Here is a 288,358-nt window from a genome sequence, read left to right as displayed (position 1 = left end):
CAGGTCAATGGAAGTAACAAATTAATTCTAGCCCGTACCAGAAGATATAGTGCACTGTAAACACTACATCTCGCCAGCAAAGGCATACTCAGTTTCTTATAAACGAATATTTGCCTCAATTTGTCCTCTTGAATTCAACTTCATCTTCACATTGTGATATTTCCTACTTTTAAAAGCACCAGTTACCTTCCATCTGTATACACTGGAATGTGGTTTGATTTTGTAACACGATCTCACGAAGCTTCAAAGTATCTGAATATATATATATATATATATATATTGTACCCTTTAGGTCCATATTGAGGGATACCTACCTTTCTTACCTATCAGCAAAGTTCATGAGATCTGTCTCTTGGGTCGTGTCGGGTTCTTCGTCACTTGCTGAGATAATGGTAGGGTTCAGTAATTCTAATCTATCTACTGGAATGAAAGGTCTATTTAAAAGATTCCTATTTATCCAGGAAATTTTGAAGCATTCTATGTCAACGGTATCATAGAAGTCAATTGTGTCCACTGGACACCACAATCATTTTACATAAACGTCAGAACACTGGTGTGAGACTTTAACGTAACTGCCTAACGGGCATTCATACTAGAAACCATTGTCTCAATTATTAATCATTTAAGAAAGGAAAGTCTGGAAATCCTTAAATTCGGCTTCCATGTGAGACCACATGTACCATCATAGTGATTCGTTATGGTCCAGTCCTCGTAACACGAACTCTGAACTCTGGGAATAATTAAGGCCGTCCAATCGGTGTGTGCCACACAGTGGTTCTACGGCATGGACCCTTAATTGAATCGATGTGACCTGCGTCTATGTCATGGACCGACCTCTAATCTTCTAAGTTACTTTAAAGTCATTGTGGATGATGACCGCAAGGAAATGATGCTACAATGGCATATGGCCCTAATCTAAGTCACTGAGGTTGATGACCCCCTGACCATCCAAGTTTCTAGGCTGAAGGCTAAACACAATTAAGTTACATCGGTTGATGACCAAAGTTTCCACTTTACTATCCCCAGCACATTCACTGCTCAATCAATCAAAGTTCAATAATTACAACAATAGCAATGCTCACAAACTTTGTGGCAGTAAAATCCATTTTCTTCGGATATATCCCTTTAATCGTTACTTTATATTTTAATATTCCCCCAGAAAAACAAACTAAAATTTCCAGAATACATCTCCAAGTTATTCGCTTGATTAAAGTTATTCAAAATACGGTTTCACTGAATTTAATAATTAAATAAATTTAAATGATTTAACGAAATGTTAACGAACAACAAATTTTATCTCCGCGGACTCTGGTTTCTTCATAAATTTCTGCGCAGCTTGTGATGTGAATTCAGTATTGCGATGTTTATCTGGCTGGAAAAGAATTTTTACACAATTCATGTCCAGTTATATATCCTGTCTCGTGATCCCACACTTTTAAAATCTAATCTAGTCCTAACCGTAATTAACACTTGGATATCCTAATAATCTACGTACAAACCAAACAACTCGCCATATAATTACGATGCCATCTCTCGTCATTACCATTTATGAAATTTTGCACACCCCTCACAGACAAACCGATCATCACGACCATCGCTCTATATTTTGGACAACCCTGAATTTGGTTACTCTGTTCCTTATACTCCAAGTTCGTGGTTTCAAATGTTCATTACGTCCCCAATTACAGTATTTCACAATACTCAGATCATTACCGGCTATGAATTTCAACTAAATCCAGCATTTTAACGTTTCCCTGGCCGAGAATACAGTACAATCTCAACTCCACGCCTGTCCCATTATCATAGCTGATGTCTCTCATCCCCGAGTTCGCTTGGCAGTTACACGAAACACCTGGTTTATTCACAGCTGACTGGCTTCTCAAAATGCTCCCTTAAAACTCTGCCGACATAATTAAACAAATATCGCACAATGCATTAATCATGAATAACTTCGCATAAATGATATCGTATTTAATAACTTGATTTTTACGAGAAATGACTGAATGCACAGGTTATGCTTCAAGATGCGCACACTAATTATACGCGTCGCCAATTATTACCGCTATGGATTTCTATGAATTTCTTTCCATTCTCAACATTATAAATATTCCTCGGGCTATCATGTCCCGGCTTCAATGACAGGACTCTAACCTGATTCGCACATCTCATCTCAACTCATATAAAACATTCCTCGGGCTTCCGTGTCCCGGCTTCAATGACAGGTCCAACCTGATTCACAAATCTCATATAAACAAACTAACCTCTGTTTCCCAGCTCCACAATTATCATCGACAAAGAACTGGAATAAAATCCTTACTAGAAATCTCGACGTCTAATATCGCACAATGCATTAATCATGAATAACTTCGCATAAATGATATCGTATTTAATAACTTGATTTTTACGAGAAATGACTGAAACATTCTACTAGATCTTTTTATTGTCAGTCAGACACAGTTTAAAATGAGCTTAGAAAAACGTTTCTCTCCGTGACCAAACTCATCACCCTAGGTTCTCACCCGACAGCGCGCTTCCACTCGATTGAAAATGAGTAACCATGGATTATTATTAACGTAAAATTGCAGACAGAAAAATTTTACGTCGAATGAGAATCTTAATTTGACATCACAAAATATAGGCAGTACACTCACACGGATGACGATCTACATTGGACGTGATATCACTTCGGAACCCTATTCAATCACTTTTTACAACATTATACGGCTCTCGCAAGACTTCAACATTTTATCCAAGTGGAAAATAAAACAAATGACTCTTTTAGTCGTACTCTCACATTTACAAAACTTAGTAGGGGTGACCATTGCGTCGTATATCCCCATTCAAATACACTTTTGAGATCACGAGACAAGATATAAAAGGTAGTAATATGGAAAGTCACCTACCTCATGTCGTCACGCCAGTGTTCGTCATAGGGCTCACCTACGACCCTGGCACTTTATTTAGCCATTTTTACATTCATGGCTTCACAGTTTATTATTATTTTCTTCAGGTTTCCTGGAATAAAGCATAAAAAAAGAAAATACCCTTCACTTGTTTGTTGAGCGCACACGATGGACTATAATTGTTTCCGCACACGAATTAATTAATCACATTAGAATTTATTCAGTACATTGACCGTCCTATCTGGTACAATTATTTCACTCAAGAAAACTATCCCCTCATGGACTCAAGACCTACCCACACTGGCTGAAATCTGCAGTTGAACTCAGTCTACTTTCGTTGTTTGATTTCGCAGAGCAGCTCAACAATTTTTCGTCCGCTTTGTATCACAAATGCCGGAGGAGGAGACTTCGTCATGGCGTCCCTTCATATTTATAGCAGTTACCCCCTCTCTTCGGATCTCTCCCTTTGCCGCCAAGAAATTTTCTATAAATTTTCTGACTTACCTAAACTGTAATTTGAAGAGTTTTGAAAGTGACTACATGCTTGTTACATTTCTGGCGGTAGTGTTCATGGACATTTAAAACTTTAACGGGTTCGATTTGTGAGATGATTGACCCCCTTTGATAGGCACTATATTTTTTTGACTTGGCTTGGCCACGCCATGTACACGCGCTTTGAAATAGTTCACAAAAATGACTTGAGATTCTTCCGCCGTTGACACGTGTGGCTGACGTCACGTACCCCAGAGCGTGGGACCGAAGGTAATCACCCCCTCGTCACGTGTCAAATCCATGCTATCAAGAATCCAACTTTTAGTTTAATTGTTACATTATGCATAATGTTCTCAGGGCACAAAGGTCATGGGTTCAATCTATATATATAAAATAGCTTGTCCTGACTGACTGACTGACTGACTGACTGATTCATCATCGCCGAGCCAAAACTACTGGACATAAAGAAATGAAATTTTGGGGATATATTCACATTATGATGTAGGTGCTCGCTAAGAGAGAATTTTTGGATATTCCTTCGGTAAGGGGGTGAAAAGGGGGGATTAAATTTTAAAATGAGTGTATCTATATCTCAAAACTTTAAACGTTTATAGATGTGAAAATTGTGTATTTAGAATCTTCTTTAAAAATAAGGAAACACGTATTTTTTTGTTTTCAGAAAATCCCAATAGGAGGGGTGAAAAAGGGTGAAAATGGGGGAAAATGGGTTGAATGCCTTTAATAAGGATACCGGTACTTATATATCAGAAACTGAAGATATTACAGACCTCAAAATTGGTACTTTTGATCGTTGTCAAAAATAAACACGTATTTTTTTGTTTTTGGAAAATCAATTAATGGGAGGGTGAAAAGGGGGTGAATTTTTAAAATGAGTGAATCTATATCTCGAAACTTTTAAAGTTTGCTGATGTAAAAATTGGTATTTAGAATCTTCATTAAAAATAAAGAAACACGTATTTTTTTGTTTTCGGAAAATCGCAATAGGAGGAGTGAAAAGGGGTGAAAATGGGTTGAATGCCTTTAATGAGGATACTCATATCTCAGAACCTGAAGATATTACAGACCTGAAAATTGGTGTTTGGGATCTCCTATAAAAATAAAGAAACACGCATTTTTTTGTTTGTGGAAAATCCAATTAATGGGGGGGGGGTGAAAAGGGGGTGATTTTTTAAAATGAGTGTATCTATATCTCAAAACTTTTTAAGTTTATAGATGTAAATTTTGGTATTTAGAATCTCCTTTAAAAATAAAGAAACACGTATTCTTTTGTTTTCGGAAAATCCCAATAGGAAGGGTGTAAAAGGGTGAAAAATGGGTTGAATGCCTTTAATGAGGCTACTTATATTTCAGAACCTGAAGATATTACAGACCTGAAAATTGGTATTTTGGATCTACTTTAAAAGTAAAGAAACACGTATTTTTTTCGTTTCCGGAAAATCCAAATATTGGGGGGTGAAAAGGGGGGGTGAATTTTTTAAAATGAGTGCGTCTACATCTTAAAACTTTAAAATTTACAGATGTAAAAATTGGTAGTTAGAATCTCCTCTAAAAATAAAGGAACACGTATTTTTTTGTTTCCTGTAAATCCTAATAGGAGGGGTGTAAAAGGGGTGAAAAATGGGTTGAATGCCTTTAATGGGGATACATATATCTCAGAAACGAAAGATATTACAGAACTGAAAATTTGTATATGGGATCTCCTTTAAAAATAAAGAAACACGTAATTCTTAGTTTTTGGGAAATCCAATTAATGGCGGTTAAACAGGAGTGACAAATTGCGGTGAATTTTTTGAAAGACTATATCTACAGAATATCTTGGAAACGTAAAATGTTACAGACGTAAAAAGTGGGTGTTTGGAATCTCCTGTAAATGTAAATAAACATAGGTGATTTGTTTTTTGGAAACTCCACTTAAGGGGAACTCAAAAGGGGTGAAATTTTAAAATGAGAATTTTTACAGTATATCTAAAAAAAAACTTAACATGTTACATAAGTTAAGGTATTGTTTATCTCTATTAAACATAAAGAAACGTGTGTTTTTAGTTTTCGGAAATACCACTTGGTTGGAGGGGGGTGGTAAAAGTGACTGAAAATGGTGTTGAATTCTTTTAATTAGGCTACTGATATCACAAAAATGTAGACGTTACAGACGTGAAATTTGATATTTGCGATCTGCTTTAAAAGTAAAGAAACACGTATTCTCGGAAAATCCAATGAAGGGTGGGGGGGGGGGAAGAATTGAAAAATTAATTGGCTTAATTGTATGAGAATACATACATCTAATAAAAACTAAAGTTGTTGCAGACGTGAAAATTCGTATTTGGATCTCCTTTAAAAACAAAGAAAAGCGCGTTTTGTTGGGGAAACCATCTTGGAGGGCGGGAGTGTAAAGGAGTTGAATTCCTTTCATGAGGACACATAAATCAAAATCTGAAGAAGTTAGAGTCGTGATCATTGGTATTTAAGAAGATCCTTTACTATTAAAGAAACAAGTATTTTTTGCGGGAAAATTCACTTTGGGGGGGGGGGGAGTATTGTGATATGAAGTGCAGAAAGTAAATTATTTTTATTGGGATACTTATATCTCAAAACTGAAGGCAATAGACGTGAACATTGGTGTTTGGAATCTCCCTTAAACATAAAGAAACAAGCATTCTTTTAATCTTTTTTTGGGGGGGGGGGGTGGCGGTAAATAAACTTAACGGCGATGGGGTGTAGAAGGAGGTGAGACCAATTGATTTTACTGTTATTAATGTACTTATAAGGATCCTCCGTTGCTCAGGCTTCAGCGCGCCGGCCTCTCACAGCTGGGTTCCGTGGTTCAAATCCCGGTCACTCCAAGTGACATTCGTGCTGGACAAAACGGAGGCGGGACAGGTTTTTCTCCGGATACTCCGGTTTTTCCTGTCATCAGCCATTCTAGCAACACATAATAATAATAATAATAATAATAATAATAATAATAATAATAATAATAATAATATTCCGGACCGTCGTCAAATGTGCAGACCGCGCTGGAAACGGCTGCTGGACGGGTAATGACTAAGAATGCAGTCCGCCCGCGGGTTCAGTGCCGCCAAGGCACCCAATATGACACCACGCCGGATCTCCTGAAGGATTTTATCCATATTAAAAATGATTATAGGAGAAGATGGCAAAGATTTACGGACCCAACTGACCGGGAGGAATACCTGAGCCTAGGCCGGGAAGTACGAAATCGATTGCTGGAAAAGAAGATTGGAAAATGGGAGGAAACATGCCGTAATCTAATAGAAAACGAGTCAGATCGGGAATTTTGGTGGGTTCTCGCAGAAAACGAGTCAGATCGCGAATTTCGGCGGATTATATATCTAAAACTATAAACATTCAATTATAAATTTCAGTATAATACCGTAGCGAAGCACGGGTATCTTGCTAGTATATATATATATATATATATATATATATATATTTGCTATTTGCTTTACGTCGCATCGACACAGATATGTCTTATGGCGACGATAGGATAGGAGAGGCCTAGGAATGGGAAGGAAGTGGCCGTGGCCTTGATTAAGGTACAACCCCAGCATTTGCCTGGTGTGAAAATGGGAAACCACGGATAACCTTCTTCAGGGCTGCTGACAGTAGGGTTCGAACCCACTATCTCCCGATTACTGGATACTGGCCGCACTTAAGCGACTGCAGCTATCGAGCTCGGTATAGTATCTGAATAAATGCTACCATTTCTTATGATTACCTTGAACGTTTCCAAATTTTATTTTAGAGCGCAAGACTTTTAGTGCCGGGAGGTCCGGGGACATGTTCGGCTCGTCAGATCTATCCCCCCTGTGGGTGGTGTGGCTACTCCAACCACTACTCTAATACCTTCATCTCTTTCACACAATATACATAACATTTGTTTGAGCGCCAGTTGCTTTATAAGAAAAAAGGCAACAAAATTTGGTAGAGCATATCTCTTATATCAATTATCTCAAGGCGTGAGGTGATAAACTCACACATCTGGCAATATACAGGGATATGGATCAGGACCAATATAAGATTACGGTTGTATTTCCACAATTGAGGATTGTACATGGAACTGGAATCACTTATTATAATTAAAATAAAACTGAGTTTATGACTATAATTTACGTCACAATGAACAAGCATTGACGTCTCTTAATTTAACAAAAAATATATATATAGTGAGATTTGCGGTAATATTAAAAAGAAAATTTAATCTAAACAAAAAAGCTATTGGCATGAACTTGAAGTGAGATGTGATATCGCCGCTGATTACATTCTTCTTCATGTTATGAATGCATAACATGTCTGATGCTTTAATTACCTGATGTGTGCATACACCGCTGTTGAACTTGAAATTCTTGGGAAAACCTATGAGCTGAAGTCGGGAGCCGTCTGCTGTTATCTTCTTATATAACAAGGAGTTGGCCTACATACCATGTACGCGTGTATGGAGCTCCAATGTAATTACGTCCACTCAATATATTATAAGAAATTGGAAAATATTATTGAAACATCTTGTAAAGTCCATCCTCACAAGAAGATGATGTTTCTTTATCAGCATAGTACCCGTCTCTGCTCGGATACAACCACCACTTGTAGACCTCGATTATTACAAGACTTCTTCAAACACAACTCTTAGCTCTGACCATCACTCTAATATCACTTCTTCCTTTGATACATCTGACTGATACATATGATCTGATTACCATCATCGGAGGGTCTGCCTTACAAGGGCTGCACTCGGCTAGAAATAGCCACACGAAATTAAATTAATATGATCTGATAGATATGATACCTCTCACCACCGTTGCATCGACTTTTATAACCTCGCGATGACGACTCCTCTCCCTACTCTCTGTTCATCCCTTCCATCTCAACATACAGTAGCTGGCGAATACTGACACTTGGTCGCAATCACGTGCCCACGCACTGATGTCATCAGTCATGTGTCGTATAAGCGTACCCAAGCAGATTAGAGTTGACTATGCTGCATGATTCATCGGAAAACCTACTTGCACATAACATTCTCAGTTAAACATAGCCTCGATTGCAAAATCCTCTGCCAACACATCTGGCTAGAGTTACAAGCCACAGAATGACTATATCAAACCAACAAATCTCACTTACTAATATACAGCATAATTACACACATATTCACTTAACCTATGATTAAATACAATAATATGCGTGATACCTAATTATTACAGTCTAAATGATGAGAAGCAGAATATAAAATCTAATGAATCGGGTTAATAATAATAATAATAATAATAATAATAATAATAATAATAATAATAATAATAATAATAATAATAATAATAATAATAATAAATACTGAATGGAATCTGTAACCCTGTTGTACGGTTACAGTGGGGCCAGTAGAATAACACCCACGATATCCCCTGCCTGTCGTAGAAAGCGACTAAAAGGGGCCTCAGGGGCTCTGAACTTTGGACCGTGGGTTGGCGACCGCGGGGCCCTTAGCTGAGTCCTGTCATTGCTTCCAATTACTTGTGCCAGGCTCCTCTTTCATTTATCCTATCCGACCTCCCTTGGACAACTCTTGTTCTTTTCCAACCCCGACGCTATTAGGTTTGCGAGGGCTAGGAAGCCTTTCATGTTCACGCCCTTCATGGCCCTTGTCTTCCTTTGGCCGATATCTTCATTTTTCGAGGTGTCCGATCCCTTCCATGTTTTCCATCTGATTATTGTTATATAGAGGATGGTTGCCTAGTTGTACGAAGGGCGTGAAAATGAGACTCCTTAGGCCTTGGAAACCTAATACCGTTGAGGTCGCAAAAGAACAAGAGTTGACTAAGGAAAGTCGGTTAGAGTAGATGAAAGCAAGGAGCCCGCCGGAAGTGGGTGGAAGCAATACCTTTTTATTAAAAGTTGCTTAACGTCGCACGTCTTATGGCGGCGAGGTGTGGGTAGGAAGCGGCCGTGGTATTAATTAAGGTACAACCAATATTAACACTTGCCTGGTGTGAAAATTGGAAACCATGGAAAACCATCTTCAGGGCTGCCGACAGTGGGGTTAGAACTCGCTATCTCCCGAATACTGGATATTGGCCACACTTAAGCGACTGCAGCTATCGAGCTCGGTGAAGCAACGCTTGGACTCAGCTAAGGGCCCGGCGGTCGCCAACTCAATCAATCAATCAATCAATCAATCAATCAATCAATCAATCAATCAATCAATCAATCAATCAATCAATAAATCACCACTGATATGTATTTAGGGCAGTCATCATGGTGGCAGTTTGCTTTTTGTTATCTATCCTTTCCTTAAATAATTTAAGAGCTCCTGGGGGCCCTTTTAGTCACCTCTTACGACAGGCAGATGATACTGTGGATGTTATTCTGTCACCCCAACCCAGAGGGGAAAATAATGGTGAATATAAGAGACAGGTATGTGTTATTAATATTATTATAATTATTATCATCAACGTATTTTGTTTTGGTCTTAAAGCTAATAATGCATAATGTACGTTTTCCTTTTGCCATAAATTTATAATAATGGAGGATGGCCTCCGGAGAGGCGTGGTGTGTGAGTCACCCCGCACCTCATCCCTCGCAGGCACCTGCTGTCCGGAGTCGTGAATTTTCAGACTCATTCGAATGTCAGTTTTGCTACTAGTTTGTAGTCGTGAGTTGTGATACTATTTGCTACTAACTTTAGCCCGTGAGTTTTGAGACTCGTGAGTTATGAGACGTAACAGTCCTGGAGTGTGAGACTTTGGGTCAGCGATAAACTGGCGAGGAGGACCAGTACCTCGCCCAGGCTGCCAAAAGGAGCCTTGCGGGGAGTTGGGAAGATCGGAAGGGATAGACTAGGAAGAGAGAAGGAAGCGGCCGTGGCCTTAAATTAGGTACCATTCCGGTATTTGCCTGGAGGAGAAGTAGGAAAACACGGAAAAACCACTTCGAGGATGGCTGAGTTGGGAATCGAAGCCCCTTCTCCTCAGTTGGTCTCCCGAGGTTGATTAGACCCCGATCCAGCCCTTGTACCACTTTTAAAATATCGTAGCAGAGCCGAGAATCGAGCCCGGGCCTCCGATGGTGGCAGCTAATCACACTAACCAGTATACCATAGAGGTAGAGTGTCGGCCTCCGGATCCCAGCAGAGGTAGTCAGATTTTTGAAGGGCGGAAGAAAGTCCATTCGACACTCCATGTCGTACGATGTCGGCATGTAAAAGATCTCTGGTGACACATTTGGTGTTCACCCGACAAAATTAATTAAATCTCAGCCATAGACGACCAAGAGAGTTTCGGTTTACTCGGTTTGCCATCTAGTGAGCCTAGAGTAAAACGGAACGTCGAAATTGACGAGTAGAGAGCCAGATGGCGTCAAAATGAAATGTCAGCACACAGTAGCTGAGCCCATAGGATTATTATTATTATTATTATTATTATCATTATTATTATTATTATTATTATTATTATTATTATTATTATTATTATTATTATTATTATTACCACAGAGGCGGACATCCATCATTTCATCTGTTTAATATTATTCATATATCATCATCATCATCATCATCATCATCATCATCATCTGTTTACCCTCCAGTTTCGGCTTTTCCCTCGGACTCAGCGAGGGATCCCACCTCTACCGCCTCAAGGGCAGTGTCCTGGAGCTTCAGACTCTTGGTCAGGGGATACAACTGGGGAAAATGATCAGTACCTCGCCCAGGCGGCCTCACCTGCTATGTTGAACAGGGGCCTTGTGGAGGGATGGGAAGATTGGAAGGGATAGACAAGGAAGAGGGAAGGAAGCGGCCGTGGCCTTAAGTTAGGTACCATCCCGGCATTCGCCTGGAGGAGATGTGGGAAACCACGGAAAACCACTTCGAGGATGGCTGAGGTGGGAATCGAACCCACCTCTACTCATTTGACCTCCCGAGGCTGAGTGGACCCCGTTCCAGCCCTCGTACCACTTTTCAAATTTTCGTGGCAGAGCCGGGAATCGAATCCGGACCTCCTGGGGTGGCAGCTAATCACGCTAACCACTACACCACAGAGGCGGACTTATTCATATATACTTTTGAAATATGTATTAAAACTGTATTGAAATCAGAAGAAAGTAGAGAGGCATCGCACTGTATTAGCGGGGTGACTCATAAATAAGACATAGCACCCTTCAGTCAACCCTTGGACTGAAAAGTTACTCGGTCTCACGAACTTGGTGTAAATGTAAATTCGTGTCCATATCAAGAAGCGGTGCATTTCTTTTAACGCTCACTCCCAATGGAGGTGACCTGCATGTAGGCCTATCTTATTTACCACGTACCAGACCTCCTGCCAATCTTAAAATTCTGCATGTACTAGGAATCGAACTCGGGCCTCCGAAGACATCAGCTACGCTGCGGAGGTTGTCACGAGCTTGGAATGTCGTGATGCCATTAAGTTTAAAGGGAGTGCTTTACATGGACGATGCCATGTTACGGATTCTGTGACAAGATTGAAACTCAGCCTCTTATCCTCGGCTCCTACCCTTTTGCTGAACTTCTTCGCAACGGCTGGCATCACCAAATTTGAAAGAAATCAGTTTAAAAGTTACCTCCCAACAGGCCATGATGGACCACGGAGCGGTGGAAAGTAAAGACTTCCACTATTCATAACCTCGGCACTTGTTGTGGTAGAGTGGTTAGGCTTGCGCCCTGCCACCTTTGTCTTCAGGAATTAACCTGGTACTCACTTTGGAAAGAAACCAGCGTTACCTATAAGATAAAACAATGATTTCGGATTCCACGAGAATGTGCACTACCTCATCTCGAATGGATGTTCCCGAAGAGTTGACGTCATCACCATTGTGAGAAACTGCACAACAGAGTAGGCCTACATAGTGGAGCCAAGGCCACGGTTTGAGACTTGCACTGAACGACCGGAATAGGTAACTAGGAAAAGCATCATAATCACGGACTATTTTAAACCAGTGGATAAATTTGAAAAAAAAAAAGCAACAAAAAAACATTGTTGTCGGAATTTTAATTGGTAATGTAAACTCGTGTCCTCGTCCCGAGATCTCTTTTCAGGCACACACTCAATGACGGTGAGCTGCATGTGCCATTTTAATCACGTATCAGCCTTCCTGTCATTCTTAAATCTCTGGCAGTACCGGCAATCGAACCTGCTCCTCCGGTGATGCTGCCTAATAGTCCTAAACGCTACGAGACGGAGGCGGGAATTTTAATTGTTAGTCCGGGTTAATTCTAAATATTTTTCAAGAACATTTTTCACATTTCTGTCTCTGGGCCTTATTTCTCTTCGTTTATTCTTGTATAATTTGCCTACTTATGCTCTTAGAATTACTTCTGTGACTTTAAGTTTATTTGGTACTTTTTTCTATAGTGGCTTCCCAAACTACCGGGGAACTGTATAAATAAATAAATAAATAAATAAATAAATAAATAAATAAATAAATAAGTAAATAAATAAATAAATAAATAAATAAATAAATAAATAAATAAATAAATAAATAAATAAATAAATAAATAAATAAATAAATAAATAAATAAATAAATAAATAAATAAATGCTTCAGTGTATTACATGACAATTTTTGAAATTTTTACTCTTTTGTATTGCTTAATTACTACAGCTTACTGTGCAATATTTCATATGTAGAGTCGTTTCAGTCATTTATCAACCATCTCCGACAATTCTGCTATCTGTTATACGTGTGAGTGGGAATCTCAAAACAAGAGCAATGCTCTAGTAGTCAAGCACATGAAGTAAGTGCTACTGCTGTTAAGAAACTGTGAATCAGGGGTACCCAAGTGGGGAACCAATGGACAATCACTCACTCTACCCGGGCTGACTAGCTATGCTGGTAGGCTTTCTGGCGAGATATTAGGAAAGCCATCCAGGCTTAAACCTTCAGTCAAAACCCATTATGTGTTAGGGTGGCACCAGCGGCAGTATTCACACACAGTAAACACTTTATTAATCCTTACCCCGCGTTGTAGTGGTAGCCTGCCTGCCTCTTACCCGGAGGCTCCGGGATCGATTCCCGACCAGGTGAGGGATTTTTACCTGGATCTGAAGACTGGTTCAAGGTTCTCGTAATTACAGTTGAGGAGCTTTTTGGCCATGAGATAGCAGCCGCGGTCTAGAAAGCCAGGAATAACGGCAGAGGGGATTCGTCGTGCCGACCACATGACACTTAGTATTCTGCAGACCTTAGGCTGACCAGCGGTCGCTTGGTAATGCCTAGTCCTTCTGGGTTGTTGCAAAATAATCCTAAAAAAATTCATTCCACAGGTGCTTGAAAGTATAGTTGTTATTTAACTGACTAATGCTATGTTGATGTATACTTTTTTCATTCTGTGAATGCACACACTTCAGCATTCAATAAATGACAGATATTTTATTAGCTTTGTTAACCTGTCTTCAGGTTAGACGTTGATTGCTAACCATCATCAGTAGTTACAAGGGCCAAGGTGAGGGTTTGCATATGAGATGAGGCCGGAATTCCGAAACAAATACGTGAAATCCTTTTGCCCGCGTAACTATGTTGAATTTCTTCATTTTAATTTAAACAATATTAAGTCTAACACATTCTCAGTTTAGGGCACAGCCGACGTCATCCTTGAAGGAATCGATATCATTCGAGAATCAGTTGTTATATGTATTGATTCGCCCACATGGTGCACTGTGGCCATCTTGTATATATCTAAGTAACTGTTTCACACATACACTGAGCAAGATTTTTGATGGTGTAACGGTTCAAATCCCGTTACAAGATGATATCTGTATTTTTATTTTTGTATGATTTTATCTGTATTTTATTATTATTATTATTATTATTATTATTATTATTATTATTATTATTATTATTATGTCAGTATTATTATTATTTTATCTGTGATATTATTACTATTATTGTAATTATCAGTCTTATTCAATTCTATTTTGCAATGCCTGTTGCTTGCAAGATTGTACTTAGATGTATGCATATATACGTAATTGTAGAATAACACTCAATACCTGTACAGTGAGAATTGTTGTATATACCAGAGATTGGGTGTGACGTTGGTGCATTGTGCAATATTGTTGGCGATTCTGCCAAGTCATCGCCACTCCATGGCTACGGCATATGCGCTCAGAGAGTCAGCCGCCCAGGGCTATTTCACCACTGGATGTAATATCTGTCGCGTAGGTGGGAGTATGTCATTGTTATTTCTGGAGATTACGTAGCTGTGTCAACCAACGTCTATAAAAGGTGGGTACATATTGTAGCGTCAGTCATTAGTTATACGGATGCAGTACAGTGAAGAAGTCTACTAGATCAAGAGGCCTTAGTTGGTCAGTGAACGAGTGTGAACGAGAGATGGTGAAGTCTCAGTGAGCCATTAATTATTGGTCATTGAGAGAGTGAGACCAAAGTTGGTTGGTCGCTCACTCAGTTGAAGACACGGACGCAAGGGCTTACCATGAAGTCAGAGAGGGCAACCCTGGACCTGCCAAGAGGTAATACCATATTGACTTACAAAGAAGTCAGATGATATGGAGAAGAAGCAGTCACAAGGATGTATCACCAAGTTAGGCGTGACACATCTACAGTAAACACCAGATCAATGGATTACGTCGTAATTACACTTAAAGTGTTGAAGGTACAGTCAAGTGAATCAGTGAGGGAAATATTTCGTATAAATTGTTAAATGTCCGGTCAAGAAGAATTTTAATTCATGCCTAGTTTCTTTCAGTTGCAATGTCATAATTTCATATTCTCATCTGTTTTATCGCAACAAGACTCACTATTTTTCATATATTATTTAAAGAATATATTTTGTTCTATCAAACGAATTCATAGTTTTATTTCAATTACAGTAAAATATCTTAACCTCAAAATTAATGGGGAAACCGAACGCCAATCTCCTTTTCCCAGAACTTATATGGTATGTTGTCAAAAGTAAGCTTATTACCCCACACCCTAGAGATAGTCAAGAGTCTCATTCTATTATTGCTGCACTGAGTGGCAGCCGGCGCCCTTCAAATAACGTATGTGTAAGTAAGCAGGTAACAAGTGAGTGTGAGTACAAGGTCCGACGAGTGTGGATTTTATTTAATGAATATTAATTATCATAATTTCCATTTTAAATGCAGATATTCAGATTTTTCAATTTAATCCAGATTTATATAATAATATGTCTCAAAAGTTAGTCAGACAGTAGGAAACTAACAATGTGGCTCCGCAACGTGGTGCACGAAGAAATTCATAATTTGGTCTGAATGACAGCATATCATAGGTTCATTTTGAGAAGAGTAGGCATATTTAAGCCAACGGAATTATTACCGGTAAATGCCAGGAGTATAAGTTTGTGATATATATTTGTATTTTGGGGATATGTCAAGGGATTTGAAGAGGGAAATTAATTTGAGATCGCGAACTTTCACTAGTGAACCAAAGATGGACAAGGAAGACAATAACAAGTCATGTGACGACGAGGTCATTGCTTCTGCGGACATCCAAGGTGAAATTTAGAGTACGGAACAGGTGAATACGATGGAAGCTTCTGAAGTAATTCTGGAAAGTGCAGAAATTGAGAAGCACACTGAAACTCAAAAGGAAATCGCGGGGGGAATGAACCAAGATTTTTTTAATTTGCTGATGGCCAGAATGACCGAGCTCAGTGAAAAAGGTAATGAAAATTGTAATAAACAGATTAACTCTCTAAGTAATAAAATGGAACAAATAATTAGTAGTAACGAAAATAGTTAGGAAGAGATGGAAGAATTAATTAGTACTAATAATGAAAATTGTAATAAACAGATTAACTCTCTAAGTAATAAAATGGAACAAATAATTAGTAGTAACGAAAATAGTAAGGAAGAGATGAAAGAATTAATTAGTACTAATAATGAAAATTGTAATAAACAGATTAACTCTCTAAGTAATAAAATGGAACAAATGATTGGGATTAGTAATGAAAATATTAAGAAACAAATGGAAGAATTAATTGGCAGTAATAAAGAAAATTTTAATATGACCAATGAGAAAATAGATGGGTTAAGTGAGTCACTAAATTCTAAAATAGATACGAAGATAGTAGAGGTAACTAATCAAATATCTACGTTAGAAAATAAGTTAGATAAAGAGTGTGTTGACCTTAGGGAAGAAATGGAGTCGAGTCGGAGCGAGCTTCATACTCAAATTGAGCATGTCAAAGGAACTTGTACAGAGAATATCAAAGAGTTAAGTAATAAGATTTCTAGTAATCGGGAAGAAATTCACGAGATTGTAGACAAAAGACTAGACAAGATCCATAAAGCAGTGGGGCAAGATATGAGGGAATGTGTCAGTAAGGTAGAAACGTTTGAAAAAGAGCTTGGGTAGGTCAGAGAACTAAAGAATAAACAAGAAACATTGTCGCAGAAGGTTACAGAGAAAGAGGAAAAATTACAGGAAGAATTGAGAATAATGAAAGAGAATGCGGAGAGAGTGGCGGAAGAAAAAGTTTTGAATTGCCAGAGGGTACTACGGCAAGAAATGAGAGAAGGTCAGATTACAAGAGAAATAGTAGTAACGAATGGTTTATACAATAGGGACCAAGATTTGCCTAAGTTTACTGGAAAACAATTTAATCCTATGGAATTTCTAACATTAGTTGAGAAAAGATTTGCAAATAAGTTGAGGGATAATATTATCGAATGGGAATACGTGTTAGAGATCTTGTCTAATTCCTTCATCGGTGAAAGTAAAACCTGGTTTCAAGTGTACCGTAATAATATGTCTAATTTGGAAGAATTTAAAGAGAAGTTCATTAATAAGTTTTGGGATGAGAATGTCCAGGGTCGTGAGAGAGAACGGATTATGTTTGGTAAATATAGACACCAGGAGGGAGTGTCTATGACAGAATACTTTCTGGCACACGTGCTCATCTGGAAAAATCTTAATAGTATTGGTTCAGAAGTTGATATCGTAAGGATTATGTTAAAACATTATTCTGATAGGATTAGGGAAGCTGCGTGTATGCAGAAAGTCAGTACTATCAAAGAAATGGAGGTATTGCTAGATAGTTTTGAGGCTCTGAATAGTAGCATAGGTGGTAATCGACCACAAAGTAGAACTGTAGAGGGAGCGGGAAACAGGTCAGATAATTATCAGAGGAGAGGTAACAATTATGATCAGACGAGGGCTAATAGGAATTTCAATAGTGATAGAGGTCAGCAGAGTTACCCGAGACAATCCGACAATGGGAGGCGTGGGGATTTGAGTCATAGAGATGAAAATAAGCCTAACACGAGTGTTATTCAGGATCCATCATTGAGCCAGCGCACTTTAAACTCTCAGCGGACTGCATAAACAGGTCACGTGAACAGTCCGAAGGTAAAAGTTGTCAAAAACAAGTAGGTAGTGTAGATAATTGTGTAGTAAAAGTAGATTTAAGAGAGCAACGTGATTGTGACCTAAGTAGTGATAAGTCAAATGTTTTAAGTGATGACGTAGTCATAGATAATAAAGTAAGAAATAGTAGTATTAATCTAGATATAAGGAGTGATCTATTAAGTGATGTAAGTAGTTATAATACTGAGGATATAAGTAGTGAGGTAGTGACTCCGACGATAGAAATTATTATATGGAGAAGAAAATTGAAGTTATTATTAGACTCTGGTAGTGAAAGGTCATGTATTAGCTCCAAGCTTTACGAGGAAATTCTGAAAGAAAGTCAGAATATAACAGAGATTCCTGTGAGGCAAACCTTCATTATAACAGCGGTGGGTAGCAAGTCACAGAGAGTAAATAAAATGATAGCGGTACCAATTACGATTGAAAATGAATGTAACTTTCAACCATGCCTTGTTGTGCCAAATCTGGTGTATTCAGTTATTTTAGGAGCTGACTGGCTTACAAATCATGGAGCTAGATTAGACTTTGATTCGGGTGGTGTGTGTTTGTCCTGGGGGAAAACTAGCAAACAAGTATGTGTGAAGTATGAAGGATCTGAGGTAAGTGTTGATAACGTGTGTTCTGGTAAAGGTATTAGGGAGGTGAGTGAAGGTGTTCCGAGTGAGAGGAGATGTTTTGACGTGTGTCACTTGTGCATAAGACAGGATCCAAGGGATAGTCTGTATGAGACAGTGGCGAGAAGTAATTTGAGTGAATTACAGGAGGAGCAGTTGTGTTCGATGTTAGGTGAGCATCGAGATGTATTTAGTGATAAGCCAGGAAGAACACATGTATATGAACACAAGTTTGTTGTACATGACCATTCATCATTTGTGGGACCTAAGTACCCTATTCCACTTAAATATGGTAGTGCTGTCGAAAAACAGATAAACGTTATGCTGGATTATGGAATAATTGAACCATCTTGTAGCCATAGTATTAATCCTTTAATTATCGTTGCCAAGAAGGATGGGTCAGTCAGGCTGTGTATTGACGCCAGGCTTATGAATCAGAGGATTGAGGCAGACCAACAGAGGCCTGAAACAATGGAAGAGCTCATTCAGCGTTTTGAAGGGAAAACATGGTTTTCTATCATGGATTTATCGTCTTCATTTTGGCAAATTCCCCTCAGAAGAGAGGATAGACCTCTCACTGCTTTCGCATATAAGAACTGTTTGTATCAATTTGCAAGAGTCCCTTTTGGTACAAAAACGTCTTCGGCAGCGTTGATTCGTGCTATGTCTAGAGTTTTAGGTCGGGATACAGGGTATTTTGTTACAATGTACATTGATGACGTAGTAATAGCATCTCACACTTTTGAAGAACACATGGAACATTTGAACATAGTCTTACAGAAAGTTAGAGAGGGAGGCTGCACATTAAAACTGGATAAGTCAACATTTTGCACACAACAGATTACATTTTTGGGGCACACTGTATCTGCACAGGGGGTAAAACCAGAACAAACGAGATTAGAGAAGATTAACAACACGAGCACTCCACGTAATAGTAAACAGTTAAAATCATTTTTAGGGGTTTGTAATTATTTTAGACGTTTTGTCATCCAATATGCAGCGTTGTTAGAGCCATTCAGAGGCTTATTGAAAGGTGGAGCTAAATGGAAGTGGACAGTTGAACATGATGAGGCATTTCTTAGGCTGAAGGAAGGTTTTAATGATGCCGTTATGTTAAAATACCCTACGCCTGATCGCGAGTTCGTACTTATGACCGATGCGTCGGAAAAGGGCATTTCCGGATGTTTGTGTCAGAGGGATGACGAAGGAAATTTGGGTATTGTTTCTTTGGTGAGTCGGGGACTCAGCTTGACTGAAAAAAGGTATACCATCACGGAAATTGAGTTCTTGGCTATTATCTATTCATTAAGCAAATTTAGGATGTATGTATTAGGGAATAAGTTTGAGATATGGAGAGATCATCAGGCATTAGTATTTATTAAAACATGTAAGTTAACAAGTAATAGAATGACAAGGTGGATTTTAGCTATCAGTGAATATGACTTCACTATTCGACATATTAAAGGTAAAGATAATGTCTTAGCCGATTTCCTCAGTAGGAATTTATCAGGTAATACTGAGTCAAGGTATGTAGATATAAGAGAAGGAATACTGGTATGTGTGGGCAAGGTGACGGACAACATGACAGAACGAGATCGGGTACGTCATCTCATGGTGGAACAGGAGAGGGACGATGAGATGAATGCTATACTGACCTGGTTGAGAGATAAGGAGGCAGATGTTATGAAGAAAGGTAAACATGAGTACAAACTAAGTAGTGGTTTTCTGTCAAGGAAGTGTCATTCTGGGCAATTTAAAGTTTGTGTACCAAAGTCATTACAGGAAGACATGATTTGGTATTATCACAAAGAACTCGGTCATTTTGGGGCAAAGAAGGTTCTTTATGCTATTCAAGGGAATTTTGTGTGGAAGAATATGGGAAGGAGTATTAGGAAATTACTTGCGACCTGTGATCTATATCAACGTAGTAAGCATCCTAACAGGACGTTAGAGGTCCCACGGCAAGCCGTCATTGTAGACAAGCCCGGCCAACTTATATGCGTAGATCTGTTCGGGCAACTAGTAAAATCTCGGTATGGATACCGGTATGTGTTCGTTTTGATTGATGCCTTCAGCAAATATGTCAAAATGTATCCCCTGAGAAAAGCTACGGGAAGGGGTTGCCTAAAGCAGGTTATTGACAGATATATTCCTGAGTTTGGATGTCCACTCAGAATATTATCAGATAATGGCAGTCAGTTCAGTTCAAAGATATGGACTACCAAGTTGAAAGAACTGGGTGTTAAGGCCATATATTCGTCTATTCGATACCCACAAGGTAATATGGTCGAGCGGGTCATGAGAGAGATCGGGAGAATATTCAGAGCATACGTACATGATAAGCACAGTTCGTGGTATTCACGACTGGGTGATGTAGAACGATGGTGTAACACTACGTTACACGAGTCTACGGGATGTACGCCGTATGAAATTCATTTTGGTAAGAAACCAACCGATCATATTGCAAGTATGCTAGGCTTAGACTTGGGAGAGGGCAAATCTAAGGATTATTACATCCAGCTGGCCAGGGAAAATTTAATCAAAGCAGGCAATAAACGTATTCGCCAGCAGAAAAGGGCAAAATTGGACGAATTCAGTTTGGGTGACAAGGTGCTACTCAGAGTTCCATTCCCATCATCTGCAGAGGCAGGAAATATGTCTAAATTCTTTCTTTTGTATCAGGGGTATTTCACTATTGTAAACCGTATCGGGAAGTGTGCATATTCCTTAAAAGATCAGGAAGGGAAGATTGTCGGTACTTACAACATTAAGAACTTAAAGAAGTATTTCACGTGAGATTTGTTGAAATAAGAGTAAGATGATTAAATTTTGTGAGAAACTGGCAAAATAAAACTAACATCTGCGATTTGCGTGTGAACCAAGTGTCGTATTGGTATATTGTAAGAATAAGTGCTACATTGTCACGCACTGTGTGACAAAAAAACGGAGAACAGGACATTGGACAGTTATCTACGATAACAATATGCGAGAAAAGTTCTCATATAAGTGAATTTTCACAAAATATTTTGATATGTTAAAAAAAGGAGAAGAATGTTGTATATTGATTGAAAATTATTTGTGTGTGTTAAATTAAGGGCTATGCTCTTGTGTATTGTATGAGAATGGGACACTGGACAGTTAAATGCGATGACAATGTGCGAGAAAAATTCTCATTCCTTTGATATTTTATAAAATGTATGGATGTTGAAAAAGAAAATTATTGTTGTATACTCATTTAAAGTGTTTATATGTGTCAGTGTTATATTTATATTATGTTGTTCATAAATCAATCGATTCTTTGTTCTTCGATTTATTTATGAGGGAGGCGAATTGTAACGGTTCAAATCCCGTTACAAGATGATATCTGTATTTTTATTTTTGTATGATTTTATCTGTATTTTATTATTATTATTATTATTATTATTATTATTATTATGTCAGTATTATTATTATTTTATCTGTGATATTATTACTATTATTGTAATTATCAGTCTTATTCAATTATATTTTGCAATGCCTGTTGCTTGCAAGATTGTACTTAGATGTATGCATATATACGTATTTGTAGAATAACACTCAATACCTGTACAGTGAGAATTGTTGTATATATCAGAGATTGGGTGTGACGTTGGTGCATTGTGCAATATTGTTGGCGATTCTGCCAAGTCATCGCCACTCCATGGCTACGGCATATGCGCTCAGAGAGTCAGCCGCCCAGGGCTATTTCACCACTGGATGTAATATCTGTCGCGTAGGTGGGAGTATGTCATTGTTATTTCTGGAGATTACGTAGCTGTGTCAACCAACGTCTATAAAAGGTGGGTACATATTGTAGCGTCAGTCATTAGTTATACGGATGCAGTACAGTGAAGAAGTCTACTAGATCAAGAGGCCTTAGTTGGTCAGTGAACGAGTGTGAACGAGAGATGGTGAAGTCTCAGTGAGCCATTAATTATTGGTCATTGAGAGAGTGAGACCAAAGTTGGTTGGTCGCTCACTCAGTTGAAGACACGGACGCAAGGGCTTACCATGAAGTCAGAGAGGGCAACCCTGGACCTGCCAAGAGGTAATACCATATTGACTTACAAAGAAGTCAGATGATATGGAGAAGAAGCAGTCACAAGGATGTATCACCAAGTTAGGCGTGACACATCTACAGTAAACACCAGATCAATGGATTACGTCGTAATTACACTTAAAGTGTTGAAGGTACAGTCAAGTGAATCAGTGAGGGAAATATTTCGTATAAATTGTTAAATGTCCGGTCAAGAAGAATTTTAATTCATGCCTAGTTTCTTTCAGTTGCAATGTCATAATTTCATATTCTCATCTGTTTTATCGCAACAAGACTCACTATTTTTCATATATTATTTAAAGAATATATTTTGTTCTATCAAACGAATTCATAGTTTTATTTCAATTACAGTAAAATATCTTAACCTCAAAATTAATGGGGAAACCGAACGCCAATCTCCTTTTCCCAGAACTTATATGGTATGTTGTCAAAAGTAAGCTTATTACCCCACACCCTAGAGATAGTCAAGAGTCTCATTCTATTATTGCTGCACTGAGTGGCAGCTGGCGCCCTTCAAATAACGTATGTGTAAGTAAGCAGGTAACAAGTGAGTGTGAGTACAAGGTCCGACGAGTGTGGATTTTATTTAATGAATATTAATTATCATAATTTCCATTTTAAATGCAGATATTCAGATTTTTCAATTTAATCCAGATTTATATAATAATATGTCTCAAAAGTTAGTCAGACAGTAGGAAACTAGAATAAAATTATTATTATGATTATTATTATTATTATTATTATTATTATTATTATTATTATTATTATTATTATTATGTTTTTACAATTTGCTTTACGTCGCATCTACACAGATACAGTAGGTCTTACGGCGACGATGGTGTAGAAGTGGGAAGGAAGTGGGCGTGGCCTTAATGAAGGTACAGCCTCAGCATTTGTCTGGTGTGAAAAATGGTGGCCTTAATGAAGGTAGAGCCCCAGCATTTGCCTGGTGTTAAAAGGGGAAACCACGGTAAACCATCTTCAGGGCTTCTAACAGTGGGGTTCGAACCGACTATTTCCCAGATGCATGCTCACAGTTGCGCGCCCCTAACCGTACGGTCAACTCGCTCGGTTAACATATTTTACAGCACAGCAGTAAAAGTGTTGTTCAGTTTGTCACTGCCTACTACAAATACATTCACATTCTTTACCCAATTCCTTCTTCTATTAAACCCCCTTAACCCGCCCGCATCTCTAGGCCAGAGAGAGGGCGTAATCTTCTACGTGGCCCTGCCCAACCGTTCAGGGTAGGGAATGAAAACATTTATGATAATGAAATACACCGTTTGTGTGTGGTATTAGTTATCGTACACAGAATGAATTACCACGTAATCAATCTTCAGTATTCTCTTAGAATTTGAGAAATTTTCTCGTGATAAACACCACTTACAGCACATAAACATGTACTCAAAAACGATGTAACATAGGCTGCTTATGACAAAGAAGAATGCAGAGAGACTTTAATGAATGAACGTAACCCTTTTGTATGACTACTTTTACGACAACGTAGCACCATTGTTGTCCTCATCCAAATGCAACCTGTATCGCGATTGAAGGATCCTTAACTGGCTATCTGACGACAAAGTAGCCAACGCTACGAGCCACAAGTCTTTCTCTTGACACGCCGTGTCTTATCCTCAAGTTGATCTTTTGTAACATCGTCCGTTATTGTCAGTATCAAAACTTGATTCTACTTAACTGCAGACAGCTGTGGTGAAGAATAAAATATATGTACAGCTGTGCAGTATTTCTTGAGTTTTTTCCACTCACTTTGTCTCTTGTTTGCAGGAGGCTGGATCTCGATTTATTCTCATTACTTACGAGACACTGAAGCACTAATCTTATTTACGTGTGACAGCGTAAACGCTTCTGCCATAAGCCAGGCTTCAACTTCCTGTGCTTCACCTCCACAAGCGCCGGACATAAACTTGTAGCTATGAAATCTTTTCACTCCGTTATTCGTTCGTCGAGTTTCCTGGAAGAAATTCTTAACTGGCATGGAAGTCCTGTACGGCTTTCCACGAGTTATTATGAGAAGTGGTGGTTTCCAGTTTTGTTTCTCTTGACGACTTCTTCCCTTCTTATGCCACGGCTTTTCCCACACCCTCGTGGGGTCGCGGATGCGATCTATGTTGCATATACCGAGCGAGTGGCCGCGTGGTTTGGGGCACGTCGCTGTCAGCTTGCGTTCGGGAGATAGTGGGTTCGAATCCCATTGTCGGCAGCCCTAAAGATGGTTTTCTGTGGTTTCCCATTTTCACACCAGGCGAATGCTGGGGTTGTACCTTAATTAAGGCCACGTCCGCTTCCTTCCCTAAACGGGACAAAAGGGAAGATTGTTTCGGATAATGAAAATTTCGGATAGTAATTAATATATCATTATTATAGTTAAGAAACATTTTCTGATGTTTTGACTAAAGTAAATGAAGACAATACATATACTGTACATTGATAATAAAGCATTTTAATAAGCCCAAACTATTGTACATGTTTAGCGCAAACCATGTTCCATAGTGCATATTATGCTTAATATACTGTACGTACTGCACTATTTTTTGAAAAATACTTTCTTTTCTTTGCCTTTTCAAATTGTTTCCTAGTTGCTATATCACACGTCAGAACGTCAGAAGACTTTGATTTGCCACATCACAAACTAAGTTTGTAACAGGGAAGGTAAGGAGGCAGCGTAGGTCAGAATCCATACATCCTGTTACTCATACCCTTCGTCATAACTTAACATGGCTAACAATGGTACTAATGAAAGAGGTGAAGCCGTAAGACCTATCGGTGTCGGCGCAACGTAAAGCAACTTATAAAAATAAAGAGGCAAAACAACCTGAGTTGTCAGTAGAGAAGGGAAGGAGGCATTCCGCTACCCATCCCCTTTCTCGTAACAAAAATGACAAACAACGTTCCTTCAATTTGTTTTTACGGTGTTTCTGTTAAAATTGTTCCGGATTGGAGAGGTTCTAGTGTATTTCAAGCCCTATACCTACACAGGAAGGATTTTTTTCACGTTAAGTTGTAAACTAAGGGTTGCGTAAGCCCGAAGAAATGATTCACTTTTTATATTGAATACCTATTAATCAATAACATATTGCCCATTGTCAAAAGCGATTGGACACACCTGGCCTATACGATCGGTACCGTTGAGTTATTTCTCTCTATTGCAACGAGAAACCAAGGAAATATCACTACTAGGTTCATTAACAGTTGGTTTGAACTCATTTCTCTTCTCAGTTCTGTCATCCTGTTCCAGTTCCTCAAACCAGTCGTAAATTTGCTGCAGAGCCGGAAAGACGAACCAGGATGACCAGATGAGAGTATACCGTGCTCTCCTCTGAAGCATGGCGGTGAAGTTAGAAATACGATTTATTCGCCATCATGAAAACAATTCTTAGCAGGGACCACCCTACTACGACAAACGTATAATTAATCAATTTCATTCAATTGTGCCGAAATTTGAAGGGCTAAAGGGCCCGGAAAGTTTTCAAATTGTCAGTCTTGGATAGCTCTATCAAACTAAGAAAAAAACAAGCTTCGAAGATCACTTCCGGCCTAAATGTAGTTCCAGAGAAAACAGCCAAAATTCGCTTGTGTCATTACTCTTTTTCGTTTTGCTTCAGATCCAAGCCAAATTAACTTAAATACCTAATACTTTCTCTAATGTGTTCCTTGGTTCAATACCCTCTGGCATTGTTTGATATTTTGAAAAAGGTCCACACGGAATGTAGTTATAAGGGCTTAAGTGAAACAATGAATTGACTCACATTAGCGCTCGTAGTGATAGGGCAAACTGATAATCTCATCGACCGGATAACGATGATTAAGAAAAGGATTTTAATTTTTATGAATAATTAATATATTCTCATACGTTATTATATTTTAGTTACCTAATATTCGTAGCTCATATTCCTAGGATGTTTTCAACATTGAGTTGCTTGCCTGGAGGGCTAGAACTCAGGATATTTTAACAATCACGTCGCATTTTTATTCATCCCCACATTTCACTCTCGAAATTCGCACAGAGGGTAGCCATGCCTCGTTATTACACTGTCTGCCACTCGCAGTTAAGTAGTTGTTGGGCGAGTAATTTGTGTTTGATGTGCTATTCCCGCTTTAATAGTTCTTCAGTAATTGCTTTTACGAGAAGAGAAAACACAATAGCATAACGTACAGGAATATATTATCCTACTGTGCAGTAACGTATTTGGACTCATGAATAGAGTGTATAGTAGTACCTAGTATGTTACATTCATTCAGTAACGTTGGCGCACTGCCCGTTCTGTCATGCCTTGTCTGCTTTCAGCGTAGGCAACCCGGGCAGTGGAGATGTTCAACAGGTTAGCTTCTAGCAAGGGGCTGGGCTAATGATGTTTGTAGAAATGCTCAACAGGTTCTCGCTTGAGAGAGGTTCGGCTAAAATTGACGCTATACCAGCTTACTTGTTAGTGGAGATAGTTCCCTCTCTAGATGCGGGTTCAATTAAATTAGCGATATGCTAGCTTATCACAGATGCTCAACAGATCCTTGTCCGACATGCAGGTTGGCATAAAATGACGCTACCCAAGCCCCGTCTCGAACAAAATGAGTGAGCAAGTCCTTAACCAGGAAGTCGTGAGCAAATTTCAAAAGCATTCTGTGCTATACAATTGAGGAGCTCGGGAATAAATAATGGTAAGGGACATGTAACATGTTTGGAGAAATGAAGAGAATAAATTTCTGGAAAATTTCATAATGAATTCCTTCAACATAGGTAAGGTAAGGGTTATTCTGCCCGAAGGCAGGTCCGAACCTCCGCAGAGGTGTTGCTGAGCCGGAGTTTACGTGCGGTAGGGTGGCCAGTTCCTTTCCGCTCCTCCATTCCCTTGCCCCCCACCAAAAGCGCGTGGCAACCCATCCAACTCCTGACCACGCCCAATGTTGCTTAACTTCGGAGATCTCACGGAATCCGGTGTTTCAGCACGGCTACCGTAGCCCTTCAACATACAAGGGCAATAAACACGTTTTTACAACACTTGGAGTCTTTAAAACTTGCCTATTTCAGTATAAGAATTTTACCATTGTTTCTTCTCTCAAAAAATGACTGATTGAATTTATGTGTCCGCCTCTGTGGTGTAGTGGTTAGCGTGATTAGCTGCCACCCCCGGAGGTCCGGGTTCGATTCCCGGCTCTGCTACGAAATTTGAAAAGTGGTACGAGGGCTGGAACGGGGTCCACTCAGCCTCGGGAGGTCAACTGAGTAGAGGTGGGTTCGATTCCCACCTCAGCCATCCTCGAAGTGGTTTTCCGTGGTTTCCCACTTCACCTCCAGGCGAATGCCGGGATGGTACCTAACTTAAGGCCACGGCCGCTTCCTTCCCTCTTCCTTGTCTATCCCTTCCAATCTTCCCATCCCCCTACAAGGCCCCTGTTCACCATAGCAGGTGAGGCCGCCTGGGCGATGTACTGGTCATACTCCCCAGTTGTATCCTCCGACCAAGAGTCTGAAGCTCCAGGACACTGCCCTTGTGGCGGTAGAGGTGGAATCCCTCGCTGAGTCCGAGGGAAAAGCCGAACCTGGAGGGTAAACAGATGATAATGATGAATTTATGTTCTTGTGTACTTAACATTATTTACGCCATAAATGAATGCACTTAACACTGTTTACATTTGTAAATACCAATGATTTGCTAAACGTTTTAACCTTTAATATTTCAATTATCTTGATTACATTATTTCTGTCAACAATCACTGTTATAAACTGGCTGATGGTGCTAGAAAACAAAAAAAACACTACTATGTTACTTTTACACCATTCAGATTTTTTAATTCAAGAAAAGGATTTTCATATGGAATGTATGAGAGGTATGGCCACAATGATATTAAAATAATAGATTTAAAAGTTAAATTACATGTAACCATATTAAACATTCATGATAAGTTCTCACTGCTTGTGTATAGCAAGTAAACAATGTTAATGTGCAGCACTTAGTTTTATTTACGTGAATAAGTTATAGATAATTTTACCGGATAATTTGCCCTTGCAAATGTGTTAACTTTGTTAGGAGCATAGACTGGATCTTTAAGAATGTCATCACTATCGATATCTTCCACGGATTCTTCTAAACACTCCATTACATCCACGCCTTGCGCGCATAAAATTCATATACTCAATTGCTATCATCAGCCATTTTACTGCCCCTTACCATTCTTTACATGCCAAAAGCGAGTCACCTGAAGACGAGTTCAACTATTTGAAACTGCATAGTGCTGTCATTTGATGAGCAATCAAGGAACTTTTAATTAATACGAGTTCACAAGGTTTCCTACCATTATTTACATGCAGTAACTCAAATTTTGTGGAAACGACCCTTACCACTATTTATTCCCGAGAACCTCAATTACAAAATAAAGGGATACTCAAGACGAGATGTCACTGACAGGGCTTGAAGCGATGTAACGAAAGAAGTTCAGCTCACGGGTAAGCACACACGTCTCCTTCTTCTCCTTCTTTTCTTCTACCTCTTTTCTCACACCTGTGGGGTCGCGGGTGTGAACTTTGTTGCACATGTGGATGTGGATGTGTTTTCACTTTTGAGTGTTTATGAGGAGGTCGGTGGTGTGGTGTGTTGTCCGAATATGAAGAGGAGAGTATTGGGACAAACACAAACACTCAGTCCTTGAGCCACAAGAATTAATGAGACGCGATTAAAATCGACGACCCGGCCGGAATTCGAAGGCGGGACCCACCCAACCGAAGGCCTCAACGGTGACCATTCAGCCGAGGAGTCTAAACACACGGTATTTTGTTTATTACAAATGTAAAAGTCCGCCTCTGTGGTGTAGTGGTTAGCGTGATTAGCTGCCACCCCTGGAGGTCCGGGTTCGATTCCCGGCTCTGCCACGAAATTTGAAAAGTGGTACGAGGGCTGGAACGGGGTCCACTCAGCCTCGGAAGGTCAACTGAGTAGAGGTGGGTTCGATTCCCACCTCAGCCATCCTGGAAGTGGTTTTCCGTGGTTTCCCACTTCTCCTCCAGGCGAATGCCGGGATGGTACCTAACTTAAGGCCACGGCCGTTTCCTTCCCTCTTCCTTGCCTATCCCTTCCAATCTTCCCATCCCTCCACAAGGCCCCTGTTCAGCATAGCAGGAGAGGCCACCTGGGCGAGGTACTGGTCATTCTCCCCAGTTGTATCCCCCGACCCAGAGTCTGAAGCTCCGAGACACTGCCCTTGCGGCGGTAGAGGTGTGATCCCTCGCTGAGTCCGAGAGAAAAGCCGAACCTGGAGGGTAAAGAGATGATGACAAATGTAAAAAATAAAATGAAACAAAAATGATACTATTGTTTTACTTTAGTTCACTAATTTCTTCCAGGATTATTCCTAAAAACTGAAGTTCAAACGTAATGAATTACCTAGACCTAGTTCAGTAAGATATAAGTAGAGTTCATGTGCAATATTTCCACTACCACGGAAGGGAAGCACGAGGAATGAGGAAATAGTTAGCTAAATAATTCGTAACTTCACTGAGAGTAGCCCAGACATGTAGTTCAAGGTACCTTGGTAGTTCTTCGGTAGAGCTGATGAAAGTTTTAGAACTGCCAAGTGGTTGCGGAGTATATGGTATAGGATCTGTTTTTTTTATTTGTTTAGAAGTTGCTTTACGTCGCACCGACACAGAGAGGCCTTATGGCGACGATGCGATAGGAAAGTGCTAGGAGTGGGAAGGAAGCGGCCGTGGCCTTAATTAAGGTACAGCCCCAGCATTTGCCTGGTGTGAAAATGGGTAACCACGGAAAAGCATCTTCTAGGCTGCCAACAGTGGGGTTTGAACCCACTATCTCCCTGATGTAAGCTCATAGTTCCGCGAGCCTAACCACATGGCCAACTCGCCCGGTAACCATCTGTTTACGAACAAAGTTGTAAAGAATGCAAATTGAATTTATGATATCGATTATTTTGGCTGCGAATGACAGTGTTCAGCTCTTGAAATCTTCCGACCATCAATTTTTAGAAGCATGGTCACGGTAAACACTGTGATAGTGGAAATGCTTCGTCATAGTCATTTAGATCATCTGGTAATCGTAAAGCCTGTGGTATATCCAGTCCTCTATTTGTAACTTGGCTGATACACGGAATATACCTCCATGGCTGTTTCTCTACCAGAATACTTGGTTTCGATAACTGGAAAAACAAGAAACAAACCATCTGCATCAATGCATGCTAATAGCACTATGGAGTGCAACATTTTGTGATTGAAGTTACTTGATCCGGATGCTTCCCATCTAACGCACCCAAACAGTTTGATCAGCCTCCTTCGGTAGTTTCTGGAAAGTTGAGTCAGGCCGGAGAGCTACCGGCCAGCGTGCGGGAATGTGACAACCTCTGGTTCTATTGTCCCTTCCGCCTGGTGTTTCCGTTAAATTTCCTAGTGGCGAAACTAGAATACTCGTATTCTGGTCGTACGCTGAAAATACTAGAACTTAATCACAGGGTATATAAAAGCAGGCTCTCTTCGAAGAGAGTATTGAGTATTGAGGTGTCGGTAACGATTCATGACCTGAGAGTTCAAAATGTGTGTGTGTGTGTGTGTGTGTGTGTGTGTAGCGGTCACACGAGCTGATTGTGTCAATATTCTGGAGTCGAACCAAGTGTACAGCAGGCGTACGTTTAAGATTAGTCAAGGGACGTGCGTTTCAGTCTGACTGCATGAAATTTCTGTGTGAGGTGACTGCGGTGCGTGCGCAACGAAGTAAAAGGTGAGACCTGTCAGTCAAGATCAGAGAGGGGTAAAGAATGCCAGCCGAAGACTCGCTGCTTGAACAAGGACTTTTGTAAATTGCCAGAAATTAGTGAAATGTTGCCATCCATTGTTGAGTATAATAACGTGTATGTCGATCTTTGATTAAATTAGTTCAATAAAATAGTCTGTGTTTTATTCGTAACAGCACTAAACAAATATTAGTGGAGCAGTATTCAGGGCTATTTGAAAAGATAACTGAGTGATGTGATCGTGACTTTAGATTAAAATAAGTTTGTTTTAGGTGGAATTATATATCTAGTATAATATTTAAAAGAAGAATGAAGGTGTTTCTGCTAACGGAAAAGATTTAAGCTTCTGGAAAAGATGAATTCAAATTCAGATAAAGAAATACTAAATGAAATGCTGAACGGATAAATCGCATTAATTACAGATAATATGAAGGCGCACTACAGCCAGAAAATTACGCAGAGTTTAGATTGGGAAAAACATTTCAAGGAGGCCGGTGGAAGTCTGTCTGGTGTGGAGTCTTATGGTCCATGTTGTTGTTTGAGTCATCAGTCCATAGAATAGTTTGATGCAGCCCTCCATGCCACCCAATCCTGTGCTAACATTTTCATTTCTACGTAACTGCTGCATCCTACATCTGCTTTAATCTGCTTGTCATATTCATACCGTGGTCTCTCCCCACCGTTCTTACCACCTACACTGCCCTCAAAAACTAACTGAGCAAGTCGTGGGAGTCTTCAGATGTGTCCTATCATTGTATCACTGTCCGACTCGTTGGCTGAATGGTCAGCGTACTGGCCTTCGGTTCAGAGGGTCCCGGGTTCGATTCCCGGCCGGGTCGGGGATTTTAACCTTAATTGGTTAATTCCATTGGCCCGGGGGCTGGGTGTTTGTGCTGTCCCCAACATCCCTGCAACTCACACACCACACATAACACTATCCTCCACCACAATAACACGCAGTTACCTACCCATGGCAGATGCCGCCCACCGTCATCGGAGGGTCTGCCTTACAAGGGCTGCACCCGGCTAGAAATAGCCATACGAAATTATTATTGTATCCCTTCTGGTCAAATTTTGCAAAATTGTTCCCTTCTCACCAATTCGATCCTGTATCTCTTCATTTGTAATTCGATCTACCAATCTCACCTGCAGCATTCTTCTGTGGAGCATCGGCTTGAATAGGCACTTTTTATCTTCTTTTTTGGTCTGGGAATCATATTGAATTACATATGCCTGTTTTTTTTTTGCTAGCGGCTTTACGTCGCACCGACACAGATAGGTCTTATGGCGACGATGGGATAGGAAAGGCCTAGGAGTTGGAAGGAAGCGGCCGTGGCCTTAATTAACGTACAGCCCCAGCATTTGCCTGGTGTGAAAATGGGAAACCACGGAAAACCATTTTCAGGGCTGCCGATAGTGGGATTCGAACCTACTATCTCCCGGATGCAAGCTCACAGCCGCGGGCCTCTACGCGCACGGCCAACTCGCCCGGTATGCCTGTTTTCCCTGAAAGGAAATTGAAGGGACAAGTTATCTATAACGCGCCTCACCATGATGAAATACGATTAACATAAAAGTACTACATTCTCAGAGCTCAAAAATGAATGTGGAATGGGTGAAATCCGGGAGAAACCTGAACTAGAATTTTCTCTTCTCTTCCAGAGACTTTAAACCTGGCCCTTGTCTCTGGCATTTCCCTATCTCTCAGTACTCCGTTCACGAAGTTCATATACCCTATTTTTTAAGGGCAAAACTTCTTCCCATTCTTCTTCTTCTTCCTCCTATTTTACATTTTCGTTGTTTTCCTATTCCTTTGTCATCCTCACGGCTACTATTGTCATCCGAGGCCAGGAAGATATGGCCCTTAAAACTACAAGAACAACAACAACAACAACACAAAGAGCTTAAGATTCTGTGAAATCCTCAGAATCCCTTGCAAAGCCATTCTCTCTTGTTGGCTCGCCGTGGAGCATCAGCTTGAATGGGGGGCGTGACTTCAACCTGTCAGCTTTATAGAGGCCAAGAACACTACGACCAGCGTGCTGATCTTTTCTGTCAGTCCGTACAGGGAACAGACCATCAACGCAGTACAGTAAACAGAGGTTCTACAGCTCGTAAGACTTCCACTCATTGGGGACCAAACACTGCCTTCCCTCGTCCTTCTGAGATGAATGTTCTATACAGAAAGGAGGATACTGTGCAGGCACGGATGCTACTAAAAGTTCACAAGAAGCAGGGATGTAACGAATGTGATACGGGCCCGCCTGCCGAAACAAAAAAACACATTCGGCCCCCCTCAAATAAAATGTAAGACCTATGAATAACTTAATTATTTAATATACCTATAATTACTGCAGGTAGAAATAATGCAATATATTGTCAAGTTATACAAACAAAGAGATTATTCATTATTGTAAGATTATTAAAAAATTATGTCTAATAGTTTTTATTTGACTGTATCCGTGTTTTAACGGCTAAGCTGCTGAGCTGCCAATAATGAATCACTTAGATATTCGTACTTTAATTGGCTTCATTTTTCACTAACTACGGACAGTCTTTAACCGATACCGCAGTCTCGGTCGCAATAATGTATTCGACTACAACACAAAAAAATAAATAAATAAAATCAAAAACGGTTCAAATGCCCGCCTCTGTGGTGTAGTGGTTGGTGTGATTAGCTGCCACCCCCGGAGGCCTGGATTCGATTCCAGACTCTGCCACGAAATTTGAAAAATGGTACGAGGGCTGGAACGGTGTCCACTCAGCCTCGGGAGGTCAAATGAGTAGGGGTGGGTTCGATTCCCACCTCAGCCATCCTGGAACTGGTTTTCCGTGGTTTCCCACTTCTCCAGGTAAATGCCGGGATGGTACCTAACTTAAGGCCACGGCCGCTTCCTTCCTTCTTCCTAGTTTATCACTTCCATCTTCCCATCCCCCCACAAGGCCCCTGTTCAGCATAGCAGGTGAGGCCGTCTGGGCGAGGTACTGGTCATTCTCCCCACTTGTATCCCCGACACGATGTCTCATGCTCCGGGATACTGCCCTTGAGGCGGTACAGGTGGGATCCCTCGCTAAGTCCGAGGGAAAAACCAACCCTGGAAGGTAAATAGGGGAAGAAAAAAAAGAGAGAAAGAACTGTTCAAATACAGTTTGAAAAATATCAGACCGGTCCGCCTCTGTGGTGTAGTGGTTAGTGTGATTAGCTGCCACCCCCGGAGGTCCGGGTTCGATTCCCGTCTCTGCCACGAAATTTGAAAAGTGGTACGAGGGTTGGATCGGGGTCCACTCAGCCTCGGGAGGTCAACTGAGTAAAGGTGGGTTCGATTCCCACCTCAGCCATCCTGGAAGTGGTTTTCCGTGGTTTCTCACTTCTCCTCAAGGCAAATGCCGGGACGGTACCTAACTTAAGGCCACGGCCGCTTCCTTCCCTCTTCCTTGTCTATCCCTTCCAGTCTTCCGATCCCCCCCGCAAGGCCCCTGTTCAGCGTAGCAGGTGACGCCGCCTGGGTGAGGTACTGATCATCCTCACCAGTTGTATCCCCCGACCCAGAGTCTGAACCTCCAGGACACTGCCCTTGAGGCGGTAGAGGTGGGATCCCTCGCGGAGTCCGAGGGTAACGCAAACCCTGAAGGGTGAGCAGATTAAGATTTAAAATATCAAACCGCACAAGTGATAAGTTAAGCCTATTATTAATTTTGCGCAAAGAGAGCCCGTTCCAAAATGAGCTGAGTGATTGTTACTACACCTTCTAATTGGCATTGTACATTGTTGTCGAATAAATGTGTGACAAAAGTAAAATGTTCTGCAGAATTTGTGCATAATACTATCTCATGTACCCTACACATCAAGAAAGTGTCATTTCTTAAGTGAGAAATGATTTTTGGTATCATTTTCCATTGCTGTAAATAATTTGGTGCAGGTCTTTTCTGAGGAACATGTCACGGTGTTGCGAAAGACGGCAAGGGCTAGTAATTTTTATAGCTGTGCTGTGTTACACTCAACACAATCAAATGCTGCTGGATGCAAGCAAGTGGTAATTCCTCTAAGAACAAATTGTAAACAAACAAACTAAAACATTTCGACTGATTCTGCAAAACCGCCCAGGCTATTTTCCATGCAGAGTGACATTAGGCTAGGGTATTTCACTTTCATTTTTTTTTGCGAGGATTCTGCCGGTCCCCTCAAAGATCCGGGCCCGCCTGCATTGTAACGTTACGCCCCTGACCAGAAGCTGTATAGATTATCCTTACCAAGTGAAGCAATTCCCTCTCCTTCACCATGACACTTAGTGCGACAGAAAAGTTAGCTCTACGCCGGGGTGCCTTTGCCCTGCACGATGTAGAGTTGTACTTATTTTCGGTTTAGGCTAAGTTGACCTTAGGGGGTCATGTGCCTCTCCAGAAGTTGAAATCTCGTTTCTAATTTTTTCGACTTAACGAGGAATAGAACCGACGCCCTTCCTACTGAACCGAGCACTCCTTTATCGCTAGGGAGTCCCTGATAAACCTTGCCGCTAGCTGTGAATAGCGAGCATTGACATATTTAATATAGGTTACATGGGACCATTTCATCACTTTTGATGGTACTAGAAATTATCTGTTGTTGGTGGTGATGTCTAAAGCCCGGATTTTAATGACGTAAAGAATATTTTTAAATGCAATTAAAATGTTAAAAAACTTTATTAAATGACCTAAAAATGTATTGTAAAATGTTAAAATTTACGTTTAAAAATCCTTCAGAAAATATTTTTTTTCTTTTTGCTAGTTGCTTTACGTCGCGCCGACACAGATAGGTCTTATGTCGAAAATAATAAGTTAGATACAAAGTATATTATAGACCTTTTATTTGGACGCTGCTCGAAGACAAAGAATACACAATGCAATGAAGATTGGTTGAAAAATAAACAGTTTGAGAATAACTCGAAATAGTAAAAGACAATTAAAGTCTACAAAATCATTTTAAAAATGATAAGAAACAACTTGAAAAATGAATTTCTACAAAATTCAAAATATAAGTACGATTCAGGAACAAAGACTTGACAGAACAATAATAAGACTACTTAATACTTTTATTTCAATATTTGTATAATTACTAGTTAAGGCTTTCTGACGTAATTTCATGAAACAATTTGGTAACAGGACAAACGGTACAAAATGACCTAAAGAGGCAAAATTCTCTCAAATATGATGGAACCATGCTCCCAACTAAAACAAATGCTCTTAAAATATAAAAAGCCCAAAAATGAAAAATAAAAAGGATATATTTGTAATCGAGTTGCCATGGATAGAGTTTGTATATATTGGAGCATTGCACCTAACCACCCAATAAAACGATGACATGTCATCAACATCCTTAGTGATGTCTGTGTCAGAATAGGAAAGAATGAAGGGGCTTTCTAAATTCTTCGGAGTTAATTGGAATTTATCCGATAAGTGCGCTTGAGCTGCCTCTTAACTGGGAGGCTCCTGGTTCTGTTCCCGGCCAGATCGAGAATTTTTACCTGGATCTGAGGGCTGGTTCGAAGCCCACTCAGCCTATTTGAGACCATTTGAGGAGCTATCTGACGATGAGATAGCGGCCCCGGTCTAGAAAGCTAAGAATAATGGCCGAGAAGATTCGTCGCGCTGGCCGTGCGTCCATTCTTAATCTGCAGGCCTTCGGGTTGAGCAGTGACCTCTTGGAAGGTCAATACCTATCAGAGCTGGAGCGCCATGGGGGTTGTTTGGTTTATCCGAAAAATAAGTTCCAACAATAAACTTGGAGTGTTCTCATAAGAAAAGTGCTCGAAGGATTGTGGAAATATTCCACGGAATGAATTCGAAACATTTGTATTGTTTTACGACCCAGAAGACCAGCTTATGTTTATGCCGTGTGGCACTGCCATTATTAGAAAAGCTGTGGTTTACTCCGGAGGAAGCGTGGGACAAGTTCTTCATGAAACGTTGAGTTTTCTTGCAATTTGTCTCATTTTATACGGCGTAATTCCAAAAGACTATCATGTCTATGGCCGCATGCTTAGTTCTACGTTGATAAAAATGTTTGACGAATGATAATCATTTCTTGCTACCCTGACGTTGAATGTTTCATACTCCGAAGTACCTGTTATTCGCATCCTTCCCTTAGTTAATAAAAGCATCGTGTTTATTTTTTATATAAGAAACTTTAAAGAAAATGTTTCCTAGGTTTCTGACATGTCCAGAAAAACACCGCGAAGAGGTGTCCCGTATATCCTTCACCGTTGGATTTTTCCCTTGATTGACATTCCACTTTCTTAACAGGGAGATATAAGTGCTACTGAGTAGCATAAAAAAACCTCTTATTGCATTCTGCGACCAATCAATGCTATTACCATCTATTACAGCAGTCCGCGACCTGTCGCTCCGAAACACATCCCATTTTTGTATTTTCTCCATCTTATTTTCCCCCCCTTTGGCATTGAATATTTCAAAGAGATTTCTTAACTGCTGCTTATGACCTAGGAGGAACCTCTAGGAGGCCTGGTTCGGGTCTTTCGAGTGTGGGTGACCTGCGCCTTTGTGAGGTTGGGTCTTACCTAAGATAAAGTCTAATGTTAAAGACGGTGCAAACAGCCAGCCCCCGAGCCATAGCCATGTTTAGTGTTAGCTTATTTTAAGTGCTGTATACGGTGCTGGTCAGACCAGTAACGTTGGGGTAGCGAATATATTTTTTTACCTAGAGGTCCCTCGTACGGTTCAATCGAGGAACTACTTGATGTGGGAGGCATTAATATAGCCAAGAAATTCAAGCATTAGGGGTGATGATAATGTCACGGTGACACGGCAGCAGCCGTCTTGGCAGGTCCAGGCTTCTGATGAGCTTTCTGTGTTACTGAGGAAATGAAGTCTGGCAGGCCTCGTTGGTGAGAAATTATTCCTCATACTTTCGGTTCACTCATTCAGTTTCATTTTACATACATACATACATACATACATACATACATACATACATACATACATACATACATACATACATACATACATACATACATACAATAATAATAATAATAATAATAATAATAATAATAATAATAATAATAATAATAATAATAATAATAATAATAATAATAATAATAATAATAATAGAAAACAGACTCAGTAGTAGCAGAACTATGGAAATATGCCCCAGAGGAATCACTTGATATCTTGCAAAAGCAATTAGAAGAAATTTGGTACAAGGAGACCCTACCCGAAGATTGGAAAATAGCTTTGATCCATCCATTACACAAAAAAGGCAGCATGAAGAACATCAACAACTACAGAGGAATATCTTTGCTACCCGTGACTTACAAAATTCTATCACTTGCCATCCTGGAGCGTTTGGAAGCACAAGTCGAACATCAAACAGGTGAATACCAAGGAGGGTTCAGAAAAGGTCGCTCAACAGCTGAACAGATCCAAAATCTCAAAACGATCATCAGATATTGTACACTAAGGTCCAAGCAGTATGTGTCTGTCTTTGTGGGCTTTAAGAAAGCGTACGACTCTATTGACCGGGAAGTCCTGCTAAACATCTTAAATGAATTTGGAGTTGATTTGAAACTGCTGGCATTAATTAGAGCCACCCTGACCGATACAAAATCCAAGGTGAAGTTCCACGGATGTCTCTCGCATTCCTTTGACATCAAAACAGGAGTCCGACAAGGTGATGGGTTATCCCCGATACTCCTCAACTGTGTTCTTGAAAAGATCATCAGAACCTGGCGGGTGAGATTACAGGAAACCAACTACAGTCCATTGAGAATAGGAACCAAATCCAAAGGGATCGCAACAGACTGCTTAGCATTTGCCGATGATATTGCTGTTCTCTCAAACGACATAGAAACCGCTAGAGCTCAAGTTGAAATTTTAAAGGAAATTGCCGTACAAACTGGTTTGCAGATATCGTTTGAGAAAACAGAAGTAATGACTAACATCAAAGAGGCTCCACCAAAACTCCATACAAAATACGGGGACATCACCCGAGTAGACAAATTCAAATACCTGGGTGAGATCATCATGAAAAATGGACTAGACAAAGAAGCACTTCAGGAGCGAGTACGCAAACTGGAAATAGCCTACCAAACATCCCACACAATCTACAACAAAAAATGCCTTTCCGAAAACACCAAGATACGTCACTATGAAACAGTTCTGAAGCCAGCAGTTCTATATGCAGCCGAAACCCTGTCTCTAAATGCCAACAAAGGACTCCTTGAAGAACTGGAGAAAAGAGAACGCAAAATTTTGAGAGGAATCTTGGGATCAAAGTACAAAAATGGAATCCATCAAAAGAGATCCAACAAGGAAGTCTACAGCAAAATAGAGAAAATTACCGACACAATCAGAAAAAGACGGGCACGATTTTACGGTCACCTGAAAAGAATGGACGGAAGAAAGTTAACTAAAGAAATATTTCACTTTTTTTATTCAAACCCCAAAACCACAATTCCCTGGTTTAGAAATACCAAAGAAGACCTGCAAATGCTACATATCTCAGCTGAAGACGCCCTTAACAGAGATCTCTTCCGCAAGATTGACGAACGGGCTAAACCGAGACGAGCAACCGAAGAGAAGACACGGTGCTCCTTGGACAGAGAAGCGTAAGCAGGCCCACTCTCAAAGAATGAGGGAAATTTGGGCTCTAAAGAAGGCCAAGTTCAGTGTCAAATGCAACAAGACTTAACGTGGTCCTTGATGGCCCCAGCGAATTATATAATAATAATAATAATAATAATAATAATAATAATAATAATAATAATAATAATAATAATAATAATAATAATAATAATAATAATAATAATAATAATAATAATAATAATAATCATAATAATAATAATAATAATAATAATAATAATAATAATAATAATAATAATAATAATAATAATAATAATGCTATTTGCTTTACGTCCCACTAACTACTTTTGCTGTCTTCGGAGACGCCGAGGTGCCGGAATTTAGTCCCGCAGGAGTTCTTTTACGTGCCAGTAAATCTACCGACACGAGGCTGACGTATTTGAGCACCTTCAAATACCACCGGACTGAGCCAGGATCGAACCGTTTTATGCATACAGCTTCATCCATCGAGTTTATTCCTAACATAGCCTTTATCCCCTCATTCCGAATACCCTCCTGCCATTGTTCCCACCAGTTTGTTCTAGCAATTATTCTCGCTACATTCATGTCTGTTACTTCTAACTTATGAATAAGATGTCGTGAGTCCACCAAGCTTTCACGCCCGTAAAGCAAAGTTGGTCTGAAAACAGACCGATGTATAGATATTTTCGTCTGGGAGCTGACTTCCTTCTTACAGAATACTGCTGATCGCAACTGCGAGCTCACTGCATTAGCTTTAATGCACCTTGATTCAATCTCATTTCATTTCTAAAGTTCATTTTAAGTTAAATGAAACCCTCTGAATCAAAGAATCAACATCAGTACTAGTAGATGTGTTGGTGATAGAATTCTCGAATAAACATCTACTGCAACTATTATATTAAAGTCGCTGCTCATTACCTGGAATGCTTCTTAATACGCTACTCTTCCAGAATTTGGCTGTAAACTCAGTTAATTATAGATCACTTATGCTAGCATTGGCTTCACTCCGTGGCACAGGCATGCATTTTAAGAACATAAAATATGCCCTGGAGTATACAAGAATTTTGTGTGTCAGCTACATGCTTCGAAAGTTAATGGGCTAATTAAAAGAAAATTAGTGTGCAACGTATTAAAATCGTAGTAATGATATTATAAAGATCGTGTTTTGTAAAATTAATAATCGTGATCATTCCGATCGGTTATCGACTTCAGTTTGACATACATGCATGATGGATCATAGAAGCTGATAATGCGAGATATTTCCAAATAAAGATTCATTTGAGAAAGGAATTATTTGAGTGCACGTTCACTGGCAGTAGGAGGGAAATTAAAGAGTCTTGTGTCCTGTATGTTTTATTTGGAGTAGGTTTTCATGTTCATTTGAAGATATGTAGACATATGTATCATTAATTCTTGTAAACACCAATCAACTTTGGAAATTGTTATGCTGTTCTCCCCTTTTCTTCTTTCTCTGTGTAATAACTTAATAAGAGTAATAGTTCAAGTTCATTTTCAGATTTACATTCCTCTCTCCCATCTATATATTTTCCCTGCTTTTTTCTTGTTTCTTTGCATTCTTTCAATAGGTGTGCCACTTCCATATCTTTATTTCAAAAAATTAATTGATTTTCTTTTATCTTCTAGCCTTATGGCTTTATTCATATACTCCCATCAGCTACCAAATTACCTCTTTCATTTTCCTTTCAGTTAATATTTATGTTCTTACTGTTTGTATTTCTGTCTTTCACTCTTTGGACAATCTTATTACATGCTCTCCTGTAATCCCTTTATAAATTTCCTTCCCAGTAGTTCCCCATTCGTGTGTTATATATTAGTTTCCTCACCCCAACACCACAATAGACCCCATTTTGTAGTTTCATTTTGAGCTGATACCCTGTAGTTAGAATTTTGCCTCCTCCTCCTAGTCATAACCAGTGCTTAACTCTTCGTTTGTTAGTATCTGCTCGTATACTCTTCTCTTCACACATCATTCTCACTCCACTGTTTTCAGTACATTTGTTATGTTGGCAAGTATACTTAAGAGCATTACATTTTACTAGCACAGTTTTGATTTATAGATAGCATAAGCGAACGTTTCAAGTTTGCTTGTTCGCTGATTTTGTAATCATAAGCCGCGGGACCTGCTGTATTACGTGAAACTCGAATTGCTTGGACGTCACTTTACATTCCAAAATTCTTTCCTGTGTTGACCATGATCGATTCAGTGAGATGTTAGTGACGATATTACCCAGGACAGGGACACTGTATTTGTAAGATGGAATGTTCGTAATGAGTAGTTTGTATTACCTAGTGCTCGGATTATTAATTACATATTCCCTCGCTTTACTTAACACAACTGAAAGTTAAAAATGTCGGCGGATTGTGGTTTTGAGTTTAGTAATATTAAATATTTTATGAAGAATGTGACGTGTATATGTGTCGGCATATATTCGAAAAAAATCAAAAATTGTGTCAGCTCGTTTAATTTTCAGACTATAGTAAAATAATTGGCGAATTTCAGCTCATATAGTATATATTTCAATTCCTGAAGTTGGCTTTAAAATTCCTTTAAAATAGCCGATTTCTCACCCTTTGTCTGTGAAATATAGTAGGTCCGAGTGCCTCAGCTGTGTACAACAGCTCTAATCCTTTCTCAGAAATTGGGATGGCTAGGTGCCTTTCCATTGGTCAGAGTTTTTAGCAAACTCCATGCAGTCTTGAAATGAAATCTTGGTTATTCAAGCTCAAAGTAACAACGATGACTTTGTTATAAAGTATGGAGGTATTTAAAACAATTCCGTTGTCTCATATCTTAACCACAAGTCATAATAAAAGGAATGTACGAATTATTTTGTAAATTTAGTGCATTAATACTATTACATACTTTATGAATATTACATATTTAATTTTATATTTTGTGAATATTACATATTATGTACTTATTTTATGAATATGACATACTTAATTATATATTTTGTGAATATTACATATTAATTACTTATTTTATGAATATTACATACTTAATTATATATTTTGTGAAATTACATATTAATTACTGATTTTATGATTATTACATACTATGACCTTTCAATGACGTATAATCATGTGTCAGAGAGTCATTGAAGGTCATAAGTCAAACAGATGCATATGGACGGCATGGAAGTAAGATAAATTGTCGACGCGCGGCGAATTTATATGTTCATAATATATGAGCCGACACAACTCGCAAATTTATGGTAGATCTTGTGGACGGAAATCAGAAGATCGAGCTCAGAACCCCGTGGTATACAGCGGACCGCAAGAAAAACAGTTCGGTTACAAGCAGATATCAGCAAATAATTATATCAACAACTGAGAAGAAGAAAGGCCAGACATTATATCTAGTCTTAAAGACGTCAAGGAGGCCATGGATTAGCTAGGAATTGTATACAGCTGACCATCTAATAGGCGTATGGTGTGACGTACTTCATGTTTGGAAGAACAAACAATAGTAGCGTGTGTTCTTTGGGAATCTCTACAGTAACGAGTTTCCTCAAATGTCAAAATCACATGTAATGAAGTTAAGATAGTAGCTCTGTGGTTCATGAAAGCAACCTTATTATTATTATTGAAAATAATGAAGTTAGAATTTTGTTTTTATGTCAATTCTTGTATAACGAAAGCGATCGAGAAGCAAATAGTGAGCGTAGCTCTTGTATGCGTATAAAAACACGGAAGATTTGTAAAGTTGAGGGCTAAACAGCATTTAGTAAGCTCAAATAGCATTAAACGACGTTAATTCATACAGGCCAGTATTGATCTATGAAAGTGGAGTTGTAAATCTGTATGAACTTTTGGTAACTGTTTCTGTACAAGTTTCAGGTTGAAGCCAAAACTGCTACTTTCAGTTGAACCAGGAAATCCATATGGAGAAAATGTCTGAGTAAACTGGTAGGATCCCTGGTGGATCCGGGCTCTGCCGAAATGCTTGGAACGAATGACCTGACTACCACTACCCTTACCATGAAGTGAAGACCAGATGAGTACACGTACTTTGTCCCTTTGCTTTACCTGTAGCTGCTTATAGTAGATGTAGATTTTTAATATTACACAGGTGATCTAAAGTGAAATAACTTGAATAACCTAACGTGTTAATGGTGTTAGTTTAACGTTTTATTCTACGACTGCACATGCTAGAATATCGTTCACCGTCGGTAAATATTTGGTTAGGCGCGATCTTTCCTGCGTAGCTTCCGAATTAATGGAACAACTGTGAAGTGAATATGTGATCTTGAATGTTACAGGTAAGTTTCAATGTACCAGTGTGTGAGATAACTGATGTGGCGATCCTTCGATGTAACAATTCCGCGGAGTGTTGTGATGTGTTTATTTAATCGGATTATGTGATGTTGGTACGTATAATAGTGAGGCTCTTCAATGACATTTGCTTATTTATTTAGGGAATGATGATTGTTTTATTATGCGGTGCATATTATGGTGGCGTAAGGCATGTAGGGTCATCCAAAGGTATAGTTGATGCGACATAATTAGTGAATGATTTATTGAATTGTGTATTGCGTTAGTGAGTTAATTCTTCGCGATGACCAATGGGTTAGGATAGTGTTATTGAAAGGTATGTTCGCCGCGCATATTGTGTCTGATAAATGAGCGATTTATTTAGCATTGATTGAATGCGTTCCAAGAGTTTGATTGAGCATATGAACTGAAATGAGTTAAGATTTGATCACATAAATAGTGGGATATTTAAGCGGACACATAAGTAGGATCTTCGACAAGCTACTTGAACGGTAGTTGGATTTTGAGATCTTTGTCACTTGTACTGTATGTTAATACTTGTAGCATTTGCTTGAGGTAGTGAGTTGGTGCTGCAGCATTATTTCAGCAGGACGGAGAGGCGCAGATGCAACGCAGACCTTCTGGTATTTGATCATTTTCTTGTACATGTCAGTAGTTAGTACTTTATTTCAGGTGCAGCTATGCGATGCCGTTGGTTGGATGATGGCATGCAGTTACTCAATTATGGAGCGATAATGTTTTTGTTATGTATTTGAAATGGTTTTCTGTGTTTATCAAAGAACCGTTGGGAAATTCAAGTTATTATTTAGCTAGCTAGGGGTTACAATGAGACCAATAGGAACAGGTAGAGCAGGGAGTACATAGTACGGCTAACAAGTGTGATAATGAATGAACAAACAAGATGAGGGAAAAGAGACTTAAACTGCTGATTTTCCATTATGTTTTACAATTATTTAAATGTGTCAAAGTGTTGTGAGTGATGATGATATTTGAATTTGAATTTGAATTTGATTGATAATTTTCAAGAAGGACTTGATCTCTAGTACAGTGCGAAAGAAAATGCACGAGGATATTTTTTTTACGTTGCTTATCCGGTTTGTTTGATTATAGTCAGTTAATTTTATTTTATTAAAGTTATTGTCCTTCCATTGTCCTTCCAATTTCTTGTTGCGATTTTCATTTCATGCCTAATTTAAGTGAACTTAGTATATTGGAACATAATGATGTTTGATCTTTATCTGATTAATTATTGATAAGATGTGACCGCTTTCTCTCCGAAGGGCCATGCACTGAGTGGAGGATCATGTAAACCACTGAATTCTAGCTGAGCACATTATGAAGTTTATTGTTACCTTCGAACCAGGCGTCCACGAGCGGTCACAATACTTAATTTTATATTTTGTGAATATTACATATTAATTACTTATTTTATGAATATTACAACTTAATTTTATATTTTGTGAAAATTACATATTAATTACTTATGTTATGAATATTACATATTTATATATTTTGTGAATATTACATATTAATTACTTATTTTATGAATATTACATACTTAATTATTTATTTTATGAATATTACATATTTCACCGCTATTTACTACATTTTGATTTACATATTTCGCACATTTATATTACATAAAAATCCTGGCTCTAGTAATATCTGATGCAAGGGCATTGCCAAAGTGGGGCGGGGGTTACTAGGGGTTTGAACCCGCCCCCGCCATGGAAATTTTGCAAAGATAATGTAAACAGAAAATGACAATAAACTAAATAAACATTCAGAGGCATTGTTGTAGGACCAATAGATCTATTGAATTTATTTTCTGAGAAGGCTCGAGAGTTGGATTTTAGGTTGTAAACAACACATACCATTCGCTGTAAAACGGTTGACCGTGATCTCATTGTTCTTAGTTTATACATTTCTAAATATTTGAGTGTAATTTGATAGAATCTGATGATGCTATGTCAAGAACGAAACGTGTCATTCTATTTTTTTAAGTTGTTTCTTTTTCAGTTATAATACTGTTACCGTATGTTTTCTTTTCCAGGTTGGTAGTTCATAAATTTATTTACTCAAAATTAGTTATATAACTAACTGGTTAGTTATATAAAAGAAATCTCTTATTGCTAGTGCTCTGGTTTCATCAGAATATGTCCATATAATCCCCAAAACGGGCGAGTTAGCTGTGCGGTTAGGGGCGCGCAGCTGTGAGCTTGCATCTGGTAGATAGTGGGTTCGAACCGCACTGTCAGCAGCCCTGAACATGTTTTTCCATGGTTTCCCATTTTCACATCAGGAAAATGCTGGGGATGTACCTTAATTAAGGCCATGGCCGCTTCCTTCCTACTCCCTAGGCTTTTCCTGTCCCATGGTCGCCATAAGACCTATCTGTGTCGGAGCGAAATAAGCAAGTTGTTGAATAATACATGTATATCCCCAAGCCAAGTTATTTAATTTATAGTTTGATTCATGTGTTCCTGGAAAAAAATCTCTCATCAGCACAATGTCAGCTTTGCTCTCATTAAAGAATAATTAACGTGTAAGCAGAACAGACTAGATGCAGAACTTGCATAGGCCTATTGTCAAAAGCAGGAACCTGACAGTGGCCATAAAATGAAATGGCATATGCCTTTTATTGCCGGGAGTGTCCGAGGAAAAGTTCGGCTCGCCAGTTGCACGTCTTTTGATTTGACGCCCGTAGGTGCTCTGGGCTTCGTGATGAGAATGAAATAATGATGAAGACAATACATACACCCAACTCCTGGGCCAGCGATGGTTAAAATTCCCGACCTTGCGGGGAATCGAACCCGGGACTCCTGTGACCAAAGGCCAGCACGCTAACCAGTTAACCATTGAGCCGGACAGTGTCCATGGATAAATCAGAAATAAATATAAAACGTACAGAAATATTCAGTCTGCTTCCTCATGAAGTAAGATGATCAAGGCTCGAAAGGTGGACCAATGCCGAATAAATAATTTAAGTGGCATAGGCATGTGTCTTCCTATGTTATGCAGTTATAAAGAAAACTGCAAAAGTCGATGGCGGCGTCTTAATGAGACGTATTAAGCAAGATGAGGAGTGAGGTAGGTAGTTGGCCATTGCTTTCTTCACTGAGCCAGAAAGTGCTATTACAGCACGTCTGACCATATGAGTATCACTGTTCACAGCTTCCAGACTGACTAGTGGTTACTGAATGTGTTACGGACTGAATGTAGTTACGCAGCGGTATACATACCTCAACAGCTTCAGCACTGTTACAGCCATAACTGAGACTTAGGTGGCAGCTACACTTTGCTCATACCATTGCCAGGAAAGGGATGCAAATATACTGAATCCATTAGTAAATAGCAACTGGGAGTATAGAAACGTTGGTGTTTCCTTTTTACAATTCACTTAACATCGTACGGATGGCGTCGATGGGAGAGGAAAGAGTTGGAAGGAAGTGGCCGTGGCCTTAATCAAGGTACTCCCCAAGCATTTACCTAATGTGAACATGGGAGCCCACGGAAAACCATCTTCAGGGCTGCCGACAACGGGGTTCGAACCCACTATATCCCGGATGCAAGCTCACAGCTGCGCTCCCCTAACCGCACGACCACCTCGCCCGGTAGTATAGAAAGGTAACAATCTGAACTACCGATACATGATTGTTTTAAATACTACGTCAGGCTCCGTAAGCTACACACGTTTACACTCAGCAAATTCCGTATGTAGTAAAAAATTAGATATTACCACGACGTACTGCCTCTCTAACGCTCATATACCTCGTTGGCGTTGTTTCCGACCTGTATGTGGGAGCTGCGTAATTGAGGCGGTGCAGACGTTCTCGGTTCACTCGGAAAGCAGTGACTTCGATCCTACGTCTGGAAACTAAGACAATTAAAAACGAGTCTTCCACTTCTCGGAAGGCACGTGGCTCTCAAATTTACTCAGCCTACAACAGAAGTGAGCAAAAGATTAATTCCTACGGTTTAAGGGAACCGAGCCTAGAGGTAACCCCTAGATCACATGTATATAGGAAGCTCACTCATTCAGAGTCATTCATTGCTGGTACGGAGAAGGCTTTGCTTTGGATGCGTGAGGCTCAAAAGGACTAAATGACTGATCAACAAAAAATGACTTTCATGGATATCTTGGTGCCCAATGCGCGTTCTAAGATAACTGAAATATGTTGATTCAAAATATGCTAACCATGTATCTCTATCACCCACCGTTCTTGAGATATACGACATCAGTCACTTACATTCCTGTACATCGAACCGCAGCCTACAACAGATCGTTCACTATCACCACCACGAGCTGGTGGAATGAACTCCCCAATGATATCAGGGAAGCTAAATCTAAGACAAAGTATAAAATCCTATGCCAGCGTCATCTTATAAGCACTTCCAGTCTTTCTTCAGTGTGAATGAGATGCATGAATGAGAGTGAATATGGTTGTTTATTGTAATGTGTTCCAGTTTATACTTTAGTTATACTTTACTTACTTTCTTACTTTACTCAGTGACACTTTAGTTTAGTTCCAGTCTATACTTCAGTTATACTTTACTTACTTTAGTTAGTTTAGTTAGTTTAAATTATACTTTAGGTTGTAAAGATTTAATGTTTAAATTAGGTCATTTCAGTTTTTTTTTTGCTAGGGGCTTTACGTCGCACCGACACAGATAGGTCTTATGGCGACGATGGGATAGGAAAGGCCTAGGAGTTGGAAGGAAGCGGCCGTGGCCTTAATTAACGTACAGCCCCAACATTTGCCTGGTGTGAAAATGGGAAACCACGGAAAACCATTTTCAGGGCTGCCGATAGTGGGATTCGAACCTACTATCTCCCGGATGCAAGCTCACAGCCGCGCGCCTCTACGCGCACGGCCAACTCGCCCGGTCATTTCAGTTTTTATAGCTGTTACCATATATTAAAATGAAAATTTTTGAAATTCTTACATTGTAAAACTGTAAAAATTATATTGTAAATTAACACTCATTTATGTACATGAAGTGGTTAAGTGTAAAAAAGGGCCGCGAGCCCTAACTTCAAAGCAATAAAGTCGCTTTTATAATAATACACAATTATGTGTAACATTGTATCAAGGGAAACAACTCGCAGACAGAAGTTTCACTAGTCCGACTCCTTGGCTGAATGATCAGCGTTGTGGCCTTCGGTTCGATTCCCGGCCACTTTGGGGATTTTAATCGCGTCTTATTAATACTTCTAGCTCGGGGACTGGGAATTTGTTTTTGTCCCAACACTTTCCTCTTCATATTCAGACAACACACTACTCTATAAACCACAACAGGAACACGCAATAGTGATTACATCCCTTCACATATGGTTGGCGTCAGGAAGTACAAGTCCGCACCCGCGACTCTACAGGGGAAAACAGTGGAAGAAGAAGAAGAAGACAGAAGTTTCACTAGAGCACTGATTGCTACATGGAGTACTAATGAACATGGCTTTAGCTAAGATTAGTGCAAATGATCCACATGGCACGTATTGGATTTGTTTGTTACATAGCCGCACACGTAGCAAAACAGATTTGGTGAGTTTATGCAACCTCTGGACGCAAATGTCCACTATCACTGAGAATAAAAAGGAAGTAAATGAAAATGCTAGGCTTTGTATGAAAAATAATGATAAACATTCAGAAGAATTATTATCGGTGAACGCTGTTCTATGAAAAATAAAACTTTGTCAACATCTTCAAAACCTGACGTAATAGAGCAAAACGGCTTTTGAGATTTGAAATCAACCTTCACTAGCGAGAGTGAACATCATGTCAGATATCTGCCCAGTGTTATTACTCAAAATATATATCATATGCTTTATAGTTTATTATGTATTTAAAATATTCAAGAAACATTACGAACACGGTTACTCATTACAGAATTAAATTAGAAAACATATTTACTTCATTCAATATATATATTACAAGTTCCTTTACTTCGCTCCGACACAGATAGGTCTTACGGCGACGATGGGACAGGAAAGGGCTAGGAGTAGGAAGGAAGCTGTCATGGCCTTTATTAAGGCATATCCCCAGCATTTGCCTGGCATGAAAATGGGAAACCACGGAAAACCATCTTCAGGGCTGCCGGCAGTGGGGGTCGAACCAATTATCTCCCGAATACTGGATACTACATTCACAATAAATTGTTATAAACGTTAAATAATTTATCTTCATAATCTCAAATAAAAAATATTTTCAGCTTATCCCAGTTATTTCTGGGATCGCTGGAGTCACCCATGCTGATTTGGGTTTTGGTCGGGTGTTTAAGACAGGATGCCCTTCCTGACGAATTAAAAAACTAAACCATTCTTCCCAATTACTAGGGGTCGGCGCTGTTTTCGGTTGTGGTTTTGTAGTGTGATATTTTGTGTGTAAATGAAGAGTTTTTTAAGACGGACACAAGCCCTCAGCTAGAGGTATTAACCAAATGCGGTTAAAGTCCCCAGCCAGGCCGGGAATCGAACCTGGGGCCCTCTGAACCGAAGGCAACTTCGCTAACAATTCACATATTTTTACAATTTGCTTTACGTCGCACCGACATAGACAGGTCTTATGACGACGATGGGAGAGGAAATGGCTAGGAGCGGAAGGAAGAGGCCGTGGCATGAAGTAAAGTACAGCCCCAGCATTTGCCTGGTGTGATAATGGGAAACCACGGAAAACCATCTTCAGGACTGCCGACTATCTCCCGAATGCAAGATCACAGCTGCGCGACACGAACCGTACGGCCAACTTGCTCGGTACTCACCACTGAGCCTAGTAGCCGGACAGGTCAGTTATTTAATAAATAAACTACTGAAATATTATCTCTAGAGCCCGGATTTTCAGGCAGTAAATGCTTACAATGCAAATTAATTTGGTTAGTAGGAAGTATCGTCTAGCCCGTTATTCCATAATGTAGCGAGAGTAACATAAATTTAAGGGGTTCCGAATAAAACTACCCCTAATGTTTAGGATATAGCATAACCGTTGTTGAGGTTCCTATGAGTAAACCGTATCACCAACGGGAGAGTACTCCGTTGTGTCAGGAAATAATAATAATAATAATAATAATAATAATAATAATAATAATAATAATAATAGGAAGAGGAAGAAGAATGTTATTGTTTTTACGTCCCACTAACTACTTTTGATGGTCTTCGGAGATGTCGCGGTGCCGGAATTTTGTCCCGCAGGAATTTGTTTACGTGCCACTAAATATACAAACATGAGGCTGACGTATTTTAGCACTTTCAAATATCACCGGACTGAGCTAGGATCGAACCTATCAAGTGCCAGGAAGTCACGCAAAGTCTCAACCCTCACAAAATATAGGAAAACAGCTTATTTCAAACACATTTTCCAAGAGGAGTATCTCAGACAAATACAACTGATCGTAGACGGCATAATAGAAGGGAGGTGTGGACGTTGGGGTTGGGGTTGGGGGTTGCGGGGGGAGATTGTACGGGATGCAGTTTTTGTACACCCACAATCTGGCAACGCTGATACGGAAAGGGCAAAACAGGGAAGAAATTATTTAATTTTCTGTGAGGAGAAGGTTCTAGAGGAAGAAAATTGTGAATCAGGGAATGATATCGTCCTTGCGCCTGCGAAGACAGCTATGTGATAATATTGTGGGAGAAATACTGGCCCGCAGCACATATATCCTTAGGAGCTTGAATTCTTTGTCATTACTCGCACAAAATGAATCTAAGGCTGCCTTCACACATACCACTTTGGAACTACTGGTTCTTGAGTTGTTAAGCTGTGGCTACAATCGACCAATTTTAATAACAATTAAGTGGTTCGTTGTGGGTTTTTTAAATTTCGTGTTGCACCCATCGAATTGTACAGGTAAAGGGTGCAGTATCTACCACTAACTTTCCATACAGTCTACACCCATAAGTATACAGTACTGAAATGGATTTCGAAGAAAAAGCATTGCTGTGGTTTTTGTTTCGTCGACGAAGATGAGGTCAACGAAATAGAGTTTATCGGATTCAACCTATTATAGAAAACAGGCGCCTTTGCCTTTTCTATTCGGTTGCTATAAGGAGCAGTTGTATAATCACAAATGTTTGGTAAGTTCAATAAGCAGTTCCGTACTAGAAATACGAATAATCGGCTGGAAGGGAAGGGAACGATTGAAGTGGGCAGGGGTGCGCGAGGTTCGCCGCACTATCACTGGCGTGTGGTTGGCGTGTCGCCGGTTTGAATTCTGTTCGACCACTGCCAGCGACGTTTTTGTGGGTGATGTCCACACATTGTGACAGTGTTTGGATTTGACTGCATTGTGTGCTACGTGTGAAAGCAATATTGCATTTCCATAAGAGCTTGGTTGCAGACTGGTACGTGTGAAGGCAGCCTTAGATGACAGAACCTTACCAGCCCGAAGTTCTAAGGTGAAATATTTCACATAGCCGTTTTCGCAGGCGCAAGTGCCTTTATTGTGCAATGAATCTTCTTACTAATCATTCATAGCCATGGTCCTTATGAGCTCCTAAAGTGTATTTCATTTTCATTCCTTCTGTACAGTAAACACTAGTTCTTTATTTAATGGGTTACATGATAAATATCCGCGTTTTAGAAAGAAAGAATGCATCACCCCACTTCATAAGAATTGGTAGTGAAAAAAATACTATTCATAACACGTTTATATGGGCATGTGTTTCACAGTGTTCTACAGTTTCTAATCACTAGACTGCATGCCAAAATCCTGGATGCAAAATGTTGATATGGAGTGAGGGCATGTGACGTTGTTGATGGTCATTATCACCACACGCACACACACATACAGAGAGAAAAACGTGCAAGTCACCCATGGGTGTCATATAGAAAGACCTGCACCAGGAGAGCCGAAGATTTCCTTGGATTCTCTTGGCACTAGAAGCAATACGACAAATAAAAATAAATGATGCAATGTACGCCGCAATTGGAAGGTAATTTCGACACAATGTTTTCTTTAATGAGTCAATAATAATAATAATAATAATAATAATAATAATAATAATAATAATAATAATACTTTTTACGTCCCACTATCTACTTTTACGATTTTCGGAGACGCCGAAAGGCCGGAATTTAGTACCGCGAGAGTTGTTTTACGTGCCAGTATATATACTGACACGAGACTGACGTATCTGAGCACCATCAAATACCACCGGACTGAGCCAGAATCGAACCTGCCAAGATGGGGTCAGAAGGCCAACCGTTTGAGCCACTCAGCCCGGCATTTTGATGAGCTACGCTGCGGTCTTAATGAAGGTGATGGTTGCATCAGAATTTGGCACTGCAGAGGACAAAACAACAATCTACTATTGATTCGTCAATGACATAGGTCCCGGACATCAGGTGCTACGGAATGGGTTGGCATCAGTTACGATCTCCTATAATCTCTCGTCGTCCGACTCGTTGGCTTAATGGTCAGTGTACTGGCCTTCGTTTCAGAGGGTCCCGGGTTCGATTCCTGGCCTGATCGGGGATTTTAACCTTCATTGGTTAATTCCAATGGCTCGGTGGCTGGGTGTTTGTGCTGTCCCCAACATCCCTGCAACTAACACACCACACATGACACTATCCTCCGCCACAATAACACGCAGTTACCTACATATGGCAAATGCCGCCCACCCTCATCGGAGGGTCTGCCTTACAAGGGCTGCATTCGGCTAGAAATAGCCACACGAAATTAAAAAAGTTAAAAATAATCTCTCGTGATTTTTGAAGGCATGGAGACACCACAGCGATATGCCAATTACATTTTGCGGCCCCATTTCTTCCCATTTGCCTGCCTCTTACCCGGAGGCCCCGGGTTCGATTCCCGGCCAGGTCAGGGATTTTTACCTGGACCTGAGTGCTGGTTCGAGGTCCACTCAGCCTACGTGATTAGAATTGAGGAGCTATCTGACGGTGAGATAGCGGCCCCGGTCTAGAAAGCAAAGAATAACGGCCGAGAGGATTCGTCGTGCTGACCACAGGACACCTCGTAATCTGCAGGCCTTCGGGCTGAGCAGCGGTCGCTTGGTAGGCCAAGGCCCTTCAAGGGCTGTAGTGCCATGGGGTTTGGTTTGGTTTTATTTCTTCCCATTGTTGTGCAACACGCCAAATAATAATAAAAATAATAATAATAATAATAATAATAATAATAATAATAATAATAATAAGGTTTTTATCATAATACTGACTACTTTTACGGCTTTCAGAGACGCCGAGGTGATTGAAATTCGTCCCGCAGGAGTTTTTTCATGAGCCTGTAAATCTGCCAACGTGATGCCAACATATTTGAGCACCTTTATATACCCCTGCATTGAACCGGGATCGAACTCTTCAGAATGGGCTCAAAATGCCAACACTTTACCGTCTGAGCCATTCATCCCGCCATACCAAATTATATTACGCATGAAGATAATGCTCATGCTCGTAGACCTTGCATTAAGTTATACACTCTTCGAAGTACGCACATCTTTCTTTGGCCTGCAAGGTCATCAGATTAGTCACCAATTGAGCACATTTTGAATGTGACCGGGCTATGTCTGTGCTACGTCCATCGCTTGTACAGACATTGGAAGATCTAAGTATGGAGCTGTAGAACGAATGGTTGAATGTACCATATGCGTGAAGGACAAGTTGATGCTTTTTTTTTTCTGTTGTGATCTACGACTAGTGATAGTTTCTTGGAGTTTCAAGTAATTAATGTGAAGCATTTTCTGCGTACATTTGTCTAATATTATACCGCTTCAGAGATTTGTATAACAAGTGTGTTTGTTCTATAACAAGTTCTCAGTTAAAGTTCATTGCATAGAGATTAGCTGAATACAAATCTGCATAGCTTTTTGGCACGAGTTGTCTGCAACATTATCAGCAATGAGTTTGAGAATGATACCATAGTCGCTAATGATCAATTTTCGTGGAAGATGTGGAACTGGAATCCTCCTTCCTCTAGCCCGTATTGTTAACTCGTGTAAAGAAATTGGAAATCACAACTTCTCAAGACACCCACGTGCGGATTTCCATGAAATATACTCATAAAAGGAAGTTAAGCATATCCCAGATTCTGTTGTGTTGAGGTGGAACCGATACTCTAATATTTATTGTGAAACTCAGAATAATAAATGCAACGAAAACGCACAATTCTTGGTAACTTTGGATCCAGTATGAAAAGAACACCACTCAGTATGGTAAAATCAAACAAATTAAGAATCCTCCTCAATTAGAACATCACAGATTAAGAACAGTTTTCAATACAGTTACATGAGTCCATAACTCGTTTGTTCTCCAAAAACCCGAGGCTCTCTTGAATGCGACGGGGCATGCTCAATACCAAATCCTGGAGTACTTCTTGAGGCAAACTGTCTCAATCTCGCTGGCAGCAACTTTTCGGGCCTGAACCGTTGGAGGCGGATGTATAGGGTAGGAAACGGCTCTTTTCAAAAATGTCCACGCATGATTTATGCAGTTCATGCCCGGGCGAGACGCTGCCCAGTCCATTCTGCGGATTCCACGTCCCTCCAGGTACCATTCACACCTGTTGCACGATGTGGACGAGCGTTATTGCCCTATGTAGTAAACGCATCTCCTAAGACCGCTTACTGTGGGTCGGAGAATGTTGTGTTCGTACACCGCAGCCGTCATGTTTCCTTGAATGATGGCGTCCAAGCATGATACCTGCCCAGAATAGTGCTGAGCCTCCAAGTTGTTGGTGACGTTCTGATGAGAATGATTCATTATAACGTTCCTCTCTTGCCTTCCTTATGCGCTGAGAGTTGTCATCAGGGTGTAAATCAACCCGCACTTCATCAGGGACTGAGCAAATGGCCGCGTGGTTTGGGCCACACAGCTATCAGCTTGCATTCGGGAGATAGTGAATTCGAACTCCACTGTCGGCAACGTTGAAGAATGTTTTCCGTGGTTTCCCATGTTCGCACTAGGCAAACGCTGGGGTTGTACCTTAATTAAGGTCACGGTCGTTTCCTCCATATTCCTATCCTTTTACCATCCCATTTGACCATAAGAACAACCTGTGCCGGTGCGACGTAAAGCATATTTTAAGAAAAATCATCAGTGAACATCATTCTGGACAATTGATCTCGTGTCCAAGTCTGATGTGCTCTAGCCTACCGAAAGCGAGGAATCCTGTGATGTCGTCGAAGTGGAGTCTTGAGTGGTCTTATTGAATACAGTTACCACCCGTAGAGACTATTGCGCGCAGTTTGGGTACTTAGGAGTAACTCCTTTGGCTCCCTAAAGCTCGTGGCGCAAAGTAGTATCCATGCGTGTAGGGTGTCTACGTGCCGATAAACATATATCTCGGGCTTGAGCTGCTATTGTTTTGCGCAGACGGCCCGCGCGATGTCGATCTGATACGGAATGGGTGTCTTAATAATTTTTCCACAACTCGGACTCAACACTTTAATTCACGTGAACAGTGTTGGCAACGTCAACTTGTTTCATGTTCTGTTGCATCAAAGTGATTGCTTTGATTGGATCTGCCATAGACAGCGTATGGCGAGGCATTTAGTGCACAGTGCATAGAATCGAGGCACACTGACAAGTTTGCTTGGACGTCATCTCAGCTGTAGTGCACAGGATTTGTTTACCAGTCGTGACTCGAATGCCCGTAGCTGTGAAGAAGGCAGGATTGCCATTACTTTAAACAACGTACTTACTATCTAACCGGAGCCTCCGTAGCTCAGACGGCAGCGCGTCGGCCTCTCACCGCTGGGTTCCGTGGTTCAAATCCTGGTCACTCCATGTGAGATTTGTGCTGGGCAATGCGGAGGAGGGACCGGGTTTTCTCCGGGTAATCCGGTTTTTCCTGTCATCTTTCATTCCAGCAACACTCTCCACTATAATTTCATTTCATCTGTCAGTGATTAATCATTTCCCCAGAGGAGTGCGACAGGCCTCGGCAGCTGGCACAATTCTTATCCTCGCCGCAAGATGGGCGCTTCATTCATTCCATCCCTGACACGGTCACTGACTGGAAAACAGGTTGTAAGTTTTCATCATCACATACTATTTAACCATACATGAAACACAAATATTAGTCATAGGTGAGTAAACTGCATATATGCTAAATTTTTTATGAATTTTATTATCCATAAAGATATTGTCAGCACTAGGAAAATTGGAAAATATCTCGTAAATAGACTTTTATATATACTAAGTCGCTTGAAATCACAAATGAAATATTTCTTGGTGATGAAAACATTAGTAGATGAATCGTATATTTCAAAACATACCACTGCGTCTTGGCATGTCAAGATTTTTGTTGTTGAGAATATCAAGTGCTAATTTATTTTTCTACTTTAAATTCTGTGGTTTGTGTTGTGGGTTCCTATTATCAAATCCAACTTTGGTACGATGGTAAATGGCTTACTGACCTAGGAAGTGGTCCTGATTCTCAGCACACTAGTTACAGTGGAATAGGAGTGGACATTTCGGATATATTCTTAGTCGTAGCTCACCTTATGTTCTAGCAGCTTTGTCTTGTCGTTCATAAGCCAATAGATATAAAATCTGTCTGGTACGACGAGCAAGAGAGACCAACAACCTGCTTCACAGATATTGAAAGAGCGCTTTCATATATTCTGTTTACTTGTCGCAGATTTTTTTGCACAGACTTTTAGAGCGAACGCTGATATGTACAGTGGCCATAATAGAAATATGTGTGTCAAACAAGACGAACTTTTTGAAAACAACACAGGAAAATAATACAGAAACAAAGCAATGGAATCCGAGCCGTCCTGGTAAATGGCTGGTGTGTGTCAGGTTTCAATGAAAAAGAAAAGCCATGGGGGACCTAAGACACGAGGGTTGGACACTCTAATACTGGGTTCAGTAGCTTAGACTGTAGAGTGCTGGCCTTCTGAGCTCAACTTAGCAGGTTCGATCCTGGCTCAGGCCGGTGGTATTTGAAGATGCTCAAATACATCAGCCTCGTGTCGGTAGATTTACTGGTACGTACAAAACTTCCTGCGGGATTTCAGCGTCTCTGAAAATCGTAAAAGTAGTTAGTGGGGCGTAAAGCCTATAACATTTTTGCTATTATTATCCGTCCTCTTTTCCAAATGTGGCGCTGTCGTTATCTCTTCGTGGAACAGTGCTCTGCCTCCGATTCTGACTCTTGGCAACGTTTAATTGAGTCGGCGGACTTAATAGATGCTCCTTTTCTGGGCAATATATTCCTTCGTCCATCTTTTCCACAACTCGTCCATTAACTTCTGATGTTTTCGAAACTCCTTTATCAGGTTGGTTTTAACTTCGGGTTCAGGTCCCGCGGAAATTGCTGTGAGTCGATCTCCGCAGAGGAAATGTGCGGATGTTATTGGGTGTGATCTACTTCATCTCCTTGTGCAATGGGTTAATCGAACCTGCCAAGTTTGGGTCAGAAGGCCAGTGCCTCAATCGTCTGAGCCACTCAGCCCAGCAGGCAGGATAATGGAACAGCGAGAAGCAAGATACGGGCTGGTAAGGACCGTCGTGTTCCGCACACCAATTGCACCAATAGAAGTTGACTAGGGAGGGAAGGGAGTATTTTTACAATTTGCTTTACGTCGCACCGACACAGATAGGTCTTATAGCGACGAGGGGATAGGAAATGCCTAGGAGTGGGAAGGAAGCGGCCGTGGTCTTAATTAAGGTACAGCCCCAGCATTTGCCTGGTGTGAAAATGGGAAACCACGGAATCGGGAAGGATGTAGATGAATAATTCATATGTCTAAGTTTTGATTGGACCTCACCATTTTGATCCTTATTGTCTTTGTAGCTGTAAATACTCACTGTATGAAGAATATGATTAATGCAGTTTCTTTGACGTAGTCAACAATAAACCATGTTAAACAAGATGGAGTGTTAAACTGTTTGCGTAAGTTATTTCCCAACAAACTTAATCTAGCCCATGCCAGAAGACCTCCACGTCCCACCAGGGATGAATCCGGACAATGCTAAATTGCTAAGTAATTTAAGTTGAGTCATTTCGGTGGATATGAATAGGGCTGCGATTTTGGTGACCAATAAATTATAAAAACAAATGCCTGAATATTAGGCATTTATGACCTAAGCATCTTTCAGAAATGCCCTAACGTTACAAAAATGAACTAAAATAAATCTCGTATTCTAAATTTACCGTTTCGAACTTATTTTTCAGACAAGTAATTAGTGATTGTCATACTCATGATTGAATTAATTAGCAACGTAGAAGACAGTATACTACTTTATTTATTTAATTCTGTATCAGTTTTACATCAATGAGTGCACATAAATTTTAACTGACATAATTTTGAGCAATTAGTCCTAGCTAATTATCACTTTTCATTTTCGCTTACTCAGTTGAAGTATACAATAAACACTTCATGTAAGTTTTCAAAATTGAAACTCTTACGATTGTCAGTTAACAGAGCCTTATAAATGGAAAATGTACCTCCATTGAAACTATAGGGGCATAGTTAAAATGAAAAATCACCGGTAATGATATCACTGTCATCTTCTGCCTCGAGTGAGAATTGTTCTATAGACAGAATCTTGGTTATGGAATACGTCATTCCAATTCTTCATTGAAGGGGTGACTGGACTGAAATGGAAATGCTAAAATACTGAATATGCACAAGGAGGGATTACAATATGTACAAAATATGTGCATAAATGGCAAAAATGTGTAGAGCAAATAAAAAAATAATCAATGGAAATGAGACAAGCACAAAATCTTGGCATTAGTGGGGATTTATGGACAAAATTCAACTAATATGCTCCGAAAATGAAAGAAATGAACAAAATGCTCTTAAGAAACAAAAATGCCAAAAAACCGCCGTAACAAAAACATTTTAATACTACATCTATATATATGTCCGACTCGTTGGCTGAATGGTCAGCGTACTGGCCTTCGGTTCAGAAGGTCCCGGGTTCGATTCCCGGCCGGGTCGGGGATTTTAACCTTAAATGGTTAATTCCAATGGCCCGGGGGCCGGGTGTTTGTGCTGTCCCCAACATCCCTTCAACTCACACACCACACATAACACTATCCTCCACCACAATAACGCGCAGTTACCTACAAATGGTAAATGCCGCCCACCCTCATCGGAGGGTCTGCCTTTCAAGGGCTGCACTCGGCTAGAAATAGCCACACGAAATTATTATTATTATCTATCTATATATATAAAATAAGAGTTTTCTCTGTACATTGCTCAGAATTGGAAAGGAATGGTATTTCTATATCGGTCATGTCCATAGTAAGAAGGAAATGCACTTTTTACTTTTCCGTAATTTATGTCTGTCTGTCTGTCTGTCTGTCTGTCTGTCTGTCTGTCTGTCTGTATGTATGTATGTATTGCCCCCGTTTCACAGGGTAGCTCAGCCGCTGAGCAAAAGTCCCAGGGAGCGGAACGTTCGCTAAACGGCAACGCAAAAGTTTTGAGGACAGGGGTAATCTAAGGACTGACGACAAATGAAAAACACTAAAAATGGGTTTTAACATTTATTAAAAAATTAGTAGCACTTTCCAAAAACCGTCTATTATTTTAAAATCTTGGAATAAAATAATTAATTCTTCCCTGCTGGAATTCATCCGAAATTCTTCACCAAATTACAGTCTGCAAAGATATGAAACTGAATTTTACTAAATCGCATTAGAAAATTAATTATCTCCTTATTTGAGAAAATCCTATCTCAATATATCGAAAACCTGATTTTTAAATCATTAATTGAATTGACAATATTTTGCTATCTACTCATAAATCAATGAAACTTTCACCTCACAGCAAAAATAGAATAATCATTTCTTTTGATTAAATATTATTCTGATAAGTTACTTAATTAAATTAGTTTGAAATCCTTCATCCAACATATTATATTTTTAATCTTGTATAAATCGACTCAATGTTGTGCACAACTCACAATAAAATGCTTAAAAGTTACGACGTATTAGGTTACTCTTTTTACACTTTGTGAGCTTAGTTCATTGACATGATCCTTGCTTAAACATTTTCCTCGAAGCACAAGATCCTAATCTATCTTATTTCACCATAAAATCGCTTAAAGATTTATAACTGAGTCAAATAGGCTCACCGCAAAACATCAAAAAAATCGAAGAAATTTACGCGTATTGCGTACACATATCATGAAGAAATATCACCATGAAAAATCATATTTACAAAATATCATCCATTCATCCATCTCACATTCAAGCTTAGGTCCACGGTAATATTATCAAATAAATTTAACGAAACCTAGCCCTTGATTTTTATTTTTGTAATTATTTGAAATTTGAGAAACTTTCCCGATGACGGTGTCATATAAGGACTACCATTACGATAATTTGACTTGTGATGGTATCAGGATTATCACTTTTCAATGAAATATAATTCACAACGATGTTAAAGGAGAATTTTACAATAGAAATCATCACTAAGAATTCCTTAAATTTGCCTACAGTCTCAGATAAATAAGCATTCGCGTATGCGGTCTATGCGTCACGACTTCAATATTATTATTCTCCTATTCTCTCAAAACATCGACCAATATGTGCTTCCCAAGAAGAAGTTATGTTCAAAGACATACTCTCTTCCTTAAGCGACTCATGTAACGGACACACAAATAAAATCCTATCATAAAATCCATTTACAAGCCTCAAAATCCAAAATATCAGCAAATGTAAAAATGTGAACCTTCAAGTCACGACCATATTCCAGGCCTAAATCTACTTCAAATAGAGCACATATTAATCACTTGTAAGCACAGCAATCATTATACTCATGACCCTTACATATTCTTTTAGACCGTAACAACGTCATTATTATTATTATTATTATTATTATTATTATTATTATTATTATTATTATTATTATTATTATTATTATTATGCGCGCGGGGTCGCGTCATCGTAGGCTATAGCTTAATGAAATCATAGATGACTCTATCCTATCTCGAATCTATGATAAACCACAAATATCATCAAGGGAAATCCTAAATTTACAGAACACGTCGATATTCTGTCCCAAATAATTCCAAAATTATTTGAAAATGATTTAATAAGTTAATAATTATTAACGCGTAGTTCAAATAATTTTATCACTCTCCTATGTTAATTCTGGAACAGTGAGAACATGTCACGAAGCACGCACTCAAGTAAGACAAAATACAGGTCCCAAATACACTCTCTCACACATCAAATTCTACCAACACCAATGAAAGAAGAATGAAATTTCTTACTACAAAGACTAGTAGAAATTATCGCCAATATCTAAACAAGGACTACGTCTACAATATTATTACAACAGATGAACAGAAAAATAGTTTGAAATCTTATCTGTAGTGGACATGGCTTCTGGACTTGGCTGATGATCAGTTAAAATGGATCAGATTTCATCTCGAGTAATACTCTCCCCTTGGCTAAATGATGCCTCACATTTTAGTTATTCATGGCTGCAGCAGATGAAGACTTGGAACAGTTATAGATTCCTTCGTAACGTTGAGGTTCCATCCTTCAAAATAATTCAGGACTGCTTGCGATCTTCCGTGTTCTGGTAAAAAGCTGAAACTAATAAATTTGTTTTAGTAATAATTCCAAACACACACACTCGATTCTTTATGACGGCACAGTTCTACGTACTTTAATGTTCCTCAGATTATTAATGAAATCTGAACTGCGACGTTTCAAACAAATATTACAATTTAAAATTTCCTCGGAAGCAGAAATATTGCCATCTTTCGTCAAATTGATGCCTATAATTCCCAACGTCGTGTAGGTCCTCTCCCAGTAGTACAGGCAATTTTATTTTACGAAGACAAGTTCTTGCAAGAAGCAATTAACCAGGTAAAACAGCTAAAGTCAGCGAAGCGAAGAAAAGTAAGGAATAAAGAGAGCAAATTTCCCCAGATACACGGCTATATATTTCTTCAAGACGTAGGTGTGTCTGTTAGTTAAATCCCATTGGTTGAAATCTTGCGATCGAGCTAACCTTCCAATCCAATTGATGAAATATCATGACGTATCAATTCTCAAAATATTGATCGCCCTTGGCCTGGTAAACCTGTAGTCACGTGTCACGCAGCTGGGGTCTAGAACAAGACACAAAAAAACCCAAGACTGCTGCCGGCTCGTCGGGAAAAACCTGTTCTGCCGCTGGCGAGCGGAGACAGTGCAGAGTTGAAATCTCCTTCCTGAATGATAAATTAATGCATTGTTCCACCCCGATAATAAAATATTCTTCCCATACAGCCTAATTACCAATTTTCAAGGGTACAGTATGTATGTATGTATGTATGTATGTATGTATGTATGTATCTATGTATGTATGTATGTATGTGTGTGTGTGTGCGCGTGTATGTATGTACACGCATCACGAGAAAACGGCTGAAGCGAGTTCAGTGTAAATCGGTATGTGAACTCGGGGGATGAGCCGCTACAATCTAGGCAATAAATTATTTTATTCACGCTGAGTGAAATAGTGGCTTAGGGGAAGGCCTAAAATTTAACTCTCAAATATTAATATTATTAGTGGTCCTATCGAAAACTATTTCATAACTAAAGTTATACCGAATTAAATTTCCCATCATTTGTGTCATATATTGTTACCGTACCGCCTATGATAACACAGATATTCATTAATTTGTATTTTTGTTGCTAAGTCCATATCAACGCCGAGCCACGAGAAAATAGGTTAACAGAATTTAAGGAAAATCGGTATATAGATTTGGGGAATAAGAAACTACAGTCTGGATGAAATTGTAGTTTAGGGGAAGGTGCCTAAAATTTGATTTGTAATTACATATTTTATTGGTCCCATCGAAAAGTACTACATAACACAAGTAATAGAGAATACAATTTGCGAGCATTTATGTTTTATTAATTTTACCGTACCCACTATGATAAGAGTGGTATTTCAGAGTCGGAAGAAAACTAAATGTGAAGACCTACAATATTGAAAACGCATAACATTGTCAACAATAACATTACACTGACTATTGTTTGTTGTGATGTTCTTTGTCTCTTATGCTGCCGCTCAACTCCTATAGATACCGGGCGAGTTGGCCGTGCACGTAGAGGCGCGCGGCTGTGAGCTTGCATCCGGGAGATAGTAGGTTCGAATCCCGCTATCGGCAGCCCTGAATATGGTTTTCCGTGGTTTCCCATTTTCACACCAGGCAAATGCTGGGGCTGTACCTTAATTAAGGCCACGGCCGCTTCCTTCCAACTCCTAGGCCTGTCCTATCCCATCGTCGCCATAAGACCCATCTGTGTCGGTGCGACGTAAAGCCCCTAGCAAACAAAAAAAACTCCGATAGATGGGATTACTGCTGCGTAATGAGTATAACAGCCTGACTGAATATTGGTGGGAAATAGCTCTGGAGTTGGGAAACTTTCTTCTTTAGCATGACATTGCTCTGATTCATACATTATCTGATACTGCTGGTACTGCTGGTTCATCATAGTATTCCAGCTATTCGACCACTACACTGACGCGCTGTTTTGAATGAGCAGTGTGCACACTTAAGGCAGAGGCTCTCAGTAGTAGTAGTAGTAGTAGCATGACCTGGTCTAGAATCACAATTTAGGCCTATTCCAAATTATAGCACCACAGTTCACTACATAACTCAAAATTCAACCCTGAAAGAAGCTTTTCTTAAGAAGAGCCTCTTCCTCTTCACTTTTATTATATTCTACATTCATTTTATTCCAAATTAGCAGTGAAGGGGTCGTTTCTCATCTGGCTTTGAGGAAATATTTGCCTCCAAGTCAGACAGATTTTTCCGCCGCCAGGGTAGTGAATGGAGATTTTCCGACTCATCGGGTACTCCTAGGAAACAGATGAGTAAAATGACATAGCTTTTGCCCTGGGACTCTCCACTATTTGACACCCCTTCCCCCCTCCCAAAAAAGATTAAGAGTGATCACGGCTGTCTGCGGCCTGGTCATTCCAGCTCTGGAACTTTGGACTGTTAGATCGGCAGCATAGTACTGTTCGTTAAAAGTGAGAAACTGTGTGATTTTTAATTTGATCGAGTAGTTCATATGAAAGCATTGCTTTTACTCGCGCCATTTCTACTGACGTCATTGTAATGCCGTATGTTCACTTCAGTTGGGAAATACACTAAAACAGTCTTTCAGAAGATGTACACAGGCAGGTGGAGAGTGAGTACCTGCCATTATAATGAAATTCCCCAACCTTCGCGTTTCTAGGCTAACGTTAAGAGCTATAAAATTTAATACAGTCTTGCTCACAACGTGTACACTACCTAACCTAGAATTCTGTATACAATACAGAATCCCGTAGCGAACCACGGGTACATCTGCTAGTTTATCATAAAACATACAATTCTAAAGCAGCTAGTTTCTGTTTTACAAGAAAAGGATGAAATTTCACCAAAAATTCTAGCACTAGTTATGGAGCTTTTAATGGTAGGAACGATCATAATATGAAGATAAAGTTAGAATTCAAGAGGACAAATTTTAGCAAATATTCATTTATAGGAAGAATAATTAGGGAAGTGAATAATTTATCAAGAGAAATGTTCGAAAAATTGCGAAGTTCTTTGATATATTTGAAGAGAAGACTACGTAAATGAGGGGAATCTGCCTATTGGGCGATAGTCCTTAATGCAGAACATTGATTGATTGATTGATTGATTGATTGATTGATTGATTGATTGATTGATTGATTGATTGATTGATTGATTGATTGATTGATTGATTGATTGATTGATTGATTGATTGAAACGCTTCACTTTCAACGCGACTTCCGTCTGGTTATTGGCCTGCAGATTACTAATGTCACACAGTAGGCTACACCGTTACCCTGAGCCGTTGACTTCGGCTTCATTACTTTGTACACAGCATCCTCCGCCATATAACGTTCCAATTGTCCTCATGACGATGAGTCATCCTCATTGTAGTACACCTGTCAGTCTTGAAAATTGGCTTCGCCTCTGAATAGACCCCACGACCGTAGGTACCAAAACAAGGTAATTAGACACAAGAACATATTATATACAGGCTGTATCAGAACTATAACGACAAAAAAGAAAATCAGGGACGCTCTTCGTGTTATGTTTAGAACAATGGTGAAATCGAATTGGCGGAGAAAAATGTTCTTTTCGAGAAAACGAGTTTATTTTGTCACTTCCGAAAATATTTTTTTCCCTCATTCCGATTTCACCATTGTTCTAAGCATAATACGAAAAGCGTCCCTGAGTTTTTGTCGTTATAGTTCTGATACACCCTGTATTTATATGCAGGTCATATAAAACCATTTAATCGATGTTAAGTCAAGAGTCCGTGTTCCAAGATTTTGTCCTGAATATTCTTACTCATATCGGTTCAACTCTAGCATTCAGTACTGTAACGGTTCAAATCCCGTTACAAGATGATATCTGTATTTTATTATTATTATTATTATTATTATTATTATTATTATTATTATTATGTCAGTATTATTATTATTTTATCTGTGATATTGTTACTATTATTGTAATTATCCGTTTTATTCAATTTTGCAATTGCCTGTTGCTTGCAAGATTGCACTTAGATGTATGCATATATACGTATGTGTAGATTATCATTAAACACATGTACAGTGAGAATTGTTGTATATATCAGAGATTGGAAGTGACGTTGTTATATTGCTAGACCAGTGGAGATTCTGCCAAGTCATCGCCACTCCATGGCTACGTCATCGTATTTATTTAGCAATGCGCGCACGGACTTAGTCGCCGCGGGGCTATTTCACCACTGTATGTAATATCTGTCGCGTTGTGGGAGTATGTCATTGTTATTTCTGGAGATTACGTAGTTGTGTCAACCAACGTCTATATAAGGTGGATGCACATTGTAGCGTCAGTCATTACTTATACGGATGCAGTACAGTGAAGTAGTCTACTAGATCAAGAGGCCTTAGTTGGTCAGCCAACGAGTGTGAACGAGAGATGGCGAAGACTCAGTGAGCCATTAATTATTGGTCATTGAGAGAGTGAGACCAAATGGTTGGTCCGTCACTTAGTGGAAGACACGGACGCAAGGGCTTACCATGGAGTCAGAGAGGGCAACCCTGGACCTGCCAAGAGGTCATACCATATTGACTTACAAAGAAGTCAGATGATATGGAGAAGAAGCAGTCGCAAGGATGTATCACCACGTTAGGCGTGACACATCTACAGTAAACACCAGAGCAATGGATTACGTCGTAATTACACTCAAAGTGTTGAAGGTACAGTCAAGTGAATCAGTGAGGGAAATATTTCGTGTAAATTGTTAAATGTCCGGTCAAGAAGAATTCAAATTCATGCCTAGTTTCTTTCAGTTGCAATGTCATAATTTCATATTCTCATCTGTTTTATCGCAACAAGACTCACTATTTTTTGATATATTATTTAAAGAATATATATTGTTCTATCAAACGAATTCATAGTTTCATTTCATTGACAGTAAAATATCTTAACCTCAAAATTAATGGGGAAACCGAACGCCAATCTCCTTTTCCCAGAACTTATATGGTATGTTGTCAAAAGTAAGCTTATTACCCCACACCCTAGAGATGGTCAAGAGTCTCATTCTATTATTGCTGTACTGAGTGACAGCTGGCGCCCTTCAAATAACGTATGTGTAAGTAAGCAGGTAACAAGTAAGTGTGAGTACAAGGTCAGACGAGTGTGTATTTTGTTTAATAAATGTTAATTTTCATAATTTCCATTTTAAATGAAGATATTCAGATTTTCAAGTTAAATGCAGTTTTATATATATATGTTTGTAAAATAAGTCAGCGACTTAGGAATATGTTACAGTACGGACACCACAATATTGTACATAGCTTTTCTAACACGTATCTTTCTCTCTCCCTCGCACACACACACACACACACACACACACACACATACATACATACATACATACATACATACATACATACAATATTTTTAATCACTGTGCATAATTTTGATTAGTGAAGAAATAGTAAGATATTTCATTCCTCAGGTTAGTGAATCAATCCAGTTTGTAATCCTAATTTGTCAATTATAAATCACTGCCCATTAAAGAGGATAGAGGAAAACTCTGTCTCATAGTGTCAAGCTGAAACAAAACTTGGAGATTAAGAAGACTGGTAAAGAAGAAATGAGTGAATGATAAGGAAGTAATAGCTAGTAGAGGTACCAGCGTTCTATCAAAGTTAGAGTAAGCCTTAGTGGCTAATAATGAATGTTCCAGCACGACTACCAGCCTGCACACTACGTGCTCATGCATCAGTCCCTGTTATCGGCAGATCATGCCATCCCACCATTGTGCTTTCATACAACAAACAGCGACATGACTAACTCTAGGTCACTGGCATGGTGAACCTTTCAGACAAAATAACTACTCACTGTGCCCGGCTCCATGGCTAAATGGTTAGCGTGCTGTCCTTTGGTCACAGGGGTCCCGTGTTCGATTCCCGGCGGAGTCGGGAATTTTAACCATCCTTGGTTAATTTCTCTGGCACGGGGGCTGGGTTCATGTGTCGTCTTCATCATCATTTCATCCTCATCACGACGCTCAGGTCAACTAAGGGCGTCAAATGGAAAGACCTGCACCTGGCGAGCCGAACATGTCCTCGGACACTCTCGGCACTAAAAGCCATACGTCATTTCATTTCATTTACTACTCACTGTATTATTATCGACCTCGATAGCCATGTGAGTTAACTCAAGTAACGTGCATAACAATCAGTTCTCGGCGACTTCCGATAACCACCGTAAGCATTATCATTTTCCACTTACTCTAAAGAAACCAGTGCCCCAAATCAAGTACTAGTGGATGGATAGACGGACGGACGGATAAGTGCTCGATAAAAATGACTATTAGGCTCGCCTGTAATGGCAGAAAATACAAAATGCCCCCTTGTTATAGAACCCATTTTTATAATCGAGTAGGCTGCATCACACTACAAATAAGATTAAGTAACCCCAATTTTCGAAGAATTTCAGGCCGAATTCAGGTACTGGTATAAGCTTTCCTGACTTTAATTCACAAAAAATGTTCCTAATTTTCTCCAGAAAAATGATACGGTAGTACCTTAACCAATACTCCATACCCATTCTGTACTACTACTACTACTACTACTACTACTACTACTACTACCGTACTACTACTGCTGCTGCTAATAATAATAATAATCACAGCCTGTTTCAAGTCATTTTACCGGGTCAGGAATGGAATGAGTGAAGCCCCATCTAGCGGCTAGGATAGGAATTGTGCCGGCTGCCGAAGTCCGTCGAATTCTTCTGGGACAATGATTAATGACTGACAGATGAAACGAAATAATATTCGAGAATGTTGCTGGAATGAAAGATGAGTAGGAAAACCGGAATACCCGGAGAAAAACCTGTCCCGCCTCCGCTTTATGCAGCACAAACCTCACATGGAGTGACCGGTATTTGAACCACGGAACCCAGTGGTGAAAGGCCGGCACGCTGCCGCCTCGGCCACGGAGGCCTCTATAATAATATTATTAATACCTCGTAGTAATCATAATCTGGTACCGCTTTTCCCATAACTTCCTGGTGGGGTCGTGGGTGTCAGATATGTAAGAGAATCTGGCCTGGTTTTGCTGCCGGAAGCCCTTCCTGACGCAAATCCAATCTTGTGGAATATATTCACTATTGCGTGTTTCTGTGGTGGTTAATAGTGTGTTGTGTTGTATGAATGTGAAGAGGAATGTGTTGGAACAAATACAGACGCACTACCGAGCGAGTTGGCCGTGAAGTTAGGGTCGCGTAGCTGTGAGTTTGCATTCGGTAGATGGTGGTGTCGAATTCCACCGTCGGCAGCCCTGAAGATGACTCTCCGCGGTTTCCCATTTTCACACCAGGCAAATGATGCGGTTGTAACTTATTTAAGGCTACGGCTGCTTACTTCCCAATCCTAGCCCTTTCCCAATTCTTGCGTCGCTGAAAGCCTTCAATGGGTTAGCGCGACGTTAAACCACTAGCAAAACAATACACAAATACCCAGTCCCCGAGTCATAGGTATTGACTATACACAATTAAAACCACCGGGTCTGTTGGGAATCGGACCCGGGGTCTTCTGACATGAAGGCCAGTACGCTGACGATTCAGCTAAGGAGCTGAATAATAATAATAATACCGGGCGAGTTGGCCGAGCGGTTAGGTGCGCGCAGCTGTGAGCTTGTATCCGGGAGATAGTGGGTTCGAACTCCACTGTCGGCAGTCCTGAAAATGGTTTTTCGTTGTTTCCCACTTTTTTCACACCAGGCAAATGCTGGGGGTATACGTTAATTAAGGCCACGGCTGCTTCGTTCCCATTCCTAGCCCTTTCCTGCCCCATCGTTGCCATAGGACCTACCTCTGTTGGTGCGACGTAAAGCCAATTGTAAAAATAATAATAATTGTTTTACGTTCCGTCCGTCTCTGTGGTGTAGTGGTTGGTGTGATTAGCTGCCAGCCCCGGAGGCCAGGGTTCGATTCCCGGTTCTGCCACGAAATTTGAAAAGTGGTACGCAGGCTGGAACGGGTTCCACTCAGATTCGGGAGGTCAACTGAGTGGAGGTGGGTTCGATTCCCAACTCAGCCATCCTGGAAGTGGTTTTCCGTGGTTTCCCACTTCTCCAGGCAAATGCCGAGATGGTACTAAGTTAAGGCTACGGCCGCTTCCTTCCCTCTTCCTTGTCGATCCCTTCCAATCTTCCCATCCCCCCGGAGGGCCCCTGTTCAACATAGCAGGTGAGGCCGCCTGGGCGAGGTACTGATCATCCTCCCCAGTTGTATCCCCCGACCCAGAGTCTGAAGCTCCAGGACACTGCCCTTGATGCGGTAGAGGTGGGATCCCTCGCTGAGTCCGAGGGAAAGACCGACCCTGCATGGTAAACAGATAAAGAAGAAGAAGAAGAAGAAGAAGAAGAAGAAGTTTCACGTTCCACTAACTTTTTGTTACAGTTTTCGGAGACTTTACAATTTCTTTACACACGCGTATAGGAAAATGATCTCAACGAAAATTGTTCTGATGGAGCTTATCAATACGTGGCTGGCGGGCGTGACCAGTCTTAAGGGCAAGAATGGACAGGAAGAGCATTGTCACTTTTGCTGTTTTGGTACAGCAGTGACAATGTTTTGGAGTGTAATATTGAATGCAGTCATCAAGGGGGGGGGGGAGTAATCTTTTTAAAAATATTTGAAGTTCAAAACAACCAATAAGCATTAAAAAATAAACTCACGCGAGAGCATCTTGTTTTTGTTTAGGTCTTCATATTACTGAAGATTTCCCTCCAGCTTGATCTTCTTCTGAAATAAGCAACCATTGGTACGGAATTCATGAACTCAAGGGTTCCCAGAGTGCTCGTGCAGTCACAACTTCGGTAGCATAGGCAGTCACTGATGAGATAATTAAAAATATGGAACTTACATTTTTGTACCTAGTGTCTTAGGTAACATCAAGTTAATAAAGTAGTATTATATGGTCTTTGGTATATATTTATTCTATCAAAACGAACCTTTGAACGGAGAGGCACACACAGTCTACTCGCACACTCAGGAGATTGCCTCGGACTGTGTAAATGACAGAGCTAAGAAACATGGAGATACATTTCCCTGTTTTCAACATTTTTCATTGAAACTGCCTTAATAGAGGTTTTTGTTTTGAGACATGCTGTGAACCATAGTGAAATAATAATAATAATATGATAATAATCATAATACGAATGATATTAGTCATACTCTCCAAAAATGTCTTGTACGATTTCAGAGACGCCTAGGTGCCTGGATTTTTGTCCCGAAGGCCGAGTGGCTCAGACGGTGGAGGCGCTAGCCTTTTGATCCCAACTTGATAGGTTCGATTCTGGCTCAGTCCGGCGGTACTTGAAGCTGTTGAAATACGTACATGTTAGCCTCATGTAGGTAGATTTACTGGCACATACAATAACTCATGCAGGACTAAATTCTGGCAACTCAGCGTCTCCGAAAACCGTAACAGTTAGAAGGACGTAAAAGTAATAATATTATTATTTTTGACCCGAAGGACTTCTATTATGTGCCAGGAAATTACAGGCACGACGCTGAGGTATTTGAGCTACAAAAACCGCCGGATTGGTCCGAAATCGTGCCCGCCAACCTAAGTTCAGAAGGCCAGCGCTTTACCATCTGAGCTCATTAGTCCGCCATAAAAGACATCCAGTAGATACCACGGGACTAGTTCCTAGAGGAGATTATAATATTATTTATTTATTTATTTATTTATTTATTTATTTATTTATTTATTTATTTATTTATTTATTTATTTGCTACTTGTTTAACGTCGCACTAACACATGAAATGTTTTCGGCGACGGAAAGATCAGAAAGGGCTAGGATTGCGAAGATAGCCCTCGTGGCTTTGATTAAGGTACAGCCTTAGCATTTGCCTGGTATTTCCCGAAGGCAAGCTCACAGCTGCGTGACCCTAATCGCACGGCCAATTCGTTCGGCATATTATTTGTTTAACTTTCCTTCTAACTAAATAAGCACTATCGAAATTTGTATTTCTTCTTCTTCTTCTTCTTCTTCTTCTTCTTCTTCTTCTGCATTTGACGCACACTGGTCTAATCGTGGGTGTGAATGGTGATGCACATGTAGACTTGGCCCTGTTTTTCGGCCGGATGCCCTTCCTGACATAAATCCCATGTGGTGGGCTGTGTTCGGTGTCTTGTAGTGGTTAGTAATGTGGCGTGTTTTGTGTGTATTTAAAGCGGAGGGTGGGGGGTGCTGAGACGGACAGGAACGACCAGTCCCCAAGTCTGAGGATTTAACCAGACACTGTTAAAATTCCCGACCGGAACAGGCCAGGAATCGAACCGAAGACCTCGACGCTGATCATTCAGCCGAGGAGCCGAACAATATGTTAACAACTGTTAAAATTGTAAAGTGTCCCTTGAACATGGTTAAATGTGGGTTTTATTGTATATGGAAGTGCCAGTTTGGTATTGATCTCAGTTCTGTACGTAGACCTACTGAATGAAACTACTGAAACAACGTATGCTCGAATTACATTACAGTTGACTACTGTGTGTTTATCAGAGTTTTCTGGTTTAAATGTATGCCTCATTTCAGTCGGGCATTTTATAAATCGAGATAATGTTAGCTCAGCCTAAGAGGATGTGATCAGGCCAACAGGATATACCTAAAAGACCGAGCGAGTTGGCCGTGCGGTTAGGGTCGCGCAGCTGTGAGGTTGAATCTGGGAGACAGTGGGTTCGAACCCCCCTGCCGGCAGCCCTGAACATGGTTTTCCGTGGTTTCCCACTATCACACCAGGCAAATGCTGGGGCTGTACCTTAATTGAGGCCACGGCAGCTTCCTTCCCACTTCTACGTAATGCAAATAGAAAAAAAATGATATACGTAAATGAAAAACAAAATAAAAAATAAGAAAGCTCAAAAATACCGTATTACGCGCTTGTAGGCATTTGCCTCAAAATGGGCTGTAACGATAAAAATAAGCATTTGTAGGCACCGGAAAATAGCCTTTTATTCGTCATAATTTGACCTAAATTCAATTTTTAATTTAACTTACAAAAACAAATAGCCAATTTAGGAAATATTCTCATCTTATTTTGTTGGACACTGGAGTGACAGAATATTATTCCGGAAGACTTTCTTAACTTATAAGTACTGTAAGGCAACGATATACTGCCGACCTCAATAGGATCCGAACCCACTACCAAATGCATAATGGAGGTGATTATTTCATACACAGAGGCTTATAGACTCTAGAGTGAAGGGCATAATAACCCATTATCTAATAATAATAATAATAATAATAATAATAATAATAATAATAATAATAATAATAATAATAATAATCGACACCCGTTAAAAATCAATGAATTTATTGATGGTCTTTTAATTAGTCCAATTGTCATTTCTTGGACGATGATAGGAAGGAGGATCATCTTCGTGGCTCTTGATATCAGGAAAATGGTTTTCATTTGAAGAATATTTACGATATTTAAATCAGTTGGAAGATGAAAACAGTACCTACTTCATTTAATTTTAGTCGTATGGACAATATGTTTTTGATACTTTTCCATTTCGTGGTATATGGCATTGTTCCTCACTGTCCTAAATGAAATGTTTTTAAATATTTCCTTTGAACTCCTTCCTGATAAACGCAACAGCTCTCCGTGGGAAGATACTGGCTCTACGAAGAAAAAACCTACGTTGTTGATAGATTGCCCTTGCGCATTATTGATGGTAGTAACAAAAGCCGGGAAACCGTCGCCTTTTGAGTGTGGAAGATAAGTCAGTGTGACAATGGATGGGACGTTCCTTGCAATTCCAAAACGTCACCTTTGTTGAAATCATCGTTGGAATTCTCGGCCGATTCCCGGCTCTGCCACGAAATGCAAAAAATGGTACGAGGGTTGGAACGGGGTCCACTCAGCCTCGGGAGGTCAGCTGAGTAGACGGGGGTTCCATTTCCACCTCAGCCATCCTTGAAGTGGTTTTCTGTGGTTTCCCCCTTCTCCTCCAGGCAAATGCCGGTATGGTACTTAAATTAATACCACGGCCGCTCCTTCACCCTCCAGCCCTTTCCTATCCCATCGTCGCCATAAGACCTAATAATACAAAATGTTAAAAAAACCTCGGTCACCAAGTATTTCTGCGCCTTTACACCTAGGGGCTACTTTCACCGGAAACTTACTGCCTTCTAGACCTTATCGTTTTTGGAAATATTTGTTCATTGTTTTTAATTGTCTACTTTCCACCTGCCTACTGAATTCTTAATTTCAAACTCCCTAGATAGGTTTTCATAGAAGTAAGTAAATGAATACAAAGTATGAACTCTATACGATAATGGAAAATAATCACTCCTTGTACGATCTCAGATGGTTTCAAATATCATACTTTTCTTTACCTCAGCAGGAATGTTCGGTAAGCAAGTATTTCTACACCCTTGCTGTTTTTGGGATGTGTTTGACTGGCAAGTGTACAGAGAAACAGGCTGTTATCAATTTATTATTATTATTATTATTATTATTATTATTATTATTATTATTATTATTATTATTATTATTATTATTATTATTATTATTATTATTATTATTATATTTTAAATATTACATGTTTGGGTATTACATCTCATAAATATAAGAAAAATAAACAAACAATGATCTTACAATCTGATGATGTTTTATTCTTATTTTCAGGTAAGCTGGGATAGTGCTGGTTTTCCATTCTGCCCTGTGAGTTCATCTGAGTTCATCTGAGTTCATCTTATCGATATAGAAAATCATAGCATGAACTGACTTCGCTCCTCTGATGTTCGAATTTAAATACTTCATAGATTATTCTTAACAATTTTAGAATAAGAATTTGATTCCTGATTTCCTTTTAATTTTATATTTTATGGAATTTTGTAATGGCATCTATAACAGATGAAATTTTCCTTGCTGCTGTACGCAAGGGTCATGATTCATCTTTATGAACATGTCCGTGTTCTCTGCGTGAAACATGGTGTATCTACTGACGTGTGCGTTTGTTCTGGAACTTGGATTAGGAGGGAAGCGATCATGATTTGTTTGTTAGAAACATCCCAATATTCCACTGGAATCGATGTCTCGTATATTTTCGTAATAATAATAAATTCGTGTGGCTATTTCTAGCCGAGTGCAAACCTTGTAAGGCAGATCCTCCGATAAGGGTGGGCGGCATCTGCCATGCGTAAGTAACTGCGTGTTATTGTAGTGGAGGATAGTATTATATGTGGTGTGTGAGTTGCAGGGATGATGGGGAAAGCACAAACACCCAGTCCCCGAGCCAGGAGGATTAATCAGAAGCGATACATATTCAGACAACACACTACACTACCATTCACCACAGAAACACGCAACAGTGATTACATTCCTCCACACTGGTTTGGCGTCAGGAAGGGCATCCGGCCGTAAAACAGGGCCAAATCAAAATATGCTACTTAGTTCGCACCCGCGACCCCACAGATGTGGCAAAAAGCGGTAGGAAAAGAAAAAGAAGAAGATACAACCAACTAAAAGTGTCGACTGAAGGTAAATTATTTCCCATTTCGGCGAGGATATTTTTCTACAGATGATCAGGTTCGTTTATGAGAAATAATGCGAAGTCAAAGGGGGTAGCAGATACGGATTTACCATTCAGAAACATGTGGGTCTCGACAAACACGTGGTATCCAGAATATCAGTGGTTTGCAGAGTATCCTAATAATGACGACGTATAGATGCTTCGGTTAGTTTGCTTGTAAGAATTGCATTTTAAATAAAGACTAAAATAGTATTTTCTCCGGTGTTTCTGAATCTATTATTATTATTATTATTATTATTATTATTATTATTATTATTATTATTATTATTATTATTATTATTATTATTATTATTATTATTATTATTATTATTATATAATGTCACTCCATTATGAGTAAAATGTAATCTAGACAATATTAATATTTATTATTTTGGGTAAATATATTTTCTTCGTATTTTTTGTCATTTTTTTTCTCATTGAAAGTCATTTTTGACTGCTTTGAGGTCAGTTTACAGGTCGTTTTTCGGCATTTTATAACTCATCAAAGTCCGTGCCCTGGTTATAATATTACTATATAAAATGTCATATATGTCATAATATACATAATATGTTATTCCATTCTTCCTCCGTTTTCCGTCCAGGGTTGGTTTTTCCCTCAGACTCAGCCAGCGATCCCACCTGTACCGCCTTAAGGGCAGTGTCCTGGAGCGTGAGACTTTTGGTCGGGGGGATGAAATTGGGAAGAGAGCCAGTACCTCGCCCAGGCAGCCTCACCTGCTTTGCTGTTTGTGGAGGGTTAGGAAGATCGGAAGGGATAGACAAGGCAGAGGGAAGGAAGCGATCGTGGCCTCAATTTAGGTACCATCCAGGCATTTGCCTAGAGGAGAAATCGGAAACCACAGAAAACCACTTCGAGGGTGGCCAAGATGGGAATCGAAACCACCACCCCTCAATTCAGGGACCTCCCGAGGCTGAGTGGACCCCGTTCCAGGCCCCTTACCACTTTTCAAATTTCGTGGCAGAGCCGGAAATCGAACCCGGGCCTCCGGATGTGGCAGCTAATCACACTAACGTGTTATTCTATAAGATATAATTCAAGGATTAATAGCCCATATGATGTAATCAATTGTGAAATCAATGTAAAAAGTAAATTATGTACTTTAGAATTGCAGATTTGCTCGTAAAGGATTCCTTAAAAAATACGCTCTTTTATCGTTGTCGATCCCAAAGCATTTCAGTCCAAAAATATATATCCTCCTGATTAATATTAAATAAATATGGCTGCATTTTAAAGTATATTTAATGAAAATAGACCGGGCAGTTCTCCAGACATTCAGCTTCAAATTCGGGTTCACATATTATGTGCGCCGGCAGTAGGGTGTGATGTTAGCATTCCGCGAATAGGTCTAGTATTTAATTGTTTGTTCTAAAATTTTTGACTTTTCAAAAACTTATTTCCCGAGCAGATCAGATACGTTCATGTCTCTTGAACTTTGTGAAGTGAGGATAAAACTTGAGTTTCAGTATTTCCAGTACCCTCTTCTTAATGACGTCCTTACTAAACAGCGCTGCGTGGATAAGAAAAAGTATTTTACGCTTCGTATTCTTCTCCCCAAGTGAAACCTCTCTGAATGACTGGCGCCTGGATCGCGTGCCTATCACATTGATAAGTTTGTTTCCAACACGAGACGCTCCAGATAATTTACAGCCGTCCTCTCCACGACACACAGGAAGGCTGTGTGGGCTGAAATGATTCGATTGATACAATTTCCACTAGAGATTTCACTTCCGTTCATGAGTTCTAAGGAAGTTGTCGTCCTCTTAAGGACAAGAGGCAACGTGATTACAAATTACAATCCAATTAAAATGCGTGTGTTATTAGATGATTTCATCATTCGTGAGTATAAGGAATGTTCACTGTCGAAGAAAACTTGGAACTTAAGCAGAGAGTCGATTCTACTTCGGTATGAAGCATCTGTGTGTGTCTACTAGATGAAGCTTCCATGATCTGTGACACTGAATACACACTCTCCGTCCAGGTTAGACCGTGTCGTACTTTCATAGATATACATACACGGGGTGAATATAAATTCGTGAACAAGCATAACACCGTGAGATTCTACATCGAACAGCAAATCAGGTTGGTATAAACGAAAATGTCCTGTGTTGCCTGACTTCGGGACTATTGAGGTCAGAACATGTGCAAATGACAACACTGTAAATCTGGAGGCTATGATAATATGTAAGTTTGTCATAACGAGGTTATGTAGTAGTGTGTTTGTGTGGCTAACCGATTTGCTTTTGGTCCTTCACAGCCTGTGTTCGGTACTATCCACCAATGGTTTTTGTTTTTGTTTCCTTATCTGTAGATGAAGCACAAACTTTGGCTTAGGTATATAAACAAAGAAACGGAGTATTTTAAAGTATAACTATTGTCGCGGCCACCAAATTAGGCGGGTGAGGAAAACTGCGCTGTCGTCAGATATGGGAACGGCAAAGCGGCAGATGGTCGAGAGTCGCTTACCTCCGAGCACGGATTGGCAACGCTGATCGTGTAGTGCCGTCTAGCTGAAGCCCATCCGCTCCAGGCCACCTTACCCGCGTCATTCCCTGTCATGCATCTGTTGCGCTCTCATCGTAAGTGCAGTTAAAATGGATAGTGAATGTGAATTGATTTGGGCTCAAGTCAAGCGAGAAGTGGCAGAGAGGACCAAGACATTCAAAATAAAGGATGTAGAAAAATTCACATCAGAAGCTATCGACCGTGTGACTATTGCAGATTGGGAAAAGTGCTTCAATCGCTCGGAAAATCTTCAAACAGACCATTGGGCCAAGGAAATAGTAAGGGACGAAAGAATGGGGCCATTCATCATCAGTGTAAATGACGACTCAACAGATAGTGAGATGTGTGATGACAGTGACTAAGAAATCTTAGACTGCCTTGAAGCTAGAAACCGATTCTTAATTCATTGTAAATTAATGTTAACCTATTCTTACAGTAGTTCTTTTTCCATATTACTCAGTACAATATACAGTATTCAAATATTTAAAGTTAGGGTGAAGTAAGGTTATTTGGTGATATAGGCAATTTGGTGATAATGTTTTAAACGAATGCCACCACAAAATCTGTTCTGTTTTTGTGCTCGTCTGTTGTCAGCTGGGTGTCCTGGGTTTTACCTTTGTCCCGCGCTCAGGTATAATCCTTCTATTCTTTCACTTACTGAGGTATGAGATTTTGTAACACTCAGCTGTAGTGATTTGGCAAGTGCAGACTTATTAAATGCAGTGTGCTATTCAAGTGAAAGAAACTGTGGCAATAAACCGTTCGTTTTAGTTAGTATTGGTGTCGAACTGTTCCTAAGAAAGTGAGTTATTTTTTGCATTGAGAGAAAATTTTAATACCGTAACAATTTTCGGGACAAACCTTAAGAAAATACTGAAATATTTAAGCAGTTTCTACTCAGCTGATGGTAACCCACAATAATGTTATTTTCTATTTCCAGCTTGGTTCATTAAATGCCAGAAGAAATGAGAATTTTATATATATTTCAGTTGTAGGTAGTGTAAATTAACAAATTTCATCATCATTTTCATAAAATAGACCGTCACCAAATTAGCTTACGGTAAAATGACAAAAAAAAGAAACATAAAACGAAAGCCTCGACAAGATAATAACCCTTAAGTGTACAAGCAGTACAAGAGTGCAGACTTAGTGGAGGGAGCTAGATTAGTGACTGAAGGTAAAATGACAGTGCACCGAGCCTCAAAATTCAAAAGTTTGCCATGATCGTCTCTCAAATAATGGCTCCAAAACAGTGAAGAAAGAGATATCGCAGAAGGTATCTTACCCAAACTTGGATCACATGCGAAATCACCCCAGCGATAAACCAAACCAGTTTAATTTACATTCATTGTTCAATGCTGCATTTATTTCAAATATCTCCCATGTCAACATAACAGGTGGATTTAGAAAGGCTGGAATAGTGCCTTTTAACCAAAACGTGATGTCTTCTGTAGCTATTGCCTCATCTCTCATAACTGAGAGATTTTTCTCAGAAATAAATGGACCTGCAGACTCAAATTCCAATGTTGAACACTTCCTTCAACTTCCCAGAGAACCAAGACGTGATCACAAAAAAACAGAAGAGACTCTTCCGAGAGGTGTCACACTGCTGCCGAGCAGCGACAGTAGTAAGAAAGATGACCTAACAGCGCTCATGTTGACCTACTGATTCCTGGACTTTCAGCTGTAAAGTTAGATGATGACTGAATATGTGTCATATGCAAAAAAATCGTACTCTAATGATTCAAAACACAAAACTTTGGAAAAGTGGTTTCAGTGCAGCTTTTGTACACATACTATGCATGAAGATTGCCAATCACAAGATACTGATGACATAATCGTGTGAATGTGTCACGTGTGTTGTGAAGACTCATCATAAGACGAAAACTCCTGTGAAATCTAGTTATACAACTCCTGAAAGTAAAAAGTGTTCTAGAATAACTATCACTAAATTACCTTGCTACTATCACCAAATTACCTATATGTATCACCAAATAACCTAACTCAATTGAGTTGCATAAAATCATAAAGAGTTCAAGGTGAAGTAATTGCAAGAATACATTCATGCTCAAAACCTTTAGCCAATGTTCTGTTCTATATGATACGTGGAATTTAAAGGAAATAAATCATGTATTTTCCCCCTTTATGTTGCTATAAACGAAAATTATCACCAAATTACCTTACTTTACCCTATAATGTAATAAAACTGATACGGATTAATATGTAATCCGAAAGTATTTACGGCGTCCTGCAGCCTGTGCTGGCGCGCGCGCCCCGAACTTTCTCAGCCAGCGACATTTACATCGCTTTCCAGGCCATTTTCCAGGAAAACTACAAAACTCACGGAAATATGTTTCAGATAAAAAATATAAGTCAGGCAGTTTTTTACATTTTTCCCGCAGACAAAATTTTATTGGCTGAAGAAATAAAATCTTGGCCACTTACTGATATATTCAATACATGATTCTACGGATTTAAATTTACTCGTGCAAGATTTTATTTTAATAGTTATTTGAAGTGGTTTATATGGAAAATAGTTATACCACTGAAATTAGCAGACTTTTCTGAAGCTTGTAGTATAATTTGTTTTGAAACATTATATGAAGTAACATCAGGAGCTTGAGAGAGAAGAACTTGCCTCGCACTCCGAAATGATTGTTCAGTTAGACATTTCTTCGCCAGTTGCTACATAACCTTGGCAACAGCGTAATTCCTCTGACCCGCCTAATTTGGTGGCCGCGACAATAGGTTCTTCTATTTCCGCGCAGGAACGTTTAAGGGCACGGTGTTGTATTAGTAGTTCGTGTGCAAGAGAATGTTGTGCGACGCTATATTCGTTTCAATGAAGTGTAAGGTGCAAGCTTCTAGTGTCTTCCGTAATTCTCCTCTGATCACTTTAAACATATACCGCAGGTTGATCACTAACAAGAAGTTTTTATTTCTGTTATTGTGAATGTGTGACGATGTCCGACTCCTTAACTGAATGGTCAGCATCGAGGCCTTCGGTTCAGAGGGTCACCGGTTCGATTCCCGGCTGGGTCGAGGAGTTTAATCACGTCAGTTTAATTCCCTTGTCTCTGGAGGTGGGTATTTGTGTTTGCCCTAACACACTCCTTCATACACACACACATACACACACACACACACACCACCACACTATCAACCACGACTAAAACACGCAATAGTGGATACATGCCTCCACATAGGGTTAGCGTCAGGAAAAGCACCCTGCCGTAAAACAGGGGCAAAGACATATGCGCGACACAGCAAACCTCGCCAAAGTGTGGTAAAAGCTGAATAATAATAATAATAATAATAATAATAATAATAATAATAATAATAATAATAATAATAATAATAATAATAATGTTATTTGATTTACGTCCCACTAACTACTTTAAGGGTTTTCGGACACGCCGAGATGCCAGAATTTTGTCCAGCAGGAATTCTCTTACGTGCCAATGTATCTACCGATACGAGGCTGACGTATTTAAGCATCTTTTAATACCGCTGGACCAGAGGTGCTCAGCTGGGCACCCGTTGAGGCTAGCCCAGTGCGGCCGGGCTGGCGTGACGTAAATGCGGGCTGCTAACGTCACAGTGGAGCGAGAGAGCGAACACACTTTGTAGGGAAGCGAGGGAACATTGACGTTCGGTTGTGATTACGAAGATTTCCTCCACTACTCAGCTAAGTGCTGATTGGATACATTATTTTAAATAAAACTCTATAATCGCAACAAAAAACATACCTTTTCAAGATATTCCGGCTTGATTCATACTGCGCTCGACATAAACAGTCAGTTTTATTTTCTTATACTTATTAATTCAAAGAAAACTGACACGTTAGAATTTTTGTGTTACAATCCACAAAGGTACAGGGTTTAAGCGTACAAGCTACAATGTAAAATTGCTTGCATGGGAATGACAATATTTTCATTAAAAAAGTAAAATTCCTGTTATTCATTAAGCAAAAAGTAATATAATTACACAGTGCAATAATGATTTTGCTCAGTGTTGTAATGTTGTGTGATTTCCCTGTTCACTGAATTTCCGAAAATAATATTTAAAATTCAACAGGATAATAGCTAGTCTCTAAATGGCTAGAGGGAGTTTCATTACAAGTGAGGACATAGATATTTACTACAAACAGATAAACAGTATGCCTTCAAATAAATAACCTCATTGATTTTATTCTCGGTAAGCATGATGGGGTTCTTGGTGAGTTTATCAGATAATTTAAACTCAAACAACCGCAAGTCAAATCTTATCCACCTTAACTCCGTACTACATGTGAACTGTTTCTAAACAACCTCTTACGATGTAATAATGTAAATTGTAATTAATTACGTACATTATACAAATATTTGAGGGTGTGGGTCTAACTCTTTATTGTATCCAGTCAAAATACATAAACTGCAATGAATATAAATAACTTATTTCTTACAACGTAAATGGAAAATGACGTGGATTTCTGCCCTCATTCTCTCCTTATTTTCTGCCTCCATTTCAAACTCGTTTATCGCAGCACTGATCGAGAGTGACTCGGAGAACTTCGCCCAACCTTCACGGCCCGTGACGTAGCCACGTCACTCTGGTTGATTAGCATACGCTGCGCTCATCGCTTACCAGTCCGCCCACCTGCAGTGTTGGGCGCCCGCGGGACGGAATGTCCATCGTGAGCACCTCTGCACTGGACTGAGCCAGGATCGAACCTGTGAAATTGTGGACAGAAGGCCAGTGCCTCAGCCGTTTGAAGAAGAACCGAAAATGTGAAGATTACTTCAATTTTGTTTCAGAATATTTCGGTTGGTTATTTATGTTCTTGAAAGGAATCTCATCAAAACATTGACTAGCTGTTTATGTATTGACAAATTGCTTCAAAAAAGTATCTAACTGGATTTTTGTTCGTTTACTTATTTTTAATGAAATGCAATAATCTAAATATATTTTATTTTACTTTATTAATTTATTTGATAGCTAACGCATTGAAGTTTGCACTTTAATCACAGAACACAAACTTGCCAATGGCTGGTATTGAACACATGATCTTGAGGTTTATAAGCACACCTTAATCACTCAGCTACTGCATACTATTACATAACGTCATTTTGCCAAAATGATATGTATCATCGTATTCAGAGTTACTTTGTTGCCATTATTCGAGTTCTGACGAACGCACTTTTACACACGATTGAATGGGCTGCTGTTAGTGGGATTACTGCTGTTACGTTATGGGCCAAGGAACTGTATCAGTCTTGTTTATATAGAGGTTGTATTCAGCCGATGACCTAGATGGTAGGCCCCTTTAAACAACAAGCATCATCAAGCACCAAGTGGTTGTAGTATTCGTTCAGATGTGTATTATTGTGCTTTGAGCCGGGTTCAGTGGGAAACGGCAAAAAAAAAAAAAAAAAAACATCTGACACCCGGCGTCTTTTAAAATATATATCAATTTATAGCCCTTGTGTATAGTATATTTTTTCGAGATATTGGTATTATTTATTACGCCTTAGTTTTGTGATCGTGTCGTAACGACCAGTTATTGGAAGAATGTTTAAAAATGGCTGCAAAAGAGAGATCTTGCTGTAAATAATTTTTCACCGTTGCTTTCTGTATTTAGAATATTATAGGAATTTATTAGCTGTTATTTTGTGTGCAGTGTGACAGCTTCTACGTTTGCATTACGTCAACCGGCGACGTCAACATAATTTCTCGCACCATTTGCACTAAATGGGGCGTAATGAAATACCTAGTTATTTGACTAGATTAATAATCAATAAATTAACCCTAGGCAAAATGTGTACCTTGCTCGCTACATATCCCAAAGATGCTTACAAGAGAATGAGGGCTACTTTCCGAGGTGGTTAAAGCACGCATGCTTTCCTGATAGGATGCGTAAAGTCCAGAAATTTAAAAATGATTCTTCTACTTCCGGAAAGACACTCAGTCTTCTCAGAAAGAAAGTAACACAGGTGACTAGACATACAACTAACCACTCCGTTCCACGTTTTACTGAGGTTATGCTGGGAAAATTGTCATGTAAGTTTCAATTTTTCAGCTTGGATGGGAGGAAAACACACATACAGGGTGTTCGAAAACAACGTAAACCGGGTATACGAGCGTAAGAGCGTTTGTCATACTGATATGTAATTTGAAAAAGATACGTCTATATCTTCCGCTGTTGTCATTTTGTAAGCTGCTGCATTTAGCCAATCAGATCGCTTCGCGGGCGATTTCGGATGGGCTTTGTCTGTAGTCGTTTGAGGCGACACTCCGGAGATAAAAATCAATATTTTGGTCACTTTGGTGACTTTCTTGTGACTGAAATTCAAAGGATTGAGTCTCTTTTTTCTTGTCACGAAGTTACAGCGCTGTATTCTAAGAATTTATCACTGTAATACTGCTTTGTTTGCCAATTGTAATTTTACATTTAAATCCCATTTTTCTCCCATAATATTCTGCCCAATGTAACAAAATTTCTATGGTCTATGTATCACAGCTACATCAAAAACCTGCGTATGGAATTTTTGATTGCAGAATTTTTTCAGGTACTAGGGATTTTTAGGTCCAAAGTTTTAGAACGTAAAAATTACAAAAACTTTGGTATGATATGGTATCTCATTATATAAATTATGTACAGAAAAATCGATACGTAGTGCTTTAAAGCAAGTATTATCTACCTAATTACGAATTTACTTGAATATGTTAATTAAATTTTATGAAAAATTTGAATTTAAAATTTAAAAAAAATATTTTGGGAAAACTATTAATTATATATGAAAGAAATGTTCGCGATATCTCTACTTTTATGTCGGTTACATTCCCACAAAGTTTTGTAAAAATCCATGCATTAGGTAAAAATATATTTTTATCTCCGGAGTGTCGCCGTAATGTGTTCCATGGGGTCATGTTAGACGATAATAGAAAAGGGAAATATTGTCGTAGCATTTGATATGAAGCTGTTTGCATAATGAAGGACCTTAGCAGAATTGCGAAGAGGAAGCTGCACATCACTGAAATATTTCCAGAAATCCTACATTATATTCGTAAGTATATCTTTCATTTCTAGCACATGACCTTGTTGTTTACTGCATTCAGTGATATAAAGAAACATTTCTTTGAACTTCGTTCTTGTGAGCGCATCATATAGCAGTCAATGGGACAGTGCAAGAAACCACGTTGTCGAAGGGTAGCCCTTACACTTTTTTCTTCGCAATAATAAGAGACAGAATAATGGGAAAATGTCGATATTTGAATATGAAAGGTGTCATTGTGCTAATGGAAAGATCGGGCGAGTTGGCCGTGCGGATAGAGCCGCGCAGCTGGGAGGTAGTAGGTTCGAATCCCACTGTCGGCAGCCCTGAAGGTGGTTTTCCGTGGTTTCCCAATTTCACACCAGGCAAATGCTGGGGATGTACTTTAATTAAGGCCACGGCCGCTCCCTTCCCACTCCTAGCCCTTTCCTATCCCGTCGTTACCATAAGACCTGTGTCGGTGCGACGTACAGCAAGTTGTAAAAAGAATAAATAAATAAATAAATAAATAAATAAATAAATAAATAAATAAATAAATTCAGTGCATGCGTTCCATGGAATTATATTTAACACAAAGTTAAGTACCATCAAAATGTTTTCCAATTTTTCTGGGCCACTGGGAAATTGTCGACTTTTGAATATGAAAGGTGCCATTGTGCTAATGGAGAGACCGGGCGAGATGGCCGTGGTGTTAGGGCCGTGCAGCCGTGAGCTTGCACCTAGGAGATAGTAGGTTCGAATCCCACTGTCGGTAGCCCTGAAGGTAGTGTTCCGTGGTTTCCGAATTTTATTTGGTATTAGTTTAGCTTGGAGAGTTAGTTTTAGTTTTTCACCAGCACCATCCACACCAGAAAGCAAATTAACTACTTCAAGAACTTCGGAACACACGTCATCCATATTCAGATTTTCCTCTAAACCTAGTGTTTCCACTAACTTGAAAAACTTGCTCAACTTAGGAGAGTTAAACAATTCATCAATGCAAAGATATTAGAATCACTAAAAATCAAACCATTTATACACGTAATTAACACAAAGCTCATGGACATGTTTAAAATCATTTTCACAGACCTTAACTTCTCCAGTAAACAAATCATTCAATTTATTTAATGCGTGAGTTACTTTGTTCCAAAATTCACAGTTCTAGCCCTTCAGGCAAGCAACTCAATGTTAAGAACATCCTACGGATATGAGCTGCGAATTTCTTGTAAATAAAATATAATAAAGTATGAGAATATGTTCTTTATTTATTCCTAAAAATGACAATCCTTTTCTTAATCATCGTTATCCGGACGATCAGACTATCAGTTTGCCTTTCTCAACCACTACGGACGCTAATGTGACTCAATGCAGAGTTTCACTTAAACCCTTGTAACTAGATTCAGTGTGGACGTTTTTCAAAACATCGAAACACGCCTGAGGATATTGAACCAAGAAGCACATTACAGAAAGAATTATGTAAATAAATAAATTTGGCTAGGATTTTAATTTTAAAAAACGCGTAATGAAACAAGCGATTTTAGGCTGTTTTTCTGGAACTGCATTTAGCCCGGAAGTGATTTGAATTTTTTCCAAGAATCACAATTTGAAACTTTTCCGGGCCCTTCAGTTTTCGGAAGAATTGAGGAAATTGCTTAATTTTACGTTTTCGTAGTATGGGGACCCGTACTTTGTCTGCTAAGAAATGAATGATCCCCCATTCCTTACACGCTCTACATGCACACCAGTACCACTAGCACACTGCCAGAGGCGCTGTTCTCAACTGTGATGACAGATCTTTGGTCAGAAAACAGAAGAACATGTTGTAGTCGATCATAACCACATTCATAATATTCGGTGTACCGTGCAACGTCCAAAATGAGAAAACAAACGTAATTTTCCGGGCAAAACCTTACATCTGGCAACCGTCTCGCAGCCTCTCAAACTGAACAATTCCTTAGTCCGAGTGAAAACGGTGAACCCTCTTTCCTTACCAAAAATCCTTACTCTGACCGGGGATCGAACCTAGGGCTCCCGGGTGAGCGTCTGATTTGGTGTATATATTGCTCTCACAACCTATGATATTCTAATTTCTGTAACATAACATTATGTATCTGTTGTAACCAAGGTTGAGATTTACAAAACACAACTTTATTATTCGCTTCAAATGCAAAATACACTATTTAAACAAATAAAAATGAAATTTAACTTGAAGCAAATGAATTAGGAATCTTGAGATAGAGTCTATCTTTTGTACACTATATACAAGTTTACAGTATTTACATCCACTTCTATCTCGAAAAGATAGTCCTTGATATGAAAAGTCGATAGTCGAAAACTATCAGAAGTACTGACATAAATGTTTTGGAAAGTCCTTCCTTGTTGAGTTCATAAAGGCAAGTTCAATGTTGGAAGAATTCTTACTTGGCGAAACCAAGGGAGCTTGCATTAATTAGGGAAATATAACGGTATGTAATAGTATGACTGGATAAGGGCAGCGGAAGAGGAGCGGTGACCAGAGGTGAGACCTCGTACTGCCAGAAATTCAGTCCACCTGGTCGAAGCACATTTTCAAGAGGAGTAGCCTCCGTGCTCGACGTAGGGTGTATTCTGGAGCTGGACACCGGGGCAAGTGGGCATCTGGACAGCTGCTGCTGCTTAAATGCTTTCATTCCCCACCCTGAAGGGGTGGGGCGGGCCACCTAGAGGGTGTCGCCCTCTCTCTGGCCAAGAGATGCGGGCGGGTTGGGGAGATGTGATGGAAGAAGGAGGTGGGTAAAGGATGTGGAGAGTTAGGAGATGGGAGGGGAATTGCGTCTATTCCTAAGTATTTATTCTTTATTGAAGTGAGAATACAGTTGTGATTATGTCAAAATGAGCTGTGAACAAAGAGGAGAGGGGTTATACAAGGTGAGAGGAAAATAAATGAAGGGCAAGGGTGTTATAAAAGGAGGAGAAGCTAACAAGCGAAGTTAGAAGAAGGCGAAGGATATCAAAAGAGGGAGGTGGGGGAAAGTAAGGAGGTGGGGGCGGGAAGAGATAAGGATGAAATGATGGAGGAGGTGGTTGGGGAGGTGGGGCCGGCCGGGGACTACTTCGAGGTGTGGAGGGATGAGATGAAGGTTGTGGAGGTGAGCGAGATGGTTCTATGCGGTGATGACGGCCGTTGAGGTGGATCCCGGTGGCGATGAGGCGTTCAACGTCTTCAGCAGTCGGCAGATGAAGGCGGACGAGATAGGTGGGTCCAGCGGAGTTATAGATCCGAAAGGCTCGGCGCACTGGTATCCCTGTCTGGCGGAGTGTTTGGATGATAGATGCTGATGGAAGACTGGGCTCCACACCGCAGACGACACAGCTAAAGGTGGTAGTGCCGGTGGAAGGCGGTGGGACCAATGGTGGCTGTACCAAGTTGCCAGGAGTATCTTGATGGGAATATCCCTCTTCAGATGACGGAAGTGATGAGCGCTGGGGGTGTGTGGGGTCAGTGGAGGGAGGTAAGGGGAAAGGAAATGTCATGAGAGGGGAAGGATGAGTGGTAACAGTAGTAGTGATAGGAAGGGAAGAGGAGGTGTGAACTGAGGTGGTAATGGTGGAGGTAGCAGTGGTTAGAGTAGTGGCAGAGGTAACAGGAGGGAAGGACAAAGGGGGCGGGGGTGAGCAGTAGGGAGGTGGTGTGGTCGTAGCGGGCGGATCGATGGTTCCAGGCGGAGGGTCGTCGGTGTCCGGTAGCTCAGCCAAAAGATCCTCTGGAGTAGGTTCAACTGCATAGAGATGATTGTGGATGCGTGCGCCATTCTTGATGATGGTAGAGACGTCGGCTGGAGTGGATAAATAGAGAAGTACATCGGATAGTGGTTGAGCTTCGTCGTCGACTAGCCGGCAGGCACCATAGGCACCCGCCGGACGAAGAGCAGCGAGGACATCTTGGTCTGAGAAGACGAGAGGAACGTTGCGGGCAAGGCAGGTGTAGAGCATTGTGGGAAGGCCGACCTCCTACGTGGTGCCAGCCTATATGCTTTGTTGTCTCGGCAGGGTGATAAGTAAAGTTGAGCAGTCACCCGGCCGAAGAAAAAATATGCGTTGCGTTGAAGCAGAGGAGAGCAGTCGTCGTGTCCCCAACCAGAGCTCTTGAATGTTAAAAGCCTCTTGGAGATTGTCATCTGGACAGGCTGGGAGTTCCTCTTTATAGTACACACACGACTGTTCAGGCACGCGCACTAAGGGCTGCGCGTCGAGGCTAGAAGAATGACACTTGGCGCGCGTGTAGCTGGCTGGCGGAGCGAGAAGGGAGCGCCGGACATACAACAGTATCACCCTGTGGCATATACAGCCCATGAAGGATCTTGATCTGCCAAGACGACTGCTTCCTACTCAAATATAAGTGAGCATGATAACATTGTGAGCTCGTCTTTCCTAACCTGCTTCGCTGTCTCTCATATCAGGCAGCTGCTTGCGTTGCCTCAAGGATGACTGAAATCCATCCGAGCCCTTAAATCACGATATAAAACTTTGTATGAGTCGAAAATCGTACCCTTTTTGTAGGAACTAAGAACACTGCCGTGCCCGTTTTCTGCGGCCAAGATTGCTGGTTCTTTCCCGACTCAGTCCGCTGGTATTTAAGGGTGTTCGAATGCGTCGGCCTCGCATCAGTAGATTTACCAGCACATGAAATAATTCCTGCGGTGTAAATTTTCAGCACCTCGGCGTCTGTGAAAATCTTTAAAGTAGTTAGCGGAACGTAAAAACCAAAAACATTACTATTATTATTTAATGTATTTGTGTATAAGTTGATAGCAGCGGGAGCAATGTTGCCAACACGGTGTATCACCACTAACTCTGGGCTTTGTTACTCTTCATCAGTAGGTAAATTTTAATGTCCAAATCCTTGGCTGAATGGTCAGCGTACTGGCCTTCGATTCAGAGGGTCCCGGGTTCGATTTCCGGCCAGGTCGGGGATTTTAACTTTAATTGGTTAATTCCAATGGATCGCGGGCTGGGTGTGTGGCGTATTCAACATTAGAAATCATCCTAGGTAGGGCCCTCATCTTCATAGACATGCAGATCGCCTAATAAGCCGTCTACTAGAAAAAGACCTGCACCAGGCCTCTCCGGAGGCCATTCGCCATTATTATTATTATTATTATTATTATTATTATTATTATTAGCACACGGTGGAAATTGGGAAATTGGTCTCTTTCATGCTTGTAAAAACAAAAGCAAAGTCACCTCCGTACAGGCCATGAAGGCCCTTGGAGGAGTGGAAGGTAAAGGCTTCCACCATTGTTAACTTCGGCACGTGATGGGGTAGAGTGGTTAGCTCTACGCCCGGCCGCCTTTGCCCCCAGGAATTAACCTGGTACTCATTTTTGGTTTAGGCTGAGTGAACCTCAGGGTCATATGCACCTCCGGAAGTGGAAATCTCGTTTCTTAAATTTTACGACTTCTTGACGGGGATTCGAACCCACGTCCTTTCGGGCGAACCGAGCACGCCTTTACCGACTCGGCCAGGCAGCCCCTTTTTCACGCTTGTGTCAGTGGATATTTTGGTGAATTAAAGTTTTCTATGCAGTATTATAGAGAATATAAAAATGTATAAGTTCAAATTTAAGTTCTTGAGGTTGAGGTTCGTAATGCCAACAAAAGGCGAACCAGGGAAGATATGAGCTGAGGTGTAGGGGATTCCCTTAAAAATATGGAAGCAAGGAACGCTTCAGAGCGTTTTTCTTTCATACTAAAGTGTCACTTCTTCCAGTGTCAAATGCATGTAAGTTTGTTGATTCTCCTTCTTGAATCATGTTACTTGGACGAAACGCAAAGATGAATATATCAGATGGAAAATTGTGACTTTTTAAAAATGGTTTCAAACCATGGGATCAGTTAACTCCTGGTGCAAAGTGATGAGTCCGCCTCTATGGTGTAGTGGTTAGCGTGATTAGCTGCCACCCCCGGAGGTCCGGGTTCGATTCCCGGCTCTGCCACGAAATTTGAAAAGTGGTACGAGGGCTGGAACGGGGTCCACTCAGCCTCGGGAGGTCAACTGAGTAGAGGTGGGTTCGATTCCCACCTCAGCCATCCTCGAAGTGGTTTTCCGTGGTTTCCCACTTCTCCTCCAGGCGAATGCCGGGATGGTACCTAACTTAAGGCCACGGCCGCTTCCTTCCCTCTTCCTTGCCTATCCCTTCCAATCTTCCCATCCCTCCACAAGGCCCCTGTTCAGCATAGCAGGTGAGGCCGCCTGGGCGAGGTACCGGTCATACTCCCCAGTTGTATCCCCCGACCAAGAGTCTGAAGCTCCAGGACACTGCCCTTGAGGCAGTAGAGGTGGGATCCCTCGCTCAGTCCGAGGGAAAAACCGAACCTGGAGGGTAAACAGATGATGATGATGATGATGATGATGATGATGATGATGATGCAAAGTGATGAAATGCTGCGGTGCATGTAACTCCAATCCATTTCAGGAGCTGGCAATATTTGCACTGCCGCGCCTAGTATTGCCATGGTCAAATGTAGAATTGGAGAGAATGTTTAGTCGGTAAAACATTATTAAAACTAAAGCTAAAATTAGAATTAGACCTTAAGTGGTGAATTTGCTTTTAATGGTTCAGGCAGGTCTGAGGAACAAACAATGCTGCTACATAGCTATGAAACGTACGTACGTAGAGACTATCAGACGTCTGTTTCATCCTCTGTGCCTTCTATGAACAAATCAGTGATCTCGGAGTATCAAGTAAGTTCATCGTGAAATATATTTCGAATACTTTTAACCTTTGAACTACAACGATATGCTTACTTTTCTTGTTGATACACCGTAGTATCACAGTCTAATACATAGAGTCGCGAAGCTCTGATGATATTTTTCATCCGATGCGACTACAGCGCTCCAAGCAGACTTTTTTGTAGACGTTTCTATGCTCTACAATTCTTACACTTACACTTGGGGTCTATCGTTGACGGTTCACGCAGCGTAAGCCAAGATAGCAAGTGATAGACCGACCGACATCGAACCTGCGAAGTTGGGCTAAGAAGGCCAGCGCTCTACCATGGTCGGTCACTTGCTTTCTTGGCTTACGCTGCCTGAACCGTCAACGATAGACCCCAAGTGTAAGCGTACGAATTGTAGAGCATAAAAACCTATACAAAAAAGTCCGCGATGGTATATACCTATTTCGAACCGGCTGCCCTCTAGAAGCGATTTTATATTATAGTCCGCGGTAAAAAAACATAACTCTTTAAGATTAAATAAATATTTCGATATTATCCTCGAACTCCTCATCGAAATAACTTGTTTGACCTCCTCCACTATTTCGTAAGGATTACAATAACCTTGTCAGGACATTATTTGCATGAATGGTTCAGAAGTTATGATCATTTTAGACTGTAGTGGTAATTCGTTCCCTGTTGTCTGCTAGCAAGTTGCCTCTACCTAGCCGCTAGAGGTGCTAGTGTCGCTCCAGCTATCAAGTGGATGAACCTTCAATATCAATCAATCAATCAATCAATCAATCAATCAATCAATACTGATCTGCATTTAGGGCAGTCGCCCAGGTGGCAGATTCCCTATCTGTTGCTTTCCTAGCCTTTTCCTAAATGATTTCAAAGAAATTGGAAATTTATTGAACGTCTCCCTTAGTAAGTTATTCCAATCCCTAACTCCCCTTCCTATAAATGAATATTTGCCCCAGTTTGTCCTCTTGAATTCCAACTTTATCTTCATATTGTGATCTTTCCTACTTTCATAAACGCCATTCAAACTTATTCGTCTACTAATGTCATTCCACGCCAACTCTCCGCTGACAGCTCGGAACATACCACTTAGTCGAGCAGCTCTTCTTCTTTCTCTCAATTCTTCCCAACCCAAACATTGCAACATTTTTGTAACGCTACTCTTTTGTCGGAAATCACCCAGAACAAATCGAGCTGCTTTTCTTTGGATTTTTTCCAGTTCTTGAATCAGGTAATCCTGGTGAGGGTCCCATACACTGGAACCATACTCTAGTTGGGGTCTTACCAGAGACTTATATGCCCTCTCCTTTACATCCTTACTACAACTCCTAAACACCCTCATAACCATGTGCAGAGATCTGTACCCTTTATTTGCAATCCCATTTATGTGATTACCCCAATGAAGATCTTTCCTTATATTAACACCTAGCAGAGCTTCGCGACTGTATATATTAGACTGTGGTAGTATTTTCGTAACTTAACAAAGCTTAAGGAGGGGAGGCTAGTGGTTTCTATTGGCTTTCAAGCATCCATTTAGTGGGTAATCCTATTCCACTGTTGGCAACACTGAGCGGGAATGATTGCTGGAACTAACGGGTGGGAAGAACTGCTGAAGGGCATTCGCAATGAAGAAATAAAGGCTAAGTTAGAAATGAATTCAGTGGATGAACTTGTGCGTCTGAACAATCATCGCTGATAGTATCATGCGAGGCGAATGGAGATAGATAACTTTACCCAGAAAAAGAAGAAAAGGGATGAAAGAAGCAGAAGGAGACGGTTCTAGGACATTTCGTACCACCGAACATTCCGTACCACTTGACCGGCTGATTACTTGCAAAATGTCAGCTAATTATTTTAAAATATTTAGAAGAAGGCATTCCGTACCGCTTGAAAAAGTGGGAAGTGGAAAGTGGTAAATAAAAACGATTTCCTAATAAATGTATTCATTTGTATATCCATTGTCCACTACCGCACGGTGTGACTACTACTGATGTTAACCTTCCTAATGCCGCAATTGATCTGATTGGCACACGTCTTATTTCTTATTTCGTATTCGTCAATCGCGGGTCCTAGCTACTTCCACCTTTCAGTATTTTCCTGTCTCCGCGTGACATTCAAGCCCATATCGGCCAGTTCATCAGAATATTTTATTTTACTTACTTGATAATGAAATAATGCGGTAGTTTATAAATATTCACAATAATAGTAATATTATCCATCCTTATGCTCGTCACACACATTGCGCCCGAACACGATGTATATTTCTATTGTATTGTTTTGTCTCCGGATTTACACTTAAAAAATCGACTTCCTTATGATAATATTTACGTAATTATAAATGATAGGTATATTTTACAGGGCAATTATTAAAATAATGTAGTCTAGAAGTTTTCTTCAGCAAATGTTGTAAATTATTTTTGTTTCTGATTTCTAAAGTACGCCCGCTGGCGTGGAAATGGAAATCAAATGGTACGGATTGTCCGGACACCGAAGGAGACAGGGAGACGACGCCAAGTGTTATGAACGCATTTGCAGATTGCAGCCGAAGTGATTCTTTTACCACCTGGTTTACGTCGCACGGACACAGATAGGATGGGACGGGAAAGGGCTAGGAGAGGGAAGGAAACGACCAGAATTTGCCTGGTGTGAAAATGGAAAACCACAGAAAACCATCTTCAAGGCCGCCGACAGCGGGGTACGAAACCACTATCCCCCGAATGCAAACTGATAGTTACGTGACCTAAACCGCACACCCACTTTCTCGGTCAGAAATGAATATTTGTGTGCATGTAATATGGGTCCTGGGAATTGAATGAGGTACTACTGTGTCATTTTCCGCAATCGAGTGTAGAAAAATCTGTGCAAAACTTAGCCCATCGTAGATGCTGATATTATCGTGACGTGGGATTGAACCAGTGAATGTTGGCTCATTTCTCCTCTCTTGGTTAAATACAGTAGACAATACGCGACACTCAGCGAGATATCGAGGGACAAATAATAGAGCTCTCTCTAGCGGGTAGACCTGAGAACTACTGATTCTGTCATAAAAGCACGTGTATTTGTGTGTGAAGTTTTTGGTGTTATTTATGTGTTTTCAGTGAGTTGACATAATTAAATAGTAGCGTGTGTCATTCCTTGATATCTCCTCTCAACATGGGGGAAAAGGTATGTGCTGTGTTTGGCTGCAGGAACTATGAAGTAGAGAAGAATTCGCGGTCTTTCTTTCGCTACCCTTGTGACAAGAAAATGTAAGTAATATTGTGTTTGCATATATATTCTTCCAGTGACAAAGAGATTTTTATAGTACTTCATAGTTTTCTGACCTGCTCGACCCATACTTTAGCTGGCTTAAAATATAATAAGCATATTTTATTGTATAGTGCAGCAGTTAACCTTCAATACCAATGTGTTGTTGTAGGTGTGATCTGTGGGTTTTGAAATGTCACAGAAGTGATTTGGATAAGGTGTAGGCCTACAAGAAAAAAGGGACGTTACGCTTATATAAGAATTATAAGATCTGTTCAGATCATTTCCCGGCCAGCGACTTGAAAAATCCTCGACTATACAGCCAAGGGTATGTTACATTTTTACTCTAATTGTACGTAAATATTCCTCAAAGCATCACAATCGACAACATTTTCATACTTTTCTTTCTTTTATCCCTCTTTTCAGATTAAAGCCGGGATTTTATAGATTTTCTTTCTGTTAGTAGGCTTCATGTTAAGAGGAAAATTGTCCAGCTTTTAAATGTTAATTCATTGCATCATGTGTGTAAGGAATGTGCCGATATATTTATTGACAAGTGTCTTATAATCTCGTGTGGCTATTTCTAGCCGAGTGCAACCCTTGTAAGGCAGACCCTCCTATGAGGGTGGGCGGCATCTGCCATATGTAGGTAACTGCGTGTTATTGTGATGGAGGATAGTGTTATGTGTGGTGTGTGCGTTGCAGGAATGTTGGGGACAGCACAAACACCCAGCCTCCGGGCCATTGGAATTAACCAATTAAGGTTAAAATCCCCGACCCGGCCAGGAATCGAACCCGGGACCCTCTGAACCGAAGGCCAGTACGCTGACCATTCAGCCAACGAGTCGGACGACAAGTGTCTTAATGTGATGATACAATGTTTTTTTTAAATAAGAAAAATGAAAAATCTAACCGTAAAAGTTCAGGCAGGAGTGCTAAAGCAAAACAAGTAATGCATAAATGAAAGATCAATCCATTTCACAGCAGTCCATTTCACATCTTGATTATATGTCTAATTTCAGTCTTTAAATAATAACTTTTTAAATAATTCTTCATTCATTTATCCAGAATTGCTTCAGCAACTTCGAAGTTAATATCTCAATAATACTTTCTTTCTAGACGTAATTTATTTATCCATTTTCGTATATGCATTTCCATTGATATTTGAATTTAGCGCGACTTTTCAGGTCGAGTCACTAGGAGCGCCACCGTCGAATTGTCTCCCATTTTAACAAGGCTAAATCCGTAAGTGTCCCGTATTGTCTCTACTGTATTTGTCTTGGTGCACTTCAGAGCACGCAAGGCCATAAGAAAATCGATACAAATGAATGATATGGCAGATATCGTTCTCCGTTGAGAGAAAGGGAACCAGTGTTATCAAGTGGGAGTGAGCGGTATGGTACGACATTGGCCTCTCGGGACGACCCGCAATCAATCTAACACGTACTCGCACTTCGCCCCCACTTACTGAGGACAAGATCGTTTACAACGGTACGTCTCATTCTACTTCCTTCAACTGACAGGATGACGCAGTGGCCTACAAGTTAGCTTATTCCATCATGGTTGACCAGGATTGATTCCTGCACCTGCCATGGATTAGTATCCCACTCTTGATAATCGTAGAAATGGGTTTGGTTGAATGTTTAGAAAAGGAGGATTTCACACGTAGGATTGACATTCAGTACTAGGATGCGGATTTACGATTTATGATCTGAAGCTTCGGTTTCATCTTGGAGCGATTACGGCCCGAACACATAGTTGGGTCAATGAAGGAGACAATAGCCGTTTCCGTGATAACTGGTTCAATGATCAATGCAATCTGTTTCCTGCTAAGGAACATACGAGACGGTCGTGATATATCGGAGTTCCATCCTGCAGGAAATCCTTAATTGCAAAGACTTGTCACATTTAAAGAGCCGTAAATGTCACTGACGTCAGGCAGAATCGAACCTTCTATCTTGAAAACTAAAAGTCAACGACTGACTGCACCGCTCATGTCTGTATGATAACTGCTTTCTTTATATTCTCAAGGTTAACAAATCGAGACTGCGAAACTTGTTTGATTATCAATTACATTTTGTCAACATTTCTTTCTTTCTTTCTTTCTTTCTTTCTTTCTTAATCCGTTTACCCTCCAGGATTGGTTTTTCCCTCGGACTCAGCGAGGGATCCCACCTCTACCGCCTCAAAGGCAGTGTCCTGGAGCGTGAGGCTTTTTTGGTCGGGGGATACAATGGGTCCGCCTCTGTGGTGTAGTGGTTAGTGTGATTAGCTGCCACCCCCAGAGGTCCGGGTTCGATTCACGGCTCTGCCACGAAATTTGAAACGTGGTACGAGGACTGGAACGGGGTCCACACAGCCTCGGGAGGCCAAATGAGTAGAGGTGGGTTCGATTCTCACCTCAGTAATCCTCGAAGTGGTTTTTCTGTGGTTTCCCACTTCTCCTCCCTAAGTCTCACGCTCCAGGACACTGCCCTTGAGGCGGTAGAGGTGGGATCCCTCGCTGAGTCCGAGGGAAAAGCTAACCCTGGAGGATAAACAGATTAAGAAAAAGAAGGATATACCAGTACCTCGCCCAGGCGTCCTCACCTGCTATGCTGAACAGGAGCCTTGTCGGTGGATGGGAAGATTGGAAGGGATTTACAAGGAAGAGGGAAGGAAGCAGCCGTGGCCTTAAGTTTGATACCGATCCGGCATTTGCCTGGAGGAGAAGTGAGAAACCACGGAAAACCACTTCGAGGATGGCTGAGGAAGGAATCGAACCTCCCCCTACTCAGCTGACCTCCCGAGGCTGAGTGGATCCCGTTCAAGCCCTTGTACCACTTTTCAGATTTCGTGGCAGAGCCGGGAATCGAACTCGGGCCTCTGGGGGTGGCAGCTAATCACACTAACCCCTACACCACAGAGGTTGACTTTGTCAACATTTCAAATAGTACAATTATTGGGAATGGATTTTTCCAGATGCAACTCACAAAATAATTGTAAGATAACTTGACAATTGCATACATTTATGCGCATCATGTTTTCTGTAGCACAGGATTCACTTTGTTTCAGGGAATCCCACGTAAATAAGAAACAACCACATGGTCTGACTTCTAGCTATTTTACGAGAGGCTAGGTAAACTTTGGTCCTGAGTTCTTGTTTACTACCACTCGGGAAGGTAAACATAGAGTTTTGTTTTGTAAATCATATCAGTGTCAGTACTAGTCTTTGTTCATAGTACGCTATGTCATGTTGACAATCTAGAGCTTGCGATTGCCTTGTGCAGAACATTACACATTTGAAGTCTGGTAAGAAGATCATTGAGAGCTTTGAGATGTGGGTGTACCGGTCGGTGCATTCTCCGTACGCCTTGGACTGAATGTGTTTTTTACTGGAAGAACACGGTTTCCAGAGAAAACTGATTCAGGCTTACCATCGATTCTTCACCAGAATGATTGGTACCACAGAGAGGACTTTCTAGAGGGCAAGGTTAACGTAAGTCACAGACGAATGCATCCGATTCGATCGGTAGACCAGCTGCAACCTCTGGTAAGAATATGTATTGAACACGACTTAATAAGTTGAAAGTTTATTTCGAGTACAATGCGGTAGTGAAATGTCAATATTCAAAAAAATATACATTTACGAGAAATATTGCTTAGACCGAAATATTTCATTCTAGTGCAGACTAGTTTGCTTCTTGCATTGCCGGGCTGAATGGCTCAGGTGATTGAAGAGCTGGCCCCTTCGACCGCAACTTGGCAGGTTCGATCCTGATTTAGTCCAGTGGTATTTGAAGGTGTTCAAATACGTCAGCCTCGTGTCAGTAGATTTACTGGTACATAAATGAACTCCTGCGGGTCAAACTTCCGGCACCTCGGCGTCTCCGAAAGCCGTCAGAAGTAGTTAGCGGGACGTGGAAATATTATCGTTATTGTTGTATGTGTATGTTCAGTCCTCAGCCCTAAGGCTGGTTGGATCCTCAACAGCTCCGCTATCAGCTGTCATAGATGGCCTAGGCATCACTGAGGAGAGGCGTACTAGGGAAATGAGGTAGTTTCCCGTTGCTTTACTCACCGAACCAAATGTTGCGATTACATATCAGTCTGCCAAGCCCACTGAAATGCATGCACCAACTGACCCTATGAGCAACATTTTCACAGCATTCATAGCAGGGACTGGCTGCATAAGGAATGGCATTCTAGCATCGCTCATACCTCAGTCACTTGCATATTGCCAAAGCCCAGGATAAGACAGAGACAGATCAATGAAAGTAACAAATTGTTCTAGCATATACCGGAAGACATAGTGCACTGTAAACACTAGGTCCTGCCAGCAAAGGCATTATCGTTATTGTTTTTTTAAATTTGTTTTACGTCACACCGACACAGATGGGTCATATGGCGACGATGGGATAAGAAAGGCCTGGGAATGGGAAGGAAGTGGCCGTGTCCTTAATTAAGGTACAGCACCAGCATTTGCCTGGTGTGAACATGGGAAACCACGGAAAACTATCTTCAGGGCTGCCGACAGTAGGGTTCGAACCCACTATCTCCCAGCTGCAAGCTCATCGCTGCGCGGCCCTAGCCGCACGGCCAACTCACCTGGTGAAACGATCTTTGATATATCTATTATGTATGTAACCAGAGTCTCACAAAGTGACAACAAATGAACAATATCTTGTGAATATATGTTAAAAATTCATCTAATTAACTTTCTTTTTTTCAAATAATGAAGGCTCCGAAATCATAAACCATTTACACAAATTTTCTAAATTCACTCTGGGTTTTCTGAAAAGATGTACCTGAGTTGTGTGATAAATAATAAGAATGAAAATTGGCTGGAAGGTTGGTGTTAGTTAAAAATATCCAAAACATATTGTGAATGTGTATACAAAAGCGAGGCCATTTTCAAAATTTCGCAGTTATTCAGCCATAGTCTTATAGGTAGTAAAGATTAAATATACCTTAAATTAAAACCACGTTCTTGATATCTAAAACCGCGAAACTATTCCTTTCTTCCGTCATCGCCCATCAAATACAAGCGAGACACATTAAACAACCATATAGAAAGCCGTTCATTTTCAACGGAAAACATCCTAGTCAATGAATATTGTTGCTCGGAGCATTATTATATGAATTGCGAAGCAATACTGGCACATGGCGTATGAGGAATGGGGTTTTCGTACTTCAAATTCACTTACGAATCTGCCTGAATTGTAATGAGTTGGTTGGAAGCTTCAAACAATTGCACTGTGTACTTTCAAATGGTAATTCTTTAAGAGAATCAATGAAGTGTTCTAGCGACGCAGGAGAGAGAGTTCATTAATGTTAGGAGAGGTACTGCGGGACTTTCTCTCGTGGTTACAACCAGGGGCGTAATTAATGCCATACGGGTCCGCTTGCCAAAATAAAAATCCCCTCCTAATAAAACGTAAAAACCTATTAATAAAATATAAATTTAATTACTGCAGGTAGAAATAATACAATATATTGTCAAGTTATACAAACAGAGGGATTATTTTGTTATCATAAGATTATTAAAAATAATGTTTCATAGGTTTTATTTGACTGCCTCCGTGCTTTAACGGCTAAACTACTGAGCTGCTAACTCCATTTTTTTTGGTAGTTGCTTTACGTCGCACCGACACAGATAGGTCTTATGGCGACGATGGGACAGGGAAGGGCTAGGAGTTGGAAGGAAGTGGCCGTGGCCTTAATTAGGGTACAGCCCCAGCATTTGCCTGGCGTCAAAACGGGAAACCACGGAAAACCATATTCAGGGCTACCGACAGCGGGATTCGAACCCACTATCTCCCTGATGCAAGCTTACAGGCGCGCGCCTCTAGCAGCACGGCCAACTCGCCCGGTCTGCCAACTACAAACCACTTAGATGTTCGTACTTAACCTTAACTGTCTTAATTTCTAAGTAACAACAAAACTATTCTCTGTAATCGATACCGAAGTCTCGCTTATAATAATTTATTCGATTACCAAAAAAAAAAAAAGAAACAAAATGAAATAAAAAATTGTTCGAATAAATGTTGAACAATATAAACCGCAGAACGATAAGACTGGTCCACTATTAACTTCGCGCAGGGAGAGCTCGGTCGAAACTAAGTTGACTGATTGCCACTACACCAACCTTATTGACATTATACGTTGTCTAATAAATGTGTGTCAAAAATGTTCAGCAAAATTTGTGCATAATATGATCTCAGGTGCTCTACACATCAACGAACTATCATTTCCTAACTGAAATATAATATTTTGTTATCAGTTTTCATTGTTGTAATTATTTTTCAACAAATTGGTGCAGGTCTTTTTGTGAGAAGCATGTCCTGGTGTTGCGAGAGATAGCAAGGGCAAACATTGTTTACAGCTGTGTTGTGTTATATTCAGTACAATAAACTTCTGCTAGGTGCAACCAAGTAGCAATTCCTCTACGTACAAATTGTATAAAAAACAACTATTCGACTAGTTTTACGAAACCACCCTGATCATTTCCGTGCAGAGTAACATTAGGCTAGATACAGCCCCTTGAAGGCCCTAATGGCACACCCCTGGTTACAACAGAATATCTACGATGTACATCGGGTATCTGAATGATCATTTTGAACTTCTGTATTTATGAGAAGTCCAAGGTTTGATTCTCTTTGAGACTGACCTCACTGTTTCGTAAGGCTAACTCTTGTAGACATGGCACGCCAATTGTCCATTAGAGATTCTGCAACGACTTCATTAGTTCTGCTGATGCGTAAAGTGGAAACCTTGTCCCTGAAGATATTACAGAAGTAATCAATCATCATGCACACTTTAGTGGCGCAGTAATTTAGTTGCTGACCTTCTGCTCCCAAAATAATAGGATCGACCCTGGCTAAATTCGGTGACATTCATATGCGACAACTCTGTCAATGGACTCCTTCAGTAAAAAACTCCGACATGCTGCCGACGACTGCTAAGATCGTAAGCGGGATGGCTTGCAAATTTTGCAAATTTCAACAGAGTTTCCTGCTTTTTGTGTCAGACAGCTGCGTAGTTGAACTCATTAGTGTGAGTGAACCCATCTCACCTTCAGCCTAGGATTAAAAACCTTGAACAAACCGGGAATCGAACGTGGTGTCTCAGGGTTAGGGTTTCAAAATCTCGCTGCTAACTGTTCTTTTTTCTTACCCTTATACCAGGTGTATGCATGAGGTTTTGCCGGTCTTGTGGTAAAGAAAACGCGAAATTTTCAAGGGAAATTCATTTTTTATTCAAAATATTGGCCATCGGCCTCTATACATTTCTCCCATCTTTCAGGTAAGTTATGAATACCATGCCAGAAAAACTGCTTGTGTTTTGCGGAAAACCATTCGTCGAGCCATTTTCCAACTCGAAATTGCTGAAGTGCTGCTTTGTGTGCGCGTGCCCCATTGATGCGAAGAGGTGATAGATGGTACCAGGTCGGCGGGTGCGGAAGGATGGCCCATTCAAGCGATTTCAATGTGTCTTTCACTGGTTTTGCTGTGAGAGACGGCGCATTGTCGTGTAACAAAATCACTTTGCCATGTCTTCTGGCCCATTCCGGTCGTCTTTCGATCAATGCGTGATTTAAATTAATCATTTGTTGGCGATAGCGTTGTGCATTAAGGATTTCGCTGGGCTTCAAGAGTCCATAATACACAATACCGCTCCGGTCCCAACAAACACAAAGCATGGTCTTCTTGCCGAAGGGATCGGCCTTGGTGCTGAAGGACCGGCTTCGCCAAGTGACAACCATTATTTTCCCCGCTTCATGTTTTCAAAATAAATCCATTTTTCGTCACCAGTCACAATTCGGTACAGAAAGTACTGTATATTCTTTCGTGGCGCTGAAGCAGCATTTCACAAGTGACTTTGCGATTTTCCATTCGCCGTTCATTCAAATCGTGTCGGACCCATTTACCGAGTTTATTGATCTTCCCCATTGCTCGTAAACGTCTGCTGATTGTTTCTTGTGACACATTTAATGCTTGTGCCAATGGCTGTTGAGTTTGAGTTGGGCCATCATCCAGAGCGCGCACTGTCTTCCACATTAAAATCACCACGTTTAAATTGTCAAAACCATGTCTCACATGTTCTAACCGATAGAGCGTGTTCACCATATGTTTCTACCAGCAAACGATGACTTTACTCACTCTTTTTCTTTTGATTAAATAAGAAAAGCAATGCGTGCCGCAAATGTCCTTTTTCAGACACAGACGTCGACATGATCACTGAACGATACAACACATACGGTAGTGTTCGGCGGTCTGAACTTGTGTGTGTTTGTAGGTTAATGTCAGGCGAACAAACTGACGTATATGTCAAATTCATACGTTGCGTAATGTTCGCTGGCGTCATCTCTTAGTGAAACCGGAAAAGACTTACGCATGCACCTTTTATTGATTTAAACCGAGAGGCTTTGATGTTCACATTGCTTTCTTTGTACAATTTCCCCCTATTTATTCATGTTTCAGGAAATGGGATTTTACCCTTTTACATGAATTCCTCTATTTAGAGTCATTTGGTTCATGATAGCTCACCTCATTCTTATAATTATGACACTCAAATTGGAGTGACACTCCAAGTGGACGAGAGATAGGAAAGGAAGCAAATTACGACCAAACGCCAGCATAAACGGTCGGTAGATGCAGAGTGGGTTGTTGTCCCGTATGCTCTGTACTCTGACCGGCCAACCGAGCAGAGGAAAGTTGGCCACGGCTCTACTGTGGTTCTACGCCTCTGCATTCGGAAGACGGCCCTGGGGCACAGTGCCGGACTTCACGCCTGGTCCCACCCGTCGGCTGTCCTGAGAATGGTTTTCCGTGGTTTTCCATTCTCCTGCACTAAGGCGAATGTCGGAACAGTTCGTAGTATAGGCCACGGCCGCCCACCCCCTCACCTCCGCACATCTCCTTCACCGTAACAAACCTCCCGGCCTGAGAGAAGGCGCCACCGTCTAAGAGGCCCGCCTCCCCCTTCAGGGGAGGAATGAAAAAGTTTAGTAATAGTAGTAGTAGTAGCAGCATAAACTGACCAGTCTGATCACCATATTCAAGATTGGCCTACTACTGTTTGAAGCAATTAATTTTCATATTAACAATTTGTGAATCCTCTCGGATTTAAATGATACATATATTTTACTCTGTAAATATCGATCGTTTCTCTTTGACAGCAAGTATCATGTTGTGCATGGAATTTTCGTTTATACTTGGCAGCACGAGGAATTTTAATTCTCTGTAATTCACGGTCAGTAGCGGCGATTGTAAATTAGAAGTTGGGGGGGGGGGTTGCGGTTAGGGGCGGGCAGCTGTGAGCTTGCATCCGGGAGATGGCGGGTTCGAACCCCAATGTCGGCAGCCCTGAAGATGGTTTTTCCATGGTTTCCCATTTCCACACCAGCAAATGCTAGGGCTGTACATTAATTAAGCCGTGTTAGTGACATGGAAAGAAACATTGCTTCTCTTGCGGGAAAAACAATTACATTTCGTCTCACCGCCTCAGTATTCAGCAGTAACCTGCAGGTTACATGATATGGGCATGTAACTGGTACAAAAAATAAAGGAATACGTGGATATGGTACGCAATCAAAGTACAGTGATGTGAAAGGAAGTAGCTTCTTTTGATGTTACACTATTTGAGAATGCAGCATTGTTGCTCGACGTCAGTAATAAGTTAATTATGGCGGGTAGAACCGAGACGATGAAGGGGAAAGAGAGGAAGTACTTTCCTCAGCTCTTGAGGTGAATTTCACCGTAGAATCGAGTTGCTCTAGAGCAGGCTTTCCCAGATGTTTTGTCTCCGATGCCCCCTGAGTATATCACCTTTAGCCATAGAACAAAAAACACAATTTTGTAATGATACCATGTTTTATTTGATTCTCTTTGACTTTCTTTGAAAGTTTAATATAACTTAATTTACGTAGAGATTGTTTATATATCCACAGAAATTATAAAGTCCGCCTCTGTGATGTAGTGGTTAGCATGATTAGGTGCCATCCCTGGAGGCCTGGGATCGATTCCCGGCTCTGCCATGAAATTTGAAAAGTGGTACGAAGGCTGGAACGGGGTCCACTCAGCCTCGGGAGGTCAACTGAGTAGAGGTGGGTTCGATTCCCACTTCAGCCATCCTTGAAGTGGATTTCCGTGGTTTCCCACTTCTCCTCCAGGCAAATGCCAGAATGGTACCTCACTTAAAGCCACGGCCGCTTCCTTCCCTCTTCCTTGTCTATCCCTTCCAATCTTCCCATCCCCCTGCAAGGTCCCTGTTCAGTATAGCAGGTGAGGCCGCCTGGAGGAGGTACTGGTCATCCTCCCCAGTTGTATCCCCGACCCAGAGTCTGAAGTTTCAGGATACTGCCCTCGAGGCGGTAGAGGTGGGATCCCTCGCTGTGTCCGAGGGAAAAACTGACCATATAAAGAAGAAGGAGAAGAAGAAGAAGAAATTATAAAACCGCATGGCACTAGGCTAATAATAACATTCTGGATCTGGAAATTTACTTGAAAAAAAATCACTTGTCGCGGTTGTTGGATCAGTGGGACGGACGGTGTTGTTTTCCAAAGACCAAACGTTTTACAAGCGAAATCACTCGAACCGACGATCAGGCTCTTTTTTTATTAATGCTATTTATTCGGGGCGTCGACCTAGAAATATCTTTTGCCCCTACTTGCACCATATGTTAGGAAACTGCGTGTATTTGGAAATTGCGGAAATGTAAAGTGTTGAATGTGAGGAAAGGAACGTTAAGGACGACACAAGCACCCAGTCCCCAGGCCAGGGATTTTAATCATTTACAATTAAAAACCCTTGACCCGGCCGGGAATCTAACCCGGGACCGCCGGGTGACAAGCAGACGCGTTGCCCGCCTACACCGCGGGTGCGGACTGATCAGCCTCTATATTAGCTCTGTTTCTGTACTTCGTTTTCTTTTGTGTGAGAGCAGAAAAGGTACACTCGCGCAGGTATATTGTCATGAAAGGCGTTAAACGCAGTATTTCCTTTCTAGAAATTATAGGGTGTAGGGGATGTCATGAACACACAAGTCCATCAAAAACGTGGAGTTGTGATACATTCATTGAACTTCCTGAAGCTAAACATGCTACCCCATCAGATTCTCCACCCATATCACACTTCAATGTGTTTTTCACTTTCTCTCTGTCAAGATACTGCGGCTGGTTGATCTTCCTCAAGAGAGGGCAGTTCATGTTCAGTTTCAAAGAAGGGGTTTCTTATCCACGAGATTTTCTCAACCAGTGGCGCAAAATATGGTTTGAGTATCGATACTATCAATTACAAGTATTTCACAAGGAATTTGTAGTATTTCTTCTTTTTCCGCTGCTAACTTGTAATAGCTACTGTACATACCAAGCTGACAGATACATATACAGGCTGACCCAACTGTCATTTAACATTTGACGAGGCAGTACTTCACAGAATATTAGATGTAGAGTGGTAATAATTGACGCACATGATTGGTATGACGTGGGGTTTCATTGACACCGAAATAAAGTACGAAAAATAACCAACAGATGGCGCTGGACAGCAACACGACCGGTACACATGCTTGACATGATATGGGGGTTTTTATTGACACAAAAAATAAAGTACGCAAAATGAACAACAGATGGCGCTGGACAGGAACACGTTAGTGATGCCGCATGAGACCCGTGTACGGTATAAAAGAAGCTGTCGTGAGAGAGGACGTCAGAAGCGCCTGCAATCGTGGCGGTGTGTCATGCGTGGCCTCCCCGATTCTCCGACCTCAGTCCGTGTGATTATAGGTTGTGCGGTTACCTGAAGTCGCAAGTCTACCGCGATCATCCGACGTCATTAGGGATGCCAGAAGACAACATCCGACGGCAATTTCTCACCAATCTTTCGGATATGCTGTACAGTGCTGTTCACAACATTGTTCCTCGGCTACAGGTATTGTTGATGAATGGCGGCCGACATGCTGTTATAAAGAACATCGTCTTTGTTAAATCTCGATCGTTGTGCATATTATTGCTTGTGCATCGTATGAAACGCCATCTATTGTTCAATTTATGTACTTTATTTTGGTGGCAATAGAATTCCATGTCAAGCGAATCGTATGTGTCAATTATTACGTTTTTATGTCCAATATTCCGTGAAGTATTGCCCCGTTAAATGATAACGGACTCTTGGCTCATCCTGTACTGTATGCAAGTTATACAGCAGTGAAGACATCATTACTAAATTTAGTATAACGGTCTATGAATTGTGTGTGTTAAGTAGATTTTCCCTCTTTAAGTACTTACAACTTACACTATTATTGCGGACCCCTTGCATTATCGTCATGATCACAGTTCAGGAATGGTTGCTCTAGAATTCTACTCACTCCGTCTCCACCACTATTCCGTGCCTCAGCAAACGGACTTTTGGTGTCAAAATGAAATAAATTGTCATTTCTCACATGACGTGATTTTGTACATGCTTGTAGCAATGTCGTCCTCCTGCCTTGTATGTGGAGGCTGATATAATGTAGCATCTAGCTCCTGAAGCGTGAAGGTCTTTTGTGTCCAGTCCACGGCAGTGTAACATTACAGTTTTACAGTCGATATACTGGACGTTCTCTTAGTATGGTTCAGTGTTGTGTTGGTGGTCTCCATACAGGAACTTGGTTTGGAATCCCACCTTTGACCATTCACATGAAACAAGTTTTGGGATGCCGCTACCTTCATAGGTTACAAACCTTTTTTTCATAAAACGTAGATTTTCACGTTTTTTCCAATGTCTCCATCCACTTAAGAGTAAGACAAGAAAGCAATTTGTAGTTTTACGTGAGTTTTGAAACATCATAGCCATGTATCTCCAGCTACCTCTTACTCACAACCCCAGTGTAAGAAACCCAATCCTTCACAGAGGGAAAACTCTCTTGGACGTTTTAACCGATCACCTTTCCTATTTGGTAAAGTGTCAGCTGAAAGACATTACCAGAAAATTACGCGTTTAAGGGTATCTGGACGTGAGAACCTCTTATTTTCAAACGAATGTTTCCACCAACAGTTCACCTGATTTTCTTGAAATTTGGTACACTTATGAAAAAAGCGTTATACTGAACCCATTACTTTAGAATAGGGTTTCCCAAACTTTTTGTGTCTGAGTCCCCCTCAACATATTGCATTCATGTCCAAAGACATGAACATAACATAATTCAGAATTCAGTGAAAAAAAACAATATTTTGTAATGTTAGTATGTTTGATTGTATTCGTATAATTCAGACTAATATTTACTTTCTTTTAAATGTAACTTCATTCACAATGAAGATACTTTATATATGCATAGAATTTATAAAACAATGTGACACGGAATCCCGTGTGGTTTATGAATCATTTCCTGAAAGCGGGAATGCAACAGAAGTCGTTTGAATAGGAAGAAAGTATAGTGTTTTTTCTGTGTTAAAATTAAGAGCGTGTTTCTTTTGTTGTATGTTGTTAATAACAATGTTAAGAGGACTAATGTCATAGCGGTTAACATATCGACGGTGCGCGAGCAATACCTCGCATCTCACAATGCTCTTCCGATTTATTATCCACCTTAAGACTGGTCACGCCTCCTTGCCACACACATTGAAATGCAGTCCGTCAGAACAACGTGTATGCTCACTTCACTTGACTGAAGACAGTTTTGAAATCCCACTACGACAGCAGTTGTTAAACTACAAGTCCTGAAAATGAAAATGAAAATCTACAACCTGTTTTCCAGTCATTGACCAGGTCAGGGATGGAATGAATGAAGCAGATATAGGCTATTAGTACGATGGGGTCGCCACTCCCAAAGTGATTTATTAATGACTGATAGATGCTATGAAATGAGAATGGAGAGTGTTGCTGGAATAAAAGATGACAGGGAAAACCGAAAGAACCCGGAGAAAAACCTCTCCCGCCTCTGCTTTGTCCAGCACAAATCTCACATGGAGTGACCGGGATTTGAACCACGCTATCCAGCCGTGATAGGCCGACGCGCTGCCGTCTGAGCCACGGAGGCTCCCAAACTACTAGTCCTATGGACATCAAATTAAGCTGAGATGGTACATTTTGGGCAAGCACTCGCTAAATAGATGTTTTTTACTAGTGGCTTTACGTTGCACCGACTCACATAGGTTATATGGCGACGAAAGGATAGGAATGGCCTGGGAGTTGGAAGGAAGTGGCCGTGGCCTTAATTAAGGTAAAGCCCCAATATTTGCCTGGTATGAAAATGGGAAACCATGGAAAACCATCTTCAGGGCTGACGACAGTGGGATTGGAACCCACTATCTCCCGGATGCAAGCTCACAGCCGGCGTCTCTAACCGCACGGCCGACTCGCCCGGTCTAAATAGAATTACGGAGTAGGAGGATATCGATTAAAAGTGTCTGATTAAACCATTGCAAATAGAAAGAGGCTCATGTTTTACGCAGTCTGAAGTAGTAAATGTTGCCAAACATATTCCTGATATCGTGGATGTTCCTGGCGAAGAACTACTTTCTAGTTTATTTGTTGAGCCAAATGGACATGAGATGTATTGAAATGACCTAACAACACAGTGATTTGTTAGATGAATTTAATCTCGCAGATTTTAAAGGTGGAATGAACCGCAAAGTTTTAAAATACATTACAGGACATGTAGCACGCAGATTCAGGGGAAAATAACTTGTGAACATTATCTTGAAAATTTAAACCATTAATGACGGTTCAGATCGACTCCAGTTTATTTCAATACGAAAATGTCTGTATCCCTGTTATGAACTTACGGAAGTTGCAGCAACAATGGACGCTGAATTTCATAAACTTCATGCCAATTTGCTATCAAGTGAAATGTTTATAATCAATGAATTAAGCAGAAGCACAATGGAAAAATGTACTCATATTAATATTCCATATGAGGTTGTTCACTGTTCGGCTCGAACCTGAACATATATAATATTGCGTGACTTAAACAGCAAAATAAGCTTAAGCAATTCGCAGAGAAAAATACGAGGTTTGTCAGGAAAATACGTATAAAAGTTGAATAATAACTTTATTTGACAATTATTCAGGTATTGCAATATGGTCTCCTTCAAAGTACTCTCCCTGAGACAAGATGCACTTCTGCCAACGCCGTTTCCACTGTTGATAACATTGTTGAAAGTCTTCAGTTGTGATGCTGTTCAGTTGCCGTGTCGTTTCTCCCTTGATGGCTTCCACATCACCCAAGTGCCGCCCCCGAAGCACCATTTTGCATTTCGGGAACAGGAAGAAGTCACAAGGGGCTAAATCGGGTGAATAAGGCGGGTGGTCTGTCACGGTGATTGAGCTTCGGGCCAAAAACTCACGCACAACGAGCGACGTGTGAGCGGGCGCATTGTCGTGATGAAGGATCCACCTGCCCCCTTGTGCCAAATCCGGTCGAACTCGGGCCACACGAGCTCTGAGACTTGATGTTGATGCGCTGTTCCTCAATCAGAGAGAGATCCATACCGACGGCAGGTGAAAACGGGTAACTTTCAACAAGCAGCCGCACACTGCTACTGACACGCAGAGCTCTCCGACTCGAACTGTGCGTTGAGGAGATTGGCGACAACAGCAGTGCCACCTGGCGGCGCCTCCACGATACGTGATACGTTACCCCGACGGATTTATACGTATTTTTCGGACAAACCTCGTAGATCGTAAAATGTCAAAATTTACACAATGTAAGAAAATAATATATCTCGTAAACGGACTATCAACATTATTTAGAAACACGGTGCATTCTCAGCTACTTCAACATTATCAGTTTATACAATATATGCACAATATTATAGGAAATATGTTTTTATAAATGTAGTCAAGTTATATTTTTAAGACAAAAGCCATCTGAAATGCTTCGCGCTCTGTCACAAGGCAAGACTGGAGCTCCCAGCCTGACGTCATCAGCATGAGAGTGAGGGGATGGTACCCTCGCACCGCCTCACCATTATACTCACATCATGATACAATGATATTAGATATAATAGATATATACCGAAGAAGTACAATGACAGCTGAGAGGTGAACATGCGCAGGCTATGATCGAGAGATTTGCTATAGCTAAATAAAGAAGGGTGAATTTGACATAGGAGTTAATGATAAGGTAAACTTTGGTGTGTTTTGGCATATTGTCTTTTATTGTTTATACATTCATGGGTAAATATGTGTGAGTATTTTAGATTTACAGTACATAATAGACGTCTGTATTTAAATCATACCGTGCACCTCCTATATGAAACTTCTCCAGCCACTATTTTTAACTATTGTATTTTTCAGGAAAGACAAAATTCTCTCTACGAGGCCTATTTACTCCTGGCGTTCTTCGTTCGATTTCAGTTAAGGAAGCAAGATTTCAAGGACGTTTGCATGAGAGAGTTAGTACTAATAAAGTTACTGGTGCGTAGAAGAAGTCAGGAGTTGTGCAATTCTGGCGCACACATTTCTGTTAAGAGAAGCCATGCTGAATGGCTTAGGCGACAGAGCACTGGAATTCTGGCCCCAAATTGGGAGCTTCGATCCCGGCTCAGTCCGGTGATATTTGAAGGTGATGAAATACGCCATCCTCTAGTCCGTTGATTTATCGCCACGTAAAAGAACTTCTATAGGACAAAATTCCGGTTCCTCAGCGACTTCAAAAACCGTAAAAAGAGTTACTGGGACGTTAAATCGGTAAATTATTATTATTATTACATCTTTTAGAAGGTGCTGGGGCGCTGCAATATCTTCACCAACATGATCTATAAACAAGATATAAAGTACCCCAATATTACTATCATTATCCCTCCATAGCCTAATGGTATAGAAGAAAATAGAAGAGAGCGCAAAACTATTCACGTATTCTCTCAAAAACACTGAAGACTGCAAGCACCCCTCTTCAAAAGCTCTTAATTGATTTCCTACCTGGAGACCTTGAGCGTGATAAGAACATTAATGAGCATGCGAAGTTGACTTTTTTTTTGGATCGGTATAAACTTCTGGTAATCATTTCACGCCATCTCACTTCATAGTCCTTTGATTTGAAAATAAGCTGGACTGAGTAGCTCAGATGACTGAGCGCTGGCCTTCTGAGCTCAGCTTTTAAGTTCGATCCTGCCCTAGTCCGGTGGTATTTGTAGGCGAACGATTACGTTATCCTGGTGTCGGAAGATTTACTGGCGCGTAAACGAATGCATGTGGCGAAAAAATGCTGGCATTTTGGAGACTCCTAAAAACGTGAAGGTAATTACAGGTTCGAAAAATTATTATTATCATTATTATTACCTGTATTATTATTATTATTATTATTATTATTATTATTATTATTATTATTATTCTTGCACCGGATGTACACCTTCTCTGTGCATTTGAACGACGCGCCTTCTTGAAGGCCATCTTTGATGTATACCCTGAAATGTGTACTTGAAGAAGTTTGGAACTTTAAGCTTCAAATGTCTCTACTATCGACTTATGTGTCCCCTCTGGTGGGAGGATGGACAATTCATTGTTTAGGGAATTTAATATGGTATAAATTTGTGAACCTGAAGTGTTTATGAATTTTTTTTTCTGTGTGCAAAGGTTACTATCATTTCATTCTTCCTTAAATTATTAGCCACCGAGCTCGATAGCTGCAGTCGCTTAAGTGCGGCCAGTATCCAGTATTCGGGAGATAGTAAGTTCGAACCCCACTGTCGGCAGCCCTGAAAATGGTTTTCCGTGGTTTCCCATTTTCACACCAGGCAAATGCTGGGGTTGTACCTTAGTTAAGGCCACGGCCGCTTCCTTCCCACTCCTAGCCCTTTCCTATCCCATCGTCGCCATAAGACCTATCTGTGTCGGTGCGACGTAAAGCAACTAGCAAAGAAAACAATTATTAGCCAATCAGAAATGTTTTGTATATATTTTGTAGCCAATTAAAATTGGGGGTGTTACAGGCCATTGGCCTAGAGAGTTCTGGCACTTTCCCTTCTGCTATATAAAGTGGGAGCTTTCGGGTCAGGTTGTCTTCTTCGCTCGCTCTAGTCGATATTGCATAAGGTGTTAGTGGAGGCGGGGGAAAGCCTTGCCCGTCGTCGGAAAGCCCACCAGCTCAAGGTTATGGCAGATGTCTTTTAAATATGTGATAGCTCCAGAAGGTTAATTTGAGAGGAAGGTTTCAAAATTCATTCTTAATGTAAATTTCTGAAGTTCATTATCATCTTTTAAATGTAAACTTTCAGGCAAGTCTAAGGACACTGGTCAAATCCCTGCTGGGAAAAATGTAACTGAGGAAATAAAGAGGGTTCACCCTCTTTTAATTTCCATCCAGCTTGGTACTGGGGTGACTGTCATTTTCTAAAACATTAAATTTTAACTCTGGTTAGTCACCCTCTGTAGAATAGGCCTAGCCTCTGTAACTTCGGTCCAGAAGTCCATATGGCATCTTAAGTGTTTTTCAAAATGTATTTCAAGATGAGTGTAAGTGTTTTGCCTCCCAGCATTTTGTTTATGGCCGATTTCTTAAGTCTTTTCTTTCGACCACTAAGGACATTTACGTATAGAAACGGGCTCTTATCGCCTCTGTTTAAAGTGTCATTAATTATGGATGAGTGTGTAATAGACTTTCGAGCTGAAATGACAGTGACACTTGTTTTCAAGGGTGATCTGGTGTGAATGTTGGACAAGAAACGTATGCCTTTGAGAGGTCGGACTGTAGTAAACTTTGGAGCTCAGCCTCCTAGAGTGTAAATTGAGTGGAGCGAAAGTGCTTTTTGAAATAGTGTAACTTTGGAGCTACAAGCTCATTTTGTAAATTATTGTAACTAAATTTTGACTTTAAGTCAATGTTGTGTTCAGAACTGACGAGCTCTCCGTTAGTATATTCAACTGTTATTTGTTGTTGTTCATGCAGATTATTTATCAAACTTCAAACTCATTAAAAAGGAAAGAAATAAAATTTCAATTTTTTGTGTTTTAAATTATTCTCTCATCTTTTCTCTGTCCAACCATTCAAGCCCGTATCTTCTTACCCTTCTGCAAACTACCAAACCACGGTAGAAATTATTATTTTTTTTCAGCTTGCTTTACGTCGCACCGACACTGATAGGTTTTATAGCAACGATGGGATGGGAAAGACCTAGGAATGGGAAGGAAGTGGCCGTGACCTTAATTAAGGTACAGCCCCAACATTTGCCTGGTGTGAAAATTGGAAACCACGGAAAACCATCTTCAGGGCTGCCGACAGTGGGGTTCGAAACCTCTATCTCCCGGATATTATTATTATTATTATTATTATTATTATTATTATTATTATTATTATTATTATTATTATTATTATTATTATTATTATTATTATTATTATTATTATTATTATTATTATTATTATTATTATTATTATTTGTTTGAAAATGGATAGTCATCTTAGGCGTGCACATTTGGGCATGCTAGGTCAGATATCCAGTAGCTGTAACTGTTGTTGTGACATAGTAGACTATGGGAGGTGTATCTCATTATCTGATAGCTGCAATGTTTATATTTCTTGTATTTGCAGTGAATTGAGTCTAGGCTTGGGAACAGAGTGGTCATGTGGCTATAATCAACGTTCCATGCTGGCGATGAGGAGTAAGTGAAACAATACGGTAGCATCGGAAATAGTTCCGTACAGAACTGACTAAATCAAGTGCTAAGAGGGAAGAATGGATAAGACACGATACATGTGGCGTCCGTAGTTGATGTTAACAGTACAGTTACAGTAAGTTTCCGTATTTTCATGACATAAAGTAGCTGGAAATACCGTACGTAGATAGATAGGTAATTGTGATGAAGTGAGGATTAAAGACTTTTTCTAACACTTAACTACTTTACAATATAACTATATATATGATTATAAATACACGAAATAATAGCGATAATAATATCCTTAATTTTAACCAGGTAACGAAACCACACATTAAACATTAGCTACTCTAACAAATCCATTTGTTCATGCCATTCCTTCAACAATTCCCAGCCCCGTGACTGAGGGGGGTAGCGTAACTGCCTCTTGACTGATAATTAGTCCTGCATTCAGTGTTTAGATTTTGAACATAGTCAAGCTGGGTTAACAGACAACACATTGCCAGACATATTTATTTCTTTTCGGCAAGACGGATCTTGTCATTAAGATGAGAGGGGAGTTATTATCTGAAGGAAGACGCCTGGTTGATCAGGCGAAATACGTGTAGAGACCGCATTCGCTCCAGAGAGACGTGTATGAATATCGCGGATTGCCGGCAAAGGATTGCACCATAACATGATATTTACGCTATCGCGAGTGGCAAAAATAGTGGTTTTTTTTTTTACATTTTAAGATGTAAATAGTGTAAGGCGTTATGTAAATCGAGAAGAGTATGAAGATTAAATTTAACCCTTAAAGATGGCTTATTGTATGTGTGAAGATGTTTAGAAAAGTCCTATGGGATAACCGGTGGGCTGAATATCGTAAGGCGAGGGCACCGCATCCCAGGTCTGTGTATTTTGATCATGTATATTTTGTCGTTATAACATTCCGTCATGTTTTGCTCTTTTCTGGATGAGTAGCGCCGCATTTCAATATAATGTTAACGCAGATCCAGCGGCGGCTCGTGACCAGATTTTCGGGGGGTTCAGAACAAAATTTGTGTTCACGTCTGAAATATACCAAATTAGAATGCAAATAAGTACAAAATCACTTACTTAAATCATTTCACTAAATGTTCCTTGTGCGGTTGTTTCTCTACTCATATCACGGTAGAACCCTTATAACCGAGACTAATCTGTAAGTGTACAAGAAAAGTAAAATTACGACTGCCGGGGTGAGTCGCTCAGGCTTTGGCTCAGGCTCTGGCTTTCTGATCCCGTGATTACGAAAACCTGTTCAGAATTAGCTACTAGTGAAATCTTCCGGCGATGTAATGCAATAGTGACTTGTGGGAGCTGAGGCCAACAGTAACAGGGGAGATGGCGGGCCCTTGTGGTCAACTGTAATACTATCTCTGGTTTGAGGGTGGTTGTAGACGGAAAGGCACATTCCTTACCGTGCTCCTTGCTTATGAATATATATGTGCATCAACTATGACGTCATCTCCATGCGCATGCGTATAGTCTTAAGGTTCGTAGAAAAATCTCCAGTGTGCTCCCTGGCATTGTCAGTCGAAACTACAGCTGTCAGTGTAACGGAGCTTCGATATAAGTCGAATGATTTCGATCGATTGACGAAATAGGTCGAAAAAAGGAAACAGATTTGAATTGCCGGTATCCATGAATGCGCGAATATGCGTTACAACTGGGATTGGTGGAGTTATCGTTGTATAACTTTCAGTTCATATGACGAAGTAGGAACCAGGTAAAGTGGTCCCTATTGTTCATGACTTTGTAAGCCATGTGGAGGTCTCAAGACACGTAATGTTGCATCTTTGAATACAAGCACAACAGGCGGACTCAAATTGAATGGAATGATCGTTCAGAGGTGTTTGAATAGTCGAGAAGGAAGAAGAGAAATAGGGCACATCAGTCGATATTCTTGGCAAACAGCTGTGTTATGGAGCGCGACATAATTACTGACACGTTTTTGACCTGTGTCTTATTATATCTGGCCACGGCCTCCTGATGCCTTTCATCTATAGCAATTATTTCTTCACCCCATATTCTGAGGGCATTTTGTATGTATTCATTGTAGAAACTAGGATAAGTTGTCCCTATTGTTCATGACATTTCAGGCAGCGAGGAGGTCTCAAGACATGCGATATTTTATATTAGGAAATAAACACAACAGGCCGAGACAAAGTAGATGTCGTCACCATAAAACCTATCTGTGTGGCCGCAACGTAAACCAAACTGTAAAGAAAAAGTGAATGAACTTGCTCAACTCCAGGAGGAAGCAAGTAAGTCAGGCCTACGGTTCTCCTTCGAGAAGACACAATACATGACCAACATCAAAACGGCACCCAGATGGATGACAGTTGAAAGAGAAAGGATTCAGAAAGTGGAGAAATTCAAATATCTGGTAGAGTGGATAGACAACCTGTCAGAAAGGCAGCCACTATTATCGAGAATCAACAAGAAGAATATCTCCGGCAATGCAAAACTCAGACACACCAGACACTGATCCGCCCGGAGGCTTTATATGCAGCTGAACGTTTGAACCTGAAGGAAACAGGATTGGTCAAGAAGTTGTAACTAGTGGAGAGAAAGATTCTGAGGAAGATAGTGGGACCCCAAAAAACAGAGGATGGATCATACAGAAAGAAAGGGAGTCAGAATTATATCTTAAGATGGAAAACATTTCAGATACCAACCAGAAAAGTAGAGCCATGTTCTTCGGACATATCTACAGAGTGAACCCGGGAAGACTGACCAACAGTGGCGGTGGGCTCTCAGGAGCACATGAGCACGTGAACACCAAGTTGTAACGCATATTCACGCATTCATGGATACCGGCAATTCAAATTTGTTTCCTTTTTTCGACCTATTTCGTCAATCGATCGAAAGCATTCGACTTATATCGAAGCTCCGTTATACTGACAGCTCTTCGTTTCGACTGACAATGCCAGGGAGCACACTGGAGATTTTGCTACGAACCTTAAGACTATACGCATGCGCATGGAGATGACGTCATAGTTGATGCACAGATATATTCATAAGCAAGGAGCACGGTAAGGAATGTGCCTTTCCGTCTACAACCACCCTCAAACCAGAGATAGTATTACAGTTGACCACAAGGGCCCGCCATCTCCCCTGTTACTGTTGGCCTCAGCTCCCACAAGTTACTATTGCATTACATCGCCGGAAGATTTCACTAGTAGCTAATTCTGAACAGGTTTTCGTAATCACGGGATCAGAAAGCCAGAGCCTGAGCCAAAGCCTGAGCGACTCACCCCGGCAGTCGTAATTTTACTTTCCTTGTAAACTCACAGATTAGTCTCGGTTATAAGGGTTCTACCGTAAAATGAGTAGAGAAACAACCGTTCAAGGAACATTTAGTGAAATGATTTAAGGAAGTGATTTTGTACTTATTTGCATTCTAATTTGGTATATTTCAGACGTGCACACAAATTTTGTTCTGAAACCCCTGAAAATTTGGTCACGAGCAGCCGCTGCTGAACAATCAGATAATAAGATTTTTGAGATCAGAAAAACTACGCTGCGCTGGTACCAGGAGGTGAAAAAGCTAGTGGCTTTACGTCGCACCGATGCAGAGAGGTCTTATGGCGACGATGGGATAGGAAAGGCCTAGGAGTTGGAAGGAAGCGGCCGTGGTCATAATTAAGGCACAGCCCCAGCATTTGCCTGGTGTGAAAATGGGAAACCACGGAAAACCATCTTCATGGCTGCCGACAATGGGATTCGAACTCACTATCTGCCGGATGCAAGCTCACAGCGGCGCGCCCCTAACCGTACGGCCAACTCGCCCGCAAGAGGTGAAGAAGGACCTGGAAAGAATGGGAATACAAGGAACGGAAATCAGCAACAGGGATGATTACAAGTCAAGGATCAAGCCCACGGAGAGGTTTCGTGCTGCTGCTGATGATGATGATGATGCTTGTTGTTTAAAGGGGCCTAACATCGTTTCAAGAAAAAGTTAAATCCCGTACCCAAGCGCCATGGCCAGAAAAAAGCAGGAGATTGCACATTGAATGGATGACGGAGTACTGGACGAGGATTAATGCCCAGAAACAGATGAAGCTCAATTCGAATTAACGTGGTCCATAGTCGGACAAAACGAAAGAAAGAGAATGAAGTGATCAGAAAAAGTCTGCGTTTGCCACTGTTTCGTTGTTTATTCAAGGACGAAACAATTTTTAAGGAGAGGAGGGGTGATAGGACGTTACTTCCCACTCCGTTACTCATGTATGTAGGATCCAAAAGTTAGACTGGGCGGGAATAGTTAAATAATAGTAATAATAATAGTAATAATAATAATAATAATAATAATAATAATAATAATAATAATAATTGTTTTACGTCCCACTAACTACTCTTTTACGGTTTTCGGAGACGCCGAGGTGCCGGAATTTAGTCCCGCAGGAGTTCTTTTACGTGCCCGTAAATCTACCGACACGAGGCTGACGTATTTGAGCACCTTCAAATACCACCGGACTGAGCCAGGATCGAACCTGCCAAGTTGGGGTCAGAAGGCCAGCGCCTTAACCGTCTTGAGCCACTCAGCCCGGCGGAATACTTAAAAATACCGATGTTCAACCGCTTCCAAGTGATTCCTTTGGGTGACTATGCACTTTTGTCAGCGTTGATAATCTTCTGGAAGCACAGCTGAATAGAAGTAATCTTTTCTAACCACTTGCAATACCTCGTTATTCGGCTTTTACCTCATTTGCTGATGTAAAATAATGTTCCTTCAGATGTTTCTTCATTATTATAAGTTGTTAAAAGCTGCATGGGGCTAAGTCAAATTGAATATTTAGCTATCACAACAGAATTGTAGAGTCTCCGTGGCTCAGACGGCAGCGCTTCGGCCTCTCACCGCTGGATACTGTGGTTCAAATCCCGGTCACTCCATGTGAGATTTGTGCTGGACAAAGCGGAGGCGGGGCAGGTTTTTCTCCGGGCACTCCGGTTTTCCCTGTCATCTTTCATTCCAGCAACACTCTCCATTATCATTTCATAGCATTTATCACTCATTAATAAATCACCTTGGGAGTGGCGACCCCATTGTAATAACAGCCTATATATGTTTCATTCATTACATCCCTGACCCGGTCAAAGACTGGAAAACAGGTTGTAGGTTTTCATTCATTTCAACAGAATTGTACCTGAAACGGGCTTGCAGCTTACTAGGTTGTGTCGAGTACGTTCAGAATATAACAATAAGGCACAGCTTAACTAAAACTAACCCTACAACCTGTTTTCCAGTCATTGACCGGGCAGGGATGTAATGAATGAAGCAGATTTAGGCTGTTAGTACGATGGGGGGTCGCCACTCCCAAAGTGATTCATTAATGAATGATAGATGCTATGAAATGCGAATAGAGAGTGTTGCTGGAATGAAAGATGACAGGGAAAACCGGAGTACCCGGAGAAAAACCTGTCCCACCTCCGCTTTGTCCAGCACAAATCTCACATGGAGTGACCGGGATTTGAACCACGGTATCCAGCGGTGAGAGGCCGACGCGCTGCCGTCTGAGCCACGGAGGCTCGCACAGCTTAACTCTCAGGACAAATTCCTCACACGTAGAAGGATGAAATATGGTATATAGTGTACCCTTTCTCCTTATGTTTGTAATAGACAGGGGCTCGGAAAAGCTTTATTTCCATGTTAAAAATTAATTTCTAAAACTCTACATACTGCATTGGTAACACAGGAACGGAATGTACCAGCACACCATATGAAACTCATCTTTGTTCAAAATGCCCTCCTTTGCCTTTGAACCCCCCATGGAGTGCAGTCGAACGAAGTCATTTGATACAGAAAAAAGTAGATTTGGAAATTAAGTCTTAAAGAAAGTAGATGAATATTGTTACTTGAGTAAGAAAATAACTAACGATGGCAGAAGTAAGGAGGCCGTAAAATGCAGACTATCACAAGGAAGGAAGGCCTTTCTTAAGAAAAGAAATTTGTTCACTTCGAACAGTGATATAGGAATTAGAAAGATTGTTTTGAAGACTATCGTCTCGAGATTGACACTGTATGGATGGGAGACATGGACGATAATGTGCTCAGGAAGAAAAATAATAGAAACTTTTGAAATGTGGTGTTGCAGACGAATGCTGAAGGTGAGATGGGTGTATCAAATCACGAATGAAGAGATACTGAATCGAATTGGTGAGAGGAGATCGATTTGGCTAAATTTGACGAGATGAAGGGATAGAATGATAGGACACATCTTAAGACATCCAGGAGTTGTTCGGTTGGTTTTTCAGGGAAGTTTAGGCGGTAAGAACGGTACGGGTAGTCCAAGGTATGAATATGGTAAGTAGATTAGAGCAGATGTACGATGTATTAGTTACGTAGAAATGAAAAGGTTAGGGCAGGATAGGGTGGCATGGAGCGCTGCATCAAACCAGTCTCTGGACTAATGACTCAAACAACAACCTCAGCCAATTTGCATTTTCCTAGTCACGTGGTGATAACAAGCAGATAACATGCTAGCAGCCTTAATATTGATATAATGAGACTTCCTTATCTAAGCACAATAAGGTTTAAGCTGTCTATCAATAACAGTGTTCTGCTGCTGAACAGAGGTATGAAATGTGCTATGCCAAAATGTACAGGACACTATGAATACCTGAATCCATGATCATTTATTCCTGGGAAGCGTCTTTCAAATGTGTGACAAATTCTCCTGAAGGCAGTAAGAGCTAACGTTTCCTGAATAATAGTGGCTTTACGTCGCACCGACACAGATAGGTCTCACGACGACGAAGGGATAGGAAAGGCCTAGGTGTTAGAAGGAAGCGGCCGTGGCCTTAATTAAGGTACAACCCCAGCATTTGTCTGGTGTGAAAGTGGAAAACTACGGAAAACCATCTTCAGGTCTGCCGACAGTGGGATTCCAACCCACTATCTCTCGTATGCCAGCTTGCAGCCGCGCGCCCCTAACCGTACGGCCAACTCGCCCGGTACGTGTCCTGAATAAGTCTAAGACTTGGCAATAAGGAGTAGTGTACTTTAAAGAGATTCATGGACAAACAACACGCGTTAATATTCTTAAAGAAGTAAAAACAAGAAGTGAATGTTAATATTCTCAAAGAGATGCAGGACAAGCAATAAGTGTTCAATGTTCTTAAAAAGATTCAAAACAAGCAGTAAGCGTTACTTTCTATAAACGATGTTCAGAACAGAGAAAGCTACTAAGTGCTAATGCTTCCACTGTTAGTAGGCCTAAGTTTAAAGAAGGAGAGAAGAAGTCTGAAAAGTTGAATAATTACATTTCCTGAAATGTATAGTTCATTCATTGCACCTGAGTAACGAACAATTGTGTTTTGCAAACAAATGCGAAAGGTTTAACAAGTATTCGACCGAGCTCGATAGCTGCAGTCGCTTAAGTGCGGCCAGTATCCAGTATTCGGGAGATAGTAGGTTCGAACCCACTGTCGGCAGCCTTGAAGATGGTTTCCCGTGGTTTCCCATTTTCACACCAGGCAAATGCTAGGGCTGTACCTTAATTAAGGCCACGGCCGCTTCCTTCCTACTCCCAGGCCTTTCTTATCCCATCGTCGCCACAAGACCTATCTGTGTCGGTGCGACGTAAAGCAAATAGAAAAAAAACAAGTATTCGGGCGCAAGAATTTCCCATAGTTTTTACAAGTTCTGCGAAGTATACTGGTACAGGTCTCTCGCATGTAAATACACTTGTTTCAGTGACTGAGATACAATCTCGCAACCTTGGACTCTTTCATAAAAGTAAACTACGTCGACGTTCATTATGTTTAATTGATCAAGGATCGTTATCTAACCAATCCTAACTATAAAGCGACTCGGATCATATTTGTCATCATCCAAGTTTACTTATTTGAATTCATTTCTATTTCCCGATGTCCTTTAGAAAAACTTATGGCGGCTCTAAATGGCGGACGAGAAACTGTCTTTGATGATCGCGCCCACGTAGTTTCACGTTGTCGTCCTTGAGCAGTGATGGTGGCGAGATGTTCTTCGTCCATTCGCACGTAAAGACACTTGTTTGAATGACTGAGATACACTTCATCTCAAAACGATACGAAATTATCACGCGAATTTAATGAGAGCAGGGTCGGTTGTAGATGTAAGAAAAAGTGGACGGCCGTAAACAGTGCGGTCCCTCGAGACTGTTTCAGTCCCAACAAATCTACTTGTCTGGCCTCTCGTGAGTCTCTACCCTTGAGACACTCAGTGCGGACGGTGATGAACAAGGAGCTGAATTTTCGGATTCGGAAACCTCATCAAGTACAAGAGTTTCCCGTGGATGACTGTGACAGGCGCATGGAATGTGGAGAAATAACACTTTCGTGGCACGCGACTGGCCGGATCTGTTTTGTAATGTTATTTGGAGTAATCAAGCAGCATTTCCACGTTGGTGGATTTCTGAATCGACATAACTGCTATTATTGGATAACCCAAATAAAACGGCGAAGAATGTTCAAAATTGACCAAAGGCAACTGTATGGTGTGAAATGACCTCGGACCATGTTATTGATCCTATCCTCCTACGAGACACCAAGAACGCTGAGCTTCAGGATGTGTGGCCAATGGTCTCCCAATGGGACAACGATGAAAATGTTATTTTTCAGCAGTACGGTGCCCCACCCCACTTCACACATATCGTGCGTGACTGGCTGGGCAGACACTTTCCGGGGCGTTGGTTGGGACAACATGAATGGTTTCCCAGAAGTCCATATCTAACGCCATGCGATTTCTTTCTGGGGGGATGGGTCAAAGAAGAATCTTACCGAGGAATTAGAGGGACATATCAAAGCGGTGTTAGGAAATGCTTCCCAGGATTTCTTTCGATAGGCAATTGATGATATCCTGCAATAGTTTAAAATGCTTGGTTAGCAGCGCAGGTGCATACATTATATATTAGAGTGCCGCGAAGACTTTCATGGACTTGGGAGTAGAACGTTTTTTATTTATTTTGTGAATATCTATCAATTCGCAATAAAATTATTACCGGTTGAAATCTCACAGCGAATTCTCAGCCACCCTGTATAAAGGAAGCTTACTGTTCACTTCTGAAACATTGATTGTTTCGCTTTAATGCTTTAATCTCCAGTATTCGGTACTGATGGTCTGAGTTAACAAGCATGAAGTTTGGTCCGCAAGCAGTCTGCTCCACTTTCCGAGCTATTTCTGAGGGCAGAATGTAAGGTATTCCTTGTATTCTCTAAGTTACTTCAATTTCAAAGTGGTTTATAAAAGCATTTCCTTTATTTTGAGGCGTAAAATAAGTTCTTGAGCAGCTGAAGGCGACTGAATATAACCGATTGAAAGAGCTTTCAGCTACGGAGGACTGCCAGAGATAATCGGTTGGAAGAGCATTCACCAACTGAAGACGACCGAAGATTTATCCCTCGAACGAGGTAACTTTTTGCCAGTATTCAGGAGATAGTGGGTTCGAACCCCACTGGCTGCAGCCCTGAAGATGATTTTCCGCGGTTTCCCATTTTCACAACAGGCAAATGCAGGGGCTGTACCTCAATTAAGGCCACAGCCACTTCCTTATGGCACAATCAACGGTCAAGTAAGGAGCTTCTCGTCCGGAGGCAACAGTTTCCTGTCCCATCCTCTGCCCTGTAAGGCTCGGTGCTGTGAAAGGTGTTAACTCATTGGGCCAGTCATGCTGCAATAGCACTTTATGGGCCAGTGAGGACAGCAATGGCAAATTACCTCTTACCACATATTGCCTACCACGCCTCATTTTTGCGCCACCATCGGCTTTTGCGATTTTCTTATAATCGCATTACCTCTGGTAGTGTTATTTGAGGACGTAACCAGCCTCCGGGTTGATGACGTGACAGACAGTTCCTTTCAGATAACAATAAACGTACAAGATGCATATTATAAGTAACCGTACTGTGCGTAAGAGAGATGAGTAATTTTGCCATGGTCTACAAGAGAAATTAGAGCTCATTCTAGAATAGTAAAAGGGATATCTGCTTAGATTTCAGTTGCTTTGAGGAAGATATATTTATACATCCTTTGCTGATAAATCATTTAACTTCGCTTACAGAAGCTAAGTCCCGCGAACCCTTAAAAGCTGCGCTTCTTTCACGTGCTGTTAACAAGACACGAGTCCACGACTGAAGTCCGTTTAACACTGCTTTGCATGAGAGGCCATTGCGGAAGTACAACTTGATGAATAAAGATTTTTTCCCATTCCCATAAAATATTTTGCATTTCTGTAGATCTAGTCATGCTAATCAAGTGGATGTCGCCTTAAATGAAACCTGCAGACTCATTACAGGATGTTTGAGATCTACACCACCTGATAAAGTTTATTGTCTAGCAGGTATCACACCCCCAGATATTCGCCGTGAGTGTGCGTCCAGACTGGAGAAATCTAAAGCACTGAACCTGACGACCCATACTTTATATAGGCACCATCCAGCAACCCAACGGCTCAAATCAATGAAAAGCTTTCTCCATACAACTGAAAGCCTCACTGAATCGCCATCGAACTTCAGAGTGAATTCATGGCGTTCCAGATCGAGCCACCTTGCAGGATGGATGACGCCTTCCGAAAGACTTCTTCCAGGCCACGAGGAAAGCTGGTCAACATGGAAGACGCTCAACAGGTTGCGTTCAGGAGTTGGAGGAACAAAGACCAACATGAGAAAGTGGGGTTTTGTATGTGGTGAAGAACAGACAATGAGCCATCTCCTTGTTTGTAACTTGTGTCCAACTGCTTGCTCTCTCCAGAATGTAATCGACGCTACCAAGGAAGCATGTAAATTAGCCGCTTATTGGTCACACCACATTTCATTAATTTTGTATTTATGTAGAGCTTAAATCATGTCGTTACCTGCCACCATCATCAGAAATGATTAATGATTATAGTACCAGATTTGTTATTGTCCTGTGTAATTGTAAGTGTAATGTGCGTTTTTGACACGATTAAATAAATAAAAATCAGCCTTTTTCTGGCGTACTTAAAGCTGCGCGAAACTGTGGAATTATAATTTCGAGCTTGAGAAGTCGAGTATTAAGGATTTAGCCTTTCTGCACCCCTCATTTATCCACAAAGAAATCTTACCTTTAACACTACCAAGTTAAGTATCAGGCGTTACAATACATTCCTCAAGGATAATAATAATAATAATAATAATAATAATAATAATAATAATAATAATAATAATAATAATAATAATAATAATAATAATGCCGGGCTGAGTAGATCAAGTGGTTGAGCGCTGGCCTTCTCAGTTCAAGTTTGCGGATTTGATCCTTGCTCAGTCAGGTGGTATGTTAGGGTGCTCAAATACTTCGGCCACGTGTCGGTAGATTCACCGGCACGCAAAACAACTACTTCTGAACAAAATAAGGACACCTCGGCGTCTCCGAAAGCCGTAAAAGTAGTTAGTTGGACGTAAAACAAATATGATTGATTAATAGCAATTATTACATACTACCCATACGTACGTGCATTTTCGTTATAAACTCTTATGCCTTTCAACGATCAGTCTGCAAGCCTCTGTGAATGATCTCTGTGCTTCCACAATCCTTTGTTTACAGCTAGCTTGTGGCACATTTAGTATCATATTTCTTTAAAAACCGCGTGTAACTATCGTCGTCTTAATCTCCCTCTGCTTCTATCATCTATAGCCGTATTCATTATTCTTCAAGGCGACCAGTCCTTCTCCATTTGTTTCATATGACTCCACCGCCGATCCTGGTTCATACACACACGTTCATTCCTAACTTAGCCTTTTTCTCATTTCGAGTACCGTACCCTCCTGCCATTGTTCCTACATGTTTGGACCAGCAATCATTCTAGCTACTTTCAAGTTTGTTACTTCCAATTTGTAAATAAGATATCCTGGGTGTACTCCAACCGTTGCTTAACTTCTGCCGGCTCCGCGGTGTAGCGGTAGTGTACCTGCCTCTTACGCGGAGGCCCTGGGTTCGATTCCTGGCAAGATCAGGGATTTTTACCTGGATCTGAGGGCTGGTTCGAGATCCAATCAATCTACGTGATTACCATTGAGGAGCCATCTGACGCTGAGATAGCGGCTTCAGTCTAGAAAGCCAAGAATAACGGCGGAGATGATTAGTTGTGCTGACCACAGGACACCTCATAATCTGCAGGTCTTCGGGCTGAGCAGCGGTCGCTTAGTAGGCCAAGGCCCTTCGGGACTGTAGGGTCATGGAGTTTGGTTGCTTAACTTCGATCTTACTGGATCCGTTGTATTATCACGAGTACTCCTAATGTCGTCATAGACCACTTTAAAATATTAATCATTCCAAGCAATAGCACAATGACGCTGGCCTCCAGAGAGTCCCGAGGTAGGTTTTACGAGTTGACGCCCGTCTGTGAGGATGGGGTCCCTACCTAGAATGACATCCAATGTTGAAGACGGTACAAAACAAACACCCAATCCCCAAGACAGAGAAAATAATATATGAAGGTTAAACGCCTTGACCCGACCGGGAATCGAAACGGGACCTCTTGGACCAATGGCCAGCATGCTAACCAGTTAACCACGGAGACTGACTACCATTCCAAGGAATATGTATTAACCCTGCGTAGATAACATGAATTGGTTACATGGCGTTACTGATAAACGTAGGACCTTTTGTCAAATATATATATGCTGTCATAATGTTAAAATGAATGTTGTTCTATAGTACTAACAGCACCTCTCCTTAAATTACTAAAATATCCCCATTTCGAATTTAATATGATGTGAGTACGTAAAAGGAGATTGCCGTCATGCTGAAAATATGGACACAGTTATACAAGTTGTAAGATTATAAAAAATTATAAACAGCTATTAATGTGATAGAAATATATGCAAATAGGAAGACAGTAATGGTATTCCCTATTTTTGTAAGGATTTAAGCAGTTTACTTAGTTATGAGAGGCTGATTTCACAACACAACTCCAGGGACTCTTAACCGGGGAGCATGGGTTGGCGATCACGGGGCCTTTAACTGAGTCTTGGCATTGCTTCTACTTATTTGTGCCAGGCACCCCACTTTCACCTATCCTGTCCGATCTCACTTTGCCAACTCATGTTCTTTTCCGACCCCGACGGCGTTAGGTTTGCGAGGCCTAGGAAGGCTTTCATTCTCATGCTTTTCGTGGCCCTTGTCTTTATTTGGCCGACACCTTCATTTTACGATGTGTCGGACCCCTTCCATTCATTTCCTCTGATTATTGTTAGTGGAGGATGGTTGGCCAGTTGTGCTTCCTCTTAAAACAAAAATTGTCTCAATTATCAAAAAACAGATGTAAGGTACATTATAAAATACTATTGGTTGATTGATACCAAATGTGCGACCGGGCGGGTTGGCCGTGCGGTTAGTGGCGCGCAGCTGTGAGCTTGCATCCGGGAGATCGTGGGTTCGAATCCCACTGTCGGCAGCCGTGAAGATGGTTTTCCTTGGTTTCCCAATTTCACACCAGGTAAATGCTGGGACTGTACCATAATTAAGGCCGCGGCCACTTCCTCCCTTTTCTATCACATCGTCGCCATAAGACCTATCTGTGTCTGTGCAACGTAAAGCCACTATCAAACAAACAAATATGCGATATTTAAAAACGTTCATTGATTCAATATCACGCTATAGGTCACTTTGAGAAGTTTTTGCGGGGGGTCTTTTCCTTTCGCAGACAATTTTCGCAAATTTCTTTGTGGTGCTCCCTGCACTCTGTATCCTCATTATTATTCACAAAGTTAGAAAAGTCAGGATAAGTCGCTGGAAGCCCGGCCATGATAAACCATACGGACATGTAAATACAATACCTACAAAACTCGCTTAATTTTCACTAACGTTGACGGTCACCCCAAGCACTTAAGAGCAGAGTGCGTGGAAATACAGTCGAAACCGTTCATTGCGACATCGCTTTTAACGAAAAATTGGATATAACGGCGAAATCTAAGGGTTCCGTCTAAATCCTATTCAAACAGCTTATTACGACATATCTTATAAAACGGCGCATTTTTATCACGTGCAGTATAATTCACTTACTTTTTTTTTTGGAAGTTTTAACTTTATTCTGTTAATTTACCATGTTAGTGTACCGCCTAAAACTTACAGATATGACATTTTTAGCAACAACAAAAAACCGGGAGATAGTAGGTTCGAATCCCACTATCGGCAGCCCTGAAGATGGTTTTCCGTGGTTTCCCATTTTCACACCAGGCAAATGCTGGGGCTGTACCTTAATTAAGGCCACGGCCGCTTCCTTCCAACTCCTAGGCCTTTCCTATCCCATCGTCGCCATAAGACCTATCTGTGTCGGTGCGACGTAAAGCCCTTAGCAAAAAAAAAAAAAAAAAAAAAAAAACCGGTTTGTGCGACTATCGCCTACAACAACCGTTAATTGGTGCTCCCTTCGGAATCGTTATAACCGGTTTCGACTGTACATCACAGCGCATACTGAATTATATTCATGAGATAAGAGAATTGCTAGGAGGTTGAGGTAATTTTAAGAAATGAGAATAATCTTAGGTGAGGTGGCACATCACCCCTCTTACCTACGTATGGTTAATCATCCAGTTTGAACGGATTGTATCCAGACGGGAACAAGGACTGAATCTCCTACATTGGATGGCAATCAAAACCTACCAGAAACGTTAATATTTCTAACCCAATAATTTTCAAGAGACATAGCCGTTAATATCATTGTTCTGGTTGCTAAGAAACAATATCGAGCGGGACAGATCTATTAACGTGTGGCGAGTGCAGAATGTCAGCGAGGTGCTGTAAATGAGCACTAACATGTGGCCGGTCTTCTTCCGGCCATCAGCTCAGCAGGATGCGTGGGCTTCGATAACATCACATTGGCGAGCTCATGGCCACTTCTCCGCACCTACTAAATGCAAATATAATATAACGTGGAGAATGCTTCAAAAGTCAACTAAAAATTGGACACCATTGAGCGTTTCATTTCCTGTGGAATATCAGTTGAGGAGCCGAATGGGGATATTGTGGTATTGAGACAGGTTTTAATTTATTAAATCTATGGTGTACAAGCCAACTGGCGTAAGCCACAAGAAGCACATTTTTCAGCGGAGAGAAAAAACGGTTTGCATCTCATTACACTCATTGATCTGTCTTAATTGTTGTTTATTAGAATTCTATAATGTATCTAAAATTCTAGTCTACTGGAATATATGGTGTGGGATCATACAGTTCCTTAAAAATTAATTCTTTAAAATGAAATTGAGGGTCACGCCGTTTGACTGGGACTGATAGCACTTCAATATTGGTTACGACAGTATACATTTTGGGTAAACTAATTGGGATACATATTAATAACAAGGGTAAGTTGTTTATTATATGAAAGAATGATCATTAACTGTAAGAAAACAATTATAAAACACAAATTTCCTATCCTGATTTATTTAAATAAATAACTCTCAAAGAAGTAACACCCAGATTCACAACGGAACTGAATTATCATCGTATACTAGTAAGTATTTGTATACCGCATGGCATGAATACTATTACTGAATTATGCAGGTCTTTTAGTGACAACTAAATCAGGCACACTCACCAAAACAAAGACAAACATTGTGCTACGCCAGCTGGCTTGCGCGGGCTTGTGAGATCGAGAGACAGTTGTCGCAAGTGACTGGTGCAGCCTACTGTTAACTGTGGGTTACGCCATCAACTTTCTTCTCTTTTTTCATTGAAGAAAGGTGTTGAGGGTAACGCCAATTTACCAGAATGTGCGTTACACACGCATAACCTCAATTTGTAAATTCGGGGTGGGGTTACGCCAATTGGCCTGTACACCATCGAAATGGAAGGATGCTACAGAAGCGGGGTTCTGACAGTTGTCCCAGTAATTTACACAGAACAGAATTTACAGCTTCTTGTTGGTCATGTGGTTGGCGAGCTGGCTTCTATGACGAAGGTGGCCGGTTCTTTCCTGGGGAATGTCAGTGAACGTTTGAAACCTCAGCGTGTAAAGGAATGCTGGTATCCATTTCTAATTTCTGTACACAGATTTCATTATTTTTCTGCTAGGACAAATGATTTTCGATTTAATTATGCTGTTTGGCCGGGTACAGGACTATTATAGCTTTGAGAAGCCCTTGCGAGGCAGACTTTCTGATGAGGGTGGCTGACGCGTGCCGTTGGAAGAAAACTGCATTTTCATATTTGAAAACAGAGCATCCAGGACAAAGTGTAAGCTGGGTAGTAGATGAAGCCGGAAAGGCTTTAGGAATTTCGATGTCTTCCGTCTTCAATATAAGGAAGGAAGCCAGCGAAGGGCCACTCCAGAGTCCCAGCAAGAAGCGGGAAAGGAAAAAGTTAATTCGCAGTAATTTCAGGCTCATTAAATACGATAATTTTGTCAAAGTGGAATAGGGCGCATCGTTCATGAATTCTATTTTAGAAATGAACCGCCAACTCTGAACACAATCCTCACTTCCGAAAGCAGTAACCTCGAACCACCCAATTTTAAGAAATCTACGTTGCATGTTATTCTTAGGGAAATGAACTTTGTGTACGAGAGAAGGGGAAATAGAGCAATGTTAATAGAAATGGAAGATACTGTGTCTTGGCGTCATAAGTACCTCCGACAAATTAAAGAAGAAGGCCGGAACATTGTTTATACAGACGAAAGTTGGGCTAACACTGGAATAACTGCTGCTAAAGAATGGAAAGATAAAACAATTACAACGCCAAGACAATCTTTTCTTGCAGGGCTTTCAATTGCGATGAAAACTCCTACCGCTCGTGGGCTGCGATTTGCTATCGTTCACGCAGGTAACGAAAACGGGTTCGTGCCTAACGCTGAATATATCTTTTTGTGTAAAAAAAATACTGCCGACGCACACGATAAGATGGACGGAGTGTGTTACGAAATATACGTGCATCCAAATTCCGTTATTGTTGATTGACAATGCTTCTTATCACAACGGAAAGGAGCCTATAGCGACAAGAAGCTGGAAGAAATGTGCTATGCAATAATGGATGAGGGAACATCATATTCAATACGAAGATTAAATCTTGAAAAATGACTTAATGGACATTAATGCTTTGGAAAACGGAAAATACGATAAATATAAGATAGATGAATTTTCTTCAGAAAGAGGATACACAGTACTTCGGCTGCCCACCTACCACTGCGAATTAAACCCCACTGAACTCGTAAGGGCTCAGGTGAAACATTGTGTGAGCTTACATAATACGGACTTCAAAGTGAATGAAATGCAAATGTGTCACACCTGATAACTGGAGGAATTGTGTGAATCACGTTAAGGAAACTGAAGAAAATATGTGGAAGGCTGATGAAATTCAGGCCGACATCGAACCCGTTGTCGTCCACCTTGGTGATCTCTTCAGGCGAAGATTCCTCAAGCAGTGTGTAAATGGAAGAGATGAACTTTCCACCACTGCCTTGAAATCTCTTCATTGCTGATAAGTTAAGAACAGTAGGTGGATTTATTTTAAAATTATATTATATTTTACTGTATTTGTCTATCTGTGCTTTGTGTGTTTTCGTGTTCTCATACGAATAGTCATTCGGCATTCTGTATTGTATGTTGCGGAAAAATATTTAAGCTTTCGTATTTTGTGATAAAGATGAAGCCCTTGCATCTGTTGTCAGTTACGAGTACATTTTATCTGAAGTGAGCTGTGGGATACATTACCGAGGTAGAGATATCTCGCCGTCATCAATCATTAACGGAGCTTCCTGTGTTGTAACCACACAGCACTGCGCTTCCTTAAAGCAACAACGATCATGAAACTTTCTTAGATATAAGAAGCAAGACATAATCATTTCGGGTTTTGGACACGCATGTTATTATTTATGTTATAATTATTTAGTTCGCATCCCTACGTGTTCAAACTCTTACTGTATTTCGAATGATACAGTCAGTGGGCTGATATCCTTAGAAACGTTATGGCAAAACGAAATTTCATAACTGTAATTTCATTAACGCCTGGAGATAATCGGGCATTTATATTATTATTATTATTATTATTATTATTATTATTATTATTATTATTATTATTATTGCTAGGGGTTTTACGTCGCACCGACACAGATAGGTCTTATGGCGACGATTGGATAGGAAAGGCTTAGGAGTTGGAAGGAAGCGGCCGTGGCCTTAATTAAGGTACAGCCCCAGCATTTGCCTGGTGTGAAAATGGGAAACCACGGAAAACCATTTTCAGGGCTGCCGATAGTGGGATTATTATTATTATTATTATTATTATTATTATTATTATTATTATTATTATTATTATTATTATTATTATTATTATTATTATTATTATTATTATTATTATTATTATTATTATTATATCTACTACACAGTCTTGCCATAGCAGTACCATGCGATGTATAATTTTGTGTCATCACTGTATTTCACAAGCAGTGTCCGAGCCGCGGGGAGTAAGCGTATATGACAACAGTGGAAGGCAGCAAGCCCATAAGGCCTGTAGTCTTTTCTTAACTCTGGATGTTATATAGATATACTATTTGTATTTTTTCGCGAGAAGTCTGCGAGGACCCTTCAAGGCCCGGGCCCGCCTGCTTTGCAGGCCTTGCAGGCTTTAACGTTACGCCCCTGCTCTGAACCTCAGGAACTACCCATACGCGGTTGAAATCCCACAACTAGATCGGGAATCGAACGTGAAAGCCCACGGTTCGAAGAATAGAATTCTGAACGTCGAAATCGACATCAACGTGGACCTACTTGCGTCATATCAAAAGAGTCGTAAAGCTCGGCCGGAATATCGTGGCACCAAAATGCACGGGGTCCGAGCTGGGCTAGCAAGAGTGGGGGGTTACAGCGGTGAAACAGCAAACTCGATATACTGTACATATCAAAACTGAAAAAAGCTATAAAATCATAAGTGTTTTGATGCTCTCTGAGTGAATTTCAACAGAGAGGTAAAGGTTCACAGTCTACCAAGTTAAGTCCGGTAATAATAGTTTTGTTTTGTTTTTGTTTTTTTGTTTTGGGATTTTGCTTCAATACTGTACAATAAAACTTTAACAAAAGGAACAATAGTTACACATGCATTATAATTAAATAGAAGTATGGCGTGATTATTCAATTAAAATTCATTTAGAATTCGACTACACACTAAAAATCTAACAGACACTAAAGAGACTGCCAGACTGACGAATGCCCGCGGCAAGCGGGTGAATACTTCAGGGTCCATTGTAATTCTCAGCAAAGTGGGACGAAGGGGTGAGGGGGAGGGGGTGATTGTCCACCCCTCACTCCCCACCGACCCACCCTAATCATCACTACTGGCCCCTCCTGGGGGATTGAGATAGACGAGTCCATTCTGCAGACCGAAACTAAGCCTATGTTCAATTGCGACGATTTTCCAGCTGAGCTCTATTCGACAGCCAGGGGTTTGTATTAAATAGCCTCCGTCCTTTGTTCACACACACACACACACACACACACACACAGAGAATAATCGAAAAGGAGTAGGCTTAGGAATCCGCAAGTTTATATTCAGATTGTCCCTGACCTTTTAACGTGCAGGGAAACTTTACGACTGAAAATTAGTGATGAGCGGTGTTTCATGAACTGTGCTTTTTTCTCTGATGTCCAAAAAACCACGAGTTACGACTGTTACTTCCTACGCTGTTACGGCACTGTGATCAGCCGTGATTTCAAGGCTTCACTCCAATGTGATCATCGCGCGCCCTCATAACGCCATATACCGAACTAGTGAATGTTTCTACACAAACTGTGCCTGTGATCAGCCGTGATACCATAACATGTGCTGACGTCATGGTATCCACGCGAAGTGATGTGATCAAGGAAGGAGCATCACAATGATTGCCAACAGTATGAACATCTATAATTTTTTTAAGAGAATCAAATTATTGTAAGTATACGGTATTTTAAAAAAATCGAGCACTTTCCATACTAATATAAAAATCATTGCTAGTAATATCATTTTGAGGAAATTGTCATGTTGACCCCCAGTGTGATATTATACAGGGAGTATAATTTAAAACTTCCCACTTTTGGTCACACGTCGCGGGAATCCCCAAGAGAGCACCATATGGCGGTTTAGTGCCATTTCGTCCAGGTGCCATTTCGTCCAGCGACAAATTTCCTTGAAAAACGTGCCATTTCGTCCAGCTCGGTTTTACAAATTATTACACAACTTAATGAGTGCCATCTCGTCCATACGAAATGTTGACAAGGGTTGAGGCAGTGCAGGTTAACGCTTACGTGCACAACCACAGGTTGTGGGATTTCCCACTCACCCCTGCTGTGAAATTCAATTCCTCCCCTCCCCACCTTTGTTTATGAACAGAGACTTCATTCGTTCGAATGATCTCTATGAATTAACATCTTTGTTAATTATGGAGTTTTCAACCACCACAAGGGGTGGGTATCGGTGCACGGTTAAGAATGAGAAGAAGTGAGGTGAATTTGTGTGGCGTTTTGTTAACCGTTCTTGTAGTGGAAAAGTGTTTACTATAAACAGTGAAATTATTAAAGAAGAAATCCATAATACATGTGTTCCTGATGTGGCTGCACAAGAAGTCCACAAGGCTATTGTACAGGGAAAGAAGAGAGCCCGCGAAGAAACCGATAAATCGATTTCACAGGTAGGTTTATATTTTTATTAGTGACAATATTTACACCGTGGACTCTAGGACTCCGCCCCACTGGCTTTTAAATGGGCATATTCTATGTTAATTTAAATTGAGTTTGAACTCCTTGCAAATCCTGAGGCTGAAGGCCGAAGGAAGTAGTGATGGGACATTCGATTCATTTTACTGAATCGATTCATTTGATTCCGTTCACGTTACTGAATCGATACAGTGATCCGATTCACGGCTCATTGGTCACCGCTCCTACTGCATCTGTGTAGTATGTGCTGGTAAGACAGCAGCAACAGCATTCAGTGCTCGCAGCTGCCACCTGGTCTTCATACTATGAACTCCTTACTTAGAAAAAATGCTAGTTACTCTAATACATCGAAGGTTTCCGGTGACGCAGGGTGGGAAAGGTTAGGATTAGGAAGGTAGCAGCCATGACCTGAATTAAGGTACAGTCCCAGCATTTCCTGGTGTGAAAATGGGGAAACTACGGAAAAACCATCTTAACGGCTGCCGACGGTGGGATTCGAACCCACCATCCCCCGAATGCAAGCGCATAGCCACGCGATATTAACCTCACGACAACTCGCTCAGTCATTTTTTAAAAAAAAGTATTTTTCTATCAGCTGAGGATTTTTTTTAATAGTCATATTTTGTATAGGCTACCCGAGATGTACAGTAGCCCGCTGGTTTTCTGATTCAACATACTGTTATTGCGTCTGTCCACATATGATTGAAGTCTTGTGCAACGATGTGACATATGAACTGAGAGAATACTGAGCCGTTCTTCCCAATATAAAACAGGTACTTTTGAGTAGTCATGAGCATGACTCAGACATAGGGCAGGCTAGAGTCGAGTTTAATTGTCAAATGTCAACTAAGTTATAATACTAAGATTCATTAAACTAATAAATAGTATAACCTAATAGCCTACCTACTTACTAGCTACTTCAGAATTATGTTGTGACTACCTTTTTAACACTGCAAATAAATCCATCTATTATTTAAACCTCCCTGTAAGAAGAGGACAGTGAATGCAAATGGGTATTATTTTCAAATGAGCTGAGCTCGAGAGTCCATTATAGCATACGATTCTTTCAGTGTAGCATGGCTCACTGTATGTCTCGCTGCAGTGAGCCGATAAGGAGCTGTGTGTATCTTGTGTCTCACTGAGCCGCGCTCGTTCACGATTCTTTCGATGTGCCATGGCTCACTGTATGTCTCGCTGCAGCGGAAGCTCGGCTCTCCGCGTGTCCAGTGAGCCGATGAGCCGTGTGTATCATGTGTCTCACTGAGCCGCGCTCGTTCACGATTCTTTCGATGTGCCATGATTCACTGATTCACTGTCTCGCTGCAGCGGAAGCTCGGCTCCCCGTCAACGTCCAGTGAGTGCGCCACTCAGCACTGTCCGCTGGGAGTAAGCTGAATCATGTGCCGTGAGCTCGCCGTTCCTGTGAATCGATTCACTCGGGCACTTGAATGAATCGATACACTGCTTCGAATCATACATTCAGTAGCCAACACTAGAAGGAAGTAAACTAGCGAGGCGAGTTTACATTCTGCAAGTGACGTCTTGCTCGACAGACAGACAGGCAGGCAGACAGACAGGCAGACAGACAGACAGACAGAAATAGAGATCAAGTTCGATTCGGCTTCTACGATGTACACTGACTGACAATGACAATGCAACACCAAGGAGGAGTGGTTCGAAAGGGATGAAAGTTGGGGAAAAACAGAGACGGCACGGACGAATAATTGATGTTTATTTCAAACCGATATGCAGGTTACACAATGCGCACGGCATCGACTCAGTAGGATGTAGGACCACCGCGAGCGGCGATGCACGCAGAAACACGTCGAGGTACAGAGTCAATAAGAGTGCGGATAGTGTCCTGAGGGATGGTTCTCCATTCTCTGTCAACCATTTGCCACAGTTGGTCGTCCGTACGAGGCTGGGGCAGAGTTTGCAAACGGCGTCCAATGAGATCCCACACGTGTTCGATTGGTGAGAGATCCGAAGAGTACGCTGGCCACGGAAGCATCTGTACACCTCGTAGAGCCTGTTGGGAGATGCGAGCAGTGTGTGGGCGGGCATTTTCCTGCTGAAACAGAGCATTGGGCAGCCCCTGAAGGTACGGGAGTGCCACCGGCCGCAGCACATGCTGCACGTAGCGGTGGGCATTTAACGTGCCTTGAATACGCACTAGAGGTGACGTGGAATCATACGCAATAGCGCCCCAAACCATGATGCCGCGTTGTCTAGCGGTAGGGCGCTCCACAGTTACTGCCGGATTTGACCTTTCTCCACGCCGACGCCACACTCGTCTGCGGTGACTATCACTGACAGAACAGAAGCGTGACTCATCGGAGAACACGACGTTCCGCCATTCCCTCATCCAAGTCGCTCTATCCCGGCACCATGCCAGGCGTGCACGTCTATGCTGTGGAGTCAATGGTAGTCTTCTGAGCGGACGCCGGGAGTGCAGGCCTCCTTCAACCAATCGACGGGAAATTGTTCTGGTCGATATTGGAACAGCCAGGGTGTCTTGCACATGCTGAAGAATGGCGGTTGACGTGGCGTGCGGGGCTGCCACCGCTTGGCGGCGGATGCGCCGATCCTCGCGTGCTGACGTCACTCGGGCTGCGCCTGGACCCCTCGCACGTGCCACATGTCCCTGCGCCAACCATCTTCGCCACAGGCGCTGCACCGTGGACACATCCCTATGGGTATCGGCTGCGATTTGACGAAGCGACCAACCTGCCCTTCTAAGCCCGATCACCATACCCCTCGTAAAGTCGTCTGTCTGCTGGAAATGCCTCCGTTGACGGCGGCCTGGCATTCTTAGCTATACACGTGTCCTGTGGCACACGACAACACGTTCTACAATGACTGTCGGCTGAGAAATCACGGTACGAAGTGGGCCATTCACCAACGCCGTGTCCCATTTATCGTTCGCTACGTGCGCAGCACAGCGGCGCATTTCACATCATGAGCATACCTCAGTGACGTCAGTCTACCCTGCAATTGGCATAAAGTTCTGACCACTCCTTCTTGGTGTTGCATTTGCTCTGTCAGTCAGTGTATAATAATTGAAATTATGCCAAAATTTCACTATTCCAAGTAAGGTACGGACAGAATTCTTATTTTGTTCATATAGATAGTAGAGTTAGTTCCTTTTGGTTTCGGATTTTGGACGACGAATTCAAACCTCTTCTACAATCCGGATTTGAACTAGTTACCAGAATTCCTCAGTTATATAACTGCAAGTCTACGCTGCATAGACAGCGAAGGGATGCTCAGGGAATTCAGGCTGAAGCCAATCAACGAGATGAAGTTGAGTTGGATTCAGAAAGTTTTAAGATGGCAGATGGAAATAATTTTTTACTAGCTGATGATTGTGGTGGTGTGCGGATACTTATATTTACCAGTTCCACAGGAAAAATTGTATTAAAAGAAAATAAGAATTTTTTCATGGATGGCACCTTTAAGGGTGTTTGCAAACAATATTCTCAGTTGTACACCAGCCATGTATATTTAGGAAGCACTGTGGAAGAAACAAACGTGACCCCCGTAGTTTTCGCATTGCTTCCTGACAAGAGAAAGTCAACTTACATTCGCCTGTTTAACGCCGTTCTTCGGGTGATTCCAGACTGGTCCCCTCAGACAGTAAACGCAGATTTCGAAGCTGGAGTGATCGAGGCAATCAACACCGTATCTCCTGTTGCAGAATTTCATGGGTGCTTTTTTCATTTTTCACAAAGTCTATGGAGGAATGTACAAAACCTTGGGCTTGCCAAAGATTACGACACACGCCAGGAAATACGAGACTCCGTGAGAATGTGCGCTGCTCTGGCCTTTTTAAAGACGACAGATGTGGAGGAAGGCTGGCTACACATCCACAGTGTTGCTGTAGCACATGATAAAATCAATGAGTTTCTTACTATTTCATTGACCAGTGGTTAGAAAAACCCTCATTTCTCAATTGATGCATGGAATTGTACCGGTAGGCGACATCGTACCAGCAACGCTGTGAAACGATGTAACCATCGCTTGAATGCAATCATTGCAAACCACACCCTCGAATAAAACACCTAATTATGGCACTAAAGAAAGAAACAGATTATTCTGACACGAAAATAATCAGGATTGGCCTAAATTTAGAAGGTCTAAAGAGGAGAAACAAGTACATTGTAATGGTCAACAGAATAGAAAGAGCAATTGAAAAATTGGAGAAGTCACGAGACATTGAAAAGTTTTTGACGAACGTCTCTTGCGTAATTAAAATGGATTAAGAGGAACAAAAGTTACCGATTTGCATCATCGAACAACGCATTAGCTGCTGCATACATTGTGCACACTGTATAAGCTATATTTGTAAATAGACACAAAACTTGCTGACATGGCTGAAAGGCCGCTTCTTCCATTGCCAGATTTGGTTTGTGTTTTTAATCAAACTTTTGTAGTAATGTGAAAATTGGCTGAACGTGACTTCATAGCAGTCTCGAGGAACGCAGTTAATAGCGAGTATATTCTCTTATATTTAATGTCTTCTTCTTCTTCTTCTTAATGTTGACCCTCCAGGGTCGATTTTCCCCTCGGACTCAGCGAGGGATCTCACCTCTACCGCCTCAAGGGCAGTGTTCTGGAGCTTCAGACTCTGGGTCGGGGGATACAACTGGGGAGGTTGACCAATACCTCGCCCAGGCGGTCTCACCTGCTATGCCGAACAGGGGCCTTGCGGGGGGATGGGAAGATTGGAAGGGATAGACAAGGAAGAGGGAAGGAAGTGACCGTGGCCTTATGTTAGGTATCATCCCGGCATTTGCCTGGAGAAGTGAGAAAGCACGGAAAACCACTTCCAGGATTGATGAGGTGGGAATCGAACCCACCTCTACTCAGTTGACCTCCCGAGGCTGAGTGGACTCCGCTCCAGCCCTCGTATCACTTTTCAAATTTCGCGGCAGGTGCCGGGAATCGAACCCGGGCCTTTGGGGGTGGCAGCTAATCACACTAACCACTACACCACAGAGGCGGACTTACATTTAATTCCCTTAGGAATTTTTTGTCTAGTGAACAACTTTTTTTAATTATAAATCCGATTTTGATGTTTGAGGTGTCAACATAAATGGAACTTTCCCTAGATGTTTCGAAAGGACATGCTTTCCCTAAATTCCCTTAGGGCTCCGTCCTCAAAGCTCTTCAAATTCCCTATGTAATTTTAATGGAATAAACAAATATTCCTGCTTGATATTGAACCCGATAGGGGCATGATCCAAGGACCTTTGGTTGATATCGATCTCCATAATTACGCACGCAATGCTATTAAAATGAAAGAACGCTGAAAATGATTAATATACATATCATTAATAGAGGTCATACCGAAACTAATTAATATTCATACCATTGAGATAGATAAATTGTGTATTTTAAAATTATTCTACGAGATTTCTTTGTCTGCGACTTATTGCGCAGTATTATCCTTTGTGTAGCGGGGGCCCCGTAGATGAAGCCAAGCCAACTTAGACCCGGGAGGGGTTATGAATGGGGATTCCCTGTGACATCACTCGAGAGAAGACATCCCTCCTTAAGACTCACAGAATGAGGGGAAACTAACTTTTTCGAAACGGAATATAGGAGCCATCTTGGAATCGGACTGGCCAACTTAATTACCTACGGGATAGAAAATTAACAAAACTCTAATTAGGGGCTCATCTCCCGATTTAAAAGGGATAAATGTTACTGGGACATTTATTTAGAGTGTTTAATGTCCTCTTCCGTGATAACTTTCAGCCGAAGAAAGAATACTGTGTTGTTTCTGCGTGGAAAAGTACTGGGGCCATCTGTTTAGTCTCACGACAGCTCCTCGAGATCGGGACTTCACCCCGTGTGGCGGGGGAAGCAGAACAGATTTTAATTAATTTAAAGAGATTCACCGAAGGATAATTGAGTGGTTATGTCTAAATCGCACCAACTAGATATTGGTCACCGGTCGCCCGCACTATTTTACCTCGAGTACGCCGGGAATAGGCGCTACGCAAATTAGGGGAAGGGGTACCGCTCCCTAGTAAAAACTACTGCAGAACGGGACAAGCGTCAGTCCGGGTTTGCGGTTCATTGACGGCGCAGCTACGCTCTTTTAAGCCTTCGTTAAGTCTTTGTTCAATAGAAATTAATTCCTATTTAAGGTGAAATAATCCAATTTGCATAAACAGTGTTTAGTTTGATCTCAGTGACGCCAGTGTTAACTTTTTGGAAAACCGTGACGTGGAAAATCATCTTATTATGATTACTATAATATAAGAATCTTACATAGCCGCATAGGAGATCGTGACCGGACGTTCACATTGAACGCTGTTAACCGGAGTGTGATTTAAACAGTGTCGTTGTGTCTGTGCAGGATTAAGTGTTAGCGGCTCCAACATCATCAAACAATGGCTCAGCAACTTCAAGACGGAATATTAATGGAAATCATCACCGTGGTGCCCATGGAGGAGGAGTAAACTCAGGATGGACTTCCCGAGTTGACAAAGGCATCACCACCATGTGATAGAGATGAGTACAAAGTTCTAATATCTGGCATGCATAGAAGGGATGGGAATATTTATTGTAAACTGACGCTATAAGGGATTTAAAGATGTAGTCCTGTGGAAATAGAGCGCCGGAATGGGCGCGTAGTAATTAATTCTTAGCTTAGGAAACCGACTACAGGTCTGAGTAATCGAGTGTAAATAATTAAGGGAATATAATACTTTAGCTTTGCTTAGGATAGTGATTCATTCAATTATTTTCTTTCTTGGGAGATTCTGTTGTTTATTTGCGTCAGAAGACCAGTAATAATTAGTTTATGGGAGTGCAAAGAGAGTAGTTATTAGAGCATTCATTAATTTGATAAGTGCATGGTATATAAAACGGTAAGTACTGCGGTATGCAAAGGCACGTCACTACGAGACCCAGCGGCCAACGTGACAACCTCAAAATTTCCACCCTTTGAAATACTTAGATAAGGAGTGATAGGTTTAAATTGATTCTGTGATTAAATATGCCAGGAAGTGATCATAATAAGTGTATTAAACATCGATTCGTGTGAAAAGTAATTAATTAATGCATGTATTGCCGTGTGACGATAGTGTAGCCGTGTGCCGGCCATCGATTAATTAGCAGTCAGTAATCAGATGTTAATTGCCGCGCGAGTGCTTAATTGTGTTGTAATTGCTGTATAGATTCCGCGCAATGGCCATGTATAAGTAAGGTAGCGGGTAAGCTATGTAGAACGACGATAATAATAATAATAATAATAATAATAATAATAATAATAATAATAATAATAATAATAATAATAATAATAATAACAATCGGGCAAAGATTACCATTATGAGACGGGAATCGCGTTGTAAGAATGATATGATACTGCTGGGTAGATGTGTGTTTATTTTAAGGTGATTTGCGCGAGTCATTTTAAGACCGCAGTTTATTGTGGAAGTGCGTCCGAGTGATGTGTTACAGTTTCCTTTTAAAAGGGAATGTTACGCCTGTTAATGTGAGTGTTGACCCCTAGGGGAGGGAGAACTACCGTCTGGCCTTGGCCCAGCGTGTACTTTTTGTCTGAATGTCCCGTAAGCGGAGGAGGATAGGACGGGGCTGTTAAAAGGGAAGTTGTTTTCTTTGAACGGCGAAATAATGTGATCTACCTAACACGGCAGAGCTGTGAAATAATTAACACGCGACCCGGCAGATGATGGTAATGTTTGCCAATGAATCGTTGTTAATTGTACGAGTATAATTAGATAGGGATTACAGGACCCTGCCTTCATCACAAGAGGTTGTCAGTTCGATGCTCAACGTAGGCATTGGAGGCCTACAGTGTCAGAAGGAAGATCCAGTGCCTTTTACGTGTTTTACTTGCATATCATGTACCATGTATGTGTTTTCTTTGTGTCATGTGTTGTTGTACATAAGGTCAGTGGTGGTTCTGTCCATCAGCTCGACGATGCCTAGAATAGCGAGGGTCGGTTCGATCCCAGGTGTTGTATCATATGTGTGTATTTTCATTTTTTTCGTCATTTCATTGGGAAATCTAGGTCTTTATTATAATAGGGATTGCTCAGACGTGTGGTCGGACGCATGTTAGTTTTATGTGTTAGTGATAATATAGCCTCAGTGTTATGATAAAATTTCCATTCGCTATATGTCACGATACATCGCTTCGCGATAACGTACTCGTTTCTATCACGTATAACGGACTGAGGTCCACAAACAACCTACAACAAGCATTTGTAAATGTTAATGTAATTCATTAGGGTAATTTAATGCATCATTTCCCATTATCATTAAGGTTCAATAAACCGGTTTGTGAGTCAAATATTTTAATTCGAAGGTGTTCTCATTTTTAGTTATATGCCCCGCTTCTCCTCCCTTGTACGCCTCTAAGCTTACTTTAGTTCAGCGCCTATTTATTTCTTACTTCTTGACCTGTTAGCGACCCTGTAGATCTCATGCCGGTGCCAGTTAGGTAGGGGCGGGTGCATATATAAAATGGCGGCCCAATGTGGGACGTGTTTTACTGTTAAATAGGCGCGTATATTTATATTATCTGACATTTCCACGTGACGCGCACATATACAAAATGGCACGTCCAACGTGATGCCAGATAAAAGGGCGTAAGTGAACTGTGGGGGCTCGATATGTCCGTAAATAAGGGCTACCCAGATTTAGGAAATGTAGCGCCATATAAAATGACATCTAATGTGTGGCTATATAAAATGACGCTCCAGGTGGGACATGTTTTACGGTTTAATGGACGAATTTTCATGTTCAATAGGCGCATAATTATCCCACATATCGCATAATATTAATGCGAAGATAGGGGCGTGTCGTGTATTAGGCAAGGCATACTTGTGCGGCTTCCAGGAGTGGGCACGATTATTTGGTAACCCATGTCTGCTTCTGACATTTCCACGCGAGGCCCAGTTCATTATAGTTGAATAAGTGACACCTTGATGTCAATCTTAAATCGTTTATGAATGAGAACACAGTCATGGTCCAATGATATGGGCAGAGCCATGACATTCGCGTAAGCAGGGGCGTATCCAAAATTCAAGGGGATTAGTTCGAATCCCGGGAAACAATAAAATGAATTTCCCATAAGTGAGGTTCGAAGTGAATAGTGGCTCTTTCTTAGTGCATATCTATTCACGGATATTAGCCAGTGGTGTGTTTCTTCACCAAACAACCTGCTATTAGGAAAAATATTTTATGTTAGTATAACCGTGGATGAGAAGAGGTAACCTCACGCCTACGTTTCTTTTTCAAGTGGCAGTAGGTTGATTTCATGGGTTCAGTTTGAGATTCTGATGACTTTGTGTGTTTGAAGGACCTCAATGCTGAAGGCATGGGTTGATTTACTGGCACTATACCACAGGTGTTGGTATTTAAAGTCGAGCCCAGTCTTAGAATTACAGGTCAACCGGCAACTGTATTAACTGAATTTGAGGGCTAACATTACCATCATTTCGGAAATTTCCCGTTGCTTTTCATATAAATTTCATGAACCTTAATGATGTTAGGCAGTTAGGCAGCTTCAATTATAGCCGTTTTGAGGCTTAATTTGCAATGATGATTAAAGTAAAAATTATTTGAAGCTGGAAAAACGTAAAGTTTGGATAGAGGAATCCTTTCTTTTAAAATAAATAATAACTATATATTGTTGTGGATTGTTGATGCCGACGTTAGCGAAGGGGGGTCCTGTCATCTCAAAGGATAGCGACATGGATAGTGAAGCCATGCGGGCTTTGATGGACGCCTTTAAGGCACTTGAAAATAAGATGGAGGAGAATAGTGCGCAGATTAGGGGTAGCGTGAAGGACGATATTAAGACGCTTGAAAATAAGATGGAGGAGAATAGTGCGCAGATCAGGGATAGCGTGAAGGACGATATTAAGACCCTTGAAAATAGGATGGAAGAGAACATTGCGCAGATCAGGGACAGCGTGAAGGACGATATTAAGACGCTTGAGAATGAATGCAAGCAGGGGCGTGCGGAGGTCAGAGACCAATTAGAGAACTTTGACGGTAAATTAACATATTTTGAGGTTAAATTGGAAGAAAACCGAACCGAGACTAGTAAGATGATTGAGGAGAAATGCAGTAGTTTAATGAACAAAATTCAGGAGGTTCAACAACAATGCGAAAAGGGGGCTAAGGAACTAAGCGATAAAATAGACGCGGTTTCTCAGCTCAATGCCGTTGTTGAAATAAAGGTCGAGGGAATAGTTGAGCGGCTTGATCAGGTTGAGACCAGTATCGAGAGAGACATAACTCGCGTGAATGGCGAAATCGTGGATGTCAAAGGGAAAATCGATCAGCTGAATGGTGAAATGGAACAGGTCAGGTCCAAAGCGAATGACCGCGACACGAAGATCGAAGAGATAAGGGAGCAGGTCGAGGACAATCAGACAAATATCCGGATCGTTGAAGAAAGGACCGAAAAAGCATTGGCGGTAATCGAGGCCCTGGACGAGAAGATTACGTCGGTATCGCAAGCAGCGCAGTCCGATACGAAACTAACTTTTGCCAGGTTACGGAAGGAAGTGTCAGGACAAATAGTAGGAGAGACGGCTAAACAGATCCACGAATGGAGCGAAGAGAAAGGCTCGAAAATGATGGTGAAATTGGAGATCCACGAAGAACAAATTAACGCACTTCGCGAAGAAATAGAGGGAATGAAGAAATTAGACATTCAGGATGAACCACATTTCAAAATGGAAACAGCTGGAATGAAGAAAATGGAATTAGGTAGCGGATCGCACCAGTTAGGATACAGTCTGTTCAAGGAACAATTACCTGGCAATGAAGAATATAAGTTACCGGCGATGGACGAGAGGACGTCGACCTTGCTTGGCCAAAATTCGTTACCTATGTATAGCCTCTTACGTTCGGCGGACGATAAGCCAAAAAAATTCAAACCAGGCACTAGGACTACGCCAAAAAGTTTCCTCCGCGAGGTAGATGATTACATGGCGGATCATCGGGTACCAGCGGATAGGAAATTACGAGTAGTGGAAAAATTCTTGGAAGACCAGGCCCTTGAATGGTTTAAAGCTTTCCGCTACTGTTTTGATAGCTACGAAGGCTTTAAGAAGCTATTTCTGGAAAAATACTGGGGTTTGGACACGCAGCAAGGGCTTAGGTTAGAGCTTTACTCGAGGAGGTACGCTTCGGGAGGACCCACAAGGTTCTGCGATTATTTCACTTCCCAGCTGGTGAAGATGCGCGAACTGGACAGCCCGCCGACTGAAAGTGAATTAATAACCGCCATCACAAAGCAATTCCCTGCTGACGTCCAGCGCATGTTGATTGCGGCAAATATTCGTACGGCAGTGGAAGCCGAGCACGTGTTAAGACAGTTGGATCAGACATCTCATATCGGGCACGGTCGAGCTAGAAACGTAGAAGCCATCAACACGTTAAACGTTCGAGAGGGAGATCAGTCGGTAAATCGGAGTACTCAGGTGACAAGTACTCAGACTGATGCTCAGATAGGCAACCAGAACAGGAATAGTAGGGATTGGCGATCTCCGAAGTGGGAAAACCACCAATGGAAGAATCGAAATGACCAGGGTAGGAGTCAATGGTATCAGTCAGGGAGGTACAACCACGGACAGATCGGCGCACGAGGGCGACGACCTTACGAGAGAACACCCAATTCATACTGGGGTAACCGTGGTCGACAAAATAACAAACCGCGAGAATACTATCGGGGTGACCTAAATGACAGGAGAAATGAGTCACGCCGTTACGTCAGAGATCTGCGAGATACCCAGGCCGGAAACGATAGATGGAAAGATTCGATGCAGCAGTTTGCTAAGTCGGATGAATGTCGAGGGGCAGAGAGCCTCGAACTACAGGCCCATAATGCTGCGAACCGTGCCAGTAATCTTGATCCCCGCGCACCACCATATACAAGTGGAGGCGGAGGTCAGCTAAAAAAAAATTAGGAAAACCTAGTGAGGAGATAGTCGGATTTTCGAGGACTACCGACGCAAAGGGGGAACCGTGGACGTCCGTGACCATCGCATCTTGGATAGTCCAGCCCGATGATCTCGTTGAAGATCCCGTTCAGGCATGTCCAAAACCAATTAGAGCGTTACCCGTCATTTATGTCCGTGTTAACCAGTTGCTGGTTCGTTGCCTTGTAGACACAGGCGCGAGCGTCAGCGTGGTATCTAAAGTATTAGTCAAAGAACTGGAATCGAAGCAATGTATTCCAATCATTCCGATTTCCAATATTAAGGTGAGAGGAATAATTCCGGACCGCACAACTACATGCGATAGCCAGGCCTATCTAGATTTGGAAATCGGGAACAACATCATATCACATCCATTTATAATTCTGACTAGAATGGAATATAATATCATCATTGGAGCTGATTTTCTTCGGGAATTCAAAGCGGTCATTGACATGGACAAGAATGAAATTAGATTCAGGAACGATTCAATTCAGGGAGATGTAAGGTTAAACGACTTCGAGGGACAGCACGGGGAGGAGAAGATTTGGACTATGGAGGTAGAACAATTGAAACATGAAGGAGGAGATTGCTTCCCAAACTGGGATGCCTATCGGGACGAGATGATCAAGGAGTTTGAAGGGATGATTTTCAAGTTAGAAGCGGAGAATGAAGGACCATCATTGGCGGAGGTAGTCCAAGAAAAGATCGACGAAGCGAAGATAGGGGAGGAAGACAAAGGCACATTACAGAAAGTCATAGAGAGACACGAAAATGTATTTGGTTCATGTCCAGGAAAAATTCCAAATTTCAAATATTCCTTAGTCGTCAACAATTGGGAACCATTCCGGCAACGACCATATCCGATACCTGAAAAGTTTCACGCTGGGGTGAAGAAAATTATACAGGAGATGGAGGATAACGGAATTATATCAAAATCACCCACACCATTTTTGAATCCGTTGGTCGTGGTGGAGAAGGGCAACGGTTCGTTGCGGGTTTGCCTCGACGCGCGAGCAATAAACCAGCGATTAATCCCAGAGTATGACCAGGCCCCGTGTATAAAAGAGGTCCTTAAGAAATTCCGGGGCATGAAACTATTTAGTGGAGTTGATCTGACATCATCATTTCATCACGTTGAACTTGACCCAGCTACCAAAATTTTGACCGGGTTTCTGTTTGATGGGCAAACCTACGTTTTTAACCGGTTACCCTTTGGGTTGAAAACAGCAGGGTCAGCGCTCATTAGGGCACTAGATCGTAACCTCAGTGACGAAGTTAAACAGTTTACGGTGAGGTACGTGGATGACATCCTTATTGCATCAGAAACTTTGCCAGAGCACCTGGAGAAACTTGATAAACTATTAGCTGATTTAGAAAGGAACAACTTCAAGGTGAACCTACCCAAGTCTAATTTCTGCCAAAGGAGTATCCTATTCTTAGGTCATGTGATCGACTCAGAAGGAATTATGCCCAATCCTGTTAAATTAAAGGCAATTCAAAATTTTCCAAAGCCGACGAAGGTGAAACATGTCAGGCAATTTTTAGGAATTTGTAACTTTTTCGCGGATCATTGTCCGAACTACACCAGTATAGTTGCACCATTACAAGATCTCCTTAAGAAAAACAATAGGTGGAAGTGGGACCTCGCCTGCGATGAAGCATTTGCTAAAGCAAAGGATCTGTTGGCCCATAGTGTAAAATTAGGATATCCGGACTATACACAAAAGTTTATTGTGCAAACTGATGCGTCGATTATAGGAGTTGGGGCAGTCCTATATCAAGAGACGCCTGAACCCGAACAGAGGATCACCTATTTGGCCTTCATGAGTCGCAAATTAAGGTCGCACGAGTTGAAATACACCGTGACCGAACTGGAGATGCTCGCGATCGTGACCGCTCTTAACCATTGGAAGAAATACATTTATGGGTATCCAATTGTGTTAAGGACGGATCACAAAGCTCTGACGTTCATGATGAAATCTGCATTAACAAGCGAGAGAGTCAGCCGGTGGTGCTTGTTTGTGCAGCAATTCGACATTACAGTTGAGCACTGCGCCGGAAAGGCAAATGTAATTGCAGACGCCCTCAGTAGAAATCCAGATCCGGAACCTATCGTGGTTAACCAAATACAGTTGATAGAACAAGGGGACCGCGAAATCATAGAAAGGCTGCGGACTATGGGTGAAGAACAGCAAAAATGTCCGGAAATGAAGAAATTGATCGATTTCCTTCAACGTAGAGTACAGCCAGGGACGGAGGAATACCGTGAACTTCAGAAAAGATCCGAGAAGTACCAATTTTTTAATGGCATGCTGCATAAATTCGTGGACGAGGACCATACGCAATTCAGGATCGTGGTTCCAACGACGTTGCAGGTTGATTTAGTTTGGCTCGCTCATCACGTTACAGGTCACGCAGGGAGAGATAAAGTGATTGCTACACTTCGGGAAACTTTTATCTGGAAAAATTTGAGGAAAACTGTTCAGCAGGTACTCCTTACTTGCGACATTTGCCAACGGGTCAAACCCAATCCATACCTACTTAAGCAAAAACCGAAGCCGTTGTTGCCAAGTAAACCTCGGGAACTGTTCGCTTTAGACTTTTACGGACCACTTCCCAAGGGAAAGAGAGGGCTTCAATACATTTTGGTATGCGTGGATGTGTTTTCAAAATTCGTCACTCTCTGTCCAATCCAGAAGGCAAACACTAGAGCCGTCATAAATCAGTTGAAGACTAAAATCATACCACGTATGGGCAAGCCCGAATGTGTTCTCACTGATCATGGGTCGCAGTTCACATCGGGAAACTTCAAGCGAGACATCGACAACTTAAACATCAAACATCATTTAAGTTCAATTAGGCATCCGGAGTCGAATCCCGCAGAACGGATAATGCGAGAAATCGCAAAATTTTGCCGTATCTACTGTCCTAGACAACATTGGCGTTGGGTGGACGTGATTCCCGTTATCACAGAAAGTATCAACGGCACTATCCATGAATCTACTGGCCAAATTCCGTCAGTGATTCATTTCGACAGTTTTCCGAAGAGACCATGGCACGAGGTCTTAAAATGTCCGCAGGATCCTAGGCTATCGGTTGAGCTATGCATACAGGAGACAGCAAAATATTTGAAGGCCCAAGCAGAGCGAAGATTACGTCGTCTCCGTAACAAGAGGTACCATCGACCACTGCGCGTAGGGGAACTTGTTCTCGTTAAACGACCAACAGTTTCTGATCCACCTAACAAGTTCTACCACAAGTTCGCTGAACTGTACATCGGTCCTTACCGAGTCATCCAGAACCTCGACAACAACGCGTACAAAGTGCAAAGCATGGACGGCGCGACCGAAACCATCTACAACGCGTCAAATCTGAAGTTGTACCATACGTCCGGAGGCAACTTAGAAGACGTAGACAACGCTGAAGAACTTGGAGCAACGGAAGAAGAAGACGATGAGGAAGACGGAGAAGAAGATCGACATGACGTGTCAGATGAAGAGTCGGGACCAAATGAGGAAGCCGAAGAAGTCAATTATTTGGAGAGTTTGTTTTCACAGAGAGATCTTGGGGATGAAGAATGTCCAGAATGTCAGTACCTGGAGAACTACAGAGAAGCATTGCGTCAGATAGCATATTATTTAGAAAGAGAGAACCAGGAACTTCGCCAGAAAGCAAAGGTTTGGAAACAGTTGTGAATCGATATTGACAATTGAGTATTTAGCGACGAAATGTGTCCAGTGCCTGTACCCATTTCTTCTCGGGGAGAGGGGAATATGAACCCGATAGGGGCATGATCCAAGGACCTTTGGTTGATATCGATCTCCATAATTACGCACGCAATGCTATTAAAATGAAAGAACGCTGAAAATGATTAATATACATATCATTAATAGAGGTCATACCGAAACTAATTAATATTCATACCATTGAGATAGATAAATTGTGTATTTTAAAATTATTCTACGAGATTTCTTTTTCTGCGACTTATTGCGCAGTATTATCCTTTGTGTAGCGGGGGCCCCGTAGATGAAGCCAAGCCAACTTAGACCCGGGAGGGGTTATGAATGGGGATTCCCTGTGACATCACTCGAGAGAAGACATCCCTCCTTAAGACTCACAGAATGAGGGGAAACTAACTTTTTCGAAACGGAATATAGGAGCCATCTTGGAATCGGACTGGCCAACTTAATTACCTACGGGATAGAAAATTAACAAAACTCTAATTAGGGGCTCATCTCCCGATTTAAAAGGGATAAATGTTACTGGGACATTTATTTAGAGTGTTTAATGTCCTCTTCCGTGATAACTTTCAGCCGAAGAAAGAATACTGTGTTGTTTCTGCGTGGAAAAGTACTGGGGCCATCTGTTTAGTCTCACGACAGCTCCTCGAGATCGGGACTTCACCCCGTGTGGCGGGGGAAGCAGAACAGATTTTAATTAATTTAAAGAGATTCACCGAAGGATAATTGAGTGGTTATGTCTAAATCGCACCAACTAGATATTGGTCACCGGTCGCCCGCACTATTTTACCTCGAGTACGCCGGGAATAGGCGCTACGCAAATTAGGGGAAGGGGTACCGCTCCCTAGTAAAAACTACTGCAGAACGGGACAAGCGTCAGTCCGGGTTTGCGGTTCATTGACGGCGCAGCTACGCTCTTTTAAGCCTTCGTTAAGTCTTTGTTCAATAGAAATTAATTCCTATTTAAGGTGAAATAATCCAATTTGCATAAACAGTGTTTAGTTTGATCTCAGTGACGCCAGTGTTAACTTTTTGGAAAACCGTGACGTGGAAAATCATCTTATTATGATTACTATAATATAAGAATCTTACATAGCCGCATAGGAGATCGTGACCGGACGTTCACATTGAACGCTGTTAACCGGAGTGTGATTTAAACAGTGTCGTTGTGTCTGTGCAGGATTAAGTGTTAGCGGCTCCAACATCATCAAACAATGGCTCAGCAACTTCAAGACGGAATATTAATGGAAATCATCACCGTGGTGCCCATGGAGGAGGAGTAAACTCAGGATGGACTTCCCGAGTTGACAAAGGCATCACCACCATGTGATAGAGATGAGTACAAAGTTCTAATATCTGGCATGCATAGAAGGGATGGGAATATTTATTGTAAACTGACGCTATAAGGGATTTAAAGATGTAGTCCTGTGGAAATAGAGCGCCGGAATGGGCGCGTAGTAATTAATTCTTAGCTTAGGAAACCGACTACAGGTCTGAGTAATCGAGTGTAAATAATTAAGGGAATATAATACTTTAGCTTTGCTTAGGATAGTGATTCATTCAATTATTTTCTTTCTTGGGAGATTCTGTTGTTTATTTGCGTCAGAAGACCAGTAATAATTAGTTTATGGGAGTGCAATGAGAGTAGTTATTAGAGCATTCATTAATTTGATAAGTGCATGGTATATAAAACGGTAAGTACTGCGGTATGCAAAGGCACGTCACTACGAGACCCAGCGGCCAACGTGACAACCTCAAAATTTCCACCCTTTGAAATACTTAGATAAGGAGTGATAGGTTTAAATTGATTCTGTGATTAAATATGCCAGGAAGTGATCATAATAAGTGTATTAAACATCGATTCGTGTGAAAAGTAATTAATTAATGCATGTATTGCCGTGTGACGATAGTGTAGCCGTGTGCCGGCCATCGATTAATTAGCAGTCAGTAATCAGATGTTAATTGCCGCGCGAGTGCTTAATTGTGTTGTAATTGCTGTATAGATTCCGCGCAATGGCCATGTATAAGTAAGGTAGCGGGTAAGCTATGTAGAACGACGATAATAATAATAATAATAATAATAATAATAATAATAATAATAATAATAATAATAATAATAATAATAATAATAATAATAACAATCGGGCAAAGATTACCATTATGAGACGGGAATCGCGTTGTAAGAATGATATGATACTGCTGGGTAGATGTGTGTTTATTTTAAGGTGATTTGCGCGAGTCATTTTAAGACCGCAGTTTATTGTGGAAGTGCGTCCGAGTGATGTGTTACAGTTTCCTTTTAAAAGGGAATGTTACGCCTGTTAATGTGAGTGTTGACCCCTAGGGGAGGGAGAACTACCGTCTGGCCTTGGCCCAGCGTGTACTTTTTGTCTGAATGTCCCGTAAGCGGAGGAGGATAGGACGGGGCTGTTAAAAGGGAAGTTGTTTTCTTTGAACGGCGAAATAATGTGATCTACCTAACACGGCAGAGCTGTGAAATAATTAACACGCGACCCGGCAGATGATGGTAATGTTTGCCAATGAATCGTTGTTAATTGTACGAGTATAATTAGATAGGGATTACAGGACCCTGCCTTCATCACAAGAGGTTGTCAGTTCGATGCTCAACGTAGGCATTGGAGGCCTACAGTGTCAGAAGGAAGATCCAGTGCCTTTTACGTGTTTTACTTGCATATCATGTACCATGTATGTGTTTTCTTTGTGTCATGTGTTGTTGTACATAAGGTCAGTGGTGGTTCTGTCCATCAGCTCGACGATGCCTAGAATAGCGAGGGTCGGTTCGATCCCAGGTGTTGTATCATATGTGTGTATTTTCATTTTTTTCGTCATTTCATTGGGAAATCTAGGTCTTTATTATAATAGGGATTGCTCAGACGTGTGGTCGGACGCATGTTAGTTTTATGTGTTAGTGATAATATAGCCTCAGTGTTATGATAAAATTTCCATTCGCTATATGTCACGATACATCGCTTCGCGATAACGTACTCGTTTCTATCACGTATAACGGACTGAGGTCCACAAACAACCTACAACAAGCATTTGTAAATGTTAATGTAATTCATTAGGGTAATTTAATGCATCATTTCCCATTATCATTAAGGTTCAATAAACCGGTTTGTGAGTCAAATATTTTAATTCGAAGGTGTTCTCATTTTTAGTTATATGCCCCGCTTCTCCTCCCTTGTACGCCTCTAAGCTTACTTTAGTTCAGCGCCTATTTATTTCTTACTTCTTGACCTGTTAGCGACCCTGTAGATCTCATGCCGGTGCCAGTTAGGTAGGGGCGGGTGCAATATATGATTAGATATTTATTTAAACAGATGTTTTAGTAATGCAACTTTGGGTATATTTTAATTATCACCTGATTTGTGAAAATATTTGTTTTTATTCTCACTATGTTGTTTACATTATAAGCGGTTCATTGTAAAATATGGTTGACTGATGGTAAACGGGCGGAGCGAAGAACGTCCATTATTACAAACATCAAAATATTTCCCATTTCTAACAAGGAGCGCAATGAAATGAAACAGTTATTGTAGACCTGTCAAACTGTCATTCATAGGTGTTTGGACGAAATAGCACTTGTGGACCGGTAGAGAGTTAATTACCTGCCTCTGTTTGTGGATGTTTTTTTTTTTTTGCTAGTGGCTTTACGTCGCACCGACACAGAGAGGTCTTATGGCGACGATGGGATAGGAGAAGCCTAGGGGTTGGAGGGAAGCGGCCGTGGCCTTAATTGAGGTACAGCCCCAGCATTTGCCTGGTGTGAAAATGGGAAACCACGGAAAACCATCTTCAGGGCTGCCGACAGTGGGATTCGAACCTACTATCTCCCGGATGCAAGCTCACAGCCGCGCGGTCCTAACCGCACGGCCAACTCGCCCGGTTCGTGGAATTTGGACAAAATGGCACGACACGCCATATGGCTTGTGTCTGTGTCAAGCTTGGCGTGATAAGTCTTGACAGCTGACGGACCAGTTCCCTAGGAGGTATTGGACTTTCAAGGTGTGTTTTACGGTTATTATTGCGATGGTTGTATACACTGTAGCGCAGGGAATAGTTTTGGTCGAGTGTTATTTGCACAAGAAGAAGAAACCATTTAAAAGGTGTCTTCGAATATTTCGTAGATATTTTCCCGGTTCTGCAGTACCAACGAAACAACAACTCGCCACTGGCGTAGTACTGGGTCCGTAACTAATAAGAAAAAACAGGTAAAGAGAACAGCTTTCAAACAGGAGAGATTGGAAGATATACAGGCAAGACTGCAAGTTAGGCCATGTAAATCGCTTCGGAGAGTAGCTCACGAAACTGGAGTTCCATATTCGTAAGCAGGTTTTGCAAGAAATTATTACATTTAAGAACTTACCAGATTCATTCATTGGCGAGTTCAGTTTCATTTACTAGTTTATTTATTTATTTATTTATTTATTTATTTATTTATTTATTTATTTATTTATTTATTTATTTATTTGTCCTCTGCAAGCATAAAAAGCTGGAATTCAAAAGGACAAGTTAGGGCAAATATTTATTTATAGGAAGGGTAGGTAGGGGCTGGAATAACTTACCAAGGGAGATGTTCAATACATTTCCAGTTTCTTTGCAATCGTTTAAGAAAAGGCTAGGAAAACAACAGATAGGGAATCTGCCACCTGGGCGGATATCCTTCCTGACGCTAACGCTGTGTGGAGAGATAAGAGTTAAGGCTGGTGCTATGGGATTTTTATTTTTTACAATTTGCTTTACATAGCACCGACAAATATAGTTCTTATGGGGACGATGGGAAAGGAAAGGTCTAGAAGTGGGAAGGATGCGGCCGTGACCTTAATTAAGGTACAACCGAAGTATTTGCCTGGTGTGTAAATGGGAAACCACATTCAGGGCTGCCGACACTGGAGTTCGAACCTACTGTCTCCCGAATGCAAGCTATGCGACCCCAACCGCACGGCCAGCTTGCTCGGTCGAGACAGCAGGTCAATATCTTAAGAATGGAAGTTGTAACACCATAGCGTGTTCGTAAGGGGGCGTCTTGAGTGTCAAGGCCCTCTGTATTCTTGGTGACAGGCGGGTTCGATAAATGCAAATGCTGCCACTAATTGCCGGCACAGGGCGCCATTTGTTAGTGTGACGTGGGCACTAACCGACCATACACGACCTCACTCCTCGCGTGGCCTTCGCTGGATCCTGTCTGCTATTGTGTTACGCTCTGTTAAGTCCAGTACCCTTCCTCGAGTTCTGTACTTGCAGCTACAATAAGTGAATTACATCCTTCATACACCATATATCAGCATTTGTACGAAACTATCCTCTCTTGACAAAAGAAATAACTGTCTGCGTACATCTTCGCGAATGCTCTGATTTGTCCACAAATTCAATGCCAGTCTTTCACTTTTTTCCTAATCAATGTTCCAGTCACCACACCACACACGCGGCCAACTGCTATTCCTGTCATTTAATAAAATGTTGATGGAATCCGTTGTTTCGTAAGGTTTTCAGAACCCTAAAGTAATTTCTAGGGGTATTTTAAGCCTGGGATTACGGAGCGAGTTGACCGTCCGGTTAGGGTCGTGCAGCTGTGAGCCTGCATTCAAGAGGTAGTGGGTTTGAACCCCACTCATGGCAGCCCTAAAGATGGTTTCAGTGGTTTCCCATTCTCCCACCAGGAAAATGCCAGGGCTGTTCTATAATATGTCCACGGTAGCTTCCTTCCCACTCCTAGATCTTTCCTATCTCATCGTCGCCATAAGACCTATCTGGGATTGAGGGAGGAGATTTCAGTGGAAGTAGATGTGATGATAACTAACGTTCTCGTTTTACGTAACACTAATTACTTTTACGGTTTTCGAAGACGCCCTAGTGCTGTGATTTTGTCGCACAGTTGTTCTTTCACGCTCCGGTAAATGTACCGACACGGGCCTAAAGCATTTGAGCACCTTCAAATACCACCGGACTGAGCCAGAATTGACCCTGCCAACTTGGGGTCAGAAAGCTACCGCTGAGCCATTCAACCCGGTAAGTCTATCTATCTTAATCGCCTCTACCGCCTCAAGGGCAGTGTCCTGAAGCGTGAGACATTGGGGTCGGGGATACAACTGGGGAGGATGACCAGTGCCTCGCCCAGGCGGCCTCACCTGCTATGCTGAACAGGGGCCTTGGTGGGGGATGGAAAGATTGGAAGGCATAGACAAGGAAGAGGGAAGGAAGCGGCCTTGGCCTTAAGTTAGATATCATCCCGGCATGCGCCTGGAAGAGAAGTGGGAAATCACGGAAAACCATTTCCAGGATGGCTGAGTTGGGAATCGAACCCACCTCTACTCATTTGAACTCCAGAGGCTGAGTGGACCCCGTTCCAGCCCTCCTACCACTTTTCAAATTTCGTGGCAGAGCCGGGAATCGAACCCGAGCCTCCGGGGGGTGGCAGCTAATCACACTAACCACTACACCACAGAGGCGGACTCAAACCGGTAAGTACGAGTGAAAAATATTGAGGGGGGAAGGCCTCGGGGAGGACCGAGCAGTAAAGCTTCGTGGGTTTATACTCAATCATGTGTCCGCCTCCGTAGCGTAATGGCTAGCCCTACTAGCTGGCGTCTTCGGAGGCCCTGAATCGATTCCCCATAATGCCAGATTTATAACAAAGGACGAAGGGCTTGTGTATGTTAAAACAGTACGTAGAGCTCACCTCTATTAGAGGAATGTGCGTAATACAGCTGCGCCAGCTTGGGATGAGGACTTAATCACGTAGTCGACCCAAGTTAAATCTTTTTGAAATGTGTACGAGGAGGTCATGAACACATTACGCCCCGGTTTGAAGCAGAATACCGTGCAACTGTGTTTTCTTACTCACTACTGATATGGATATTGATGTATCGAAACGAAATATGCATTCGGGAGGTGTTGGGTTCGAATCCCACCGTTAGCAGCCCTGAAGATGGCTTTCCGTGGTTTTCCATGTTCACACCAGGCAAATACTGGAGCAGTACCTTTATTAAGGCTATGGCCACTTACTTCCTAATCCTAGCCCTTTCTCATTCTTTCATCGCCGAAAAATCTTCGTTGTGTTAGCGCGACATTAAAGCAAAAATAAATAAAAGGAAATTTGCTATAGAACACTCGTACACCATAACACACAGTCAATACGTCGTATTGGTTCGTTAGACTCAACATCCAATTAAGTTATTTACCTTCAGTTAATAGCAGTAAACAATTGAGGAGCTATCTGACTGTGAAATGGCGACCTCATTCTAGAAAACCAATAATAACTGCCGGGAGGATTCGTCGCACTGACTATGCGTCACCTCATAACCTGCAGATACCAAGCGAGTTGGTTGTGTGGTTAGGGACGCGCAGCTGTGATCTTCCATTCGGGAGATTGTGGGTTCGAACCCCGCTGTCGGCAGCCCTGATGATGGATTTCTGTGGTTTCCCATTTTCACACCAGGCAAATGCCGGGTCTGTACCTTAATTAAGGCCACGGCCGCTTCCTTCTCATTCTTAGGCCTTTCCTATCATATCGTCACCATGAGACCTATTTGCGTCGGTGCGATGTAAAGCAACCCTTAAATCTGTAGGTCTTCAGGATGTCATAATTTCATTCACATCTGAAACTTCATGTGATCAGTTCTTACTGTACAAGATGACTTCCACATTTTTGTACATTTTCCTCGTAGTTTTGAACCATTCTGAGTGGCTCAGACGGTTGAGGCGCTAACTTGGCAGGTTCGATACTGGGTCAGTCCGTTGGGTTTTTTTTTTTTTTTTTTTTTTTGTACGTCGCACCGACACAGATATGTCTTACGGCGACGATGGGATAGGAATGGCCGAGGAAATGGAAGGAAGCGGCCGTGGCCTTAATTAAGGCACAGCCCCGGCATTTGCCTGGTGTGAAAATGGGAAAACACGGAAAACCATCTTCAGGGCTGCCGACAGTTGGGCTCGAACCCACTATCTCCCGATTACTGGATACTCGTTGGTATTTGAAGGTGCTCAAAGACGTCAGCGTCGTGTCGGTAGAATTACTGGCACGTGAAAGAACTCTTGCTGGGAAAAATTCCGGCACGTCGGCGTCTCCAAAAACCGTCGAAGGTACGTAGTCTGTGCGACATAAAACCAATAACACTACCGAACCATTCCGTTGAAATCCACAGAACAGTGATTTGTTCACGTAATTAGGCCGAGCCGAGCAATTTGCGCCGATGGAATGAATTCTGCCAGTCCGGAGGATGATCCCTTTCGGAACTTCAACATTAATGATCAGACTTGCAATGTTTGAACAGAGACGGAAGACTCACGTTTTACGCTTGGCCTGTACCTAGCATGACGTCAACTGTGCAGGGGCAGTCACTTCAGGGCACGAACAGAACATGCCTCGAGTGCAAGTATTGCATTTAGGCTCTCCTAGGGCTCTCTAAAGATTAAGACATAAATTACGTAGCAAAAATGAAATGAATATTTATTAGAAAAGAAATATTATAATTACTATAAAAACAAGAACATTAGTGATAGCAAAAGAAGAATAAAAATAATTGCATTAGAACTAGAAACAAAAAATATGTCCGCCTCTGTGGTGTAGTGGTTAGGGTGATTAGCTGCCACCCCCGGAGGCCCGGGTTCGATTCCCGTCTCTGCCGCGAAATTTGAAAAGTGGTACGAAGGCCGGAACTGGGTCCACTCAGCCTCGGAAGATCAACTGAGTAGAGGTGGGTCAGATTCCCACCTCAGCCATCCTGGAAGTAGTTTTCCGTGGTTTCCACTTCTCCTCCAGGCAAATGCCGGGATGGTACCTAACTTAAGGCCACGGCCGCTTCCTTTCCTCTTCCTTGTCTATCCATTCCAATATTCCCATCCCCCCGCAAGGTCCCTGTTCAGCATAGCAGGTGAGGCCGCCTGGGCTAGGTACTGATCATTCTCCCCAGTTGTATCCCCTGACCCAGAGTCGGAAGCTCCAGAACACTGCCCTTGAGGCGGTAGAGGTAGGATCGCTCGCTGAGTCCGAGGGAAAAACCGACCCTGGAGGGTAAACAAATAAAGAAAAATAAGAATTACCTACGAGTTCATATGAAATTCATAGACAGTAATTTGATATATCTTCTTAGCAAAACATAATTACAACGCTATAAGAAATTCACTAAAATATTCTAAATACAGCTGAAAGGTTTTTTTTTACGTCGCACCGACACAGATATGTTTTTATTGAAATTCAACACAATGTGTACATATGTGTTAAAGGTTACAATTTGTCATTATTTTCTTTTGGTACATAACTTCCTTGTTGTTTTTTTACCAGTCCTTGGCAAGTGTGCTGATGCGTTGTGTTTCTTCAGTACAGTTCATCAGGTGGTACCTAGGACAGGTCATTGCGCAGAGACGGCAGATACATTCTTCGTTTGGGGCGTGAAATCTGGTGGTTAGGCATATTTTCCCGTTGAATCCGTGGACACCGAAGCGTGTGTATACATCGCGTAGTTTGTAGTTTGGGCCCTTCCATTCTCTGTTCTTCATTACTTCCGTTTCGTAGAAACCTTCAGATGTCTGCTGGGCTTTCTGTCTCCTTTCTTCAAGGACGGCAGTCGATGCGGCGGTGTCTGGTATACCCGAATGTTTGTTTGATGTCTTCCAGAAAGAATGTTTCGTTTGCCATTATGTATGCCATTCGATTCTCTGTAAATTTTGAGATCTGTAGGATCCGTTTCAAGTACCTGGCCTTTATATTTTCAATTCTTTTCATGTTTGCAACAGTTAGTTTGTGCCATATCAATTGTATTCCATACGTAACTACCGGAGCCACTTTAAGCTTGAATAGTGTCAGGTTCTGCGGCTTGGGGATCTCGTACATTGCCGCTGCTTTTTCCTTTACGTGCAGTGTGAAGGTTGAGCCTGTGGTCTGCAGTGTGATACCCAGGTATTTAAATGACACGATCTCGAGTTGTTCATTTCCGTTACGGTAGACACCATATGTTGCCAGTTTTCCTCCCCTTCTAAATTTCATAACTTTTGTCTTAGCACTGTTGATGGTTAGCGAGTTTTGATCCGCCCATGCTCTGAGATTATTGAATGCAGTCTGTATATACGTGGGGTCCCTGGGTATCAGAACCATGTCGTCTGCGTACATTATTAGTTTGACCCTTTCGGTCCCCAGTACGTTTATGATGTCGGATGACATCAGGTTGAATAGCATAGGGCTCATTAGGTCTCCTTGCAGGACTCCTCTCGTCTGCGTTAGGGCGGGCGTGGTGGAGGTTCCATCGTAGATTTCCACCTGGTTTGCGTTATGTATGGCCTTTATTATCTCCCGTTCGTGATGTAAGTCGGGTAGTGCTTTCTCAAGTTTTTGTATGAGTATTTTTCTGTCAATGCTGTGAAATGCTTTTGCGTACTCGATGAAAATGGCGTACAGTGAGCTGACTGGTTGTGTTAGTGCGCTGTCTATTTCAACTATGATTTCTTCGATGGCCTGTAAGGTCGATTTGCCTTCCATGAACCCGTACTGGCTTGGTGGTATCTCTCTTGCTATTCTTGGTCGTATGCGATGTAGTATGATCTTTGAGAAGAGCTTGAAGATATACACTCCAGTGCTATCCCCCTGTATGAACTGGGGTCGTTCTTGCTGCCTTTTCCTCTGTATAGCGTGATTACTTTTGCCTTTCTCCATATGCTGGGTATTGTTTTCCTTTTCGTGCATTCGTTGAATAATAAGGTCAGTGGATCTATGATGTCTGTCAGTGTTGTCTTTAGGTGTTCGTTGTGAATCCCATCCGGGCCTGCGGACTTTTTGGACTTGGAATCCATTACACATTTCTTCAGTTCGTCTGTTGTGATAGGTTGCAATGTGTGTATTGGTATGTCCTTTATTTCAAATTCATTCGATGTTTTATTTCTGAACAGTTCCTGGAAATGTTCCGTCCATTGCTGCGGATTGACTGCGGAATTTCTAGGTGCAGTTTTGTTTGATTTAAGTATCCTGTAGGGTTTTTCCTCTGCCTCTTCGATCAGCTTTCTTCCTTTTGACTATAGTCTTTTTTCTTGTTCCGTATTAGCGCTTTGTATTTCCTTCTTTTTTCTGCATATTTCTGGAGGTAATATTGGTTGTTTCTGGATCTGGCGTCATGTAGGGATTTCAATGTCATTTGCCTTGCCTGGTAGCATTCGCTATCGAACCATCGTTTAGCTATTCTTTGGTTGTGTGGTTTGGTTGTTGATGACAAGAGAATGTTTTGTAGTGTAGTCATGGCTTCGTCTAGATTTCCTTGTTCGATTTTTTCTTTATTTCCGGTATTGCTTCCTTTTCTGCCTTCCAGAGCTCCTCGTCTATGTTCCTTGAGTGTCTTACTTGTGTTTCTGGGTGTGCTATATGCTTTTCCGTATTCAGTTGGAAATGGGTTTGAACTGGCATATGCTTTCTGATTGGGTTGGAGCCAACCCTTTGTTCCACTTCTTCGATCCCTTCGTTGCTGATAAATACCAGGTCATTCGTGCTCTTCCCGTTATGCGCAATGTATGTATACTCCAATTCCGAGTTCACTAGTCTCAGGCCGTAGTCTGTTAGGAAATCAATTACGCTGTCCTTCGTGCATCTTTTGTCGATTCGGCAGTTGAAGTCACCGGTTACCATTAAAGGTTTGTTGTCACTGAATGCTTCGATGGCTTCACCCAGGCTGTCGATTATATTTTCGGCACATGTGCTTGGGTTGAAGTAGGCTACAATTATATTGATGAGTTTAGTTGATATCGCCATTGTGGTCTGTGTTTTTAGGACCGTCCTTATTGGTTGTAGGTGCGGCTTCACGAAGGAGCTTACCCCTCCCTCGGGTCGCCATCTCCTTCCCTGTCTTGCTAAAATGTGCGCCCCATCGAATTTATCCAATTCCGCTTCTTCAGTGGTGAAGGTCTCTGTGAGCGCCATGATGTCGTATGTGTCCCATCTGGTGCTTGTGTCTACGGATAGTAGTGATTTCAGGCCTTCCGCATTCCAAAGCATGGCTTTCTGTGTAGTCTTTGTGTTCGTGTTGTCAGTTCCCGCCGTGGAGTCTGCGTGGTCTGCAGACGTTGTGATACCGTAAGTTCCTGCTAATGGGGTTGTTTGGTTTCCTAGTGGAACTCTTAGGGGCGAAAAGTTACCCCTTTGGGCCAAAAGTTTGGGTTGTCTATCGTTTCCTCTTTGGTGAATGGGACTCCGATTCTGAAGGCGTTGTTCTGTCCTCCTGAACTTAAGGGTGTGATCTCTCGTATGGCCTCTACGCCACCTTCTATCAGATGATTACTTATGTCTTCTTCGGTAGTATTGTTGTCAAGTCTCCCTATGTAGAACCATGCCATTTGTTCTGCGGCTCTCAGGTTACTGGTTTCCTTGCCTGTTCCTTTCCCTTGTTGTCGGCGTTAGAATCCAGTATGTGTGTCGTGAGTATTAGTTGCTCCCCTTAACGTTGTAACGGCCTGATCGGTATCATCATTACGATGGTTGTGAGAGCTGAGTTGCTGGTGTGTTGCTTTGTGTTCGGGTTTGGACACAGATATGTCTTATGGTGACGATGGGATAGGAAAGACGTAGGATCGGGAAGGAAGCGGCCGCGGTCTTAATTAAGGCACAGCCCCAGCATTTTCCTGCTGTGAGTATTGAAAAAAAAAAGACGGAAAACCATCCACGGGGCTGCCGACAGTGGGGTTCGAACCCCCTAACTCCCGGACGTAAGCTCTCAGCTGCAAGCCCCTAACTGCACGGCCAACTTGCCCGGTGAAACCACCTTACACATAACCTGCATTTCTGAAGTAAAGGTAGATTTTTACAAGTCCAGGTGAAACAGCATTTTATTCCATATCGCACAGAGCCTCCTTGGCGACCTCTCACCGCTGGGTTCCGTGTTTCACATCCCGGTCACTCCATGTGAGATTTGTGCTAGACAAAGTGGAGGCGGGACAGGTTTTTCTCCGAGTACTCCGGTTTTCCCTGTCATATTTCATTCCAGCAACACACTCCAATATCATTTCATTTCATCTGTCATTCATTAATCATTGCCCCCAGAGGTATGTGACAGGCTTCGGCAGCCGGCACAATTCCTATCCTCGCCGCTAGATTCCATTCATTCCATTCCTGACCCGGTCGAATGACTGGAAACAGGCTGTTGATTTTCATTTTCCTTCAATACCATAATTTTCTGCGTTACAAGTCACTGAGTCCGCCTCTGTGGTGTAGTGGTTAGCGTGATTAGCTGCCACCCCCGGAGGCCCGGGTTCGATTCCCGGCTCTGCCACGAAATTTGTAAAGTGGTACGACGGCTGGAACGGGGTCCACTCAGCCTCGGGAGGTCAACTGAGTAGAGGTGGGTTCGATTCCCACCTCAGCCATCCTGGAAGTGGTTTTCCGTGGTTTCCCACTTCTCCTCCAGGCGAATGCCGGGATGGTACCTAACTTAAGGCCACGGCCGCTTCCTTCCCTCTTCCTTGCCTATCCCTTCCAATCTTCCCATCCCTCCACAAGGCCCCTGTTCAGCATAGCAGGTGAGGCCGCCTGGGCGAGGTACTGGTCATTTTCCCCAGTTGTATCCTCCGACCAAGAGTCTGAAGCTCCAGGACACTGCCCTTGAGGCGGTAGAGGTGGGATCCCTCGCTAAGTCCGAGGGAAAAGCCGAACCTGGAGGGTAAACAGATGATGATGATGATGATGACAAGTAACTGATTTAAACGTAAAACTCATTTATGCGTAGCACATTTTAGATCTAAACTTTGAGTTGTATGTATCAGTGACGGCTGTTCAGACTGCTAGGGCTAACAAAGAATGCTGCTGGAGCTGAGGTTTTGTAATTGCATCTATTGGTGAGAGATGACCAGCATGCCTATACATGTGAAATAAGAGTATTGTCTGTACATTGCTCAAAATTAAAAAAGAACGATATTCCTTTTTCGGTCGTGTCCACAGTAACAAGGATATGAACTTTTAATTTTCCGTTATGTACTGTGTGTATGTATAGAGCCTCTGTGACGTAGGCGGCAGCGCGCCGGCCTCTCACCGCTGGGTTCCGAGGTTCGAATCCCGGTCACTCAATATGAGATTTGTGCTGGACAAAGCGAAGGCGGGACAGGTTTTTCTCCGGTACTCCGGTTTTCCCCTGTCATATTTCATTCCAGCAACACACTCCAATATCATTTCATTTCATCTGTCAGTCATTAATCATTACCCCAGTGGAGGGCGACAGGCTTCGGCAGCTGGCACAGTTCCTATCCTCGCCGTTAGATGGGGGCTTTATTCATTCCATTCCTGACCCGTTCGAATGACTGGGAACAGGCTGTGGATTTTCATATGTGTGTATGTATGTACGGGCATCGCAAGAAAAGTGGCTGAAGAGAATTTAATGAACATTGTTTTATTCTCACCTTCTTTCTTTCTTTCTTTCCTTCTTAATCTGCTTATCCTCCAGGGTTGGTTTTTCCCTCGGACTCAGCGAGGGATCCCACCTCTACCCCCTCAAGGGCAGTGTCCTGGAGCGTGAGACATTGGGTCGGGGGATACAACTTGGGAGGTTGACCAGTACCTCGCCCAGGCGGCCTCACCCGCTATGCTGAACAGGGGCCTTGCGGGGGGGGGGGGGCATTGGAAGGAATAGACAAGGGAGAGGGAAGGAAGTTGCCATGGCCTGAAGTTAGGTACTATCAAGGCATTTGCCTGGAGGAGAAGTGGGAAACGACGAAAAACCACTTCTGGATGGCTGAGGTGGGAATCGAACCCACCTCTACTCAGTTGACCTCCCGACGCTGAGTGGACCCTGTTCCCGCCCCCGTACCACGTTTAAAATTTCGAGCCAGGAATCGAATCCGGGCCTCCGGGGGTGGCAGCTAATCACACTAACCACTACACCGCAGAGGCGGACATCATTTTATTCACGCTGAATGAAATGGTAGTTTAGGGGAAGGCTTAAAATTTAATTCTCAAATATGTATGTTATTAATGGTCCTATCGTTAAATACTATATAACCAAAGTTATACAGATTTAAATTTCCGGTTATGATAACAGAAATATTCATGAATTTTGATTTTCGTTGCAAAGTCCACATCAACGCCGAACTACGAGAATATGGCGAACAGAATTTTATGAAAATTGGTATGTTATGTCTGGGAATAAGGTGCTACAGTCTAGGATATAAATAATTTTTATTCACGCTGGATGAAATGGTAGTTTAGGGGAAGGTCCCTAAAATGTATGTTTTTAAATGCCCATGTTATGGATCCCATCGAGAAGTATTAAATACCGTAACAAATATTATGTCCGCCTCTGTGGTGTAGGGGTTAGTGTGATTAGCTGCCACCCCTAGAGGTCTGGGTTCGATTCCCCGCTCTGCCACGAAATTTGAAAAGCGGTACGAGGGCTGGAACGGGGTCCACTCAGCCTCGGGAGGTCAACTGAGTAGAGGTGGGTTCGATTCCCACCTCAGCCATCCTCGAAGTGGTTTTCCTTGGTTTCCCACTTCACCTCCAGGCGAATGCTGGGATGGTACCTAACTTAAGGCCACGGCCGCTTGCTTCCCTCATCCTTGCCTATCCCTTCCAATCTTCCCATCCCCCTACAAGGCCCCTGTTCACCATAGCAGGTGAGGCCGCCTGGGCGAGGTACTGGTCATACTCCCCAGTTGTATCCCCGACCAAGAGTCTGAAGCTCCAGGACACTGCCCTTGAGGCGGTAAAGGTGGGATTCCTCGCTAAGTCCGAGGGAAAAGCCGAACCTGGAGGGTAAACAGATGATGATGATGATGATACAAGTTCCAATCATTTATGTCTTATACAGTTTTACCGTACCGACTATGATAATAGAATAATCAATTTAGACTTTTGTTACTTTGTCCATATCTACGCCAAGCATTGCTAACAGTATGAACTGGCGATGGTTTTTGTCATGATTGTCTTAAGATGTAAAACCGTGTGGTCATCGGTCCGTATTGACAAGGGAAATTGTAGAGATGATTACAAAAATGAGAAAAAGTCGTAAAGGAACGCTCGGTCTGAAGAATAAGGTAAGAGGGAGTCCTGAAAGAAGGAAGGACTGTCTTTACATTAGATTATCTAATATCTCTAAGTGTGAAGGTCTACAATATCGAAAGCTCATAAAACTGGTCAACGATAACATTACATTGACCATTGTTGTGATGTGATTTGTCTCATCTGCTGCCATTCAACTCCGATAGATTATACTACTGCAGCGTCCCGAGTAAAACAGCGTGCCTGAATATTGGCGGAAAGTAGATTCTATATCAATCTATACGCTTGTCCCGTTAACGATGGGCACTGCAGCTAGTTATGCATGTATCACTGTTAACATCTGCATGAAGCCCTCACAGCCCCGTTTGGACCGGCCTGCCCTGGTACATAACGACGACTTAGTGCACAAACCTTGTATGTCCATTTATGGCCGGTTTGGGGTTAATACCATATTTGGATGTCTCTCAAACACATCTCGGTAATTCACAATTATAATATGTCCAAATAATAGGGAACATGCTGATTTCCAAGGTGCAAATATTGCATGTCCTAGTTAAATCAACAACTCTACTTCACAAATGTTGTATGTCCCTTTAGCCTAGGGATGACCATTGTGTTTTCATTTCACATGAAGGCGCAGATATTGTTTGTCCAGACATACTATTTTGTTGTTGAAAATTTCAAGTTCTTACTGCCTTGATGGAGCACAAATATTGTAGTCCTGGACACTGTTTTGAAAGATTTGAGACATATTTATAACTGAACACTGATTTTTCAACTTTATTTAATTACTTATTATTCATACCTTGTGATTGTGTTAAGAAAATAAAATCATTTAATAATAAGTGTTGAAAAGAATGTTGAAATCAATTCCTTTGAGAAATAAAACGTTTGTGTTTTGAAGTTCTCTTTCCCATTGATAGTTCCAAATGTTGTATGTCCCGACTTTCCATTAAAATATAGTGAATAATTCCTTTACTGATGCACAAAGATGTGGTCCAGTTGTTGAAATACAATTACAAAGAAATAACTATATTATTTGTCGTAAGTATCTGCAACCTTATAAACTTTCAATTTTAGTTTTCACAGAATCATGATTTTTGGACATACAGTGTTTGTGCACTAAGTCATCGATATTGTTCCTTCATTCATGCTGTAAGGACACAGCATGTGTATTATCGCGGGGCAGAACGGAAGTAATACAATGAAACGGCGGTTGGTGATTTTTCTATAGGTAGTGCCAGCAAATTATTTTTTTTTAACATATCCTTCAATGTTGCAATTACAGACACCGCATAATTACCTATGATATAAGTTACACGAAATCACATTATTTATTTGTGCTATTGTACGAGACCGTTATTTTAAGAAAGTATCAATTGAAACGAATTTTAAAATTGAGAAACTAATTTAAATATTTACTTTATTATACATGCGTTTTGTTTAAATTCCAGATTTAAGAAAGTGATTGAACAAATCAACAACCTCTCTAGGAGAGGAAAATGATAAAAAACATATGTAGTGTACCAGGAAGGCATATGGCCTGGCACATCATTTTTCTGTCCGCCTCTGTGGTGTAGTGGTTAACGTGATTAGCTGCCACCCCCAGAGGTCCGGGTTCGATTCCCGGCTCTGCCACCTAACTTAAGGCCACGGACGCTTCCTTCCCTCTTCCTTGCCTGTCCCATCCAATCTTCCCATCCCTCCACTAGGCCCCTGTTCAGCATAGCAGGTGAGGCCGCCTGGGCGAGTTACTGGTCATTCTCCCCAGTTGTATCCCCGACCCAAAGTCTGAATCTCCAGAACACTGCCCTTGAGGCGATAGAGGTGGGATCCCTCGCTGAGTCCGAGGGAAGAACCGGCCCTGGAGGGTAAACAGATTACGAACGAACATCATTTTTCTAAGTCATTATTTATTAAAGAACTGCTCAGCTTTAGCGTCTGAAACAGCTGTACGGAAGAGAGTTCTAGACTCCGCTACTTGCTGCAGGAGTGAGAGAGACAGCGCGAGAGGGGAACAGGCCGAGTGACGTAATCGCCACATGTTCTCAACTTCCCCTATGGAATAATCTGGAAATATTGTCGTAACTTTTGAATGGCTTAAGATACAGAAATGAGAGCTACACCAACGTGAAGCCCACATTTGGAACGATAATAGTCGAATTTTTGGATTAATCCACCCAGTATCTTCGAAGATATTCAAGGTAAAAGTTTGTCGTACGAAACCACTTTTCTGTCGCTTGGCGCAGTGAGCCAGCCCCCAGTGGGGCATATAAGGTCAACGACTTGACAGGTATACTCAGTTGAAATCCGCAACTCAACCATGGAAGAAGATTATGCTGCTGCATCGCGTTACGTGAAGTTGAAGTGAATCGTGCCGTAATACTTAGAATTTCGTCGTACGAGACCGCGTCGTGAATTTTTAAAGTACTTTTAAAGTACTTCAAAGTTGAACTTCGTGTTATAAGACTTAAGAATTTTTCTACCAAGTTGTGAACTTGGGATTTTGAAGGTGTATTCAGGTTGAATTTAATACAAGTGCTAGACTTTTCAATATGTATTTGAACTCTGTCTCTACCACGTACATTGGAAGGTCTATGTGCGATAATTTCAACTTATGACTGTTGACAGATTCATGAATGTCGAGACGTTTCGACGTGTGTTTCGTCTGTAAATATGACTTTGAACTGTTCAAGCTGTTATGCTAGTTAAATACTCAGTGATTAGTAAGATTAAATGTGGTCAATTTTCACGTATTTTGTGAAAGTTTTAACAGTGTCATTACAAAAGAAACTGAACATTAAGGACATTTTATGTCGGTAATAGGAAATATGGACTCTTGTTAGGCTAATTCACACAGAAAATCTACTTAAGAAGTGAATTCTAGAATTTTAGAGACTCGATCTTGTGAACTGTATTTACGCATGATTTCCCATTGACTGTGACCTTAATATTCATTCTGAACTTACTGTGTGTTTTTGAATATTCTAAACTGTGCCCAGTGTTCAATTCCATGCCATACGAACTGTACATTTAGAAACTGTGCATTTAAAATTCGTAACTTAAGAAGCGATATAATTTTATCGTAAATATTTTCCACAGACTGTGCTAAAAGACTGTGTTATTTTGAGTGACAATTTAACTGCTGCGATATAAAGTGCACGTATGAACTATGTTTTCAAACTCATATAAGTGTAAAATGCAACACTAATCACTCCTAACAGACAGTGCTACGTCTTGTATTATCGTGCCAATTGAACTTTCCCGTGTGTCCATTGTCTGTGACAAACACCGGAAATCTTGGCAAAGTGTCGAAACCTCGTATTACTTTAAACATCGAATCCAACGTGGTACAAGCTACATCGTTGGAGATACGTGGTAACATTGAGGGATGAAACCTGATTCGCCGCTGTTGGTGCTGAGTTCGACCTCAGGCTGATCGTCGTTGGAGTTCCAGGCGCCGATCCGCGGAGCCGCATTTCAACCATTCCTGTTGCTGGATTCAGGTGATATAAGTGCATTTTACAATCTTTCTTGGGTGAATAATCTCATTATATTGCACTGAAACAGTAACTGACTTATTACCAAGGCACTGTATCAAACACAATACTCTAGTGCTACGTTAGTCAAGTGCAAGTGCCTAATCAATAAAAATATTTTGGTCGTGTGCATTTCAATTCCACTACCTAGAGAAGCTATAGGAAGTAAATTAACAGAACTGTAGGTCTATTTATAACGACTTAGACAGACTTTAGGGTTTTTGAATTAAGTGTGCAATTCGGAGTCATTCTATTACAACTTAATTGGACTTTAGGACTTTTCTGAAGCAAGTCTATAATTTGAAATCATTCTATTACAACTTAGTTGGACCTTAGGATCTTCTACAACAAGTGTACAATTTGAAATCACGTTTAACCTATTTAAAAAGACTTTAGGATTTTTTCTGAAGCAAGTGTAATTTGAAATCGTATTCAATCTATACCGACTTAGATAGACTGTAGGATTTCACAGAAGTGATTTGCAAGGTTTAATATTTAATTTGAACTTTGAAATCTTGGTCAGTTGACGAAGTAATTTAAACTTAAGGTTTATGAACAAAGTGTTTATTTTGAATTTTATTTAATTTGAATTCATGAGTGAAAATTTAATTGGACTTTAGGGTTTATTTAAGTGAAGTTATTGAGAACAATAATGTATTCTGGACATTTTACAAACATCAAGAGGATATATGCAACGAAGATTATATTTTGTTCAATCTTACCAGAATTTAAAAATTCTGGAATTTGATTTCTATCTGAACATGTTAATGGAAGATTTACTTTCAAGACAATCTTTAGTATTTGAGTGAATAATAGAAGCAGGGTGATTTTATTTAATCATTAATAAATTTATCATAAGAAAATGTAATACCATCTATTATTCGCCCTGCGAAGCTTCCTTCTCTGTACCTGCTCCAGAAAGACCGTACACTACCCGAGATCCTTTCCATGCTCTTGTGCTCAATAACTTTTCCTGGTACGGTAGGTCCTACTCACAAAAGTGTTTGTTCCAAAACCTCGAACGACATCTTGAAACGAACTGTACTATGGCGCTCGTAGTGGTTGAAATATGAAGCAGTTTTAATTGTGCTTGTGAATATTGCACACTAGCGAATGAAATTGAAGCATGGCTTCACATGACCACTGGCACACTCTCAGCCCTTCACAACACATATAAAACCCAAGACAAACTGAGCCGATCACTCTTTTGTACAGCGGCTTATGTTAGGTACTGAAAGTAACTCCTGCTTGCCTCACATAGGAATCTTAACCATACTGCAGCTATTGCCAACATACGCACGCGCACAAGCACCTCATAACAATGTTAGTTCAAGGGTACTTTGAACATATATAAATTTAAAAGGGATATCCGCTGCACCCTATAACCTATCATCACACACAAATATAATTTAACGATGCTTTTCATAAACTCATAAAATAAACACGAGAATAGTTAGCAGTTTTTATATTTTGTGCTTGCGTTCTGCTAGGTAAAGGTAACGGTGCCGCAAACTTACATTAATGATACAGAGCAAAATTCATTGCAAAAATCCTAGAATGTTGCATTAGAAATTGAGGATGATTTATTTCTGTCGCTAATACGAGGTTCAAGAATGTCTCTAAGTGTCTATTTTAACACAAGAGAACGGGGAATGTCTTGTTAAAAGTTACAATAGTCTGCAGTTACAGTGACAAAATTGCTATATTGGTAACTGTTGTAACCAAGGTTGAAGTTTACAGAACACAACTTTTATTGCTTCACTTTATGATATTTACACAAATAACTGAAATTTATTTTGAAGCAAAAAGAAATATTGAATCTTGAGAAAAGTCTGTCTTTATACAATATGTACAGGTTTACAGTCTTTATATACACCTCTATCTTGAAAAGATAGTCTTTGAGAATTGACACGTTGATAGTCGAGAACTATCTGGCACACTAACATAAATGTCTTTGAGAGTCCTTGTTTGTTGAAGTGCCTGAATTCCTAAAAAGCAAGTTCAATTGATTGAAGAAATTCCACCTAGCGAAACTAAGGGAGCTTGCATAAGTTAGGGAATGAAAATGGCTTGTAAAAGAATTACGGAACATAGGCAGTGGAAACAGGTAAGGGAGCGGTGACCAGAGGTGAAACCTCGTACTGCCAGAAATTCAGTCCACCTGGTCGAAGCACATTTTCAAGAGGAGTAGCCTCCGTGCTCGACGTAGGGTGTATTCTGGAGCTGGACACCGGGGCAAGTGGGCAATTGAGCAGGCAGGGAGCTCCTATTTATAGTACACTCGATGGTCAGGCACGCGCACTGAGGGCTGCGCGTCGAAGCTAGCAGAATGATACACAGGCGCGCGTGCAGCTGGCAGGCGGAGCGAGAAGGAAGCGCCGGACATACAACACCCTCCCCTCCTAAATGCGCCGGTACGGCGTGAAACGGCGGCGGCGCTGGCGGCGACTGCGATGCTGGGGCGGAGCTGCTGATGTCTCTGTTGTATGTGAGCTGTATAGTCTTTGGCCGTTCCGAGCTGAGAGTCGAAGACTTCAGGAAACTGCTCTAGGAGAGCGGTAACGTCAGAAGTAGGATGCAATGTAGATACGACGTTAATGTTGTCATGTATCTGGAAACCAAATAAGTTAAATAGATCCATGCCCATAATGTTTGATGCAGTGTAGTTGTTAACTACGAGAAGAGGAATGGCCTTCTGAATTCCTTTATAACTAGCCTGGAGCTTGATTTGACCTTTGATGTCAATTTTCTTCTTGTTAAATGTCACGAGCTGGATGTCAGCTGGAGAGCATGAAGGTGAACCTAAGTCGTGGTAGGTAGTCAGGTTAATAATAGAGACAGGTGATCCAGTGTCTAATTGAAAATCGACAGATCGATCAGAGAATGAGAGAGGAATGATGATTTTGTGAGAATCCTTTGTGGGAAGAATAAGATTGATCTGATCAACTTCCATGTCTTGGCGGGGCTGTATATGCTTCCGGCGTGCTGCAGTAGTCTTAACAGGGCGGAGCGAACTTTGACAGACAGTCTTAATGTGTCCAAGTTTATTACATCGTTCACAAGTAGCTTTGAAAAAACGACAGTCACGACGTTCATGATGCTTGAAACAACCTCGGCAGGAAGGCAGGAGTTTCGAGGTGCTTTTAGAATTGGGCTTCCGTGTAGCATTACGAGAGGGAACCTGGCGAGAATGCTTGGTGGAGAGCGCCTTATCCGTACGGTTCACTGTAGGAGAGGACTTGCGGGCCTGAGGCGAGACTTGTGCAACTTCGTGTGGAGAAGCTATGGCTGCGGCAGTCTTGGTAGTAAGCTCACAAACCGTAGCAATACGCTGGACGTCTTCTAAAGAAGGGTTACTCTGCTTGACAGCGTCAAAACGTATTTTGTCTTCAGGAGTATGTAAAATTATCATGTCCCGAATGAGAGAATCAGTGTAGGATGAACCACAACCGTCCTTGGAGCAGATGAACTGGCAGGGTTTAGCTAGACCACGCAATTCAGTTATCCATTCAGTATGGGTCTGATGGGGTGGCTTTCTGCTCTGAAAAAATTTATAGCGAGCAGCCACTATGTGAGGAGCTTTGGCATAGTGTTCCGTGAGACGGGCCAAGAGCTGCGTGAAGGGTACCCCAGATAAGTGTTCTTCCGGACTTAATTTACGTAGTAATTCACACGTAGCATTGCCAACCGAACTAAGAAATAGTGCGCGGCGGCGTTGATCATCCGTAACAGAATGGCAGATGAAATGCTGTTGCAAGCGGGCTAAATAAACTGACCATTCTTCCTTAGCCGGATCAAAAGCAGAGAACGAAGGAATAGCTGATGGCTGTGTAGAGACAGAGATAGCTTGAATAGCCTGAATTAATGCTGCCTGTTGTTGTTGCATAAACTGTTGTTGTTGCTGCTGTAAGGCTTGGAAGACCGTAGCGAGTTGTTCCGCAGTAGCCATTGCGAGATGCGTGGAAGAAAGAGTAAGGTAAGCTGTGTGTCAGAACTGGTTGGAGTGTCGTTGTAGTTTAGCACGTCGCCGGAGAGTTGACAACTGGGCCCGTTGAATTGTAGTGTTGGTTTCGTGTGTACCTCGTCGCTATAGAGTTGGCAACTGGGACCGAAGAATTGTAGTTTGTTGCTTTTGTACCTCGTCGCTATAGAGTTGGCGACTGGGGCCGATGAATGGTAGTGTCGCTTTTTTACCTCGTCGCCATAGAGTTGCGTTGTAACCAAGGTTGAAGTTTACAGAACACAACTTTTATTGCTTCACTTTATGATATTTACACAAATAACTGAAATTTATTTTGAAGCAAAAAGAAATATTGAATCTTGAGAAAAGTCTGTCTTTATACAATATGTACAGGTTTACAGTCTTTATATACACCTCTATCTTGAAAAGATAGTCTTTGAGAATTGACACGTTGATAGTCGAGAACTATCTGGCACACTAACATAAATGTCTTTGAGAGTCCTTGTTTGTTGAAGTGCCTGAATTCCTAAAAAGCAAGTTCAATTGATTGAAGAAATTCCACCTAGCGAAACTAAGGGAGCTTGCATAAGTTAGGGAATGAAAATGGCTTGTAAAAGAATTACGGAACATAGGCAGTGGAAACAGGTAAGGGAGCGGTGACCAGAGGTGAAACCTCGTACTGCCAGAAATTCAGTCCACCTGGTCGAAGCACATTTTCAAGAGGAGTAGCCTCCGTGCTCGACGTAGGGTGTATTCTGGAGCTGGACACCGGGGCAAGTGGGCAATTGAGCAGGCAGGGAGCTCCTATTTATAGTACACTCGATGGTCAGGCACGCGCACTGAGGGCTGCGCGTCGAAGCTAGCAGAATGATACACAGGCGCGCGTGCAGCTGGCAGGCGGAGCGAGAAGGAAGCGCCGGACATACAACAGTAACGCTGGATGTTGAGCTTGCCATACGATGTACCCCCTTTTTACTGTGGCGCTCGTAGTGGTTGAAATATGAAGCAGTTTCAATTGTGCTTGTGCATATTTTACACTAGCGAATGAAATTGAAGCATTGCTTCACATGACCGCTGGCACACTCTCAGCCCTTCACAACACCTATAAAACCCAAGACAAACTGAGCAGATCATTCTTTTGTATAGTGGCTTATGTTCGGAAGCGGTGCCCGTGAGATCTCGCTTACATTCGCAGACAAGCACCGCCAGAGCGCATGTCAATTTGCGCGCTCGTTCAGATGAATAGAAAATATGATATGCTAACATTTTCCTGAAACTTAAATCTAATATACACTGTTCTTGAGAGGAAGTCATGGTAGAACTTGCGACAACGCAGTGTGGGTTGGAATGGACGAGATGACTGACGCTATTGGCTATTTCGTAGGGAACGTCATAGTCGGTGCATTAAAATACGATCCATGACCGTTATTAAATACGACAACGGTTCATATTGAGAAATCTCAGTCATACACTAGTAGATAAAGCTCTTAACAATGCTGTGACGCTTCTGTGCCCTGGTGGCATCCAATGTGATAAAATGAATGTATTAAATACAGAAGCTGCAGCTTACATGGTTGAATCATGTCAAGGGTTGCAAGTTGTATATAGAAAGACGATTAATTTAATCTGTTTAGTGCATAGTATGTACCGTTTTGTTGGAAAAATAATGTAGTATTTTTCCAAAAGTGAGTAGAGTAATCGCATCCGCGAAGAATGTGTCCATTAAAGCACCCAGTCATGTGAGTTAATTCAGTCATTGGCCGCTGGTTTGTCGTCACCTTCGCCAGCAGTGTGCACCAGGTGGATGAGGAGTGATATTATGCGATAATTTTGAGCGTATAAGATTTGTCCTCGAAAAGCTAATCAAAGATGATGCTGTATGTTTTAGTGAGTCTTTAGAAATTATTTGTGCGAATTTAGTTAAAGGAGACTTAAAACCAAACCAAACTTCATAGCACTACAGCCCTTCAAGGGCCTTGGCCTACCAACCGACCGCTGCTCAGCCCGAAGGCCTGCAGATTACCAGCTGTCGTGTGGTCAGCACGACGAATCCCCTCGGCCGTTATTCTTTGCTTTCTAGACCGGGGCTGCTATCTCACCGTCAGATAGCTCCTCAATTATAATCACGTAGGCTGGGTGGACCTCGATTTGACCTGGCCGGGAATCGAACCTGGGACCTCCGGGTAATAGGCAAGCACGCTACCCCTACACCACGGGGCCGGATAAAGGAGACTTGGTATACATTAAATGTAACTTTGTTTTGTGAAGTTCCCCAATCACAAAACCTGAAAAGAGAAAAGACACGCCACTTTCGTCTCTGCAGGACATTCCTGAAGTCGGAGAAGTATGAGAATTCACTAGGGCAGATCGGGAAACGAGTTCTACGTGTCTTGCGCATGAAAATACTATTGTTGTTGTATTTCTTTCTGTGCAAACGAAAGTTGCTGGTGTAAACCAAATAACCGGGCGAGTTGGCCGTGCGCGTAGAGGCGCGCGGCTGTGAGCTTGCATCCGGGAGATAGTAGGTTCGAATCCCACTATCGGCAGCCCTGAAGATGGTTTTCCGTGGTTTCCCATTTTCACACCAGGCAAATGCTGGGGCTGTACCTTAATTAAGGCCACGGCCGCTTCCTTCCAACTCCTAGGCCTTTCCTATCCCATCGTCGCCATAAGACCTATCTGTGTCGGTGCGACGTAAAGCCGCTAGCAAAAAAAAAAAAAAATAAACCAAATAGGCAAATTAGTGCATTTGTGGACAATTTAGGGGGGAAAAATTGCTGTGTTTAACTGTCTAAAGGCGTGTGCTTGTGTTTGCGTGCCGGGAACGAAATTTACACTGACTGACAGAGCAAATGCAACACCAAGAAGGAGGGGTTCGAAAGGGATGAAAGTTGGGAAAAAAACAGAGACGGCACGGACGAATAATTGATGTTTATTTCAAACCGATATGCAGGTTACACAATGCGCACGGCATCGACTCAGTACGATGTAGGACCACCGCGAGCGGCGATGCACGCAGAAACACGTTGAGGTACAGAGTCAATAAGAGTGCGGATGGTGTCCTGAGGGATGGTTCTCCATTCTCTGTCAACCATTTGCCACAGTTGGTCGTCCGTACGGGGCTGGGGCAGAGTTTGCAAACGGCGTCCAATGAGATCCCACACGTGTTCGATTGGTGAGAGATCCGGAGAGTACGCTGGCCACGGAAGCATCTGTACACCTCGTAGAGCCTGTTGGGAGATGCGAGCAGTGTGTGGGCGGGCATTATCCTGCTGAAACAGAGCATTGGTCAGCCCCTGAAGGTACGGGAGTGCCACCGGCCGCAGCACATGCTGCACGTAGCGGTGGGCATTTAACGTGCCTTGAATACGCACTAGAGGTGACGTGGAATCATACGCAGTAGCGCCCCAAACCATGATGCCGCGTTGTCTAGCGGTAGGGCGCTCCACAGTTACTGCCGGATTTGACCTTTCTCCACGCCGACGCCACACTCGTCTGCGGTGACTATCACTGACAGAACAGAAGCGTGACTCATCGGAGAACACGACATTCCGCCATTCCCTCATCCAAGTCGCTCTAGCCCGGCACCATGCCAGGCGTGCACGTCTATGCTGTGGAGTCAATGGTAGTCTTCTGAGCGGACGCCGGGAGTGCAGGCCTCCTTCAACCAATCGACGGGAAATTGTTCTGGTCGATATTGGAACAGCCAGGGTGTCTTGCACATGCTGAAGAATGGCGGTTGACGTGGCGTGCGGGGCTGCCACCGCTTGGCGGCGGATGCGCCGATCCTCGCGTGCTGACGTCACTCGGGCTGCGCCTGGACCCCTCGCACGTGCCACATGTCCCTGCGCCAACCATCTTCGCCACAGGCGCTGCACCGTGGACACATCCCTATGGGTATCGGCTGCGATTTGACGAAGCGACCAACCTGCCCTTCTCAGCCCGATCACCATACCCCTCGTAAAGTCGTCTGTCTGCTGGAAATGCCTCCGTTGACGGCGGCCTGGCATTCTTAGCTATACACGTGTCCTGTGGCACACGACAACACGTTCTACAATGACTGTCGGCTGAGAAATCACGGTACGAAGTGGGCCATTCGCCAACGCCGTGTCCCATTTATCGTTCGCTACGTGCGCAGCACAGCGGCGCATTTCACATCATGAGCATACCTCAGTGACGTCAGTCTACACTGCAATTGGCATAAAGTTCTGACCACTCCTTCTTGGTGTTGCATTTGCTCTGTCAGTCAGTGTAATTTACGTTCTACATCAATCGAGCATATTTAGGCACTCTAGTAGCAGTATAAAACAAAGCGATCAATGCTATGGAAGGTTCAGTAGTGATCATTTCTTACACTCTTTGCAATAAAATTAAGAAAACGGCGCGTGCATGCTTTTGTATTATACGATTCGGAAACTGTGGCAAACGCCGGCCTGCGAAGTAGGAAATACGGGAAGCCCGTGTGATGGAACATTTCTATTGTAGGCTGGTTTCTTCAAGCAGCTGGATCTTCCAACTATATTTTGTAGTAACGGAGGTACTTGTTTTACAATTGACTTTACGTCGCACCGACACAGATAGGTCTTATGGCGACGATGGGATAGGAAAGGGATAGGAATGGAAGGAAGCGTTCGTGACATTAATTAAGGTACACCCCCAGAATTTGCCTAGTGAAAATGGGAAACCATGGAAAACCATACTCAGGGCTGCCGGCAGTGGGTTTCGAACTCACTATCTCCCGAATACAAGCTCGCAGCTCGGTAACTAGAGGTATAATTATAGTACAATTTTAGGAACATATTTTGGAAAATTAATCACATATTTTTCCAATTTTTAGTCACATAAACGATTATATATATGTGAAGTTTTTCTTTATACTCAGAAGTCCTACACATATTTGCACATTGCCCTCAGTAAAACAGGAAGTCATAGTATTTTTATATAAATTATAAAACAGCTTGTTAAAATATATCTGTGAACAGTTCCCAGGGGAAGTTAATATTTTAATTATATGATAACTTTAAAGTGACCTTTCTTAAGACTGAATAAGGAGATCTTCTAGTTGAACATAGACTGATGAATAGCACTCCATCCGGGAGAGTGGCTCTCAGTTTTCCCTTTAACTAGGCCAATTAAATTGAAACCAAAGGCGTTCCTCTCCACGCTATTCGATCACTTTCTTGCTTGAGAAGGATGTGCCTTGCGCGACTAACGTAGAACGTGAGGCCGTGTATAACCGTGCACGGACAAGGGGTGTTTCTTCAAGTAAGGTGAAAAAGTTATCTTCGAATATTCGCGTGAACTGCGTGCATAAATTGTTTAGCCCGCTGAAAATGATTAATACTACTGTACTATTATCGTTTTAAATTTGTGCGTTTAGTAAATAAACCTTGAGGGTAATTCACGTTCCCAAATACCTTCCCCGATGGGCCACATAAGGTGAGTTGTTCGTTCTCGAGTCACAACGACTTTCATCACTTTACTACAAATACTACAGCAAAAATTATTGGACTGCCTGTAAACACGAATCAACTTGGGGCTTATACTATACAGGGTGTATCTGTGATGATATTACAAACTTTCAGGACTGATGGAGGACGGCAAATGGATCAATTTTAGATAAGGAACCGTAGTCCGGAAATGTTCGAGCCAAAAGTTATTAATAATCCAATTTATTTAACGTCCGTCCGTTCTTAACAGCAACAGTGTGCACACTGGTGATCAGAGATGTACTGCCCACTTTCCTGGAACACATCCCACATGCCCTTCGTCCAACATGATGGAGCCCCACCTCACTTTGCACTGAGGATTCCTTGCAAAATGGATAAGAAAAGGAGGTCCTGTTTCGTGGCCCGCTCTTTCACCTGATCTCATCCAACTTGATATCTTCTTATGGGTACATGTGAAAAGCCTTGTGTATGAGACACCAGACGAGACTGAAGAGGATCTCCTGGCAAGAATTCTTGCTGCCTGCGATGCTGTTCAAACGACACCGGGGATATTCGAACATTTTTTGTAAATGAAGCAGCTTGTGAAACTTGTGCAGGTAAACGGACTTATGTGATTAGAATGTCGCTTAATTTTTGACTCAATCTTTTCCGGAGTGATAAAGTGCCGAAACTATAGTCTCTGTCAATGTCCGGACTCCAACCTCCGATATTAAAAGAACTTCTTATCGTATGGTACTCTGTGATTTAACGTCTAGTTTTCAAGATGTACATTTGCTTGCAGAAAAATGTGGCCCGTACAGGAACGGTGATATAGTTCAGTCTAACAGCCGCGTCATCTCCACCATCAACCTCCTCCTCACTCCTGCATATATAAACAGGGTTTCCCGTAAAAAACCTGACCGCCCGCACGCGGCTGAGACATGGCCGGCTGGCTTCCCCCACAGCCGTGGTCCACCTGGCCACAGCTGGCCTGTACTCTGTCTTTGCTTCCTAAATGTTTAAATCTGCATATACAGTATAAGAAACGAATCTACCGGGTGAGTTGACCGTGTGGTTAGGGGCGTGCAGCTGTGAGCTTGCATGTGGGAGATAGTAGGCTCGAACCCCACTGTCGGCAGCCCTGAAGATGGTTTTCCGTGCTTTACCATTTTCACTCCAGGCAAATGCTGGGGCTGTACCTTAATTAAGGCCACGGCCGCTTCCTTTCCATTCCTGGTCTTTTCCTATCCCATTGTCGCCATAAGACCGGTCTGTGTCGCTGCGACGTAAAGCCAATAGCAAAAAGGAACTAAACTAAACTCTTGCTTCATAAAAAATGCCAATGGCACACGTTCTGCGGGATCATCTGGTTTTAAGTTATGAACACACATGCATGGAAGGTTTGAGTTTTAATAATTTTGTAGCTGTATATGCAGAAGTTGCTGAAGCCCCAACTTGCTAAGCTAATTTCGGTAGTGGTTTTCGTGGTGATTCTTGAAGTTTTGCGCCAATTTCACCTAATTTTTCCTTCTGTTAACATTGTACGTCTTCACGTGTGTTTCTGGGTTTTCACTGAACCAGTAGTCTCAAACTTATTCACAAGATCGTGAATTCGAAGGAGGCAATTGCCTAACGTGACGAGCCGATTCGTATTTATAATAACATTTACATACAAAAATAATTTGCTGTAACGTTAACTGTCTTCCCATCTTCGCAAGCAAACGTGGACTACTAACTACAGCGTGAGAAATGAAGGATAGGAAGCGAGCCAGACAGCCAGATGAGCCGCAGAAAACCCTGTAGCAACATGATTGACAAGTTTTTAACTCTCCCCAGTGGGTAAGCGTTGTACAATCCTCCCCCTACGAGATCGAGTTTCTGATGAAATCATATTACGTTGAGCTAGCCTGTCTGCCCGTACTTACTCCAATCTTAGGAACATTCATTCAAGTAGGCTATTTGTGACTTTCTCCTCATTTCGCAACTGAATTCATTCGTTAATTTTTATTCTTCCGGATTTAATTTAAGGCAGTCACAGAGGGAAACAGTAAGTGCTGAATGGAGTCAAATATTTGTTAGATAAATGTAGACACCTTGCAGAAGGAGAAACACTATTGTGGTCTACATCTGCGGGAATGGGCCAGATTTTCTGCACGGAAGTGTACATTCATCTCTTACTAAAATAGTTAATATACTGTGATATCATTTCATCGGGTTCATTGGCTGAATGATCGGCCTAGTTCAGAGGAACTTTGGTCCAATTTCCGGCCGGACTGCGTACCTTAGCTACATCGGGTTAAGTCCACTGTTTCAGGGCTTGCCTTAACCCACATCTATTCATTTGGATACACACACTACACATCCAACCACCACAGAACCGTTTAATCGTTTTATACTTCTCCTCCATATGTGGTTGACGCCAGGATGGGCATTCGACCGTAAATCCAAAGCTAAAATCCACAAGCGGTGCCGACTCTAAGTAAATGAGAGTACCTAATTAAAAACCCCATAGCCAACCAGGTAATAATAATAATAATAATAATAATAATAATAATAATAATAATAATAATAATAATAATAATAATAATAATAATAATAATAATTGTACCTCTACACCGTTTATTTAAAAGTTGCGCCAGTTGAAACTCCTCTTCTGGAGGAAGGTTGAACTTTATCTACTCTATTAATTCTCTACTTTCTCAGAAGATGTCACCACGTGGAAAATTTTGAGTTTTTGAACTGTGTCACTTTTGATGTGTTTTTGTTTCGCTTGAAGTAAGAAGTGTGAACTTTCTCTTCTAGAGGACACTACTGAAGATCAACAATAGCGCACCCTAGTGCGGAGTCAAAGAACTATTTTGTTGGAGAAATTTTTATTTCAAAAGTTTGTTTCTTGTTAAATTTCCTTCTGTTATTGTTTAAGTTGGCTGTATACCCCTCTTTTCCCCTTGTTTTAGATTTATCCAATCCCGAATTTCTTTTAGTAATTTCTGACCAATCTGGTGTATCTTCCCCCAACTTGTATCTCTTGCGGGGTCCTATCCAATAAAAACATTGTGGGCGGGTGTTTTCATTCCCCTAACGCCTAGAAACTTCCGCGAGAGTATATAAACTGCTGATTTTAGGGTCTCCGGGCCACTTCTGTTCCATCTTTCAGTGTATTAAGTACATAGCAGGAGGCGGGAAGCGCCTCTTTCCTCGGCGGCGGTCAACAATAAGGTAATGGCCGATTAATAAATTCTTTCTTTTCTTGCTCAGCAGTTTAACTTTCAGGGCGGGTTCTAAGCGTTCAACCATGTAACCTTTTCCTAAAATGTAAAAACAACTGGTATCTATTCTATTTTAAAACGACATATCGGGATAGAGAGTGCTTAACCCTCTCGAGCTCCCACTCACATCGTCTTGAGGGGAACTTATTCTCTCAACCAATTCTTCCGTAATGTAATGTAAATTGCTATTAAGTCACCTCTGTAGTATGGGATTAGCCCTTGTAATAACGGCCTAGTGCCAAAGTAGGTTTTATAATCAAAGTGTATTAGGAGTGCAAGTTCGCCTCCTCTCAAATTGTTTTAGAGGTCATTCAATTAACCTGCTTTTCATTTAATAGACCTCAGTAGATTGGGTATTTTACCCCTGTGTTTATGTCCGTTGAGGACAACTTGAAGGTGGAGTTTGGTGTGGCCTAGGAGAGGCTTAAATTAAAGAGCGTGTGGCTCTTTTGGAAACGGTGTGTTGTATGCCTCGAGGAGGCTTTACTGTGTAATTTTGGAGCAAGTGCTCCAGGGTTTGATTGGGGTCTTCTGCCCCTTTGTTAAAAATTGTATATCGGAAAGTTGGGCTAGTTGCTCAAAAATTGTGAACTCAGGGCTCGAAGCCCAAACTCTGTAATCCCTGTAATTGTACATTTCAAATTGTGTTTCGGCTACTAGTACCTGTTCTTTGTTATTACTTAATATTGAAAAGGAAATATAACCTTGTTAATTTTTACATTAACTTTGATTCCGTAGTTTGAGACCCATTCACGCCCGCACCTTCTTACACCTCTACCTACCACCAAAACTCGGTAACAAGTGGTAGCAGAGCGTGGTTGAATGGGTCTCAATTTAGCCCCTTTTGACGGCTAAACATTGTTTGTTCCGAACTCTAACCATTTTCTCAGTTGCTGGAATTTTTTGATTTTTTCCAAGTTGTTCTGTCATCATGCCCGGCCCTCGCGATGTTCTCCTTCTTAACTATTTGCGCAAGGAGGAGTTGATCTATGAATTGACTATTAGAAATGTTCAATCTGGAGGCACGGTTGCAGTAGACACTAACAAGCTTAGAGAGTCCCTTGATTTGCCCATTTCCATCCCCAATTTGGGAGAGAAAGAAATTGACGACTCTCTTTCCACGATCACGGAGAATATTACTGGGCTAGCTTCTGTAGTTAGTTTTTTTGATGAAAATGATCCGTCTCCAAATCAAATTAAGCGTGTGCAAGGCAGGCTATATCATTTTTCGAATAGGGTTAACGATCTGTTGTCTCTAAAACTGAATGACGTTCAGAGGAAGGAAGCTAGTACGCTCCTGGAAAATATTTCCGAGTTATCTAGTAAGGTCACTCAATTGTTAACTGGGGAAGTTCCTCCCAAATCTGATCAACCCACCATAGTGAATCCAGGTAGTGAGGAAGCGCCTCCCAAGGGAGAAGTTAATAGGATAACCGTTGCTGCTCAAACTATCCCTGCCCCATTGGACAACGAATCTGAACGTCGTGCATCATTGAGTAACATCCGTTCTGAATTGACTTCCTTGCCATTGAACCTTTACCTACTATGTCACCCGGATTTAGTAGCTTGCCTCATCCATTGGCAATGTTGCTCAGAGGTATATCCAAGTTTTCTGTTAATACCACCAGTGACGTAATTTCATTTTTAAGATTTCTAGTGGAATTTCAGGATCATGCCCTGGTTTTTTCTCTGTCTCCATGTCAAATCTTGCAAATTATCTATCCGTATGCTATTGGTATTCTCTCCGACAAAATAGTAAGAGCCATAGCTGAACAGTCATCTATTGAAGATTTTCATGCACACTTGCTTGCAAACTTTATTCCCGCCCGCGCGAGGTCATCTCTGATTCAAAAGTACTATTATCGAGTACAGAGGTTGGATGAAAACTTGGCTGATTTCATACAAGACATTAAGTTTTATACCAGGGTGTTTGCTCTTCACTTCCCTGAGGATCAAATTGTACAAGCTATTGTGGAAGGCATTTCACCATCTTATAGGTCATACTTGTGTTTTGCGGCGTGCCCGCAAACTTTCTCTGAACTTGAAGCGTTGGCCGTCTCAGCGGAAGGAGTTAGATACGCCGATTCTTTGCGTGTAGCGAAAGAACCCCCGCCTTCCTTTAGTAACACTCGGCCTCCACCTCGCCGACCAGTCACGCCCCGTAAATGTTATGCTTGCGGGTCGCCTGACCATCTTCGCAATAAATGTCCATTGGTCAAAAGTAGTAGGGCAAATAATGGAGCTGGTTCAGCACAAGGCTGTTTTAAATGTGGGGCCTTCTCACATATCGCCAAGAATTGCCCAAACTCAAATAGCACCCCCTCCTGCTCAACTTCTGGTGCAAATTCCACCTATGCCAATAATAAAAAGTGACTAGTGGCTTCGGCTGAGTCGACTAATCCATCTTCCCGAGACTTAGCCCCTAGTAAACAGATTGTAAATGCAGAGAACGATCAGCCTTCAAGTTCATCTTTTGAATGCCCTAAAGAATGTCTTAGGATTGCGGCGGATACCCCCGCACCGGTTCCTTTTCTTAAGATTGAGGTAAATAACGAGCCTATAACAGCTCTCTTAGATTCAGGTAGTGTTTGTTCGATTATTGCGGCTGAATGGTATTCTAAATTGAAAACGGTTTGTAAACTTCCTGACTATGTCTCTTCTCCTGTTCAATACGTTTCGGCTAATTCATCTCCATTAGAAATTCTAGGTTCCTTACTGGTCAAAATTCGTGTTTTTAAGTTTACATGGAAAGTTAAATTGTTTGTGGCCAAGCAATTGTCTTGCCCCATTATATTGGGAGCTGACTTTATTTCTCACACTGGTCTTGTGCTCGATCTGCAGTCTAGGTCGTGCACATTCAAATTTGCTTCTAGTTGTAAAATCCCACTATTAAAGTGTAATTCTGTGTCATGTTCTTCTATTTCGCCTATCCAGGATGAGATGTTGTTAGACCTTAGACATCTACCTGAGGAGCAGGCTGATAGTATTCGCAAACTGTGTCAGTCGTTTCCCGAGGTGTTCTCTGATACTCTTGGTGTCACTGACCTTATTGAATACAAAATTGAGGTTACGGATTCGATTCCTGTCCGTTTTCCACCGTATAGGCTATCTCCACCTAAAATGAAGGCTCTGAAGGAAATCATCGATCAGATGTTGAAGGACGGTATTATTAGGCCCTCTAAGTCAGCGTATTCTTCGCCTATTTTTCTAGTACCGAAACACCAAGGAGGTTTCAGGCCTGTCATTGATTACAGGGCTCTCAATCGGAAGGTGGTGTTACAATCTGTGCCCCTTCCCGACCTTCATTCTTGTTTTTCATGGTTTCGTAAGGCCAAGTTCTTCACCATCTTGGACTTAAATCAGGCCTATAATCAAATTCCCCTTGCCGAAGAGTCTAAACACCTTACAGCGTTTGCCACGGACTGGAATTTATACGAATACAACCGCGTGCCTTTCGGGCTCCCCACGGGGGCAGCTGTGCTCACTAGGCTACTAGATAGGGTCTTCTCCGACATCAAATTCGAGTACTTACATCACTACTTAGATGATGTCGTAGTATTTTCAGAGACTTTTGAAGAACACCTAGATCATCTGCGAGAAGTTCTCGATCGCCTTCGTAAGGCTGGTTTAACTGTTAAGTTGTCCAAGGTTGCCTTCGCTAAGCCCTCTATGTCTTTCCTAGGGCATATTGTGTCACCCGATGGTGTAGCAGTTGATCATTCTAGAACACAGGCCATCCGTGATTTTAAACCTCCCAAGGACATTAAAGGTATCGCCAGGTTCATTGGTATGGTGAATTTCTTCAGAAAGTTCATTCCTAACTTTGCTAATAGAGCGGCGCCCTTAAACCTTCTTCGTAGGAAAGGCATCAAATTCGAGTGGGGACCTTCTCAACAAGCCGCTTTTGAAGACCTTAAATTAGCTCTTTGTAATGCCCCTGTACTTGCTATGCCTGATTTCTCGAAGAAATTCATCGTCCAAACCGACGCGTCGTCGTCAGCAGTAGCTGCAGTCCTTCTTCAAGAGACTGAACTAGGGAGGCGACCCATCGCCTATGCGTCTAGGACATTGTCGGCTCAAGAAGCCAAGTATTCCATCTATGAGCTCGAAGGTTTGGCAGTCTTATTTGCCTTAGAAAAGTTCCGTCTCTATCTGGAACACGTTAAATTCGACCTGGAGACAGATAATCAAGCCTTAAGCTGGGTCTTAGGTAGGCCGCGTCGTACTGGTCGTATAGCCCGCTGGGCTATTCGTATTTCCGCCTTCCAGTTTGATGTTAGACATATCAGAGGTACCGAAAATGTTGTTGCTGATGGACTCAGCCGTATGTTTCATAACGACGTAGAGACCCACGAACCGGTCGACAGTTCATCACCTTCCGAGTCCATACTATCTGGTGTTAATGCCATCTTAACAGATGCTCCCATGCTTTTTAGGGATATTGAGAAATACCAACGTGAAGATCCGACGCTGGCTCCGATAATGGAAACCCTTTCTTCTGGGGAACATGCTGTCCCTTATGTTCTGAGGAATGGTGTTCTATGTTGCCCTTCGAGGCATGATAAGTTGATGAAAGTTGTTGTTCCAGCGGTTCTTGTACCTATGATCTTCAAATACTATCATGAAACCCCATTGGGGGGGCATCTTGGAATCTTTAAAACTCGTGAAAAGATTCGTGAAATGTTCATATGGAAAGGTATGGACGGTGAAATTCGGGAACTTGTAAAAGCTTGTAAATCTTGTTTGATCAGTAAACCCACCATGTCCACTAAAGTAGGCCTTTTGTCTTCTCATCAAGCGTCGCGCCCCATGGAACGCCTGTATATTGATTATGTAGGACCCTTCCCCCAGTCGAAGGGAAATGCCAACAAATTCATCTTTGTATGTGTAGATGGTTTTACCAGATTTTCTTGGTTATTTCCGACTAAGCTGGCTACCGCTCAGTCCACCATTACCTGTCTAAATTCTATTTTTGCTTCTTTTGGTCCGTGCCAATATATTGTATCTGATAATGCTAAGGCGTTCACATCAAATCTTTTTCGTAAATTCTGTTTTGACTTGTCCATCTCTCATGTAACCACTTCTGCTTATTACCCTCAACCATCTCTGGCTGAACGGGTTAATCGTAATCTCAGGTCCGCACTCATTGCCTATCATCATGAAGATCCTTCCAGGTGGGACACGTCCCTGCATTGGATAGCTTTTGCTTTGAATTCGGCGATTCATGAATCTCATAAGTTCACTCCAGCTTCATTGATGTTCAAGTTTGTTCCCAACACGCCGCTCTCTAACCTCTGGTCTCTGAGTGACATTCTACCCGAGACAATAGATCCGGACAATATTAAAGATCTTTGGAAGAAGGCTAAAGCCAATCTTAAAGTGTCTCATGAAAAGGTTAGGGAAAGGTATGATCGTGGACGGAGACCCACCCCTTTGAAGGTAGGTGACCAGGTTATGGTCAAGAATTTTGTTCCCGCGGGCAAGCTTGCCCCCAGATTCCATGGGCCATGCATCATTCTCGATTTTCTTACGCCGGTTACCTTATTGCTAAGTAATCCAGCCACCGAGAGGATATTTAGAGTTCACCTGTCCCAGGTGAAACCGGTGTAATTTCTGTGTTAACTTGCTTCATATCATTTTGAAAGGATATGAAGGTTATATTTTTTTTTTGAGTTTCACTTTTAAGGCATTCTGCCCCTTCTGTAATATTTTGGTTTTAGATGTAAGCCTTGTGTAAAATCTGCCCCGACCCGTTAAACTGCCATCCTGTTCTTGCCACGGCCATTACCACGCTCCCGTCTCCTGCTCCACCTTACACTGTGGCTTCATAATAGTAAATGCCATGGATATCTACACGCCGCTGGCCCCTCAACCTCTCCACAAGCCTGTACCCTCAAAGAAGATGATAGTCCAACACAATTCTGCCGCCTAGCTTTAATGTTTCAGCGCCCCCGCAGCCGCGCAGCGCCGTGCAGCGACTGGGGAGGAGGATGGGCCCCCTCCTCTCCAGCGAGGACGACATGTGCACGGCGAGCCGGAGCTCTCCTCCCGGCCAAGGCTGACGTGCGGCGCACGACCTGCTACTTGCCCGCAGCCTGTATATGTTCACCGCGGGCGCGGCGTGCTTCAACACCTCTGCTCCCCTCATAGTGCGGGCGAGCGGTATCTCAGGGTACTTGAGGGGTCCGAGCGGCCTCCTTTTGGACGCATGCTGCAACGGCCGGTCCGGCCATCCAACTTCATCAACATCAACTACATGGACAGTTACTATAAGAGATAACTACATTTGGGAATTCAACAGCAATATTTGGTGGACCGTGCAAAAAAAATTTTTTTTCTTCACTTCTAAGTATTAAAAGTTTATCTTCAGAAATTCAAATTCTACAAACTTAAAGACTTTCATTCTCCTGCAACAACAACATTTTGAAACTGAATTAAGAAATCTTGTAAATGCTTCTGCTATCTATCTTCGTATCAACATCATTACTTGGACTTTGTTTCAAACTGATTTCATGTGTCACCCCTGGAGGAACTTTTGGGGGGGGAGGTCTGTACCGGGCGGTACACCTCTACACCGTTTATTTAAAAGTTGCGCCAGTTGAAACTCCTCTTCTGGAGGAAGGTTGAACTTTATCTACTCTATTAATTCTCTACTTTCTCAGAAGATGTCACCACGTGGAAAATTTTGAGTTTTTGAACTGTGTCACTTTTGATGTGTTTTTGTTTCGCTTGAAGTAAGAAGTGTGAACTTTCTCTTCTAGAGGACACTACTGAAGATCAACAATAGCGCACCCTAGTGCGGAGTCAAAGAACTATTTTGTTGGAGAAATTTTTATTTCAAAAGTTTGTTTCTTGTTAAATTTCCTTCTGTTATTGTTTAAGTTGGCTGTATACCCCTCTTTTCCCCTTGTTTTAGATTTATCCAATCCCGAATTTCTTTTAGTAATTTCTGACCAATCTGGTGTATCTTCCCCCAACTTGTATCTCTTGCGGGGTCCTATCCAATAAAAACATTGTGGGCGGGTGTTTTCATTCCCCTAACGCCTAGAAACTTCCGCGAGAGTATATAAACTGCTGATTTTAGGGTCTCCGGGCCACTTCTGTTCCATCTTTCAGTGTATTAAGTACATAGCAGGAGGCGGGAAGCGCCTCTTTCCTCGGCGGCGGTCAACAATAAGGTAATGGCCGATTAATAAATTCTTTCTTTTCTTGCTCAGCAGTTTAACTTTCAGGGCGGGTTCTAAGCGTTCAACCATGTAACCTTTTCCTAAAATGTAAAAACAACTGGTATCTATTCTATTTTAAAACGACATATCGGGATAGAGAGTGCTTAACCCTCTCGAGCTCCCACTCACATCGTCTTGAGGGGAACTTATTCTCTCAACCAATTCTTCCGTAATGTAATGTAAATTGCTATTAAGTCACCTCTGTAGTATGGGATTAGCCCTTGTAATAACGGCCTAGTGCCAAAGTAGGTTTTATAATCAAAGTGTATTAGGAGTGCAAGTTCGCCTCCTCTCAAATTGTTTTAGAGGTCATTCAATTAACCTGCTTTTCATTTAATAGACCTCAGTAGATTGGGTATTTTACCCCTGTGTTTATGTCCGTTGAGGACAACTTGAAGGTGGAGTTTGGTGTGGCCTAGGAGAGGCTTAAATTAAAGAGCGTGTGGCTCTTTTGGAAACGGTGTGTTGTATGCCTCGAGGAGGCTTTACTGTGTAATTTTGGAGCAAGTGCTCCAGGGTTTGATTGGGGTCTTCTGCCCCTTTGTTAAAAATTGTATATCGGAAAGTTGGGCTAGTTGCTCAAAAATTGTGAACTCAGGGCTCGAAGCCCAAACTCTGTAATCCCTGTAATTGTACATTTCAAATTGTGTTTCGGCTACTAGTACCTGTTCTTTGTTATTACTTAATATTGAAAAGGAAATATAACCTTGTTAACTTTTACATTAACTTTGATTCCGTAGTTTGAGACCCATTCACGCCCGCACCTTCTTACACCTCTACCTACCACCAAAACTCGGTAACAATAATAATAATAATAATAATAATAATAATAATAATAATAATAATAATAATAATAATAATAATAATAATAATAATAATAATTTTAGAACTCAGTGTGCACTGCTAGTACATTTTGCAGTACAATTACCTCTTGCAAGTTAAATATAAATATAAGCGCTGTATATGCAGGTAAATGGTTGGTGCACAAAGCAGAGAGTGGGGAGAAGGGACTGCACCTCGAAATACATTTCAGAGAAAGCTAGAAAATTACATGTGATAATTAGTTCATTGAGATCCTTAACAAGTGGCCATGATTCTCATGTCGCCAACGTAGACAATACTGCCTCGTTATCCAGAGTCTGGTTTTTACTTCATTCTCTTCCTACCAATATCATCATCAGTCATATTCAGGTATTTTTGTATGGAGAGGAACAAATCATGGCTAATTCTATCAGAAATCCCAGAACATGGGGACTTAGCAAACTTACAGTCCCAGAATTCGTGTGGACTAAATGTGGACTGAATGTGAACACACACAGGCCTTTCGTTACTTCCATATGATCAATAGTTTCAGGCGTCCGAAGGTTCTTGACACGGGCGTCCCTGGTGTATGGGGGTGAGGGAATGAGGAAGATGTGTCCGTACTTCACATATAGTGGATGATAAACTTGAAGGGAAACATTGCATAACAGTTTCGTTGATACAATGCATAATTCATTTGTTCACGTTTTATTGTAGGTTACGCACCATACACTGATTATGATAACAGTAGGCCAATTGCTATTCGTATGAGCTCTTCGTACGACCAGCTGAAAACCAGTCTAATCAGACACGGACTGGATTATTGCTTTTGTTCTTTAGTATTTCCCCTGGGGTTCGGTGTCGAAGAGAGTTGGCGAAACTGAGCTTTTTTTGCGCTACTTTCATTTTCCAGTGAATTAGGTGTGGAATGTTTATTTCAAACATCTCTTTCTTCAGTGTATTTCAGTGGCCCTAATTTATTTTATATCGAAATCCCTTTTCTCGGAGGATTAATGTAATTTATTTTAACTACGTTTTCTTAAAAATCAATATCGTTCGTCACCGCAACCTAGGGCTTAATATAGCAGCTGGATTTGGGTTCGATTCCTGGCTCAGAACATGCAAGCCTGCAGTTTCACGGGCTGTTGAGATTGTGGTTGCCGAATTTTTCATATCGCTATTGAATTTAGTAAACTGTATAGTCAGTCGTACCTTCTCCTAGCCCCGAGCTCGATAGCTGCAGTCGTTTAAGGGCAACCAGAGTCCAGTATTCGGGAGATAGTAGGTTCGAACCCCACTGTCGATAGTTTTCCGTGGTTTCCCATTTTCACACCAGGCAAATGCTGGGGCTGTACCTTAATTAAGGCCACGGCTGCTTCCTTCCAACTCCTAGTCCTTCCCTGTCCCATCGTCGCCAGCAGCGATAGCAGCTTGCAAAAAATTCTTCTCCTAGCACTCAGCGATTTCTACTCAGTTTTCTATATAATTAATAATACTATATAATTTCTATATAATACTACTCCTAAGTATAAGTCTTGTTTGGTATGAGACTCATATGGTAAATGAGTGTTATATTTTTTGCTAAAATTAGTTACCGTTCGGTTATCTACGTTGTTCTCATAGATATTCCGTGATAAGATACTCTATCTGCTTATGTGGGGAATATCAAACTAAGGGGTGTGTATATATTAAAAGTCTGATCTTCCCTTTTGAAAATACACATGTACTACAGCAGCTTTCTTCTAGTCATCAGGAAATTGTGTGCATTTTTATAAATTGGCTTTCGGGCCGATCGACCATTTATCCAGCTACAGTTTTGTATGTTTCTTATTAATTATGAATTAACTTGATGAAATGAACTTATACATTTAAGACGAACACAAACACCCAACCCCGAGCCATAGAAATTAACCACACGAAGTTAAAATACCCAACGCGGCAGGGAATCGAACCTGGGCCCTTGAACCAAAGACCAGCACGCTAACTACGTAGCCATGGAGCCGAAAATTGTGTGCATTGTTAATGTATAAATTAAATACCTCTTCTAAGTAACAGATACACCTTCTACTTTGTCTCTCGAGGAGTACTGTCAGACCCTTTCGACTTATTCTGTAACTGATAAATTATTTCCTGAGTTTTTTTTCGTGGTTTATTTGGAAGAGCAGGCAATAAGTGTTATTGTTAAGATCTAGCATCAACTTGTTTTGTTTGTTAAAATAACTTCCACGCCATGCTTCATTATAAGTTGCTAGACAATCTGTAATGTTGCGACCTTCTCTGGGAATTGCTTAATTCTTTCCTACATTTAGCATACTGATGGAGATATCTGCACGGTTCTCCCCTAGAAGAAAGCATTACGGTAATTATATTTATAAATAGCTCTCTCTTTGCTTGCGAAGTGTTTGGACATCGCGTGAACTTTATTCCTATAGTTCAAACGAACATGTCTTTCCCTCTACATTTTTTCTTACATTTCTTTTGAGAGTTCATGATTTTTTAGTGCTCCGAATCTAGGATTTGTTTTAGTAATTAATGAAACTTCCTTTCCTGGTATATCTGGGGTTAGTGGATCTACCCTGTGTTATTTTGGGTTTTAGCTTGAGGCTTAAGGTCCCATGCTGATCTTCACATTATTTTATTCTGAAGATTTCATCAAAGGTTGCACTGAGATCCTCGGCCGTCTCTGTGGAATTACAGCAGCTATACGACACAATAATAATGGCCCCTGCCTTAGTAATGTATTAGGCGTGGACAAGTATGAATCCCGGACACGTGCAAATCGGCTTTGCACTCTTTCCTATTATATTCGCCTTCCCCTAGTTCATCGGAGAGGTAGCTGTCTGCCCCTCAGCCGTTCCAGTCGGGCAGTATGCTTCTTCTCTACACCTTTCCCCAGATTTTTTTCTTTTTCTGTTGTGTTTATATTTTTATTTACCAGATTTTCGTCAGTAAATGTGGAGATAAGCCCGAGTAGGATCATTGGAAATAATTACTCTTTTACGACGTAAGATCCATTTGAGACAGTCCAAATGACAGTAACTTTAACGTATGAGACGAAATTTCTGCTCCCAGACAAACCCAATCTCTCGCATAATACAAGTGAAACCAGCTTCCGTTGGCCAGAGGGTATTGGCCATATAGAAAACACCTGGAATTGTCGTCTCTTTGAGTAAATAAAACGTTCCAGTCCTTCTTGAACGTCAAAGAGCTCAAATCTCAAATCTAGGAACGTAAACATAAGAACGTTAGAATCATTGCCGCCTACCTGGGCCACAGGAGCTGCCGCAATATATCTGCCAGGAGTGACCCTCTCTGCTTTTACACGCATGAAGCGCCTCCGTACAGGAGTGTGCAATGGTTTCCCACCGCTGTTGAAAGACGTAAATTCTTTAATAGCTCTGTTCAATTATTTCGGTGAAGTTATCCCCCATCCTATTTATAGGTGACATTCCCGATGCCCATATGTTAAATAATTACTGTAAAATAATTCTTCCGACATAGAAAGCCAAGAATAATGGCCGAGAGGATTCGTCGTGCCGACAACACGACACCTCGTAATGTGCAGTCCTTCGGGCTGAGCAGTGGTCGCTTCGTAGGTCATGGCCCTACGGGGCTCTTGCGCCATGGCCCATGGGGTATGGTTTGGTTTTCTAAGAATTCTTAAAATGTGGCTAGGTCATCCCTACTGTATTGTTATTTATTTTTTCTCATTACCAAATTTAGAGGTTAGAGGATACTTGGCGTTCAATTCCGTTACTTGTCGCTCATTCCAGATATCTTGATACAGCCAATGTACAGTATCTATATATATAAAATAACTAGTCCTGACTGACTGACTGACTGACTGACTGACTGACTGACTGACTGATTCATAATCGCCGAGCCAAAACTACTGGATATCAAGAAATGAAATTTTGGGCACACATTCATATTAAGATGTAGGTGCTCGCTAAGAGAGGATTTTTGGATATTCCGTCACCAAGGGGGTGAAAAGGGGGGTGAAATTTTAAAATGAGTGTATCTATATCTCAAAACTTAAAAAGTTTACAGATGTAAAAATTGGTACCGTATTTAAAATCTTAATTAAAAATAAGGAAACACGTGTTTTTTTGTTTTCAGAAAATCCCAATACGAGGGGTGAAAAAGGGGTTGAATGCCTCTAATCAGGATACCGGTACTTATATCACAGAAACTGAAGATATTACAAACCTGAAAATGGTACTTTTGAACTCTTTTAAAAATAAAGAAACACGTATTTTTTGTTTTTGGAAAATCCAGTTAATGGGAGGGTGAAAATGGGGTGGGGGTGAATTTTTAAAATGAGTGTATCTATATCTCAAAACATTGAAAGTTTACAGATGTAAAAATTGGTATTTAGAATCTTCATTAAAAAAGAAACACGTATTTTTTTTTGTTTTCGGAAAATCCCAATAGGAGGGATGAAAAGGGGTGAAAAAAGGGTTGAATGCCTTTAATGAGGATACTTATATCTCAGAAACTGAAGATATTACAGACCTTAAAATTGGTGCTTGGGATCTCCTTTAAAAATAAAGAAACAGGTATTTTTTCGTTTTGTAAAATCCAAATAATGGGGGGTGAAAAGGGGGGTGAATTTTTAAAAATCAGTGCATCTACATCTTTAAACTTTAAAAGTTTACAGATGTAAAAATTGGTATTTAGAATCTCCTTTAAAAATAAAGAAACATGTATTTTTTGTTTTCGGAAAATCCCTACTGGAGGGGTGAAAAAGGGGTTGAATGCCTTTAATGAGGATACTTATATCTCAGAAACTGAAGATATTACAGACCTGAAAATTGGTATTTGGGATCTCCTTTAAAAATAAAGAAACATTCCTTTTTGCTTTTGGAAAATCTAAATATTGGGGGATGGGGTGAAATGGGGCTGGGTTTTTAAAATGAGTGTATCTATATCTCAAAACCTTAAAAGTTTGCACATGTAAAAATTGATATTTAGAAACTCCTTTAAAAATAAAGAAACATGTATTTTTTGTTTTTGGAAAATCCAATTAATGGCGGTTAAACAGGAGTGAGAAATTAAGGTGAATTTTTTGAAAGACTATATCTACAGAATATCTGAGAAACGTAGAATGTTACAGACGTAAAAAGTGGTATTTGGAAACTCCTGTAAATGTAAAGAAACATAGGCTATTTGTTTTTGGAAACCCCTCTTAAGGGGAACTAAAAAGCGGGTGAAATCTTAAAATGAGGATTTATACGGTATATCTCAAAAACTTAACATGTTACAGAAGTGAAAAATGGTATTTTTATCTCTATTAAAAGTAAAGAAACGTGTATTTATTTTTAGTTTTAGGAAATACCGCCTGGGTGGAGGGGAAAAAAAGTGACTGAAAATGGTGTCGAATTCTTTTAATTAGGCTACTGTTATCTCAAAAATGAAGATGTTACAGACGTGGAATTTGATATTTGGAATCTGCTTTAAAAGTAAAGAAACACGTATTCTCGGAAAATCCAATGAATGGGGGGCGGGGGGGTGAAATAATAGAAAAATTAATAGACTTAATTGTATGAGAATACTTACATCTAATAAAAACTAAAGTTGTTAGGGCCTACAGGCGTGAAAATTTGTATTTGGATCCCCTTTAAAAACAAAGAAAAACCTGTTTGGGGGGGGGGATCATCTTGGGGGCGGGAGTGAAAAGGATTTGAATTCCTTTCATGCGGACACATAAATAAAAAACTGAAGAAGTTAGAGTCGTGATAATTGGTATTTAGAAGATCCTTTACTATTAAAGAAACAAGTATTTTTTTTGCCGGAAAATTCACTGGGGGGCAGGAGTTTGAAAGTGAAAAAAACAGGATTATTTTTATCTCAAAACTGAAGGTAATAGACGTGAACATTGGTGTTTGTAATCACCTTTAAACATAAAGAAATACGCCTCCTTTTAGTTTTTTTTTGGGGGGGGGGGTTAAATAAACTTAACGGCGGTGGGGTGTAAAAGGAGGTGAGACCAATTGATTTTACTGTTCATAATGTATTTATAAGGAGCCTCCGTTGCTCAGGCGGCAGCGCGCCGGCCACTCACAGCTGGGTTCCGTCGTTCAAATCCCGGTCTCTCCATGTGTAATTCGTGCTGGACAAAACGGAGGTGGGACAGGTTTTTCTTCGGATATTCCGGTTTTCTCTGTCATCATTCATTCGAGCAACACTGTTCAATATTTCACTTCATTTGTCATTCATCGATCATTGCCCCAAAGGAGTGCTTCGACAGCCGGCACAATTCCTATCGTCGCCGCTAGATGAAGCTTTATTCATTCCATTCCTGACCCTGTCGAATGACTGGAAACAGGCTGTAGATTTTCGATGTACTTATTCTGATCATAAAACGATCATTTTTATTCTTTTCTGGGTTCGTTTTCAACAGCCATCTTTTCCTTCGGAGAACGTTCTTAGATTACTGTAGATTCTCCTGGCATATAAATAAAAATTTAAACACATTTGAAATAAACGATAGGAATGAGATTGACCGTCAAATTGTTCACCTCTATAATAAGGTCAATAATCACACGGAAGTATGTCATTCGTATCGCCAGAAATCCCGCACACTTGCCTACGCGCGACAATGTTGCTGGTCACATTGTCAACAATAACTGTTTCAGCAGATATAAATTACCGCCAAGTAGCGGTCTTGCATCCTGTTGTGGGTTCCAGAACATCTATAATAATAATAATAATAATAATAATAATAATAATAATAATAATAATAATAATAATAATAATAATAATAATAATGTTCTGGACCGTCGTCAAATGTGCGGACCGCGCTGGAAATGGGTCCTGGACGGGTAATGACTAAGAATGCAGTCCGGCCGCGGGTTCAGTATCGCCAAGGCACCCAAGACGACACCATGCTGGATCTCATGAAGGATTTCATCCATATTAAAAATGCATATGGGAAAAGATGGCAAAGATTTAGGGACCCAACTGACCCGGATGGAATACCTGGACCTAGCCCGGGAAGTACGAAATCGATTGCTGGAAAGAAAGATTGAAAAATGGGAGGAAACTTGCCGTAATCTATTAGAAAACGAGTCAGATCGCGAAATTTGGCGGATTCTCTCAGAAGACCTAAGTTCTATCCTGGCTCAGTCCTGTCGTACTTGCAGTCGCTCAAGTACGTTAGCCTTGTGTCGGTAAATTTACAGGCACATAAACGAACTCCTGGAGGACAGTATTCCGGCACCTTGGTGCCTTCGAAAACCGTAGAAGTAGTTAGTGGGACGTAAAGCAAATGATATTATTAATTATTAAAGCTGCTGAGGTGTGGTGACACATCTGGAGGAGTAGATATCTATTATCTCGGCGCGGAGAATCGAATCCCCGTTTTGTCATATGAATCAAGCACGTCCTGACCGCATGAGCTAAGCAGTCTCTTATATGATAGAAATAATAACTTATAAAAATACATCCAGTAAACATTTTTGTCAGTAATTATTTTTGCGTGCATTTATTACAGGTACTCGAAAGTAATTGTCCAATTTTCATTTTTTTTTACAACAGAAACATTCCATTCGCACTCCAGCTCCGAAGCAATTATATTAATGTAGTCTTCACTCAAATTTTGAATAAAAGTAACAATTGCTGGTAGTTGAAATTGACAGAAATTTATTCCGGACAAGCAAGCTTATAGTTCAAGATATCGCACTGATAGGAAAAGGAACTCTTGTTTTACGTGGAATCCGAATCATAGATGCGTGATTTTCCTTTGAAATGTACCAGGTTCAGCGGGCAGTATTCGAGACGCGGCCGCCTTGGTGAGAAGTCAGTGATGATGCCACTCGACATTTGTCGCCCCCCCCCCCTCCCAAACTGCCTCCGGCACCAACATCTTCAGTTATCATCTGGATTTGAACTGAAAGTGAATGAAATGAAATGGCGTATGGCTTTTAGTGCCGGGAGATCCCAGGACGGATTCGGCTCGCCAGGTGCAGGTCTTTTGATTTGACTCCCGCAGGCGACCTGCGCGTCATGATGAGGATGAAATGATGATGAAGACGGCACATACACCCAGCCCCCGTGCCAGGGAAATTAACCAATGATGGTTAAAATTCCCGACCCTGCCGGGAATCGAACCCGGGACCCTGTGACCAGAGGCCAGCACGCTAACCATTTAGCCATGGAGCCGGACACTGAAAGTGCAAGCACGTAGGTAACACACGTTTCTTGATTTAAACACGTTCTCTCTTTCCATTGCTGCCGGCATATCCTTTATCAATATAATTCAATATACCCCGTGTTCCCTTTCTTCTACGTTTACCGGAGAACAATCTACTCTCCAATGTCTCGATTTAAAAATGTGAGCGATTTTCACCACGTACTTTTGGTGAAGGAAAACTGGGGAGGCGTATGTTTAATGACTTCCAATCTAGATTTGGACCAATGGAGACCGTATTTTGTTCTGCTAGAACAAAACAATCGAAGCCAAAATTACCGTATATTATTCTCACTTGGTCCTCCTCCAAAGCTGATTGGTCTTCGGACCTCAGGGCTCCGTTTACTTTCCCCGTTTGCATTGTGAGATTTAAAGAACATTTGCGAACATATAATTCTTTTGGTCCCGGTCCTGGGTGTTTGTGCTGTTCGCAGCATTTCTGCAACTCATCTCATGAAATCATCTGCACTTTCGATGATAAACAAATAGAAACTATGATTGTGTATGAAAGGTATCTGCACACCCCATGATAAATAAATAGAAAAAACGAATATGGATGAAAACATATCTGCACCCTCGATGCTAAAATAATAGAAACAATGATTTTGGATGAAATACCATGCACTCTCCGTAATAAATAAATGCAACAATGATTTTTTTGCTATTTGTTTAACATCGCACTAATACATCGAAGGTTTTCGGCGACGGAAGGATGGGAGATTGGAGAGGTAGCGGCCGTGGCCTTCATTAAGGTACAGCCCCAGCATTTGCCTGGTGTGAAAATTGGAAACCACGGAAAGCCATCCTCAGGGCTGCCGACAGTGGGGTTCGAACTCACTATCTCCCGAATGCAAGCTCACAGCTGCGCAACCCTAACCACACGGCCACTTGCTCGGTAACAATGATTTTGGATTAAGAATATCTGCACTGTCGATATTAAAGGAATGGAAACATTTTTTTAAAAAAAACTGAAAGGTAGCTCTGTCGATAATAAGTGCCACAGCGTACCTTGCATATCTGTTTCCGTTCTACCGAACGAGTTGGTCGTGCGGTTAGTATCGCGTAGCTGTAAGCTTGCGTTCGGGAGATGGTGGGTTTTCGAATCCCATCATCGGCAACTCTGAAGATGTTTTTCCGTGGTTTCCCTATTTTCACACCAGGCAAATGCTGGAACTGTGCCTTAATTAAGGCCACGTCTGCTACATTCCCAATCCTTGCGTGGCCAAAAACCTCGATGTACAAGAATGTTAGTGCGACGTTACACCACTAGCAAAGGCAAATGAAAATGAAATGGCGTTTGGCTTTTAGTGCCGGGAGATCCAAGGACGGGTTCGGCTCGCCAGGTGCAGATCTTTTGATTTGACGCCCGTAGGCGACCTGTGCGTCGTGATGAGGATGAAATGATAATGAAGACAACACATACACCCAGCCCCCGTGCTAGGGAAATTAACCAATGATGGTTAAAATTCCCGACCCAGCCGGGAATCGAACCCGTGAGCCCTGTGACCAAAGGCCAGCACGCTAACCATTTAGCTACGTAGCCGGCCACTAGAAAAGGAAAAAAATTAAGAACGTTTCCTTTCTCTGCCCCATCAGAGAATCGTTAAGAAATTGGACTGGTGCTCGTGGTACAGACCTGTTAAGCATTTTGCCTAACGTTGACGGTGTCAGGCGCCTACTTCAAACAGAACGCTCGCTTGTTCACTTTCAAGTCGCCTACGGGAATCAAGTCAAAAGTTCTGCACTTGGAGAACTGAACATGTCTTCGGACACTCCCGGCACTAAAAGCCATACGCCATTTCATTTCATTTACCGAGCAGGTTGGATCAGTGCGTTGCAGTACCGCCAGGTATGGTTTGCTAGCTCTGTACTCAGGAGACAGGCGGGTCCGAATCCCCCGTCGGCCATCCTCGAAATGGTTTTCCGTGATTTCTAATTTCAGCTCCAACCAAATGCCGAGATTGCACCATTCTCAAGGCCACGCCTCCTTCCCCTTCCTAGCCCATACAATTACACTTGCACACACAGACAATACTCTCGCATAGCGGTACATATAGCTCACCCCTATGAGCTGTGCCGGAAAAAGTAAATACAGGAAAAAATTCACCTTAGAGTGGTGGGCAGCCATTTTGTACCAGGTACAAGATCAATACCTGTCTGAAAAAATTTTCGAATGAGCTGGAATTTTCAATATTTTAACGGTTACATTTTCATTGTAAGTGATATCGGTAACACCGAGCGAGTTGGCCATGCGGTTAGAGTCCCATTCGGGAGATGGTGGGTTCGAATCCCATCGTCGGCAGCTTTGAAGATGCTTTTCCTTGGTCTCATTTTCACACCAGGTAAATGCTGGGACTGCTGGCTGCTATTTGCTACCTTCCCAATCCTAGCCCTTCCCATCCTTGCGTCACCGAAAACCTTAAAACCTTATATATGTTAGTGCTACGTTAAACCAGTAGAGAAATGTATATAGGTAAGAAGCAAACTGAATATACCTCTGCTCCAAAATAAAAAATATATAGACATATGGTAATGGAAATGATATTAAATTATGTGTATGCTAAGTGGCTTAAAAATACCGTTGAATTTATCACATAAAATACATCTCAGAATATATTTTTCACTTTTATATCGGGTAAAGTGCACTTAAGAAAAAAAGCGAGGTATTTAAAATCATTATAATGAGAGTATATTAGAAATTGCGAGGGAAATATTCAATACTAAGCGCTCTCGTTGTGTATTTAGTAACCCCTATATACTACTTTGCATCTATTTCATTTCCACGTGGTCATGGTAGATACTTGAGATGTTAAAAAAAATATTATGTCCGTTTGTATATTTGTGTTCTTCCGTTCTGGCCGCCACCCACGTCGAAGATAGCATGATACTTACCTCATCGAGGTGAAGTGGATGTATATAGTGTGTATATACGAACATCCCTCTTCTCCTCGTCGGAAAATCGTGGGAGGTTATACATATATGGTAGGAGGGTAAGAACAAACCACTTAAATGAAATTATGTTTTGGAAGAATTATTGTACATTTTCTTAAGATTTAAATAAATCATTAATGCGAGGGTTGGGGCAAAAGTCATGGAAACTATTTTTTCTTGAAGATACCAGTCCGGTTGGAAAATGTGACATACACAGACGAATGGACTGAAATATTTTATTAATAAGAAAAGCGCACAAACGTGCAGAGAGTTATGGTTCATTGTTCTTTGCCATGTTCCATTAGTGATTTAGTGCGCTTGTGGCACTCACTGAAGTGGTAGCGCTTACAGGCCTTCCCGCAGAGGTTGCATATACACTCCGGTGAGGGTTCGTAGAAAATGTTTCTTGTGGTGGAAACAGTGCACAGCGAGCCTAGTTATTGCGCTTCGTAAATTCTTGTTTGGTCCCGTCCAGTTCCGATCTAGCATCGCATCTTTTTCGTAGAATTCGGGCCAGATGTCAGCTCTTTTGTTTTGTCTGTCCCGAAGTAGGTCCGACTCTTGTTTCGTCGCTGGCAGCTGTTGTCTGAACCTCAAGTCTTCTATGAGGAAGCCCGTTTTTGCAAGTTCGTAGGCTAGTCTCGAAGGGGCGTATTTTGATATTTCCAGAGTTCCCTTTAGGTATCTTGCTTTCACACTCTCAAGGGTCGAGAGGTCTCTAGTTGTCAAACACACTAATTTATTAAATTAGTATACAGGGCAATATGGCCTTACCGGTGCAAAAGAATGACAACACAGTACCGGTACACATAAAGTTGACATGACAAACCTGGGCCTAAAGACCCTCAAAGTAGTCCCCTGCTACTGACACCACACGCTGCCAACGATGTGGGAGGCGCTGAATACCATCTGCCTCAGCATTTGCCGCACCATGTGTGAATCGGGTCTCCTGTTGGCACACAGCATTAGCAATGTCCTCTCGTGTTGCAAACCGCATACCAGGTAGTGGTTCCTTAATCTTTCGAATGAGATCAAAGTCACAGGGCGAAATGTCGTGAGAGTACGGTGGGTGCTCCTATTCTTCCCATCCCCAACGTCGCAGTAGCTGCCCTACACACTCTGCTTTATGTGGTTTTGCATTGTCGTGCAGGATTATTGCACTGTCCACAACATCCGGACGATTCTCCCGAACGCCACGTCGTACCTGTCATACCAGGAAGTCCCTGCAGTACTATGCAGTCACTGTTCTGCCATGTGGAACAAAGTGGCAAACAATGACACCCCTGACGTCATACGCGACGATCACCTTCAATTTGACTGGTGAAGGATTCTGGCGGACCTTCTGCCTCCTTGGTGATGCAGCATGTCGCCACTCCGCGTACTGACGTTTCAGTTCTGGTTCTTATGCCCTGGCCCAAAATTCATCGATGGCGATTATTTGTGACAAGAATTGATCGCCGTCCTGTTGCCAGCGTGCAAGATGGTCGGAGCATATTGCATAGCACACACACCTTTGAAATTCCGACAGTGCATGCGGTACCCACCGCGATGCGATTTTGCGCAGTTGCAGCTCATTACGCAATATCCTGTGGGCGGTGCGTTTCTCGATGCCACTTGCCCTCTCTAACTCCAGTAGCGTCGATCGTCTGTCTTCATCCAGAAGCTGCTCGATGACGGCATGTGCCACGTCGGTCCGCAAACAGACAGGTCGTCCTGAACGTTGCTCATCACTGGTTGACACACGTCCTTGCTGAAACTTTCCTACCCACCGTGCTACTGTACGGTATGGTAGGGCATTATTCCCAAGGGCTTCCACTAATTCACTGTGACATTCAATTGCATTAATCCCTTGGAGAATGGCTGTTTTGAAGTAAGCGCGCTGCTCAACACGGGTTACTTCCACCTCGCACGACACTCACCAACTGACTGATTTCACAGCCCTCGCTGCGCTACTACCAGCTATCACAGAGCCATCTGTTGTTCTGCATACGCACTATGCCAGCCGAACTTCAACACGACACATATACGTTTGTGATCCGTTCACATATCTACAAGAAAAATAATGGTTGCCGTGACTTTTGCCCCAATCCTCGTATATACCAGGCGACCCACGAACTCCGTACTTTCTACATATAAATGTACCGCATGCAATAGTGATGCATGGAATGCCTAATCACTTGTTTTCGAAGGAGCGCTACAGCGTGCTGTATTTCGGATGTTGTGAAACAAATAGCAGTCATTTTACTGCAAACCTTCCGTAACAAGGTGCACTTGTAAATATGCGAAAGTTGCAGCAAAAAATGTTTAATAAATTATTAATGTATACACGTGCAGACATTCCACTCTATAAAGGAGTTGTTTGTATGAAACAAGAACTAATACTGTTCGACGAAATACGTATGTAGGAGGCAACCTTCTGTTTGGAAACTCCAGTGCATACAGTCTGCGAGCTTCGGTTGCATTCCGACCAGATTCTCCATAGACTAAAATGGTGTCTGTGTATTCGTCGTTGCTGAACGCATTAGCCATTGCCGATATACAGACAGCAAATGTAGTGCTGCTCTGCCATACACCAGCCGAGTACTATGCGGTCGAAAACGAGGTTTACTAATGCAAGGGGATGCATTAGACGGGTAGCGCTTAGGAACATGCTGCGAGCAACCATCCAGTTGTTATCTCTTCATATTCTGACGTAACCTTCTTGCTGGTAGTAGTGCCCCTGTGGAAATCATTTAGTAGACATCCCATTCATCACGTGTGCATGCCGGGCATTTATAAGTAGAACGTACTGCGCTCGCGGGCCGTTTGGTATATATTACAACATGCTTGGATACTATATATAGAATTACAATAAAATGATAACAAGGGGTCCTTAAATAGGCTAATAAAAGGAAAATTGATTTGTTATTGTTTACAACAATTGCCGATTTCGAACTGCTTACCACGTCAGTAATGACGTCTAAACCTAACAATGGAGACTGCCGAATAGCACACCTCCTCTGTATGTAATAATGGAAATTTATTTAAATAAAATCTCAAATATTTAAATGTCTCAAATTTCAATTAATATTATCAGTCACATAAATTTAATATTTACTAGCATGTATAATACAAGCATGGTCGTCGTATTCGGTTAAAAATTGCTTCGTTTCACGCGATAAATTTTAAGTTGCTGCTCTTACACTCCTTCATATTATTCCTCAGTTTCAAAGAGAAATGTAATGATGTACTCTAGTAAGTCAATGTAAAAATATCAACTACCAGCGTGAGGGATAAATCAACCAAGAAAAATTAAACATTAACAACGCTGACAGCCTAATACAAAAATAACACACAAACAAACATGATTCCAGCCCTGGCCATTCCTCCAATCTCTCGTAGTTCAAGCTGATAAAGCACAATTTCTGCCATACACAAAATCACTGAGGATAAAATGTAACGTGCAATAATTAATCTGTCTGAAAATAAAAGAACAGTATGGGCTGCAAATAAATATTTCACCACGTAATTAACTTGAAGACACATTAACATCCTCTACGTCTCCTTTCGACGATGTTCCTAATACAATCAACCTCTCGTTCCGATGATGCTCCTAATACAATCAACCATCATAGTAATTCAGGCAAAGAAAGTTCTGAACCAAAATAAATGAGCATTCCTCATGTCAAATTATCTTGTTAGAGGACTCGAATACCCATAATTTCAGATGAGTTTACATCAGTCGTTTCGTATGGATTCAGACGTTTGAGGCACTGGCCTCCTGATACAAACTCGACAGGTTCGATCCTGGCTGAATCCGGTGGTATGTAAAAGTGCTCAAATACGTGAGACCGTCAAAAATGTAGTTAGTGGGACGTAAAAACAATAACATTATTACCATACTATTATTATTATTATTATTATTATTATTATTATTATTATTATTATTATTATTATTATTATTATTATTATTATTTCGTATGGGTGACCCTAATATTTCCTACTCCTACGAGTATATCCTTGACGAGGATGTAACTCTCATTATCAAACGCTCTTCCTGCGTAAATAAATCGTGTTAGCAATATAGAATACATATTGTAGAGTATCTTTCATACCCGAGAACATAATAAAGACATAATAAATTCCTATCCGAACATCCCTCGCATAAAACAACATTGCTCGTACTTGTTGTAAACTTCTGAGGACTTATCCACCTGTACATTCCTTAGCACGTAAATACAATTCCCAACTATCATAGTAACTGGAATATTCTAAACCTTATCCTTATCTAACAATAAATTACTCTTGAAGACTCTTGTAACATATCTGTACTTAATTCAATCTAAAGATCCTTCGTTATCGCCGCATTCATATCCATTTTCCTCAAGTAGGCGTATCCTCCTCATAGTATTATCACACTTGAATTGTTACGTGAAGATTTGCATCCCATATTGCATTCAAAGTTCGTCTAATATTCCGATCAGTGATTTCATTAAATCTCTATGATATTATATCATAATGATGACTCTAATCTTCACTATAATTCTCTGCCTGTTTTCATGATCCCCGGTAATATACACTGACTGACAGAGCAAATGCAACACCAAGAAGGAGTGGTCAGAACTTTATGCCAATTGCAGGGTAGACTGACGTCACTGAGGTATGCTCATGATGTGAAATGCGCCGCTGTGCTGCGCACGTAGCGAACGATAAATGGGACACGGCGTTGGCGAATGGCCCACTTCGTACCGTGATTTCTCAGCCGACAGTCATTGTAGAACGTGTTGTCGTGTGCCACAGGACACGTGTATAGCTAAGAATGCCAGGCCGCCGTCAACGGAGGCATTTCCAGCAGACAGACGACTTTACGAGGGGTATGGTGATCGGGCTGAGAAGGGCAGGTTGGTCGCTTCGTCACATCGCAGCCGATACCCATAGGGATGTGTCCACGGTGCAGCGCCTGTGGCGAAGATGGTTGGCGCAGGGACATGTGGCACGTGCGAGGGGTCCAGGCGCAGCCCGAGTGACGTCAGCACGCGAGGATCGGCGCATCCGCCGCCAAGCGGTGGCAGCCCCGCACGCCACGTCAACCGCCATTCTTCAGCATGTGCAAGACACCCTGGCTGTTCCAATATCGACCAGAACAATTTCCCGTCGATTGGTTGAAGGAGGCCTGCACTCCCGGCGTCCGCTCAGAAGACTACCATTGACTCCACAGCATAGACGTGCACGCCTGGCATGGTGCCGGGCTAGAGCGACTTGGATGGGGGAATGGCGGAACGTCGTGTTCTCCGATGAGTCACGCTTCTGTTCTGTCAGTGATAGTCACCGCAGACGAGTGTGGCGTCGGCGTGGAGAAAGGTCAAATCCGGCAGTAACTGTGGAGCGCCCTACCGCTAGACAACGCGGCATCATGGTTTGGGGCGCTATTGCGTATGATTCCACGTCACCTCTAGTGCGTATTCAAGGCACGTTAAATGCCCACCGCTACGTGCAGCATGTGCTGCGGCCGGTGGCACTCCCGTACCTTCAGGGGCTGCCCAATGCTCTGTTTCAGCAGGATAATGCCCGCCCACACACTGCTCGCATCTCCCAACAGGCTCTACGAGGTGTACAGATGCTTCCGTGGCCAGCGTACTCTCCGGATCTCTCACCAATCGAACACGTGTGGGATCTCATTGGACGCCGTTTGCAAACTCTGCCCCAGCCTCGTACGGACGACCAACTGTGGCAAATGGTTGACAGAGAATGGAGAACCATCCCTCAGGACACCATCCACACTCTTATTGACTCTGTACCTCGACGTGTTTCTGCGTGCATCGCCGCTCGCGGTGGTCCTACATCCTACTGAGTCGATGCCGTGCGCATTGTGTAACCTGCATATCGGTTTGAAATAAACATCAATTATTCGTCCGTGCCGTCTCTGTTTTTTCCCCAACTTTCATCCCTTTCGAACCACTCCTTCTTGGTGTTGCATTTGCTCTGTCAGTCAGTGTATCTTAATTTAAATTTGTTAAAGTAATACACATCAAATACTTAGATTTGGCAGCATAGATGCCTTTCTCTTCCAACTACTCTTAAACTTCCGCCTTCTTCCTCTTCTACACCAAGTAGAAGTTCATTATCTTACTTCCAGCAGTCGACAAGAGTTTATCTTCTCACGCCCATCAAACAGAAAAGTCAGAGTATACCAAGGCAACTATATCGACATACATGGAAACAGAGTGGAGTGCATGAAATCAAGACATGGCTGCTCTCTGGACTTCATTGTCGATTCCTGACGCTGCACCTGGACGCTTCTTCAGCAGTCCACAAGAATATCAGTTAGCGTCAGCACAGGGCGGGGTAATCCAGTACTCGTCCACACCAGTGGCGGTGCGAGGATAAAACGTCTGGGGTTCACTGCTTTGGAAAATAACGGGTTCAGATGCATTGTTACTTGATGTTTATATAGAGTTTTGAATGCAACATGGGACGCAAATCTTCGAGTAAGAATACAATTGTTTTAATTATTACTCGGAAGTTGCAGATCTACAAATTGCCGAAAAAAGACCTATGAAAAGACATAAAATTATAAAAAAAGTGCCTAAAAACGTGGAAAAAGGACGTGGAAATGCGATCCAAATACACTCATAATTTCATTTTTAAAATGATGGATTTAATGAAGAAATATAATGTTTATAAATGCAAAATCGAAAACAGATGAAGTTACAAAAAAGCCGTAAGACAAATAAAACCCACCATTTTCTGGCCTACAATGACCCAGAATGAATATGTTGTGCCTCGTCTTCGGACAATCGAGGAAAAAAAGGATTTTCCTCAACTTCCGTATCCTAGTGATAACGTTGGGAGTACGACTACGTGGGGAAAATGGATATGTTATGTGAGTCTTCAATAACTGACTTGGCTTAGCCTCGCGAGGATAAATATGGGACCGATTTACAGGGACTCCGTGGTCTAGGGATAACGAGCCTATCTTGATTTGAGTGCTGGTTAGAGTTGCAGTCAGTTGAGGATCTATCTGACGGCGAGATAGCGGACCTTTCCTAGAAAGCCAAGAATAACGGCAGAGAGCATTCGTTGGGATGACCACGCTTCCCGTCGTAATCTGCAAGCCTTCGGGCTGAGCAGTGGTCACTTGGTAAACCAAGGCCTATGATTGTGTATCTATAAAGCATAGCAAGGCCGATACAAGAGCGATTTTGAAGTGAAAAGTAACCCTGTCCTTCGAGTTCTTGGCATCTGTAGCTCTGTATATAGATCAGTGGCAGAGTGACGGTCTTTATATGGGTTCAAACCTGGCAGAGGTAGTCGAGTGATTGAACACCAGAAACATATCGTACGATATCGGCAAGTAAAAGATGTCTGGTGACACATTTGCAATAAATTTAAAGAACGTTCTTCAAAAATGGTCGCCTAATAGAGTTCTGGTCTCCATGCATTCTAGGAAAGTAGAACGACATTTCGAAATTGATACATTATTATTAAAGTAATATAAAAATACAATATTATTATTAAATTAACATAAACAATTTACAGTCTGTCAAACACACAAACTTAAGTATAAATATAAACATACCCGTAAAATACACACTATTGTACAAAGAATAACGTTTCGTTCTTGTCACTATTTGTGTAATAGTATGTGTTTTTACAGGTATGTTAATAATAATAATGTTATTGGCTTTACGTCCCACTAACTACTTTTCGAACGTTTTCGGAGACGCAGAGGTACCGGAATTCAGCCCCGCAGGAGTTATTTTTAGTGTTAACATTTATTTTGTAATTTTTGTGTTTGACATACTGGAAAGTTTTTTGTTACATTTCACTAATTCGACACTGGTAAGTACGGCTTCCTTCTTAACACATTATTATTATTCGTTTGTTTGTTTGTTTGTTTGCTGTATTCAAGCAATCCATCTCACTAGTATATAGAATTATCTCGCAGCTAAAATAACCATGTTTCGAGGAGACCCTTTAACGTTCATTCGTGTAACGAAATGGACTGATTAGGTATTATTTCATGAGTGATCCTATTAAAAGATTATATTTGATGAGAGTACAACCGTGGGTGTAGTGTTCGTGATACATATTGTGCTTTTCACTGGAGAGGATTTAATTGAATTCCAATTTCAATTTGAGTAGTAATTCCAGGAGCTCAACATACCTGTGCATCAGTCGTTGTTGGCTACCTCGTATATTAAATTAAATCTCCGTTGCTTCTGGCTCTCTCGCGCAAGGGATAATACTTTGGTGTCTTTTGATCCTCCAAGTCAATTAGTAATACGTAGTACAGTCATTAAGTTCTGAGACTTTACGCCTGGAGGATAGACACCAACACGACTGCGTATGTTGCACACGATGCTGCATTACACGGCGTACACCTACACAGATCCACATCCACCCTCAAAATACGTAGTCGCCTTTGGCCGTTATGCTCGTTTGCCAACGTTGGTATAGTTGCTGGAAGCACCGCTGAAAGCAGTTGGCAGGAAGGTCCCGTATGCCTTATCTTGTGGTCGTCATGACCTCTTCGGAGGACTGAAATCTGCGCCCACGTATGAGTGCCTTCAAGCGAGGAAAGAGAAAGATATCGCATGGTGCGAGATCAGGTGAGTACAGAGGGTTTGAAAACACTGTCACCTGTTGCCTTACAAGTTCCTCTTGGACGAAGATAGAGCGATGTGCAGGGGCGTTGTCGTTTAGCAACAGCCAATTCTTTGTGCGCCAAAGCCCAGGTCGCGAATTGCATCGCGTAATTGTAGCAGGTTTTGTTTACCGTTGCACCATCTGGGAGGAATTCCATGTGAACGATTCCATTTGAATCAAAAAACAGTTCCAGCATCACCTTGCCTTTTGACCTGTCTTGTCGTGGTTTTTCTGTCGTGGTGATGATGGCTTTTTCCAGGTGGCGCATTGTCGTTTCAGTTGCGGATCGTAAAGGAAACACCATATTTCATCTCCAGTATTAGCCTATCCGGTTGAGATACGTCGGATCATCGTCAGCACTACTGATGAGGTCACCACAAATCGTCATGCGAACATCACGTTGGATTCATGGCACACTTTGCTGGGTAACACGAGACATGTTGAGGTCATCCGTCGGAATGTTGTGGAAAGTACCATGGCTGACTCCTATTCCTGCTGCGAGATCGTCTACCGATTGGGAGCGGTTAGCACGCACCAACGTTGCAACTTCTTGGATTTTGCGTTCCATTCGAACTGTTTGTGGCAGACCAGTACGCACATCATCTTCCGAACTGTCCCGTCGTTGCACAAAACGTCGGTACCACCTAAACACAACACTACGACTCAGTGCGTCCTCACCATAAACCTGCCGCATCATTTCAAACGTTTCGGCAGCGATTTTGCCTAATTTCTCGCAGAACTTGATGTTTGCCCGTTGCTCAAACTGTGACATGTCAAGGTGCGACTGGCGCATTCAAATCACCGTCACAGCAACGACCGTACGTCTGCTTCCAGTGCATGCACTCAACTGTCTCTTGCCGGGACGAGAGACTGACATGGTACCATACCACTGCGCCACCTATGCGCTCTAGTGCACCACAGCGCCATCATGCGGTCAGTCTCAGAACTTAATGACTGTACTACGTATAATGAACATCAGATGGCAGCAGCGAGCATTGAATGCTTGATGTAAAACGAACGGTGACTCTGATGTGCCTGAATCGGATCACTGTATCGATTCAGTAATGTGAACGGAATAAAATGAATCGATTCAGTAAAATGAATCGAACATCCCATTATTACTGTCCAGCTGGTAACGTCACTGTAGAATGCCGCGTTTGCTGTCGCCCTCTGCGGTAACACACTGGTCAGTGGTGGCTCGTGCTGAATTATATTGGTGATTCTGCTCTGTGATACCCAGTCCATTGCAGTAATTGTAATAGACAAATTTAAATTCGTATTGCATACGTGTAGTGCCAACTCACCTCGTTTTCTTTCGTCCTCCTGCCCCGCAAAAACGCTTTACTCCATATCCTCTCAGCTTTGACATTCACGAAAATGCACAGAGAAAATACAGGTCAACATACATCTCAATTTGTAAGACCCCGATTTCGAGGAAATCGACGATATAAATTACTGACTTGTATAAAAAAACAACTAAAAATCTTTAAGACTGTCTTTCTTCCGCTTATCGAAAAAATGTTGGCGTGGTATCGACACATTGATATTTACACAGGTTCCGAGACCTGCACACATCTTTGGGAGCTGGATTTCTTAATGGAGGGGAACATCATCTGATGGTAGTAACGTTCCTGCTTTCATTTTTATGACTACAACACTGGGAAGAATTAACTACCATTACGGATAATCATATGCATGATTACTTGTATTCCTAAGAACTCGTTCATTCGCTTCGTACGAGAGAGAATGTTTTCAGTCGTCGGATAGAATTATGCTTAAGTCCTGGCCAGTTACACATAAGATAGAGAAATATACGTACGACCAATCGTAAAGTACGTTGTTTGAAGACTTAATATGAACAGTAAATAGATTTTGTGGTACTTAATCGCAACTCTACGCCGTTCTCTTTTATCACGAATTTATCCTGTATTTAGCTGTTCGGAGTTTCCTTCTTACTGAACAGAAACCTCACAACTACAGTATACTGTAGTATCTGAGAATGTTGGCATGTAAGAATTATAAACCATATCAATATTCACACAGTTTTCAAAGTTCTCTATTTACACTGTTGAGTACAGCGGAGGGAGGATTTTTTGTCAAAGAGCGGAGATTTCAAATGCTCTACTTGCTGCAGTGATGCTCTCGTAGACGGTGGCGCTGGTGCTACCTCTAGTGTATTAGTAAATAATAATAGTAATAGTAATAATAGTAAATAACTCTGTGGTATCAGCGACACAGCTTCTCCAATACACGCGAATAGGCCAGCCGTGCTGCAAAGCGTGCAATTCATTCAGAACCTTGCGGGTGACTCTTAGCAATCTATCGGAGAAAGCTGTAGTTATGTGCGCGCCCTCCTGCTTTCACCCTGATGTTCTGTCGTTCACAGATCCTAACAAGGTTGCCAGATCATCAGTATATGAATGGGTATCGATCTTTGGCTCGATAACAACAGTCAATATGAAGGATAAAATCGCTAATCGCTGTATATTATATCTTTCATTCTGGTGGTTCTGCAACTCTGCAGATGGTATTATGAATCCGCGCCCGACTCTGGTGTACCTCAACTCTTTTGCTTCCCTGCTAGCGCAAATCGGATGGCGCAAGAAAGGCTAACAGAAGAGGAAATATTCTAAATACTTAATGCAGAAGGCGATTTAGATGGTTCTGATAGCGAAAGATGTGATTTTTTTTTGCTAGTTGCTTTACGTCGCACCGACATAGATACGTCTTACGGCGACGATGGGACGGGAGGAAGCTAGGAGTGGGAAGGAAGCGGCCGTGGCCTTAATTAAGGTACAGCCCCAGCATTTGCCTGGTGTGAAAATGGGAAACCACGGAAAACCATTTTCAGGGCTGCCGACAGTGGGGTTCGAACCTACTATCACCCGAATGATGTGAATTGGGAGAGACTACTTGTGTGTATGAAGGTATACATGACAAACAGTTTCGACTGGGCTTTATTATGAAACTGTTGACAAGGGATTTTTTAAGTCTATTGTACGGAAGTGGCGGTAGCAGCTCTTTTTTTTTTTTTTGCTAGTTGCTTTACGTCGCACCGACACAGTTAGGTCTTATGGCGACGATGGGACAAGGAAGGGCTAGGAGTGGGAAGGAAGCGGCCGTGGCCTTAATTAAGGTACAGCCCCAGCATTTGCCTGGTGTGAAAATGGGAAACCACGGAAAACCATTTTCAGGGCTGCCGACAGTGGGGTTCGAACCTACTATCTCCCGAATACTGGATACTGGACGCAGCAGCAGCAGCAGCTCTTCTGATAATGAAGAAAGTTGCAATGACGATAGGAACGGTAGCCATAACTCTCCTATTGCCATAAGTGGGATATAAATTTGAAAGACTTCATGTTTCAAATAGTGTATCACAAGTGAAAAACAATTGAGTAGAGACAGAGTAGGAATTGTTTTGAAAATCGCTAAATTTGCCTGGGTTTTGGCGCCAAACAAACAATGTAAGATTTTTCTTGAAAGTGTTATACAGTCGTTTAATTGAGCATTTTACACGCCGAAGCTAGTTTTAACAACTATTGGTGCTTTCGCCTGGGGGTTCATGTTGTTTCGTCGCGTACTCCCACACAGGTGCTGTGCCTTATAGCAATGATCATACTTCACACTGTAAAAGGAGCGTGCATGCTTTCATCTGTTGCAGCGAGAAGTGATTAGAGGCACTGTGTAGTAATGTCAATAATGTCCTCTGGTCGTACAATGTAGAGAACATTTGTATGCATGGGATCAGAGCACTCAATGCTAACTACATCCTTGCGTACAACGCATTTGTTTCATATTCTGCGTGAGTCAACACATCTGTAGACTTATCCCTGCCAATGTCAAGTTTAGGACAGTTCAGTGCAGGAAACATTTTCTTAAATACCGGTTTTAGATTAAATGATAGCATATGGTCACTGTCCGACTCGTTGGCTGAATGGTCAGCGTACTGGCCTTCGGTTCTGAGGGTCCCGGGTTCGATTCCTGGCCGGGTCGGGGATTTTAATCGCTTGTGATTAATTCTTCTGGCTCGGGGACTGGGTGTATGTGTCCGTCCCAACACTCTACTCATCATATTCAGACAACATACTACACTACCAACCACTACAGAAACACGCAATAGCGATTACAGCCCTCCATACAGGGTTGGCGTCATGAAGGGCATCCGGCCGTAAAACAGGGCCAAATCCATATGTGCGACGCAGTTCGCACCCGCGACCCCACAGGTGTGGGAAAAGCGGTAGAAAAAGAAGAAGAAGAAGATAGCATATGGTCACTGGTCTCTCACTATCATGGCGACGCACAGCGGGGCACATAATCTGGTTTTTTGGTCAAAAGTCAGGAAAGCGATTTAGAAATGTTACAGTCTAAGGCAGGTTTCTCGCCAACGTACAGGGCATTTGTTGCCTGTCAGTAGTTTACTTCGAAATGTTGTTCTCCTAAGGGGGCATTATAGTGAAATTTCTATCTTCTATATTTTTCAATGAATTTTAACAATTTTTTCTGAGGTTTAACTCCTTAGATAGGGTAAGGCAACCAGCTTTCAAATTGTACCTATACAACTTTTTAGTAGGAATTTTTTTTACTCTCCTTTTACAAGCATCGTTAAAAAAGTCCCTTGCATCACAATATTTTTACCATTTGGCACCAAACTTTGCACAAATATGCTGTATAGTTATGCCAACAAACATCAGTATCACAGTTTGTTGCTTGAGAAATATATTGGCCCGTAGAATTTTTAAAATGTAATGTTTCATTTTTTAAAATAGATGTGTGCACAACATTTGGTAGTTAAAAAAATGAGTCACCTTAAACAGCAAAATGCACACTGACATTTATGCTCCAACTATCTAACTACTACTGTGTAAAATTAGACCAACATCAGAAAAAAAAATGCATGATAAGGGATTATTTTTCTGAAATAAAGCATGAAGATTTTGCTAAGCCATAAAATGCAAAATAACAATCTATGCAACTTCACTCACTTTAGAACTGTCCTGCACAATAACTATGCCCTTCAGACTTCTTTGTTCTCTCCTCCAGTGATATTTTCATCACTTCATTATTTTTCCTTAGCTCTTTGCTTTCACCTGAGCTCCATTCTGTATGCGCCTTTGGTCTCGCTGGTGACTGATGTCCGCAGCAGAAGTTGGCACTGGCTTCCCTCTGATGGACTGAAGGACTTCAAGTGTTCTAACACACCCCATATTGAACTTATTTACAGCACTCACAATACCAAGCTGAAGTTTATTCCTAGTAACAAATACAGTACTTCCTTTGGACAATTATTCCAAAGAACACTGTAAAGGCTCTAATTTGGATTTTGGGTCATCCCTTTTGTGCACCTTTGTAGCAGTGCATCTGATGCAAGTCTCTGATATGTTGGCATTATTTTTTAAAACTGTGTCAAACAGAATACCACACCTGCTCCTCAATTCTTACATTACATTTGAAATGCAAATGATAGAGACGTAAGAAAGGGATGATTTCTTAGCAGCAACTGGAGGGGCGTGTCCAGTAGAGCATGGGGCAGTTAAATGCTAGCGCAGCGCCATTTAAAGGAGGCGCTGTGGGCTTTAAAAATGACGGCATTTAAAAAGTAAAAGCACTTTTCGAAATAACACACATCAGGGTATTTTTTAGAGTTCTAAACAAAATTTTGATATTTTCCTCGAAATTCATGAAATTTCACTATAGTGTCCCCTTAAACTATAGTGTCTCTCTAATAAATCCACACTGTACGCACGGTGGTTGTACTCTGGGCTACGGTAGCTGCAGTATGGGAGGCGCGCGCATAGTTCTTGACCTTGCAAGGAGCATGCGCGTGTTCGACCTGGCAAGCATCAGTCGCCAGTCTGGATCTCAGCTATTAACATGGTGAGACATTTTATTATTCCAACACTGTATTTTCGTATGTAAATGTTCTAATTTCATCTTAATGGTCGTGTGAGCAGTCATATCTCTCGCTATTAGTATGCTGAAAATCCTAATGGTGTTTATGCATTCCCTCATTATGATAGAAAGACTGGTGTTTGGTGTGCTGTTAGTTCAAGACGAATAATTGGGCCTATGTTTCTTTTCGAGACGATAGTAAACGCAGAGAGGTACCAAGATGATATTTTGACGCCATTCTTCCATCTGTTAACGGAATAAGAAAAATCGCGTGGGCGGTTTTAACAAGGTTCAGCCCCTGCTCATACAGCAGAAGATGCCCTTCTTACAATCTCGGAAGTGTTTGCAGACAGAGTGATCAGTACTGGTCTAATTCCCCCTCGTTCTCCAGATCTAACAGTGTGTTATTTTTACTTGTGGGGTAAACTGAAAGAACTGGTGTATCGAACAAATCCTCACACATTGGAGGAACTGAAAGGAAACATTACAAATGAAATCAGAAACATTACAGTGGCAGAACTCACTCATGTCATCCAGCCACATTGCCTGTATAACCGAGGAAGAACTACACTTCCACCTCCTTTTAAAAGACAAGATTCCATATAAGATTTTATACACTCTTAAAGCAGGGCGGCCGCGCGCTGGATAAGTTCGGCTGAGGCAGCTGCCGTAGCGCGGTGTACAAACACCGTGCTTTCGGTCTGAGTTTATTTGAGAGACCCAGGACTGGACGGGGAAAACAACGGCAATAATTACATTTTAACAACCAACGTAATTTCACAAATCATAAGAAAACAGGAAATCTGTGATTAAAACCACACGCAAAATATTCAGTTACGCTGTTTGTGTTTGTCATGCGATTAAAATAGTCTGTGTCACTGTCGCTGTCTTCGCTGACAACTGTAATAAGAAAACAACGTCTTCGTTAAAACTGCCTCTCACCTTAGACGAAATTTGTCGTTTGAAAATATGTCTGGGTCTGATGACGGTACAGTCGTATGAAGAACATCTTCGTTCTTTGTTTGTCTTGAGGATTTCATCGCTCGATCTCTCGTGTAAAACCGACAGTCCTTGGTGCGGGCTTCCTGAGCCTCTTCGCTCAATATTGCGGTAGGAGTTGGACTCGTTTCAACTACCTCTGTCCGATGAATAAGGATATGAAAAGAAACACAAAGCAACATCTCGCCTTAGGTTTACTTCAAGAAAACTGAAAGAAATACAACTATATCACATAAAAACATGAATTTACCTCATGCATTGGATGCAGGCATATGGTACCACCCACATTCAGCTTCGTAAGTTTTGCAGTTCAATGCGTACTCTCGAAATGCTCTCGCGTTGATATAGTACCCAAAGGACTTCACTCGCAGAATTGTGTCACAGAGTTGAATGAGTTATTCTTGTATTCGTGTGATCCTGGCAGCATCTGTCAAGAACCCACGCGCTGTCTCCGTCATTGGTTGCTCCGTGACCTTGCTTTACAACGTCGTACAGCAGACCCGCTTCTGTTCTGAACTTATGCTGAATTAATCGCTTTCATGTTTCTGTTTATCTTCCTTCTTGTCTTTTCTGATTTGCTAAATTTTGACTTGTAGCCTGTAGGATACGTGTTCAACTCCATGAAGTGTATGTAAACGTGCAAGGTGGAAAGGCCAAATTCATAAGACTTTCAACAGATCTGTCTAGCAGCAGTTCAGTGTTGTTTATGTCCTTTGGTGTTCCATTATACAAGATAACGTGATGTGAAAACGAAATCAGGATTGGAATGCCGTTTAACGCATACACTTCTCAAAAGTCAAACAGAGAAAGATTGCCGGGTTCACTCCCACCCATTCTAATCTCGCCAAAAAGGCGAGTAAAAAAATAATATTTAGCGTATGGAAACGTTTATTTCACTAAGCCATTGTACTCCAAGTAGTCTAATAATTGTTAGGCAGATTGAGTCGGAAACAGTAATTTCGTCTAATACGTTGCTTAACGCAGCTATGGAACTGTACACGTAAGTATATGTGGTTTTGGATTGGTACAGTGAAATTTTCTTGCAATGGTGACCCTTCGTTGAGACTCATTATTGGAAGAATATTTGTAAGAGCTGTATAGCCCCGGTGTAGATTAATCCGCAATAGAGAACTGATGATGCAACTCATAAACCAAAGATAATCTTTTTGAATTGGGACAATGGAGATGTTTTGTGCTCATTCTAAATTTTTCGAAGATTTTCTCACGTCCTTCAGTTAATATAGAGGAAGTTCCTCATTCACCTCTCTCTCTCTCTCTCTCCGCTATATACCAAGTATCCCTTCAGGCCGGTACTTTCTACTTATAAGTATCCCGCATGCACTAATGATGAGTGGGATGCCCAATCGCTGGTTTGTAATGAAGTGCTACAACATGCTCTATTCCGGATGTGAAACAGAGAACAGTAGTTTTACTGCACACGTTCTGTGACAGGGTGCATTTGTGAACACGCCAAAGATGCAGGAAAAAAAGTTTAATAACCTATTAATTTATACTGGTGCAGACATTCTGCTCTACCGAAGAGTTGCTTGTATGGGGTATGTACCGTGAACGATCTATTAGCCCTTAATTACCACTCCATTCGGCGAAAACGGGCATAGAAGGCAGGTGGCTTTTAGAAACTCCTACGCAAACCGTCTTCAAGCTTCGGCTGTATTCTCCGCAGATTACAATTATGTGTGCGCATTCATCGTTGCTGATCATACGAGCCATTGTGTTTACGAAATACCAAATACCAGTCTGCTACTGAGCGTTCCAAAACGAGGTGCATTTCACTGGTAGCGCTGAAAAACATGCAACGAGCGGCCACCCATTTGCTATCTCTTCATATTCTGACGTAAGTAACCTGCAAGCAGTAAGACCCTTGTGAAAATCCTTATTAGGCATCCCGTTCATCATTAGTGCAATTGGGATACCCGTAAGTGGGAAGTACGGCACTTGCGGGCCACCTGGTATATGCTGTATAGCCTTTCTACCTGCACGTTGTAAATATTAACTGTTTACTTGAGTTTTTATACCAGACAGAACAAATAATAGCCTATATCCGGTTCAGTTTGATGTTTGTATGTTATAGCATCACGGGAAAACCGGCGCGGGGATTCCCATAAAACTTGTTATTTAAGTTTAGAATGGTCGAAAGTAGGGTCTTAGCTATGCACTGTTAAAAATAATTCAGGAAGCGTCTTCAGAAGGGGCCTAAAACATTAAAATCTACGTACTCGTACCACTCCTACGGATGGCTTTACAGTGAAAATTCTCATCATCAAATTTATTTAGAATCTCATTTATAGCAGGCTGCTCGCGAGAGCCGTACTTACTACTTATAAATGTCCCGCATGCACAAGTGTTGAATGGGATCTCTACTAACTGATTTCCGCAGGGGCACTACTACCAGCAGGCAGGCTAATGAAGAGATGCCAACCGGACGGTCACCCGCTGCATGCTCCTCAGCGCTACCCGTCTAACGCAACCCCTTGCATTATTAAATATCCTTTTCGACCGCATCGTACTAGGCTGGTATATGGTACAGCAGCGCTACATATGCTGTCTTAATATCGGCAATGGCTAGTGTGTTCAGCAACGACGAATACAGAAAGATCATTTAATCCATGGAGAATCTGATCGAAATGCAGCCGAAGCTCGCAGACGGTATGTACAGGAGTTTTTAAATACAAGTCTGCCTTCTACACCCATATTTCGCCGAAGAGTATTAGTCTTCTTTTCATATATGGACACGGCAAGGAATATCAGCTGGTGAGCAACAAACATTTAAATAACTGGGGCAGGTAGTCAGCAGTTCGTGGAACTAACGGAACCCATCATAAAATACTTTCACTCATAGTGGGCTCACATGCTATGGCTTTCTCGGTCTTTCTTTACCTGGGAGCTAATATCTGATCGGGGCCACGCCGAATCCTTATCTCTGCACAATGGCAGTAAATTCCCTCTGACACACAGCCAACACATTCACGTGCATGATCACACTCTGGCTTATTAATACACATATAAATCAGGGCTCCCAGTAAAACATTATGGCTTCATAGCCTTTCTCAAAATATATCAGCGCCGTCAACATCACATGACAATTCTAACCTCTCACATGAAATATACTTGGTTCGATACCCGTTACATTCCTGAACTTGCCTGCCACCAAAGATGAATACCTTGCTCTGTATTCAACGGTGAATATAACTCTACCGCACTACTCATTGCAGTTGAAAAATTCATGCTTCATGCATGTATAATCTCGTGACGTTGAAAGCGCGCAGCCCATTTGATACTATGAAGAGTCTGCCCAACATCTCTATCAAAATCAACTCATACAAAGAATACAATACTGTTAATACAAAAACACACACCTATATCTAACCTATTCTGTCCCTTGTTCCCATCTAATTGAAATATAAAAACTTAGCTCGGGGCTTAAACATGCATTCCAGCCCTAAACGTATTTAACTTTACTAAAACAAAGCAAAGCAAATGCCGCACTGGCTTACATTTAATAATTAATTAACTGACTTGAGAAAACCTATACTAGTGTATGAATGTTACTTCACATGCTTACAGAACGTAAGTTCTTAACTTACCAACCATCTCTCCACGAGCAGCAGTTCGTGGAACTAACGGAACCCATCATAAAATACTTTCACTCATAGTGGGCTCACATGCTATGGCTTTCTCGGTCTTTCTTTACCTGGGAGCTAATATCTGATCGGGGCCACGCCGAATCCTTATCTCTGCACAATGGCAGTAAATTCCCTCTGACACACAGCCAACACATTCACGTGCATGATCACACTCTGGCTTATTAATACACATATAAATCAGGGCTCCCAGTAAAACATTATGGCTTCATAGCCTTTCTCAAAATATATCAGCGCCGTCAACATCACATGACAATTCTAACCTCTCACATGAAATATACTTGGTTCGATACCCGTTACATTCCTGAACTTGCCTGCCACCAAAGATGAATACCTTGCTCTGTATTCAACGGTGAATATAACTCTACCGCACTACTCATTGCAGTTGAAAAATTCATGCTTCATGCATGTATAATCTCGTGACGTTGAAAGCGCGCAGCCCATTTGATACTATGAAGAGTCTGCCCAACATCTCTATCAAAATCAACTCATACAAAGAATACAATACTGTTAATACAAAAACACACACCTATATCTAACCTATTCTGTCCCTTGTTCCCATCTAATTGAAATATAAAAACTTAGCTCGGGGCTTAAACATGCATTCCAGCCCTAAACGTATTTAACTTTACTAAAACAAAGCAAAGCAAATGCCGCACTGGCTTACATTTAATAATTAATTAACTGACTTGAGAAAACCTATACTAGTGTATGAATGTTACTTCACATGCTTACAGAACGTAAGTTCTTAACTTACCAACCATCTCTCCACGAGCGTCGAATCACATGACCGCTATGTCATGCTTGCTTAGCCCATGGTAACAGTAGTCAGCCCGGTGTTGATGGTCGTCGCCTCGAATCCTGGATACACCATAGTTGTCGTCTGCTTGATACTGAAATCTGCTTCACCGCTTAGCGTGATCGTACACAGGATTTCAACCTTAGTTTTCGACTACCATTGATTATAGCCTCCGCACAAATTTTGGTCCCGATCTGTACGTCACTAATTATGGGAGCTAGCCGGTTGAAATCAGTCCTTCACGGCGGTTAAACTTTACATGGCTCGCACACATTACTATCGCGGTCCGCGTACGCGTTATAAATGTTTGTGTTACTTGGTATTGTTATTAGCTCTTGTGAGCTAACTCACGGCGATTGAATAATAGTCCTACTATAGTTTCTAATACGTTCTTGAATTACGCCATGCCGCACTTGGCGTTTCAAAGCAACGAATGAGTATCGACCGAGAAACTGACTATCAATGAGTTTCTGTAACACGACTGACCAAATAAGACTAACAGAATGAGACACAATGAGTGCTGCGAATCACTGAGATGGGAATGTGACTAACAGAATGAAAGTCACTGAATAAGAAAGCTTCCCCCTTAAAGCAAGCTTTTATAGCCTTAAGAAGACGCCAAGCACGAGGTAATTCCTCGCCTAACAGAGAGTTCTCTTTGTATCGGCCCACCAGATGTAAACGGCCCCTCCTGTAAATACGCACTTCTCTCAATTGACCACAAGTAAATAATATTAACGACTCCTAGCATTCAATAATTCTGTTCTTAATTATGTGTAGAGTCAGATCCGTGGAATTTAGCTTAGTGGCGGATTTATTGATTTAAAATCCGATGATTCCAGCCCTGGGAAAGAGATGTTTGTCAACCTGTGACAATTGTTCCGTAGATTCCCCCCCCCCCCCGTTCAAATCTCATCCCTTCCAGGTTGCAGCGGTTGGGCTTTGTGACATAGTGGGGGTCTGCATGACTGAAAATTCACGGCTTGCGGCTCAATTCCAACTCGAGGAATTCGTTCCTCGCGGACCAATACGGGGTTCTCACGGCCTATGGCATAGCCATCCAGGGTTCCTGGCTTCACTCCCTGTGACTCTGTGAGGCGTTAAATAAAATTATGCCACAGTCTTCTAATTCATAAATTGAGGCATATTACGATATGGCTCAATACAGTTAGATATACAATCCATATTGGTATTGAGTGACTTCCTGATTACAAATAACCCGCATAAAGTTCTTAAGTACGGTCAATTCCCTGTACGTGGCAGTTATAAGGATCTGAAAAAATATCGATCTACAACAACTCCAAAGTGATTCGTACAGTTTACCTTCGGAAGATATAAAGCAATTACACGACACAGACATGAAAGTGACAAGATTTAGCTCTCTACTCATAGGACTATATGACAAGCATGCTCCAGTTAGGCAAGCTAGAGTCACTCGCTCGCGTCCACCTTGGTTAGCAAGCGATATAAAAGAAACAATGGCTCGCCGTGACGCAATCTTCCGCCGACACAAGGAAATAAATAATGAAATAGATTTTGAACAGTATCGTATTTTACGTGACATAACAAAGCAATTAATTCGCAGTAGTAAATTTAATCACATTAAAAATGCAACAAGGAACTTAAATTCACGCGGCACCTAGAACCAACTTTGAGTTATGGGAAATGGAAAATGTAAGGAGCCTCATGTCCCAACTATACCTCTCGACACACTAAACCCTCACTTCGTAACTAACCCAATAAAGGAATATCAAACTCAAAATCATATCCATCTAAATAAATGAATCGGTGATCCCACAGAAAGGGGACATAATTTTTCTTTTCACCCTGTAAGTGTAAATGATGTAAAGCGTATTTTGAATTCAGTCAAGTCACAAGCGAAAGGAGCAGATAACATCCCAATCGGCATTATAAAAGACATTATTGGCGCTGTCCTACCAACCAGTACCTACATTGTAAACTACTGTCTAATCAGAGGGACGTTTCCAACTCCATCGAAGGATGTTATAGTAACCCCAATATTAAAGCAAGCCGCAGCAAATGCGCCATCTGATTATCGGCCTATTTCGATTCTTCCTCTTCTCTCGAAAGTTCTTGAACGAGTTGTACACGAGCAGATAGTAGAAATATTAACCAGTCCATCTCTTGTTACCCCATTGCAATCTGGTTTCAGAAAGGGACACAGTACTACGACTACCCTTCTTGGGGTAACAGATGACAGAAGACTAGCAATGGATAAACGGCAAGTGACGATACTGACACTCCTTGACTTTAGTAGTTTGTTTGACACGGTAAATGTAGACATACTATTATCCAAGCTCCACTATCTGCATATGGGCCCGATAGCCCTAATTTTTTTAAGTCGTACCTTACAAATAGTCGCCAGTGCGTAGTGGTAAACAATCAAAGATCCCAATGGGCTGTAAAATCATCCGCTGTCCATCAAGGGTCTGTTCTAGGGCCCCTATTGTTCGTCCTGCATATTAATGACATATCCTCCACACGTCAGTATTGTAATTACCACTTATATACTGATGATCCGCGGATATACAAACTTACCACTGTAAGCAATTTACATGAAACAATTCAGCATATTAATTCAGATATTGAAAGGCTTACCACCTATGCTAAAAACAACCACTTACTCCTAAATCCCCGTAAAACACAAAGTATTATCATAGGAAACTCTAAATTATTACATGTAATAAGCAGTATCAATCCTCCTCCAATCATCATCAATGATATTGCGGTACGGTACCATAAAAATTTAACTAACCTTGAAATCTCCATCAATGATAATCTGACCTGGAATGAACACGTACCTAATGTATGTAGAAAGGTTCATGCAGCTCTATATCCCCTAAAACGTCACATGAATGCTTTTCCTCAAAATCTTAAATTAAAATTAATCCAAGCACTACTATTTCCAATTTTAGACTACTAGTGAATCTAAATCCTGAACAAGCTTCACGACTTCAACGAGCACAACACTCATGCATACGATATGCCTTCCAGCTGCGACATCACGCTCATGTTGCACCATTTTTCAAAACAAGGGGATGGCTACGCATAAAATAACGTAGGAACTTTCACCTAATGACACTTTTTTACCAAGTACTCTCGACGAACACTCCTACTTTCTCATCTTTTCATTTTCGTTTCCTTTCCTCATTCCATGAAATTAGTACCCGTTCTGGTTCCTTACTTGATATTCCACTAAATCGAACGAATTCCTACAATCATTCCTTTTTAGTTACTGCATCGAGACTCTGGAATACACTCCCAATGGACATTCAGCACGTTATTTCATGTCAAAAATTCAAATCTGCCTGACGAATGTTTTTCCTGGGAGCATATAACTGAGTTGTGTGAGTCATTGTGTGTATGTTGTGGGAATGAGTTTTCTTTATCTATTATGCACTTAAATAATAATTATTAGTATTATTCCCCTTTATATTATTAGTAGTAGTATTGTCACGGTAATTTTGTACTGATTTGTAACCTAGTCTTTGTGTATCTTTCTTTGTAGAATTACTATATCTTGCTTTTATGTTTATATTTTTAAATTTTATTGTTTAAAGTGGTTAAGTGTAAGAGAGGGCCGTGAGCCCTAACTTCGCCGCAAATGTAACTCAGGAATAAATAAATAAATAAATAAATAAATAAATAAATAAATAAATAAATAAATAAATAAATAAATAAATAAATAAAATATTTGGTGCCGAATCTCCTAAAAGATGGACAGATACACATTTCTGAAAGACGCTTAACTCGTGTGCCTGTTAAGTCATCAGCCCAGAGTTTGATTATAGGAATCCATAAAAACCGTTATTGGTTCTAGAATGAGGCATACTTAGCAAGCTGAAGAGTGAGGTCGTTTGCAATTGCTTTCCTTACTGGGTTAGGAAGACCGACCCTATGAGTAACACCTTTCATAACATTCACACGCACAAGTCATGCCCAGAACGTTATCAAATACCTTAGCAGCTTCCATACTGCCACCGCCATAAATGAGACTGGGACTTCGGTGGCGATGCAAAATTATATTTTGCTCTCATCTTTGCCAAAAGGCAGATACAAAAATCATACAGGTGATTTAATGTCGAGAAGCATTCCCTGGTTATCAGATGGGGACTATTAAGGCCACCACACACAGAAAGCTGATATGCTACGCCATTCTAAGCAATACCAAGCTAATGAATATAGAATATTCACGACCGGCATTGTAATCGAAATAGACTTTCAGCTTATTAGGAGTTGTGGGTTCGGATCCCACTGTTGTCTGGTCGGCCGTTCTTGTTCTCTTCAACACGTACTACGTGTACGTAATACGACCTAATAGGTTGAAAGTCGATTTCGAAGAGCAAGCTATTGTTGTGCTATGTCATAAATAAAATGCTAAGCTAAACTATGCTAGGCAGCTGTTTAAAGATGGCGGATTAATTGAAGAGGAGGCTTTTATAATAGCCCCTGTCGCGGAAGATGAAGAAAGAGAAAGAAACAGAGAGAGAAGAAGATTCTGTATACTTGAAATTGAAAAGAGGATAATTCGTGGTAATTTCCATCAATCACTGCGTGGAAATGATAAAGAATTAAAAATTACCTTCGTCTAAGTCAGGAGCAGTTTCATGAACTTCCCTCTATTACTGAGGATGATATTAAGAAAAACTGAATCGTCGCCATAAGACCAATCTGTGTCGGTGCCACGTAAAGCAACTAGCAAAAAGAGAGAGAGAAAGGAACACTGAATATGAAATACCCAAATTCTAGAAAGTAGGATAAAAATTTATGTAAAAGTAATAAATGATATTTTCGATCTATATCCAAAGTTTCGCTTATTTCTCGTCAACAGTTGTCTTTCATGGTTATCTTTAATAATTTGACAGACAAGTATATTTTTGTATCTCATCAATCAGTCCGTCTTCCTTTCGTCTGCCCTCCATGCTAATTAACAAGCACAGGAACAATTAAGCAATAAAATAGCTCATGTATTGAGGTAATTCACAAAAGCCACACACATCCTAGATGTCGGACAAAAGGTGATTGTGTGTATGCTATGAAAATCGCCTCCATGGCGATCTGTAAAATTCTGTTTGGCATTGCCTTAGGTTTGCATAGTTTAGCACCGCAGTGTGTGTGTGCCATTCCATGTAATTTCATTGGAGCGATAATTTTCGTTGGGTTGCGTAGCTTAGCTTTCTATGCGTGGTGGTCTTTACAAAGCACTTGGAAGACTTTACGACCTAACCACTGCAGGGCAGCATTCATAAATACTATACGCGAACTTTTTCTTGCGCCCGATTTTTACAGGGTGTGGAGTAAGGAGGGAGTGCTGCCGGTTTCGGATATACTGCCAACTGGATGGAAATGAAATCTGAATTGAATCGATAATATGATCGATCGATATGAATTTTCTAAACATTTATTATCTTACGTCAACAATTGTGTCACACATACATTATTTAACATTATATAACATTTTACAATGCGAATCTTTTTACTAGCATGAATTATATAGTTCGGCTTTGCTGTGTAAACAACAACAGTACTAGTTCGCCAGATGTCGCACAGCGATTCGTAGTTTGTGTTTCAAAGGTTGCCGATATGGATGTCGAAGATAACCGAGGTCTACCGATTCAGCACTAGTGAGCTCAGGGCTCAAGAAAAGGTTCGCGTATAGTACTAGGTGAGTACCGTAAGATAAGTCGATAGTATCATAACTGTTGTAATCTGATTTAATTTCGCTCAATAAGTGGTCTACAAAATTATAATCATGAACATGTTAAGTGACTGTCCTGTCAGCGATGGGAAGACAGCTGGTTCTAAATGAAAAAAAAAAAAAAATGAAAAATGAAATGAAATGGCGTATGGCTTTTAGTGCGGGGAGTGTCCGAGGACATGTTCGGCTCGTCAGGTGCAGGTCTTTCGATCTGACGGCCATAGTCGACCTCCGCGTCGTGATGAGGATGAGAAAGCAGTTGACGTTCCACACCGTAGACTTGAAAATAACACAGGATGTCTCATAAATTACATTACACGAGGCAAGTTACAAAGTAATTCTCAATATTCCGTATTCTGTGTTTACTTGTCTTAAAACTAATTTTTCAACACAGCAAAAGAACGTATAGCTAAATGAATGTTGAAAACTCCTTTAAGTATTAGCTCTATAGCGATGCCCAATAACTTGTATTTTTTCTGTTTTCCTTCCACCGAGCTCGATAGCTGCAGTCGCTTAAGTGCGGCAGTATCCAGTATTCGGGAGATAAGAGGATCCGAACCTCACTGTCGGCAGCCCTGAAGATGGTTTTCCGTGGTTTCTCATTTTCACACCAGGCAAATGCCGGGGCTGTACCTTAATTAAGACCACGGTCCCTTCCTTCTCACTCCTAGCCCTTTCCTGTCCCATCGTCGCCATAAGGCCTATCTGTGTCGGCGCGACGTAAAGCAAATAGCAAAAAAAATCCTTCCTTCCTATGTCCCAGGCACTCGTGGAGGTGCCTCAATGTTTGCATTGACAAAGTTCCCGGAACATTACTCACTCTGAAGTTGATTAAAACTTCTACCGGAACTTAGCTGTCGTTTGATCTCTCATCTGCCTGCTCTTATTGGAGGAAGAGCGAATTAATTTGGGGAATAGGAATATGTCTGCTTGCAATTAAATCCCCAATAGGGCCTATGTGTGTGAAAGCTCTGATAGAGCTGTTAGGAGACATTACTTTTGTGTCGAGGCGAGTAGCTTAAACTGGTAGAGTACTGGCCTGCAGAGCCCAATTTGGTATTTGAAGACGGGATAGCCGAGTGGCGTGTTCATTGTTTTCTCATTAACGTGAACACGGTTCCAATCCCTAACAAAGCACGTAGGAAGTTTTAAATATGTCACTCCGGTTAGGATTGCATGTAAACATTGTTGGCTATGATAACGATATCAGCCGTCGGATAAAACTACATTCTTCACTTTTTGGAACAACATCATTAGAAAACGTGGCCTGATAAGATATAATATTGGTTTTCATGATGATTGCACTTATATTGAGGTAATCGGAACAACTATTGGTTTTATATGGTATATGTAGCTCTCTTTGCTGTAGAGCTTAGTGTGATTAGCTGCCACACCTAGGGTCCCAGGTTCGATTCACGGCTTTGCCATGAAATTTGAAGAGTGGAACGAGGCCTGGAACGGGGCCACTCAGACTAGGGATGTCAACTGAGTAGAGAGGTTTCGATTCCCCCCTCAGCCATACTCGAAGTGCTTTTCCGTGGTTTCCTACTTCTCATCCAGGCAAATGCGGGATCGTAGGCTTACGTACTTTAAGGCCCGGCCATTTCATTCCTTCTTCCTTGTCTATCCCTTCAAATCTTCTCAGCCCCCACGAGTCCCCTGCTCAGCATAGCAGCTGAAGACGCCTGGACGAGGTATTGCTCCCCCTCTCCAGTTGTATCCTCGATCAAATGTCTCACGCTCCAGATGACTGCCCTTAAGGTGGTAGAGGTGGGACCCTTCGCTGAGTCTGGGGGGGAACCAACCCTGGAGTGTAAATAAATAAATAAATAAATAAATAAATAAGTAAATAAATAAATAAATAAATAAATAAATAAATAAATAAATAAATAAATAAATAAATAAATAGTTTTCTTTTAATAATGTCACTAAGTTTTCGTCCCACTAAAAATATTTACAGTTTTCAGGAAGCCGAGGTTCCAGAATTTTGGCCCACAGGAATTATTTTACATTCCGATAAATCTATCGACACGAGGTGTGTTTGTTTGGGCACCATCATTTTAAAATATTTTTAGTCAGCTATTTGTTGTGCATCGCACAGAAACATGCAGGTCGTATGGCGACGATGGGATACGACAGGGCTAGGAGTAGGAAGGAAGCACTCGCCGCATTAAGATACAACTCAGAATTCATCTGGTGCGAAAATGGGAAACCGCGGACTGCTGACATTGGGTTCGAACCCACCACATCTGGAATGCAAAGTAACAGCTACGTGAATCAAAGCGCGTAGCCAACTCACTTGGTACCATCACTTACCTCCAGACTGAGCTGTGATCAAACCCACCTACTTGGGCTCAGAATGCCTCCGTTCAACCGTCTGAATCTTTCGTTTCGGTATTTCTAATTTTGCAACCATTAGTGTTACGTATTTTGTATTTAACACAATTTTAACTGTTACGGAGTTTTGTGGTTTTGCAGAGGTGAAAGAAGGTGCGGGCTGGAATAGGTCTCAACTACAAAATTAAAGTTAACTTAAAACTTTAACAAATGTTATATTTTCTTTTCAAACTCAACATATAACAACAACAGAGTAACAGGTACTAAGTAGCAGGAAAACAAGTTAAGAAATTACAATAGTTACAAGATTTGGGCTTCGAGCCCCAAGATTAATTTATGAGCTCTCAGCTCACCACCACAATTGCTAAAGGGCAGAAAACCCCTAAGTACGAGGAGCACTTGTTCCTAATTACAATGTTAAGAAAAAGAGCAAACCCGCTCTCAATTTTACATGCCTATCGAAGGCTACAACAAAACTTCACTTCAGACTGCCCTCAAGGCACACCAAGAACAGGGGTATTACATACCCAACCTACAGGGCCTTTACATGAGGAAAACAAACATCAAGTTAAGTTACTGGCCCATAGTGCAAAATAGAATGGAGGCGATGACTTGCACTCCAACACAACGTTTGTGTCAAAAAACCTATGTGGTGCTAGGCCGATAATACAAGGGCTAATCCCAATCTAGGAAGGTGACACGTATGAGAAAACTTACTATATTAAAGAAGAGAAGAACGGTTATGAAAACGTAGTCACCTCCTTTTTCAAAAATTAAGGGGAGTTCGAGAGGGTGAAGCACTCTCTATCCCCGCTTTACAGATTTGTAATTTATAGATAGACAGAAAAGAATTTACATTTTAAAAAGGTAGGTTACATACTAAAGGTTTCGAACCCTCCCCGAGAGTTAAACTGCTGAGCTAGCACGAAATGAAGATGTTAACAGGCCATTACCTTGTAGATGAACTGCTGCTTGAAGAAAGAGGCGCTTCCTGCCCCCTGCTATATATTCACACACTGAGAAAGGTGTTACTGAAGTGTCACCGACACAAGAAAATCAGCAGTTTAAATACCCTCGTGGAACATTCGAGACCTTTCATGAATGATAACAACCCCCCCCCACAAACTTTTATTGGCTACCAGCAAAAACTAATACACAAGACGATGAAGAAACACCTCATTGGGGGGAAATTAATTACAGAAATTTATGATTGGCTAATTTCAAAACTGGCGGAAGGAAAGGATTTATATTGCCAACCCACAAACCACAGAATAAAATTTAGTAAAACTAAAACTTAGGAATACAATATTTCTTCAAGAAAGTTCATTCCATTGCACCAGAGTGTGTAGTTTTGGGTAGCGACATCTGTTAGAGAATGTTCAAACTTCTTGATACTGTACCAGGAAGGCCTAGGTCCTGGTCCATGTTAATTGAAAGAAATGTTATTTCCAGCATTAAAGATCCGACCGACGTACGAACATCCATGTAAAGAATGTTCCAGTATGTGCCAGACCCTACGCGTGCGCTAGGCGGAGTCAAGTGACGTCACCTGTCGCTTGAAGCTCACCTCCCCTAGAGATATTTCTCGAAAGAAATTTTCTTTTAACAGCTTTTTAACGCCTTAACCAATTTCAACGGGACAAACGCTGAATTATAGCAAACATCATAAAAGTTAATCCCTGTAAATTTCAAATTAATTCATCAAACGGTTGTTCAGTTATAATAATTTAAAGTCTCAACGAAATTACGTAATCACGGTCACATGGCCGAGAGAGCCGCCACCCCTCCCTGCGCTGGTATCTATATATGTCAAGGCCAGACAGCCCGCAAACTAGTACAAGGACAAGCAAACAGCTGTGTGAGTGAGATAGCGAAGAGACCGGCCCGCGTACAGTATGTTCGCGCAGTCACGGTAGAAGTACTTTCCGTCGTATCTCCGGAACGCGAAATTCTATCACCGATAGAATTATTAAAGGACGTCGCACTGCAGTTAGTATACCGCGTCGCGATTACAATATAATCCTAAAGACATTTAAGACTGTAACGCGAGTGAACATATTGGAGTACAAATATTAACTATTTCATTACGTGTGGACTTAGGTAACTTCAAGTAACATTGAACTTCTACTGAGCCTAATACTTAGAATTACCAGAACTCATATTCACGTCACATCAACATAAGACTCACAGTAGTAATTTGAGTGAAAAAGTGAGAACTTTTCTGTGTTAATATAACATTATAGTAACAGGATTAGCAGAAAATAATCCCTAGCAACTTCAGACTGTGTTCAAAGACTGTGCTTATCGACTTACTTTTTTTTTTTTATGTGAACTGTGTGATTATGAACGTTTCAAAAACGACTGTAAATAGCATTTCGTACAGAAAGGACTGTGATTCTTCATACGCCATAAATAGTGTTCAACAGTGTCAGTGATAAACTACTCACACTAAGTAAATTTTCGTGTGCGAAAATCACCCGAACAAGCTACAACTCAACGTGATCCAGTTCCAGCTGTCATCACCTCATTGGGAACGTCAACATCGCCAATCCTGATTCTACATGGAACATTCCAGACGTCCATCTTTCGACATTTGGTAGCAACAGTTCTTGTCATAAGTGAGTAACAAACTGACTAAACTTTTTCATTTATTTTGAACAGTGAAACTTCAGTGTCGCGTGTGAACAATTTTCATAATTTCTCAAAAGTGATAAATTTAATTTCAGTTTCATTTCTCATAGAAAGACTGTAGGCTTTCAAGTGTGCTATATATCGAGATTGACGAACTGAGAACTGAAAACTTCGATAATTTTCTCATATCCATTTACAATTACAAAAGTGTGCTTAGGTTTAAAAAGACTTTAGGTGGAAATTCCCCCATATGAAAGACTTTGAAACCAATGATATTTATGCCAATTTTTTTAAAGGAGATTATTTTCGACATTTAATTTCTATGCAAAATTTGAGTCAATAATCATACCGCAGGGTGAAAAATTAATAAATTGTTTTAAGAAAAAAAATTATTTACCATCTATTATTCGCTCTGCGAGACTATCCTTCTCTGTATCGGCTCCAAAACCCAGTTCCACTCCCTGAAGTCCTACTCATGCCCTTTGCCCACAACTTTTCCTGGTACAGAGAGGATAGTAAAATAATAGATGGCGCCCAACGTGGGGCTCGATTTTGGAGCCGTACTATAATAATAGATGACGTCGCAACTTCAAGGGCTCGATTTTGGAGCCGTACTATAATAATAAATGATGCACTTGCAATAATCGCAACATTCAGCGTTCGATTCAAGTCATTATATTTTGAGCACAGGATTTGACTGCAAAGAACTTGTTGTATTTGACTTATTCGAATATTCCGGAAACATGGATAACTTACCTGCAGCTATCGAAGCTCTCCGGCTTAGCATTAATGATCAGAATGCTAAGGTTGATAGGTATAATAACCAATTGCAGGCTCAAATGGTAGAGTCTAATAACCTATTGCAGGCTCAAATGGTAGAGTCTAATTCCCAATTACAGGCTCAACTTCAACAACAAATGCAGGCACAAAATACTCAACTTCAAGCGCAGTTAACTGAGTCAAATAGTAAGGTTGAAGACTTAACTTCTAAAATTGACAAGACCTTGGATACTAAGTTTGCTGAAGCGGATAAAGTCATTAACAAAAGACTCACTGAATCTAGTGCCCTTATCGAGCAACGATTCCGTGAAGCTGGAACTCGCCTCGAAAAGAAACTTACTGATTCTAGTGCACAAGTCGAAGCTACATTGAAAAACATGCGGGATCAGTTTGTTGAAAATTTAGAGTCTATTAAGGAAGAAATAAAGACAGAGGTCGTCAAGTCTTTAGACAAAGATCTTAGAAATGTTCTTCCTTCCGTTCAAGCATTTTCCACTGAACTTAAAGATTTACGGACTGAATTTCAAGAATCCCATGGTAACATCTCACAAACTCAAGCAAAGTTAGCTCAGGTGCAGGAAACCTTGCGAGATGCATTAAAGAGCGACGTGGGTAAATTAGGAAGCGAGATAGGATTAATTAAGAGCACACAAGGAGAACTCGACAAGCGTATTACAGGACAGCTAGATAGCACGCATACCCAGATAGCTGCTTTCTGTAAAGACGTACAAGTCATTAAAACTGACTTGAGAAATGAAATAAAAAGTTTAGACACCTCAATTAATTCTAAAATTAAAAATTTGTCCGAAGAAATGAATCAAATTAAACTTAAAGAACATACAACTGACGTCACAATTCCTGGTTCGTCGAGGGAAATACACAATACAACTACCCTTATTAAAGTACCAGATGACAAACCAGTCAAATTTTCAGGACGTGATGAGTACACTGCTCGAGAATTTTTGTTAAATGTCGACGATTACCTGGAAGAGAATAGGGTAGAGGACGATAGGAAACTTAGAGTAGTATCCAAACTTCTGGAAGGACGAGCCTTATCATGGTTCATAGCTTTTAAGAGCAATTTTAAAAACTATGATGACTTTAAACAGGCACTTCTTAAACGCTTTTGGGATTCAGAAAGACAGCACCTTGTCAAGATGCAACTCTACTCTAGCAAATACAATACTTCAGTCAATACTTCCCGATATTCAGATTACTGTCTAATGCAATTAAAGAAACTCCAGTTTTTAGATCCACCTTTGCCAGATATTGAACTTATTCAGATCCTGACACTTCAATATCCGCCTCATGTTCAAGAGATACTAGTCGCTGCCAACATTAAAACATTGGAGCATTTTGACGCTACTTTGCGTAGGTTAGATACGGCTAATACCCAATCTAGTCCGAAAACTAACAGGAGTCGAGAAATAAATACGAATTCTGCGGAAATAAAACCTCCGGAGAGAGAGGAACCCAGGACACGTGAAGAAGGCAGATTAAGCCCTACTAACCCAACCAGATTCCGGAATTTTAGACGTCAGAGGAATCAGGATAGACACCCTTACCAACCTAGGAATTCATGGAGACAGCGCGAAAGCACTCCTGAAGGAAATCGTGAGGCCAGACGGCGGGAACTCGAAAGTAGATGGAAGGACACACGGGAATACATCAGGGAGAGAAACCGTAATCCTGATGAACCTGGAGCGACATCCCTGGAATATCAACGTCAATTCGGACCAAGAGAACAAAGATCACCTGATCCTGACCCAACAGGCGCTATAAAAAAAACGCCGATCTCGCAATAGGGAGATTGACTACCGAACACGATGAGGTCGAAACGTCAAATTATTGTACTGCTGTTATCAATTACTGGCATATTGACGATTCCGAATTACTATTCGAAGACGCACAAACACTAAGGCCAATTATTACACGTTCATTACCTGTCATAACAGTACGCACAGGCAACCTACAGGTGATTACGCTCATCGATTCTGGAGCGCAAGCTTCTTTAATTTCTGATAAGCTTGTAGACTCGCTGAAAGATCAGAACAATGTTTTGTTATTACCTGCAGCTCAGATTAAAGTAAGAGGGATAGTTCCTGATAAGATTGTTAAATGCAAATCCCAGGCATTTTTAGAGTTTGAAATTAACAGTCAGATGTTCGAACACATATTTTTGGTAGTATCACGTCTTAACTTCAACTTAATACTTGGATCAGATTTTATGATCAAATACAAAGGAACCATTGACTATGATGCCAACCTCGTAAGATTACAGAATAATTCCGTAGAACTACAGCTGGTAGGACGAGGTGACCTGGAAGTTCAAGAGAAGGGAGCCCGTTTTGAAGAAGCCGGTGGTGACATTATTAAGCCCGCTGTAAGCGAGGTTGCGCCAGCCGTAGCAGAAAGTAGAGAGGGTGACCAAAGTGAGGACGACGCAGAGTCCCTATTCAATGAGACCTCCATTATAGGTCCGGATTATATAATGTCAATAGCCAGTGTGGTTGAAGACCCGGAAATTAAATTAAAATTGGAGGAGGCTAAAAATGACGTTCTACAGAAATTTGCATGTGTATTCGATGACAAGCCTGGAGAGATAGCTGACTACGAATATCATCTTGATGTAAATGACTTGTCTCCTTATCAAAAGAAACCATATCCCGTACCCGAGAAATATCGAGAAGAAGTTCGTAACTTAATTCATAAAATGACAGATGATGGGTTAATTTCGCCTTGCGTAACTAAGTACTTGAATCCATTGGCCATAGTGCGTAAGCCTGTATTTATAACTCAGCCAATTTAAAACAATATGTACCACAGGAAGAGTAAAGCCTGGAAAAGAAAATCCTGCGTATTTTCTTTTCGTCCAACCAAGGGGAAGATGTACCAGGAAGGCCTAGGTCCTGGTCCATGTTAATTGAAATAAATGTTATTTCCAGCATTAAAGATCCGACCGACGTACGAACATCCATGTAAAGAATGTTCCAGTATGTGCCAGACCCTACGAGTGCGCTAGGCGGAGTCAAGTGACGTCACCTGTCGCTTGAAGCTCACCTCCCCTAGAGATATTTCTCGAAAGAAATTTTCTTTTAACAGCTTTTTAACGCCTTAACCAATTTCAACGGGACAAACGCTGAATTATAGCAAACATCATAAAAGTTAATCCCTGTAAATTTCAAATTAATTCATCAAACGGTTGTTCAGTTATAATAATTTAAAGTCTCAACGAAATTACGTAATCACGGTCACATGGCCGAGAGAGCCGCCACCCCTCCCTGCGCTGGTATCTATATATGTCAAGGCCAGACAGCCCGCAAACTAGTACAAGGACAAGCAAACAGCTGTGTGAGTGAGATAGCGAAGAGACCGGCCCGCGTACAGTATGTTCGCGCAGTCACGGTAGAAGTACTTTCCGTCGTATCTCCGGAACGCGAAATTCTATCACCGATAGAATTATTAAAGGACGTCGCACTGCAGTTAGTATACCGCGTCGCGATTACAATATAATCCTAAAGACATTTAAGACTGTAACGCGAGTGAACTTATTGGAGTACAAATATTAACTATTTCATTACGTGTGGACTTAGGTAACTTCAAGTAACATTGAACTTCTACTGAGCCTAATACTTAGAATTACCAGAACTCATATTCACGTCACATCAACATAAGACTCACAGTAGTAATTTGAGTGAAAAAGTGAGAACTTTTCTGTGTTAATATAACATTATAGTAACAGGATTAGCAGAAAATAATCCCTAGCAACTTCAGACTGTGTTCAAAGACTGTGCTTATCGACTTACTTTCTTTTTTTTATGTGAACTGTGTGATTATGAACGTTTCAATAACGACTGTAAATAGCATTTCGTACAGAAAGGACTGTGATTCTTCATACGCCATAAATAGTGTTCAACAGTGTCAGTGATAAACTACTCACACTAAGTAAATTTTCGTGTGCGAAAATCACCCGAACAAGCTACAACTCAACGTGATCCAGTTCCAGCTGTCATCACCTCATTGGGAACGTCAACATCGCCAATCCTGATTCTACATGGAACATTCCAGACGTCCATCTTTCGACATTTGGTAGCAACAGTTCTTGTCATAAGTGAGTAACAAACTGACTAAACTTTTTCATTTATTTTGAACAGTGAAACTTCAGTGTCGCGTGTGAACAATTTTCATAATTTCTCAAAAGTGATAAATTTAATTTCAGTTTCATTTCTCATAGAAAGACTGTAGGCTTTCAATTGTGCTATATATCGAGATTGACGAACTGAGAACTGAAAACTTCGATAATTTTCTCATATCCATTTACAATTACAAAAGTGTGCTTAGGTTTAAAAAGACTTTAGGTGGAAATTCCCCCATATGAAAGACTTTGAAACCAATGATATTTATGCCAATTTTTTTAAAGGAGATTATTTTCGACATTTAATTTCTATGCAAAATTTGAGTCAATAATCATACCGCAGGGTGAAAAATTAATAAATTGTTTTAAGAAAAAAAATTATTTACCATCTATTATTCGCTCTGCGAGACTATCCTTCTCTGTATCGGCTCCAAAACCCAGTTCCACTCCCTGAAGTCCTACTCATGCCCTTTGCCCACAACTTTTCCTGGTACAATACGGAGCAAACAAACACAAACCAAAATAGACACAGTTCAGAACACTTCCAAATTACCTAATTTACAGTAGTGACATCTTCCGAGAAACCATTGAGTTAATACAGTTTGTTAAAGTTCAGGCTTCCTCCTGTAGAGGGGTTTCAACTGGCGCAATATTTGAATTCGCGGCGTGGAGGTGTACCGCCCGATACATTAACTATAGAAATATGGATGGTCTCGTGAAAGAGGGCGAGCCCTGCGTTCATGTCAAATATTCCGTAAACCAAATAAAATGTTTCCTAGAGAAAAACGATATCTAAATTGTGCCATTTGTACCATGGAAAATTATTCGTGGTCGGCCAAGCTTTTAAAAACCTGTTTCTGCCTTACAGACGGCCTGCCCCGTAACGAAGGGCTAGCGTGTTTACAGGGGCATTAGGTTTGCTCCCCAGCAAGTCCAAGAGTTTCATACTGGACTCGCGGTTAGGATCACATAGCTGTGTGCTTGCATTTGGGAGAATGTGGATTTAAATTCCGCTATCAGGAAGATGGTTTTCCGTAGTTTTCCATTTTCACACCATGCAAATGCTGGGGCTGTCCCTGAATTGAGGCCACGTTTGTCCTCTTCCCAGTTCTAGTGCTTTCCTATTCCATGATCACCATTATGACTTGTATTTGCCAGTGCGACGTAAATCAAATAGAACGAGAAATCTGAATCGGCGTTCACTTGGTCTCGTGAGACCAACTAACGAACTGTCTGATACGTGAAGCTGAAAACCATGAAATGCGGCTGAGAATCCCACCACCTTGAACACATGGCCCTCAAATATATATACTGGCCATCTTGCTGGACAGCATTCACCCTGGCATCCCGAAGTCCATGATGAGTTATATGGGACATGGGTTTGCAAAATGGAGGAAAGCTCCTGACTTTAGTGACTCTTGACATGCATCAACAGCCATGAGACCTCCAGGAATGAAAACCACCAGGCATGGCTTTCCATTAAAAAAAATCTCGCGTATATTGCTCGGGATTGGAACCACGACCACCTTGATGTGAGCCCAATTAGGATGCCACTCAGCTATTACGTTCCACCGGCACCGTAGTGATTGTAGACTTGAAATATGCATGGTCAGTAAAAATAAGAATGAGTGAAAGATATTGTATATTCATCGATTTAATACTTAATCACACTTAATTATTATCAAATCACCTCCCTGTAGATACAAAACCTGTGGACAAACCACAACAAACATTGCATCTATAAGTGCAATTGTTTCTGTTAGTTAATTCCTCAGTCTTGGTGGCTGGGTGTTTGTGTCGTTTCCAACAATATAATTTATCTTAGAACATGATGATGATGCTTGTTTTTTAAAGAGGCCAAACATCGAAGGTCATCGGCCCTATCTTAGAACATTACAGTTCATCTTACTTAGGGCCTCATCCTCACAGACGCGCAAGTCGCCATAAGACGTCAACTCGAAACACCTGCATCAGGCACACACCATTATTTATTTATTTATTTATTTATTTATTTATTTATTTATTTATTTATTTATTTATTTATTTATTTATTTATTTATTTATTTATTTATTTATTTATTTATCCGTTTACCATCCAGGGTTGGCTTGTCCCTCGGACTCAGCGAGGGATCCCACATTTACCGCCTCAAGGGCAGTGTCCTGGAGCGTGAGACTTTGGGTCTGGGATACAACTGGAGAGGAGGACGAGTGCCTCGTCCAGGCTGCCTCACCTACTATGCTGAAGAGGGGTCTTGTGGGGGGATGGGAAAATTGGAACGGAGAGACAGGGAAGAGGGAAGGAAATGGCTGTGGCCTGAAGTTTGGCAGGCCTACCATCCCAGCATTTGCCTGGAGGAGAATTGAGAAACCGCGGAAAACCTCTTCGAAGATGGCTGAGGGGGTAATCGAAACCCTTCTGCTAAGCAGACCTCTCGAGGCTGAGTGGACCCCGTTGCAGTCCCCGTACCATGTTTGAAATTTCGTGGCAGGGCCGGGAATCGAACCCGGGACTCTGGGGCTGGCTGAACGTCACTCTCGGCTGCCCTGAGAATGGATTTTTGTGGTTTCCCATTTTCACTTCTCGGCAAATACCGAGACGGTTCCTATTCATAGGCCAAAGGCGATTCCTTCCACCTCCTTAGCCAATTTTCATTCGACTTCATTAGCTGCTCAAATGAGGTTGGCTTCAGGAAGGGCATCTGGCTTATGAATTCATCTCACCCCATCCCCGACACCGTATCAAGAAACGGGACTAAGGGGTATACATACATACATACATACATACATACATACATACATACATACATACATACATACATACATACATACATACATACATACATACATACATACATACATACTGCACCCGTCTAAATCGGTGCATTCCATTAATAAGGAGAGAAATGGAAAATTTATGAAACATTTATTCTTAATTGAATGTATTTTCGTTTCGTACTGCACCAAGACGATTGTGGACCAGCCGCATGCATATCTCTAGCTCAGGGAGAGCCGATATATAGTACGTGCTAACCTTGAAAGAGTGACATGTTTATTTCTCTCTTTTACGATCGACAGCCATGCATATGCTGATACCAGAGTGCGCAGGGCAGATTCAACGCAAACGTTCTCCAAATATCTCGTGCAAGGAATTGAACCAATGGTATTTCAAAAGCCAATAAGATGATAAATTCGTTACACACCTACCAGTGCCGTGTTAATAAAAGACTAAGTATGAACAAGAAGATATCTTTATGTCTTTCTGTTAGTGTTTCTTTATAGTATCGTTGTCAACGACTCTCAACTTTTCCATGCCGTCAGTCGTCAAATCTACGTTAAGAACGTTTTGGGCTGAAGTATTTCTCTGCTGTGGAGTGTTATAGCTTCTTTTTTTGTTTTACTATGCCGGTCATACTTCGTGATATTGTAAACTTGCTGAACTATAAACATGCAATGAATGATAAGGAACTTTAACACAGAATTGCACTTTATTCTGGACATTTAAATTGGTTTATATTAGAATGTTCGGCGGATGAAGGAAGTTATTTAGTGTGGAAGTATGTTCAACAGTATTGGAGAACTTCTCGGAATAAATGCAGTGCAGTCTCCAAGACAAACATTTCTGACTACAGACTTACTAGGTACGAGTTATTCAGTGAGTGATAATATCTCAAAATGAATTACAAATTACGCATACGTGTGGGATAATATTTTCGACTAGACAACTTCAGTTTATTTTCCGAGCTAAAAACCATATAGTTATACGACCACGTGCGAATATTGGACTAGGCTAAGTATTTTCTCAAGAACGTTTTGTGTGGTATTTCTAATTATGTACTAATTATTAATACCAATGTGTCAGTTTACAGTTATGTACACGTTGGTTTATGAGAAGTAGAATACCCGTGTCCGTGTGCGACGTAACGAAGAAGTGTTACCGGGCGAGATGGTCGTGCGATTAGGGACGCGTTGCTGTGAGCTTGCATCCGGGAGATAGAGGGTTCGAACCGCACTTTCGGCAGCAATGAACAGGGTTTTCCGTGGTTTCCCATTTTCACACCAGACTAATGCTGGGGGTGTACCTTAATTAAGGCCACGGCCGCTTCCTTCCCACTCCTAGGCCTTTCCCATCCTATCGTCACCATAAGACCTATCTTTGTCGGTGTGACATAAAACAAATTGTAAAAAAGAAAGTGTTCCGAATATGGGGAGCATTCGGACCGCCGTCGAACCCAGAAACTAGAATCCATTGCAGCCATGTCTAACTACTAAAGGAAAATGCAACCAGACCATAAAGTGGATCGTCAGACGCCAGAATGTAGGGTATCCTACACCATGAGGAATCAAAGGAGAGACTCGCTTTCCATATACATGAAATAAGTACCAATCTGTACTAAATTATTTCATTTGCAGCAATTCAATTAATGATTTTCTTAACATTAATTGCAATTTGTACAAACTTGTAACCGATTTGAAATCTACCCTGCTATTTCTTTTTTTTTTTTTTTTTTACATGTTGCTTTACGTCGCACCGACACAGATAGGCCTTATGGCGACGATGGCCAAGGAAAGATCTGGGGATGGGGAGGAAGTGGCCGTGGCCTTAATTAAGATACAGCCCGCATCTGCCTGGTATCAAAGTGGGAAACCACGAAAAACCATCTTCAGGACTGCTGAAAGTGGGATTCAAACCCACTATCTCCCGAATATTGGAACGGGCCGCACTTGAGCGGCCGCAGCTACCGAGGTTCTCAGCTACTGTTCTACGTTTAGTTTTTCTTAGCTATCTTGCCGTTCATAAGTTCTTCTACGTTGCAGGCTTCTGTTGTTTGTTGTGCGGTAGCTTGAATTGATGACAAGATTTGCCATGATATATATATATAAATAATAACATGCCCTGACTGACTGACTGACAGATTCATCATCGCTGAGACATAACTACTCGACAGAACGGAATGAAATTTTGGGGATACATTTATATTAGAGTGTACCCGCTAGCTAGAGAGGTTTTTTTTGGTATTCCGTCCCTAAGGGGGTGAAAAGGGGGGTGAATTGTTAAAATGAGCATATCTATATCTCAAAAACTTAAAAGTTTACAAACGTAAAAACTGGTATTTAGAATATTCTTTAAAAATAAAGAAACAATTTTTTTTGGAAAATCCCCCTAAGGGGAGTGGAAAAGGGGGAAAGGGTTTTGAACACCTTTTATGAGGATGCATACATCTACAAAGTGAAGATGTTATAGACATGAAAATTGGTATTTGGAATCTCGTTTGAAAATTAATTTTTTTTGTTTTAGGAAAATCCAACTAATTGGGGGTGAACGAGAGTGACAAAGGGGGTGAATTTCTAGAAAGATTATATCTACAGTACACCTCAGAAACGCAAATTGTTCCAGACGTGAAAATTGGTATTTGGAATCTCCTGTAGATAATTTATTTCCGGAAAATCCTCTTAAGGGGAAACTGAAAAAGGGGGTGAATTTTAAAATCTCATAAATTTAACATGTTGCACACGTGAAAATTGGTACTTTAATCTCTAAAAAATAAAGAAACATGTACATTTTGTTTTCGAAAAACACTGAAGGGAGAGGGGGTAAAAATGACTGAAAAGGGGATTGAATTCTTTTTATTGGGATAGTGATATCTCAAAACCTGAAGATGTTACACAGGAGAATATTGGTATTTGGAGTCTCCTTTAAAAATAAAAACATAGGTACGTATTTCTTTGTTTTCGGAAAATCCACTAAAGGGGCGGATGGAGGAATTGTAAAGTTAGTTGTATTCCTTGTATGAGGATACTAATATCTCAAAAACTAAAGATGTTGCAGATGTGAAAATTGGTACAGTATTTGGAATCTCTTTTAAAAATTAAAAAACATATATTCTTATGTTTTCGGAAAATACACTTATGGGGGTGAAAGAATGGAAAATTTAGCTGAAATATTAGTATGAAGATCCTTATATCTAGAAAAACTAAAGATGTTACAGACGTGATAATTGGTATTTGGAATCTCCTTTAGAAATAAAGAAAAACGAATTTCTGGGAGAAAATCAACTTGGGGGGGGGGGAGGTGAAATAGGAGATGAATTATTTACATGTGGATACGTATATCTCAAAAGCTGAAGATATTACAGTCGTGATAATTGATATTTGGAAGCTCCTTTATAAATAAAAAACACATATTTTCATTTAAGTGGGGATGGTGAATGAAATTAAATCATTTTTATGGCGACACTTACATCTCAAAAACTGAATCTTACGGACGTGAAAATTGGTATTTAGAATCTACTTTAAAAATAAAGAAGCGCTCATTTGGGGGGAATCAACTTAATGGGGGCGGGAGGTGAAAAGGGAGTTGATCCTTTTTATGAGGATACTCATAACTCAAAGCCAACGGCCGTAGCCGTGTTGAAACACCGGATCCCGTGAGATCTCCGAAGTTAAGCAACATTGGGCGTGGTCAGGAGTTGGATGGGTTGCCACGCGCTGTTGGTGGGGGGTAAGGGAATGGAGGAGCGGAAAGGAACTGGCCACCCTACCGCACGTAAACTCCGGCTCAGGAACACCTCTGCGGAGGTTCGGACCTGCCTTCGGGCAGAATAACCCTTACCTTACCATATCTCAAAAACTGAAGATATTCCAGACACGAGCATCTGTACCTCTAATCTTCTTTCAAAGTAAAGAAACACGTATTATTTTGTTTTCGGAACATCCTCTTAAGGGGGTGAATGATTTTAACATTTTTTTGTTTTCTTCGTATGGGGGTACCGGTACTTATATTTCAAGAACTAAAGATGTTACAGGCATGAAAATTATTTGGAGTCTCCTTTAAAAATAAAGAAATGCGTATTCTTTTATTTTCGGAAAATTACTTACGGGGGTGAAAGAATTGAAAAATTAGTTGAAATATTTGTATGACGATACTTACATCGAAAAAACATAAGATGTTACAGACAGGAAAATTGGTATTTCCAATCTCCTTTAAATATAAGGAAACACATATATTTTATTTTCGGAAATCTACTTAAGTGGGGGGGGGTGAAAATGAGTAAAAGAGTTAAATTCTGTTTGTGAGGATTCTTATATCTCAGAAACTGAAGATGTTACAGGCGTGAAAGTTGGTATTTTGGATCTCATTTAAAATAAAGAATGGGCCGATGACCTTAGTTTTTAGGCCCCTTTAAACAACAAGCAGCATCAAAATAAATAAAGAAACTCGTATTTATTGTTTTCGGAAAGTCCACTTAATGGGGAGTGAAGAAGAAGGTGAATTCTTTTTATGAGGATACTAATATCTCAAGGCGAGCCTCCGTCGCTCAGACGGCAGCGCGTCGGCCTCTCACCGCTGGATACCTTGGTTCAAATCCCGGTCACTCCATGTGATATTTGTGCAGGACAAAGCGGAGGCGGGACAGGTTTTTCTCCGGGTACTCCGGTTTTCCCTGTCATCTTTCATTCCAGCAACACTCTCCATTCTTATTTCATAACATCTGTCAGTCATTAATAAAACACCTTGGGAGTGGCAACCCATTGTAATAATAGCCTATATATGGTTCATTCATTTCATCCCTGACCCGGTCAAAGACTGGAAAACAGGTTGTAGGTTTTCATTTTCACTAATATCTCAAAAACTGAAGATGTTACAGACGTGAAAACTGTGTTTTGAAATCTCCTTCAAAAATAAGGAAACAAGTATTTTGTTTTTTGTTTTCGGAAAATCCACGTAAGGAGGTGAAAAGAATTGAAAGAGCGGGTGTATTTTTAAAACGAGTACCGGTATATCTACAGTATATGTCAAAACATTTTGCAGACGTGAAAACTGGTATTTGGAATCTCTGAAAACTGGTATTTGGAATCTCTTTTAACAATAAAGAATCATGTAATTTTTTCGGAAAATCCATTTAGCTGGGGTGAGGTTAGGGGAAGGACAAATAAAGGTTTTGAATTTTTTAAGGGGGACGCTCATGTCTCAAAAACTCAAGATGTTACAGATGTGGAAATAGGCATTTGGGATTTCTTTCAATAATAAAGAAACATGTGTTTTTGTTTGTTCTCGACTTGAGAGAAGGCTGTTTCTCACATGTGCAGTTCTATGTCGCACGGTCATCTTACCCCAAAGGGCAATACCGCCTACGTGGTTTACAAAGAGTTTCTCGGATAAATTAAACTCAGTTTTTTGGTGAGTTTTTATACTTTATTGATTTTCAGATGATGTCTTAGTACAGTACTAAGGAACGATTACTTTTAACAAGTAACGAAATCCACGCGAGCGAAACCGCGGGTAACTGCTAGTTTAAAATAAATCTCCAATTCTTGCAGTGTGAGGTTGTAGGCTTCAGGTATCATGTGCTCTTTATGTAAATCTTCTGAAAGTGCGTCCTGAAATGTTGTCTACAACTACGTTATATTGGCAGGAGAACAGAATATGCAGATGATAACGAAAAGCCATCTCGATTGCGTTGGCATTTTGTGTCTGTTAGCCTCCTACAAGCAATCTTTTCGTTTTGCATCGTTAATGTATAAGAATAATTTTTCTCCAGCTTATTGAGATATGTTGCACAGTATTCCATCAACTCTGCGTCGATCGTCAAACGACTGCGATCTTTTGCGTGCAGAATTAGTAGTCGGACATCTCTTTCGATTTCGGCCTAATCGATAGTGTAGATCCGTTAAAAGCATTTTTTCTTTGCGATTATTCCATTGTCTTTTTGACCACACAAAATGTTCTGGAATTTCGTGGCAGAGGTACTTGGGTGCGGTGATATTCTCATTGCACAATTTAAAAATGCCGTAAGTTTGTAATCCCTATCAAGGTTAGCAATAGTTTTGTATCTGGCCTGAAAGTACACAAATTGTTCTTCCGGTAAGTGGACAGGGAGTCGCTCGACTGTATGTGATCGTTGCAAAATTCGACGTTCGTGTAATCGCCATATAGCCTCTGGTGGGCTAACGTAACGACACGTTAAATAAATGTTCAGATCGTCAATGGTGAGTTGTTGTTGACCTTCAGAATCTGTACGCAATCGTAAAGCTGAGCATTCATATCCTTGATACACGTATTTGCACAAATATTTAACAGATTTCATTGAAGAACAATAGGGGCCTACTCGATATTGATATGACAACGGTATTTACTACTAATAAATCTACAATATGAAATAATCCACCATGAATGAAATGGCGTATGGCTTTTAGTGCCGGAAGTGTCCGAGGACATATTCGGCTCGCCAGGTGCAGATCTTTTGATTTGACACCCGTAGGCGACCTGCGCGTCTTGATGAGGATGAAATGATGATGAAGACGACACATACGCTCAGCCCCCGTGCCAGCCAAATTAACCAATGCTGGTTAAAATTCCCGACCCTGCCGGGAATCGAACCCGGGACCCTTGTGACCAAAAGTCAGCACGCTAATCGTTTTGCCATGGAGCCGGCCACCATTATCAGTGATACCACCATTATCACGTCATATATAAATATCGTGGCTATTAACATTTAAAATAGTTTCCTCGTGAAAATCTTTTTGATAATTTTTAATACATCTTTTTCTTCCATGCACGGACTGTTTGGATTGATAATACCGCAGGGTCCGTGTACCATGCATTCCTGGATAACTTCAAAAAGTTGAAGGTCTCTTTCTTTATCTGGAAGTTTTGCACCAATTAAATAGTCTACGTCTTTAACTGAACGTAATTTATCTTCATTTGACAGAATGAGCAGAGTGTGCGCATGAGGGAGACCTCTCTTTTGAAATTCAATAAGACAAACATAACCAATAACTACGCCAAGTACGTGTTTTTAAGATTTTATAATAATGCTTGAAACTTTAAATGAAACCCCCTATTAAGTCAGTCAGGTCTATGTTCAACCCTTTCATTTCGTTTCAATTGAGAGGTAATTTGAGCCCACTTGGGGTTGCAAGTGATTGTGTGAGAAATAGATCAGTCTTTCCTAAACGAGCGACGTAAAACAAATTGTAACATTTAACACTTTTGGATTTAAAATATAATAAAGGAAATATAGGGCAGTGAGGATTTGACCAGTTAAAATATATGGATCTTAACATTTAACATGTTAAGGTTTGATGCACTATTGAATCTTTAAGGTTTTGAAGAATATTTCGATGGCTGCCAATATAAGTTGAAGGAAGAATAACAGAAATTCCCCCATCTGCCCCTCTTTGTTCAGCATCAATGTTAATAACGTCTGAGCTCTGAGTCCTTGTTGATGCGATCGAACAAATGCCAACCTGGAACCTTCTACTTTGACATAACCATCAACAACATATTGTTGAAATAATTTATCTGAATCATCTGTAACCATCTCTAACTACTAAACGATAGCAATAATACTGTAACTGAGTTGTGACTGTTCTCAACGCAGTAGTATGAACTTGAACATGTGACTTGCCTAAAGTCCATCCAGATTCACCATATGGGAAAAACAATGGATGGCACATTGGATCAGAATGGGGGTACAAATAATTTATTTTAGAAAGTGCACTAGTTCCTTTAGAATAGATGACAAAATCAGCATTGCCTGGTGGTGTTCCATCATTAGTGATAAAAACAGTAGCCACCTCAATGACTGTAGGCGCATTGGATCTCCGAGGATGAAATGCATTGCTAGTAATGATTTGTAATTTAAAATCAGATGTAGTGTAGCTACATCTTTTATACATTTAAACGACTGTGGATAAGGATTATGTGTATCAAGCATGACTTGCAATTTTACCATTATTCCTTTGCAACAGTTTCTGTTGGCTTCATTCTCTATACGATATTGTAATGCAGTATCGAAATCTACAATGAAAAGGCTAGCATAAGTTGATGCAACTCCTGCAGCGGGACGCAAACATCCTACCCTATGATACATCTGCCCATGACCTCTGCCAGGAATGTCAGCCAAGTTAATCTGAACTGAAGCTAATGCCAGAGCATCGTTAACCGAAGATTTTCCTACATATTTTCCTCTCCTGTTTCTCTATATCCTTAATAAATGATCTGCCTCCAATGATCAAGGTTTCCGAGGCGTATACTGCTTCAGGTTTGAAAACTGAGTTGTAATGTCTTAATTTTGCGTTCCTGCATATTGATTTTTGTTAGCTTATATCCTTTACAAATGAGTCTGTAGGCCTTCTGTAATTTTGAGATCTTCTTCTTATTTTCTTCAACTGGGCGAGTTGGCCGTGCGGTTAGGAGCGCGCAGCTGTGAGCTTGCATATTGGAGATAGTGGGTTCGAATCCCACTGTCGGCAGCCGTGAAGATGGTTTTCTGTGGTTTCCCATTTTCACACCATGCAAATTCTGGGGCTGTACCTTAATTAAGGCCACGACCGCTTCCCATTCCTAGGCCTTTCCTATTCCATCGTCGCCATAAGACCTATCTGTGTCGGTGCGACTTAGAGCAAAATAGCCAAAAAAAAATATTTGCTTCACGATTCAAACCTGATGGCTGAATTGCTTCACCTAAGTACTTGAATTTATTCACTTGATAATTTTGCCAAATTTAGTCTCCAGAGGTTTCCCATCCAGATAACGAGGGGATCCTTCCATTTACTTAGTTTTTTCATACGGTCCTAGCTGCATTTTCATGAAGTTTTCAAGGCTCTGAACTGCTTCTTGTCTGTTAGGAACAATAGCTAGATCATCTGCGAAGTCCAAACACTGCAGATGAATTTTATTTTTGAGTAGTTGACCAATAGTTAATTCGTTCTGTGTCATTTTCCCGTGTCCTGATAACTTTTCTTCAAACACAATAACGGAGATAAGCCATCTCCTTGTCGAAGTACTATGGTAATATCAAATGTCTCAGGAAGTTCACCTCGAAATTTAACTTTTGATGTTGTGCCAGTCGGCGTCTTATAAATTAAGTCTCTCGTTTTCCTGTCTAGTTTGAATTCTTCTTGAATATGAAATAGTGTGTGTCCGTCTGCTGTGTCATAAGCTTTCTTTAAGTCTACAAAAGTGATCACTGTTTGTCTAGTTTTACGGATTTGCAAGATGGTTTTGAGATTGAGAATATGTTTTTTTATTATTCCTGCATAGTTCAGTTGTTGTAAAACGGTTACATTTGTATTTTCTTAAGTTTTTACTATTATATGTTGTAAGTGAAATCACGTATTTTCTGATTAGATGGAAGAGAAGGCCCAGTATCCCTAATCGTTTCTGACAAAATAAAGCCAATCAAATCTAACTCACCTTTGTCCCGAAGCTGCTGACGCATCCCACTTCGCCTAGCGTATAAGAACATTGAGCTACCCTCGTCTTTGTTTGTGAAACTCTATTGTGCATTCTGAACTGCGCTCAATCTGTTGAGTGAGAGGATGTGAACTCCTCTTGGAGAAAATTTAATGCAGTTGTATGTCATGTGAGGAATTACACTCCTGCAGCTGTCTGCAAGGGAGGACGCGGCGGCCACTTCAGAGCGAGGAATGAGCGTCCATTTGTTTGATTTTGTTATATTATCACTTCGTTATCAGCTGTTCTTCTCGTGTACGCTATAATATTCGCCGTAGCGCCTCTGCTATCGACCGATGTACAAAGCCGACAGGGAGCATTACAAAAGATTTTGAAATACTGTATTTTCGTTCTCTCATTTTTCTCGTTCCAGCTCAACATTGAAAAACTCACAAAAACCCCAAACCACATGGCGCAACATCCCAGAAGGGCCTTGGCATTCCAACCGACCACTGCTCAGCCTGAAGGCCTGCAGATTACGAGGTGTCGTGTGGTCAGCACGACGAATCTCACGGTCGTTATTCTTGGCTTTCTAGACCGATGCCGCCATCTTACCGTCAGATAGCTCCTCAATTGTAATCTCGTAGGTTGAGTGGACCTCGAACCAGCCCTCAGATCCAGGCACAAATCCCTGACCTGGCCGGGAATCGAAACCGGAGCCTCCGAGTAAGAGCTAGGCACGCTAACTCTACACCGCGGGGCCGGCTAAAAATCTCACATTAATAGCTGATAGTATAATAATAATAATAATAATAATAATAATAATAATAATAATAATAATAATAATAATAATCATAATAATAATAATAATAATAATAATAATAATAATAATAATAATAATAACTGGATTGGAATATACTCCGTAAAATGATCATATTCAAAACAGACACACCGAGCGAGTTGGCCGTGCGTCTAGGGTCTCGCAGCTGTGACCTTGCATTCGGGAGATAGTGAGTTCGAATCCCACCGTCGGCAGCCCTGAAGATGGTTTTCGTGGTTTCTCATTTTCACACCAGGCAAATGCTGGGGCTGAACCTTACTTAAGACCACAAACGCTACCTTCCCAATGCAAGCACTTCCCCCTCCCTTCGTAGCCGAAAACCTTCGATATCGATGTATTAGTACGACAACGGTGCACCACCCACCAGCGTCTTGGAGAGGTTTAGCAATACAACTGATGATCCTGGCTCAGTCCGGTGGTATTTGAAGGTGCTCAAACACGTCATCCTCGTGTCGGTAGATTTACTGGCACGTAAAAGAACTCCTGCGGGACTAAATTCCGGCACCTCGGAGTCTCCGAAAACCGTAAAAGAGTAGTTAGTGGGACGTAAAACAAATAACATTATTATTATCTAAACACGTGTCACGTCGTAATCAGCAGGCATTCGGGCTGAGCAGCAGTCGTTTGGTAGGCCAAAGCTCATCAGCGCTGCAGCGCCATTGGATTGTTTATTATTATTATTATTATTATTATTATTATTATTATTATTATTATTATTATTATTATTATTATTATTATTATTATTATTATTATTATTATTATTTCACAGAAATTGTATCTACAATTTGCGGATGGCAGATGGAGAAAGGGCGAGCTCTACATACACAGAAATGTCCTCATCACCGTTTGTTAAATATATCTTCGTGGCGCCTGTGAAAACCGCTATGTGATTACGTTGTAGGAGAAATACTGGCCCGCAGCACATACGTTATCAGGAGCAAGAATTCTTCGAAATTACTCACACACTCTGGTCGGGTTAGAGGTGCGAACTTTGTCACACAAATTGACCCGGCTCTGTTTCACGGTCGGATGGCCTTCCTGAATCCAAATTTATTTGGAGGGATGTATTTACTTTTGGATGATTTTGTTCGTGTGATGTGTGCATATGAAGAGAAGTGTATATGGACGAATACCGAGTCTTGGAATCTCAAGAAATAGCCAGAATTGGTTAAAATCTCCGACCCCACCGGAAAACCAATTCGGGACCCTCTCTGAACAGAAGGCCTCGAGAATGACAATACAGCCAATGAGCCGGACTTCCCTTGTTGCGGGACGACTGTATGTATTTTAAATAGGGTAAAGGGAGGTATATTCGTGATACAGGTAAGTTCGTGATAAATCTTCGAATAACTATCATGAACTTCCCTATTGCAGACTATGCATTTCTACTTTACAAGAAGTTCCCTGAGTTCTCAGCAGAAGCCTCTAGCTACTTGCATTGGTCCATCGCTCTCTAGTGGACACATTATACTTATTAAAAGATGTATCACAAACACACCTCTATCACGAACACACCTCCCTTTACCCTACGTGATGATTTCTCTTGCATCATCCATGTTTTGTTCACTACTTCTCCTTTCCTCAGTAACATTGGATCATTAAAATTAATCATCACATTAACTACTTTATAACTATAATATTTAATACACACCTGATCTTCGTAGACAACTAACATATGGTAATACATTGACATTCAATATTTCAACACCTGTGGCAGGAAATGCATCCGAATTGGTTCCACATCGCCTCCCGTTAATTTTCGGAATAGGTTCTCCATAAGAACAATTCTCGTCCGAGCTGGCTGCGAAGCACTCTATCAGCGTTTTCATTTCCAGTTGAACATACTTGGGACTGTCTGCAGTACGTAGGTTATTACAGTTGTGCAATATTTCAGCCATCAGCTTTCTGTTTTACTTGTTTAGATGTTATTTGTTCCTGTATTGCTCCTTACAGTTACATGGTGAGACTCATGATTAGGTTTAACAGAGAATCAATAACATTGTTGTATTAACATGCAATACAGAGCTCGATAGCTGTAGTCGCTTAAGTGCTGCCAGTATCCGGTAATCGGAAGGTAGTTGGTTCGAGCCCCACTGTCGGCAGCCCTGAAGGTGGTTTCCCATTTTTACACCAGGCAAATGCCGGGGCTGTACGTTAAGTAAGGCCACGGCCGCTTCCTTCCCACTTCTAGCCCTTTCCTCTCCCATCGTCGCCATATGACCTCTGTGTCAGTGTGACGTAAAGCAACTTGCAAAAAAAATAACATGCAATTGTGTATGACCTGTTTGCCTTTTCTTAAAGAACTTCAGTATTTTAAATTTTGCATACGTGTAATATCAATTCCTGTGTATGATTCCATAAAATCTTTAAGAAATGTCTCTTTCACAAGTTTTTGTATGTTTCTATATTGATTCTTATTTTCAGTTTGATAGGCTGTACAGTCTTTCTATGTAACATTTTGGATACCAATCGAAACATCTACAGAGTTTAAAATATTGGAATGAGCACAATAAAATTGAGAATTCATCTCCGAATGGAAGTTTTCAGGAGGTAGAATAAAAAAAAAGTCAGCATTGTATCTGGGAACTTAAAGAAAGACATACATAAGTCCCTGCCATAAAATCACAAAAAAAATAATATAAAATTGTGGTTATTGGTTTGGCCGCCTCTGTGGTGTAGTGGTTAGCGTGATTAGCTGCCACCCCCGGAGGTCCGGGTTCGATTCCCGGCTCTGCCACGAAATTTGAAAAGTGGTACGAGGGCTGGAACGGGGTCCACTCAGCCTCGGGAGGTCAACTGAGTAGAGGTGGGTTCGATTCCCACCTCAGCCATCCTCGAAGTGGTTTTCCGTGGTTTCCCACTTCACCTCCAGGCGAATGCCGGGATGGTACCTAACTTAAGGCCACGGCCGCTTCCTTCCCTCATCCTTGCCTATCCCTTCCAATCTTCCATCCCCCTACAAGGCCCCTGTTCACCATAGCAGGTGAGGCCGCCTGGGCGAGGTACTGGTCATATTCCCCAGTTGTATCCTCCAACCAAGAGTCTGAAGCTCCAGGACACTGCCCTTGAGACGGTAGAGGTGGGATCCCTCGCTGAGTCCGAGGGAAAAGCCGAACCTGGAGGATAAACAGATGATGATGATGGTTATTGGTTTTGTCGCCATCAGATCTTCAATGTAACAGTTTAACACCACGTCGAAAGGCAGAAGGGATAGATCAAAATCATTTCAACAATTTTTATGAACTGGGGATCGATGGAGCTAATTTGGAAACATTGGTTGCTGGAGGGATGCCATTGCACGTTGTGTTCGCAAACTTGTGGTGCGAAATATTTCGAAACTGTGTTCGCTTCAACACATAGCCACTTTCATTATGAACTTGAGAGTACGTTCGCAGATCACGTTACCTCCTTGTAAGATTTCAATTGATTCATATGAGCCAAGTTAAGAATGAATTGCTTGTCAAGGTCCTGAACACTACCACACATTTCTATATTTTAAGGAATACCTGCAACATACGCATATCATTAGCACGTACTTTAGACAGGTACACGAGTGTGTGTGGCCTGTACCTACGTCAATGCGCGACAGAATGAGGGCCATAAAGAAGAAACGATTGGCACGTGAGTTTTGTCACTAATATCCCGTGATGAGTTCGGCGTCAAGGGTCAAGTGGTTAGGAGAGTGATGGCGTGCAACCTCGGAGCCCATCTAGCTCCCACCGCTACCTGGTGACCCCACTGTTCCTCAGCTACTCCTCGTCTACCTGCCATGACGTATGCATCCTTAATTCTTTGACCAAATTAAATACTCTATTATTCTGTTATAGTTCCGCATCCATCCACGATCTTTACTATCACTATTTTTTCCGAACAGTTAAAAGTGTGCAAATACGCCTTGCAAGGTCAAATGTTGGGTTCTTACATTCGAAATCTTTTATTGCGACATCGCTTTTCATAGCGTGTTGGATATAACGGCGAAATATAACGGTCCTATCTACATACTATATAAACAGTGTATTTAATAAAATCGCTTAGACCGGGCGAGTTGGCCGTGTGGCTAGGGGCGCGCAGCTGTAAGTTCGCATCTGGGAGATAGTGGGTTCGAACTCCACTGTCTTCAGCCCTGAAGATGATTTTCCGTGGTTTCCCATGTTCACACCAGGCAAATGCTGGGGCTGTACCTTAATTAAAGCTACGGCCGCTTCGTTCCAATTCCTAGGCCTCTCCAGTCCCATCGTCGCCAAAAGACCTATCTGTGTCGGAGCGATATAAAGCAAATAGAAAAAAATCGCTTAGTACGGCATCGCTTATTACGACATAATTGCATAAAACGGCATATTTTTTTTCACATTTTCGGCGAAATGTATCAGCTATAATGTGTAATGTTGATTTTTGTTTGTTACGTATTTGGGAATTGCTGACAACAATATAAAGCTTACTTTCAAACTATTGTTTTCAGTAGTTTGTAGATTTAAAATCAGTCAGTCTGTTAAATAGTCAAGGCAAGCATCGCTGTGAAGATATCACGAAAGTAAGGGGAAGGATTTAATAGTGAAGAAAAATCACACATAACATGGCAATTAGAAAGTCGGAAACAAACGCCAGTATCTCGAAGGAATTGGGTATATCACACTCAACGACCTCTACGAAGTGGAAGGACAAAAGAAAAATCTCATTTAATAGCCAAGACCGTGTGCGATATTAGTGATCAATTTACATTGTTCCAACTTTTTCCTCACTTATTATTGTATTTTTGTTGGCATATTATTGCTATGTTAAGATTAGAAGAAACATCTTCCTCAGCCCAAGCCCACGAATACTGTATTGCAAATACAGAACTTAATTCACGTATGGTTTTTTTTTTTTTTTTTTTTTTGCTAGTTGCTTTACGTCGCACCGACACAGATAGGTCTTATGGCGACGATGGGACAGGGAAGGGCTAGGAGTGGGAAGGAAGCGGCCGTGGCCTTAATTAAGGTACAGCCCCAGCATTTGCCTGGTGTGAAAATGGGAAACCACGGAAAACCATTTTCAGGGCTGCCGACAGTGGGGTTCGAACCTACTATCTCCCGAATACTGGATACTGGCCGCAATTAAACGACTGCAGCTATCGAGCTCGGTACGTATGTTTTTTGAAGCATGAAATTTGTTCTGGTAATTAGACAAGTAAGTGTGAAGCCTAGAACTTACAGATGGCATTTCTAGCGACAAAAGAGAAAAACCGGTTTATGCGACTATCGCCTATACCAACTGGTGGTTGGCGGTCCCTTCGGAGTCGTTATAACCGGTTTATGCGACTATCGCCTATAACGACTGTTGACTGGCGGTCCCTTCGGAGTCGTTATAGCCTGTTTATGCGACTATCGCCTATAACGACTGTTGATTGGCGGTCCCTTCAGAGTCGTTATAGCCGGTTTATGCGACTATCGACTGTAACGACTGTTGACTGGCGGTCCCTTCGGAGTCATTATAACCTATTTCAACTTTATTTTAAGTTTTTCTATTCTACTTTTCCAGACTTGTTATATATTCTGAGTCCAAGTTTACTGTACTAGTGGCCGGGCTGGGTGGTTCAGATGGTTGATGTGCGCTGGCCTCCTGACCTCAAATTGACAGATTCGATCCTGGCTTAGTCCGTTGGTATTTGAAGGTGCTCAAATACGTCAGCTCCGTGTCGGTTGATTTACTGGCACGTAAAAGAACTCCTGAGGGGCAAACTTCTGGCACCTCGGCGTCTCCGAAAACCATAAGAAAGTAGTTAGTGGGACGTAAAGCCAATAGCATTATTATTACTGTAATTGTGTGGAAGAATACATCGACGGAACACAGTAGTTGGGCCCATACGATTATTATTATTATTATTATTATTATTATTATTATTATTATTATTATTATTATTATTATTATTATTATTATTATTATTATTATTATTGCTACTGGTTTAACGTCCCACTATCACTTCGAAGGATTTTGGCAACGTAAGAATGGGAAAGGTCTAGGTCTGCGAAGGCCACGGTAGTGTCTGTAATTAAGGTACAGCCCCAGCATTTGCCTGGTGTGAATATGGGAAACCACCGAAAAATCTATTCAGGGCTGTCGACGGTAGGATTCGAACCCACCATCTACCAAATGCAAACTCACAGCTACGTGACCCTAGACACGCAGCCAACTCGTTCGGTTTTTTATTAAAGCGTGTTAGGTTTAGAGTTTGTTATAGATGCCCAAAATTTGATTCTTAAGAGCCTAACAGTCCGAGGTCTAAAAATTACGTACGAATCCGATCTCTAACCGTCTTTCTATAAATAATCATGTTATTGGCTTTACGTTCCACTAACTACTTTTACGGTTTTCAGAGACGCCGAGGTGCTGAATTTAGTCCCGTAGGAGTTCCTTTACGTATCAGTAAATCTACCGATACGAGGCTGACGTATATGAGCACCTTCAAATACCACCGGACTGAGCCAGGATCGAACCTGCCAAGCTGGAGGAGGAAGGCCAGAACCACTCAGTCCGGCTGACCATCCTTCATCTTTGTTGGAAAGTAACCTGTGTCCTCATATTCCTCGAGGCGGTGTAGTTCTTTTCAGATACACCGCCAAGAGTGGTGAGCTGCATGTACCTTTTTTTACTGCACATCAGTCAGTCCTAAATTTCTAGCAGTACCAGGAATCGAACTCTGTCCTCCGAAGATGCCACCTAATAGTCCTAAGAGTTACATTACGGAACGTGGATGCTTTAAGGACGATTTAACACTTACTGAGTTTGAAGTTAGTTGCAGGAAGGGGTCAATCGAATAGCACGCACTATAACACCGGAAGTAGAGGTTAGATGCATGTATTGGATAACGAAGTATAGTTGTTTTTTAATGGTAGGCCTTGTCAGCGTAACCTTCGTTGCATGGCAAGGAAGGAAGAAGAACAATAGGGGTCCCTTCCTAGAAGACTCAGCTGTAACTTAGCGACGTGAGAGGGGGTGTACGTGCAAAAATCTTGATTGGGCTCATAATCCTGTTGGTTTGATCCCCGCCATCTCCATTACATCGAACTTAACATAAAGGTATAGATTATTGATGCACACTACCATTACTATTCCTGCGTCATTGCTCAGGCAGTTATTTCCTTGGACTCTATTTCTCCACTACGTTGAAGTATAGCTCTGAGGTCTATCTATCTATCTATCTATCTATCTATCTATCTATCTATCTATCTATCTATGCATTATTTCATTCCCCATCTGAAGGGTGAGGTAGATTTCCTAGTGGGCGACCCCCACTCTCTGGACAAGAAACGAGGTGGATTTAAAGGTATCATGGCAGAAGGAGTTGGGTAAAGTAATCATTTTGACTTTTTTGGGCAAGTGGCCGCGCTGTTTCAGTCACGTAGCTGTCATCTTGCATTCCGGAGATAGTGGGTTTGAACCACACTGTCGGCAGCCCTGAAGATGGTTTTCCGTGGTTTCCCAATTTAATACCAGGAAATGCTGGGGCTGTACCTTAATGGAGGCTTCGATCGCATCCTTCCCAATCCTATCCCTTCGTCTCCATAACATATATCTGTGTCGGTGCGACGTAAAGCAAAATCAAAAGAAAAAAGGAAAAAAATGAGAAGAGGTAACAGAAATTCTGTTTGGGTTTTCAATTTTCAGAGTTTAGATCAGGTGAATCTTCTTCATCCTCTTCTCCTTCCTCTTCTTTTTCTACTATTTCTTGCGATTTCCCCCAATTTTTAGTGGGATCACTGGTGTCGCATATGTGGACCTGGACCTTTTTACGGCTGGATCCCCTATGTGGAAGGATGTATTCATTATTGCATGTTCCTGTAGTAGTTGGAAGTGTGGTGTTTTGTGTGTGAATAAGGATGTGAGTATTGAGAGGAAGACAAACACCCATTCCCCGAGCTAGTGTATTTAACCATATCTGGTTTAAAAAAATATCCCCAAACCCGTTTGGGAATCAAACTCGCCACCCTCTGAACAATGCTGACCATTCATTCAAGAAGCCTGACAGATCAATCGATTTATTTATGCAAATAGATCTGCTCAGAGAATTAGAAGACCTGAACACACTTTACTTGTAGACGCAGTAGTTGAAGTATCGCTAATGGTGATTAATGTCGTTGTTGAGTGGTGTTCAGTCAATGGTACCATTTTTGTTACTCAAGCTTATGCGAGGCCATAGTAGGTTTCCTTATTTTGTGATGTAAACAATGTACTTTTATTTACCCTCGGAGAAGAAAGGCGAGGTCGTATACTGTATTTACGGACAATGTGAATGATTTAATTCTTGTTATTTGACTTGTACAGCTTCTGCACACTGCCACGAGAGAGAACTTTTGAGGTATCAAATACATCTAGACTCCGCTTCTGAAAAATATTGTCTTTTAGTCAATAATGTAGGCTAATATCAGAAGCACGGCATCTGCTCCAACCTGCTCCACAACAATTTTGAAATTAAGTTTGGTGTTCAAAAGATGGTTTCTTTACGAATGCTATAAACTAATGCCGGATGTGTAAGTGCATTACACGACAGGACAGAAAAGCTCTACCGTTTGGTGGTACGAGTTTCGAAGCTCGATGCCGACAGCTATCTTTTGTCTAGGTTTTCCTCAACTGTCACCCCTATAATATAATTCCAGGAAACTATCCGGATACTGATTTATTTATTTCCTTATTCCGTTTACCGTTGGCTTTTCCCTCGGACTCAGCGAGGGATCCCACCTCTGCCGCTCAAGGGCAGTGTCCTAGAACATGAGACTTTGGGTCGGGGATGAAACTGGGGATAAGGACCAGAACCTCGCCCAGGCAGCCTCAACCGCTGTGCTGAACCGGGGCCTTGTGGGGGATGGGAAGATTGGAGCGGTTAGAAAAGGAAGAGAGAAAGAAGCGGCCGTGTCCTTAAGTTAGGTACCATTCCAGCAATTGCCTGGAGAAGAAGTTAGAAACCACGGAAAACCACTTCTAGGGTGGCTGAGTTGGAAATTGAACCTTCCTGCTCAGTTGACCTCCCGAGGCTGAGTTGAACCCGTTCCAGTCCTTGTACCACTTTTCAAATTTCGTGGCAGAACCGGTAAACGAACCCGGGCTCCAGAGGTAGCATCTAATCACACTAACCACTACACCACAGAGGCGGACATTATTATTATTACTATTATTACTATTATTATTATTATTATTATTATTATTATTATTATTATTATTATTATTATTATCTAGGCATTTGGGAGCCTATTTTGATTTTATTCTAGATGTGTCCTAAACATGATCGAACACAGCAGGACTGAATTAATGTTTCCCAAAGCGTACTTATATCACCTACAAAATATTGCTGAGTCAGTATATAGCATTTTCTTGATGTCACCCTATTCTTGGATATAACCGCTGTTAGCAAGAAATAAAAACATGTTTGATTCAGGCCATTCATTGATCTATGTCTGGTCTTTAGAGTACTGACCATATGTTACTGATTTCAGCTCATTTTTATTTTTAATTTTAACATTATAATTCTTAATTACTGAATTTGTAATCAATTATTTTCGTTTTTGCAGATATTATTATTATTATTATTATTATTATTATTATTATTATTATTATTATTACTATTATTATTATTATTATTATTATTATTATTATTATTATTATTATTATTATTATTATTATTATTATTATTATTATTCTATCATCTGATCCTTATAAATAGTATAGAATATATTATGGAAACCAATTCAAAATGACATCCGTAACATGAATACCTTAGTGACATTTAAGTCTCCTTTCAGACAGTACCTCTTGAGAGGAAAACTTCACTGAAATCACATCCTAACTTACCTGAAATTTCGTCGACAGAATGGGTATCATATAAGAATAATTCTGCACCAAAAATCAACTCTGAATGTTAATTGGAAGGTCTCGAAACCGAGACTGAAAATATTGCGTGACACCGCGGCTTGCCAGCTACAATGAGCATGCACATCAACTTTACCGCGGCCGCGCGGTTTGAGTCACGTGTTGTACAGTGAGTTTCCGTGAGGCTGGATATTGACGCAAGTGTAATAGACTAATATAACTTGGAAATAATAATCTCTATCCCATGGGTAAATAATGCAAATGTCGATGATTATCCTTATTATTATTATGATTATTATTATTACTTGTGAGGTGTGGCTATGAAGTTGTCTACATGTATTAATATTGTTATTTACGTAGTTATGTCCGGACTTCATTTGGTATAGATCACGATCGTATTATTTGTGACGTTATGTCATGAAACATCTGTTGTATATGTCAATATGAGTCTACTTAATGTAAGAATTCATAATTAATAGTATATAATTTATTATTACCTGTAGGTATGGTGTATAAACCACTGCAATATTGTGCAATACACTGTAATAAGTCCAGAACAACGCATTGTGCGACTAGAATTGTATAGAGAATTCTTTACATTGTAAATAGGCTATTAGAGACTCTCAAATTTACGAGAAAAACATATTATGTCATATTCTTCTACAAGCCTGGCCAGTCAACGTATATAAAGAGACAGCCTTGATGGCAGAGTTGAGTTGTTTTGATGAGACTTGTGTGGAAGTCGTGTTAGCCAAGTGTCTGAAGTCAAGTATGTGAACTGGTTTTGTTGAGTTGGTAGTTGACATGCAACTGTTGCAGTGTTTTGTTTCAATGTGGAAGTTTAATAGCGCGTGTGAATATGTGTAAATAACTTGTAAATAAAGTAGTGTACACAGCTGACAGCATTTTGTGTGCGTCTTTGTGGACACATCAACATTTCTGGACGTCAGAGGTAAACTGTCGTAAGTGACATTTCACTAACTTTGCAGGAGAGCAGAAACAAGCAATTCAGGCGCACATTTTTCTACCTTTAAAGCAGGTCGAATCGACAGTTCTGATCATGGTAAACTATCCTAAGAGCCAATACGATAAGGAGTGCGTCGCATGGCATAAAGTTGAACTGTTATTGTTTATCACTGGGTTGTCCGTGAACATAAGATAGTATCACATAGCTTATCTTCATTACTGCGTTATACTGTATACTCACACAATAATGAACGCGTAAGCAGATGCGACCTAAACAAGTCGCATACGTTAACAATCTGAAAATCGTCGTTTTTGCAGGTGCGATAGTTTACCTCTGACGTCCAGATTTATACTATAAAATTGTGTAAAACCTATGTTGGCGGTTGGTCAAAGGAAAGTACTTATACCCCAGTACGCCTGGTTCAGCATTTACTCTGAACTACGACCGCAGCGCATCGCAGAGCGTCCACAGAAGAGATTAGCCTGTACGTAGTTTCATGCCAAGGGGAAAATCGACAACCGCTTGTTTCAAGATGGGTATAGGGGAGTCTGGAGGGACGGATGACTAGGCATTGTGCTCAGAGATGGGATTTTATCACGGCGCTTATGGTGACCGATTGCATGTACAGTGTAGGTCAGGTGAACAACACTTTCAGCAGAGGTGCTTTGGAACGACACATGGATTCATTGTGGGAAGCAATAGTCTACAATATCCGTACGCCTCTGGTGTTTGTGGATATAATATAGAACAGTGCACCGTACCTCTAGAACATCGTCTAAATCGTTCTACTGTCATCTGTGCAGTATCGGAGGGATGTACTATTGTACAAGGTGTTCAACTTTGCTTCCGCCGTTTGCCGATGGATGGCGACAACGGTACGTAACGGTCGAGCGAAATAGATCGCAGACGTCAGGCAGTTAGCTTGGACCTCGGTCAACATAACCCCATTCAAACTTAGTCGATGTGTGTCTGCATCATAAAGTTGCTCTCGATTGAGCATGGCAGTGTATGAGCCAAATGCTCGGCATTTGCGGGAGGTGTTACTGTTTTGTTTCAATATGAAGAAAACAGCGGCTGAGTCTCATCGAATGCTCTCACGTACGTATGGTGAGGACGCTATTAGTGGAAGAACGTGTCGTGAGTGGTTTCAACGCTTCAAGAACGGTGATTTTAACGTCGAAGACCGGCATAGTGGTGGAAGAGAGAAAGTTTTCTAAGATGCAGAATTGGCGACATTGCTGCGTGAAGACTCGCGTCAAAGTCAAGAAGAACTGGCACGATCAGTTGGAGTGACACAGCAAGCCATTTCAAAACGTCTCAAGACCGTGGGCATGATTCAGAAAGAAGGAACATGTGTCCCGTATCAGTTGAAACCAAGAGACGTTGAAGGGGGAAGAAGAATGGTTTCATTACGATAACCCTAAACGCAAAAATTCATGGGGATATCCCGGCCATGCTTCAACGTCGACGGCAAAACCGAATATTCACGGCTCCAAGATCATGCTCTGCATTTGGTGGGACCAGCTCGGCGTCGTGTACTGCGAGGTGTTAAAACCCGGTGAAACAATCACAGATGCTCGTTATCGAACGCAATTAATGCGTTTGAACAGAGCATTGAAAGACAAACGGCCGCAATACAGCGAGAGGCACGATTAAGTGATTTTGCAACACGACAATGGTCGACCCCATGTTGCAAAAGATGTAAAAACATACCTGGGAATGTTAAAATGGGACGTCCTACCCCACCCGCTGTATTCTCCAGACATTGCTCCCTCTGATTATCACCTGTTTCGATCAATGGCGCATGGCCTGGCTGACCGACATTTCCCATCTCATGAAGAAGTCACAAACTGGATCGATTCGTGGATCGCTTCAAAAGATGAACAATTTTTTCGACACTGGATTCGAACACTGCCGGAAAGATGGGAGAAAGCCGTGGCCAGCAATGGACACTACTTTGAATAATACAGGTGTAAGTAATCTGTTTCAGTAAAGCCTCCAATGTTGGGGACAAAACGGCGGAAGCAAAGTTGTACACCTTGTATTATATCAGGATAATATCCGTCACACATCGTACCCATTCAACTCAATACGTCGCCAAGCTTTTCATCCACCTGACTTGCTCACACTGAGCAACCCTTGCCTAGGTATGCCACCAGGTAGAAGGGGCATTGCATTCAATAGGTTGATACTTGCCACGTCTACGATTGTTTTCATGCAAGGGTACCCTTTTTCGTTGGTAGAGAAATGCTGATACAAAGTACTGAAACGATCTTTCGACATACAGAGGTGGTCTCGTGTAAATGATTATGTAAAGTGAACTACTCTCCAACGTGTTGGAGAAGTGATTTTATTATATTGCTTTCTCATTTTCTATGAACGTATCTCAGTCAATGAGAGTGCTTCAATGAAGTTTCAAAATCATTTATTGTAGTTTCAGGCCTTTTTCTATAATTTTACTTCCTCCCTTGCTTCCTAGGACATTTTTTCCAACACACTGATTGTAGTGGAAAATAAGAATGCAATAATAATAATAATCATAATAATAATAATAATAATAATAATAACGATGACGAAGGAGAAACTTTAAAGAGAAGCCCATTAATTAAAGTATTATTAAAGTATTGAAATAATATTTGAAATTCTCAGATGTGTCGAAGTTTATAAGTTGTAGGCCTAGAAGCTTTAGCCTTGGTACAACGTGCCAACCTTGAAGAGCGGAACAGGCTGATACATATTCAGTTGGAACAGTGGCATTGCGGCTGAGAGGCTAATGCATTTGCTTGTGAAATATAAGATTGCGTGTTCGATAAGAACTCTGGTAATTTCTTATCCTGGGTTACAGCGTAGTAGATCACGGCAATTTCTTGTTTACAAATGCATTACGGGAAGTCTGAACGTCATTAAATTTAACATCAAAGACCAACTTTAGTGTTTTGAAGTTAACATTTTGCACCCTTGCAGGGTCTGCTTGCCGCGCTGCTCAGTCGGGGCAATGGTTACTTGTTAGTTCTTGTAGATCTCAGGTACGTGGTTACTCCTGTATCTTGATGGGTACGTGAGAATGACAATTATAGGTAAAATCTACCTTACAAGAAAACTGACGTGATATCAACTGCTAAACAAATGTATTAACATTAAAAATGAACGGGAGTGGAAAATAAGAAAATACAGAAATTGAATCATCCATTATGATGAAACAAACCCATATTGACATATTTTAACAGTGGCGTTATTATATAGATTAGATGGTTCACTTGCAACTTCTTGCTTTCTGTTCCACCTTCCTGTATAGATTAATATTTAGAAAGTACATGAATCATGGCTTCGTTTCGCTGAGATCTATAACTGTTACAACCCTCCTTGCAGGTTTACTTAAGGTACTGGAATTCTATTGTTTATTTAGGACAAAAAATGTAAATCGAAAACATACCTCATTTAATTAAATTTCAAAACTTACTAGGAAGTGTGTAAACAGGTTGGCTTAATGAATACTCTTTCTTGTCGAAAAATACTGTTTAATTGACTAGCTCAACCAAGAACATAAGGCAATACATTCCAAACGAATTTCGCAAACAATTTTTTCTTCAGATCCACAACATGGCCACACCTCACAAATATTTCTGCACGAATGCAACTTAATCCGTGTTGGTTCATACCACACTGACACAAACACTGACGATGGTATGAAACCAAACCACATAAATATAAAATATCAACACGCTCAGTGGAAAAAACAGTATATTACAAACTGAATGCTGACCTGAAAATAGCATATTCAACTATTATCCAGTAATGTGGCATGCAACTAAATTTATAAATAATTGGTTGTGGTTCCCATGTGCTTATTACCTTCAAGCTGGGGTTCATGAGTAGAATTTAAAACTGCTGAATACCGTATAGAACCTGCATAACCCTTTCTACAAACAAACAAACAAATAAACAAAAATAATAATTGGCTTTCCACAGAACACGGGATAATTTGGAAGCTGATCTACGGCACCAGAAAAATGAATTACATACGTTATGACATGGATTGCATGCAATATTCTCTCCCGATCCCTGAAATGTAACTATACATCAAGTACTTCCTAACTAAATAAATGTCATCCTGAATATATTAAATGTCATTCTGAATATCCCTTTGATAAAATACATAGGCCTATAACAAGTCAACAATTCACTTGACATGAGTGGTTCATGAAAACCACCTAAATTTCCTGTATTCCAGCATTTCCACACGGGCTAGCCTCTATAATTATGGTTGAAATAGTGTCATGCTTTAACTCAAATAGATTCCAGATGATGGTTACATCTTAATATTACTCAATGACTCACTCCACCTTTGTTTTTCTGCCACCTTTTTCGCCATTAAATAAAGATGAATGCCACTATTCTAAAATTACTTAATGTTAAGATATATACATATGGTACAGTTTTGGGGTTAAGGGGATATTTTCAAACGTTACATTTACTGAGGTTGGAATTGGATACAATTCTTAGAGTTTATCAAGAATCACGGACATTCAGGTGTCAAGTTGTCTGTGTTAAATGCCACTATTATGTCCAACGGTTTATGAGATGTTTAAAGTGCTTTGTTGTGCCGAAAATATGCGGGGGCGTCGTGTTCCTTAGAATAAGAGGTTCAGCAACCAGTTCACAGACACATAGCTTATACTCAGTCTATATCACTGCTGAAAAATATGTTAGTGAGTGCCACTAGAGTAAAAAATACTTAAAATTAAGATATATACATATGGTACAGTTTTGGGGTTGAAGGGTTTTACACTGGCCCCATGATTACTACATATTACAAAAGTTCTATTTGCTGAGGTTGAAAATGGTTACAATTCTTAGAGTTTATGAAGAATCATTGACATTGTGGTGCTTCACGTCACACCGACGCAGATAGGTCTTCTGGTGGCAATGGAATACGGAAAGGCTGGAAGTGAGAAGGAAGCGTCCGCGGCCTTAATTAAGGTACAGTCCCAACAATTGTCTGGTGTGAAAATGGGAAACCACGGAAAACCATCTTCAAGATTGCCGACAGTGGGGCTCAAAGCTCCTAACCACACGACCAACTCACTCTGTGATCTTGAGTGTATCATAGTCTCTGATACCATGTTTTGAATTTTTAGGGTACATGAAAGTGCTCCATTAATTCACGTCTATTTTCATTTTTATGCAACAGCACACTTCGATTTCAGTATGTTCGTACAGAGCTTTTACGTTTATGTAATATATCTTAAGTAATCTTTTACTATACTAGGAGGTGTCCAGCTCCATGGATAAATGGTTAGCGTGCTGGCCTTTGGTCACAGGAGTCCCGGGTTCGATTCCCGGCAGTGTCGGGAATTTTAACCATCATTGGTTAATATCGCTGGCACGGGGGCTGGCTGTATGTGTTGTCTTCATCATCATTTCATCCTCATCAGGACGCGCAGGTCGCCTACGGGTGTCTAATCGAAAGACCTGCACCTGGCGAGCCGAACATGTCCTCGGACACTCCCGGCACTAAAAGCCATACGCCATTTCATTACTAGGAGGTACCCGCGGCTTCGCCAGCATTTATTAATTCAACCGTTAGATGTTTCAAAACCATTTATGTAAAAGCAAAGTAAAAATCGTTTTCATACAACTTGCATGAATGATATTATTTTATGTTTAATTATATTGTTACTTTCAATGATTTAGGTTACCGGGTTGGTGGATGATACAAATAATATTACAACAATATAAAAGACAATCACGTTTAGCGAATAATACTACGCTGCCGTTCTAACAATACAAAGTTCCAGAGCTGGAATGACCAGGTTGCAGACAGCTGTGAATACTCCTCTGCCGTTATTCAATTAAGTGTGCACACTTCTCATTCCAATCTGCGCTTCAGAGTAGGGATCGAATAGCTGGAATACCATGATGAACCAGTGGGTTACGTAGTAGTAGTATCAGACAGTTTATGAACTAGACGAATGGCATGCTAAAGAAGAACGTTATCTAACTCCCCAGCTGCTTCCCGCCAGTATTCAGGCATGCTGTTATACTCGGTCGCAGCAGTATAATCCCGTCGATGTGGAGGTCTGCAATATCGAAAGCTCATAGAACTGATCAACAATAGCATTGCATTGACCTTTAATTTTTGTGATATGCTTTGTCTCTTCTGTCGCCATTCACCTCTGTCTTTTACACCTTAAGTCAATCATAACAAAAACCATCGCCGGTTAACATGATTGAACAGTATTTCCATGTCAGCAGTGCTCGGCGTTGATATGGACTAAACAACAAAAGTCTAAATTCATCTAAATTCATGAACTTTTACCATAGTCGTCCCCACGTGAGACGGGGTGGTAGAATAACACCCACGGTATCCCCTGCATATAGTAAGAGGCGACTAAAAAGGGCCCCACGTGCTCTGAACTTTTGGTGACCACGGAGCCTTTAGCTGATTTTTGGCATCGCTTCCACTTACGTGGCCAACGGCCGTAGCCGTGTTGACACAGCGGATCCCGTGAGATCTCCGAAGTTAAGAAACATCGGGCGTGGTCAAGAAGTGGACGGGTTGCCACGCGCTGTTGGTGGGGGGTAAGGGAATGTAGGAGCGGAAAGGAACTGGCCACCCCACCGTACGTAAATCCCGGCTCAAGCACACCTCTGCAGAGGTTCGGACTTGCCTTAGGGCAGAATACACCCTTACCTTAACTTACCACTTACGTGTGCCAGGCTCCTCACTTTTATCTATCCTACCCGAGCTCCCGTGATCACGAGATTCTTTTTCAGTTTTCTCTTACACTATTGATTATATGTTGACCAAACTTCATATTTAAAGTGTACTCATTCAGGAGCATATTCCGATATACACATCTTTTAAAAATCACTGAGCAGCCTGGGTTTTATAAAAAGTCTAGAAGCGATTTTTTCAATTTTATTTTATATTGTTGATTATATCTCGACCAAACTTCATATTTAGAATCTACTCATTCCGGACCAGAATTTGATATGCATATAATTTAAAAATCACCGAACAGACTGCGGGCTTATAGGAAGACCAATAATAGTTTTTTCTAAATTTTCTCTTACATTATTGATTATATCTGGACCAAATTTCATGTTTAGAGTCTACTCATCCAGGAGTAGGTTCCATTACGCATACTGTTTAAAAATCACTGAACAGAAGGGGGGTTTATAGGAAGAACAGAAGCATTTTTTATTCGTACACTATTGATTATATCTCGACCAAACTTCATATTTAGAATCTAATCATCCAGGAACAGGTTTCGATATGCATATCATTTAAAAATCACAGAATAGACTGGGGGTTTGTAAGAATAAAAGAGGAGCTTATCAATTATGTTTTTACACTATTGATTGTATCTAGACTAAACGTCATATTTAGAGTCTAATCATGCAGGAGCAAGTTTCGATATGCATATCATTTAAAAATGACAGAATAGACTGGGGTTTATAGGAAGACACGAACAGGTTTCTTTTCAATTTCCTCTTACGGTATTGATTATATGCAAAGTCTGTGGACTATACGTGGAACGCCCCTTCATTTCAAGTCGCTTACTCCTCAATGAAGGAAAAAATACTATTTCGTACGAGCTTCATGCTCTGCAGCCAGTGACGGACACTCTTGCACACCTACAGTTATTTGAAGGACACATAACAGGAGAAAATCAGAGGATGCATAATATTTATCTCGGCTTGAAAATTAACCCCACCTAATGCAGGCCTATTTGAACACCGAGGAAACATGAGGTAGAACTTTTACTTTGATGTCTGTCTGTCTGTCTATCTGTTCGTACATTCCTAAAAGTGGAAAATGGGAGAAGTTATTTCAACCAAACTATTTATTTGGACTCTACACATTCTGAATTGTGTTATCGGGTGCATATTATGCCATGGTGACCGCATAGAGTTGGTATTTACAGAAAGATTAGTCTCAAATATTTTCGTTGACATCAGGTCTATCAAAAGTCTGTATATAACAAACCATTAAGATTGTGTATTTATCGTACGACGGATAATAAGCCAGATGATTACGAAAAGTTGTAGTTTTAGTCCAAGTCCCATGGGGCATGTTGTGCATGTCACTTCAAGGTGGGTAACGAGAAAAACTAAGGAGCCATTTTACTTTTTCGGTAGGGCAGATATTAAGAGAGGTATCATCGAGGTCAGAGCTACACGCAGGTGCTCAGAGATACAACATGCAACCTGAGAACCATGGAGAATTTCGCACACTTCGGACGAGGAACTGTACCGTACAATAAATTCGGAAATCGTCCTCATTCTCGCTCAAATTTGTTCAGCTTCATCATATTTTCGTTACTGTCCCGGGCCGTCGTAGGAAATTAACGTTTTAACATGTCGCATTGAACTTGTGAATAGAGCCACGTTACTTCACAAAAATTCCTGAAGGCAACACGTAATCCACTGCAAATTCCCGTGCGAAGAATGGGTACAAATGCTAGTATATAGAAATGTGTATAATAGCGGAATAATCTGTTTTTTGAAGTATAATTCATAGCCCAGTTGTTGGGATGGAACACACTGCGTTCGTGTCATGTCCGAGTAATGTATAATGTACGTGTATTTGCGTGTAACAACGGCGCATGCTACGTAGGTGTCCTGCTTATGACACCTCGTTTAACACTACTGTTTGTGACAGTGTCCTAGCCACCGAGACCGCAATTGTCCATTTCCTGCTTCGCGGTATCCCAGCTCCCACGTGCCATCCGAGCGTCCACCTTCGCATGACGTCATCCCAGGACAACAAACCGCGTGCTGATGAAGGTCAAGTTCAGTGTTCACTGTTCTGCCACCAGCAATTAACTCCTACAGGCTCGTCTCCTATTACAACGAGTAAATATAGCATATCGGTTACTGCTCCAGCGGTGTATTCACTGGGAGGGCGTTTCGTCATGCCGTTTGGATTTTATTGCGAATAGTGGAAGCAGTTATCTTCTACGTCCCCAAAGGCCTTCATAACTTGTGTGGAGATGGTTTTGCTTTTTCATACAATGCCCTCAGTTTGTACAGTCTGTCTTATAATATGTGAGGTTATGCTAACTTTCGCTCATAATCAGTTTTGGCCAACTGTAGACCACATAAAAACACAGTTCAAAATATTAGGGGAACATGTTTTTGAACGTATGCTATGCTCCACAAAACTATACCTCACACCCAGTTATATTTCCAACTAAACCCTTATTCTTTACCGTTGTAGTATACAAGAGAACATTGATGGATTCGCGTTAGTAGTATAATGGGAGAGTTCGGCCGCCACCGCCACCTCCTGCTCCCAGTGGCCACCTCCACCTCAGCCAGTGGCCTCTTCCAGTACTGCCAACTTAACCTAACTAGCGCGACAGTACTGCCAACTTAACCTAACTAGCGCGAAATTTGAATTTGTAAACAAAGCCACGTGCTTTTTGACAGCTGTCATCGACAACAACGCATCGCTAACCTCAGTACTGCCATCTTGACGGGCCTAAACCTCAGTAGTGCCAACTTAACCTAACTAGCAGGAGGTAAACAAAGCCACGTTTTTTTTGACAGCCACGTGCTTTTTGACAGATTTGTAAACAAAGCCACGTGCTTTTTGACAGACAACAACGCATCGCTAACCTCAGTACTGCCATCTTGACGGACCTAAACCTTAGTGATACCAACTTAACCTAACTAGCGCGAGGTAAACAAAGCCACGTGCTTTTTGACAGCCACGTGCTTTTTTGACAGCTGTCATCCGCCATCTTTAAACCACAAAGCACTGTGCTGCCCTCTATATCGCAGTAGCTGCAAAATTCGTCACCTGTCATCGGCAGTGCTGCCATCTTGACGGGTCTAAACCTTAGTGCTACCAACTTAACCTCACTAGCGTGAGATAAACAAAGCCACGTGCAGCTGTCATCCACCATCTTTGAGCATCGTGCTGCCCTCTTTAGCTACTTACCTTTGAAATGTGGTACGTTATCCGCCATCTTGCATCCGAAACCTCAGTGCTGCGCTCTATGTAGTGGCGGCAAATTCCATGTGCTCTTGTTTGGAAACAAAGCCACGTGCAGCTGTCATCCACCATCTTTAATCACCGTGCTGCCCTCTTTAGCTACTTACATTTGACAGTTGTCATCCGCCATCTTGCATCGCCAACCTCAGTGCCGCACTCTATGTAGTGGCGGCAAATTCCACATGCTCTTGTTTGGAAACAAATTCACGTGCAGCTGTCATCCGCCATCTTTGAGCAACGTGCTGCTATCATGCGGGCAATTTCGTTAGCTGTCATCCGCCATCTTTAATCCAGAGAGAACAGTGCTGCACTCTATGTGGTGGCGGTAAATTCCATGTGCTTTACAAACCTATGTGCTTTTCTGACAGCTGTCATCCACCATCTTTAATCACCGTGCTGCCATCTATGTGGTGGCGGTAAATTCCACATGCTTTACAAACCTATATGCTTTTCTGACAGCTGTCATCCGCCATCTTTAATCCAGAGAGAACAGTGCTGCCCTCTATGTGGTGGCGGCAAAATTCCACGTGCTCTTGTTTGGAAACAAAGCCATGTGCAGCTGTCATCCGCCATCTTTGAGCACCGTGCTGCGAGCAATTTCGTCAGTTGTCATCCGCCATCTTTAATCTACAGAACACCGTGCTGCCCTCTTTATGGCTACTACCTTAAGCACGTAGTAGCGGGCAATTTGAAAAGTTCTGTTAGCTATCATCCGCCATCTTTAATCACCGTGCTGCCATCTTTAGCTAGATACCTTTGAAATGTGGCGGCGGATAATTTGAAAAATGCTTTTTGACAGCAGCTATCTTTGAGCACCGTGCTACCCTCTATGTGGTGGCGGCAAATTCTACATGCTTTACAAACCCACGCGCTTTTTTTTTTTTTGACAGCCATCTTTAAGCAACAGAGTACAGTGCTGCCCTCTTTGTTGTGGCGGCAAATTCCACGTGCTCTTGTTTGGAAACAAAGCCACATGCTCTTTTTGACGGCTGTCACCCGCCATCTTTAACCAACAGAGCACTATGCTGCGGGCAATTTCGTTAGCTGTCATCCGACATCTTTAATCAACAGAGCACCGTGCTGCCCTCATGCGGGGTAATTTCGTTAGCTGCCATCCGCCATCTTTAAACACCGTGCTGCCCTCTTTATGACTACTACCTTAAGCACGTAGTAGCGGGCAATTTCGTTAGCTGTCATCCGCTATCTTTGAGCACCGTGCTGCTCTCTGTAGTAGCGGGTAATTTGAAAAGTTCTGTTAGCTGTCATCCGCCATCTTTGAGCACCGTGCTGCCATCTATGTGGTGGCGGCAAATTCCACATGCTTTACAAACTCACGCGCAGCTGTCATCCACCATCTTACATCGCAAACCTCAGTGCTACACTCTATGTGGTAGCGGATAATTTTAAAAAGAAAAATTCTACAGCAGCCATCTCTCGACGCTAATTGCACAAGATGGTAGCTATACATGACTCCTTAAAGGTGCTCATGCAAGATGATCGCTATACATAGACGCCCTTGGGATGCTTGCGCAAGATGGCGGTTATACAAGGCTCCTTATGAGGGATGCTTGCGCGAGATGGTGGTTGCTCTTATGAGGCGACTCAAGGATCCATGGCTAGAGACGCCCTAAGGATGCTTGCGCAAGATGGCGGATGCAAGATGGCGGCTATACATAGCTCCTTATGAGACAGCCAGTACAACATGTGATCAGAACATTGATTGATGTGTTCAGAACACAAAATAAGTAGAATCGAACACTGTACTCGATACAACATGTGATTAAAACATTGTGTGGTGTGTTCAGAACACTAATCGAACGCTGTATTAGGGGATACCTTTGTTTAGATTGAAACATAACAAGACTAGAATTGAACACTGCACATTGATTGATGTGTTCAGAACACAAAATAAGTAGAATCGAACACTGTACTCGATGTCGTTAACTTCAACATGTGATTAAAACATTGGCTGGTGTGTTCAGAACACTACATAAGTAGAATCGAACGCTGTATTAGGGGATACCTTTGTTTAGATTGAAACATAACAAGACTAGAATTGAACACTGCACTCGATGTCGGAAGATCAGATTGAAAACATAACAAGACTAGAATTGAACACTGTACATTGATTGATGTGTTCAGAACACAAAATAAGTAGAATCGAACACTGTACTCGATGTCGTTAACTTCAACATGTGATTAAAACATTGTCTGGTGTGTTCAGAACACTACATAAGTAGAATCGAACGCTGTACTCGATGTCGTTACATGTGACCCGATACAACATGTTAGGGGATACCTTTATCCTAAGAACCGAACACTGTACAACATGTTAGGGGATACCTTTGTTTAGATTGAAACTAACAAGACTAGAATCGAACACTGCACTCGATGTCGTTACATGTGATCCGATACAACATGTTAGGGGATACCTTTGTTTAGATTGAAACATAGCAAGCCTAGAATCGAACATTGTTTGATGTGTTCAGTACAACTTCAATGATTAACATACACACTGTGCACATATCGCATAGCTAAAAACACACTGTGCACATATCGCATACCTAACACTTCAAATGATTTGCTTAGTACGAAAATAAAAATAAAAAATCTATACCGCGTAGCTAACTCGTTCATCACACTGCTAAGACGCTTAGTAATTGTGAATACACTCATACGAAAATCAAGAAAGCACACTGCGTAGCCAACTCGCTCGGCACGAAAAAAATCTATACCGCGTAGCTAACTCGTTCATCACACTGCTAAGACGCTTAGTAATTGTGAATACACTCATACGAAAATCAAGAAAGCACACTGCGTAGCCAACTCGCTCGGCTCACTCGCTTAGTAATTGCAACACACACGGATAAGAATGTTCCGAGATACTTACATGTTTTTTAAGGGGGGTGAAAGATCATAAATTATATGTACACACATGTTGTCTCCTCCAAGTTGTAAGATGAAATAGACGCAGTACTCCGAGTTTCCACTCTAGCTGGCGAACGGAAGTAGCATGATATCTCAGCAAAAAATAAAAATACGCGTGAGCTTGCAAGTCAGACACAATGATGGATACCGCGATTCAAATCCTGGTAACTTATGCCGTCGGGAAGGGCATCCGGTGAGCATCTAGCTGTAAATCCCCGATTCTCGACAGATTCTTAATCCGAGTTCTTTGACGTCAGGAAGGGTAGCCGGTTAACAACAATTATCAAACACGCATCGCGAAGGTAGGAGTGTGCAGCGATATGCATGTTTAGACTTGCAGATTACGAAAGAAACATAACAAGACTTGAGTCTTAAAACAAATTCTTGCGATTTAAAATCTTAGTCGGGAAGGGCATCCGGCAGTAAAACAATAGTTCGTGATTTAAAATCTAAGAAGAGCATCTAGCTGAAAAACCCCCCGATTCTCGACAGATTCTTAATCCGAGTTCTTTGACGTCAGGAAGGGCAGCCGGTTAACAACAATTATCGAACACGCATCGCGAAGGCAGGAGTGTGCAGCGATATGCATGTTTAGACTTGCAGATTATGACAGAAACATAACAAGACTTGAGTCTTAAAACAAAATTCTTGCGATTTAAAATCTTAGTCGGAAGGGCATCCGGCAGTAAAACAATAGTTCGTGATTTAAAATCTAAGAAGAGCATCTAGCTGAAAAACCCCCCGATTCTCGACAGATTCTTAATCCGAGTTCTTTGACGTCAGGAAGGGCAGCCGGTTAACAACAATTATCGAACACGCATCGCGAAGGCAGGAGTGTGCAGCGATATGCATGTTTAGACTTGCAGATTACGAAAGAAACATAACAAGACTTGAGTCTTAAAACAAAATTCTTGCGATTTAAAATCTTAGTCGGGAAGGGCATCCGGCAGTAAAACAATAGTTCGTGATTTAAAATCTAAGAAGAGCATCTAGCTGAAAAACCCCCGATTCTCGACAGATTCTTAATCCGAGTTCTTTGACGTCAGGAAGGGCAGCCGGTTAACAACAATTATCGAACACGCATCGCGAAGGCAGGAGTGTGCAGCGATATGCATGTTTAGACTTGCAGATTATGAAAGAAACATAACAAGACTTGAGTCTTAAAACAAAATTCTTGCGATTTAAAATCTTAGTCGGGAAGGGCATCCGGCAGTAAAACAATAGTTCGTGATTTAAAATCTAAGAAGAGCATCTAGCTGAAAAACCCCCCGATTCTCGACAGATTCTTAATCCGAGTTCTTTGACGTCAGGAAGGGCAGCCGGTTAACAACAATTATCGAACATGCATCGCGAAGGCAGGAGTGTGCAGCGATATGCATGTTTAGACTTGCAGATTATGAAAGAAACATAACAAGACTCGAGTCTTAAAACAAATTCTTGCGATTTAAAATCTTAGTCGGGAAGGGCATCCGGCAGTAAAACAATAGTTCGTGATTTAAAATCTAAGAAGAGCATCTAGCTGAAAAACCCCCAGATTCTCGACAGATTCTTAATCCGAGTTCTTTGACGTCAGGAAGGGCAGCCGGTTAACAACAATAGCGTATGATGTAAGAGCTTAGATACTACCAGTTTTGCGTCAGGAAGGACAACTAGTCTTAAAACAAAACAGATTCTTAATCCGAGTTGTCAGGAAGGGCAACCGGTTAAAAAACTATAGTGTATGAGGTTAGATACTGCTAGTTTTACGTTAGGAAGGACAACTCAACAAATTCATGCGATTTAAACACATTTTATTCCCAAGAGAATCGAACCCGAGACTACCGGGTGAGAGGCATGCATACTGTAGGCTATGGGTTTGTTCTACAGTCCTTGAAGTATCGGCACAGTCATTCTGAGCGAGCAGCGGAATGCGTGTGTTAGCTGAAATTGTACACGTATCTTCCGGCTCAACCTTGAGCGAGGACACTGATAAGCTACTTGTAACTCGCGAACGTCTTCTTAGCTGAGTGTAAGCTCTTAAAACACAGTACCAATTAAGGTTGTAAAATATTCTGAAATTGTCCTCCTCTGTGGTGTGATTAGCTGCTACCCCGGAGGTCCGAGTTCGATTCCCGGCTCTGCCACGGAATGTGTAGCATTTAGCCTATGTAAGTTCCTAACGTAAAATATCATGATTGTACGGAGAGGTTAAAACACACACAGTGCCTACTCCTATCGAAAGAACCTGCACGGTACCGGCATGTAGGCTTCTCCTGGTGAAGGAGCCTGCACATAGTTTAACGCCTCCTATCAACAGCCCTTACTTAATGCTGGCTTTTTTTTACACACCCCGCCTCACACCATAGTTTTATACGACCGGCTACACTTCCTGACTAGGATTTTAAATCGCAAGAATTTGTTGAGTTGCCCTTCCTGACGCAAAACTGGTAGTATCTAACCTCTTACACGGAATGTGTAGCATTTAGCCTATGTAAGTTCCTAACGTAAAATATCATGATTGTACGGAGAGGTTAAAACACACACAGTGCCTACTCCTATCGAAAGAACCTGCACGGTACCGGCATGTAGGCTTCTCCTGGTGAAGGAGCTTGCACATGGTTTAACGCCTCCTATCAACAGCCCTTACTTAATGCTAGCTTTTTTGCACACCCCGCCTCACACCATAGTTTTATACGACCGGCTGCCCTTCCTGACTAGGATTTTAAATCGCAGTATACGCGATAAATTTGTTGTAGTGGGTTTTATAACTAGATATCCCGGTACCGATACATAGCCTACTCCACTGAAGAAGCCTGCACAAGGCTTATTGCCTCCATCCGACAAATGAATCAGCATCAACACTCTTGTACTCAAAAAATAATTTTCGACCGAGTTCGATTCCCGGCTCTGCCACGGAATGTGTAGCATTTAGCCTATGTAAGTTCCTAACGTAAACTATCATGATTGTACGGAGAGGTTAAAACACACACAGTGCCTACTCCTATCGAAAGAACCTGCACGGTACCGGCATGTAGGCTTCTCCTGGTGAAGGAGCTTGCACATGGTTTAACGCCTCCTATCGACAGCCCTTACTTAATGCTGGCTTTTTTGCACACCCCGCCTCACACCATAGTTTTATACGACCGGCTGCCCTTCCTGACTAGGATTTTAAATCGCAGTATACGCGATAAATTTGTTGTAGCGGGTTTTATAACTAGATATCCCGGTACCGATACATAGCCTACTCTACTGAAGAAGCCTGCACAAGGCTTATTGCCTCCATCCGACAAATGAATCAGCATCAACACACTTGTACTCAAAAAATAATTTTCGAAGGAGTCTGCACAAGGTTTAACGTCCCCATCAACAGCCCTTACTTATTGCTAGCTTTTTTGCACACCCCGCCTCACACCATAGTTTTACGACCGGCTGCCCTTCCTGACTAGGATTTTAAATCGATATCCCGACATAGCCTACTCCTACCGAAGAAGGCAGCTTAACGCCTCCATCCAACAAATGAATCACACTAAAACACTCTTCAATCATTCTCGCTACTTCGGATGATAGCGGGTTCGAACTGGAAGCTGTAAATGCTAGGCGTGGGACCTGTGCGATCATCATTACATGATCTAGCCGGATGCCCTTCCCGACGGCATAAGTTACCAGGATTTGAATCGCGGTATCCATCATTGTGTCTGACTTGCAAGCTCACGCGTATTTTTATTTTTTGCTGAGATATCATGCTACTTCCGTTCGCCAGCTAGAGTGGAAACTCGCAGTACTGCGTCTATTTCATCTTACAACTTGGAGGAGACAACATGTGTGTACATATAATTTATGATCTTTCACCCCCCTTAAAAAACATGTAAGTATCTCGGAACATTCTTATCCGTGTGTGTTGCAATTACTAAGCGAGTGAGCCGAGCGAGTTGGCTACGCAGTGTGCTTTCTTGATTTTCGTATGAGTGTATTCACAATTACTAAGCGTCTTAGCAGTGTGATGAACGAGTTAGCTACGCGGTATAGATTTTTTTCGTGCCGAGCGAGTTGGCTACGCAGTGTGCTTTCTTGATTTTCGTATGAGTGTATTCACAATTACTAAGCGTCTTAGCAGTGTGATGAACGAGTTAGCTACGCGGTATAGATTTTTTATTTTTATTTTCGTACTAAGCAAATCATTTGAAGTGTTAGGTATGCGATATGTGCACAGTGTGTTTTTAGCTATGCGATATGTGCACAGTGTGTATGTTAATCATTGAAGTTGTACTGAACACATCAAACAATGTTCGATTCTAGGCTTGCTATGTTTCAATCTAAACAAAGGTATCCCCTAACATGTTGTATCGGATCACATGTAACGACATCGAGTGCAGTGTTCGATTCTAGTCTTGTTAGTTTCAATCTAAACAAAGGTATCCCCTAACATGTTGTACAGTGTTCGGTTCTTAGGATAAAGGTATCCCCTAACATGTTGTATCGGGTCACATGTAACGACATCGAGTACAGCGTTCGATTCTACTTATGTAGTGTTCTGAACACACCAGACAATGTTTTAATCACATGTTGAAGTTAACGACATCGAGTACAGTGTTCGATTCTACTTATTTTGTGTTCTGAACACATCAATCAATGTACAGTGTTCAATTCTAGTCTTGTTATGTTTTCAATCTGATCTTCCGACATCGAGTGCAGTGTTCAATTCTAGTCTTGTTATGTTTCAATCTAAACAAAGGTATCCCCTAATACAGCGTTCGATTCTACTTATGTAGTGTTCTGAACACACCAGCCAATGTTTTAATCACATGTTGAAGTTAACGACATCGAGTACAGTGTTCGATTCTACTTATTTTGTGTTCTGAACACATCAATCAATGTGCAGTGTTCAATTCTAGTCTTGTTATGTTTCAATCTAAACAAAGGTATCCCCTAATACAGCGTTCGATTAGTGTTCTGAACACACCACACAATGTTTTAATCACATGTTGTATCGAGTACAGTGTTCGATTCTACTTATTTTGTGTTCTGAACACATCAATCAATGTTCTGATCACATGTTGTACTGGCTGTCTCATAAGGAGCTATGTATAGCCGCCATCTTGCATCCGCCATCTTGCGCAAGCATCCTTAGGGCGTCTCTAGCCATGGATCCTTGAGTCGCCTCATAAGAGCAACCACCATCTCGCGCAAGCATCCCTCATAAGGAGCCTTGTATAACCGCCATCTTGCGCAAGCATCCCAAGGGCGTCTATGTATAGCGATCATCTTGCATGAGCACCTTTAAGGAGTCATGTATAGCTACCATCTTGTGCAATTAGCGTCGAGAGATGGCTGCTGTAGAATTTTTCTTTTTAAAATTATCCGCTACCACATAGAGTGTAGCACTGAGGTTTGCGATGTAAGATGGTGGATGACAGCTGCGCGTGAGTTTGTAAAGCATGTGGAATTTGCCGCCACCACATAGATGGCAGCACGGTGCTCAAAGATGGCGGATGACAGCTAACAGAACTTTTCAAATTACCCGCTACTACAGAGAGCAGCACGGTGCTCAAAGATAGCGGATGACAGCTAACGAAATTGCCCGCTACTACGTGCTTAAGGTAGTAGTCATAAAGAGGGCAGCACGGTGTTTAAAGATGGCGGATGGCAGCTAACGAAATTACCCCTCATGAGGGCAGCACGGTGCTCTGTTGATTAAAGATGTCGGATGACAGCTAACGAAATTGCCCGCAGCATAGTGCTCTGTTGGTTAAAGATGGCGGGTGACAGCCGTCAAAAAGAGCATGTGGCTTTGTTTCCAAACAAGAGCACGTGGAATTTGCCGCCACAACAAAGAGGGCAGCACTGTACTCTGTTGCTTAAAGATGGCTGTCAAAAAAAAAAAAAGCGCGTGGGTTTGTAAAGCATGTAGAATTTGCCGCCACCACATAGAGGGTAGCACGGTGCTCAAAGATAGCTGCTGTCAAAAAGCATTTTTCAAATTATCCGCCGCCACATTTCAAAGGTATCTAGCTAAAGATGGCAGCACGGTGATTAAAGATGGCGGATGATAGCTAACAGAACTTTTCAAATTGCCCGCTACTACGTGCTTAAGGTAGTAGCCATAAAGAGGGCAGCACGGTGTTCTGTAGATTAAAGATGGCGGATGACAACTGACGAAATTGCTCGCAGCACGGTGCTCAAAGATGGCGGATGACAGCTGCACATGGCTTTGTTTCCAAACAAGAGCACGTGGAATTTGCCGCCACCACATAGAGGGCAGCACTGTTCTCTCTGGATTAAAGATGGCGGATGATAGCTGTCAGAAAAGCATATAGGTTTGTAAATCATGTGGAATTTACCGCCACCACATAGATGGCAGCACGGTGATTAAAGATGGTGGATGACAGCTGTCAGAAAAGCACATAGGTTTGTAAAGCACATGGAATTTACCGCCACCACATAGAGTGCAGCACTGTTCTCTCTGGATTAAAGATGGCGGATGACAGCTAACGAAATTGCCCGCATGATAGCAGCACGGTGCTCAAAGATGGCGGATGACAGCTGTCAAAAAAAGCACGTGAATTTGTTTCCAAACAAGAGCATGTGGAATTTGCCGCCACTACATAGAGTGCGGCACTGAGGTTGGCGATGCAAGATGGCGGATGACAACTGTCAAAGGTAAGTAGCTAAAGAGGGCAGCACGGTGATTAAAGATGGTGGATGACAGCTGCACGTGGCTTTGTTTCCAAACAAGAGCACATGGAATTTGCCGCCACTACATAGAGCGCAGCACTGAGGTTTCGGATGCAAGATGGCGGATAACGTACCACATTTCAAAGGTAAGTAGCTAAAGAGGGCAGCACGATGCTCAAAGATGGTGGATGACAGCTGCACGTGGCTTTGTTTCCAAACAAGAGCACGTGGAATTTGCCGCCACTACATAGAGCGCAGCACTGAGGTTTCGGATGTAAGATGGCGGATAACGTACCACATTTCAAAGGTAAGTAGCTAAAGAGGGCAGCACGATGCTCAAAGATGGTGGATGACAGCTGCACGTGGCTTTGTTTATCTCACGCTAGTGAGGTTAAGTTGGTAGCACTAAGGTTTAGACCCGTCAAGATGGCAGCACTGCCGATGACAGGTGACGAATTTTGCAGCTACTGCGATATAGAGGGCAGCACAGTGCTTTGTGGTTTAAAGATGGCGGATGACAGCTGTCAAAAAAGCACGTGGCTGTCAAAAAGCACGTGGCTTTGTTTACCTCGCGCTAGTTAGGTTAAGTTGGTATCACTAAGGTTTAGGTCCGTCAAGATGGCAGTACTGAGGTTAGCGATGCGTTGTTGTCTGTCAAAAAGCACGTGGCTTTGTTTACAAATCTGTCAAAAAGCACGTGGCTGTCAAAAAACACGTGGCTTTGTTTACCTCATGCTAGTTAGGTTAAGTTGGCACTACTGAGGTTTAGGCCCGTCAAGATGGCAGTACTGAGGTTAGCGATTCGTTGTTGTCTGTCAAAAAGCACGTGGCTTTGTTTACAAATCTGTCAAAAAGCACGTGGCTGTCAAAAAGCACGTGGCTTTGTTTACCTCATGCTAGTTAGGTTAAGTTGGCACTACTGAGGTTTAGGCCCGTCAAGATGGCAGTACTGAGGTTAGCGATGCGTTGTTGTCGATGACAGCTGTCAAAAAGCACGTGGCTTTGTTTACAAATTCAAATTTCGCGCTAGTTAGGTTAAGTTGGCAGTACTGTCGCGCTAGTTAGGTTAAGTTGGCAGTACTGGAAGAGGCCACTGGCTGAGCTGGAGGTGGCCACTGGGAGCCGGAGGTGGCGGTGGCGGCCGAACTCTCCCATTATACTACTCGCGTTCATTTCAAGAACACAAACGGAAATGTCCAAATAGGGGCGAAAACAAAGAGATAACAGTCCTCCAGGGTGGATGTTTATCACAGTTGGAGAGCATCAGGATGGCGTATGTCGTCCACGAGCATTTATCACAGCATGGCACCTACGTGGCATTCTCCGTATAATGGCCCGCTCACACGTAGCGAGACGCGGCGCGAAGGCCGCAAAATATTCTTTTACTGCGTATTAGATGCAGTGGCTCACACTTACACAGACTGGAGGGGAATCGCGCCGCGCCGAAGAGGAGGAAGTTGCTTGGCGAGAATATTTCTTCCGCTCCTCCCACCGGAATATAACATCGGTAACATTCGTAAAGTAGTCGGGTGTTTTCGTCGAGTCCATGCGGTACACTGGCGATACACACATACACAGCACAGTGCTTGCTTCGTCTGCGGATATTTATTTATTTATTTATTTATTTATTTATTTATTTATTTATTTATTTATTTATTTATTTATTTATTTATTCCTGACTTACATTTGTGGCGAAGTTAGGGCTCACGGCCCTCTCTTACACTTAAAAATTCCTGAGAGACACTTAAACTGGGCTATGCTGAAAATGGATTGCGAGAAACTTATTCAATTAGTTGAAAAGTACACGTTTCTATATGATAAATGTCATAAGTTATATAGCAATACCATTGCAAGAGATAATGCCTGGGATGAGATAAGCAAGGAACTGGGAAATGCAACAGGTAAGGTACTTTTAAAATTGAAAATTAAATAAAAATGTTGATATTTTAGCATAACAATGTTGAAGAAAAGGCTGTTTATCCACAAGGCATCAATTAAAATCACAATCTCATTTATTTATTTTTTTGCTAGGGGCTTTACGTCGCTAATCTCAATTTAAGGTAACAGAATACGATATTTAAATATAGTTACTCGCGTATCCAGCATATTGTATCTTACGTAACTATTTTAGATAAGGTAATAAATATTATTTATAATTATGTGTATTTCAGAATACAGTGGAAATTAAATAGTTCTGTCGTTTTCTTAAAATCAGATCATTGTTATGCTTTGTTCTTCAGTAATTTCATTTGTGCAGAACAGTAAACTATTATATATTTACTAATATTGCCATAGACTACATCCTACTTGATACATGTTTCGTCATAGCCACAATCTGACTATAGAGAAATAATAATGTTCTGTCAATTAACTGGTTGAGGTCCGCGATTCACAATGTTCTTTTGCCATTCAACTGCTCCTATGGTATTGAAATAGTCTTTAAAATTGTCTCCAATTGCCATTGCCTCTACCGAAGCATTTCCTCCGATATTTTCTAGCGACAGAAATGCTATTCGTCCTGTGGCAGATGTTGGCTCGTCCGGAAGGCTAGTAATATCATCTTCCAAGAAGTTGTGGATAACGCACGTTGCTAACACAGTGTCTGTAGCGTTTGCTTGTGTTAATTGCAACCGTCGCTGGTACACCCTAAATTTCTGAGTTATTATACCAAATGTATTTTCTACGACGTTGCGAGTTTGAATTAAACGATAGTTGAAAACCTTTTTCTCATAGTCATTTTCTAACTGGGCTCTTGCGTAGGGCCTCAGTAAGTACTTTTGGAGAGGAAATACTTCATCCCCGATCACAACATGTGGTATTGTAACTCCAGTCCCTGGCAATGGGTTCCAATGTGGTACATTAAGACTGTTGTTTTCCAATCATTTTCCCAGATTAGAATTCCGAAAAACTCCATCGTCACTGTTAGAGCCATACGAACCGACATCTACGCAAATGAATTTGTTGCCAGCATCCACTAATGCAAGGAGAACAATCGAATCGAAAAGAAGCGTTTATAATTATAGAATGTAGATCCACTCCCAGCAGGTGCTTGAATTGATACATGTTTGCCGTCTGTTGCACCAATGCAGTTTGGAAACTGCCATCTGTCTCTAAAGCCTGCTTCAATCCTTTTCCACACTTCCGATGTCGGTTGAGACATTACTATTGGCTGAAGAACTTCCCACAAAATCCGGCATGGTTTTTTTTTTTTTTGCTAGGGGCTTTACGTCGCACCGACACAGATAGTTCTTATGGCGACGATGGGACATGAAAGGCCTAGGAGTTGGAAGAAAGCGGCCGTGGCCTTAATTAAGGTACAGCCCCAGCATTTGCCTGGTGTGAAAATGGGAAACCACGGAAAACCATTTTCAGGGCTGCCGATAGTGGGATTCGAACCTACCATCTCCCGGATGCAAGCTCAGTCCGATTTTTGAGACTTTATAAATTACACATAGCAGCATTATTTGTTGCCCATGGTCTTGTTTTATTATAATTAATTTCAAGTACGGTATATCTTTCTTTCAGGAAACGAATGCAAGGAAAAATGGAAAAGTATTAGGGAATGCTACAGAAAAGCGATGGCATCAAGAGAAAAGAGTGGCAGTAAAGGGGGGAAAGTGAAAAAAACCCTGGAAATAAGAGGAGGAATTACATTTTCTCAAACCCTTTATATGTCAACAAAGTCAGGTATCAAATGAGACACTAGAAACACAAGAGGAAGGTGATGCCACCGAAGTACAAGCCTTTACTAAGTTAGTGTGTGTGAGGACTCTCCTCTTTCAGCATCGTCATCCCTAATTAACAGGCCTGCTTATGAGAGTCGTAAGTGGAAGAAAGATCAGAGTCTCTCTGTAGCTAAAGTGTTCAAAGAGTACTTGGAAAAGACTAATATTAGTTCGGCAGTGCAAGATCCCATTTCTAGTTTCTTTCAAAGCATGGCTGAAACCGTGAAATCCCCCCCCCCCCCCCGAAATTCAAGTTGAGGTTAAAAAAAGTGTTAGGTACTGTTACAGACTGCGAAATGCGGGTAATTAGAATGGTACAGGCCACTGTATCATTTGAATTAAATTAAGTCCAGTGGCAGTAGCTTTAGTTCTTTTTAGGTTACAACTTTTAGTAATAAATTACATTGTTATTCGTAATTATTTAAAATTATATGTATTAACCGAACGACTTGAGTACTGGTACATCGCTGATTTTAATATTTAATATCTATTGTCATGTAGTTCTAGTTGTGTTTATTATATGTATGCTACTAGAGTTTTGTAATAAATGGAACATAAAGAACTATTAAAATATTCAACATAATTAACCCACCTTAAACATACAACCAGTCGTAGGGTCGCTGATATAGGTTCACGAAATCTCGTAAAATGATTATTTAAATGTTCTTCAACAAGCTGAAATAGCTGTTGAAATTTCACAATGCTCATTCGAAAATACACTTTGAATTTCCTTCATCGCGCAACAGCAATTGAAACAATGTACAAAATTCACCATTTAAATTCCTGGATACATTTATGTCGTGAACCCAAAATCTTCGATTTTGCCTTTGTTCTTCCCTTTCAGCATCTTCATCCAACAGAGCAAGAGCTAACAAGCGATCCATTTTAGTTGCGTTCGACTGAGTCACGCTTCACACACCACTGTGACAGATTATAACAGCTGTCCAAATGGCGAGGCGCGCTTCCGGCAGATATGAGTGCATACGAGAGAAATTCTTCTCGGAACTTCTGCTCTCCGTGTCTCCCTTCCGCTCGGTGTGAGCGGGCCTTAAGCCGAAGGAGGTCACGTTGCGGTATCAGGTCCCATTCATCAGTGAGAGCCTGTTTTGAGGTCTTGGAGAGTCTATGGTGGAACAGGACACCACAAACACTTCTATCAAGCCTATCCCACACATGATCCATGAGATTAAGGTCGGGACTCACTGCTGGCCATTCCATCGCTTGAATGTCCAGTTCTCGCAAGACAGCTCTGGTGATACGCGCTACATGAGCCCTGGCATTGTCGTGCATGCGTACGAATTCAGGGCCAACACCGTATGCAGCAACCAACACATGCTGTAGCAGTATCTCCTCGATGTACCCCGCAGCGGTAAGATTACCACGGACGACGACAAAATCCATACGGCCATCAATACTGATGCCACCCCACATCATCACAGAACCTTGTCTGAATCGGTCGCCTTTCTGGACAACATTTGGCATGTACTACTCACCACGGCGTTTACATATACGTTGACGTCCATCACGCTGTGTCAGGGGATATCTAGTCTTGTCTGTGAACAACACAGGTCTCCATTGGCGAAGTTGCCAGTGGACGTGGGTACGGGCAAACAGAAGGCGAGCTGCGCGATGTTGCTGCGTTAAACGGGGCACTAACAGGACGTCTTGGTCATAATGACACTTCTCTTAACCTGTTCCTTACTGTCTTGTCAGACACCGTGACTCCAGTGACCCTCCTAAGGTCTTGTTGCAGTTCTCTGGCAGTTGCTGCACGACGCCGCAACCCACAGATGGTCGGATATCGGTCATCCTGTGGGGTTGTCATGCGTCCACGACCTTGTCCAACCCTCCTTGTGAAGTGGCTTGTCTCACTGTAGCGATTCCACAAACGTTGAATAACTGACTGAGAGACATTGAGAACCACAGCAACACGACGAAAAGTCCATCCTTCCTGGATCAAAGTGACGTCCCTTGCGACTTGAACTTCGTTGAGATGTCTCATGGGATGTGCTGGCTTATGTACAACGTGCTCACATGACCGCTGTAGCCTGCGTACCTCACAACGACACACGGACTCACCGCTATTCACTTTGTTTTGAGGGGTCACCTGACAGTTTATTGCATGGCTACGCCTACAGATGGAGTAAAACATCGATTTGACATACCCTGAGTAGCTAAGGTCTCAAGGTATGCTGTGCGACCATTGGAACCTCATCTACCAAATTAACGTTAACATACCAGACGTTACAAAACATGTTCCTCTAATTTTTTGAACTGTGAAGATCTTCATGACTTCAGTTTTCTTTGGCGCCATATCCCTTCATTCTCTTGCTTACAGCTATTACCTTTTCAGTCATCCAATGTTGTTTCTTCTTGGTCGCTTTCTGGCTCTAGGACTCCCTCAATCTTGTTCCTGAAAGTGGTTCTGTTGTGGATGCTTGATCCATGATGTTCATTTCTTGCAGATTCTTCTTTATGTTAACAAACCATTTGTCATAAGAGTTGCCTTTCCTATTGGGCTTGTTGAAGTAGTTTTTTAAACTTAGTGAGTCGAGCATTCTTGAAATATGTCCAAAGAATTTAACCCTTCGTTTGCGTATTGTATCTGAAATACTGCAGCATGTTTTATATACGTACTTATGGGTAATAAGTAATCAGTATGTGTCAGCACATCTTTTCGGTCCGAGAATTTTTCTTAAAATCTTGCTTTCCTTCTTCTCGAATTCTTCAGTGTCTTTTGTACATTTGTAATTATTTTTGGCCA

The sequence above is a fragment of the Anabrus simplex genome, chromosome 2, assembly GCF_040414725.1.
Source record: "Anabrus simplex isolate iqAnaSimp1 chromosome 2, ASM4041472v1, whole genome shotgun sequence".
Classification (NCBI taxonomy): Eukaryota; Metazoa; Arthropoda; class Insecta; order Orthoptera; family Tettigoniidae; genus Anabrus; species Anabrus simplex.
Note: the sequence above shows the minus strand (reverse complement) of the source record.